This window comes from Gobio gobio (assembly GCF_949357685.1).
Source record: "Gobio gobio genome assembly, chromosome: 10".
Classification (NCBI taxonomy): domain Eukaryota; kingdom Metazoa; phylum Chordata; class Actinopteri; order Cypriniformes; family Gobionidae; genus Gobio; species Gobio gobio.
Window position 1 is genome coordinate 44,262,012 of NC_137116.1, and position 207,657 is coordinate 44,469,668.

At 39.4% G+C, this 207,657-nt stretch overlaps 7 protein-coding genes across 13 annotated transcripts; 4 read left to right on the forward strand and 3 right to left on the reverse strand.

The window, feature by feature from the left end:
* Positions 1 to 3,562: 3,562 nt before the first annotated feature.
* mob3a (MOB kinase activator 3A) lies at positions 3,563 to 9,459 on the reverse strand. Its single transcript, XM_079827458.1, has 4 exons — positions 9,238 to 9,459; positions 7,525 to 8,006; positions 4,627 to 4,829; positions 3,563 to 3,932 (listed from the first exon to the last, which is right to left on the reverse strand). Exons 2-4 carry the CDS (start codon positions 7,940 to 7,942, stop codon positions 3,903 to 3,905), a joined length of 651 nt encoding a protein of 216 aa, XP_079683584.1. The 5' UTR covers positions 7,943 to 8,006; positions 9,238 to 9,459; the 3' UTR covers positions 3,563 to 3,902.
* Positions 9,460 to 10,177: 718 nt separating this feature from the next.
* Positions 10,178 to 25,123, reverse strand: zap70 (zeta chain of T cell receptor associated protein kinase 70). Of its 2 annotated transcripts, none has more exons than XM_079827450.1 (13): positions 24,780 to 25,123; positions 19,447 to 19,891; positions 18,404 to 18,564; positions 17,462 to 17,600; positions 16,414 to 16,498; positions 16,228 to 16,244; positions 16,087 to 16,129; positions 15,276 to 15,474; positions 14,979 to 15,185; positions 13,346 to 13,538; positions 11,752 to 11,892; positions 11,553 to 11,665; positions 10,178 to 10,777 (listed from the first exon to the last, which is right to left on the reverse strand). In XM_079827450.1, the coding sequence occupies exons 2-13, from the start codon at positions 19,846 to 19,848 to the stop codon at positions 10,657 to 10,659; spliced, it is 1,821 nt and encodes a 606-aa protein (XP_079683576.1). In that variant the 5' UTR covers positions 19,849 to 19,891; positions 24,780 to 25,123; the 3' UTR covers positions 10,178 to 10,656. The 2 variants fall into 2 exon arrangements, with proteins under 2 accessions (XP_079683576.1, XP_079683577.1); XM_079827451.1 differs by having other exon boundaries at positions 16,087 to 16,126; positions 24,780 to 24,951.
* Positions 25,124 to 27,523: 2,400 nt separating this feature from the next.
* adamts10 (ADAM metallopeptidase with thrombospondin type 1 motif, 10) lies at positions 27,524 to 111,846 on the forward strand. Its single transcript, XM_079827434.1, has 25 exons — positions 27,524 to 27,744; positions 34,876 to 35,195; positions 43,279 to 43,637; positions 44,787 to 44,946; positions 47,033 to 47,235; positions 53,554 to 53,637; positions 62,000 to 62,145; positions 62,780 to 62,823; positions 63,521 to 63,626; positions 65,465 to 65,611; positions 69,030 to 69,171; positions 70,832 to 70,939; positions 76,613 to 76,758; positions 77,400 to 77,463; positions 77,944 to 78,046; positions 84,812 to 84,945; positions 90,842 to 90,965; positions 102,094 to 102,174; positions 103,560 to 103,723; positions 104,237 to 104,363; positions 105,678 to 105,807; positions 106,308 to 106,512; positions 106,614 to 106,790; positions 107,443 to 107,602; positions 108,328 to 111,846. Exons 2-25 carry the CDS (start codon positions 35,093 to 35,095, stop codon positions 108,435 to 108,437), a joined length of 3,327 nt encoding a protein of 1,108 aa, XP_079683560.1. The 5' UTR covers positions 27,524 to 27,744; positions 34,876 to 35,092; the 3' UTR covers positions 108,438 to 111,846.
* Positions 111,847 to 112,500: 654 nt separating this feature from the next.
* On the forward strand, positions 112,501 to 143,472 carry myo1f (myosin IF). Of its 2 annotated transcripts, XM_079827437.1 has the most exons (30): positions 112,501 to 112,595; positions 112,720 to 112,819; positions 117,341 to 117,460; positions 118,100 to 118,189; positions 118,310 to 118,404; positions 120,376 to 120,463; positions 120,555 to 120,644; positions 120,743 to 120,874; positions 121,551 to 121,685; positions 123,299 to 123,431; positions 125,548 to 125,744; positions 125,826 to 125,906; positions 127,298 to 127,384; positions 127,488 to 127,574; positions 127,672 to 127,839; positions 128,432 to 128,517; positions 128,765 to 128,846; positions 128,938 to 129,044; positions 129,140 to 129,238; positions 129,517 to 129,661; positions 129,791 to 129,905; positions 130,447 to 130,616; positions 131,031 to 131,176; positions 138,391 to 138,537; positions 138,615 to 138,763; positions 138,846 to 138,905; positions 141,126 to 141,345; positions 141,431 to 141,603; positions 141,681 to 141,775; positions 142,923 to 143,472. In XM_079827437.1, exons 2-29 carry the CDS (start codon positions 112,817 to 112,819, stop codon positions 141,755 to 141,757), a joined length of 3,282 nt encoding a protein of 1,093 aa, XP_079683563.1. In that variant the 5' UTR covers positions 112,501 to 112,595; positions 112,720 to 112,816; the 3' UTR covers positions 141,758 to 141,775; positions 142,923 to 143,472. The 2 variants fall into 2 exon arrangements, with proteins under 2 accessions (XP_079683563.1, XP_079683562.1); XM_079827436.1 differs by lacking the exons at positions 112,501 to 112,595; positions 142,923 to 143,472 and having other exon boundaries at positions 112,639 to 112,819; positions 141,681 to 142,315.
* Positions 143,473 to 144,619: 1,147 nt separating this feature from the next.
* On the forward strand, positions 144,620 to 152,709 carry acer1 (alkaline ceramidase 1). The gene is made up of 7 exons (XM_079827457.1): positions 144,620 to 145,066; positions 146,069 to 146,190; positions 146,529 to 146,643; positions 148,851 to 148,989; positions 149,458 to 149,595; positions 149,686 to 149,823; positions 151,758 to 152,709. The coding sequence occupies exons 2-7, from the start codon at positions 146,098 to 146,100 to the stop codon at positions 151,933 to 151,935; spliced, it is 801 nt and encodes a 266-aa protein (XP_079683583.1). The 5' UTR covers positions 144,620 to 145,066; positions 146,069 to 146,097; the 3' UTR covers positions 151,936 to 152,709.
* Positions 152,710 to 153,776: 1,067 nt separating this feature from the next.
* Positions 153,777 to 177,133, forward strand: mllt1a (MLLT1 super elongation complex subunit a). Of its 4 annotated transcripts, none has more exons than XM_079827446.1 (13): positions 153,777 to 153,889; positions 161,474 to 161,654; positions 163,137 to 163,219; positions 164,250 to 164,393; positions 164,540 to 164,665; positions 168,841 to 169,470; positions 169,846 to 169,936; positions 170,388 to 170,499; positions 171,122 to 171,221; positions 171,679 to 171,756; positions 172,160 to 172,231; positions 174,492 to 174,563; positions 174,638 to 177,133. In XM_079827446.1, the coding sequence occupies exons 1-13, from the start codon at positions 153,878 to 153,880 to the stop codon at positions 174,764 to 174,766; spliced, it is 1,830 nt and encodes a 609-aa protein (XP_079683572.1). In that variant the 5' UTR covers positions 153,777 to 153,877; the 3' UTR covers positions 174,767 to 177,133. The 4 variants fall into 4 exon arrangements, with proteins under 4 accessions (XP_079683572.1, XP_079683573.1, XP_079683574.1 ...); XM_079827447.1 differs by having other exon boundaries at positions 153,785 to 153,889; positions 171,679 to 171,747; XM_079827448.1 differs by lacking the exon at positions 172,160 to 172,231 and having other exon boundaries at positions 153,785 to 153,889.
* A 906-nt stretch (positions 177,134 to 178,039) lies between these two features.
* On the reverse strand, positions 178,040 to 205,922 carry acsbg2 (acyl-CoA synthetase bubblegum family member 2). Of its 2 annotated transcripts, none has more exons than XM_079827439.1 (15): positions 205,741 to 205,922; positions 196,927 to 197,062; positions 194,575 to 194,657; positions 189,615 to 189,883; positions 187,703 to 187,791; positions 187,193 to 187,313; positions 186,098 to 186,178; positions 185,842 to 185,991; positions 185,509 to 185,685; positions 184,485 to 184,666; positions 182,925 to 183,167; positions 182,608 to 182,825; positions 181,734 to 181,873; positions 180,126 to 180,372; positions 178,040 to 180,015 (listed from the first exon to the last, which is right to left on the reverse strand). In XM_079827439.1, the coding sequence occupies exons 2-15, from the start codon at positions 197,037 to 197,039 to the stop codon at positions 179,897 to 179,899; spliced, it is 2,232 nt and encodes a 743-aa protein (XP_079683565.1). In that variant the 5' UTR covers positions 197,040 to 197,062; positions 205,741 to 205,922; the 3' UTR covers positions 178,040 to 179,896. The 2 variants fall into 2 exon arrangements, with proteins under 2 accessions (XP_079683565.1, XP_079683564.1); XM_079827438.1 differs by lacking the exon at positions 205,741 to 205,922 and adding an exon at positions 201,595 to 201,798.
* Positions 205,923 to 207,657: the final 1,735 nt, after the last annotated feature.

A 207,657-nucleotide genomic window follows, 5' to 3' on the forward strand; every position in this document is an offset into this window, starting at 1 on the left:
TACACATGATGAAGATTTATTCACACTTCTGCTGTAGCACCAAAACAGTTCCTGGAATAAAAATCCTTGCAGCAGGAAAACATGAACAGATTACGCCCAGAGGTGAGTGTCATCAGACAGCATTGACAGCAGGATACACCTCAAACTGCAGAACCTGAGAGTGAATGACGGTGTGGATTACATGTTATGACTGTATGGGTGCACTGAACAAGGCATATGCCTGCATAATTACGTTTGGCTAATTAAAAATAATAATATCTGAAACTAAGAAAGTTTTTTTCTTAGACTTCCTCTTTCCTCCTAAATAAAGAATCTTGTCCATCCCAGAAAACATGTGTGTGAGAATTTGAGTTTACAAAAGAACTTACATGCATGGGTTAAACTAACCCTCAAAACTCAATTCCATTGAAATCCTATTTAAAGGGATCGTTCACCCAAAAATTTAAATTAGCCCATGATTTACTCACCCTCAAGTCATCCTAGGTGTATATGACATTCTTCTTTCAGACCAACACAATCAGAGTTATATTTAAAGATGTCCTGGCTCTTCCAAGCTTTATAATGGCAGTGAATGGCTGTTTCTGAAGTCCATAAAAGTGCATCTATCCATCATAAAAGTGCTCCACACGGCTCCGGGGGGTTAATCAAGGCCTTCTGAAGTGAAGGCGATGTGTTTGTGTAAGAAAAATATCCATATTTAAAACTTTACAAACGTTAATCTCTAACTGCTTACTGTCGTACGCATGTTCACGAGAGACTGGCGTTCCGGCATATGACGTAGGACACAGGTGTAGCCTAAGTTCCAGAGATAAACATGGAAGCGCAGAGAATAGAGCAAAACATGGTTCTCGCGAGAATTAGCACATTCTCACCGGAGCGTCCACATCATAAACTGGAACGCCAGTCTCTCGTGAATGCGCGTATGACAGTTAGCGGAAGATTACAGTTTGTAAAGTTTTAAATATGGATATTTTTCTTACACAAATGCATCGCATCACTTCAGCCTTTATTAACCCCCGGAGCCTTTTATAGACTTCAAAACAGAAAAAGCCATTCGCTGCCATTGGACTTGGAAGAGCCAGGACATTTTTTAATATAACTCCGATTGTATTCGTCCGAAAGAAGGTAATAAACACCTAGGATGACTTGAGGGTAAATTTCTATAAAGGAAATATCAAATTAATATCAAAGTAAATCATGGGCTAATTTTAATTTTTAGGTGAACTATCCCTTTAAGTTCTCAACATGATCATATCCCAATTCCTTAAAACAGATCTAGATATGTAGACATAAGGATATTTTCTCTGTGCATACCGATGTTTTGACCATACATTTCGATTTCCCCCAATATTATGCATTTATTTATTTATGTTATTGTATGAAGAGTCCCTGGGTTACAGGAGTCTAGTTAACAGTATAAAATACCATATATCAGCAGGATATACTGCAACCTTATGCAATATTTCCCTTCATTGAATCAGCTTGAAGGTAGCTTGAATGTTTTTTCTTCTCGTCCTGCACGTATCAGCACTCTAGGAGCATGAGGTCAAAGCTCCGCCCATTGACGTGTCATTTCCCTTGCTCTCTAGTTCTAGTACATTCCGAACTACACAGCAGTATCGCGGACACATCCAGATAATAATAACAAACACGTAACTCGCGGCCAGGCGTTTTGTGTTGTTGTTGAAAGCGAAAGAAAACGCCTGTCATTGTGCGGATATGTTTATCAGTGCAGCAGGAATGTAAAGGAGCAGCAGACATGTTAGCAGTCTGAAGCAATTAAACTAACCATGCCATTTTTTACTCTTTCCAACAAATACATTTAGGAATGAATAGTCTACATTTGTTGCATATGCATACAGCGTTTGTGCAGCAGATTCGCTAAAAGCACATTTTAACGTTTTTTTTTTTTTTTAGTAGCGAAATAGTTTTCTTGTATTTTACAGAACGATGCCCATATCGCCAATGAATGACTCTTTTGAACCACCCTAATAGTTTGGAATCATTAGGACAATCCACTCACGCAAAAAGCCTACCATACATTAAATAATGTTTGTTTTTTTATCGAATGAATCACTCTTTTGAACCACTAATGTAAATGCTTGGAATCATTAGATCAGTTCCCTCACGCATAAATATGTACCAAACATGAAATAATGTCCAAAAAAGAATCGATGCGTGAGTGAACTGTCCTAATGATTCCATTAGTGGTTCAAAAGAGTGATTCATTCCGTTCTCTTTTGAACATCATTTAACGTAGGCCCATATACATATTTAGTCATTGCCGCAGCCTATATAGAGATATATCAAAGTACCATGGTATTTCAATCTAATATCGCCGTGATACCACCACAGTTTGAAAAACCTAAAGTGCTGCTGCTGTGTCCTGGAAAAAAAAGCATAATTGCATAATTTAATTTTAACTTCTTTTGTTTTTCCCAGTAAACATGTATAATAAATGACATCGCTTACTTTTAATATTCATAGTAAAAAAAAAAAAAAAGAGAAAACCTATATTTTAGTGTATGCCTACAACAGTAGCTTTTAATATAATATTGGCAGAGTAGCAGTAGTAACAGTGTACATGAAAACGCTTATTTATTTATCTAAAAAAATAACCGTGGCAAAGTAAACCCTTTTTAGCTTTCTGAATTGGCTGGAATCTGTGGCCTATTTCTTTACTTGGCTTTGGAAATAGGCACAAAATAAACCAGCATGTCCTTGTTGTTACACCGTTCAACGTCAGTGTTGCATGACACTAAGACACGCCTACTCATTATAATGCAGACACTACTGGAAAAATCTGGAACATTCAAGATTGCGACAGAGAGCGAGGTCAAGGGTGGAGCTCGATTAACAGTTAACGATTTCATCATCCAAACAAACTGAGGCCGAATAATGATTTCCCCTAAACGTGCAACTCAGCACTTATTCAGTATGTAGGCTACTTCACAATAGAACAAAGATTTCTATAAACTCAATCAAATTAAAACCGATTCGTCAAAGTTAAAACGCCATAGAAAACACAATTACATTAGAGCGTTGTTTTAAAATGAAAACCCGTTGCATAACCAAATTGTGGACCTAGTTTTAAAATATCAGTAACATTAGTGATCAGAACTCGATGCAACATTTCATCATCTAGGTCTGTGTTGTGATGTGCCTTTATTGCCATCTAGTGGACAGAAGCAGATGTGTTTGCCCCGCACGTACAGACGTGAAGGGCACAATTATTTCTGTCAGCATTTAACGGCAATCTGATTTAATGGATTTAACTGTGAAGATGATTAGAAGTCTGAAAAAAATGAGACAAAACCATCAGAAAAGACAGTAAACTGGAGAAACAGGATTATCTTTCATTCAAGTCAGTCAGAGAAGTAAAAATCCACACATAACAGGTGGTGAAATAAAATGGCAGGGATGATGTACTAAAAATATATATATATTATTTTTTTTTAGCAGTAGGCAAACATTAAGTCATACCCTTACATCAAGTTTTTAGTCGGAATTAGTGATGAGAACATGACCAAAGACCAAGAACAGGACCAATGACATACACAGACAAGAGGAAGTGGGTTTAATATCTCAACCACATACATAAATAGTCAAATATAATCTGCATGTTAAAGATTATAACAGTTCAACAGAACAAAAGGAATGATTCAGAACAATTTGGAAAAACAAAAATATCTGATATAATACTGATTTCTAATAAAAAATACTCTCCGTATGCCTACAAATGAGAATACTGAGAGATGTACATGTCTCTCTCTAAATAGATTATTACAGTACTTTAAAAGTGTATAAAAAATAAAGTCTTTGAAAGTTTGTCTGCTTGATTGAAAATTTGCGTGGTCCTGATCTGTCTGGAATGTAAATGTCTGATCTGTCCGCTCTCTTTTTCAGTGGCACATCCGAGATGTCATTTCTTTCTGTTGGGAGAAATAACACTGCGTTAGCATGACATAAACCACCACAAAACAGGCAGCTGCCGCATATCTGATTTCAATAAGCCTCTGATACTCAATTATCTTGAAATTTACTTTCTTGTTTATTTACAGATATAAACGTTATGTTTTTATTGTGAAATACAGAAAGATCATCTTTCCTGTGTTTATATATACAGATGCAAAAACTTCGGAAATGCGTTATGCAAAGTGACCGAGCTCCTGATGTCAGTAATAGGACCTGCGGGTGACATCTGATCCCATGGCACCGATTCAGCTGTGACTACTGAGAGAATGAACTGACGCGTCTATAGAACGAAGGGTTTTTCTGCCTTGCGAGCTCAGACGCTCATTAACTGCCTGTGAGAAAATGATAGAGGCTGGAATATCAAACCCGCTGACTCATCCTGTCCAAGTGTGGCCCTACCAATTAGCAAAGCCATTATAAAATGGGCTTGGTAGCTACTAATCATGAGATGACGCATTAGTGTTTGTTTCTGTATCTGTCGCTCTTTGTTTCTCGCTTTCTGCTCTCAACAGGTTATGGAAACTCACTTTGACAGGTTTTTAAACCCATACATACACAGATATAATATGTTTTTCCAGTAGTATTTTACTGCAGATATTTTTTTTCCCAGTGCGATTTTTGACTGTAGTTCTCTTTAACACATATGCTTACCAGAGGTTCCAGCTCTTTGTGGTCTGTGAGGTTGAATTCAGTAACAAAGTAATAGAAATGTTTGTAACAGGTGTTCACGTGGGCCTCTGCTCCCATCTGGCTCACGCGGTCAAAGTGGTGGATGTAGACATGGACAAATACCCGGAACAAACGAGACAAGATCTTCTTTGCTACCTGCATGAAGGTCTTGGGGAATGGTGTACCTAAAAAAGAAACACCACATGAGAATGAAAACAAACCACAAAGAGAATGAATAGCCTGTGTGTTTCGATGAGAAAACAAGAGCGAGAATGTCAAAAACTAAACTTTGTTAACTGTTAATACTTTTCAAACAAGAGTGCGGTAGCATACACAATTACATACACGACAGACAAAAGTTTGGGGTCATGTTTTTCTTCTTTTTTTAATTAAAGAAATTAGTACTGGGTCATTGCTTATATTTGAAATTTGGGTCATAATTATTCACATAAATAGTGATGAAAGCCAAAATATTAAATGTCATAGATCCACAATTTTGATCATTTTCACCTGAGATTTGAAACCAGATTACAGGGGGTAAAATGACTTGGCAGCATCATTATTTTATTCTTACTCTTTATTCTGACTTTAGCAATCTTTGTTGTATTATTATGCCAATGGTGACAGTTACAAAAAATGAGAAAAAGCACTTCTTTAATACTTCTGCAGTTACAGTTTACATTCCTGTAACTCAAGAAGTGTTAAAGACATCTTAATATCCTTTTAGATCTAGGTTCTTAAACTTTTCTTTTGGCATCTAAAGGTCTTAAATGGTTCATTTCCAGAGATATAGGCTTTCTTCATTTATGTATGTCTTTCACCAGAAAATAAATAATAAAATATCATTTTTTAACCAGGGACCTCTGGTTGAGTTGACACCTACTTTTTTTAAGCAAGGACACAACAAATTAATAGAAAGTGATGCTACTGAAGATTATATTTAAAATAAATGCTGTTCTTTGAACTTTCTATTTATCAAGGAATCCTGGAGAAATCCATCACAGTTTCCACAAAATATTAAGCAGCACAACCGTTTTTAACTTATAATAATAATAATAATAATAAATGTATATTGAGCACCACATCAGCTTATCAGAATGATTTCTGAAGGATCATGTGACACTGAAGACTGGAGTAATGCTGAAAATTCAGCTTTGCCATTAAAGGAATAAACAACATTTTAAAATATTAAAATAGAAAACAGTTATTTTACTTTTTTAAAAATGTTTCACAATTATACAGTTTGTACTGTATTTTGATTAAATAAATACAGCCTTAGTGAGACTTCTTTCAACAACATAAAATCAATAAATAAATCATATAGTCCCCAAACTTTCGACCATTAGTGTAAGTTGAAATGCAGGTATTATGAGGGTTAGTGATTTATCATTGTATCTTCACATCCTTATCAGGTTCTAAAACAACATCACAGAAGTTATTTGTAGATTAAACACAGAACTGAAATGACATGGAGTCTGCTGATATCAACAGAGGAGACATACGTCATATCTCTGGATGAGAGAAAACTCATTTTCATTTTCACTTTAAACATTTATTTTCTCATCTGCACGTCCTCACATCATAAGTTTCTTATCTGGGACACGTGCTATGATGGATTTTAAATCGCAGAATCATATTTCCACAGCACCATTTATTAATAGAGTCCTGCGATCTGGGCTGAATGCAGACAACCATGTGCTTATGCATGCGGCTGTCTTGTTGCATTCTAAGAATCTGTTCCATATGCAGTCTTAGTCTATTTATATCCCACTGTAAATTGACCCAATTTGAAAGGCACCACAGATGTCAGACGGCAGGTTGGAGGTAATGAGACAAAGCCAGGGAGGTCAAACACTACACTTGACCATCCCAAAGGTTTCTGTGTATTTGTAGTTTATTAATGTCTTAACATTTTGACCATTTGAAGCAGCATTTATGTTTATATGATGACCTATTTGATGGCCATTTTGAGACACCCGTGCTATACTAGAAGTGTCTTCAAATGTCTTCTGCATAGCTCATTCTGATGTCCTACAAAGGTTTAGGTTTGGAGGACTAAAAAGAGCAACAAAAAAGTGTGTAAATAGGACCAAATATACAGAAGCCCCTAAATGTCCAGTATTTGGACATTTAAGCCACAATTTGAATGTCATTGTGTTGCAAAACAATCAAATCAAATGGTATTTATTTTAAAGAATAAGCAATGTTTCAAGCTAAATATTCACAAAATAAAGTTTGTTAAGTTTTAATAAAACAATTGACACTAACAAAAAGGCATCAAACTTCTAAACTGATCTCATACTGTATATTTACTAAAAATGTCAGTCTAAGAAAATGTCTTAAGTAATTTGTTACCATTTTGTTTCATCCTTTGCTATATGAGCAATGCATTTCATGTATTTTTTAAGTGTGACTTTGGTGTCAAAATACATTTTGGACTATTAATGAATTCATTCACTCCTTATTGGAAAAACTAACTCAAACCTTAATGTTAGTAATCTATCAATATTGCTATGAAATCTACAATGAAGTAAACTGTAAGTTACTAGTAAACAGGAAACTGTCAATAATCTTAAGTCATCTTTTAAACTAAAGTTGGCTATCTCAAAACCCGCTTGTCGATGCGGGTGTCTGTTGTTGTTGCAGTCTCTGGTATTTCAATTCAATGCGCATGTGCGACCTACGCATACAAAGTTACAAAAATCACGTGGTGGTTACAAAAACCGGGTTGCGGGCGTACTATTCTGGTCACGCGCACCCTTGCGTACACGTAAAACATGACGTATACTCCGGGCTTTAAACTTGATTAAGAACTAAACGCATCCAACAAATCAGGAAATGTTTGGTCAACGACAGTGTTTTGGATCATGTGGTCCTTACCAACATTAGTGGGGAAGATGTGTTCATTGTTGATCTGGACTTCAATCCAGTCCATTAGCAGGCTCATGTATTTGGGTGCTGGGAGAGCAGTGGGCTTCTTATACTTCTGTTCGTCCTGCCAGCGGTACTCGTACTTTGGCCCGCCGGACATAACGGGGCAGGTCTGGTCTGTGCAGGAGTCGTTGATGGTGCCGTAGATGAGGTTGATGCGGTTAAAGAAGTCCACCACGTGAACGGCCACCCAATCGTTGAGGTCTTCGCCGTGTGGCAGCTGGACCGCCTGCTTCAGGTCCAGACCAGCATTTAGAGACGCCTGTGCTTTCTTGTGCAGCTCAAAGCGCTGCGTTCCAGGCTCAAACTTGCGCTTGGGCCGGAATGTCCTGTCCTTGTTGAAGACTTGTTTTAGGGCCATGGACATGGTTGCCGGAGGACGGGATTGTTGTGTAATGTGATCAAAATGAGGCTTTTGATAGCAGGGGTGCCTGAAATGACAAATTAAAGGATGGATAAACAATGACAATATTGTGTGGATGCTTCTCGGGATCAGCGATTGCACTCTGAGGGAGGACGGACGGATGCTGAATGCGAAAAAAGGGAGAGAAAATAAAACTAGGTCAAACTTTGTCTCATCCCGGGTTCCCAGAACATTTGAGTAATTTTATGATGAGAACCTCATTTAATAACATTGCCCACATAAAGATCAGTTTCTAGTCAGAATTTTATGTTTATATTATTTAACGCTGAGCAAGATAAAAATATATAAATATATATTAATTAAGAAGATTTTCTTAATATTTCCAGATGGGAACAAAACGATAAGAGTGCTTGCGATTTTCTTTCGGCTGTGACACTGAAATAACTTTGAATCAACATTTTCATATCTGCATTCTTTCATGCATTTCTTACATGATTCTTTTCTCAAACTCAAGGATTAATTCCAATGTGCTGTGCTTCAATGTCAAGTGGTAAAATTTCTCAGATTTTCTCAGTTTAACCAGCTGAACAAACGATATATCGTATCTGTATGTTGGTCACTGAACAGGTTGTACACAGACATAGGCATTATATTTAGAATATTAGGGGAATAACAGTAATTTCCTGAAGGGCACCATGGGTGGCATTTATTGGCCAGGGCAGGGGGATTCCAACATCTTCTATTGGCTAATATCTACAGTATGTTAATTAATGACATATATCTATTTTTGAAATATATATATATATATATATATATATATATATATATATATATATATATATATATATATATATATATATATATATATATATACACACATACACACACACACACACACACAGACACACACACACACACACACACACACACACACACACACACACACACACACACACACACACACACACACACACACAACTTAAAAATTTTAAATACTATAAACATGTGAATGTGTACATGTTTCTTAATGAATGGATGCCAGTAGCACACACCAAAAGCGAAACAACATGTTGCGCGAGGAGCTCGTCTGTCTACACGGTAATTCCGTGTGACGATGTCGTTTTTAATGGCGTGACCAGGACTGATAATCACATGAATTAAACTTTCATGGAAACACATAGGCGCGATAACAAAATAACCTTAGGAAAAATCGCAAATTAAACACCAAAAAACGCTTTTAAAACGCTTTTGTTAAGGGAGTGTTTTCGTAGCGTGCAGCGAAGTTGAAGCAAACTTACCGAGCAAGCGCCTTTCTTGTTCCGCTTTGATGTGAACCGCTTTTTACGCCGCCCTCTTTTTTGTTCGTTATTCAAGAACGTTCTTCGTTATTGTAATCACATTGTATTTGCAATTGTTATAGAGTTAAAAGGAACGTGGCCTTCGCACTGTAACAATTATTAAGTCCACACTTTCTAAGGAAGCCACAAGCCCCTCCCTGCTGAGCAAAGTACACTTCCTCTATTGAAACATCAGTAGAGCCTCTTCAGTCTGCCGCTGAACATGAAGGAAGTGTATTGGATTCACTATGGTTACACACTAACATCAAAACATTTAATGCACTTGAGATATTTATAGCACAAAAAAAGTTAAAAAGCAGATCACATTAAACTAACTTATTTGTAAACAAAGGTGTCGGGGAGAAGGACTATGAGGTAGCTGGCAGACTTTTTACTCAAGTAAATATTTCCTAGGGTAGGTTTATTTTTTTAAGTCAGTTTATGTAGACAAATATCTTAACATCTGAAATGAAACTGCACAATAAAAAAATATATTTTTTTGGCCAGTAAATTACTAAATTGTATAAATTTGACATTTAAAACACAACTTGCCTAGCCTGGTTAAAACCAGACCATTCTCAGTAGTAACTGAGAATAGTAGTAGTAATAAAATGTAGTAATAAAATGAGTAGTAGCAGAGCAAATCTAAATTTGCCGGAAGTTGTCTGGGTTTTCCCAGGCTACAACTTGCCCCAAGCTGCCATAAAAAAAACAGTTTAATATTTCAGTTAAAATCTACCTTCTTACATAGTTACTTTAATATATACTCTAATATAAAGGTTGCCTTTTAAAGTGTTCATTATTAATTAAAATATAATTATATTTGTTCAAATGGATAGGTTATGCAGATGACAGTCAGCTCCAGTGCATTTGTTTATGAATTGATTGACATTAATTGTTTTGTGGCATGTGCAGTTTATTGCAAGTTTCACATTTTTTTACAAAATGAATCAAGATACAAAGGTTTAAGTACATATATTGCTAAACAAAATGAATAGCAGGAAACATACAATCACAGAATATTTAACAACGAGAACAAGACCATGAAGTTTGAGTGAATATGTACTTTTCATCTTGAAGTTAATGGATGGAGGAGAAAATACAACCATACATCATTAACTGAAGCACTTTTCCAGGAAAAAAAAATACTTTCTTTCGACCACCAACTATAATATAACATATTTAAATAGTAAATAGGCACTGGCCGCAAATAGTATTATGAGCACTGATAGTAGCAAGCCAATAATTAAAAAAAAGATTACTTGCATTGCTCAGTCGTACAGTTTGATAGACATAATATTAAAGTAACACATATTTAAAAAAAGTTTTCCCATGTTTTCATTCTGTCCTGGCTTGAAAGGTTTCCATTTGCCCCTCTGATCACTTACTAGGAGGCTTTCCATTCTCTGTTTTCATGTAATCCGGTAGCTTTTTGCAAATGGAGTAATAGAAAGTTCTCATCTTCTCCTCCACTTTGACAAAGCCTGGCCGTTCTTCATGCCTGGAGAAGACAAGAGTCAGATGTCATTCAGAAGTTATTCATATTTGCGTCCCAATCAAAGAGACAAGTATGACAAGTAGTTTATAAAGTCAATAGCTATGTTTCCATCCACCAATTTTTTTGCGCATTTTGGGATATTGAGGCAGATACATTCTTAACCGATAAGATGATGAAGCCAATCAGTATATATACATATGGACAGAGGCAAATGGGCAAATATGACCAGGATGCCAGTGTTAAACTCCTACTCTTTTTTTTAAAAGGACATACTGTTTTTCTTTTTTTCAAATAAATCCCTTGAAGTGCAAAAAACAAAATCACATGTGACTCAGTGGACGGTACTGGATAACTGGACTAACTAGTGAATCAATTTCATTGCACATCATCTCCAATGTTGGCTTGATCATTCTGAAACGTCTGAGCCAAAATCTGTCATCAGAATGATTTGGTACAATGACCTCCCAGAAGTGTCTCAAACGATTGCGCTCCCAAACACCAGTTTATTGCGTTTCGTCGGCGCACTCTGAGATGCAAGTCATTTATAATGTAGAAAAACAGAGCCACAGTGGCTTCCCCGATTGCAGCAACTTCCACTTTTATTACAGATATTTTGCGCAATTTTGCCAGGAAGTGACCATTTTGTTCTCTTGAACATGAGATGGAAATGCTCGTAAATGTTTAATGCGATATTCTAATTTTGTACATAAGTTTTGTCACAACTTTGGATGGAATCATAACTAATGTAAGAAACTTGATGGCATTAGATTATACTTACTTGTATGTCCAGCATTCTTTCATCAGTTCATACATAGTCTCGGGACATCCAACAGGGCAATCCATACGGCTACCACTTTCAAGAAAACTCATTACCTCTGGGCCTTTCATTTTCTGCATGGGGAAAATAAATGGATGAAAAGTCACATGAGCAACTCATTTAAGCTGGTTGTACGTAATGTGACGGTGTGAATGTTTACCTTATAAGGCTTCCCTCCAAAGGAGAAGGCCTCCCACATCGTAATGCCAAAGCTCCAAACATCACTTTTGCTGGAAAACTTGTGGAAATGAATGCACTCTGGCGCATACCACTTCAGAGGCCATTTTCCACCGGTACGGGCCTATACACATACAAAATCATACTCTGAATGACTATTCTCTTTTTTACTTTGTTCCTGCACCCCAAATAGGTAGTTAGACATTATCCCCTGGTTTCATGGACAAGGTTTAAAGGGATAGTTCACCTAAAAGTGAAAATTCTGTCATCATTTACTCACCCTCAAGTTGTTCCAAACCTGTATGAGTTTGTTCTGCTAAACACAAAAGAAGATATTTTGAAGAATGTTGGGAACCAAGCAGATAGAGCAACCATTGACTACCATAGTAGGGAAAAAATACTATGGTAGTCAATGGTTGCTCTATCTGCTTGGTTTCCAATATTCTTCTAAATATCTTCTTTTGTGTTCAGCAGAACAAAGAAACTCATACAGGTTTGGAACAACTTGAGGGTGAGTAAATGATGACAGTTTTTTTTTTTTGGGTGAACTATCCTTTTAATCTAAACCTTGTCTGTGGAATTCCAAAGCTGCTAATACTAAAAATAAATAAATACATAAATAAATAAATATACAAAGAAACAGACATAGCAATCGAGCTCAGAGTAGACAAGGTCGAAGGGTTGAGGCCACAGTGACACCTTGTGGTGTGGCCGAAATACAATAAGTATAGCCTAGCTATTGTTAGCCCAGGACATTTTACAAATCCAGACCAGATGATGTTCTACGGCCGTGTCCGGAATAAAGAGTAGCCTATCCATGTCACATAGTACAGTTAGGGTGATATGACTTAACCCGTGATATAAGATTTTGGCCATATACCTATCCAAGTCATTCTTCACAGATCATACACCAGTATCAACGTCAGTAGGCTATACTTATTGTATTTCAGCCACACCACAAGGTGTCACTCTGGCCTCAACGCTTCGCTCTCGCCTACTCTGAGCTTGATTGCTATGTCTGAGGTAAACCACACCCTCCTCATTACCCAGCGCACAAAGAAATGTAAAAATGCATAAATGTAAAAATAATGAAATGTAGAAATAAATGTAGAAATACATAAATGTAAAAATAAATAAATGTATAAATAAGGAAATAAATGTATAAATCATTATTTTTGTTTTTTTTTGTGCTTTTCTATGTATGTATATTTATTTATTTATTTTTGCTTTTTTACATTTCTGTGTATATTCATTTATGTATTTATTTATTTTTAATATTGGCAGCTTTGGAATTCCATAAAACCAGGCCTATATTGCTGTAATGGGCCACTGATCATGTCATGCAACAGGAACAAGGAACTGGTCTTATTGTTAGTATATTGACAATACAATATTGGCGATTTACAAATGTATAGAAAATATAAAATTTCTCCAAGACCACAAAAAGTACTTAAAACAGTGTTTACAAAGTTCTATAAAGAAACACAATGGACTGACATGAATTATAATTCAAATGTAATTGTGTTCTAAGTCAAAAGGCGACGTGTTTCTCTCACGTACACCTCAGAACAGCCCACCTTGTAATAGTTGTCATCTGCACCCAGTGCCTTTGAAAGGCCAAAGTCACTGATCTTGGCATATTGCTGGTTGACCAATAGTACATTACGTGCAGCCAGGTCTCTGTGCACAAAGTTCCTTCCTTCTAAATATTTCATCCCCATTGAGACCTGATGCATTAACATCACAATGTTTTCCGTAGTGATCTGGTCCCTTAATGGAACAAAAAGAGTATCAGTGTAAATTGATGTTATTGAGCACCTTGGGAAAGGTTTTAATTGATGACTTTCTGATTGGCTATTTGCTTCCAAAATTCAGATTAGAGCTTTCCCAATGACTTTAACACAAAGCGGAGAAGAAATCACTACTAAATCAGTTCTATCACAGATAAAGATTTTTTAAAAATGTAAATATTTAACACACACACACACACACACACACACACACACACACACACACACACACACACACACACACACACACACACACACACACACACACACACACACACACACACACACACACACACACACACACACACACACACACACACATATAGTGTGACATTTTTACACAACATTTATTAATATAATAGTAATAATAATCAGTGTTGGGGGAAAGTTACTTTGAAAAGTAATGCATTACAATATAGCGTTACTCCCTTAAAAAGTAACTAATTGAGTTACTTATAGTTACTTTTTAAGAAAAGTAATGCGTTACGTTACTTTTGCGTTACTTTTTCTCACCTGGGCTGGGCTTGTTTTTGTTTTTTTTTTATAACAAAAAAGTTATATTTTTGTGCAACGGTAAAGACCTCTTCATACCAAAATTGAAATAATAAGCCCCAGGCTGAGGTAAAAATGCAAATTCACACATGAACAGTAGAGGGCGCAGCTCTGCTGTGCTGCCATTCTAGATAATAGTAGAATAGGATTCAGGAGAAAAAAGTTTTACCAATAAAAACAAAAAATCTATTCATTTTCATCATCAAAGGTCAGCAGCAAGACATTGGTAAATTAAATATAAAGGTAGATTATGCATACAAATAGTTGTTTTATTTAACATTTAATTATTGGAGGTTTGCATAGTACTCTGATGTGACTGATTTTATTCATTTTGAGGATTACAGAATCTTTATTGTGCAAGTGAGATAAATAAATGCTCACATTTAGTCTAGAACTACAATAACCATCATGTTTACACACAACGCCTCTGCACTTATTTTTCTCAACATGGGGGCAGGAGAGCTGTCAGTCAAATGAATGTGAAAAAGTAACTCAGATATTTTGTTGTAAATTTGAAAAGTAATGCGTTACTTTACTAGTTACTTGGAAAAAGTCATATTATTACGTAACTCAAGTTACTTGTAATGCGTTACCCCAACACTGATAATAATAACATTACACATATTATAATATCAAACGATAAATAAAAATATAAAAATAAATTAACTTTTTATTATACTCTATATGGTCACTGTTTATAAAAATCTTCATACACTAAATTAAAGTTTATTCATACAGTATATACAGTATGTTCAATACATAACACACTCTATGTAGAAATCCATTTCTACATTCTTTGACTATACTGTATATTAATAAAACAAGTAAAAGAGTACAAGTTATAAATGTTGTATTCCGATTAACTCACTTCTTGCCAGAGAGAAACTTGTTGAGCGGGCCAGCTGGGGCCATCTCCATCACCAACATGAGCGCTTCAGCCTCACAGAGTCCAATCATGCGCACGATGAACGGATCACTCAGCTGATGCATAATCTGGGCCTCTCGCATCATTTCTTCCTTTACTGATTTTTCATTCTCATTCTTCAACACTTTAATTGCCACATCAATCTGTTTGCTACACAGGAGAAGGAAACATGAGATTATGAAGTAAACTTATTTAGGTAAAAAAAAACACATTTGTGTGCTTTTCACCCTTGGTCCTTACCTTTCCATTTTGAATACACCTTTCTTGACACAGCCGAAATTGCCCGAACCAAGCTCCACCTCGTCGATCATGAGCTTGTCTCTCTTGATGAAAAGGCTCTTTTTCTTGCATTCGTTTGGATCATCATAAGGACTGACAAATGCATCATGGTCCATAGGCAAAGATGGACGTGGAGACTCGGCTCCGAAAGGTCTGGGCACTGGGGAACATCACAGCAGATGTTACATTCATGAACTTATTAGTATGCTATCATAAATTTGGTACAGCAGCTCTTCTGGAACTTCTATTGAGTTTTTAGAAAAACATGAAAAAATGTACAAGGTGCATACATAGTACAACAGTTGTCAGTCACATAAAATTCCTTGTAGTTGTAGTTCTTATGTTAGCAAATAAAAAAATGTAAGCGCACAGCGGTTTAAAAATTCACATTTGAGGTATGATTGTGGGAAAGTCTATTCAAGTATTGTTACCACAGACCTTATTTTACTCCTAAATGGAAAACCAGCATTCTAAAGACCCATAGAAATTCCAGCGGAAATACATTGTTTATGCAAATTCTCTTTTTCAGCACTACAAACTGAACAGCTCTAAATATTTTAGGCTGTATTAAGCCATTTATCCTTGTTGTTCTTTGTGCAAAACTATGTGGTCCAATTCCAACGGGTTTTAGCAGTAATAGCCAAAGGTTTATGCATTTATCACTAAGACAGCTCTGAGACTCGGATTGGTTTTTCGACATAAATTTCAAGGCGTATTTGTTGCTGCTGCTGGATTGTTTTAACTTTCATATTTTGTACAAACATAAACATACCCATAGGGGGCGGTGTGTATCCATTACCGCCGGTCCTTCTCTGCTACACACAATCAGAAACCCAGAAGCAATTAACCACATGCACAATATTATTAGATGTGTTAAAAAAAAAAACAGATGTGTTCTGTCAGCTGTACTTACCCGAGCATTTTCCATAGCTAAAAGTGAAAGAAAAGAAAGAATCTTAGCAAATTTCACTCACATATATCTTTTAAGGAAACGGTACCTGTTCTTTCATATGTGTACGCAGTCAAACAGTATTTTGCAGTTTTGGGTAAAAGATATGTTTAACATAAATCACAATGCTGCGATGAATAAAGTTAATACCTGATGTTGCATTGCTTTGGTTGATACACTGTTCTCTCAGTACAGTCACAAGACCATCAGGCTTCATCTTTAAATATTCAACCAGCTGCCCTCCATAGGAATATGATTATTAAAAAAAAAAACATCACAACTTGACAACTACAATAATACAATCATACAAAACGGTTTATGTAGAAATCTTTGCATATCAAAATTTTAACATGGTCATAAATTACTATTGTACAGTCAAACCAAAATTTATTCAGACATCTTCAACATTTTCTCACATTATCACAGTTTATTCACTATAGTTTAGAAAATGGTAATAAATTATGACAAGAAGAGAACAAATTCATTATAATCAACCAATCAGCTGTTCAATTTAAGTACACAATTAGATAATACCAATTTAGGTCAACCAATTACCAAGCAATGCTTAATTTTGTTCAGTCTGTGGTGTAAAAGGTCATATTAGCAATTCAATAAAAAACACTTCAGCAAAACATGGTCAGGTCAAAGTGTCTGAATAAATTAGGTCCCATATTTTCTTTTCTTTCTTTTTTTGGGTATAATATGTCACAGAGTTAACTTTATTTTGTGATCCTCATAAATAAACTATAGAGTCCTGCACCCACTAGTAAAAAATTATATCTGGTGTCTGAATAATTTTTGGTCTTTAGTTAAATGGTTTTTAGTTAAATATTTAGAATTAATATATTTTTCAAATTAAAATATTTAAAATCAACTCCAAATGCATTTCAAATTTTTTGTGCAATATTTTATTAAATTAAATTCCTTTTTAAGTTATCTTTAAATTTACTTTCTCTTCATTTTGGCCAAACACCACAGTATGTACAAATACAAAACTTTTTAGATTTTGTACAAAAAATCTATGTCAAAGGGCATTTTTAAATGTTAAAATAATGCAACTAAATGAAATCAATTAGAAAAATGTTAAATGCAATTTTGTAAAAGCAGATTCGTTCTAGCGACATTGTGAGAAGAGTATTTTTTACTCTTTCATAAAATGTAACATGAGATATGAGACTCTTTGATGGGTAAAGCATACCTGCCACACAGTGTCAAATTTAGTTCCCTCTGGCATTGCGTATTTCCCTGATTTGTCGTGTAAGATCTGATAATGGTATACTGTTTTTCCGTATGTCACTGACAGCGCATAGGTGCCATATTCTTCTCTCTCTCGAACTCTAGAAAACAGATTTAGAAAATTAGAAATCACAGCCCAGCTAACAAAAAAATCTATTCAAATTATGATGCCATTAGGTTATGAACATGTTATTTCTGAATGTTCCCAGCACGTTCAAAACGTCCAGTGTTTTAAATGTTTAAAAATTGTTCTGGGCTAAATGAATGAAATGGGAACGTTCCTTTTCATAATTTTGCAAACATTATGGAAACAATCCTTTTGAATGTTCCCTGAACTAACATTTCAAAAACGTTGTCCAACTAAAACGTTTCAGAAAAACGTTCCATGAAGGATGCATAAATAATGTTTTTGTGCAAACGTTTTGAGAACATTATTAAAGACCAGAAAACTTTGAACGAACGTTCTATTAACGTCACTGGAAGTTTACATTTATTCATAACTTTGAGAGAACCTTGCAAGGACGTTAGTCAAAGTTCTGCGAACGTTCCCTGTTAGCTGGGAAGTCAGATATTTGCTTACCGATGTGCTTGCTGATTGGCCGCCTAACTTATGTTATAGGACTAAATATGTGATCTTGACCAATCCTACTGTCTATCTTTCTGAGTTTAGCCGCAATGTAGATCAGTGAATACAGCATCTACGCCAACATCATTTTTGTAATCATCCACAATTTACTCATAAAACCGCTCTATTCTGAAGACCCAACTCTATCTTTGCTACAGACAATATTGATAATCTGATTTGCCTCTAAAAGCAGCTTGTGTGTCATCATGACCTTTCCATTCGAATGTTGCATGGGAAACATTAGACTGTCAAGTCTGATGAATCATGTTCTTCACTCACAGGAACTTTCCATCCGGCTGAGATCCTGAGTACAGTCGTCTCTCACCCTCCTGCCGAGGTATCTTGCCGTGGAACCAGGGCATTTTCTCATGCGCTGTGGTGGCAATCAGTTTTTCTAGCTGTGGGGCCTGGCTAATGATGGCTTGCTCCATGGCCTCCCCCTAAAAAGAACATAAAATGCTTTTTTGTGATCTATCATGAAAAATCTGCTAGCATGGACATGGTTTCCGTCCTCAGTGTTGGAGGAACGTAATAATTTGGGTGCATAAAAATGCATATTTTTTTAAGAAACCATAAAATGTATAAAAAATGGTGCAAATTCAGAATTGGATATTGCCGCATCTAAAGTGTCATTTGCAGGAAAACGGCCCCCGAGACCTTTTTTCAATGCGCATGCAAGACAATTTTTGCGAGTGTCTCGCAACGACTCCATTATACGCTTACCTACAGAAAAATGAGAAGCATACTTATCTAAAGAATAATCCAAAATTTGCGCAAATGTATTTCGGACACAACGTGAAGCCGAATGGCTGTTAAGTGTCATTCAAGTTACAAGAATTTAAAGCTTTGGAGTCAATTATTCCACTTAATCTGTGATTAAAGATATAGTTCTGTCTAGTAAAATTCTGTCATCATTTATTCACCCTCATGCTGTTCAAAATGTATGACTTACTTTCTTCTCTGGAACATAAAAGAAGATATTTTGAGAAATGATTCAGTGTTTTTCTTCAAAATATCTTCTCTGTTCTGCAGATAAAAAGAAAGTCAAACAGGTTTGGAATGACATGATGGTAATTGATGATAACATTTTCATTTTTGGGTGAACTATCCATTAATTCATGTATAATTTGTGTGGATCAGAACATTTTTCAAGTTTACAATGTTTTTGTTCTGTGTTGAACTACTTCCATATGTCCCTTACAGAACTGAAGAAAAGTGGTAAAGTGATAATGTAGTCATTAAACCTATGCTATTTCATAGCCGCACAGTTACCAAATATTAATCAACACTTTGTGGGTCAACCAGTCTTTTGACACCCTTACCTCCAGGTTCCAAGTCACACGCACATATTCCCTGAGCATATTGTCCCTCAGGCTGTCAAAGACGCCCGTCTTGATTGCTGTGTCGGCTGTTCGCAGGCAGGGTTTCCTCAAGGTGCACACAAGCCCATCTGGGTCTTTGCTGTAGTACTCACAGAGCTCAGCAGGTCCGCAGTGAGGCTTCCCACCCGCGATGCAGTATGTGCCGTTCAACTGTTTCTCTATGGAGTAGTGGGAGAACTCAAGGTTCCAGACCAAGGACAGGACATAGCCACCCAGGCTGCGGAGGCACTGGCGCAGGAGGAAGAGGCCGTCTCCCATGCCAGCCAGCTTCAGGTGCTCCTCGGCCTCCGAACGACTGATGCTGCCATAGAAGAACGGGAGGTCCGCAGCAGGGTCGGTCATGATGGAGACGACGAGGGGTCGAAGAGTCTCACTAGATCAGAAGCTGTGGAAAATGAAGTTTTGAGAGAGAAAGACAGAGCGAGACAGATTGAAGTGGCTGATAAGTTCAACAAAATGGGGCAAGCTGTTGTGAGCATGTGTTTTTGCTGATGTGGGATGTGGGAGGATGCTTCCCGTCTGAAAGCATCTCTCCCTCTTTTCTCAATTTCCCTTTTTATAATTTAAACATGGACATTTTCATTTGACGGCCCTATGTGATCAAATAATTGGTGTGTAGAGGAACATATAGTTAATAATAAAACACGTAAAAGTTGGTGTGGTTGGTGCTTTAGTGTTGCTTTGCAACCGGCAAAGTCTCGCATTCGGATCGAATCACCACAACAGGAAACTCAGACATATCCTTCCCCGCCCCCGCCAGCTCTTATATGACAACCCTCCACCCTGTGCAGGTGCTGATGCTTCAAGAATGTTCCTAAGCATGTCAACAGACACATGCTATATTGAAACATCTCTGGAAGCGAAAGTAAATGAAGCAGCTGATTAAAAATGCTGTACTTGTAGATCCCAAAAAGGTGCAACTGTGGCACCCTGTACAAAAACAAGTGTCTATAATGACTAGTGATGAACATTTTCCAGTGACTAAATGCTAATGCTGTGTAGGAGGTCAATAAAGAAACATATAACATCATGTCTTCACCAGATAGTGAAAACTGCACAAAAAAATCCCAACTGCTAATCTCTGCACCTCACACTTTAGATTCCATCGTTTTATGCAAATGATCTGACAATGTCTACCAGACAGAGATGGCACATGCTCTGAGCTGGAATTACATGGAGTGACAACAAATGGAAGACCCTAGCTTTGATTTAAGCCACAGCTTCCTGGACACAGAGCTGCCCACACTTACAGGGATTACAACAGTTGAAGACAGAGAAAGACCCTGCCGCAGCCACACACACACACACACACACACACACACACACACACACACACACACACACACACACACACACACACACACACACAGACCTTTGTCTTAAACCACCACAGGCCACAGCAAAGACACTGGGGGACAGTGCACTGTCTCAAGGGAGACATGAGTCTCATGAGGCAATTTGATCCTTTTCCATTTTACATCTGGAACTTAATGTAGGTGTGATGTTGCAATTTTTGCTATTATTATTTATGTTACCCCTGAATGTAGCACACCATGAAGGATTTACACACACACACACACACACACACACACACACACACACACACACACACACACACACACACACACACACACACACACACACACACACACACACACACACACACACACACACACACACACACACGCTAATATATATGTGTATATGTTAGTAATAAAATATAAATTGTTTATATATGTACAGAGTACGTATTGAAAGATAGAGGAATCTACCGCCGCTTCAATATTATGTAAAATTATGTATATATATCCTACTTAAATTCATAACCAAAGCCTGAATCAATATTCATCCTCCTATATAATTATTATGATTTTACAGTTTTTTTCAATTGTTTACACGCAATTTTGAAAACAGAGTTCTTTTTGTCAAAATATAATCACAAATATCCAAACACCACACTCAATTAGCAAAATTCCTAGATTGTTTGCAAAATGACACACTTCAGTCAAAACATATACACATATTTGTGAAAATGCTATTTGTTTTCATTTAACCAACACAGTCATCAATGATCATACACTATTGCAGCCAGTTTCACACTGCTGTGATAAATAAAAAACACATTTGTAAAAAAAATAAAAATAGATTTTTAGCCAGACATTCTTACTGTATGTAAGAATGTAAGAGATAATTTAGGTGACAAAAAATAGTGAGAAACTCACAACATTATTCATGATTTGTTTTGAGATAGGAGAATGTAGACAAATACTGTAGGCCTACTATAACCTTACTGCACTGCACAACACTGATGCTGCAGACTGAATATGTCAAGTATTTATTTCAATACTTACTAAGAGTATTTCTTACCATAATCAGTTACAGTAATCAACCAACAATGAAATCAATGAAACAAATACAATCTGTAGACAAATAAAAATTACTGCATGATGTACATAAACTTTTACTCTGAAGAAAAACTACTGTAAAAGCCTGAGTACTACGTTTTCAACAAATGTGTGCTTCCACACATGGTGGATGTGATTATCCAATTCGTTCATTAGTGTGGTCATTGGCAATCCGGGGCTTTGTAATGACAAGGAAGTAACCTCACAATCCTTCTCTCTGTCTAAGGTGTGAAAATGTGTGTAGAGTTTTACAAATCACTGTGTGTAATGTTTTGCAAAAAGGGTGAAGCAGACCTTGTGTGTAATGTTGTGCAAATCTGTGGAGGTGTTTTGCTCATTGGAGTAGAATCCTGCAAATTGTGTGGAAATTTCTATTTTAGAGTGTAAACAATCGTAAAAAACTGTAATGATTCTTTCCAGTTATGAGTTTGCTTATATCAATAGGACCCATGATTGTTTCTTCCTTTATCATTTCTAAAGTTTGTATTTGGTCTCTGAGTGGTGACTGAGGGTCTGTCCTGGTGGTGTGTGATGTTTCGCAAAAACACTTGATTTCAACATGTCGTGTGTTTGGATTTTGGGGGCATCACACACCTCCAACTCGACAGGAATGCAGTAACAGAGATTGCTCATTTAGCCCAGCTTCCAGAGATTAAATAATGGATTTGTCTTTCATTTTTCACTACTGGTCCTGGGTCCTAAGCTGTTACCCCAACAGTATGTATGTATACAAATACATAAACAGTATGTATGTATATAAGTATGTATGTACACACACATACATATGTACTGTGACCCTACAGAGCAGATTGGAGATGGATGGATGGATGGAAATTACTTGAATATTATATTAACAAATATGAAAAATATTTATCAATTATATACATACATATTTCAAAATTATATTTAAATTAAATTATTTTTTAATTATGCACACACAATATATATATATATCATTTTGGGAATGTAGGCTCAGTACTTAGGGCTACTAAATAATTTGTATTTTCAGCAGCCAAAGATGTAACTTCAAGATAGATTTAGCAATATTCAGAGGAAAGTGTAATGGAACGTGATAAATTGTTTGTCTATACATTATTTTCCGGTGTGAAAAGTGGGTGACGATATTGCGGCCGAACCTCATCTTCTCTTCCGTAATGCGGGTAATTTTTTCATTGCGAACAAAATGTCTCACAGATGCATTTAGAAGCAGGCAAACATCTGAGATGGGTGTTCGCTGTCTATTTACTCTATAAAAGGAGCTTTGAAATTGAGCGTCTTTGAAAACTATTCAAGATCAAGGTGTTGAGGCATACGCTCATTTCCAAGGTTGTTTAGAAGTACATGACGAATTTGAAGATGCATCTAAAGCTAAGAAACCTGAGTTCACTAAAATGGCCCAATAATGGTTTCATCACTTTTATAGATTTTCCATGTTCTGAATGCAAGAATCTGAACTATTTTGCTTAATGATGCCTAAAATATTCACAAAAATATTTTTGTCCATAAACCCAAAATCAACTGCCTTGAATGGAAACCAACTTTGTTCAAAAAGGCCAAGTAGCCTACAATGGAAAAAAATTAAACGGTCTTTTTCCTATACGTAAAAGGCTATTTGACCTCTGCCCTTTTCAAGACTGCGCACTTAGTTTTTTTTTTTTATTACAATTTTTCTTGTCCAACATTGCATGATTTTGTGCCCATATTTAGATGGTCTCACAGGACCACTGAAATATCATGGGCATTTGGGCAGTGAAACAGTCTGGATTCTTGCCACTAAACTCACAGCAGTGAAACCTTTGTGATTCAGTGCTCCACATAGTGTGTATAATGTTTTATGATAAAAGAATGAAGTCTGGTATACATTAGTTTCAAACAAGCTGAATTAAAAGAAGTGTTGCCTGTTTTGTGCTATGACATAAGTTGAGCAAAATAATTCAAATAATGGTTATTTATGAGTCTCAATATGTTAGTAGAATATCTAATTGTCAAAACCACATATATACGATCTTTTAAAATCCTTTTACTGTTTAATGATAGTCTGGAAATTACAATAGCACTTTTGGTTCAAACCAATTAACAGCATCTGGGGTGAAACTTTGCAGATCTTCTGCACCTGTTCTGTTCAGCAGTTCAATAAATATTTTATCTTCGTCTCTGAAGCCACAGATGAATTCACTGCTACTCTGCAGTGCAAGTGATGCCATTTTATTTTTGCAGAAATACAACTAAACTTCTAACTAAACTTTATGTCATTTTTTTTTAAGAACTCACGTAATGAATTGAACTTATCAAGCATAAACTGACCAGATGCATATCATATTTCCAAATGGCTAAAACATTGCATCCATGCTGGCATTCAAAAACTCATAAAAATGGCATTAAACAAATTTTAACAATAATATCTACACAGGAGGGAATTATTATTTTTTAAATACAGATGTTAGCAGTGCTTTATTGTGAATGAATATATATATATATATATTTTTTTTTTATATAGCTGTAGACTGCACAACTGAAAGATAAGGTTTGAAAATTGCTCACTTGACTTTACACATGCTTTACAACAAGCCACATCTGCTTAGACAGCTCTCAAAAGTGTTGCTTAACATGCATGCGTATGTGCCAGCAAGATGTTACAAATTAAGATGATATCTACCATCTTAATTTAATGTAATGGCTATGTGTCTGCACGGTATTTGACCTCAGCCGAACATTCGTTTGCTAACATCTCTCCTCATTTGCACGTTACATGTCTGACATTTTGATCGACCTTGAAAGGTTGTGAATTTGCCTCGGAATGAGATAAGAACAGACGGTCCTTGGCAGACAGAGCCAAAAAAAGCCAGAATAATCTTAGTAAACACTCACCGTGGCCTGTAGCTGAAATCCAGGAAGAGAGGGATAGAAAGAATAAAAAGAGAAAGAGAGAGAGAGAGAGAAAAGAGAGAAGACAGCACGGATGAACTGGTGAAGGGGTAACAAATGTATTTAGTCTGCCGAAGTGATGAAGCTCTCTGATCTGGCTTGTACGCTAGGTGGCTTCTATGCTTGCCAAGTTTTAGTGTGTGTGTGTGTGTGTGTGTGTGTGTGTGTGTGTGTGTGTGTGTGTGTGTGTGTGTGTGTGTGTGTGTGTGTGTGTGTGTGTGTGTGCGAGCTTGAGAGAAAACGTGTGCGCTTATGTGTGCGTATGCGTCTGTGCACACAGGTGAACTGTGTGGGCTGCTTGAATCACTCAAATTTGCATTCCCTTCAGGCTTCTCAGAAACTACTTTCTCACCCAAGTCTTGGGATGCAACCGCTGAATGCTTTGAAAAACAGTTACAAGAAATTGGTTCATATATTTTGCATTCAACTGGTATAGGGACCCATTAAGGCATTTGATACATATATTTGAAGCAATGCACAGGGAAATCTCTCTTGAACAACTATCATTACATGATTTTAGTATTGCACACAGAAAAATAATATTATAAATCTTGAAACTGGACAGACAACATCAAAGCCAGAATCAGAAGATCATTTAATCCTCATGTTCTGTTGAGTCTGTTACTATATTCATGTTTGGGTTCTCAGAGACTCACAATGTTTAAAGTGTAGGCTATAATAATAGTCATCATTTCTCTCATGAAAATTATTTTAAATATGTTTTTCTGACCTAAATAAACATTCAACTAATTTGAATTATTGAGGTATTAATTATTTTCCAGAAATGTGATTGTTGTCCAATATAATAGCCCAATTCTGCTTGAGGTCAGTTGCACCACAGCAAAAACAGAAAATGACCTTGGGGGTAATAACCTTGGGGTCTCTTATTAGATACAAAACCGAACAGAACTATCTTTTATTTCACGCCTGTTCTTCATTTCTATGTTAATGTCAAGGAATCACGTTTTCCTCTGAGGGTAGATATAACTGTTGACGAAAGCGCATCTGGTATCCGGCTCTGTTTTGTGGGGTGTGGGGTGGGGGGTATCCGATATCCAACAGGTGATCGAGGCGGCCTCCTCTGAGCACGAGCTCATCAAAGCGAATATAACGGTGCGACTCACAGAGCGCGATTGTTCTTTTGCGATGGCTCCTCCCAGCGTTCAGCGTCTGTCTTTCTTCAAATGAGCGCAGTAAGCATGGGGAAGTCTGATTCAGTTTAAAGAATCGATTCGTTCGGACGGTTCTTTTGAAATGAAACGATTCAAAAAGATTCGAATTGTTCCCAGAAGTCCCCGCGCGGCGTTTTATGTTATGAAACGCTTCGGTTTATCAAGTTTTTAAATTAGCTAAAAGATGACCACATCCCACCTGAGTCCCTAGTAGGCATATCAATTATGTCTCTTTGTTATGATTATTAGATTTAGCGAGATTGTTAGAACAGAAAATGCTATTGAATATAAATAGAACTGATAATTTGAATCAGATTCTATTGCTTAATTGGATTTATAACAGCCACACAAGTTTGTTTAAAGAACCCCATGGACAAATTGACAATTCTTTATATATATATATATATATATATATATATATATATATATATATATATATATATATATATATATATATATATATATATATATATATATTATTGCAGTGTGTATTAAATGATTTCATGCCGACTTTAATGCTGCCTTCACGTGCTATCGGAAATTTGATGATTCCGACTTCTGCAGTCGTGATTACGAGCGCATTACATTCAAGTTTCAAAATGTGAGGGCGTTCATGTGCAATGTTTACCTAGGAAACTCGTATTTACGATAATTCCGAGAGCACGTGAAGGCAGCATAAAACACACTGAATTAGACACGCCCCTCTTTATACGACCTCCAGCTTTGGCGTAATCATGGTATTTTTTACCTGTCAAGCAGGAGCAAATCAAGATTCAAGCTCGACGTCATCTTTCAGGTGATGTTCAAATCACTCTCGTCGTTATTTCCCTCTGCCTTCGTATTCCTTTTAGAATGTTTAGTCCGTTATTGACAAATGAACAGTAATGAACATTTCAGTCGCACACTCCAAACTGAAAACGCTTCGAGTTCACCCTACTTCCCGCGCAAAATGATTTGACAGGCAGAGCGCGCCACAAAAGGCTCTTCTGATTGGCCAAATCAAGAATCTTACCGCGCGCGGCGACTTATTTTACCGTTTCACACGGAGAACCGACCTTCAAATGAGTATTTCTGCTTGCAGCTTAACATTACATACCATTACTTTACATTACTTATATAATTTGTATATAATGCATAATTGTTTTATTTCTTGTTTAGACAGATTTCCTGTTAAACGTTTATTGTTTTAATTAAATGTTCAGAATGAAATGGGTTTGGGGTAATGAATCGTTATGTGTAAGTAAATTTGGTTATTTCTGCATAAATTCCTTAAAAGTCTCTTGCAGCACTTTTAATGTAGGCCTATTTAAAATTGTTTTTCAATTGTGTTGTTTGTTTTTAGTTTAAGTCCTCACTAAGTTCGTCGTTTTTTTTTTTAAATGTTCAAAATGAAATAGTAGGATAATAATATGTTGAAGTTGGTTACTTCAGGAAGTTTTAGACAGCGGTCTCTCATACCGCGTGCGAATCGGCTCAATCGAGTCACTGAAATGAACCTGTTCAAAAGAACTATTCGTTCGCGAATCGGACATCACCAAAGCGCAGTCCGAACTCAGTTCCTCTCTTCAGCGTTACGACTGAAGGAAGCAGAGAAACCACGCAGCACCAGAGCACAGTCCACCGGCTCATCTCAGTATGTGGCAGAGAACTACCCTGTGTTGAAGGAGGACGACAGACCAGACGGAGGTCGGTAAATCTCAGGGTCACCAAATTGCCCGTTCCTGCACAATTAGACGGTAAGGTCGTTGTCAAATTTGTACTTTTATCATGTCAAAGCGTGCAAATGCATACATTGTATCAGTGCATGGTTATCATTCTTATTTGAACGCCAAACTTTCAGGGATACAAATGCGTGTCTTTTCTGCTGTCAGTTTGTAACAGTTACAGTGAAACTAAAATGATGGAGGCAGCAGCAGGGCTGTCAGACCTGCTGGTGATCACTCTAGCAGAAAGCAGAAATATCTCTCTTTGTCTGTGGGGTGCAGAGTCGAAGCGTTTGCCAAGAGCCTCTGAGGAAGGCGTCCAGTTCCCTAGGCGATTTAATAAGTTATCTGCTCTTGTAATATTTCCAGCAATGCCTGATTACAGCTGCTATCAAATGGAATGGCTGGTAGACAAAAAATGAAGAATTACAGAGCAACAGTCTCCCTCATGAAATATATAGTTATTATACAAGCATAATACTGCACCATTTGAAAGTTGGATAAATTATGTCGTTTGAATGCGTAAGTTGGCAACGAGGACGCCTAGGAGACCTGCTCCCTGTCAGGTAGAGCAGTGGTTCCCAACTCTGTTCCTGGAGGCCCCCCAACAATACACATTTTGGCCGGCTCCCTAATCAAACGCACCTGATTCAACTCATCAGTTTGTTAGTAGAGGCTCCAAGAGCTGAAAAGGGTGTGTCAGATGAGACATCCAAAATGTGTACTGTTGGGGGGGCTCCAGGAACAGGTTTGGGAACTGCTGAGGTAGAGCGAGCACTTCTCCTGGCACGACTCCACGCCTGTCTGTCCGCATCTACATTTGGCAGAGAGAGCTTGCGGTATAGCTGCTGAAGTCTAGACTTTGATATCAGACGTAGCCTTATGTTTGTCATTTAGGATTGTTACTAGCGGAGCGTCTTGATTTGCGGATAACTTTTTATCCATAAGAACTATCCAGAGGAACCGCTCCAGGTTTCCCACGCTCATGGAATATCAGTAAATATCAGATAATTAAAATAAAAAAAAAGTTTCCAGGACTTGAAAAGGCATTGAAAGGAATGTTTTAGTGAGTATAAATATTTCAGCTATAAATTTCTTTTTTAAGTGATGGTTTTTGAAAAGGCTTAATCATGAACAACGGGAAAAGTTATGGAAAATCGTGGAAATACATTGGTCTAAAGGTTAGAACCATGCTGTTCCTCCAAGAGCTGGAAAAAAATTAGGTTAAATCTTCAAACTGAAAAAAGGAAAATATATTAAATAGAAAAGGAAATAAAATGAATCTAATTAAAAAATGATGTAATAGAAATTAAATCTATTCTAAATAATATTTTACACATATTTACAATATCATTTTCAATTTCTCACAGTATAAGTTGTGTCTTTAAACAAGAAATTGTGTCTTTATACATGTATAAAGCTATATAGCTGCCTTTAAATTTTAAAATGAAGGTCCCTTGCATGAGGATGATCATATTTGCAGATCTTCTTAAAAACTGTAAACCCCTGCACTAGACTACCACCCTCTGCTGGTGAACATCATGAACATCATAAGAAAACCGAAAAGTCTTGTTGTTTTGGTGATATCTGACTTAAAATAAATAATCGATTTATTTATTTCAGGAAAAAAAAACTAAGTGTTTATAGGGTTCTTGTGGTAAAATCTGGCTAGTTCAGGAGTTTGTGGTTTTGCAAGCTGACTAAAATGTTCATGCTCCACAGCCGGTCATGAATAGCTCTCACATTATGGTCTCCGTTGATGGATTCAGAGTTCATTACCGGTTGTTACATAAGTCAGTTCTGCTGACAGTGCATCAGTGATCATGATCTTAATTCCCTTGTTTGTGCTTTGTTTATTTTAAAGAGCCAGCGGAAAATGAATTGAGAAGTGTGATACACCAAGGTTTTGTTTTTGGGGTCTTTCCCAGTTTGAATCCCCTGATTTGTGTAAATCAAGTCTTGTTGTTAGTGGGTAAGACAGTGTTTGTGGAGGCCAGTGGTCTGCCGCTCTTTCATATTGTTACAGCGCAGTGTCAAGCTTAAGTGAGGAGACTTTCTGCTTGCATCCAAATGGAGATGAAGAGAGACTGCCTAGTTTCCAGAGAGGATTGAGACCAAAGATTTCTCCATTGCAGAGAGCGCTTTACATTCAGTCTGTCATGTGGGTTTAATTATCAGAGTCTTACTCGTGCCTGATGGCTCCCCTTCTCCGCCGGTGTAGTCTGACAGCACACAATGCTTCTTGCCGTCTCAGATCACACACGTTCTCGTACCTCATGTCTGCACTAACAGATTACAAGGCCCTTACTGAAATTTCGTGTCACATTTAGTATATTTTGACATGCCATCTGTTGCTCGCAGATGCTTCTCGTTCTTGATTTGCCCCCAAGAGTAGCCAATTATGAAGTTCAACTCCTTCAAGGCCACAGCTGAATTTTTTGGAGGAGATATATCTTCTGGAGGGTCATATCTTCCTATAGCCTCTGTGGCTTGAGCTCCTTCTTCTGCTTGTGGGCTGTGGGTTTTTTTATTATCACAAAACAGATGGACAAGTGAATCATTCGCTGGAATAGTTTAATTATTTCTCTCTTTACACAATTTATGTTTTATTGTTTTTGGATGTGACTAAAGGATGGGACCTGAATGATTCATATTTTTCTGAATGTTTCTGGTTCCTTTTTATTTCCATTACAGACTCCATTAAGGATTCTTTTAATTGGATAAACAAATTTGTTTCATTTTGCTAAGAAGAACCAACTCATCAGAGTCATTCATTTGGGAATCGTATTACACTAGATGCAATGTAGGTTCTTGATTCACTTAAAGCTACACTGTGTGATATTTTCCCCCATCTAGTGGTGAAAAGGTATATGACCATCCAGTGAATTTTAGTTTCTGTTCCTCTCAATTCCGATTTCGTTTCAACTCCTACGGTGGCCGATTTAGTCCAAGATTAACATGGCTTCCAGTTCGACCTCGTCCACATTCGACACGGTGCCTGTGGGATATTCTGTGCGCAGTGGGATGGTTGGAACTCAACTGGCCTAATTATTCGGCTAGAAAGAACTGCAGCTAATCCAGAGTGAACTTTGATGATAGTAATATTTATTCAGTCATCCAATTGTAAGGCATAAACAGGTTTGCGTGGATATGTACATAAATATGGTTTCTGTGAGAGAACAAATAAGCATGGTAAATATACATACACAGTTAAGAACTGTATAACTATACTTATAAGTTACATTTGTATAATGTAACCGTAAACCAGAGCTTATTGTACCATATATAGGCGCTAAATGCAGCTGCATTAAAAGGAGCGGAGCTGCCGCTGCTGCTGCTAACAAGCGGTGTCGGATTACAAAAGTGTGTGCGCCGCTTTAACGTTAGCACTGCAGTGCGCTCTGTATAACAATTGTTAATATGCCGATCAGACCTGATACATATTTCCATCAACATACATTACAAGCAAATAGTTTCTATAAACGAATAAACATTGTTGATAACAAAATAACTGAATGATTATTCAAATAGGTGAGCATTACGCTATTGTATGTTGACACAAAAATACTTCTGAGGTGACATCAACTGAATTACGCGATGACACACTCTGAAACACATCTACAATGACAATAACTATTATTACTTACGGAGTTATTAACGCACAGAAATACCACACAAGGAAAAACAGACTTTTGAGGAATAAACAAGCCAGGAAAACTCCGTATAACTCTGTTACTGGACGCCGCTGAGATGAAAACTCTCTGCACATGCACCAGACAAGTCTGAACAAGTTGACGCGCACATGCGCGAGGCAGAAAATTTTGTACAGTGCCATCGAGTATTAAAACCGGTTAAAACGCGAAAGGCGAAGCTTGAATTTACGGGTTTGTCCCACTTTGGCTAATGTACTTTCAAGATGGAGGGGCAACATGGCGACCACCGTTAGATCCCATTACCTTATGTATTTTCAATGGTATATTATAAACTTACGGGAATACTTTATTACTTGAAAGAAGTAAATATACATTAATGAGCACATATATTTTTGAAAGAACTAAGTGTTTTTAGCTAAGAATAGACTAAAAAAGTTACACAGTGTAGCTTTAAACAAAGTCGTTTCCCTGCTATTGACAGAATTTTAGGCCAATCCATTTTTTTCACTGTTATGCGGTAGAGGGCGCTATTAGGCATCTTCTAAAAGTGTATACAGAGTCCCTTGATCAAAACATGGGCAAAGAAGAAGCAGAAAAAAGTGATAGAAGCATTGCTTATGCACATGTAAAAAAACGAGATCATCAAACATTAAACAGCATATAAATCATAAACCTGCATATTAATCATATCTTAATCAATCGTTACCTAATGAAATGTTCATCCAGGAAGAAGTATGACTGTGCAAGCTTTGGGGGTGTTGATAGACTCGATCTACTCCGATTCTGGGGAGTCGATCCAGACGATTTTCTCAGCTTTTTGTTCAAAATGTTGTTTTTTTATGAAACTTCTCTACATTCAAGTGTTTATAAAAAAAAAAATGCATAAAGCTAGATGTAACCAGGTTTGTTGAAAGGTTTGCCACTTCGTTCCCACAGCTCTCGGCCCCCCCTTGCTTGCCACATTCCCCCATGTGCACCCACTCTAAAAGGAGATGAGGTGGGAAGAGAGGGGAAAAAAAGTGTTCTGGTTCCCTGAACAGACTGACGCTTTGTCCTCAACCAGCTGAAAGGCCCTCACTCGTGGTGCCATGCAATGGTACTGGATGCCCCTCTGTGGACAGCCTCCAACCTGGCAGCTCCCTGCTTCATCCCTATCATGGCCCTCCGTCCCCTCACAGACGGCAGCCGTCCCTCCAGGACCCAAGCGGATGGCAGTGAGTTCTTTCGTCCCCCCAGCAAGTCATTCCGGCGTGCCCCTCCTTCCTCCAGGGTTTCAGCACCAATGTAACAAGGTTTTTTGATAAGGGAAGAAGGAGGTGGGAACCGAGAACATTAAACATAACTTTAATCAAAAAATAAACATAAACAACAAAACGAAACGAAAGAAAAGCTGTAGCTCCTCGCAGAAAAACTGCTGCATTCACTAAAACAAAACAACAACATAAAGTCCAGGGCTGGTCCTGTCTTGTCTTCCACCATTGACACTCCTCCTTTTATCCTTCCGGAGCTCCTCTGTGGGACTGGAGACTTGTGTGGCACACAGCTGACCCGCCTCGCTCTTTTCCCACGGCTCTCTGCCTCGCCCTGCTTGCCACACTAGATTAAAATGTTTTTGTTTGAAAGCATAGGATCTGTTATTTCTTTTGATATATTACATGTTCAGATATTCATGCAACTAAATATTTTTGGGGCCGTGAAAGGTTTGTGAAGATGATCAAAAATGGCTGGCTGGCAACACACAAATGAAGAACATGGAGGACCAAATCTTAGCCCTTCTTTGCCAAGATTAATATAAGACAATGTTTTAATGAAAACCACAATCTCCGTCTAGTAACTTCACAATAAAACAAGACTCTAACAAGAGTTAATGTAAGTAAAGAGGCTTTTGCCATGCAGGAAATAACAGTAAAAAGCCTGGAGGCTTGAAAGGGTGTGCAGAACAAAGGGGCATGTAGTCCATCACTATTTGTAGGGGACAAAGACCTCTTAGTGTTTTAAGATTACTTGCTGAACTTTAAGCTGTTTCAATGCAGTTCATAGGAAATGAGGGGAACTTAAAACCAGCATCAGCCTCTGAGGCCGCTTTTGGGTCCTGACCTATTTGTTGCCACTATTTTTTTCAATGAAGATAGACCGTGTTTGATTTTTAATGGAGGAGGTATGTAGAATATTATCGGGCAGTTTAACATGACTTATTTTGAGGCAACAGAAAACTTGGAAGATTCGCACAGTGGTTTCAAATAGCTTTCCAAAACAGTTTTTCCATAGAAATTAGACAAAGCTCCCTCACACACAGACTACTTTTACCATTGTCTTTTTTTGTACTGGTCAGGAATAGTTATCCTTGATGGATAAATGAGTGTGCAACTTCTATTTTCTTTATTTCACCCTTACCCAAATTGTCTCCCTTTCCTCCTCTTTTAACCCCTCTAAACTTTTTTTCCCTCTCTTTCTTGCGTTTGAGTTCATCCTTTTTTTCATCAGCAGGCAACTTGTATCCTTATGTTGCCAAATCATTTCCCATCTGTTCTTGATTACCTTTGTCTGCACTTGGTTTCTCTTCACCCATCAGGGCTTGTATGGCATTTCTTTCTCTACCACTTCCCAGAAAGCAAGGAGTGAGGGATGAATTGTGAAAAAAGGAAGTGGGGCAAAAAAGCTTTTGTTAATGTTGTTGATCACATTGCTGAATGTGTATTGCTGTGTTTGAAATAGCATTCTAATCATACTGTTTGAAGTATGCGTCATGTATGCAAATTTTCTATATGCTTGAAATATCCGTAAGTCCAGTACACAATCAAATACCGATGCAAGGAATATACTATTCCATAATGCAATGCATGTGACATTTTCTGAGATGATTTACTTGCTGAATTTCAGTTTATAAATTAATGTTTTGGATAAATAATTTGTAACTGTAACTAAAAATAACTAAATGTTTTACAGTGTTTAACATGTACAAAGTGACAACTATGTGTCCATTTAGTGTACGCTCGCACTTGCATAATACTATAAAAAAATAGTAGGCAGTATACACACACAGTATGTACTCCAGTATGCATTATGCCGTATGTTAATTCCAAACACAGCCTATGGCCTCTCTCAATGTATCCCATTAGGAATAGTGGTGCCACACAAGTCCCACTTGTGGCCTTTCTCAAACTGAGACTTTTTGTTTTATAGCCTGCCTCAGACGTCAGCTTGCCCTCCTGACCCCACAATGCTTTCCTTTCTTTTGCACTCTTCCGGTGAGGGACAGAGTGAAGAGAAACAGTGGCCCTCCAGGTTCAAATGCAGGTTTTTTTCCTTCCTCCTGGATGTAAAAGGAGGAATGATTGATTAGCTCCAGCGACATGGTGCAAACAGCAGTCTTCCAAGCCAACATGTTTAACTGGTCAGAGAGAAACCGTTTAGCTGAGGGACTCCCCCTTTCTTTCTTTCTTTCTTTCTTTCTTTCTTTCTTTCTTTCTTTCCTTTCGCATCTATCTAACATGTTTTTTTTTTTCAATAGGGATACTCTTATTGATGATCCCCGGTTGTACACATCTTAGAACTGCCCGTCCTCTACCTCCGACTCTGAGAGGCGAAGCATCAGGATCCACGTAGAAGTGAAGCCACCATGTCTCCGGAATTCTGTGCGTCACTTTGGTGAGCGTGGGGCCGTCAGAGGGCAGAAGACATGTTGGGACAGAGGGCTGGGCACTGCACTGAAGCTTGCTGTAGTAACCATGGAAACGGTGTGGAGGAGTTTGACCTGCGTTGGCATCATCGCCATGGTTGCCAGTGGAGTGGCAGAGAGTTGGAGTCCTGAGGATTTTGCTCAGTCTCAAGGTAAGATTCTTCATTGTTGTTCTGTTTATTGTGATGAATTTTAAATAAAGGTGTGAAAAGTAAGTATTCATTTTTAGTTATCGTTTGTTGCCATTAAAGTTAGAGATGATCGACTGGGCATAAATTGGAACTGGACGATTTTGCTCCAAACACAGAATTGTTTTTTCGTTTTATTTTGTCCAATCTCTATTCCGGACTGGAGCACAAACTGCAAATCATTTCCCAAAATGTAATTTGTTTTGAAATATTACGAAGTCTATAAACAGGACGTTAACACAGGCCAGACAGAGACGGGACACGCTAAAGATGGATGCAAAGATGAGATAGAGATGCGCCAGCAGAGAAAATACTGTACCAGACACAGCAACATCACTGTTTGCGATGCTCGAAATATTTGGAAGAAAAAATATTTTGAATAGGGGGTGGGGGTTTATATGAATGGATCTCTGAAGGGACTGACTGTCTTCAGAAAAGTTTCGATGGCATTTTCTTTTCCTCTTACCTACGTATAATGCCTGTCTTAATAATGCAGTGCTGCTTTGTGTACAGGGGTAACTGAGGGAACGTTATATTGCAGCTGTTTCATAAGCGCCACCTACTGTCAGAGAGTGAATTTGCATTTTCATTCAGCCTGCGTTTTTTGTTTAGTGCAGGTGTGTCTTATTAGCGTAATTTCACAAATCTAAAGTCAGAACTTTTCAGTTTTTGTTTTAAATCTTGAAATGATATTATGAAATTACATGTGTGTAGCATCTTTGTCTGGATTACTGGTTGCCTCTAATTTCAAATGGCTACATGTATTTTTTGTTTAAGGTCTGTTATAGAGCAAATAAACAACAGATAAATTTGCTTAAAGAAAAAAAATTGGAATCAGAATCGGCCATAAAAATGAATGATCGGTGCATACCTAATTAAAGTGTGTATCTTTGTATTATAGTGGCCACTTGCTTCTTGAAATCACTACTGTTGAAAATTTTGGGTCAGTATGATTTTTTGAAAGAAGTCCTTTATGCTCACCAAAGCTGCCTTTATTTGATCAAATAGAGTACAGTAAAAACAGTAATATTATGAAATGTTATTACAATTTATATATATATATATATATATATATATATATATTTAATTTAAAAAAAAGTAATTTATTCCTATGATATCAAAGCTCAATTTTCAGCCTTACTGAACATTTTGTCAGTATTACATTCAGTGTCACATGATCCTTCAGAAATCATTCTTAAGCCCTATTTGGACGTACATTTTTTCTCATGTGGACGTCTGAAAAAAAAAAAATTGCGTGGCACCTCAGTGATAAAAGTCATGTATTCAGATGGCTATTTATTCACGGTGGAGGAGATTGGATTTTGTGATCGAACCCGGGAATACGCTGCTCACGTGGTCAGTGGCATGATTTTCTGCTGTACATAAAATGTCATATGTGTTAAATTATTAGAATAAATTCATATTTAATTTAATAATAGGATAATAATAATAATAAATAATAATAACAGATAGTATCTGTTTTGGCCACTGAAAAACGCATATCAACCACTATTCAACATTATTAGCAATATCACATAATTAGCAATATCTTAATATATGATATCTGAAAAAGACAAATTATTACCTTACCTGAAATCAACTTTTGAAAGTGCATGTAAAAGCACTTGTGCTAGAATTTACCTGAGAAACTTTCCGTTTCACATTGTACAATGGAGGCAGCAATGGCATATCATCAAAGCTGTAAAACGGAATGGATTGCTAGCCTCGAGCCTTGAGCAGTAACAAACCATTTAGACAACCAGGAACAGATGCACTGCAACGTCAGTTAGCCATCACAAGAGCCAGCCAGACTCTATGACCCATCTTTCCATGAAACCGACCACTTTCTCTTTTCATACGATTAGTGACCCAGTTATCTCTCTGACAGGACTCACATGAGGCACCCTTTTAGACATCTGACATCAAAATGTACATTCTTGCTGCGCACTAATCCTGTTAAGGCATTTCAAATATATAAGATTTAGACCTCATTCATGTTACATAATAAGAAAATGTTCAAGCATGTGGGCTTGACTTCATTTTGTCGTCTGGTCCAGTTCTGGGCAAGTGCGTGAGCATATCTGGCTGAGTTTCTGTGTGTTTATTTAAAAGGCGTACGGGACAAATTTGCAGACCTTGTTGCTGTTAAACTTTAATTTTTTGGCTTTTGAATAGCTTAATATAACGCATTTTTCCCTCCCATAATTAGTGTTACATCAAGTAGCATACAGTTATTAAAGCAGAGCACTCGCCACATGCTGGGACCAGTCACCGCAAGGATGTATTTTAATCTTGCAGTCCAAATAGCAGCATGGCAGACGATACACAAACAGGATATGGATGGGTTTTGAGTCGCTGACAGGGCCCCCGTTCAAGAAAGACTGACTTCTCAGACTGGCATAACGAAGAGTTTTCTCTTCCACAAGTCTGGGTGCACTCGCTGACTTGATACAGCTGTTGCACATCTGGGAAAGGTGGAGAGACGCCTCTCTTTCTCCAGCCCGGTTTCCACAGAAAAACTATGGTTAAAAAAAAGGGGTTCACTTCAGTTTTCCCGCACGGTCCTAATTAAAGGTTGTTCTCCTTAACCTTCTAAAATAAACTTTCAAACCCTGGGCGGCTCCTGACGGTGGTTTATTTGAATCAAAAGTGAAGTCTTTATACTTTTAATGGGTCTCTGTCCATGGCGAGGGAGTTTATGGGGAAGTAACACAGGCATCCTCCTCCTCTCTGGTTCCTCGTTGAGATTAAAGACACATCAAAGGCTCTGGTGGATCAGTGCTCACTGTAGGTGTGAGAGCAGGGAATACCCTTCCATCAATTGTGGGCCTTGTGTGTATTTAAGATAGCGCCGGTTGATTGCGGTCAGAGGGCTGGGCGTGTTGTACAGTTTAAGCTCCACTTTCATGCTTTGACATAAGACCCAGCTGTGCCCCTGGCTCCTGTTACTGTGACTGTCTGGATTCATGTTATAGAGATAGGCTGGAATACCTAAGTGTATTTTTTACACTTGAAATAGTTAGCCCTGGGTCTTCTAAAACCAGGTAAACAGAATCCTGGATTATCTTGCTTCACTTTTTACACAGTTCAAAATTTACCCGGGGTTAACAATTAATCCTGGGTATTCACAAACTGACGTTTCACACTGTACATTCCTAAACCCTGGGTTAAGGTACTTATTTGCTTATTTGCAGTGTCAGTGTCAATGATTGGATGAATGCAGCACGCAACCTGTTCACATAAAGTCTGTAGCATTGCGTAGCCTCATATTATATAGCTATTTCTGACTGTGCAATTACATTTATACTGAATAGACTTTTCACACTATAAAATTAAGAATGAAACAATCTCTTCATTATTCCAATTTATGTTTTCTCTCGCTGTTTGACATGTTTCCCCTCAAACGCTGAAACAACTGTTTATATACAACTTACAGTGTTTCCAATTCCTCATTTGTCCAAAGCATAAGAACATGAGGCATGCTATTGGTTGTCATTTGCTAAGCATCTAGCCGTTTCACACTGTACAAGTTTGGCACCGCAATGCGGGTTTAACAGTGCAAAAGTGGAGCTATCCCTGCTTTTAAATTTACCTGCTGTTAAAAGCATGGTTTAGAACAACGATAACACAGTTGTTTAGGCCTAAATTGGCTAATTTGCAGACACTTGTCAAAGTGACTAAAAGTACATTTTTGTTACACGGATGATTCAACGACCCCTCTGGAGCAACTTAGGGCTAAATACATGCATGCATACATGTTACATCATTGTTATATGCCTAATAATAATACTATTATTTAAAATGTTTAACTTTAACGGCTGAATATACAACCCCAAATCAGAAAAAAATAAGTGATTTCTAAATTTACTCTGACTTGTATTTCATTGCAGACAATATGAACACAAAATATTTCATGTTTTGTCTGGTCAACTTCATGTCATCTGTAAATATGCATCCTTTCCTGTCATTCAGACCTGCAACACATTTCAAAAAAAGTTGGGACAGGAGCAATTTAGGGCTAGTAATGAGGTAATGTGATTTGAAACAGGTGATGTCAACAGGTGATTATAATTATGATTTGGTACAAAAGCAGCATCCAAGAAAGGTCTAATCCTTTAGGAGCAAAAATGGGTCGCCAGTTTGCCAACAAATACGTGAGAAAATTATTGAAATGTTTAAATACAATGTTCCTCAAAGAAAGATAGGAAGAGATTTGGATATTTCACATTCAACAGTGCATAACATAATTAAAATATTCAAGGAATCTGAAGGAATTTCAGTGCGTAAAGGACAAGGGCCCAAGCCTAAGCTGACCAACCGTGATCTCCGATCCCTCAGGCGGCACTGCATCAAGAATCGTCATTCATCTATAAGCGATATCACCACATGGGCTCAGGACTACTTTGGCAAACCTTTGTCAAGTACCACAATACGTAGTTACATCCAAAAATGCCAGTTAAAACTGTACTGTGCCAAAAGGAAGCCCTATGTTAACAGTGTCCAGAAGCGCCGTCGACTTCTCTGGGCTCGGAGGCATCTGGGATGGACCATCACACAGTGGAAACGTGTACTGTGGTCAGATGAATCAGTATTTGAGGTATTTTTTGGGAGGAATGGACGCCGTGTGCTCCGGACCAAAGAAGAAAAGGATCATCCAGACTGTTACCAGCAACAAGTCCAAAAGCCTGGGTCTGTCATGGTATGGGGTTGTGTCAGTGCCCTTGGCAAAGGTAACTTGCACTTCTGTGAAGGCACCATTAATGCTGAAAAGTACATAGAGATTTTGGAGCATAATATGCTGCCTTCAAGAAGACATCTTTTCCAGGGACGTCCATGCATATTTCAACAAGACAATGCAAAACCACATTCTGCACACGTTACAAAGTCCTGGCTGCGGAGGAAGAGGGTACGGGTACTTGACTGGCCTGCCTGCAGTCCCGACCTGTCTCCAATAGAGAATGTGTGGCGCATTTTGAAGCACAAAATGCGACAACGAAGACCCCGTACTGTTGCCCACCTTAAGACTTGTTTGCAGGAAGAATGGGACAAAATTACACCTGAAACACTTCATCACTTGGTGTCTTCAGTCCCTAAATGTCTTTTAAGTGTTGTGAAAAGGAATGGCAACATTACAAAGTGGTAAATGCTTTACTGTCCCAACTTTTTTTGAAATGTGTTGCAGGTCTGAATGACAGGAAAGGATGCATATTTACAAATGACATGAAGTTGACCAGGCAAAACATTAAATATTTTTTGTTCATATTGTCTGCAATGAAATACAAGTCAAAGTAAATTTAGAAATCACTTCTTTTTTCTTTTTTTTCGTTTTCCATACTGTCCCAACTTTTTCTGATTTGGGGTTGTATGTGTGCCATTTGCAGTTTAAACATCTTCACTGATAGACAGTCTAGTTTTGTAACGTCATTCCACTTGTTTGTAGACACATTGTCATACATACCACGTAGGCCTACTTGACTGTCCTCATTGAAAGAAATAAGTCATGTCTTATACTGTAAATTTAGAAAGTAGCATGTTATTTAGCATGTTTAAACATAACAGTAATCCTGAACCATTCAACTTTTCAGTTGTTTTACTACCAAACCACTCCACCAATGTAAACCCAGACAGCAACGCAGGGTGTAGAAGGCTAGCAGTGACCTTAAACATAATCAAAACGATGAACCTCATCTGTTGAGCTCTTCTGTTGGTCCCGTGATGATTTTGAGTCTGCACATGTTTTAAAAACCCAATGAAAACACATGTGGGTCTCAGAAGCAGCTGCACTTTCAGTAATTATACAGTCTTATTGAGCGGCCCAGTCTGAATAACTGCTGTTAGGAGGGAAATAGGCGATCTTTTATATTTTCAGCACTTGGTTTGAGCCCTTTTTCCTTCCTTATGACTTAATTAAATGGACCGTATATTATAAGGTTACTTGTCCTTCTCTTGCCATTGTACACAATGCCACATTTAAAATGAGTCACATGGTGCATTTGCTGATGTATTTTTAGAGCTTTGAGAGATTATGGAAAGTAGTAAGACAAGCTGAATCAAGGTCACGCACAAGTCTCATCTTCATGCCTCTGGACCCAGACAAAAGAGTCATTGCTGTCGCCCTGCTCACAGTGTTTGAACTGGCAGGATGGCGTAAACAAACTAATGGAACAAACCTTGTTTCACATTAAGGACACTGATCCTGGTGTACTTCTTCACACACAGAGTATCTGAATGTTTAAATGAGTTTGGTTTGGTTTCAGGATGTTTGTCTCTTTGGCAGTCTCCGCCCCTTGGGTGCAGTTTTTCAAATGCCAAATTTGGATAATTAATGTCCATGCTCGCTGTCGGGTACAGGAAGTATACAATTTCAGGATTTCCATAGCAACAGACAGCCCTTGGCCTTTGGGCTGCTAGCTTGTGTTTCTTCTCTGTGGTCTACTCAATAGTTTTACTGTGAACTCTTTTGTTCGCCAATTGACACGGTCAGAGTACATGACTGCAACTGAATAAAATCCAGAGGCCAGAGGCACTCTGAATGAGCCACAGTGTATAGTGATCTGCCACTATATCTGCCAAATTGATTGTTTTCATATGTATTGTTGATTTGAGTTAACAGTTCTCACTTATTTGTTTTTTAACTGTTTCCCTGCCATTGATGAGATTTTCCGTCATTTATGACACAATACTTCCCCGCCATTCTGGCAGTCCATGTTTTCACAGTTATACGGTAGGGGGCGTTATTACACATTTTCAGAAATAGTACAAAATTAAATTTAGGATCCAAAAACTAGTGAAGAAGATTGCTTACGCACATGTAAGCTAACGCGATCATAAAACATTCAACAGCATATAAATCAAAACAGGACAGTGCAAGCTTTAGGGGTGTCGATCTATGTTTTGATCATCTTTCTGAATCCAATCTGGACAAAGTCTTCGACAAAAACGAAAGAATGCATGAAGCTAGCAAAGGCTCTGTTCTTTCTTTTGATATATTGTATGTTCAGATATTCATACAACAAAATATTCTGGAGGCCATGAAAGTTTTATGAAAACTATTTAAAAAAATGCTGCCATTGGCTCCAGATTAACAAAAGATTGCCAGATCCTTTTGGGTAGGGGCATGTTTGTTTTAGTGACTTCAAATATTAATAGCGTTTACCGAAAATAGCTGCACTTTTAAATAAAAATAAAACAGATTTTGTAGGCTACCGATATGATTCATTGAGTCATTATCCATGTGAATGTACATTTATATTGAAATGTTTTAATTTATTATTATATAATAGATTTTAATAGAATATTATAAAATAATACTATGATAAAATGTTATAGTATATTATAATAATTTTTATAATACACTACCATTAAAAAGTTTGGGGTCAATTAGTTTGTTGGTTTGTTTTTAAATTAATACTTTTATTCAGCAAGGACACATTAAATTGATTATAATGTTACAAAAGGTATATTATTTTATATAAATGCTGTTCTTTCTATTCATTTTCCACAAAAATATTAAGCAGCATAACTTTTTTCAACATTTATAATAATAAAAAATGTTTCTTAAACACCACATTTAAACATCATGTGGCACTGAAGACTGAAATAAGGACTGCTAAAAATTGCCATCACAGGAATAAACTACATTTTAAAATAGAAAATTGTAGTAATATTTCTAAATATTACTTTTTTAACTATATTTGTAAACAAATAAATGCAGCCTTGGTGAGCATAAAAGACTGCTTTCAAAAACAATAACAAATCTTATACACCCCAAACCTTTGTACGGTAGTGTAATATACATGTTTGTGCTTGTACATTTGTGCATATCTTGAATTTTTTCTAAGATATGCACAAATAATAGTACTTAAATATTAAGTACTATTATTTTTTTCAAGATATGCACAAATAATAGTACTTAAATATTAAGTACTATTATTTGTGCATATCTTGAAAAAAGTCAGTGCACATTCAATTGCTTATTGTGGGAGCTGTATAAACTTAACTAATCTTCCATCCATCAATCTCATGGACATTTTTTGTGTTTCCACAGCTGAGTTTCTGTCCAGCTTAGGCCAGTATGAGATCGCCATCCCAGTGCGTGTGGGGCCGCATGGGGAAACACTATCGGAAGAGGAGACTTCTCACGGGAATGGCCGACACCGGCGTAGCGCGGAAACGCAGAGCGTTCCAGATCCGCAGCTGTACTATCAGCTCTCCACGTCGAGCGCTGACCTTCTGCTCAACCTCACGCTGCAGGGAGGACTGCTTTCGCGACAGTTCCGTGTGGAATACTGGAAGAGGGGACACTTGGCTTGGAGTCACCCATACTTGCCCAACTGCCACTACGTGGGTCACCTGCAGCACCAACCTCACTCTAGTTCTGTGGCTCTTAGCAACTGTAACGGCCTGGTGAGCTCCACTACTTTTGTAGGAAACAGTGCGATGGAAGTCCGCACAATATGCTGCAGCTATTGCCTTACAAGAATATTCTGGGTTCAATGCAAGCTTAATTAACAGGCATAATGTTGATTACCTCCAAATAGAATATGTTTTCTTAAAAAAAGTTCAGGGTCGGTAAGATTTTTGTAATGTTTTTGAAAGACGTCTCATTTTGTTAAACATTTACATCACATGAGGCTCAGATGTCCATAAGGATAATTCTGTGTTAAAGTAATGATGTATTATACAATGTAATCTCTTTCTTTCTACACTTGGGTGAGTTGTCGTGACACCCCTGTAGTTCTGAAATTAGCAGCTGTTGCTAAAGTCTGTCTCTCCCAGCTGGTGTAAAGCTCAGCTCCAAAAACAGGTGTTTCGGAGCCTAATGATGGATTTAGTTTCAAGCGGCATGCTGTGGCATGCTCATTACTTGCATGAGCTGGTAATACACCTGCGTAAACAGATTACAAAGTCAAGACCAGTGCTTGTTTATCCAGACCCTTTGAGTATAGGGTTAATTCTTTGATAAGTGCCATCAGACATAGTTCCTGTAGCATTGGGTTATTCAACTACCTGGCAGGTCCTAATAAATGACCAGCCTGGTCGATAATGTATCCATTTTGATTAAATTGTGTGTGCACCAACACAAGTAAATACAATGGAGGATTAAGCTTGCTCATGAAGGCGGGAAGAAACTTCCAGGTTAATTATTGGTGATCAGAGTAGCATGACACAATTCATCAGGGAACGCTCAGTGTGTCCACAAGAGCATCACTAAGCACATTATAGGATTATGTGGACTTGAAAAGTGTGACTGAGAGAGATGAAGAGAGGAAACAATGAAACATGCTAAGATCCTTTGGCCTTCCGCCATGAGTTCCCATTTCATTCAGGATTATTAGCCCAGCGCAAGCTCATTATTTTAGAGAGGAGACTAATGATGGGATGATTTGATGATCTTGTTGTGTATCTAGATTGTAAACTCAGATTGAGCAGTGAGGCCAACTAATTTGTTCTTTCATATCAAAGCAAAACCGCTTCATATCTGTAAATGTCAGACACTTTATGTTAATTCTGAGTTAAAGGAAGTGCTAATCTATGGTTTCTGGGCTTTTTCAGCAAGGGGTTATTGTAGCTGGAGGTGAGGAGTACCTCATCGAACCCCTGGTTTCTGCAAAAAACTTCACTAATGAGGATCGCAGAGAAGGGCGCCCACATGTGGTGTACAAACGGTCCTCTCTGAGATACCAGAACATGGACCAGTCCTGTGGAGTCATTGGTAAGAATGATAAAAACCATGAAGATGTATTTTATACTTCAACAACAACCCCTCGAAAGAAGTTTCACCAAACCATTTCATGGGGCCTTTCAGTATATGTACGGTATCCTGTTTTATCCCTGACATTAAAGTTGCATTGTAACGGAAGTAGCGACAGATCTTTTCATCTGTAGTGTGACGTACATCAGAATAAAACAAATAATCTAAAAATATTGAGCAGTTCTATCTATCAGTTGTTGATTAGATGAACACAGATCTTAATGTGAGCTTGCAGGCCATTGTAAGAAAGGGGTGTGGTTTAAAGGAATAGTTCACCCCAAAATTTTAATTTTCTGATTATTTACTCACCCCCAGGTCATCCAAGAAATATTTGTCTTTCTTTCTACAGCCGAAGAGAAATTAAGGTTTCTGTGGAAACTAGTCCTTTAAGCTAAATAAATGATTGGAAAAGTTCAACATGCGTCACCAGAGAGAAGATTAAATCATGCATTTAAACAATATATAGGGTGAATTTATATGTCATGCAACTTTAAAGAGCTAACTTATTTGGGACACTGGTTTATTGATAAACCAACCTAACTTCCCTTAAGAAAAAGACGTTTATTCAAGTGTTCTATTAGTATACTTCTTTTAAACTAAAAATAAGAAAGTATACTTTGTCTACTTTTTATATAATATTAATATTAAGTATACTTGACTTGTACTGACAGAAAAGTATATTTGGCCTATACTTGTACTCAATCTTTTGACCAAGATATACTATATTACAACTTAAATTAAACATATAATAAAGTATTCTAAGTATACTTGCCTTGTAGTTGTGTTTACTCTTTTGATTGAGTAGCTATTAAATATTGTTTTCACATAGTTTTACATACGGTCTTATAAACTTACATTGTTATAAATATTGGTTTATAATGAAAACGGATATGTTCCTAATTCTGCGTATCAGAATTTTTGTCTAGGCTAGTCCACTGGTAGTGTACATAGGAATTTACTCTTTCCCCACCATTGACTGATTTTTCCAGCTATCCATATTTTCACTGTTATATGGTAAGGGGCCCTATGACACATCTTCTAGTACAGAATCATTGGAAAAAACACTGGGGAAGAAGCAACAGAAACAAGCGATTGAATATTGCTCATTCAAATGGAAAATTAGTGATCATCAAAATGTTTCCCATGAAGAGGAAACTACTGTGAAGATTTGGGGGTGTTGATTGACTCAATCTACTCTATCTGCGTTTTGATCATCATTTTGAATCTGACCTGGATGAAGTCTTTGACTAAAATGCAATTTTCTCAGCCTTTTGTTTAAAATATTTTTATTTTTAATGAAATTTACCCACATTAGAGTGTTGATAAAAAAAAGGATTCACGAAGCTACAATAAAATGTTTTTAAAATGGAAAGAGTTAAAAAGGTCTTTCAGGTATAGGCCAAAAAAAAACCTAAATAGGAACATAGTAGTATACTTAAAGTGCAAAAAATAATACATACATAGTAAACTAAGTATGATGTTATGTTCAAGAAAACGTGTAAGTATACTTGCAGTATAAAACTACTAAACTAGTAAAATGTACTACAAGTATTAACATAAGTATACCAGTAGTTTACTAAGTTCACTTGTAGTACAAATGAGAAATGTAGTTGTGAACTAGTTAAAGTTCACTACTGTTACACTTATAGTACACTTAAATGTATACTTTTTATGTACTAAAAGTGGGCCAATTTAGTCCCAAGCAGTATTTAAATAGTACACTTACAAGTTTACTTCCAGTACATTGATATTAGTATACTTACAAGATAATGTATACTTAAAAATATACTTGAACATATACTTCAAGTTTATTTTATGAAGTATACTTAAGTAATGTCTTTTTCGTAAGGGTTAACTTAAGTACCTTTTTGAAAGTAATCAATCCATTACAAGCTCATTCACAGTTTGAAGTTACGCTAGAAGTACTTAAAAAAAAGTGCAATAACATGGTCTTTTATAAGGTTTTCAACATTTATTTGTTTTTACATCACAGGATTTTAACAAAATACTGTGTAGGTACAAAGTCTTGCTCATTGTTCCTCCTCAGACGAAAAGCCCGGTAAGAGCTATGGATGGTGGCAGAGAACAGTAAAGCCCTCACCCAACCAGATGGGACGGGGCCAGTTACCACTTAAGCGTTCTGTCAGCCGAGAGCGCTACGTCGAAACCCTGGTGGTTGCCGACAAGATGATGGTCAGCTATCACGGCCGTCGCGATATCGAGCAGTACATTCTGGCCGTCATGAATATTGTAAGCTTCAACTCTCCTTGTTCTTGTTTGCGTGCTTTAAGGATACAAAATTAAATTAAAGTCATTGTTTACTCACCCTTATGTTATGAAAACTGTATGTAAACCAAAAGGAGTTATTTATAGCAGAAGGTCCAAATTTCGATCTGTTCCCCATAAACCAAATCGCACGGATTCAGTGTACTAGAAATACAGCACACAAGTTGTATGAACTACTTTCAGGGTGTTTTTTTTGGTGCTTATTTGACTGTCCCTGGTTCTCTTTCATCATCTCGTGTTCGAGATCCACCTATGGGAAGGGCATCCGTACCTGACCTCTGCAGAAGCATCCAATTCCACCAAGTCTGGCAAGACAGACAGGAGCGCGCAGCCAATGCCCGGTAAGGCCCCGCCCCTTACCTGCGGGCATATATAGCCTGAACGCGCTACTGTACTCCAGTTGACATTCGCTTCTCGCGATCTCTGCGTGTACACAGTTCGGTTGAATTGACGCTGCTCACTAACTGTCTGCAGGAGGAAATATCCTTTCGATCAGCCTCCGCCAGGCGTGACCGTTTCTATTCCGCCAGATTTTCTGTGTCTGCTCTCGGAGCCGCCCACGCTCTCTCACGTTTTCCTGTCCCACGGCTGCCCGCCACGGATTTCTCTACGTTTTTCGCCGGTATGTCGCTCTCTATCCCTGCTTCCTCTGCCACCAGCTTGTCACGGGCCTGCCCGGCCGCGTGTGGTGCGCTTATCGCCGCTAAGGACCTTCACCCGTTCTGCGTGGTTTGCTTGGGCCTCAAGCACGCGGAAGAGGCCTTGGAGAATCCGGAGAACTGCAGCCACTGCCTCGTGCTGCATAGGAAACTCCTGCGACGCCGCCTTAAAGTTGCTGCTACCCAGTGCGGCGAGCTCGACTTTTCGGATTCGGACGTGGGACACGGTGACGACAGCGTGCCACCGGGGGCCTCCCGGGACGCGACTTCTCTTGTTTGGGCTGACCAGCCTAACTCTGAGTTCCCCGAAGAGGACATCTTCGTGGGCAACCTCCCGCTCGTCGACGAACCGGCCGGGTCCGGTGACGACAACGACGCAGGCCTTCTCGGGGTCTCCGAGGACGAGGATGCCATCCCGCCCTCGGGTATTCCCAAGGCCAGCGTCCCCGCGGCCTCCCAGTCTATTTTTACTGGATGTTTGTGAGCGAGCGGCCGCTCGTCTCAATATTGAGTGGCCGGCTCCACAGAGCGCCACCGACCAGGAGAGAGACATTTATGATGGGAAAGTGTTGGGAGCGCCTCCTGGCCCAAGGAAGCAACTCTTTCCCGCCGTTCCAGGATGTGCTAAGCACATGAAACATTACTGGAAGGATCCGTTCGACTTCAAACACGGTCTCGCGGGCCTGGAGGTTAAAGACATGGCGGCTCTTGGCATGGGTGAGCCGCCCGCTATAGAGCCCTCTATCGCCAGGCACCTCATTCCAGCCCAGGGAGGGCTGCTCGCCCCCCCTAAACCGGTTCTTCCTAGTAAGATGGACCGTTTTTCTGCCTCGGTGCACCAGGCCGCCTACAAATCATCGGCCTTGGCTGTTAGAGCCCTTAACGTCTCTTCGCTCCTTTCTGCCTACCAGGCGGAAATCCTAGAAGACCTGGGCCAACAGCTCGACAAGGGATCTCCCTCCCCTTCACTATGGAAGGAGATCATCACGGTGAACGATCTCGTCCTCCGCAACGCTCGTCAGGCCGTCCAAGCCTGCGGGCGCTCCATGTCGCTTTCTGTTGTAGGGGAGCGCGCGCTCTGGCTCAATCTGTCAGGCCTCCCGGACAGCGAGAAGAGGCGCATCGCAGGCACCCCGGTAGAGCCCGGCCGGGCTCTCTTTGGGCCCGCCGTCGCACTAATGCAACAGCGGTGCGACGACAAAAAGAAGGAGGACGAGGCTTTTAAGTTATGTCTTCCTAGGAAGGCGGCTCCACCCCAGGCGCCCCTGCGTGTTTGCGTTACCCCCCGGCCCCGGCGCGTCACTTTAATCAGGGCAAGGAAAGGCCCCGCAACAAGCCCGGCCCGCAACGGCAGAGCAACCCACCCTCAACCAAGCCCTGGGGGTAACCTACTGCTGCCGCCGCGGGAAAACCCCCAAGCTCTAACCCTAGCGACTCCAAACGCAAGCGGCCTGCCTGATGTTTGGCCGATGAGGGTTTGGGGTCCATGTTCTCGAGCGACAAGCTCTCTGGACTCGCTTCCTGCACTAGAGCCCCGGTCCAAAAGACGACGGGTCACTTCTGGAGGGTCCCCCCCTCCCATGGCTGCCCAGCCCATGTGTTCAGTGGACGTTGTGTGTTCTCCCCTGTTCAAGGGGTCTGTTGTGAGGATGTGTTCAAAAGCAGTGTCACCACACCGCACATGTTGTGTTCCCCTCACTCAGCTAATAAAGGCTTCGGCCCCATTGTTTCCCCGAAAACAAAACACACAAAAAAACACAAACAAATTAAATCAAACGAATCAAATGAATTCGTTACAGAGGGATGTCCTCCCTCTGCAGGGAAATCACTTTTCTCTGCAAAGGGCGGACAGCTCTCTGAACCCACGCATGCAGTTCCTAGTTTCCCCACTAGAGGGCTCCATTGCATCACAACTGGTCACACACGAAGCCGGCATCGCTCGGGTGGGTACGCTCGCGAGCCGTGCGTCAGTTTGGCGAGCTGCAGCGGCACCAGAATGGGTGATGCGCACAATAGTGCAGGGCTATCGTCTGCAGTTTGCTATGAAACCCCCGCGGTTCAGCAGTGTTCTCTTTTCACACACAGAAGTGAGCACTGCCCACGTTCTGAAGGAGGAAATCTCCTCCCTTCTGAGCAAAGGTGCGATTCAGGTGGTTCCCCCCAATCTGATAAACCAAGGTTTTTATTCTCGTTATTTCCTGGTCCCAAAGAAGGACGGTTCTCTCCGTCCCATTCTGGACCTCAGAGTGTTGAACAAACATTTAAGGAAATACAATTTCAGAATGTTAACTCATGGTTCGCTCGCCCGCGCCATAAAACAGAATGACTGGTTCACATCGGTCGACCTGAAAGATGCTTTTTTCCACATAAGCATTTATCCACCACACATGAAGTTTCTTCGTTTCGCCTATCAAGGCGTTTGTTACGAATTCACGGTCCTGCCATTTGGTTTGAGTCTAAGCCCATGGTCCTTCTGTCTGTGCGCGGAAGCGGGGTTGACTCCCCTGAGAATGTCTGGTCTACGGATTTTGACATACATAGACAATTGGCTCATCATAGCCGACTCGAAGGAAAAGGTGTTGCAGGACACCTGCCGTGTGCTCGCGCACATCACATCCCTGGGCTTCAGGGTGAATGTGAACAAAAGCAATTTTGTACCCAGCCAGAATGTGATCTTCTTGGGCCTGGAGCTGAACTCAGTCTCCATGCGAGCGCGTCTCTCTCAGGAGCGCGTTCTCTCTCTGATGAACTGTCTATCGCAGTTCAGGGAGGGGGCGAAGGTGCAATATTGCACATGCCTCAGACTACAGGGTCTTATGGCTTCATCTATACAGGTTTTGCCACTAGGACTCCTGAGGATGAGGGCGTTCATGAAATGGGTTTCGTCACTACATTTCAGCCCGTTACACAATCTCTGTCGCTCGGTAACAGTGACGTGCACCTGCGCCGCAGCTCTGCGCCACTGGAGGAGCACAGACTTTTACGCACAAGGCACTGTCCTGGGGACGGTAATGTTGCGGAAAGTTGTGACGACGGATGCGTCCTTAACAGGATGGGGTGCCACCCAAGAGGGCAGAACTGTGAACGGTTTGTGGCCGAACAAACTACGTTCACAGCACATCAATTATTTAGAGCTTCTGACCATTTGGAAGGCTCTGAATCATTTTCTGCCTCGTCTGCAGGGACATCATGTGCTCGGACGCTGCGACAATACCACGGCAGTGGCTTATATCAATCGTCAAGGCGGCGTGCGCTCGTCGAAACTTCATGCCCTAGCTTACAAGCTGCTGGTATGGAGCAGACGTTTTTTCCTGTCGTTACGTGCGACTCATGTTCCGGGAATCGTGAACAGAGGCGCGGATCTTCTATCGAGGGGGAACCCGCTCTTCGGAGATTGCCGCATTCACCCTCAGATAGTGAGCATGAAATGGATGAGATTCGGACAGGCGTCCGTAGATCTATTCGCCTTGCGCGAAAACAGCCATTGTCCTATGTTCTTCTCGCTAAAGGACTTGGACGCGCCCCTCGGGGTGGATGCACTGGCCCACCCGTGGCCCAAAGTGCTGCTGTATGCCTTTCCTCCCCTGTGCTTGATAATTCCTACACTGGCCAGGGTGAGAGAGGGGGGGCTGTCTCTCATCCTGATAGCTCCCAGGTGGCCCAAAGCGCCATGGCTGGCGGAGATAATTCCTCTGTTACATGCTCAGCCGTGGCGCCTCCCCCTCCGCACAGACCTATTGTCTCAAGCAAACGGGGAAATTTATCACCCACACCCGGACAGGGTAGCTCTCTGGGCCTGGCCCGTGAAAGGACGAACCTGAGTGCGTTAGGGCTTCCCCCGCGTGTGGTGGCTACTATACAGAATGCCAGGGCCGTTTCTACACGGTCCTTATATGGCTGTAAGTGGCAAGTGTTCGATGAGTGGTGTGATGGGCGGGGTCTCACGTCATATCAGTGCTCAGTCTCTGATCTTTTGTGTGTCCTCCAAGACCTTATGGATAAAGGCAGGTCCTTTTCCACTATTAAGGTCTATCTGGCAGCTATCTCTGCTTGTCATGTGGGCTTTGAGGGCTCAACGGTAGGGCAGCATCCTCTAATTCGCAGATTTATGAAGGGTGCCCGCCGCTTGTTGCCAGTCATTAAGGGAACGATCCCTGAATGGGACCTCTCCTTAGTGCTGGAAGCTCTGTCTCAATTCCCTTTTGAGCCACTAGGGGATATTTCCTTAAAGTTGCTGTCTTTTAAGACAGCTTTGCTCTTGGCCTTGGCGTCAGCCAAACGTGTCAGTGAGTTACATGTACTCTCGGTTCACCCCACGTGCATTAAATTCTCTCTGGGCGGAAATAAGGTTTTCCTTAAACCTAATCCAGCCTTCATGCCGAAATGTTTTCCTGCGTTCACATCGGGGGTATTGGAGCTATCCGCTTTTCACCCTCCGCCCTTTACCTCCGCGGAGGATCAAAGGTTAAATGCTCTGTGTCCGGTCCGTGCGTTACAGACGTATTTGGCTAGGACCAGTGCATTCCGGAAGAGTTATCAACTCTTTGTTTCATGGGCCCCTCCCCACAAAGGGGATCCCCTGTCTAAACAACGCCTTTCGCATTGGCTTGTGGACGCTATCATTTTGCCTTACGAATCAAAGGGAGTGCAACCTCCAGGGGACATCAGAGATCATTCCACGAGGGGCTTAGCCGCCTCTTGGGCTCTGTTCAGGGGAGTATCACTCCAGGATATCTGCTCTGCTGCCAGTTGGGCTTCTCCCCATACGTTTGTGCGTTACTATAGGCTGGATGTTACCAAAACTCCGGTAGCACATTCGGTTTTGGAGGTGGGGTCTTCCTAACCCTGCCTTCTCTTGTGTGTGCCACACACATTTCATGCCCTGCTATTACACCGCAGTTACGTGTGTGCGTTCTCTGAAACATCGAGTGGAGAGATCCACCAGCCTTGCCCCGCTTGCTGCACGAGAAGCGAATATTCTTACTGGAGTACAGTAGCGCGTGCAGGCTATATATGCCCGCAGGTAATGGGCGGGGCCTTACCGGGCATTGGCTGCGCGCTCCTGTCTGTCTTGCCAGACTTGGTGCAATTGGATGCTTCTGCAGAGGTCAAGTACGGATGCCCTTCCCATAGGTTGATCTCTCCACTCGATGTTTCAGAGAACCGGGGTTACGACAGTAACCTATTGTTTTCATGCGCTTTCATTGTAAGAAAGAAAGCAGCTTAGACATTCTGCTAAATTCACAAGTTACTTACTAAGATTGCAAAATGAGAAGTCTGTAATGATATACCACAGACTTAAGTGAATCTTGAGAGGATGTTTGACCTATCCAGGTCATTTGTATTGGCTCAGAGTAACTGTCTTCTGTCACCCTGCGAATCCATATTTCTCTCTCCAATTTATAATCCCCATGGCCAATTTGTGGCATTGTTACAAATAGTTTAACACCTGTGGAATGTGTTTAATGAAGGGATTACCTCACGGCCCCAGAGCAGCAGCACTGGCTTTAAAGTAGACTGTAAAATGTCCATCTTTACAGTAAACAGCAGGATTAGAAGGGTCTAAAAACAGACAATTGGCTCGTTTTTAAGACTGGTTTTTTCTTGTTTCCCTGGAGGTCAGGTTGCCAAACTGTTCCAGGATTCTAGCCTGGGGAATGCAGTGAACATCGTTGTGACAAGGCTTATTCTACTGATGGAAGACCAGGTACTCTTTTTAAAGCACATTTGCACACATGCCTACATAAGACTACATAAGTCACGATTGTTACATTTGCCAGATCACGATTATTTGTGCACTTTAATTCATCACATATTGCCATCCAAATAAGGAAAGTGAACACAGAAATGTCATATTGTACATTTAATGTTTCTCTTTCTGGTGCAGCAGTGCATTTTGTGAGTGCACTAAATTAATGTGTGAAATATAAACGCCTCTGGTGTGAATGCGGCATCTGTGAAAGTATAAGCAATTGCTTTAGATCAGTGGTTTTCAAACCGGTCCTGGAGCACCCCCAGCACTTCACATTTTGTGGGTCTCCCTCATCCTACACACCTGATTCAACTCATTAGTAGAGACAGCAAGACCTGAAATGGGTGTGTCAGATTAGAGTGCTGGGGGTGCTCCAGGACCGGTTTAAAAACCACTGCTTTGGATGATTTACAACGACCAGGCATAACATTATGACCGTGAAGTGAACAACACTGATTATCTCTTCATCACAGCACCTGTTAGTTTGTGGGACATATTAGGCAGCAAGTGAACATTGTCCTCAAAGTTGGTGTTAGAAGCAGGAAACATGGGCCAAATTGTGATGGCTGGACGACTGGGTCAGAGCATCTCCAAAACTGTTCCCGGTCTGCAGTGGTCATTATCTATCAAAAGTGGTCCAAGGAAGGAACAGTGGTGAACCACTGGCAGGGTCATGGGTGGCCAAGGCTCATTGATGCACGTGGGGAGCAAAGGCTGGCCCGTGTGGTCCAATCAAACAGACGAGCTACTGTTGCTCAAATTGCTCAAGAAGTTAATGCTGGTTCTGATAGAAAGGTGTCAGAATACACAGTGCATCACAGTTTGTTACGTATGGAGCTGGATAGCCGCAGACCAGTAAGGGTGCCCGTGCTGACCCCTGTCCACTGCCGAAAGTGCCAACAGTGGGCACATGAGCATCAGAACTGGACCATGGACCACATATTCATTTAGTGCACTTAGGTACCACCTACCTAAGCATTTTTGCAGACCATGTACACCTTTTCATGGGAACGGTATTCCCTGGTGGCTGTGGCCTCTTTCAGCAGGATAATGCGCCCTGCCACAAAGCAAAAACCGTTTAGGAATGGTTTGAGGAGCACAACAAGTTTGAGGTGTTGACTTGGCCGCCAAATCCCCCAGATCTCAATCCAGTCGAGCATCTGTGGGATGTGATGAACAAACAATTCCGATACATGGAGGCCCCACCTCACAACTCACAGGAATGTAAAGGATCTGCTGCTAACATCTTGGTGCCAGATACCACAACGCACCTTCAGGGGTCTAGTGGAATCCATGCCTTGACAGTTCAGGGCTGTTTTGGGAACAAGGCAAACATGAGGGCTTAAATGACAACATGACACAAGAGGCTAAGGAAGCACATGACATGATCACATGAGGGCACAATGGAATCACATGACAAACCAGGAAACATGACATTGAACATGACAAACCAGGAAACATGACATTGAACATAACAAAATAAGAACATGAACATGAAACAAAACCAGAATACACCGTAACAAATATTTTATTCATTCAATTCTAACCTGGTGCAATATTTAAAACAGTATTTTAAAAATCCTGAATGAAACCTCTGAAACCTATCCTGAATATTGTAAAATTCCAAGTAAATGTAAAGTAGATTACAAGCAAACCAAGCAACAGAAAAAAATGCCATTAATCATTTATTGCAATAATTTTTATGCAAATAAATAGATCAATTGTCATGATAATGACAGCACAGCACATACACTTATAAGCCTTAGTCTGGGTTATTTTTCACCTGTCAAAGAATTCCTTGTTTGTGTATTTACAGGCTGAAGCATCTTAGTCTGAGGCAGTCGAGACTGTCTGCACAAGTCTGGACTGTTTGCTACCCGGTCTGCTGGGTGTGTCCAGAGAGTCTGCCATGACTGCTCTTATTGTTGATTGTGAACGCTCATATTGCACACTCATGAATGTATAGGGCCCTTAAAAAAACGTGCAAAATATTGAGCGAAATCTAAGGGCAATCCAAACTGTGGCGCTACTGTTCTCGCCGCCTGCCTCTAAATGCAATCAATCTGCCTCTGTCATGCATTCAGGCTTCCACCTCTGTCCTGAGCAGGGCGTGACGACACTGCATGAGCGAGTTGGCTCACACGGCAAGATCTCTGGAACATGCTGACAGAGTCAGGACCTCAAACGGGCTCCTACAGACGACGCAGGGCAGGAAAAGGATAGGAGTGGGGTTTTGCGGTGTATTTAATGAAGCATTAATGATCCCAAATCGCAGACAGCTAAAAATAAATCCCCCTGTAATTTGTTCCGCATAATGTCATTTGACAAATGATGGGAGACTGGTCATTAGGAGCAGTATTAGCCGTGTTGAGATAACCACCGTGTGGAGTGCTGAGGTTTCGTGGAACCAAACATGGTTCACTTCCAGATGAGAACTCCCCACCACCCCCTGTGTTAGACGAAAGCTGGAAAGTTGTAACACTGGATTGTGGGATGATACAATTATAGGCTATGCCAGTTTGTGCATTCTTGGGTTACAAGTGTAATGGTGCTGTGGCCGGCTTAGTTGCTGGTTTCCAGGCAGAGTGGTAGGCAAACGCTGTGTCTTTCTGTACATGCAACTTGTAGTGTTATTAGTTTGTTGTGTCCATATTACCATAAAAGCCCTGATCCACTGTAAATTCAATAAAGCAGAGAAATGGGTCAGAGTTGTGCATATTTAAAGCACATATCTAAAGAAGCTGTAAGTTGTAGCTTGAAAAGATTTGTTGCAGGTAATTTGCAGCTATAAAATAATGCATTACAATGGACACCTTTATACAGAGTCTGAATATACGCAAGTCTAAAATATTACACTGTAATAATTTGCTGTTTTTTATTATATATCTATATTGACGATTTAATCGTTTAAAAGATTAAACAAAAATGTATTCAAATGTCTGAACTTTGTTCCAGAAAATAATGCAATAATAAGGCAATTCTGCCTTATTTTAGTCTGAAAACTTTTAAAATGTTATATATTTTCTGTTGTATAGTCACATTGTGCTTGTGTGAATGGCCCTTAAAGCTGAATTTTTTTATGTTAGAAATATTTGTTCCAATTGCATCTTAAAAGTGCACATTTATCTTTATACAACAGAAATTCCACTTGTGAAATGCAGTCTTCTCAATAGGAATCCTCACAATCTGGAATTTTGGTTAATTATATGATTTGCGTGAGGCAAAAAAATTTCCCCATCCCTCAGATTCACGTTTTGTAAACTTTTAAAACTCAAATTTGCTCTGTTTACATCTTTGAGTAAGCAGTGCTTCATGCATCGCCACAGTATTGACTATGACAATGGACCTACTTTCCAAAAACGTACTAATTTCTACTTTGCAAAAATTTCATTAATGTGACCGCGTCCTAAGGACATTATATGTAAGCCATATGCATACCATACCAATGGCAAATAGTGCTCTGGGAAACCTTGAAAAAAATCATTGTTTATGCATTTTCGCTTCGCACAGGAATTAAATACTTTGAAAGCACCAGCACATTTTCTACTATTATTCGAAAGAAGTCCAGTATTAGTATAGTTACTAAACAAACTTATTCACACGTTGTACAATTTACATGCAATGAATTTGAATGTACTGTCTGATTCAAGTTTCTCTGATCCATATCCTTGTCATGAGTCGGGTTTGAGCACTCTCTCTCACTCTCACTCTCTCTCGCTCTCTCTCCCACTACTGCTATCACTCAGCTGTTTGCCATCGCAACCAGTGATCTCGCTGATTGTTACTGCACCTGTTTTTTTCTCTACTCTGATTCTCTCTGCTACTTTACTCTGCAGTTCTCTTAGCTTCCTTGTCAGATTATTGTCATTATGTATGCCGTGTCTGTGGTCTTTGCTTTATCTGCTAGTGACTCTACATTGATCAAGTTTTGTAGTTGTTTCCTGTCGTGTCTTGTCTGGCTGTGTTCGTCACAGCGAAGGAGGCCACATAATTCCTCTGAACCCAGAATCAACAATCCTCCTTGTTACGCGGGTGAGCCCACTGAACGGCGAGCGTTCCTAACCCAATGCGAGGTTGTGTTTTCCCTCTAGGCCACCACATACGCTGAGGACCGTGCCACGGTTGCCTTTGGGGTTTCACTGCTGATTGGACTGTCACGCGACTAGGGAAGGGCCGCCTGGGATGCGGAGGCTGTGTGCTGCAAACAGTTTGCTCTGTTTAAAGAAGAGATGATCAAGGTCTTTGACTGCTCAGTTCACGGGCGAAGGCATTTCGTTTGCTTGCAGTGCTGCGCCAAGTAAGACAGAGTCCATAGAGTTCTGCACGTTGGCGACCACATGTGAGTGGAATAAACCTGCCCTAGTTGCACACTTCGTAGAGGTGCTGAATGTGGATCTCAAGGATGAGATTTACGCTCTCGTACCTCCTGCCCGACTGAATCAGTTAGTGAAACTAGCCATCCATTTTGATAAACGCTTTGAACTGCGTCGTTGTGCCCGGGGCATGGTTGCTGAGCAACGGGCAGACCAACCCACAGCTGTTGTTCCACCTGTGTCCGGTCTGGAGCCAGAACCCATGCAGCTGGGTGGTATTCATACAGTATATCCTCTGCTGAACGTCAGCGTCGTATCCAGAATCGGCTGTGCCTTTACTGTGGCGCCTCTGATCACTACGTTTCTGTGTGTCAGCTAAAAGCCAAGGCTCTTTCCCGAGTGCTCGAGCGCTTCTTTCCCCATTGTTCAAGACTCGTACTACTTTCGCGGCTGTTCTTCGCTGACCCGGCTCCACTATCCACTGAGGGTAATTTCATCGACGAGAGATGGGCGCGTGAACGGGGTATTCCCCTGAGGGATTTAAAGGTCCCCATCACAGTCTTTGCTCTGGATGGCCGGGTGCTTTCTAAGATACTTCAGACTACTATCCCGGTGAATCTCACCATCTTGGGCAATCATCAAGAGACTATTATCTTTTTTATTTTTCGTTCACCCATCACAACTGTTGTGCTGGGTCATCCTTGGTTAACGCAGCATAACCCTCAGATTAACTGGGTAGAGGGGACTATTTTGTCTAGGAATTTATCTTGTCATGTTGAGTGTTTAATATCTGCTGTCCCTGCTGTTTCTTCTGTTGCTGTGTTTCAGGAAGAGCCGGGTGATTTGTCTGGAGTGCCAGAGGAGTACCACGATCTGCGGGTGGTGTTTAGTCGTTCCCGGGCTATTTCTCTCCCTCCTCATCGACCTTACGTCTGCAGTATTGACCTTCTATTGACCGCCTCGCGGAAGACTATATTCCTTGTCTGTACCAGAGCGCGAAGCACTCGAGAAATATCTAGCCGACTCCCTCGCTGCAGGTACTATTGTCCCGTCCTCCTCTCCCGCTGGAGCAGGGTTCTTCTTTGTGAAAAAGAAAGACGGCTCTTTGCATCCCTGCATAGATTATCGAGGGCTGGACGACATGACTGTCGAGAACCGGTACCCTTTGCCACTTTTGTCGTCGGCATTCGAGATCTTGTAGGGAGCAAAGGTTTTCACGAAGTTAGATCTCCGCAATTCGTATCATCTTGTGCGCATAAAGGGGAGAGACAAGTGGAAGGCCACGTTTAACACACCCTTAGGGCACTTTAAATATTGGGTACTACCGTTCGGGCTCTTCAACGCTCCCGCTGTCTTTCTGGCTCTTGTGAATGATGTTTTGAGGGACATGCTCAATATTTTCTTTTTCGTATATTTAGACATACTCATTTTCTCTCCTTCTCTCCAGGTGCACGTTCAGCATGTTTGCAGTGTACTGCAGCGTCTTTTAGAGAATCGTCTCTTTGTTAAGGCTAAGAAATGCATGTTTCATGTGAAGTCTGTGACTTTTCTGGGTTTAGAAAGCACTCACCCACATCACAGTCCCTCGTTGCTGTCCCGAGGGAGTATTATTCGTTCTTGAGTTCGTTCGTCCGGCTGTTCTCCGCTGTGGTCACTCCTCCAAGCTGGCTGCTCATCCTGGGATTAGAGGGACTCTAGCTGCCATCAGTCAAAGAATCTGGTCGCCCACAAGAGTTTTGTTGCATCCTGTCCTATCTGCGCCTAGACCAAGACGGTTAATTCTCCTTCCTCTGGTCTGCTCAAGCACCTACCAATCCCATCTTGTCCGTGGTCTCATATTGCCTTAGATTTCGTAACGGTGCTTCCCCCGTCAGCAGGGAACACGGTTATACTGACGGTCGTTGATCGCTTTTCTAAAGCAGTCCACTTTATACCACTTCCTAAACTCCCCTCCACCAAAGAGACCGCGCAGGCAGTGTTCAATCATGTCTTCAAGCTACACGGTATTCCCTGTGATGTTATTTCTGACAGGGGACCTCAGTTTGCCTCTCCGTTTTGGAGGGAGTTTTGCCGGCAGATTGGAGCCTCCATCTGTCGTCGGGATTTCACCCACAAACTAATGGGCAGGCCGAACGTGCTAACCAAATTCTTGGTTGTTTACTTCGTAGTCTGGCGTTCCAGAATCGCGCTTGTTCACAACAGAGAATGCACGCAACGTGCTGCTAATCGTCGGCTCACTAAAGCTCTCAGATCCATCTATGGCCAGAAAGTGTGGCTTTCCACTCTTAACTTGCCTCTTCAATCCACCTTCCGCTAGGCTTGCTACGATAGTCGGTGTTGCCGGTGTTACCGGTGTCCAGACTCAACACCGGTTATATCACTTGCCCACCGTGGCACCGCCCACCATCTTTTTGATTTTTTTTATAGTAATAGAATAATTTAGTTCAGTTAGAGAACAGACAAGGGATCCGACCGTGAGTCTCGGCAGCGGCAGGAGTCATTCATCAGATTTAAGAGTGAGGAGCTGACTGAGATGATCGCGGAAGATTTGGTTTCAAAGCGAAACGTAAAAGCGCCTATTTAAGGGAGTTTGTCATTTGTTTTGTTGTTGTGCTTTTCATTAAAAATAATAGGCTAATGAACCCACAAATCAAGCAACCCGCAGCCGAATTGGCGCTAATTCAAAACCGAAAGTAAAATGTGCACGGCCACACAGAGCGCGCATTGTTTACTTTCGCCTGGCTCCGCAGTGCGAGCCTCCGCGATACGCTGACTGCGCGCATTTATTTTTGCCGCGCGCACCGAGTATAAACAAGGCTTTACAGACGAACTGTTATTCATTCATGGCGTGCATCTCAATCATAGACTGATCAATGCTTGATCAGTGCCCTGACTACTGAACTAGGGAACTGATTGAGACGCACCCCATGGCCTCACAGAGCGCGCATTTACAGACGAGCTGTCATTCACGGTGTGTGCGCACTGGCACGTTTTCAGTTCAGAGCGGTCGTGTGCATGTTACTTTCGGTTAGATAGAATTAGTGATTTAAAAGCCTCCGCCGGTGATAACGGTATTACTGGTGTTGTCACACATCAATTAACCGGTGGGGAAATTTCCTCACCGTCACATCCCTACCTTCCGCAAACTAGTGCCTCGTTTCTTTGGGCCTTTTCCCATTGTTAAGATTCTTAGTCCAGTGGCGGTTCGACTCAGCTTACCCCGTTATGTGCCCCCGTCCCGTCCCACCCCACCTCCGTTCCTGTTCTTGTAGACGGTTCTCCTGTTTATAGGGTTCTGAGGCTGCTGGATTTTTGTCCAGTTTTTAGTCGATTGGGAGGGTTATGGTCCTGAGGAGAGAAGTTGGATTCCGGCCCGGGACGTCCTGGACCGCTCGCTCATCGAGTATTTCTTTTGCACTCGCCAGGCCTCTACCTCGGGAGCGCCAGCTCTCTCTCACTCTCTCGCTCTCTCTCCCACTGCTACTATCACTCAGCTGTTTGCCATCGCAACCAGTGATCTCGCTGATTGTCACCGCACCTGTTTTTTTCTCTACCCTGATTCTCTCTGCTACTTTACTCTGCAGTTCTCTCAGCTTCCTTGTCAGATTATTGTCATTATGTATGCCCGTGTCTGTGGTCTTTGCTTTATCTGCTAGTGACTCTACATTGATCAAGTTTCGTAGTCGTGTCCTGTCCTGTCGTGTCTTGTCTGGCTGTGTTCGTCACGCCTGTTCTCTGCCCAGTCGCCCTGCTGCTTGTGGCCGACATCCTCGCTGCTGTCTGCGGTGCGGTGTCTGCCGACTGGGGACTGAGTGGCGCCTGATCTGCCTGTCCGCTATGGAGCCTGGTTCTTTCACCTACAAGTTATTGACTTTTACGTTTGGTCCAGATCAGCGTCCTCTGCACGGCTGACGGCCTTTGTTTCTGTCTACATTGAAGATTGTCATTGTACCTGCCTTCGCTCTTGGGTCCTCTGTTTCACCTGACAATTTTTCTCTTTTCAGCCCTCACTGGAGGTAAACCATCATGCAGGAAAGTCTTTAGACAGTTTCTGCAAGTGGCAAAAGTCCATCCTGCACCGGAACGGTCATGGGAATGCCATCCCTGACAATGGAATCGCACACCATGATACAGCAGTCCTCATCACCAGGTTAGCATGCAGATGATTCTAGCTCTGTTTGTGGGGTTGTGTTAGGCCTATTTAACTCTTTTGATAGCTCAGAGACCTAAATTTTGACTATGTCAGTATATGCTTTTGTTTAAATGTATACCTTTTTTTAAATGTGTACCTTTTTTTAAACGCATGCACACTAACACCTGTCTAAAATTTTGTAGCACTCCATTGGTTCTAAAGGCAACAGGTCATAATTTTAAAATGGCTTTAAAGTACTTGAAATGTGTGTTTGGACGAACTAGCGATTTATGGTAAATCTGCTATAGCTTTAATCTACACAATGAGGAGTTGGTCTGAATTCCTGCGCCAGAAAGCTGAGTGTGTGAGGTATGTGTGAAGTTTGAGAAAGAAATAGAGAGTGAGAGTGAAGGAGATAGACAGAGAGAAAGACAAGTGTTGAGTCTTTATATTGGAGGCTTGTATCAGAGGGTATGTCTGCTGGATGCATCAAGCGTTTCCTTTCATTGTCTTCACTCTCTTATCAGGAAAGTGTCCAGTCTGTGAACTGTCTCACAGCTCTGGTATCTGAGTTTGTGTTTATTCTGTGGAAACGCAAGAAGTTCATTCACCCCATCAAAACATCAGAAATATGTCTGTGGTGTGTTTTCAGGTATGACATCTGTATCTACAAGAACAAACCCTGTGGAACACTTGGTAAGCCATTCATCCATTCATCCATCCATTGACTTATCTGTCTGCATATATTAAATGTTTGTCAAATTCTCACTTCTTCTCTGTTCATAACATAGCTAATCGAAGGTTTATTGGTACTGTATAGTTTTTACATTTGCTTTAGATTAGTTTGTAGAGACTAATTCATGAATTAACTAATGAGTAGTACTGTAGTGGGGCTTGTATAATATTTGCATATATGTATTTGCATATCCACCTTATTTTTAAACGCAGAAGTAAGCTATTTCATGTGAATGTGTGAGACTTTAGATTAATTAGCCGCTATAGGTAAACAACTTGAAGAATGACAAATTGCTGTAAATTGTAAAACTATTGCACAACAAACAATTGTGTTTATGATTGTGATAATGCATTAAAATAATATATGATAACAAAAACAAGTTTACAATATCTGTCAGCACAACTGTTTTGTGGAGCTAAAAGTTAAAAATCAAATGAAAAATTACTGTTCCTGCTCTTATATAAAAAATAAGGTGGATAGTATTGTAGCATATATGTGTGTGTGTGTGTGTGTGTGTGTGTGTGTGTGTGTGTGTGTGTGTGTGTGTGTGTGTGTGTGTGTGTGTGTGTGTGTGTGTGTGTGTGTGTGTGTGTGTGTTGTGTGTGTGTGTGTGTGTCCATGTCACTGTGGCCATGTGCACACACGTGTCTGTGTCAGGTCTGGCACCTGTTGGCGGTATGTGTGAGCCAGAGAGAAGCTGCAGCATCAATGAAGACATTGGTCTGGCCACTGCTTTCACCATTGCACACGAGATTGGACACACGTGAGTCATTTCCAAAACCTCCAAATGCTCCTACAGTGTCTTTTGTTCTTCTGCTCCTTTCAGCCGGGAGCTTGATGATTGATGCTGTTTGCTTTGAGTCAAGGTTAGATTTCAGTAAGGTGAAATCACGCAAATGTCTTTGTTATTGTATCTTCATGTACACATTTATGCTACAAAAATTGCTACATTCTTTTCTACATTGTCTTAACGATAGGTAGGTGCAAGTGAGAAAGCCTGGGATAGGTGCAAGCTATATTAATAGCCTATATTAAATGGAAAATGGCCTTAAATTGTTCTTAACATTTTTATTTATGTTGCTCAGGGTTTCCTAAACTGGGAAACTGTGGGATCTTGAGGGAACGACAGTGTGTATGTGTGTGTGTGTGTGTGTGTGTGTGTGTGTGTGTGTGTTGATGACAAGTTAATAATTAATAAAATAATACAAATGTAAAATGAAAATAATGATTGATAATGAGCGCCATCTGCGCACCGCACCGGTCTCGTATCGCACGGAGTACCTCGGATGCATTAAAGGAGGAGCGACGACAGTGAAGTACGCCTCCTTTTTCCCGGGTTTCGGCACCAATGTAACACAGTCTTTTATTCAGGGAAGAAGGAGGTGGGAACCGGCGAACAGTCAAAGATTTTAATAAATAAATAAACACAAACTGAATGTAACGCAGGCAGCCCCTCACAGACGGCTGCCGCGCAAACACATAATAAAACATAAACAAAACACAACATAAAATCCAGGCCTGGTCCTCTCTCGTCCTTCATCCTCTTGTCGCTCCTCCTTTTATGCTTCCAAGCTCCTCCGTGAGATATACGAGACTGGTGCGGCATTTTCAATCACACCACCGGCCTCGTGCCATTCTCTCACGGTCCCTCTGCCTCGACTGCTTGCCACATGCCTGTTTTCAATAACTGTGACTATATTATGTAGGTATATATTCCAAAATCTTCACTGTTCCCTCTAGGATAGGTTAGCAATACATCAGCGCTCTGAAATTCCTACCTACTTATGTCATTAGGGCATACCCTTTCAACTCTAACCCTTGACATTTGACCTCTACTCTAAGTGGCCTACCAAAACAAACTTGGGTTAAATTAAAGGATATGCTATAAAGCCACTGGAGCTGTTTAAATATAAATAATTCTCATTAACAACAACTGCACTAATATTTTCTCTCAGTCTTGCAATATTTATATCTTGTTAGTGGAGCTAGTGACGGCAGACTCTGATGCTCCAGGCGACTTACATTGGGTTTTTCATTTGTGGTTTCTTGCACTCCAAGACGCTGAAGTATTGTTTTACTTGGTGGCCCAGCATTCCATTCGCTTTCTGCAGCTTAATCATGCATATGGATTTATGGGCACGCCTGGCTGATATCGCGCCACTTCCTGCACATATCATTCCTCAAACCTTCGGAATACTTCCATGAAAGGAAATTCTGTTGTCATTTCTGCTGTTTTGGTAGTTGAAAAGCGTTTTTTTTTTTTTGGGTCGCTATCATTGTTCGGATCTGAGCTGTTTGTGCTAGGTCACCCAGTATTCTGTTGCCTTGGCTACGCTCACAGGCCTCTGAGCTGTTTTCATAGGTGGTGAAGTCATTAGTGGTCTGGTCCTAATGGTTCGTCCAGGTACCTTTGAACTGACGGCCATATGACGCTGCGCACTGGGGCTGTCTAGACAAGGAGGCATATGTTTGACTGTGTGTAGGATTACATAAGTTGTGTGAGGTGCTGATGGGTTTGTGTGTGCGTTCACATTCTGTAACCTGGACCATGGGATTCCATTTTTTTATACTTCCATAAAATCATTCATCTCTCTCTTTCAGGTTTGGGATGAATCATGATGGTGTTGGCAATGCGTGTGGCGTGCGCAGTCAGGAGACTGCTAAACTCATGGCTGCCCACATCACCATGAAGACTAACCCCTTCGTCTGGTCTGCCTGCAGCCGTGATTACATCACCAACTTCCTTGAGTGCGTTTGCTGCCTGATACTGATCTGTATTTCATCTGAGGTTTACTTATTTAGTGTGAAATATTGACTGTATCAACATTGGATTACAGTATCATACATTTTTAAAAGTATTGTATTATGAATATAATTGATGTGAATATCTTTTTAAACTCAAACACAAACTCAGCCTATCATGTTGTATAAGAGCCATTTGTTACACAAGGTACTTATAATTAATGATAGGCCAATATACAGGCTGATTAATAATTGTTCATGTGCCTGTAATCTGCTGACAGCTAGTGCACATTTTCTGTTTTCATAGATTTTAGTGAATTTTTATTACATTTAATCAAATGTTATTTTATTTCATTTCAAATAGTTACATTACTGTTAAACAGTTCCTGCGAGTTACATTACCGTTAAACCATTTAATGCTTCATCAGAATGTTGACGCTATGGGAACGCTTCTATGTCTGAACCATGTGTGAAATCACTCCAATTTCATTCATCCAGGGCGAATGACGGCATTCCACGGAAGCAATAAAAGATACCCGGCCCAAACATCATCAGCTTCTGTGCCTTCAGAGCGCTGTGTGAATCCGTCTCTGTCTTTTGGTGTATTTTGTCCTGTAGGAAACTAGTATGGCTCCCTTCCCGTGTTATATTATGGGAGGGGACACGCACGATCTGTGTGTGGCCTGCTTGGGAGCTGAGCTGCCAATGTGTGCTAACCCTAACCCTGTCATCATTTACTCACCCTCAAGTTGTTCCAAACCCTGTACAGCTTTCTTTCTTCTTCTGAACACAAAAGAAGATATTTTGAAGAATGTTGGAGACCATTGACTTCCATAGTATTTTTTCGCATACTATGGAAGGCTCTTTGGTTAATCATCAACTGTTTTGTTAAGCAAATTCTTCAAAATATCTTCTTAAAATATGCTGTGAAAGTTGCGCCGGGCCACAGATTTGTCTCTCCTGGCCACCAAGGAAATGGTCTGTGTCATTAGCCGTTCCATGACACCTATGGCTAAACTTGTTTGGTATAAAGGAAAAGGACAAGACTTCTCTGTTGGAGACCTGGTTGATTCTAGCTCAATCTGAGGAAATGGCAGTTCATGATTGAGCTGTCGTCCTTGCCCACATGGGGTTAAGACTAAACTCTGAATAGAGTGTGCTTTCCCCACTACTGAGAACTACTTTTATAGGGGTGGTATGGACTCAACTACGGTGTAGGCACATCTGTCTACTGCTACTGAGTCGATTCACTCAGCTGTAGACAAGATCAGAGGCCAAGCCGTCACTATAAAATAGAATCAAAGATTGTTGGGACTGGCAGCTGCATCCAATATGATTCTTTTTGGTCTTCTGTACATTGCAGTGGTTGCTCAAGACCAAGGGTTTTTCCCTGAGGGCCAATCCATTTTTTGCATCATCAGGGTTACTCACAGATGCCTTCGTACCCTAGTGATGTGGCCCAGGGTCCCATGTTGGGGGCGTCTTGTCATTGCAAAATGCTTACAACAGACACTTCCTTCATGGGCCTGAGGGCGGTCCTCCTTGATTTGGAGGTGGTTCGGCTAGGCGGAAGTAAACATTTTCGTATCAGAGGAGGTGACGCACTGTCCGCTCTGGTTCTTCCTCATGCATCCAGCTCCATTGGGGTTGAATGACATGGTTCGGAAATGGCTGAGGCTACGTCTACATATTTCCCCTGATTTCCTTCAGAGTTCTAGAGAGGGTTCTTCTGCTACTAGGAGCCAGTTCTGGCTGGCCCAAGTATGGTTCTCGGACCTGATCTCTCTCCTAGATGGCTCTCTGTGGGAGATTCCCGTCAGGAGGGATCTTCTGTTCCAGGCAGCGTGCACGATCTATAACCTTCTCAACCTCTCAACTCTCTCAACTGAGGTTGTTGAGACCATTCTGAACTCTAGAGCTCCATCCACAAGGAGATTGTATGCCTTAAAGTGGAGACTCTTCACTTTATGTTTCAGAGAATGCCAGTTGGACCCAGTTAACTGCCCGGTAGGTTCAGAGCTGGAGTTCATTCAGGATAATGTTTCTGCTGGGTTAACCCCATCCATTCTAAAGATTTATGTGGCGGTCATTGCTGCTTCCTACTTCGTGCTGAGTCCTGCAAAAGTCAAGAGTTCCGACCATGGGATTTGGCCTTTGTTCTGGAGGGGTTATCTATGGCACCCTTTGAGCCTATTGAGTCGGTCTCAGAGAAATTCCTTACTCTCAAGACTGCTTTCTTGCTTGCTATTGCATCTCTGAAGAGGGTAGGAGATCCTTTGGGATCCATACAGGGTTCCTTAGCATCTAAGCAAAGCATAAGCAAGTGGATTATTGAGGCTATTTCTTTGACTTATGAGTTTGAGAGTATTTCTTTGGCTTATGAGGCTCTTTCGCCTAGAGGTGAAGGAAGGCCACGCAGCCTTCCTTCACCTCTAGGCGAAAGAGCCAATTCTACAAGAAGTATGGCTGCCTCTAAGGCTTTGTTGTCAGGGCTTTCCCTTCAAAATGTTTGTGATGCGGCAGGCTGGGCCTCTCCATACACATCTATCAGATTCTACAGCTAAGTTTGTGCTTGCCATAATTCACACTTGGGCAGGCATTTTGTTCAGTGTGGCATTGTGGGTATGAACGTTCCTATAGCATCAACATTCTGATGCAGCATTGAGTTCCCTCAAAAGGGAATGCCTTGGTTATGACTATATTCCTGGTTCCCTGAGAAGGCAACGAGACGCTGGGTCACTTTGCCATACTTCCTGCATGCCTGATGGTGAGTGACTTCAGCCAGTCAGAAGCTGACAATGTTTGGTCTGGGTATCCTTTATTGTTTCATTGTTTGATTTGTTGTACATTCCCATAGCATCAACATTCTGACGCAGTGTCATGTTCCCTTTTCAGGGAGGGTTAGGGAGAAAATGAGAAAGATGCATTGATTTAAAGTGACAGTAAAAACATTAGTAATAGTAATGTTAAAAAAGATTGATTTGTTTTGTTCTTTTGAACTTTCTTTTCATCAAAGAATCCTGAATAAAAATATTAAGCAGCAACTGTTTTCAAAATTGATAATAAGAAATCAAATCAGCATACTGAAGGATTGCTGAAGGATCATTTGACAGTGAAAGCTGGAGTAATGCTGATAAAAAAACTCAGCTACGCCATCACGTGAATAAATAAAGCTAAAATATATTAAAATTGAAAAGACTTAGTGTCACATTGGGTAAATGGCTTACAATAGGGATTAAAACAGGTTCCTTAACCCTTGAAGCTGATTCACTCTGCCACAATAAATGTAAACAGTTAACACACTAAATTCCTACAGTTGTGAGTTGTTTTAGATCCGTGTTTGTTGGCATCAGGGCAGTATGAACTAGCCTTTAGACTTCCATCACTTCTGACACACTCGTTCTATTTTCTTTCTGTTTCTTAGCTCTGGCATGGGTTCCTGCCTGAACAATATTCCCCCCAAACAGGAATTTGTTTATCCCACCACAGCCCCTGGCCAAGCCTATGATGCAGACGAGCAGTGCCGCTTCCAGTACGGAGTGAAGTCTCGTCAGTGTAAATACGGGGTACTTGCATCACTCAGTGTAATTGACAACAGCTCTTCACCCAAGAAAGAAAATTCCATCATCATCATCAACATCATCATCATCATCTATTAAAAATGCAGATCAGCATGATTTTTGACTATGGGACCATGGTAATACCATGTTTTTTCCTGATCTACACTATCATTCAATGGTTTGGGGTCAGTAAGATTGAACTTTCTATTCATGAAAGAATCCTGTAAAAGAAAATAAATAGTAAAACAGTTTATTTTAAATTGTAATAAATTTCAGATTTAGAGTTTTTAATGTATTTTTATCAAATGCAGCTTTCAAAAAAAAAATTAAAAATCAAACTGCCTCTAAACCTATTGAACAATAGTGTAGATCACCATACAAGAACAGCACTGTGCTATAATTATTAGAGACGTATATTGTGTCGGTAACAAAAACAAAAAAAATACCATGGTAATGCTATGTTTTTGGACATATACCATGAAAGCACCACCATGCTATTCTTTAAAGTACCTTGGAATGTACCTTGAAGTAACCATTAAAATGGTTGATATGACCCATGTGCAATATTTATTGTATTCTAAAGAGAGAGAAACAGACAAAAATTTTGGCCATTGTTTGCTAAAATATTTCTTTTCATTTTTGGGTGAACTTGTTCAAAAATTGTTTACGTTTAAAAAAAATGTTTTATGTCAATTATATTGTATAGTATAAATATATATATATATATTAGAAATATATAACCATCCTACAGTAAGACATCAATGCTGAAGTGTCGTCTTTGGACAGATGAATTGTGGGTTGTGGTCCTATCCAGGTTGCCTTTATATCCCCACAGTAAATCATTTAGCACACTCTCTCCATCCCTCCCTCTTTCTATCTTTTTCTCTTTCTCTCTGTAAATCTGCACCAGATGGTAGCTCTACCTTTCACTGCCTGTAACATTCCATTTTTTTGCCCCCCCCCGCTGGCAGTTTGCCACTTTAGTCCAAAACCACATGTTGGTCAAAAATTAGCAATTTTTGGGTTTTTGGCTTTATTCTCTGCCAGCCATGGTTGACCTTTACACCTCCACAGACACGCAGTGGAGTCTGTAAAGTGAGCAATATCTGCTTATGTTAAGTCGAGCTTTAGGTATTGACTGCTTTATGGGATGCCAGTGCAGGAAACTGAACATCTGGAGGAGGATTACACACACTAGTTCAGCTCTCACTGTAACTATGTAGTCTAATAAAGCAGGAAGTTATTGGGTAGATCTAAAGCACAGTGTGTGGCTTATCTACTGTAAAACTGATCTACATCATGAGATGTGGCAAAAAAAGTACCATGGTATAACCATTTTTTTTGGGGACATACCATGGAAGTACTATAATATTATTTAAAGTATCATGTAAATAGCATCATACATGAATATACAGTAACAAACATTCATTACCTTAGTATATAAGGGCAATTACCATAGCAATACTGCAGCAACCATCCACAGTATCATAGCAACTCTCAGAGCACCTTAGCAGTCACATGGCCACGTTGAAGGACGTTTTTTGGTGAAGGAATGTCCTACTTCTACTCTTTCCACTCAGTTCTTCAGCCTCTTGAGTGTTTCTTAATGTCTGTTTTTTCCACATTGTCTGGAGTTTTGTTTAGTGGCTTGTGTGTGTGTGTTCAGGAAGTGTGCAGTGAGCTTTGGTGCATGAGTAAAGGGAATCGCTGCATCACCAGTAGTATCCCAGCAGCTGAGGGCACCATCTGTCAGACCAGCACCATCGAAAAAGGGGTAAGCACAGCGAATTCTGGGAGGAATATCAGAACACAGATAAATCAAGGCTCAGGAAACAGAGCCTTATTTGGCTTGATGGGTAGATCATATTTGATAATTAAATGGTTCTCATTCAAACATTCGTTCGGTATCTCACTATATGGGAACGCCTCAGGGCGTGACCGATTGCGGAAGCAACAATAACACCACGTCTGCCAACCATGGCAGACCAATCGCTGCAGCGATCATGGAGTCCCATCTCCCTGTATATAAACTGCAGCAACCTGCCATTTCGTCATTCTCGCTCTCTTCCCCGTGACGATTTCCGAAGCTGTCCTCAGCAGACTTTGGGAATTATTGCTCAACGGTTTACTGACGGAGCCGCAAGGTAACGTCCCAAACGCAATAGATTCTTAACGTTTGTCGAGTGACTTGCAACTTAGAGCAAGATAACTAACGCGTCAAGTCGAGTTTTCAGCTTTAAGTTCTATTTATTTAATTTTCCACGTTTTTGGCACGCTCACCACGCACCAAAAAGAAGGAAAATAGCTATCTATCACAGCACAGCTCTGTACTAACATTAGTTTCACGTCGTGGTGGGCTTACCGTACGAAGAGAGTGCAGGCTTCATGGCCACTGCAAAAGAACCAGAGAGCCCCGGAGGAAAAGGCCGTCTTCCTCATCCGTGTGCTTGCGGAATTTGGATTTCTGCGAAGGATTCACACGGTCTCTGCATGTCCTGTTTGGGCGCTAAACACGCTCAGGTAGCGCTGTCCAACCCCGAGGGCTGTCCTCACTGCGCAACATTCTCGGTTAAGACCCGAGAGCAAAGGCTTCGTGTCGCAGTAGCTGGGAAATCGGACCCATGCCACTTTGTTCAACCCAGAGAGGAACCGATTGATTGTCCACCACAGGCCTCCAGCTCATGGAGTGAGATGATGGAGAAGGTGTCACCCGTCCTTCCCCCGCTGTTCGGAGATCCGTTAGCGAGAGAGGACGATGACGAAGTTCTGTCGACCATCCTCAAGGGCGAGGATGACGAGGATGAAGATGCTATTCTTACCCCGATGCAGTCGCGTCTGCTGCGCGCACAGGATGAGAGCTCACCCACCCCCGTGCAGATGGATGCAGACCTCCTAGAGGTCTGTCGCAGGGCCGCGGCCAGACTGGCGATCGACTGGCCATCCCAACTAGCAGATCAGGGAGCTGTGAGAGACTTGTATGATGGAAAGAGACTTCCATCACGTCTCCCTCCAGCGAAGGAGCTTATCTCAGCCGTTCCGGCTTGTGTGGCTGAATTGAAGAGGTTTTGGGATGAGCCCTTTTCCCACCGAGTACCTGTCAAGGGCTTCTCGAGGCTGGATGTTCAGGTAATGGAGGATTTGGGGATGGCGGATCCTCCCCCGGTAGAATCATTGCGAGTCATCTGCACCGGAATCGCAGGGCAGCGCTCTCTTCAGCCGGAGCCTCGCTGCCAGGGAAAACAGAGCGCTTCCCCACCTCTGTTTTTCAAAAGATTTATAAATCTTCTGCACTGGCTGTCCGTGCTTTGAACGCGACGTCCCTCCTTACAGCCTATCCAGCGGAGTTATTAGAGAAGATGGATCGTCAGCTGGACTCCGGTTCTCCCAACCCAGCGCTCTGGGAGGAGATATGCGTCATCGCAGATTTAAACCTGCGCACGTCCCGCGGAGCAGTTCAAAGTTGCGGTCGGAATATGGGCTTAGCGGTTGTGGGAGAGAGATCACTATGGCTGGGTTTGTCAGGCCTCTCTGACAAACAAAAAGTGGAGTTTTTAGATGCCCCTATCGATCCAAAGGCCATGTTCGGCGCGACGGCCTCAGCTATGCGCCAACAATGTGAGAAAAAAGAGGGAGAAGCATTCGAGGTCTGTCTCCCCAGAAAGCCGTCAGCTTGCCCTTATCACCCGAGCCGTCCGAATTTCAGGCCTTCAGGTAGAGGAGGGCACTCTGAATATCAACCTTCCCGTCCTGCTCCACCACAACAGCCAGGAAACGCGGGCCCCTCAGTCAAAGCCTGGTTTCGTGATACGGAAATTGCAGCTGCAACAGCGAAACATCGGTCGGCCACCCCTCAGGGAAACAAGAAGAGACGGTCGACCTGAGACATCAGTTTGGCAAGAAGAGGGGTTTGGAGACAGCACTCAGGGTTTCTCTGTCCCATCCCTGCAAAACGATTCCTTTCTCCCTCCCGCAGGGATACGGAGAAGGAATGTAAATGTGCAATGCGTTTGTGTGGACAGTTCAAAGTCCAGTGTTCAGGGGAAAAGGGCCCATGTTACTCGGGCACCCCCCAAAGAATGGTCTCTCCCTCCATCTACGAGGTTTGTTCTGAGGGAGGAAAGACAAAAGTGCACAAGCATCCCAGTACAAATAGTTTTCACTGTTGCATCCAGGCCAAGGGCTGAGGGCGCAGAGTGGGATGAAAAAACATTTCACAAAAAAATGAATATAACTCCTTCACTGGAGCGTTATTCCCCTCCTTCGCCACTAGAGGGTGCCACAGTACCGCTAGTGAGCGAAGCCGGGAAGGGCTCACTCGCTGCTCAGGTGGAGAACTGGCGCGCATGCGCAGTTCGTCCCTGGGTTTTAACCACGATAGACAGAGGATACAGACTTCAATTCGCTGTAAAACCTCCTGTGTTCAATGGAGTGGTAATTTCAGTGGTCAAAGGAGAAGCAGATCAGGTTTTAGAGGAAGAAATATCCTCTTTAATGAGAAAAGGAGTGATAAGAGTGATTCCAACGGAAGAAAGCCAGATGGGCTTCTACTCCCGTTATTCTGTGATTCCCAAACGAGGGGGAGGTCTCCATCCCATTTTAGATTTATGGATCCTCAACAAACACCGAAAGTACAAATTCAAAATGCTTTCGCTCAGAACTTTGTGTCAAAGTATTCGTCAAGGGGATTGGTTCACCTCAGTGGACCTCCAGGACGCATATGTTTTCACAAAGATGCTGCTCACTGGAAATATCTGAGGTTCGCTTATCAGGGCAGGGCATACAAGTATATGAAAATTCCCTTTGGCCTTGCTCTAGCGCCCAGGGTTTTTTACCAAGTGGAAGCGGCTCTGACGGCGTTAAGGAACGGAGGAGTCAGAGTTTCATCATACCTGGACGATTTGCTCAACTGCGCACCATCCCTGCGACAAGCAGAGAGCGATACATACACACTAGTGACGCATCTGGAGAGATTAGATTTCAAGATAAACCAGACGAAGAGTTGTCTAATTCCCTCACAGGAAATAGTCTACTTGGGCCTCAGGTTGAATTCAGTGAGGTTTCGAGCGGTCCTATCAGAGGAACGCATCAAGAAATTTCTCAGCTGCCTCTCCCTCTTTCAACGAGGGAGTTTAGTCTCTTTCGGAATGTGTCTTCGACTACTCTGGGTCTGATGGCCTCAACAGTGTCAGTGGTTCCCCTGGGACTGCTGTGAATGAGGGATTTCCAGAACTGGACTGCGTCACAGGGCATTCACCCCACGAGCCGTCTCAGCGGCCGAGTACGCATCTCACCAGAATGCATGAGCGCTCTCTGTCTTTGGAGAGCTCCGTCTTTTCGTCTTTTCTCAAGAATCATCATGTATTGGTCAGGACAGACAGTACAACGGTGATAGCCTACATAAATCGACAAGGAGGAGTACGTTCTCACAAGCTTCACTTGTTAGCGAAAGAACTGATTATGTGGAGCAGCAGGACCCTCCTGACGTTACGCGCGACACATGTGCCAGGAATAATGAACAGGGGAGCGGATTTACTGTCCAGAGGGAATTCTCTATACGGGGAGTGGAGACTCCACCCTCAAGTGGCAATGTCCCCGGTTCTTCTCTCCGGTCGGCAACGATGCACCATTGAGTGTGGATGCTCTAGCCCACGAGTGGCCAAACAAGTTGCTCCCTCCGTTGAGCCTGATCGAGCCGACACTACGAAGGGTAAACATGTAATGATTCTGATCTCCCCATACTGGCCGGGGAGGCTGTGGGTTGCAGAGATTGCGCAACTGCTCTACGACCAACCATGGCCGTTACCAGCGCGCAGGGATCTCCTCTCACAAGCACGGGGGGAAATACTTCACCCCTCCCCTCAGAAACTAGCTCTCTGGGTCTGGTCCGTGAGTGGCTAAATCTAAATGCAGCTGGGTTACCCCCGAAAATAATCGAGACCATTCAGAACGCAAGGGCTGCCTCAACGCGTTCTTTATATGATCTCAAATGGAGGGTGTTCTGATGCGCAGATAGGAACATCGTTCCTTTCTTTTGTTCAGTTTGGGAGGTGCTGGTTTTCTTACAGGACCTTCTAGATAAGGGCAGAGCCTTTTCCACAATTAAGGTTTATCATTCTGCTATCTCGGCATGTCATGCGGGTCTTAACTCAGGGACTATCGGCCAGCACCCTCTCGTCTGTTGATTTATGAGAGGGGCACGTCGGTTACATCCGGTATCGAAGCCGCTGGTCCCGCCCTGGGTCAGTGGTTTTGATCGCGCTCTCGAAAGCCCCTTTTCGAGCCCATTGATAAAATTGCCTTAAAGCTACTCTGTTACTTGCTCTCACTACAGCAAAGAGGGTAAGTGAACTACAGGCTTTATCAGTTCACTCTTCATGTATGATTTTCGCTATGAGTGGTCAAAAAGTCACTTTTAGAACTAACCCGGCATTTGTACCCAAGGTGTTTGATCACGCTGGTGCAGTCCAATCTGTGGACCTACTAGCTTTTCATCCACCACCTTTTCAATCCCCAGAGGAGGAGAGGTTACATAATTTATGTCCGGTTCGGACTCTGCATAGGTATGTTCAGAGAACCAGCTCACTTTGTAAGAGTAATCAGCTATTTGTCTCGTGGGCTGACTCTTACAGAGGTAGACCTATGTCCTGTCAATGCCTTTCTCACTGGGTGGTGGAGGCTATCGTATTATGCTACAATAATACAAATTTAGAGCCCCCAATAGGACTACGAGCACACTCCACTAGAGGCATGGCCACGTCCTTGGCTGTGTTTAGAGGCATCTCTATAAAAGAAATTTGTGCGGCAGCCAGCTGGTCTTCTCCGCACACTTTTGCTCGTTTCTATAAACTGAACCCTCTCTAGCCCACTCAGTCCTGGGAGTGAGTAGTTAGGGTATAATGCAGTTTATTAATGGGTGAATTCCTCTTATTATTCTGTTTTCACCTCCGTCGGGAGTTATGATTCAGAGAATTACACAGCTTTTCTTAGTCTGCTTCGTCAGCATATCGGCAATACGGGAGTTGTCTATATCCCATATAGTGAGATACCGAACGAATGTTTGAAAGAGAATGTTAGGTTACTGATGTAACCCCGGTTCTCTGATAACATGAAGTGAGGTATCTCACAACATTGCCCTCCTTGCCTGTCCTGCACGGAGAAGAGATATGCGGAGAATGACGAAATGCCAGGTTGCTGCGGTTTATATACATGGAGACGGGACTCCCTGATTGCTGCAGCGATTGGTCTGCCATGGTTGGCAGACGTGGTGTTATTGGTGCTTCCGCGATCGGTCACGCCACTGAGGCGTTCCCATATAGTGGAATACCTCACTTCATGTTATCAGAGAACCGGGGTTACGTCAGTAACCTAACGTTTTATACAATATAAATGTTCACCATATATTGGCATTTGACATATTTAATGTTGATTAATGATATTTTCTCATTAGTGGTGCTACAAAAGACTGTGTGTGCCATATGGAACACGTCCAGAGGGTGTAGATGGTGGGTGGGGCCACTGGTCGCCATGGGAGGAGTGTAGTCGCACCTGTGGGGGCGGAGTCTCATCCTCTATTCGCCATTGTGACAGCCCCAGGTGAGTTCTAAAAGCAAGGATGCAATAAATTGGCAAAAGATTTATATTTGAAATAAATGCTGTTTTATTAACTTTCTGTTTATCAAAGAATCCTGAAAAAATGGAAGCAAGAAATGTTTCTTGAGCACCAAATCAGAATATTAGGGATATTTAAATAATTTCTGAAGGATCATGTGAAACTGAAGACTGGAGTAATGATGCTTTGACATCACCAAAATAAATAACATTTTAAAACATACTAAAGCATTTATTTTGCATTATAATATTTCAAACTGTTATTTTCTATTGTAATAATATTTCATAATATTACTGTCTTTACCGTATATTTAATCAAATAAATGCAGCCTTGGTGACCATATGAGACTTCTTTCAAAAACATAAAAAAATCTTACCAACCCCAAACTTTGGAACGATAATGTATACGAGTGATTTGATGATTCATAATGTTCTTACTCTCAGCCCGTTGTACTCAATGAACCTAGTCTGACGACATGCCAGGAAAAATCGGAAAAACTAACAGATCGACAGAAAGACAGAAGATGTCTGGCTGAAATGAACTTGAGCAGAATATATTGTGTAATTGGGAGTTACATTGAAATTGTACTCAGATGTATCTGATTCTTGTCCTTGTGTGGATGCAGGCCAACGGTTGGAGGGAAATATTGTCTGGGAGAGAGGAAGCGCTTCAGATCTTGCAACATTGATGTGAGTTTGAAAGTCACTTACTGACTCCATTTTTGTGTGTCTGTTATCAAAAGAACATTTGTTCAAATTCTTACAAATGAACTCCTATCCCAGTTGTAAAGATATTTGGCTTGCTTGTGGATGGATTGTGCTTCTGTATTATCTAAATTAGTTGATAAGACTGAAGCTCTGACACATTTTGGGATGCATTGATCAACTAAATCATGGGTGTCCAAACCTGCTCCTGGAGGGCCACTGTCCTGCAGAGTTTAGCTTCAACGCTTATTAAACACACTTGAAACCAGCCAAACAAGGTCTTTAGACTTCCAGGCAAGTGTGTTGAAGCAGTTTGGGGCTAAAATCTGCTGGACGTTAGGCTTCCAGAAGCTGAATTGGACACCCCTGCTCTAAATGATGTAAACGTACTCCAATAGAAGAAAAGGGTTCACTGTTGCCATGCTCCATAAGATCCTCAGACTGACTGAGTTTTGTGTGGGTTAGGAATGCCCAGCCGGATCTCAGGATTTTCGGGAGATTCAGTGCTCAGACTTTGACAGCGTTCCCTTCCGGGGGAAATTCTACACCTGGAAGCCTTACAGGGGTGGTAAGTATACCCTTAAAGCACCTGTTCTGAGACATACTGGTCATTTCACTTTGATTTGTATCACTTTGATCAGCCTGTTTTTACTCTGAACTGCTACATTTCTACAAAGTTGGCCATAGACATGCATATATATTTTTTATTCCAATGGTAACTAAATGTTTTTTTTTATGATTGTGGGATAAGAAAGATTTTCTGCAGTTGTGTCTGTTTTAAAATTAAAAGCAGGTTTCTACTGTACAGGATTTTTGGTGTTATTTAAAGCACGTAGAGATCTGGACTATTAAGGGGTGATTTTTGTGATCAATCTCACAAAATGTAGATTCATATCTAATATTGGCATCAAAATAGTAATTGTATCCTATTGGTGCATCCCTTGAACTAATGCAAATGTTTGTTCTCAGAACTGAACAAAATCACGTGATCTCTTATGGCTTGTTTCCACCGAACGGTACGGTACAGTACAGTACGGTACACAATTATTTCTGAATTATTTTGATTGTCAGAAGTTGTGAATGGTACCAAAATACCGAACCGTACCACTTTTTTGGCACCCTTCTGTTGGGGGTACCTAGCACAGTAGTCTGGTACCTAAAGGGTGGAGCTAGACTCACTGCAGAATGTCCCGAATCGTACTGTGCTGTACTTTACCGCTCGGTGGAAATGAGCCATTAGTTCCCTACCTACATCTTTCATGATCATGGGAATGTTTAAGACTGTTGTTGTTGTTTAAGATTGTTTAGGGCTTTTGAAGGTGGTTTAGATATTAGGACTGGACCACCATGCTCCAAAGAGCCAATCTCTGCACTGGCTCAGGTCCAGGACAGATGTGTGAGAGAGATAATGAGTGAGAGAGAGGGTGCAGATAACAGTCTGGCATCCATATGCTGCGCTGCGGACTGCCAACTCTCAGAATCTCTATTTAAGTTCCTGCTTTTGATGAATGTGAAGCTGGCTGTCAAGGACATAACTGCCTTTAATCTGCCCCTCCAATAACATAATGGCTTACAGAGAGAAGCCCACTGCAGGCTACAAGCGCTGCTTTCATCAAGTCAGCTGATTTTACAATGGAAATCCCTTGCAGCTGTTAAAATAAGTGCCAGATTGCTGTTTTACCCTGCTTTAGGGTCAGGTGGCATATAGACCTTAGACCTGCGCTGTTTGAAGCTTTCTTTCTTTCTTTCTTTCTTTCTTTAATTATTGCATTACTTGGTTCGAAATTGACTTTATTTGTCATGAATAATTTCTTTCTTTTTGTTTGGTTATTCATTAAATTAGCTTCTTTTCTTTCTTTTACTATATAATAACTGCATGCAGTATGCAGTGCTAAAAGTTTCAAACAGTAGTGTGCTACTTTGTGGTCACGTGAATGTTAAATTCAGTGAGTGGCTTACAGTTGTCATCTCAGAAATAAATTTGGTTATTTAGCAATTTTAACCTAATTTTGTGTAAACATTTTTTAGCATTTTTTAGTTTGGGGTTGGTAAGATTTTGTAATGTTCTGGAAAGAAGTTTCTTATGTTCACCCCTTTATTTAATCCCTAAAAATACTGTAAAATCAGGAATATTGTGAAATAGTATTACAGTTTAAATATGCATTTTCTGTTATATAATTTAAAATAATATAATGTAACATATTATTAAGTGTAATTTATTCCTGTGACGGTAATGCTACATTTTCAGTCATTACTCTAGTCTTCAGTGTCACATGATCCTTCAGAAATCATTCTAATATGCTTATTTGGTGCTGACAATATTTCTTACTATTAACATAGTTGAAAACCATTTGTGAAAACCCAAACAAATTGTACTGACCCTTACATTTTAAGTAGTGTACACAGTAAGAATGAGAGTAAGACATTTTACTGTGATTTTTATAGTTACTCTAATTATAATCATAATCAAATTTTCCTAATCACAGCGTTCTTTTCGCATGAGCTCCAACTTCATTGCAGTTCCACTGCCTTAATCGGATTATACGGGTGCTTGTAAATGTAGCCAGTGTCTTAACTTTTGGCAGTCTGTTGAAGTAATGAGTCCAGAAAAAGATTAAAATCACGCTTTATCACTTTTGCAGAAGTTCAGGTCAAACGCATTGCATTATAAGATACACCATTCAACGCATTGTGCTCTGGCTGTATACACTTTCACCAGAACCTCCTGAAACCCAGACACTCCTGTGAAGCCCTCTTTTAGCCACCTCAAAAATACACCTATGGCCTGCCAGAGCAAAGCCTCATGGGATACACAGTTTCCATCGTAAGCCTGCTTCAGTATATGTTTTCACAGGCACCCAGGACCTTATCAAATTAGTCCAACACTAACAGAATATTGGCCAGGAGCTCTAAAACTGCCCTCTTTAGGTTTATAAAACAGAGGAAGAGTTATTATTTAACATAAAGACTGTGGTAGATGTGATTCAACTGATAAGGCAAGCGGCTCTTAGGCAGCCAAAGAAAGATTACAGAGTTTTAGCACCACCGCTGCCAGGTACAGGCAAGGGGAATGAGTTCAGACCCACCAGCCTTTCAAGAGTAATATAAAAGAGGCCCAGAGCAGGGACAAAATCACACACTGGTACCAGTATGAGTGAGATTATGAGTCAATTAACTTCTTTGTTACATGACCTATACAGTGTTTAGTATGCTTTGCACTTTTAAACAGTACATCAATGTACAGTATGTTCCTTCTCTCTCTTTAACACCTTCCATGTTTTTTCTTCCAAATGTATAGATATCTGTTAAGAGGTGAACAAAACTTCATACATTTTTCTTTTCAAATCAACTATTCCCTGGTTTACCTTAAAGACTAGTCAACTAATTGAATAATAAAATGACTGTATATTTAGGCTGATTCAGGACAGGTTCACCTTACCCCATTTCTTAGAGGGTGTTTATATAAGATGTGTCCTTGTCTAAAAATGCAGCTTTTTATAGTTTTTTTTACTGTGCAAATTATTAGCTACTAACATGCTCATCAAAGCATCGCCTCTCAAAATTAAAAAATATATGTCTGTAAGAAATATCTACAACCCCAAATCAGAAAAAGTTGGGACAGTATGGAAAACGCAAAAAAAAAAAAAAAAAAAAGTGATTTCTAAATTTACTTTGACTTGTATTTCATTGCAAACAATATGAACAAAAAATATTTCATGTTTTGTCTGGTCAACTTCATGTCATTTGTAAATATGCATCCTTTCCTGTCATTCAGACCTGCAACACATTTCAAAAAAAGTTGGGACAGTAAAGCATTTACCACTTTGTAATGTTGCCATTCCTTTTCACAACACTTAAAAGACGTTTAGGGACTGAAGACACCAAGTGATGAAGTGTTTCAGGTGTAATTTTGTCCCATTCTTCCTGCAAACAAGTCTTAAGGTGGGCAACAGTACGGGGTCTTCGTTGTCGCATTTCACATTCTCTATTGGAGACAGGTCAGGACTGCAGGCAGGCCAATCAAGTACCCGTACCCTCTTCCTCCGCAGCCAGGACTTTGTAATGTGTGCAGAATGTGGTTTTACATTGTCTTGTTGAAATATGCATGGACGTCCCTGGAAAAGATGTCTTCTTGAAGACAGCATATTATGCTCCAAAATCTCTATGTACTTTTCAGCATTAATGGTGCCTTCACAGAAGTGCAAGTTACCTTTGCCAAGGGCACTGACACAACCCCATACCATGACAGACCCTGGCTTTTGGACTTGTTGCTGGTAACAGTCTGGATGATCCTTTTCTTCTTTGGTCCGGAGCACACAGCGTCCATTCCTCCCAAAAAATACCTCAAATACTGATTCATCTGACCACAGTACACGTTTCCACTGTGTGATGGTCCATCCCAGATGACTCCGAGCCCAGAGAAGTCGACGGCGCTTCTGGACACTGTTAACATAGGCCTTCCTTTTGGCACAGGACAGTTTTAACTGGCATTTGTGGATGTAACTACGTATTGTGGTACTTGACAAAGGTTTGCCAAAGTAGTCCTGAGCCCATGTGGTGATATCGCTTATAGATGAATGACGATTCTTGATGCAGTGCCGCCTGAGGGATCAGAGATCACGGTTGTTCAGCTTAGGCTTGGGCCCTTGTCCTTTACGCACTGAAATTCCTCCAGATTCCTTGAATCTTTTAATTATGTTATGCACTTTTGAATGTGAAATATCCAAATCTCTTCCTATCTTTCTTTGAGGAACATTGTATTTAAACATTTCAATAATCTTCTCGCGTATTTGTTGGCAAACTGGGGATCCTCGGCTCATCTTTGCTCCTAAAGGATTAGACCTTTCTTGGATGCTGCTTTTGTACCAAATCATAATTACAATCACCTGTTGACATCACCTGTTTCAAATCACATCATTATTTAACCATTTTACCTCATTACTAGCCCTAAATTGCTCCTGTCCCAACTTTTTTTTAAATGTGTTGCAGGTCTGAATGACAGGAAAGGATGCATATTTACGAATGACATGAAGTTGACCAGACAAAACATGAAATATTTTGTGTTCATATTGTCTGCAATGAAATACAAGTCAAAGTAAATTTAGAAATCACTTTTTCTTTTCTTTTTTTTTTGCGTTTTCCATACTGTCCCAACTTTTTCTGATTTGGGGTTGTAATAGATAAAAGTTACAGTAAAGATATATATAATGTGACAAAATATTTCTGTTTCAAATAAAAGTTGTTCTTTTGAACTTTCTATTAATTAAATAATTGATTTACACAAAAATATTAAAGGGTTATTTTACCAAAAAAATAATTTTACTCAACCTCAATCCATTAGGTATATATGACTTTCTTCTTTCAGCCAAACACAATCGGAGTTATATTAAAAATATCCTGGCTCTTCCAAACTTTATAATTGGAGTGAGTGGTACCTTTTTTTGAAGTCCAAAAAACTGCATCCATCCATCATAAAAGTAATCCATATGGTAATCCATATGGCTTCGGGGGTTAATATCCATATTTATAACTTTATAAACTATATTGACTGGCTTCCGGTAATGGCTGTACGCGAGTCAAGTTCTGGCTGAAGAGTGAACTCTGACCCGACGCATGACGCATTGACAAATGTGGAAACGCAGAGGATAGAGCAAAACAAAACACCGGTCACGAATTAGAAGTCTAAAAAAAAATTTTTTTAAGAGAAATGTCATAGGAGCTTGAGTTTGTTGCCCAGCCCTATTTGTTTGACCGTGAGACTGCGTCTACTCTCACCTAAGCTTACGCTATGCCTACGTACATCATACGCCGGAACTCGACTCTCTTGTGAAAGTGCGGACAGACGTTATCAGACGCTAGTGATTACAGTTTATAAAGTTAGAATTATGGATTTTTTTCTTACAAAAACGATTTGCTCGCTTCAGAAGGGCTAAATTAACCCCCTGGAGCCGTATGGATTACTTTTATGATGGATGGATGGATGGATGTGCTTTTTCGGTTCACTCCCATCATAAAGTTTGAAAGAGCCAGGATATTTGTTTAATATAACTCCGATTGTGTTTGGCTGAAATAAGAAAGTCATATACACCTAGAATGGCTTGAGGGTAAATTATGGTATAATTTCCATTTTTGGGTGAACTAACCCTTTAAGCAGCATTATTTCTTGAGCATTAAATCAGCACATTGATTTGCATATAAGCATTATGATTTTTTGAAGGATCAAACTGAAAACTGGTGTAATGGCTGCTGAAAATTTTTCACCAATCAGTTTCACCATCACAGAAATAAATGACATTTTAAGTAATGTTAAAGTGGAGAACAATTATTTTAAATTGTCATAATATTTCACAATATTACTGTTTCTACTGAATTTTTTTTTTTATAAAATAAATGCAGCCTAGGAGAGCATAAAAGACCTTTAATGGAGAACTTTTGAATAATTATGTACCTCCCAAGGAAACAGGCTTCCACGGCCCCATAACATCAGCTTTAAGACAGCCTGCATCTCCTCTCTCTTTCTTCCTTGTCCGTCACATGAGTTGTGTGATTTCTTCTTTTTCTCTCAGGGAATGTGCTGAGAGAGGCCGTTTTCCCCTCCAACATGCCTTATTTACTGTTTCTCAAATTTGTAGGGCCATTAAAGAGGAGACTGGGAAGTAAAGCAAGTGTGTTGTATGTGCATTTCAGCTGCTTTATCATAAGCAAATCATCTAAAATGTGCCCTGGACCCCCTTTCTGCTACTCAAGGATGTGACAGCAGTGGAAGAATAAACTAACTTACATAAACCCCACAAGCTCATTAAAATACCACATGCAGCCATGGAACTCTTCAGAGTGCTGGCGGCCGTCCCGCAGAGTTAGTATAGTTATAAAGCTCCGTTTGGCTGCATGAAATACGCCGTTCATGTGTCCCCATTGTTAGAGGCGCATTAAACTGAGGAGAAAATTTGCCAACAGTTTGTTTTCAGGTTTGTTTTGCCGTTGTGTAATGTTGTAAAGTTAACAAAGCATAACACATGAGGAGTCAACGAGCATAATGGTGTTAGCATTAGTTTGTGTCACATTGATATTGTTTACCGCATGTTTTTAATGTCTTGCTTAAGAGCTTTGTAGATTTTTATGGTATCCTGTGATGCTCGTGAGGATACACCAGTCAGTTTAAGCTGATGTTTCTGCACCACTAGCATAGTTAGTCTCCTTTGTCTTTCTTATGTAGAAACAACTTGTATATCTGTATATCTCCAGCTTTTTTTGTAAGTATGTAACATGTTAAATGGCTGACCAAATGGCTCATGATCATTGAGGTGTGATGTTTTGCACGTTTTGGCTGCAGGTGGGGTGAAGTCATGCTCGCTGAACTGCCTGGCAGAGGGTTATAACTTCTACACTGAGCGCGCTCCAGCTGTGGTGGACGGCACACCCTGTAGGGACGACTCTCTGGACGTTTGTGTTAATGGCGAGTGCAAGGTGAGACAGTAACACACACTTTTCTTCAAGTATACATAACACATTACAATTCAAGTATACATAACACATTTCTTCAAGTATACAATAACACATTATTGTAGTGATATGGAGAATCCATAGAGCTCTGAACTGTTAGGACTCCATTGCTGCTTCGTCGCATTTTTTTAAGGATCTATTAAAGATGCTTTAACACTAAACATCAGAGTTCATTATCGTTTGGTAGACGTGAAAGTGAATTTACAGTATATAACTCCAGGGTCTACAATAAGCATAGCCTGGCCCTGCTGTCCTGAGAGAATTTTGGCCAGTTAAGCCGGGCTCAGACTACAGGAGTTTTAGGCTGATTTATACCCGATTTACCCCTCCCGACAATCTGAGAAAAAAATCTTGTCCATGATATTGGTCGGTTCCTATGTTCGTTGGAACTTATTGGGTAATGTTAGGCGTTTACAGATAAAAATCAGATCTTTAACCTCTGTATCTGCTCAACATGTTTTGATTATTTAAGATTTTAAATTGGGATGATTACGTCAGTTCTTTCACATTAACCAATGAGAGAAGTGAATAAGAGCACTTTTAAAATTGCGCCTGTGAAACAAGCTGCTGTGCGGGTCCGTTGAACAGCGGAGATGGCGGAACTGCGTGTGGAAGTGTTGCAACAACACGACTGCTTGTATAACGTGTCTTCAAAAACATGACAAAATCGTACGGACAAAGAGAAGAGCTGGGGAGAAATCACGTTGGTTTTGAACATACCGGGTGAGTGTAGAAAGTTGCTAGCAAATGTAAACATTACCTGTTGAGACCATAGGTTGAGACCATAGACCGTAAAAAAATATGGACGACGCGACTTCATTGACTTCCGCTGACCAAAGTTGAAGCTTTCATAGGCCCGCTCACGGCGCTGACATCTTGGGACCGAGTCTGCGCAGTAGCAATCTCGGGACCGGAGTTGCGCAGTAGAGAACAGGAAGTAGAGGCGCGATTATCAAAAGCCCGCCCACACTCTCGCAGATGCAGAACAATTCATTATGTTGGTGTGAAATAAACAGTTATGGAAGTGTAGAAATTAAAGCTAAAGCTCCAATCTCCTCCCAAAAATCCAGAAAAAAGTCCGTTAGTGCCTCAGTGACAACTTCACTCAGAGAAGCCGTCAATCTCAGCTGTCAATCATGACGTCACACCCCTCGTTTTTATAGCATCAAATAACTCACTAAAACTAAACTTATTTAAAAAACGAACTCTTGAAATGAAATTATTGTAATAAAAACTGCCTAAAATGACAGAAACCATCTTTAGGAAACAATTATTTGAAGTGTAATTAAATTGTTTAGTGTGTCTCGCGCCCATTCTAATACATGGAGAGGCGGGGTTTAGGAGCTATACTGGGACCGGCCACCGGGGGGCGATCGAGGCGCGAAAGCTTCAATTTCTGACTGAAGCACTACAGGCTTGGTTGAGACATCAATGATGATCTGCTACATACATGTTTACATCCACTTCCCCACCATGAGATCATGTGAGGTGCTCCTCCTGGCATCTTAATAGTGTGTGATGCACTACAATGTTCAAATCTTGTAGTGTGTGCATGTTTGAGATTTGAGAGAAAAAAACCTGTGAAGATTCTCTTTATGTGTGTGATGCAACCAGATTTCATAATCGGTTAGGATTTAAAAACTCCTGTAGTCTGAGCCTGGCTTTAGCTGACCAACATAGATAAGATTTTGTAAAATTTACAAAAGCAACTTACAAAAATGCATCTGTAAGAATGTGTTGAAAAAACAATTCGTAACCTACTGAAGAGGGAACAAGATGCTGATTCTTGAGCTAATCTGAAGGCCACACAGAGTTTGGAAGTCTATAGCTATTGACCCTGCAGAAAGCTGTGCACCTCAGCATGCGCTGACCCCCCTCTGTGATTTTACATGGCCTACTACTTTGTGGCTGAGTTGCTGTTGTTCCCAATTGCTTCCACTTTGTTATAATACCACTAACAGTTGACTGTGGAATATTTAGTAGTGAGTTTCACAAATTACTTATTGCACAGGTGGCAACCTATCACAGTACCACGCTTGAATTCACTGAGCTCCTGAGAGCGACCCATTCTTTCACAAATGTTTGTAGAAGCGTCTGCATGCCTAGGTGCTTGATTTTATACACCTGTGGCCATGGAAGTGATTGGAACACCTGAATTCAATGATTTGGTGGGGTGTCCCAATACTTTTGGTAATATTTGCTGCGTCCCAATTCGCATACTATCCGTACTAAATAGTATTCGAAAAAATAATTAGTATGTCCCAAATCTTAGTATGTTGAAAAAAGTATTCCAAAGATTCCCGGATGGTTTACTATTTCCGGTCAGAATCCGAAGTGCAGATCGATGCGCACTCTAACGGCTGATATTGCCCACAACCCATTGCGAGATGGACGAGGATTCGATTAGAACTACAAACGCGGATAAAAAGTGTTTAAAAAACTACAAACATGATGGTTACGCGAGTCTGACGGTTAAGTGGAGAGGATTAGATAAAGTGGTTTGAGTGAGCAATTATCAGTATTTAACCTGACGAAAAGATATTTATTCAATATTATCCACATTATATTTCTCCTTCAGCAGCATTGAGAACTTTGCAAACACATGAGAGGAGTCTCTGCATTAAAGACCCACGAAAGGCAGATCAACATGCGACTACATTTCTCTCTGATACGGTAGGAAATTAAATTGAAAGTGGGGGATTTGAACTGTGACGATGATTGACAGGGCAGTTTAAACGGTGACGGGACGCACGTAACAGAGTCCGTTAAAGATGACGAAGTAGTATGTCCCAAAGCTTGCATACTCTTCTGCTGCACACTCAAAAGTATGTACTTTTTCTTCACAAAAAGAGTACATACTTTTAGGACGTAGTATAAGTAGGCGAATTGGGACGCAGCCATAGTGTATGTCACAAAACCTGCTTTCTGGAATACACCCCCCCCCCCCCCCCCAGAGCTTGAAAATGGAAGTAACGTAGGTTGTCAATTGAGGTACAGAAAGCTCTCAGATTTCATTAAAAAGATCTGTGCTCCATCTGTGTAAACATTTGTGTTTCGAAGATGAACGAAAGTCTTACGGATTTGGAATGACACAAGGGTGAGTAATTAATGACAGAATTTTCACTTTTGGGGGAATTTTAAGTTTTCATAAATAAATAAATATATGAATATTTTTGTGCCAGAACCTTTCAAAGTCCCTGGCCCAATTGTCCAGAAAGGAAAAAAAATGCTATTTCTTGTGCCCTGAATTTGCATCTATGACCCCATTTACACTCTTAGTATAGTGCTCACATTGTAGTGTGATGCATTTGTATATCATAGCTTGGCAATACGCCTGTGTCAGCTAAATGCTAGTGTCTTTCCTTGTAATGTTTTTGGTAGAAAATGGAAAGCAACTAAAAACATAAATAAAACAATTGAAGTCGGCATATTCTCTTCCGAGTCATTAACTAGTTTCTGTGGTAAACATCTGCCGCTAGTACTCATGGTGGTACTCACTTTGATGATTAACCTTCGTAATGAAAAGCACAATGGGAAAATAGACCAGCAGGGTGAGAGAGGTGAAATTGAATTCTGGTGTGGACCAAACAATCAAACAAAGTGTGAAACGGCCTAAAATATTTTGTTTATTAGCATGTTTCATAATGTAAACTGTAGTGTATTTTATTTTGCTGTATTGCGCAGGACAGACTGAATGCACTCCTTTGGAGTGAGTTGGGCTGGTTTATCTTTGCGCTGTTGTCCAGACCAATGGTTGTTTTTATCAACAGTTCAGTTCAGTCCAGCCCTGTTCTGCTCTGCTCTGAATGCTGCAAGAACTCAGTGACCCCCCAGATCCATCTGTCCTCAGTGCACGCAGCTGAACATGATCACAGCGACTTCTCCCACCCTCCCAGTCCGTCAACTCTCACCCTTTCTCCATTTCTTTCCTTCCCTCCTTTCTTTCCTCTCTTCCTCCATCTCCTTTCCTCACTCGTTTTCTCTGCTTTCTTATTTATGGTGCATATAAAAACCGGAGAACAGCAGGGGGAGAAATCAAAGTAGTGTTTGCAGCCTCATGGTGGCTTAGCTTCCAAACAATAAGGGTTTGATTATGAAAGCAAGAGCTTTGAAGCACAAAACATTAAAAACAGCCCGTGGAACCACGTGTCCCGAAGCTCGGCTCTGTTCGGTCCAGCACAGGACATGCCCTGCCTTCTCCGAGTGGCCACTGACTTACCATTGTTGTTGTGAGAAAAATAGGTCACACATTTGCAGGTTATGGAATCTAGGCCAGGTCAACAAAAGTCTTTGGAGCTTTAGTGGGATTTTTGTGAAGTTGCACAGGCCTGGATTTGGAAAGTCTCAAGCAGTTTCAGGTCTGCTGGTTACTGAGTTCTTTTTGTGTTACCTTTTAGATCCTGACAGCAGAGACTCTTCAGTTTCTTCATTAATGGCCTGTTTTTGTGCAAATTTTGCCCATCTGGAGAAACCTGCTTTGCTTTGCACAATGTCAATTTAAATGGATTGTGATCTCTCAAGATCTGGGATTGCTCTCAAGATTGTACATTGAACCTTAATGTTTATATTATGGCTGTCAAAAGTAACGTGTTAACACATGCGATTAGTTAAATATGTTAACACCATCTGAGCTCATGACTGACTTTCTTCTGTGCAGTAGAAAAGAAGAAATATTAAAGAATGTACTGGTCTTTGTCTATGCAATTGCAGTGAATGGAAACTGAAGCTTTCAAGCTTCAAAAAGAATGCAAAAAACACAATAAAATCATAGATTTCAGGAAAAGACGAAAACATTTTTTGGTGAAAAGCTGAATATTTGCCCTTGTCCTTGGTGTGTTCATTGGGTCTGGAGTCAGTGCCGAATTGAATACTGTTGACTAAAATATGAGGCAAAACAATACAAAATACTTTTATTTAGAAATTTTAACTCTTGATCAGTTACACAGCTGTCTGGTTGTTCTGCCATTTTCAGTTCGAGCAGGACATATTTTTGCATTGTACATGGCTTCATCTATGCCATCCCTTTATTTTACACTTTTCCTGATACACTGTTTGTCTGTAAGTGATGTAAAGTTGTTCATTATCAAATTAAGCATACTTTATTAAATAGAGCATGGAAATTTGATTTAATTTTATAGAGATATGCCGAATTACTCTAATTACAAAAAATGTTTTATTCTTATTTGAATGTCTGGTAACACTTTAGTTTAGGGTCCAATTCTCACTATTAACTAGTTGCTTATTAGCATGCATGTACTAGGATATTGGCTGTTTATAAGTACTTATAAAGCACGTATAAATGCCTTTTCTGCATGACCATATTCTACATCCCTTAATCCTACTCAATACCTAAATTTAACAAATACCTTAGTAATTATTAATAAACAGTAATAAGGAGTTTATTGTGGCAAAAGTTGTAATTAATAGTCAGTTAATATTGATAATAGGACCCTAATCGTTTTGTTCTGTATTTGCAGTTTTGCAAATTAGATATAACTGAAATTTGACGTTGAGACAGGTTGCTATCAGTGCAAAGCAATGCATTGTGGAGATGGTAAAACCGAAAATATTAATGCACTGCGTTAAAAACAGTGTTTTAGAAGAATAAAAATGTGGAAAGAATCTATTAAATTAGTACAATAGCATATCAGAGTTGAAAATCAGCAAACTGAACTACTTTATATGGAATCAGCTTAATGCACTGCATACATTTTAACATTACTTGATTTAAATTTGCACAGACAATGACGCAAATGCAAAGGTGCATTATGTAGTGTAATATCAGCAAATTTCGCGTAATTTTTTCTTCATTTTTCACTTTTGCCTTGATCTCTAAATATGTGTGTGTATCTGTATGCAGCATGTGGGCTGTGACCGGATTCTGGGCTCGGATGTTCGTGAAGATCGCTGCCGTATTTGTGGAGGAGATGGGAGCAGCTGCCAGGTCATCGAGGGGGTCTTCAATGACTCCTTGTCTGAAGGAGGTACAGTGTGTGCACTTAATTTTGAACTGGAACAATTTGTAACAATATGTGCAAAAGAAGCATTGCTGAAATACCATTTTTCTTGCTGAGGTCCTGGTTGTTGAAAAGTTTCCACAGACAATTTTGTTTCAGACAAACAGTCTTGTGAAATAATGTTCTAGGTGTTAAAATATAAGCCCTTGGCGGGATAGATTCAGTAAAAACAGCTTTTCTATTGACAGAGATAGAGTATCTATTGCTGTGGATTTACAGTTGGTGTTAAAATATGATCATCTAATGTTAAACTAAAGCTAAATTCAGCAGAGTTGGGTGCTAAAATATTGTTTTTATCAATGATAGTTTAACATTAGGGAATCATATTTTAACACCAACTGTAAATCCACAGAAAAAAAACTGGCTTTACTCTGAAAGAACTTTGCTTTTCTGTTGATGTCACTTAAGATTTTATTTTACTTTTTATTAATTATTCTTTTTCAATTAGAAATATGTCACGTCATGGAAGTAAAATGGGTTGTGAACAGTAATTCGTATTGACTTCCAAGTATCACTATTACAGCCTATAGAAAGGGTTCTCTTTCATCATCTCGTGTTCGAGATCCACCTATGGGACGGGCATCCGTACCTGACCTCTGCAGAAGCATCCAATTGCACCAAGTCTGACAAGGCAGGCAGGAGCGCGCAGCCAATGCGTGGTAAGACCCCACCCCTTACCCGCGGGCATATATAGCCTGCATGCGCTACTCTACATCAGTTGACATTCGCTTCTTGCGATCTCTGCACTGACCTGCCTGCTTGGGCCTCAAGCATGCAGAAGAGGCCATAGAGAATCCGGAGAACTGCAGTCACTGCCTGGTGCTGCCTAACAAACTCCTGCGATGCCGCCTTAAAGTTTCTGCCACCCAGTGTGGCAAGCTCGACTTTTCGGACTCGGATGTGGGACACGGTGACGACAGCCCACCACCGGGGACCTCTCGGGGCGTGACTGCTCTTGTCTGGGCTGACCAGCCCAATCCAGAGTTCCATGAAGAGGACATCTTCGCGGGCAACCCCCCACTCGCCGACGATCCGGCTGGGTCCGGTGATGATGACGATGCGCAGGCCTTCTCTGGGTCTCAGAGGACAGGCTAGCGCCCCCCGCGGCTTTGCCTCAATCCATCCTCCTGGATGTATGTAAGCGAGCGGCCGCTCCTCTCAACATTAAGTGGCCGGCTCCACAGAGCGCCACCGACCAGGAGAGGGATATTTATGACGGGAAAGTGCTGGGAGCTCCCCCTGGCCCTAGGAAACAACTCTTCTTCATTCTCCCAGCGTGCGCTAAGCACATGAGGCACTACTGGAGTAGGGATGAAACGGTATGGAAATTTAACATCACGATTATAGTGACCCAACTATCACGGTTATCAATATTATCACGGTTTTGTTCAAACGAAATGAAAGTGTTCAAAAAGAACAGATGCACACACTTAAAACATTTCAACAAGTTTTATATTTGAAATTCAACAAACAACAAATAACTAAAGCAGCTCTAAGCACTTTTTTAAGCTAGATTCTGTGGGATTTCCTTCCTTAATGGCCGTCATCAATAGCAACGCATAACACATAAATAATAATAATTTGTCGTAAATATAATCTCTAATATTATCACTGTAAATATATTCCCAAGCAATATTCTCATCAGTGTTCTATCAGACACATTTAACTCTAGCATATTTTGTGTTAGAGCCCAAACAGTATCCTAGTGAAATAATGCATATCCATATTTCCATATGATTTGACAGTTTATTTTATTAAATATCAAAATGTGTGCATCATACCTGGCACCTAGATGAACACTTTACAGTCTTTTTATGACTGTCATTCTCTTCAAATGCTATTGAAGTTTGAAACGTGTATAACGTTACCAATGTTGTATGTAACTTTACAGACGGTCCCTAAATTCGCCTGCGTTATGCCAGTCAAATCAGATGCGCTGTGGTTCTGCTGTGTTTTTTTTAAACCATTTTCGCTGCTGAAATAGAACAAAAGCAGTCATCCACTGTATGATGAATGAATCTCCTGCGTACAGCACACGTTTATCTCTGCTTTGAGTGCAGATTTCAGCATGTGAGAGCGGCGCGCGCTCTGAACAAAACTCCGCTAATCTGAACGCCTCTGATTATGAGATATTGCATTCATAAACTCAATAGAAGCACGTGTAAGTGCTTATAATGCGCAACGCGATTATAACAGATGGCTTTTGAGAAGACTATTATAAGTTCAACAGCCAGAGTGGCTAGTGTGCAGCCGAAATAACGTTACACTCGCAAATGGCGGTTGTTAATGTCAAACCCTGATTATTATCCCTTAAATGTCACCCTAGTCTTGTCTGAATTTGTTCGTTCGTTTCACGTTATTATTTCCCAGACGTAGGTTTGGTATTGAGGTCAAAGTCCACTTGCCTTGCGTTCGTAGTTTTGAAGTGTTTTCCCTATTACAGCGACTTTCTTCTGGCATGTTTGCAGACAGGGTGACCATCTTAGATTAAGTTTCCCTCAGGACTTTTGTAAAAGCCAAAATATGACCACGCCTCAGATTTGGTCCTTTTAGAAGGCAGAACAATCCCCCGAGTGCTGTCACTGCTTTCTGCCATTTCTCCTCATTCAGAAAACAGCGGTGCGCCAGACTGACGCTGACTGGACAAGATTTACCGCGAGTTTTCACAACCGTGATAATCACACGCGGTTTTAATGATAATAACATTTTATACGATATTACTATCCGTCACTAAATTTTATCGTGGTTTATCGTGAAACCGGTAATCGTTTCATCTCTATACTGGAGTGACCCGCTCGACTTTAAACGCGGTCTCGCAGGTCTGGAGGTTAAGGATATGGCGGCTCATGGCATGGGTGAACTGCCTGCAATTGAGCCCTCGAACGCCAGGCACCTCAACCCAGTCCAGGGAGGGCTGCTCGCGCCCTCTAAGCCAGTCCTTCCTAACAAGATGGACCGTTTTTCTGCCTAGCTGCACAAGGCTGCTTCTAAATCTTCGGCCTTGGCTGTTAGGGCCCTTAATGTCTCCTCCCTCCTCTCCGCTTACCAAGTGGAAATTCTGGACGACCTGGGCCAACAGCTGGACAAGGGATCTCCCTCTCCTGCATTATGGAAGGAGATCATCACGGTTAACGACCTCGTTCTCCGTTACGCTCATAACGTAAGGCCGTCCAAACCTGCGGGCGCTCCATGGTAGGAGAGCGCGTGCTCTGGCTCAATCTGTCTGGCCTCCCGGATAGCGAGAAAAGACGCATCGCAGGCACCTCGGTGGAGGCCGACCGGGCTCTCTTCGGCCCCGCTGTCGCGCTGATGCAACAACGATGCAACGACAAGAAGAAGGAGGACGAGGCCTTCAAGTTGTGTCTTCCTAGGAAGGCGGCCCCACGCCAGGCTACGCGTTTGCCTAACCCCCCGGCCCCGAGACGTAACTTTCATCAAAGCAAGGAAAGCAAGGAAAGGCCCCGCAACAAGCCCCCGCCACGGCAGAGCAACCCACCCTCTGCTAAGCCCTGGGGGAAACCTACTCTTGCCCCTGCGGGAAAACCCCCGTACTCTACCCCCACCGACTCTAAATGCAAGCGGCCTGCCTGATGTTCGACCGATGGGGGCTGCGGGTCCACGTTCTCGAGCGAAAAGCTCTTTGGACTCTCTTACTACCCCAGAGCCCCTGTCCAAAAGGGTCTGGAGGGTCCCTCCCTCCCGTGGCTGCCTAGCCCTTGTGTTTAGTGGACGATGTGTGTTTCCCCCCGTTCAGGGGGACTGTTGTGAGGAAAAGTGCAAAAGCAGTGTAACCACACCGCACATACTGTGTTCCCCTCACTCACAAATAAGCCAGCTGGGCATGCACAAAGGTGCCCAGGGTGCCCTTCTTGGGACGGTTATGTTGCGTAAAGTTGTGATGACGAATGCGTCCTTAACAGGCTGGGGTGCCATCCAAGAGGACAGAACTGTAAACTGCAAACTACGTTCAGAGCACATAAATAATTTAGAGCTTCTGACCATTTGGAAAGCTCTGAATTATTTTCTGCCTCGTCTGAAGGAACATCATGTGTCGTCGAAACTTCATGCTCTAGCTTACAAGGAGGCGATTTTTCCTGTCGTTAGGCGCGACTCATGTTTCCGGGCATTCTGAACAGAGGCGCGGATCTTCTATCGAGGGGGAACTCACTCTTCGGAGATTGGCGCCTTCACCCTCAGATAGTGGGCATGATATGGATGAGATTTGGACAGGCGTCTGTAGATCTATTCGCCTCGTGTGAAAACAGCCATGTTTTGCACCCCTCGGGGCAGATGCACTGGCCCACCCGTGGCCCAGAGTGCTGCTCTATGCCTTTCCTCCCCTGTGCCTGATAATTCCCACTCTGGCCAGGGTGAGAGAGGGGAGCCTGTCTCTCATTCTTATAGCGCCCAGGTGGTCCAAAGCACCATGGCTGGCGGAGACTATGCCTCTGTTACATGCCCAGCCATGGCGCCTCCCCCTCCGCACAGACCTATTGTCTCAAGCGAACAGTGAGATTTATCACCCACACCCGAACAGGGTAGCTCACTGGGCTTGGCCCGTGAGAGGACAAACTTAGCGCATTAGGGCTTCCCCCGCGCATGGTGGCTACTATACAGATTGCCAGGGCCGTTTCTACACGGCCCTTATATGGCTGTAAGTGGCAAGTGTTTGATGAGTGGTGTGATGGGCGGGGTCTCACTTCAAATCAGTGCTCAGTTTCTGATATTTGGTTTCCTCCAATACCTTATGGATAAGGGCAGGTCCTTTTCAATTATTAAGGTCTATCTGGCAGCTATTTCTGCTTGTCATGTCGATTTATGAAGGATGCTCATCGCTCGTTGCCAGTCATTAGGAGAACGATCCCTGAATGGGACCTCTCCATGGTGCTGGAAGCTTGTCTCAATTCCCTTTTGAGCCTCTGGGGAATATTTCCCTTAAGTTGCTGTCCTTCAAGACAGCCTTGCACTTGGCCTTGGCGTCAACCAAACATGTCAGTGAGTTACATGCACTCTTGGTTCACCCCTCGTGCATTCAATTCTCTCTGGGTGGAGATGAGGTTTTCCTTAAGCCTAATCCAGCCTTCATGCCGAAATATTTCCCTGTATTCACATCGGAGGTGTTGAGGCTGTCCGCTTTTCACCCTCCACCCTTTTCCTCCGCGGCGGATCAAAGGTTAAATGTCATGTGTCCGGTCTGTGCTTTGCAGACGTATTTGGCTAGGACCAGTGCGTTCCGGAAGAGTGACCAATTCTTTGTTTCATGGGCTCCTCCCCACAAAGGGGATCCCCTGTCTAAGCAATTTAGCAACCTTTCACATTGGCTTGTGGACACTATAATTTTTGGCTTACGAACCAAAGGGAGTGCAACCCCCAGGGGACATCAGAGCTCATTCCACGAGGGGCTTAGCCACCTCTAGGGATCTGTTCAGGGGAGTATCGCTGCAGGCTATCTGCTCTGCTGCCAGTTGGGCTTCTCCCCATACATTTGTGCGTTACTACAGGTTGGATGTCACCAGAACCTCGGTAGCACATTCGGTTTTAGGGGTGGGGTCTTCCCCAACCCTGCCTTCTTTTGTGTGTGCCACACACGTTGTACTGCTTTCACACCACAGTTACGTGTGTGCGTCCGTGTGGCGGGTTCATGATTATGAGACCTGTCAAGCACCGCCCCTCGGGGTGACCATCTCACTGTGAGTGTATTGGGCAATCGGGGAGCTGTCCATGTCTCTCCCATTGGTGGATCTCGAACACGAGATGATGAAAGAGAAAAATAGGTTACTGTCGTAACCCCGGTTTTCTGAAACATAGAGTGGAGAGATCCACCAGCTTTGCCCCACTTGCCGCAATTATAGCGATTATACTTACTGATCTACATGTACAGTAGCGCATGCAGGTTATATATGCCCACGGGTAAGGGATGGGGCCTTACCAGGCATTGGCTGCGCACTCCTGCCTGTCTTGTCAGACTTGGTGCAATTGGATGCTTCTGCAGAGGTCAGGTACGGATGCCCTTCCCATAGGAGGATCTCTCCACTCGATGTTTCAGAGAACCAGGGTTACGACAGTAACCTATTGTTATTTATACATGATGGTAGTCACTTTGTATAGAAACACTACGAGCCAAAAATCCTAATTTTTGTAGTTTACACTGAAACAATAATGGTATAGTTTTCAAAAACGTTCACTTTGAAACGTGTTTTTTTAAAAGTTTGTGTTTTCAGGCCATTTCCATGTAAATAAACGTCCAAAACGCATAAAATTGTTCCGTTTTTAGTTGAAAATTGTGTCTTGTAAACGCCCCCTAAAAGAGATGTTTGTCTACATTTTCTAGTGATCATGGCAGCAGAAATGGTTTGAACTTATTGAATAGGAACATTTTATTGCCTGTAGTCTGGGTGTGTTTCCATGCATGAGGCCAATGCAAATTGTCATTAGCACTCGTTTTTGTAGTTGTGTTCGTGCCATTACTTGATTTTCAGGAGCTAAAAAAATTCAAACATCATGTGCAAATAAACAATGCGATAAAGAGGCACCAATTTATTCTCAGTTAATTTCCCCTTTAGTATCCTTCAGAAGATGGATAATATATATTTTTCTGTTAATGGATATGTGAAGCCTGCAAATCACATGTGACTGCTATTTCTCTTGTTAACTGAAGTAACACAAGCCTGGTGCCTGAACTGAGTAGCTCCCCCCCAAACCTCAGAAGTGTAAGTGTGTGTGTGTGTGTGTGTGTGTGTGTGTGTGTGTGTGTGTGTGTGTGTGTGTGTGTGTGTGTGTGTGTGTGTGTGTGTGTGTGTGTGTGTGTGTGTGTGTGTGTGTGGCTGTGTGGCTGTGTGGCTGTGTGTGACATGCTTGGAGGTACTGGGAGCAGCCTTGGCAAGTTCCTCTGGTGTCTGGGGGAATATTTTGAGGCCTGGATATAACTCAGAAGTCCAAGTGAACTGGATTGTCCAGGACATAAGGGAGACTGTTTCTCCTTCCTTCAGTGGCGCACACCAACCTCTTTAAAGCCCCTGATAATTCTTCTTTCCTGTTCTCCAGTTAGCACTTTCTTAGCCTGCGTCCAGAGAGATGTCAGTAAACGCGCTTCTCAATTAGCTATTGAAGTCATGAGCTGGAAAATGTTAAAATGAACTTGCGCTTTGAGATGGGATCATAGTAAATTGTGTGAGAAAGTGGTAACATTCTTCTAGTATAATTAATTCAATGTATTTCACGTATTGCAAGTTATTTTAATGTTTCAAACCCTCCACCCTCTCTATAAAAATAATCTGATCGCTTTGCGGTATGTTCTGACACTGAACAGACGCGAGAAGCTATTGAGCATGTTGTTAAGAATGAAATAAAAATCAGCTCACTATAAAAGAAAAGAAAGGATGGAGATGGAGGCCAAAAGCAGTTTAATGGTAGAGTGCAAATCCGAATGAGTTTACAGTAACACACAAGTAAAACTTTTTTTTTTATAGCACCTTTTAAAACAGTGTTTACAAAGTACAGTAGGCATAAGAGAAAATTCAATCTACAGACTAAGGATAAAATACTTAGAAACATTGAAGATAAGAGAATAGAAAAACAAAATGCAAGAATTAAGAGAATAGGAAAACAAAATGCAAGAAATAAGATAACTACTGTTAAAAACTGTTTTCTATTATAATATATTTTAAAATGTAATTTATTCCTGTGATGGCTATGCTGAATTTTCAGCATCATTTCTCCAGTCTTCAGTGTCACATGATCCTTCAGAAATTATTATTTCTTATTATTATCAATGTTGAAACACTCGTGCTGCTTAATATTTTTGTGGAAACTGTGATATATTTTATTCAGGATTCTTTGATGAGTATAAAGTTATAATATTTTTTTTTTGGTAACAATGTAAGTCTTTACTGGCACTTTACACATATCAACATAACACAAAACAACAGTGTACATTCTTTAACAGGCCATATTAATGTTTACATTTTATTATTAAAAAGGTAAGGAACACAGAGTTATATACAGTTAAGGGGCCCATTGATGGCCCTCTTCAGACTTTAGATGTGTTCAGAGAAGCTATATAATCATTTTATGGAAACTCAAACAATGTGTGTAAGTGTTTGTGCGGTGAACATCGTGCTTCAGGTCAGATATGTGTTGGACAGCTGCCTTACTGTTGAGGGGTGCACAGGGACTCCAGCCGTTGTGAAAAGGTGTTTCATAATTACCTGCTCACATGCAAGGCCCAAGTCATAAACGCTGGGATACAGGATCTGAGCCATGCAAAATTCCTTCCTATAGTTTGTTCTGAATAGGAATTTGGAGTGATCTGAAAAAACTGTATCTTGGTTAATCAGCATGTTAAAATTATTTCTGAAGACTGGAGTAAAAATTCAGCTTTGCCATCACAGGACTACATTTTAAAATATAATTGCAATAATATTTGACAATATTTCTGTTTCTGTATTTTTGGTCAATTAACTGCGGCCTTGGTGAGCATAAGAGACTTTTCAAAAACATAACATTTTCAAAAACATTAAAAAATCGTAACAAACCTTAGACTTTTGAACAGTAGTGTGTTAATTGCTTAAATAAAACCTTATTGTAGTTTGACCAATCTTTTTCCTAGCATGCTTACTAAAGAAGAGTAGCGGAGTTGATCTACTTCCTGTTTGAAATAATGTTGCATGTAAATATCTGCCGTTTGGTGCTAATGAGAGTCTAGTGTGTACTGTGGTAGAGACCTACTCTGCTGGTCTTGGCTCATGAATATTAATAGATGGTACAGTAGGTTATCTAGCCACATCAGCACAACCTAATTAATATTCATTACCAAAGCCTTTACCATATCATGATGTCACAACCAGCCATCAAAACGGATCTAATGAACAGGTAAATGACACTGAAGTATAGATTCTGTGGAAGGGTTGTGATGCTGCAGAGGTTTGAATGTGAGCCGGTTCGGTGTGGGTGGTGTTGTTGAATGGCAGGCTGCTGGCTCTGTGCTGGACTTAAGGTTATTTTCAGCTGCAGGAAGCTGTAGTGGGCCCCTCCCTGGGCGGGCAGCGGGAGAACATTGACCGCAGTGGCTAGCCGAGGCTGGGATGATGGGCTATTCTTGGCTCTGGCTGTATTTGTGAGTTCAGGGTTCTTGAGGGTACAATCACAATTTAAACACAAATAAACAGTTTATTTAAAATGTGGTCAATAAAAGAGAAGCTTCCAGTCATTGTGCTTCACAAAATGCCAACTGAGTGACCAAACCACTCATATGACCACTAATGGTTCATGTGTGCCTGCTTCTCTCTCTCTATCTCTCTCTCTCTCTCTCTCTCTCTCTCTCTCTCTCTCTCTCTCTCTATGTATGTGTGTGTATGTTGAGTACTCTAGTATATTTTTATTCACAACCGGTTCCATTTATTTAAAAATACTTCAACTAAATGGTTTTCATGACTTTCGATTCTGTAAAGCAGTTCTACCCGAAAGAATGAGGAGGCAAGAAAACATTTGAATAGATGAAATGATAAAGTTCTTTAGCCTCGTCCATAGTCCGAATCCGGACGGTAGCGGATGCTTGCAGTTCCTTCCTGAAGATGAAGGCAAGGGGGCAGCCTACCCCCTGATGTATGGACAGGGACTGACCTGGTGGTGGTGGGGAGGATGGGGGTGAATGCCGGCATCAGAATCTGCGAACATAGTAATGGGTGGGAACAGAACTTATATACTACAGATGACGTGATGATAATTGATGAATGACGTGACATTTGAGTCTTCCAGGTAGAACAAATTTCTTGAATATGCATACATACATATAAATGGTGTCCTGCACGACTAGTTCAATTCCCGAACAATTGATTATTGAACTGGTTGTATTTAATTAATCAAAAACACTTATGAGTCATTTGGAAAAGTAACAGAATGAATCTGAATTTCATCATGTCTGACGCAAAAGAGCATGATTAATGTGTTGTATTATAAACAGGAATGAACAAATAAATTTGCTTTTACTTTATTAGTATTTATAATGTACTTTTTATTTAATTTAGTTGAGACCAATTATTGGGACTCATTTATTTTAGCCGCCTCATTAATATAATAAAAATATACATTTTATATATTAATTAAAAAAATTATATACAGTATATGCGTCAGGAATCAATAGGGGAAAAAAAGAGAGCAAGGACTCAAATGCAAATTAAGATGGGATTTATAAGGTACAAAATAAAAATAATACAAAAAAAAAACACCCGCGAGGGGGAAAACCAAACTGAAATAAACTTGAATACCAGGGGATGAAAACAGGAAACACAACAGGGAGCAGACGACATCCAACATAAGACAACGATCAAGCACAGTACTGCAGACACGCGTTGATTATAAAGGGTGACAAATCAGCCAGGTAACGGGGAAGAACAGGTGGGGCAAATTAACCAATAATCAGATAACAAGATGGGTGGGGTCAAGACAGAAGACAGGAGCAGAGCCATAGAAAAAGAGAGTTGCGACACGCTTTATAGACGTGTGACAATATGAAACAATTCCACCTTTGTGCTGCATTTAAAACACCTTTTGCAGGAATGTGTTATATCTGGCATTTGGCAACTGAATATTGATAACAATAAATGCTATAAGAATTGATTTTCCTATTTATATATGCTCCTCAAAAGTAGTGTAAGTATCGCTAATTGATTTTTTTTAGGGAAACAAAATCATCAGAACCAGAATCAATACATTTATGATTCCCATCCTTAGTTGAGGGTTTATTGCTTTATGGCACAGTCTTCACCACATTGCCTCTTGACTGTTCACAGCAAAATCTCAGTCGGTGGCAGGACTGGATTGAAAAATTAGTTTAGCTCTTTTCTTTTTTTACTCCTTGGTCAGAGGCTGGAGTTGTTTGCAGGCCTGTGGTGGAATCTGGCCTTAAACACGTTGTGTGTTGGACAGCAGAACTGAGAGACGTTGCCCAGGAATTCATTCGGAATCTCAAACCTCTGCATATCCCATCACAGTCACTCTCAGTGAAGCACCACTAACTGCATTGTTCTCTTGCTATGAATAAATATGTGTGTGTGTGTGTGTGTGTGTGTGTGTGTGTGTGTTCACTCTTTCTTAGGTTATGAGGAGGTGGTCAGAATCCCCAAAGGATCTGTATTCATACACATCCAAGAGCTCAACGTCTCTCACAATTACTTGGGTGAGACAACATTTTTCATGGTTTTTCTCAAATATGAGCCTCTCAGAGGAACCAGAACTAATACACTGTTGGAGTAGATTCTGTAAAGAGCTTCCCTGTTGGATTTCAGGCTTAGATCTGAGAGGGCTTTATTATGCCTCAAGGCTCAGCTAAGGTGACTTGCGGCTTTTTTTACATTTTTAAATTAACCCATGGTAATTTAACCTGAGTTATCTTGTTCAATGATTTACACTGGTAAAACATTGATTAATGTTAAAACATTGATTAATGTAATAATTATACTTAAGTATACACCCTGGGCTATTAGACTTGAGTAGTCAGGTTTCAAGATTTTATAAATGTGTGTTTGTGAACCTTTTGTGTATTTTGTCTATTTATGAGATTATTCACTTAAGGCCTGTTCACACCAACAACGATAAATATAAAGATAACGATAACTATATTAGTGTCCACACCAGCGGACGATTCTGATTGGCTGTCAATGTTTGTATCATTCATCAGCAGTATAAAATCGATCTGAAAGTGATTCCAATGATATCGTTTCTCTGTGTCGCTATACCGATAGCTGTGTTGTGAACTCTGCTATTCTTTAATATTGTTATCTTTATAGTTATCGTCCTTGGTGTGAATGGGCCTTTATTCACAAGGAATACATACCTGTTTTAATAACTGCTCATCCACCTGTGGAAATATTTGCAGTTAATGTTTACAATCACTGTTCAGTGGTTTAACTCAAACTAAATGGTTTTGTGACTGTACGAAGTGCATATGATGATGGATAAAACGAGATGGGAGGGAAAAATATATTTTAATGTTTTTGCATTTGCTCACAAAGCATTTGTTTCCCCAAGAAACGTTTTGTTTGCATTCTCTATCAAAATGTTTGCGTTTCCCAAGACGCTTTGCATTTGCTTGCAGAAGCATAGAAATATAGTTTTTCCTGCCATCTCTTATTATTTCAATCACCAGTTAAATGGAAGGAAAAGCTATATTTCAATGCTGTTGTGAGCGAATGCAAAGTTTCTTGGGGGAAACGCAAAACTTTCCCTTCCATTTCATGTTTTTCCCATAGCCATAGCCCTTAGGGGCTCCATGAGTTTATGATTGGTTGCCTGTTGCTAAAACAACTCTGTATAGTATTTTACACTTTGGCACCACAATTCGGGGATTGCCACAAAGCTTCAATAACCTAAAAAGTTAAAAGTTTCAACTTCCTTCTAAGCGTAAAACCTTATTTAACCCATGTTTCAAAGTGTATCCACACCCTGGGGTTAGTCAGAGCATGAAAAAAGTCTGTAAATTAAGAAATGATGTGTCTTTGTTTTTTTTTTTTGTACTGTGTATTGAGGCCTGTTAATTATTAACTATTTCCATGATTACCGCAGTGTTGAAGAGCAAGGGGGATCAGTATTTCATCAACGGCAAGCTGACCATCGACACGCCACGACGCTTTGACATCGCAGGAACCACCTTCCACTATCGCCGACCTACCAATGAACCGGAGACCCTGGAAGCACTTGGACCCACCAACATGACCCTGATCGTCATGGTAATGCAGAGATGCTGGGTGGTCTGTTCAAGCAGGATATTTGTGCACTGCTTGTGTTGGTACAGATGCCTCAGAATTTAGACAGCTGCAATGTATTTGCTAAGTGTAATTTTCGCTATAAATGTTATTTCAAGCTGAAATGTGTAATTTTTTTCATAAATACTTACTCCTGTCCCGGTTTAACATGTTGAGAGAACAATGGGTAAGCAATTTGTAGATTTATTGCACTGAAAAGTGTAAATAATGTGTCTTCGCGCTATCAAAACATTCCTTGGCTTTTTTGAGAATTCAGATCAGCCTAGCACAGAAACCATAACGTGGGTTTGCGTCAGGAATATCTGTTTGTTCTAGAAATGGAAGATGGGGAGGGGTTTTTCGAAAACCTGTTCTAAAACAATTATTATTTATTTAATTTCATTACAAACTACCCAGCTTCATGAAAATGCTAAAAAGTTTGCAAAGCGTTTGATGGCCAGATCAAGCAGTTCACCACTGTTGTGTGGTGTGTTGCAGGTTTTGGTCCGTGAGGAAAATCCTGGGATCCATTACCGTTTTAACCCACCTGTCAACAGAGATCCACTGAGCGTTTATGCCTGGCATTATACATCCTGGTCCCGCTGCTCTGCATTGTGTGCAGGAGGTAAGAGTTTTCTGTCTGTTATGGTTTCACTGTCTCCTCACTGACACGCATAAGAAAAGTATTCACACGTGAAAGTGGCATTCCTCAAAGAAACTGAATTTAAATGGTGTACGCATTCAAGACAGTTCACATAAACAATGCAAATTTCCCATGTCAGCCTTTTAGGATGTGTGTGACCCTTTTGAAAGCCTGGGAAAAACACTTACATGGACTGTAAATAACCCCAGCTTTGATGTCACTTCCTATCCTCCCCTTTATTCTTGCATTCATGCTTTGTGAGTTAATGACCCGTATTTATCTTGCTGATAAGTAACTGTTAGCTGTGACTCAGAACTAATTTGCTGTCGAAAACATGGAATCTGTTCCAGAATCATTTAAAGGTTGTTAAAATGGAAAAGGCAATCCCAAAATGCATTAAAATCAATACAAAAATGGCGGGCAAAACAAAATAAATGTATATTATAAACTTGAGAAGTGTTGATTAAAAATAAGAATGCACAATATATTGTTACCATATCAGTTATCAGCCGATTAGAGATTGATTTGATATAATTAAAAAATATATCGATATTGCTCCATATAGAATATATATCTGCCAATATTGGATATTATGCATGCTCATTTCTCCTATTTTTACATTTATATTACCTTTGCCATCGAGTAACACTCAAAATTCATCTTTAACACTGTTAGTACTCTTTAGCATATTTCAAAATAAATATCTATTTTCCATACTGTTCATTATATTGTTGTGATATCTAAATTAACTTGTAAAATTAAAATGATTGATTTTATTTTTGTCAGGTTATATACACTATCATTCAAAAGTTTGGGGAGATTCTTTTCTTATGCTCAACTAAGACTGCATTTATTTGATCAAAATGCAGTAAAACAGTAATATTGTGAAATATTATTACAATAAAATAACTGTTTTCTATTTTAATATAGTTTGAAATGTAATTTATCCCTGTTATGGTAAAGCTGAATTTTACTTCAGTCTTAAAGGTATTAATAAAAGATTGACCCCAAACTTCTGAACGGTATATATTAAAAATAAAAATGAGCTTTTTGGTATCAGGCCAGATTTGTAATGTTTGTAACCAATTTAGACAGTAAGCAGCAAGGCAGCTCGCTAGGTTTTGGAACAGAGCCATAACCACAACGGATCACAACTGTAAGAACTTCACAGGGACTGTGTGTTTACACAAAGACAAGAATGAAACAGCACTGACATCAAAGCTTCATGTTTGTATGATTAGGGATTGTGATAATCTAGCATGATTTATATAGCAAAGACTGTTCTCTGTGTCACAGGGGTTCAAGTTCAGCAGGTAGTGTGCAAGAAACAAGCTGACCTCTCTGTGGTGTACAACCATTTCTGCGACAAGAAGAACAAGCCCAAAGACAAGAAAAGACCGTGCAACTCGGAGCCCTGCCCTCCAACGTGGGTGTTCTGTATGTGTTTGTGTGTGTGGCATTAACATCCATCCTGAGTGATCCAAACACATATGCACTGTGCTAAATACAGGTGTAAATGGCATGCATAAGGGAACACATGGTGATTTGATCACGCAAACCACATTCACACATGGTCAGGGATGCATATGGCCTCATCATATTTGTAGTAAATGCTAATGTGTCCTTATGCTTTCCAGATATTACCAAAAGACCACCAGTACCCAATTAGTGTACCACCCATTTGCTAATTAGTATAATTTTTTTTTAATAATTCATTTTACATGACATAATTATACATGACATAATTATACATGACAAATTACAACTTTATGATATATAAATATAAACACACACACACACACACACTATATAAAAAATTCTAAAGCCCACTGTACATGTACAAGACTTCACATAACATCTTCGGTATACCTGATCAGTGTGGTGCCATCAGTCCCTTATATTTGCTGGTATATGTGTTTCTGTCAGGTGGTGGACAGGAGACTGGTCAGATTGCAGTCGGAGCTGTAACAGAGGTGTGCGCACACGGGAAGTACTGTGTAAGAGGAAGATCTCGGTTACAGAGGAGAAAGTCCTGGATGACGTTGCGTGCACCACACCGCGTCCGTCCATCACAGAGCCCTGCAACAACCAAACCTGCCCACCAGAATGGCATGCCCTGGACTGGTCTGAGGTAGAAGAACATCTTTTTTTCAAAAGTGAAAGCCTACTTCTATAGTTTTTAGTGTTATTTAGTAAGGTCTCTCTTAATCTGTTGTGATTTTTATTTTGCAGTGTACTCCTAGCTGTGGTCCTGGTTATAGGTACAGGGTGATTTTATGTAGAAGTGGAGAGAATGGTGAAACTTTGCCAGAGTCAGAGTGCCCGAAACAAAACCGTCCGACCACCAGGGTGCGCTGCAACATACAACGTTGCCCACCACCGCAGTGGGTTACAGGACCCTGGGCAGAGGTGAGATCTAATTCAAAACAGTGAAATCATCACTTTGTGAATTTATCACAAACACTTAAAACATCTGACATAAGTGTTGCTTAAGCCACATTAGATAATGACTTGAATAGATGTGAATGGCAAAACTATTCTTGTGAGAAAAGAAAAAAAGCTCAATAAAATGTTTAGTGAACAAGGGAAAAAAATATATGTATATTATTCATTCATTCATTCATTCAAATAAAATGTTACAAAAAGAAAGCAAAGTCTTCCAACCTTAAGCATTATTCTTAATTGTGTTATATTAATGTGTGTTTTCAGGGCAACTTTTATTATGCACAAAATATTGACAAATATTTGTTGTGTCTGACCACCCGGTGAAAACCCGACCCTGCTTTGAAAAGTATTTATTCTCATGAGATGTTTATTTACATGACAAAAATAAAAATGAATATCAAATTAATACACCTAATGCTCTCACTCTTTTCATAACATAAAGTGTACTGAATCATGATGATGTCATACATTAAAAAAGGTTTAAAAAAAATGGAAACAAAATGTTGTCTATCTATCTACTGAAGACAAAACTAATTTGCTGGGTCCACATACGTGAAAACTTTCCAAGGTACTTTTCTTATTCATGTTCCCTGTCCTTTTTGACATGTGTGTCTAGTGCTCGGCTAGATGCGGTATGGGTCAGGAGATTCGTTTAGTGCAGTGTCTGACACACACTGGCCAGCCATCCAATGACTGCCCTGAGTCACATCGTCCCGCCGTCATGCAGCAGTGCAAGAGCAAGTGTGACCACAGTGGGCCTACAGATAACCCTGAAGGTTAGAGGTCTCTATTTTGCATACTATCTGGCCTATATGTAATGATAGCATGTTGCAAATCATAGTATGTTGAAATAGTATACACAATCCATTGCTCTTTCAGCTTTAACGTCTATACTGACGCAATTTTACGCCAGTAGTATGTCCCAATACTTACTGCATACAAAGTATAGAGTGCTGCAGTGATGACTTTTTTGTAGGCCAACCCAGAAGTTAGCATCACCCTGGTTCCCTTTATGGTGATTCTTACATGTTTTGTTCATCATGATAATCTTCACAAATTAACACAATGTGTATGGTTTTTGATGCCCAAATACAATTGCCAAAAGTAAAAAGCTAGACGTTGGCTATAAACGAATTACACCACGGTCCCATGACTTCAATGTCACTACCATTAACCATCAGGAGAGTCACTAGGTTGCCAACACTGGTATTACTGATGTATTTAATGTCAAAGACAAATGTGAAAATATCTTGAGCTTGTGTTAACCTCAAACCTCATTTGGAAATGGAAGTGATTAAATGCTAACTCAAGGTTTCCTGGTTTTGGTCTACAAAAATACATCATCCCTGCAGAACTCTACATACTTTTCCAGAGTCAAATGACATAAAACTGTACACCACAAAGTACTTGTTGTGGAAATGTGTTACATGCTTGAAGAAACTGGGATGCATATTGCCTTTCTCTTTAACGTGACTGATTGTACTTTTTCTGTGTCCTGCAGAGTGTAAAGATGTGAACACAGTGGCATACTGCCCCCTGGTGCTCAGGTTCAAGTTTTGCAGTCGTGCATACTTCAGACAGATGTGCTGCAAAACCTGCCAAGGACACTGACCTCCCTCTCTCTTTCTCTCTCGCCCTCATTTTCTCCTCCCTACCGTCTTCTTGCATGGCCAAAACCGCCCATGCTCAGCATTCCACTGGAGGAGTGCTGTTAACCACTGGCAAACTGACATCATTGTGGGAGAAAGCATGGAAGAAATGAGAGCGAGAGAGAGAGAGACGTGAAAAGAAAGAGAGAGAACGTCTGTGCTGCTCTCTTTCTCTCCCTCCGACCAGATGCTTTGGCACTGCTGCTGTGAATACCAGTCTGCCCAGAAGACATCTGTCAGTGTTTCTTTTACTCTTTCACGTGGTGCTTTCGGCCATTACTTATCATACAGAGAAGTGTTTGTGTGAACTGTCACACCTGTACTGCTAGTTCTCAGTGAATAATAGTCGTCTATTATTGTGATGTGATAAAATAAGCAATTATAGACCAGTCGTCTTTATTATAGTCTCAAAGGTGCACTCAGTATTTTATTTTTTGTGTAGTGCTGATCGTCTTATACTGACACCTAGTGTTGTGGATGAATCATCACAATAGTTATCAGTATTATTTTAGTGGTATTATTATTCCACAAGCAAATGTGTCCAAAAACAAGCAGGTTATAACCAGTAGTATTCAGCTGGTCATGTGATCTCAACATGGCTGAGAGACCCACTCCATGTAAAATAAAGCAGCTTTTATTAGGCTGGGATGTTAACATATTTTTTAAAATAACTTTTTTCTTTGCTTGTGTTAAATAAAAATAAGGGGAAAAAAAATATTGAGTGCATCTTTTAAAGGCATAATTCACCCAAGAAGGAATATTACGTCATTATTTACTCACCCTCATGTTGTTCCAAACCTATATGACTTTTTTATTCTTCACAAAAGAAGACATTTTCATCCATACAATGAAAGTCAGTTGGGTTTACAACGACATTAGACCCCACTGACTTTCAATAAATTGGTTAAAACAAAAAGACAGGATCTATTTTGTGTTCCACAGAAAAAAGAAAGTCATACTGGTTTGGAACAACATGAGAGTGGGTAAAGGATGTATTTTTGTTTTTAGGTGAAATATCCCTTTAAGGGCCTTCACACTTACAGCAATTTACTAATCAACCAATGCTCATGTTGATTTAAAGTGACATGAGTAAAGGTGTGGTCATATTTGCAGGCGGAATCCAGTCATTTTTTAATAGGAGTCCATGCGATCAGGAATTTTGCGTGAGGACGAAAGATTTCCCCATTCAGATTTCGCAACGGTTTCAAGTTGACTAACAGAAAGTTGCAAATTTGCGGCGTTGACCAACAGAAAGCTGCTTTACTTGAATGTGAGCTGTGGTTCATACATCACTTCACTATTGACAATACACAAGGATTTTTTGCCTGTGAAAATTCACTAATATGGCCAGCCACACCTTAACACCTCATGATACAGATGGATGCTGCAGGTAGAAACATTTACCTGCAGCGACTTGACATTCAACACTTAAATTGCTGTCCGTGTGAACAGCCCTTTAGAGACACTCCAGATCACTCAGATATCATAAGCTCACATTTGGTGTGGTTGGTGCTGTATACTGTATCTTTTAATCTGACGGCCTTGTGGCTATTTGCAGGTGCTGTGCCGTTGTTTTGCCATCCGGTCACATAAAGCTTATGCTAATTATTCATAAGATATCATGCGTCAGTCAAACCTGGATGAACAATAAACTGTTTAGCAAACAGAGGGAAACGAGAGGTCAGTTTACCTTCCGTGCACTAATTAATAGTAGTTGAAGAGGCCAATGGAAGCTCTTTTTGAACCATGTGGAGGTCATACCGTATAGTTATTCTCAGACACTTTACCCAAAATTAATACTGTACTCTTAATTCACCACGAGTCTCTCTGCATCTACTAGGATGACAGTGCAGAATTGTGAACCTTGTAACCTTTTAGTTCCTGGGGAGCTTCTGCTTCATTTTATCAGGTCAGGACCACTCCCAAACATTTATACTCTTACCTGTCGTAATCTACTTGCCGTTATGTTGTTCAAATCCTCTTTTTTTCTTCTGTGGAACACAAAGTTAGATATTTTGCAGAGTGACCAAGCTGCTTTATTCCATACAGTGAAAGTGGTGGGTAATTCACACGGTTAATGGGATAGTTCACCCAAAAATTCTGTCATCGTTTACTCACCCTCAAGTTGTTCCAAACTTGTATGAATTTCTTTGTTCTTCTGAACACAAAAGAAGATATTTTGAAGAATGTCGGTACGCAAACCGACAAACCAGTATTTTTTCTGTACTATGGAAGTCAATGGGGTCCATCAACTGTTTAGTTTCCCATGTTCTTCAAAATATATTATTTTGCGTTCAGCAGACGAAAAAAAATTAATAGAGATTTGGAACAATTTGAGGGTGAGTAAATGATCACAGAATTGTCATTTTTGGTGGAACTACGCCTTTAAGCTCCACAAAAAATGCTATAAAAGTACTAAAATCATACTCCAGTTCCTGTAGAGCAATACAATAGGTTTGTTTGAGTAAAATACCAAAATGTAAGTCATTGTTTGCAGTGACATTCCAGAATCAACGGCGCTTGAATATGAGAGTAAAGGGGAAGAATTAGGGTGGAAGTAATATTTTTGCAATTCCTATGTGGGTCTGTTCCTCACAAGAATAAAATGTATCTTTCATAAGTGTTTTCGGGAACAGCATAATGGTGATTAAATTAGAGAATTTGTTTTGTAGGTGAACTATTCCAACTTCTCATAATATATGTTGATTGATTGGATTCCCTTCCAAATATCAACATTTAGTTAATTGATTCAGCTTTGTCTAAACTTACTAGTATCAGTCGCCATTAGAGAGCCATAACAGACCTTCTCCCTGTCCTGGGTCCTGGCAGCGCATGTCGAATGTTTGATTTGAAGAGCAGATCTTGAGGAGATGGCCTCCATTCTAGGACTGGTGGCTAATCTGTGGTGCTACGGTATGGTGCTATGTCTTTATTTGTCATAATCTCAAGATTCATGTTATTTTTGTATTGTAGGAATTGTTTTGCTAAAGGTAATACATTTGCTATGGAAAAACTATATAAGCCAGATTCTATGACAACTAGAATTGTTGTTGACGTCTCTGCAGAGACACTAACTTTGTAATCATATATTTGGTACAGTTATTATGTGAAAGATGAAAATGCTGTTTTGCTTTTGATGGTAAGCTTTTTACTTTATTTTATTTTAACATTTTGCTGTGTTCCTACATTTGCAATAACTGTAGATTCACTTTGGAAATGCAGTCACACTTTTTTTTGGACTTTGTTTAATGTTGATTTTCACATGCTACTCGTCAGCGTCATGTGCCTGTGATGTAGTTTATGTCCTCTGAACTGTACGTAGACCAGTTGAAATCGATTCGAAATGCTGAATAAAAACATGCATTGTGTACAAATAATATCCAATGTTTCATTTTATCTGCATCATATACATTTCTTACATTTTTCTTCCTAAGACTTGGTGAGACTCGATTTTCACACACTTTCATATGTCTGTCACATACAAACCTCAGACTTGTAGCCTCATTTCTTCAACTCCATCTGCAAAAGTAGCGCTATTGTATGTGCACAATATTTTTTTGCATTCATTTATTTAGTTGACTTTTTTAACCAAGGTCATTTATAAATAACATTAATGTACAATATTTTCTGCAGGGCTGGATTATATTCCCATGGGATCCCTGGACAAACATCTTTAGAGGACGACGAAGGTGAAACAAATTAGAAACAGAAACGACGCGTATTGATAGGGTAACAAGAAACAAGTAAACATTTGTCGTCAGGGGCCCAATGTGTATATGTGCTGAGGGGCCCCAATGGGCTTTATTTGGCATTTTTAGGCCATGTGACTGGAGGCTGTGGAGGCCTCTGGAAATCTCAAACCAGATTTGTTTTGTATTTCGAACGGAATAAAGAAGATTAAACGTGAGTGAGGGTGTGTTCAGTTTTGGTTTTCGTTTCTGCATCTCATGCAGTTTGTCACACATTCAACAGGAGGGGCTGCATCCTGTGTCACACACTTCAGAGTAACGGCTGACCTGGAACCTGCCACATTATTGGTTTTGCATGATCATGAGGGACATGAGTTAGACCAATTACAGGTCCTCTGTTTGTAGGCGTACATGGCTGTGTACAGCCTGTGGTGAGAGAACATGCAACTTCTTCTTGTCTCACCTAAGGGTTGTGGGAGTTTGAGGAAGTGATCTGTGCTCAGTGCTCGTCACAGTCTGCTTCCCCTCTTTAAACTTTCTGCTCTTGTGCTGTAGAGTCTGCTGGTCATGGCAGGGTGCTGAGACACCTTTGGATTGTCACACTCATCTAAGGAAGAACCACAAAGGAGGAGAAACAAACAGCACTGGCATAATGGTAATGTATTCACTTGAGGTTTATCATTGCAATAGAATTACTTCATTGCTTATGGCTTGTTTGGACACCTGACTGTAAAATATAAACCTAGTTGTTGCTCCTAAAAAACAATTCTAAGAGTTCAGGAATATACTTCATTATACTCATTACGCAACTGTAGATGCTAGTTCTGGAAGTCTTTTGGAGAGTTTCCTGTAAAGTCAAAAAGCTTGAGACTACTCGTATAGGATGTGTGAAACTAACTGAAAAGGAAGTTCAAAGAACAGCATCACACAAAAGTGAACTCGAACAACTCCTTAAATGGAAACTGTTATCATTAGTCAAGGTTTAATATACCATGAGTATTTGTGACATTTATCCTGTATATTTATATCAGAGTGCATTTGTTGTTCAACAAAGCCTGATGCTTTCAAACTGGTGAGATGTTCACATGTTTCTTTTGGTAAGGTGATGCTGAGGGCTTTCATGATGTCACGATCAAAGCAGCTTGGTAGCTGAAAAGCAGTTTGGGGCATGGGTGGTGCTTCTGAAGGAAGTGAGCGTTTGGCTATGTGGCGAGAGGTTTACAGAGGATTTTTTTTGCAATAGCAGCCAGAGGTTGGTGGATGTGGGGAAGTATGTCAGAGGGGACTTGCGGTTCCTGTCTCGGTACTTCCTCACCACTTCTTCAGCTTTCTGAAGCTTGTGTCTTTCTCAGGGTGTACTTATAGATCCACCACAGGTCAGATGATGGATGCGAAGTTGATCCACATTGTAAAAATGAAAATCATGCCATTCACTTTCATGTTGTTCCTATCTAATAATTGCCTCACCGACACGGCATCCTCAATAAACCCGTCTCCGGCGTGATGACTCCGATCTTTCGAATATTCCTATCTAATAATTGCCTCACTGACACGCCATGATGGCCTGCGGAGAACTGGCACCCCGACTGAGCCTGGTTTCTCCCAAGGTTTATTTTTCTCCATTATGCCACCTGATGGACTTTTGGTTCCTTGCCACTGTCGCCTTTGGCTTGGCTTGCTCAGTTGGGGATACTAAATTTTCAACTAAATATTCAAAAAAAAATTCAACTAAATTACTTATCTGCCCGCATTGTCACAATATGATAATTGAAATGAGCTGGATAACATCACCGTTTTCTCCAATCAAATTCTGTTGCATTATTTTCCTGTTTAACACTGTGAAGCTGCTTTGAAACAATCGGCATTGTAAAAAGCGCTATATAAATAAAGGTGACTTGACTTGACTTGTTTCAAACCTGTATGACTGACTGACTTTCAGTCACAAAATAAGGTATTTTGGACCACTGAAACATTTCTCAAAAATCTTCTTTTGTGTTCCATAGAAAGTCGTACAGGTTTGTGAACTGTATATCAATTATGAATTGCATGTATCATTTCCTCTTCCCTTATTCCAATAGAGCATATTAGCTATTTCGACATCTTAGATTTCTGAATGACTCAAAATGCTTTTAATTAGCACATTTTGGAATATGAAGTTCAATAGATGAAAGCAGTCAAACATTTTCCGCTTTTTTTTTTTTGGCTATAACCATCTAGTTCTAGTAGAAAAGAGGAACATTAGGGATATAATTATAAAATAGGTATTATGAAGAATGTTTCAATAGTTTGAACATAAAATGAAATTCAATTGGATCCAATATTTGTTTTAAATATCTTCTTTTGTGTTCTATGTAATGTAATCAGAATGTACTACATTCGTCGTTGTCATTATCATGTGACCTACCAGCGTCAGTTGTGTTGCTTCACTGTCATTCACAAATCCTCTCCCCGTGCCCTCATGGGATGATAAAGTTTCCATTCCATACGTACTTCAAATCTCGCCGGAAGTAGTAGGTCATCTCGGTACTTTTCACTTGCTATTTTAGGAATACTGTGAATTCTGACGCACTGTTCATTTTTCACATACTTTAAATTAGGGAAGTAAGCATATTTGGATGCAGTTTCCATCTGCTCTATCATTATATTAGAACTTTAATGATGCCTGTGCTGAGGTAATCTCTGTCTTGCACATCAGGTGGTGAATTATCATTTCCTTTTCCCTTATTTCATAAGAGCATATCAGCTATTTCAGTATGTTTATTATCTGACTGACTCACAAAGCTCTACATTAGCTTATTCTGGAATATAAAGATCAATAGAGGAAGGTGTTTTCCACTGAGCATTTTCAACAAAACAAAATTCACTTTTACCATCTGGTTCTAGAGGAACATTAGTGATGTCATTCAGAAATAAGTGAACCTTTACATTGTAACCGCAGTACAATGAGTAATTGTAACCGCAGTACAATGAGTAAAAAAACATGGCTTTAAAGGAGTAGTTCACTTTAAGATGAAAATTACCCCATAGTTCAACTTACGAAAAGAAGCATACTGGCACGACGTATGACGTCGGACGTAGCGTAAGCATTTTGAACTGCTAGAGGCGTTACACTTTCTACGTTATTTGGATACGGAAGGCCGGTTATCTCTTCAATAAAAGAGACGTGTATTTTCAATTCCTGTGTCCATCAAACAACACTTAATTAGTATATAATATTATACCTCTGCTGTAGCTCAGAACATGAGCACGCTCCATGTGTGATGTTTGAGCTGTGGTTGAAACAAAGGCCAGGAATTCAGACCACAAACCTAGCGAATGTTTCACAGTTTCCTAATGGTGCAACACATCAAAAGCAAATAAGCCTTAAGGAGCTTGTATAGAGAAACGTCTGGTTTACCTCAAATTTAAATGCAAAAGTGAATATGATCATTGGCAGAGACTCTTGCTAGATTTAGCTTCAGCCTCTTCTACTCTAACTTTAGAGCGCTTTCTCTAGAAAAAGAGAAGTCTTCTTATAAAGCTGTTGAATTGTGCATCTCATGCCTGTTATATTATATGTAAATATAAGCAAGCAGTTGTATTATTTTTCAAATGATGCTGATGGCTTATGTTAGATCTTTATGCTTAGTAAGCCACAACCTTTGAATGCAATACATCCAAATGTGACAGAGACACAGCTGGTCCAAAGCTTCCTAACATCTGCTGCTTGTTGCTTGGTAACTGTCTGTGGTTTCCTGTCCTAAATAACCACAGGTAACCACCTAATTTCAATCACCTTTCATTAAGAGAATTAGGTGTTTATTTTAATTTTTTAGACTAGACCAATTCCAGTGTGCGCTAATGACAGAACCTACACTAATGCGAAAGGTCCCATGTTTGGGTCAAATATGGACAAACCTAACTGTTGAGTTTAAAATGTTAACCGTTGGGTTTGTTCATTATTTGACCCAAACATGGGTTTAAACAACCCAGCATTTTTATTGACTAATTTAGCTTACCCTTACCTGTAGTTTAGCGAAGTCTTATTATTATTATTATTTGTATTATTATGTATCTTATTATCTGTGTAAAAGCCAGTAGGGAGAATTTCATTTATTTTTATAATTCATGTTTCTTTAATCTAATTTAAAATCCAAAGTTTAAACCATTCTTATTTGCGTCTCTGTGCAAAGCAACATTTTAAGAAACAACATGATCTCGACTTTATATTTGTGAAGATCACAAATCTTCTCCCGTCTCCTGTCAAAACAAGTACATTCACGTGTACATAGATGCACATCTCGGTTCAACTTTTAGCTTCTCTCCTTCTCTATCTGTAATCACCCGTGGTTACATTTGGTGGTAAATACTTCAGCAACAGGGAAGATTGAAAGAGGAACTGGATGCTGTAAGTCGGCCATGTATGTCAATTTTCCCAAAGCAGCGTCTTTTCCTCGCTTCAATATCAGTGTAGTATGCTTGTTAGGAAACATATTCCTTTGTAAGCAGTGAAAGGGTGACCTAATGCCCTTGTTATCAGAAAATGTTAAACTTTTAAAATAAGCTGTTTGGTGTTTCCTGTTGGGTTTACACAGTAATTAGATGTCACTAATTCAAACAATTTTATGGCAATAAAAAACCCTGTGAATAATAACAACGGTGGATTTGAAAAAGAGGGGTTTCATTGGGATACATTGAAATGCTCTGGGCGAACTTGACCCTCAGCCTCCACAAATGTCAAAAAGCCTCCTCAAAATTCAGCTTCATTTGTGTGTCTTTTTGTCAATTAATGATGGATAAAATCAAGTTCAGCGACATGTAAGTAAAACAGGTTGTGGATATCATTTCATATTAGATTGACACTCTAACAAGTTGATCTCAACATAGGTACTATATAAGCCTTTCTGACTTTATAAACTCCTTCCTGTAGACCTGTTCAGTTTGTAGTCATAAAGGAGTCATGGATTCCCTCAATTTTATATGGGTATTTGGAAATAGTGGTTTAGGATTTATGAGTAAATTAAAGAGTCTGTAGTTAACAAGATTCTTGCTTTGAAAAAACATCAGTTGCTATATAAGGATTTCATTTCGACAAGGACGTAAACTAACATCTTTGTCCTAAATTTCTTTGGTTAAGTCATTAGCCATTCAAGTTTGCTGATAAATGGAAGTTGTGACTATTTTCTCTCTCTTTCAGGGCAGTAAGTATCAGTATGTCAAGCAGAGTGGTGTTGATGACATGGTGCTTCTCTCCAAGATCACCGAAGATGCCATCGTGGAAAATCTCAAAAAGAGATTCATGGACGACTACATCTTTGTATCCTTGATCGGTGGATTGTTACACTCCTCAGTTAGCACTACATGTGTTGTTAAGACTGTGTGGTCAAGTTTTGTCTTCCTCTTTTGTTTTATGTGTGTCTCAACAGTTAGCACACACTCACTTCCTGATTTTACGTGACACTTCGTAGCCAATCTTTGTTGTGTTAAATGAAAACGTTTTAAAGTCCAGATTACATTTGCAGAAAATGCTGACTGATTGTCTATGACATTTTCTAGCAGTGCAAATCATACTGAAATAACTGAATAAAACCAAATTATTACCCAATTTCAGATTTCATGATTGAATTTCAACTGCTGTTTTCAACTTCAAAAAATGATTTTGAGTACCAAATCAGCATATTAGAATGATTCCTAAAGGATCATGTGACACTGAAGACTGGAGTAATGATGCCGAAAATCCTGCTTTGCCACCACAGGAATAAATTGGATTTGAAATATATTAAAATAGAAAACAGTTGTTTAAATTGTTGGCCTTGGTGAGCAGAAGAGACTAATACTAAACCCAAATTTTATTTACAGTACATAATCTACAATGCATTCTGCTGAACTGAACTAAAACAAACTCATTTTGATTGAATTGAACTGGATTGTTCATGTCCTTAACTATGATTTGAAGACCTATATAGGTGCTGTCTTGATATCGGTGAATCCTTTCAAACAGATGCCATACTTCACTGACCGCGAGATTGAGCTCTACCAGGGAGCTGTAGGTCAAATACAATGAACACTAACTGTCTTTATATCAATAATTAGCACGTATATCATGCGTTTAACATGATTGTATGATGTCAGATTCACAGCCATCTCTCTCTCTCTTTCTCTTTAGGCTCAGTATGAGAACCCACCACACGTTTACGCTCTGACAGACAACATGTACAGGAACATGATGATAGACAGTGAAAATCAATGTGTCATTATCAGGTTTGTGGTTCTTGCATGATATGTGCTGTCTGTTTCTTCTCCGATTTGATGGTCTTCCTGTAACTTGCCAAATTCAAACCCAAGCCCACATTCAAATGCAAGCCCCCCTTAAAATAAAAACACTTGAGAGAATATCAAGGAAGTCACTTGAGTCCCTTCAGGCGTAAAATTCAAAGAAATCAGCCCCCCTTTTTTTTTTATTCCCTCAGACTGTGACCTTTCGCTGTCTAACAACTTTGATTATTGTGAAATCCACTGCACTTTCATAAAATCACAGACTTTCTGCAGAGATCCAAATTTCAGTGTCATTCGCTGATATCACTTTTTACTCTCTTCATCTTCGGTCCCATGGGCGTAAATGTCATCTAACAGTTGGGGGGGGACAGTGAATAAAAAATATCTCGAGCAATTTTTGACGGGGACACAAATAATACAGCCAAAATTGTACTTGTAAGGATATGTGTGGCATTGTTCTGAAAAATGATCTTATGTCCGTTTTTCTTTTCTCTGTCATGTTATCTGGCCAACAACACAAAGCAATAGTTGTTTAAATATGAGTAATCATAAGTTCACCACACAGTACTATAATTATTAAATGATCTTGCTTCTTCCGCATAGCACTGAGCAAAACCCAACACAGCGGTAGATCTACATTAGCCTAATGTCAGACATAGGCTTATCTAACAACAAGCTACCAAACAATAATCACTAAAATATTGGACTTATGGAAAAATACATCGATATCATAATTTTTTGTCATTGCTAATTTATTAATAACTCAGCATTATTAGCATCATCTGTATTACAGAGGGGAAAAAATCTCTTCATCCGATGGTTAAAGTGAATAAAATAGCCTTGACAGACTACTTACTGGAGTTTCACAACTGCTGAAAAACGTTGTACTCTTCCACCGGACTTGTGTGTGTGTGTGTGTGTGTGTGTGTGTGTGTGTGTAGGTGCGTGGTGGACCAAACCACAGTGAGGCAAGAGAGGGGGGACTCAAAATGTTTCTAAACTTAAAATGCATTTTTTGCCTGTTTGCGTTTTTATTGTTTTACTACTTACACAATTATTTTAAGTATATGTCATTATATATTATTTATAATACACAATGCGGTTTTTAATTATATGTTTAGGGGGGGAGGGGTCAACTGAGGGTTCTGAGGGATGAGGGGGTCAACCCTCAGATAGGGGGTCCTGACATATACCCCCCCCGCACCCCACCCCCCCCCGGTCACATATGTTCGGTCACATTCTCACTGTTGCCAGTTCCTTCCCTGTTTTTTCACACCCACAAAAGACATTGCAGCAGTGGTCACCATTCTTAGTATAGTTTCCTTCCTGATTTACTGCAGGCAGTAAAGAAGAGCTTGCAAATGTTGCATCTTAATGTCTTTCACTGCTGCCTTTCCAATGCACCAAACTATCACGTCTAATGAACTAGAACAAGTCAAAAGAGCTTTAGACATAACCAACCAAACAAATATTTCATAACTAAAATGATTATTTCTCAAATAATGACATTTATAAACTGAATTCCTTCAACTATGCCATTTTTATTACTTCAACCAACCACTGAACGGGATTATTGGATATTATAGGCATTTAAATATTTATTTGGTTGACCAAATAGGGCCATCTGGGGCATGTCGCAAGATGTGTCCTGATGTCTGCCTACTTCCATTTTTTTAAGTCTCGGCCAATGAGGATGAGGACAGCCATATGTAGACATGACATTTTATTCAGTTTACCAGGGCTGTCAATTCCGTGAAGGAGTATTTAACAAAGAAAGGGTTTAAAGGGCGCTAACCACAACTTCCTGTGACAGCGAGGCCATCTTTTAAAAAGCATGTTTGTGGGTGTGCGTAAGAATATAGTATGTGAGAATGTGAATTCAAATAGCACTGATGTAAAGGTATTGAATCATTGTCCCATGTGTTATGTTCACCTCCTCTGTATGTTTGTGCTCAGCGGAGAGAGCGGGGCAGGAAAAACAGTTGCTGCTAAGTACATTATGGGCTACATCTCAAAAGTATCAGGGGGAGGAGCTAAAGTACAGGTAACAAAATTGTTTAAAATACCTTTTTTAACCTTTTACGAAGCAGGTCTTATTTCTAAAACCTGCCCTGTGTCATTTTTTTGTTGTTCAGCATGTGAAGGATATTATCCTGCAGTCAAACCCTCTGCTGGAAGCTTTTGGCAATGCGAAGACAGTCCGCAACAACAATTCAAGCCGTTTTGTGCGTTTCACACTCATATATATCCAGCTCAGTCTTTTGAATTTACAACACGCAAACCTGTGTTCCATTACTGTCAGTAACACTAGCTCGATTGACAGGGCAAATACTTTGAGATCCAGTTTAGTCGAGGAGGAGAGCCAGACGGAGGGAAGATCTCCAACTTCCTGCTGGAAAAATCACGAGTCGTGAGCCAGAATGAAAATGAAAGGAGCTTTCACATCTTCTACCAGGTAGGAAAGAGAAAATGAGTTATCCTGTTCCCTTTTTCGAATTATAGGAACAGGAATCTTTGCTTTTTTTTTTGTCCTGTTTTGTTTTTAGTTATAAAACACTACAAAAATAACACAAAAAAACCCCACATCAGTCACATCAAAAATCAATTAAATATGTAATATTGAAATTATTATTTAATATATTTATTATTTAAATATATAAAATATCCATTTAAATTATTTAACATTGTCTCCCAGAATGGCATCTGGAAAATTAATAGAAATACATAGTGTCTTCATTGTGTTTTTTTTTAACTGTTACATTTTTTTTTTTTTTCAAAATTAGTTACCAAGGTCTCGACAAAAGCTTTTGTAAATTTATTTTTCCCCCTATTTTGCTGAATAGGGTTTAAAAACAACAGAAAATAAAAATTTTAAACACTACAGAACAACAAAGAAAGAAAATCCCACAACAGTCACCATCAAAAATAAATGAAATGTGTAATATTATTTAAACAATTATTTAATATATTTATTATTTAATACAATATTAAATATTAATATTATTTAATGTAATATTTTTTCCCAGAGCTGCAGCTGGAAAATTAGTAGAATTAAAAGACAACACATAATTTTCACATAATTCTAATGGGTCATTTGAATAGATATTGAATAAACCACTCTTTTTTTTTAGCTAATAGATGGATGCACGCCTCAGCAGAGGGAAGACTTGGGAATTATGACCCCAGATTACTTCTACTACCTGAACCAGTCTGGAACATACAAGGTGGATGGAACTAATGACAGCAAAGACTTCCAGGAAACCATGGTACATCATTTCATCAATATTGTCATACCAGATTGTGTTTGTCACCTCCCCGAACCAAATACATTGAGAGTGCAGTTGTGGTCAGAATTATTGGCACCCCTGGTAAATATGATCAAAGATGGCTATAAAAATATATCTGCATTGTTTATCCTTTTGATCTATCATTCAAAAAAAATTCAAAAATCTAACCTTTTATTGAAGTAAAAAAATGGAAAGTCGGGGGAAAATCACATTTTGAAATAAATGTTTTTCTCCAAAACACGTTGGCACCCCTAGAATTTTTTATGTGTAAAATATCTCTAGAGTATATTCCCATTAATATTTAAATTTTTTAGCACACCAGAGTGAACATGAAATTGTCTAGCTATGACGTCTTGTTTCACAGGAGTATGAGGAAACACAAAGGCCAAATTCCCTTAATCGTTCAACGCAATGAGTAAAACTAAAGATGTTACGAATCTGCCAGGAAGAGGACGTGTGTCTATATCGTTCCAAATGCACGGTGAGGAAGAGAGTTTGGGTGGCCAAAGACTCTCCAAGGATCACAGATGGAGAATTGCAGAGATTAGTTGTAGTCTTGGGATCAGAAAGCCTAAAAACCAAACAACCCCTACATCACCACATGTTGTTTGGGAGGGTTTCAAGAAAAATCCTCCTCGCTCATGCAAAAACAAACTCCAGCATATTCAGTTGTCAGACACGACTGCAGCTTCAGACGGTACCTGGTTCTGTGGTCAGATGAAACTAAAAAGAGCTTTTTGGCAGCAAACCCATATGGGTTTGGTGCAAACAGGGATTAAAAAATACCCCACACCAACAGTTAAAAATACAGCTGGATCTTGAATGTTGTTTGCATATTTTTTTGCTGGAGGTCCTGGACATCTTGTTCAGATACATGGTATCATGGATTCTAGCAAATGCCAACAGAAAAAAAAAAATCAAAACCTGACGGCCTCTGCTAGAAATCTTATAATAGGCTGTGGTTGGATCTTCCATCAGGACAATGATCCAAAGCAAACATCAGAATCATCACACAAATGTGTCACTGAGCACAAAATGAAGCTTCTGCCATGGCCGCCCCAGTCCCCTGACCTGAACCCCATAGAAAATGAGTGGGGGGAACTGAAGAGAAGAAACACCAACATGGAGTGTGGAATGTGAAGGATCTGGAGAGATTCTGTACGGAGGAATGGTCTCTGATCTCTTGTCAGGTGTTCTCCAAACTCATCAGGCATTATAGAACAACACTCAGAGCTGTTATCTTGGCAAAAAGAGGTTGCAAAAAGTATTTAACCCTCTGGGGTCGATGATCGCGCTGGTGCGACCACCTTGATTTTTAAAAGGGTGCCAATAATTATGGCCAACGTGTTTTGGAGAAAAGCATTTATTTCATAATGTGATTTACCCCCCATTTTCCATTCTTTTACTTCAATGAAAGGTTAGATTTTTGATTTTTTTTTTTTATTAAAGATCAAAAATATAAACAAAGCAGATTTATTTTTACAGCCATCTTTGGCTGTGCCAATAATTCTGACCACAACTGTAACTCAGTTTTTCAGTTTTCAGCCACCTAGACTTTTGTTGACCTTGGGTTTTGATGATTTGATCTACAGGAAGCCATGCAGGTGATCGGCATACCAGAGATGATTCAGAATCAGGTGCTGCAGATTGTAGCTGGCATCTTACATCTGGGCACCATTAGTTTCATTGAGGTGGGAAACTACGGGCAGGTGGAGAGCACGGACTGTGAGTGATATGCAGATGAAGTAAATGCTTGTAAATAGTAGGGAGGTTAAGCCCAAAAAATAGGCCTTTGACTTCAAGTCATGATGCAAAGGTCGCCTTTGGTATGGAAGTACCTTAGGGTCATACAAATAAATGTATCCTAAGACACAAGTGAGATCACACTTTGTATCAGAAATAAACAGGTTTTTACAAAAATGGCCGCCAATGCGCAGAAAATACTCTAGAGCCCATATATTTGCTTCTGTTATCGCTATAATGACAAATTTGGTGTCAAAGTGTACATTTTTGGGGTCAGGGAATCCATTAAAATTGGTTTCAAGTTTAAAAAAACAAACATTTTCCCCATACCATGACAATTGGGGGTAAATATGCACATTTCACATAAAAATTTTGTCATCAGAGTGACTTTACTTATATTTTCCTTCAAAAACGATGAATTTTGTATTTAAGCAGTGCAGCTACTTCTGTACATTAGATTTGTCCTAAGTAGCATGAGATTTCAACCAGTCAGGAGTAGCCTATAGCAAATCAGTTCCTGTAACAACACATCCCTTCTGCACCAGGAGCTGTGACAGCTTTTGAAGGTCAGAGGTGACAGGTTAACACTTTGAGGTTCATATGACTTTCTCATTAAATAGAAAGATGTTTTTAATGTTAGATAACTAATAACTAGCTAGCTAGTAACTAGTTAGCTTCATTATAACTAGGTTGCTGGTAACTTGTTAGCTTCATCATAACTGTATACATTTTTATTGAAGCAAGCACATAGCCTACTAGTCCAGGCGTTTTAGGAAAAAAGGGTAAACAAATTGCAACAGAATCAAACCCAACTGATTTTGTATCCTCAATGTGTCCTGAGTAAGGAAAAAAAAGGCCCGAAAAATCCCATTAGGGGAAAGTTCCGAAAAAGACCCAAATATATCCTATTAATTCGCCTATTCTTTATTTAAAAAAATGTAACCTTTAGATATCACTATGAAAATTACTGAATTGATTGCTTATATCATTATTATTTTTTTTCCAATTGTTTGTTAACATGGACAAACGGTGCATAATCTAATTACAGATGTGGTAATTTGCATAAATACCACAACAGATCCAGAGCCATATAGAGACAAAATAAAAGTTCTGTTTAACGTGAAGAAATTGACTACAGATTGTAGCCTACAGTAAATTTAGCTACGTCTCTATGTAATAATAATATATCTCTACTAATAATAATAATTATGAAATAAATAATTCTTATTATTAATGGTTGCTTATTTTTCACTTGATCTTTCATTTATAAACAATGTTTACTTTTAAACAGCATACAGCCTTTACATGTTTATGTATTATTTACTTATGATTATCATCATAAATAATAACCATTGATTTTTTAAAAAATAGTTAAATAAAATAATTTGCTGTGGTACCAAAATTGGTACAGAGTACAGTCAAATTTTTATGGTATTGGTACCGACTACTGGAACTACTACTACACTCTTTCAGGTGTAAAACAGTTTGGATAGTTGTTAATATGAGAATTATGATGCATTATTTAAGAGTTTTAAGTATTTTGGAGACCCTTGCTGTTATTTGTTTTATGGACTTAATGTTGAAAATGTAAAACATTTTACATTTAAATTTAAAACACTGTTGGCAGAAGTGAAAAATAAATATTTTTATGAAGTTACAATTTAGTTTGATTCCATGATGTATTTTACTGAACATGAGTATTTACAATGCAAATCCAAATTATTGTAATTTACTGACAGTTACTTATATCTTGTCTTTTCACTTTATTAAGATCAGATTCTGCAGGTAAAATTACAATAATAAGCTGACTTGACTTGGACTTGACTTGACCTACTACAGAACTTGACTTGACTTGACTTGACATAGCCTGTGACTTGACTTGACTTGACTTGCCCAAGAAAAAAATACTTGGGACTTACTTGAGACTTGCACATGTGTGACTTGGTCCCATCTCTGCCTTAAGGTACTTCCATACCAAAGGGGACCTTTGCATCATGACTTGAAGTCAAAAGTCACTTAACCTCCCTAGAACTAACATGTCTTCAAAGATATTTTGTCAGACCTTGCATTGACATCTTTTACCCTGCTTTCAACCCAGTATTGGCTTTCCCTGCCTACCTGCTGGGCATCGACCAGAGCCGTCTACAGGGGAAACTCACCAGCAGGAAAATGGACTCCAAATGGGGTGGTAAATCTGAATCCATTGACGTGACTCTGAACAGGGAACAGGCATGCCACACACGTGACGCTCTCTCCAAAGCTCTCTATGCTCGTCTGTTTGACTACCTAGTTGAGGTTAGTGAACGACATATAAACACACAGTAACAATTAGTTGGGAAAAAAGTGTAATTTTTTTGTCTTTCTCTGTCTGAGCAGGCAATAAATAAAGCCATACAGAAACCCATGGAAGAGCTCAGTGTTGGCGTTCTGGATATTTATGGATTTGAGATTTTCCAAGTAAATATTCTTCCCTTTCATTGATTGTCATTGCATATTTGTGAATTTTAGTGAATTTTAACCTTCAAATCATTAATCAGCCAGTAAGGCATATTTGTAATTTTAACTGACTGTAAATATACACTACCATTCAGAGGCTTGGGGACAGTAAGGGTTTATTTTTTGATCAAATACATTTCAAACATGGTAAGCATAAGATACTTCTTTCAAATTTAAAAAAAAAAAAGTCTTAAAGGAACACGCCGACTTTTTGGGGCTTATTCACCGTATCCCCCAGAGTTAGATAAGTCCATACATACCATTCTCATCTCCGTGCGTGCCATAACTCTGTCTGATGCACCCACCGCTAGCCTAGCTTAGCACAAAGACTGGAGGTAAACAGCTCCATCTAGCCCACTGCTCAATAAGTGACAAAATAACGCCAACATTTTCCTATTTACATGTTGTGATGTGTATAGTTACATTGTGTACTAAGAATGATGGTAAAATGAAAAGTTGTGATTTTCTAGACCGATATGGCTAGGAACTATACTCTCCTTCCTGCGTAGTAATCAAGGAACTTTGCTGCCGTACCATGGGTGCAGCGGCGCAATGATATTACGCAGCACCTGAAAATAGGCTAACTTCCGTCAACATAACCAACGTGACAACCTGCTTGCACAGAGAGCGCTGGGGACTATTTTCAGTGGGCTAGATGGAGCTGTTTACCTCCAGTCTTTGTGCTAAGCTAGGCTAGCGGTGGGTGCATCAGACAGAGTTATGGCACGCACGGAGATGAGTGGTATGTATGGACTTATCTAACTCTGGGGGATACAGTGAATAAGCTAAAGTCCCAAAAAGTCGGCGTGTTCCTTTAAAGCTGCACTGTGTAACTTTTTTAGTTTATTCTTAGCTAAAAACACTTAGTTCTTTCAAAAATATATGTGCTCATTAATGTATATTTACTTCTTTCAAGTAATAAAGTATTCTCATAAGTTTATAATATGCCATTGAAAATACATACGGGTGAGGGGTTTGAATGCCGGTCGCCATGTTGCCCCTCCATCTTGAAAGTACATTAGCCAAAGAGGGACATACCCGTAAATTCAAGCTTCGCCTTTCGCGTTTTAACACTCAATGGCACCGTGTCGGATGTGGACGAGGTCGAACTGGAAGCCATGTTAATCTTGGCTGATGAACGATAACAACATTAACAGCCAATCAGAATCCATCTCACTGTAACGAGCTTGAGAATTTAAAGTGACAAACATGAACAGGTGTCTTTTTGTGTTTTCCTTTTTTAATAAAAAAGGAACATTCTGTGAAAATGTAATTGAGTTTTTAATCAAATTACTACTATTAATTATATTCATTTAATATTATTATTAATAATAATTATCTATTTTTTCTAGAGGAATGGTTTTGAACAGTTCTGTATCAACTTTGTGAATGAAAAGTTGCAGCAGATCTTCATTGAGTTGACACTGAAAGCAGAACAGGTACACAAAAAACAACAACAACAAATCATTCATTACACTTTTCACTAGTATCATCCTGCTGTGTGTAAATTCTCAATTGACAGACTGTTTTTACCTCCCACAGGAAGAGTATGTACAGGAGGGCATCAAATGGTCACCCATAGAATACTTTAACAACAAAATTGTGTGTGACTTAATAGAAAATAAACTGGTAAGTCTGCAAAGGGGCTGTGCTATATTTAACATTAATAATAATTTATAATGATATTATTTTTTATTAGCTTTTTAATCTGTAACTCCATTCCCAGAATCCTCCCGGCATCATGAGCGTGCTGGATGACGTGTGTGCCACCATGCACGCCACCAAAGAGGGTGTTGATATGACTCTGCTTCAGAAGCTACAGGCTGCGGTGGGGACGCACGAACACTTCAACAACTGGAACTCTGGTTTTGTCATTCACCACTACGCTGGCAAGGTGTGTGTTAGGACTTTTGTGACTTTTAGTCCATGTGAGTTAGATTTTAAGGTCATCAAGAAATTAATAATTGTATTCAGCAATGATGCATTAAATGATCAAAAGTGACAGTAAAGACATTTATAATGTCACAAGATTTCTATTTCAAATAAATATTCATCAAAGAATCCTGAAAAAAAATATGGTAGAATGGTAGAATGGGTTCTACAAAAATATTAAGCAGCACAACTGTTTTCAACATTGATAATAATAATAAATGTTTCTTGAGCAGCATATTAAAATTATTTCTGAAGGGTCATGTGACTGAAAACTAATAATTAATAGCGTTAATTAACTAGAGTAATTAATGGCGGTTAAAAATTCAGCTTAGCTGAATATATACGATATATATATATATATATATATATATATATATATATATATATATATATATATATATATATATATATATATATATTGCTGAATATGAATATTTCACAATATTACTGATTTTATTGTATTTTCAATCAAATAAATGCAGCTTTTGTGAGCATGAGACTTTTACTATTAAACTATTACAGTGCTGTAGCATTAATACATTTCTTCAAATCAGGTGTCGTACGATATCAACGGTTTCTGCGAGAGAAACAGAGACGTGCTTTTCGCTGATCTCATAGAACTGATGCAAAGCAGCCAATAGTAAGTGCTGTTTCTCTCTCATTGGAAGCACTGTCCATGTTGATGGGCTGTATTTAAGTCTGGTAAAGGTTAGAGAATGTAATGTAATGGAAAGCCAAAGAAACAACAGAACAAAGAAAGATGAGCATAATCAATTTTCCCTGAAACAAGTTCAACTGTTTTTCTCCTCCTGGAAAACACCAGCAAATTGACACATCCCCTTTTCCCGTAACCTCATATAAAAATATTTATTTCTCTGGCATTGCAGCGACTTCATCCGAAGTCTCTTCTCAGAAAACCTCAACACGGAAAAGAAAGGTAGACCAACCACTGCTAGCTCGAAGATCAAAGTAAGACCAATGTCCTTAATAAAGTCTGAGGATCAGCATACCTGTCACATTTCCTTTATTTGGAGTCACTCACTGACTGTCTGGTTCACAGAGGCAAGCCAACGAGTTGGTTAGCACACTGATGAAGTGCACACCGCACTATATCCGCTGCATCAAACCCAACGAGACCAAGAGGCCCAAGGACTGGGAGGAGAGTAGGTGAGTCATTCAGTGTAACATCACGCTCAGAATCCAGATGTGGTGCAAACAAACTCAAAATGTACTATTCATAAATTTCACTTTTATGGTCCCAGAGCGAAACATCAGGTGGAATATCTTGGCTTAAGGGAAAATATTAGGGTACGACGTGCCGGCTTTGCCTATCGTAGAATCTTCCAGAAGTTTTTACAGAGGTAAGATTAAGCTTGAAAAACATTGATAAAACATCTTTGCGAATGTGTTTTATACGGACATTTTAGTAGCACTGCAGTCCAATACTTGACTTAGCTCTGGGGTTTTCCAGTTAAGTGAATTAACCTCAAGTGAGGGAGCTCAAATACCCAGGTGTTAATCTCAGCGGAAATATCTCTGATGTGTTAATCTTAGGGCGGATGCTAATGCTAATTTTAGGTGTGATTTTCCCAGGTGTGCTAGTATCCAAGGTAACTAAATCACACTTGTGGTTTGCTAGGTATGCCATCCTTACAGCAGAGACATGGCCACATTGGCGTGGTGCAGAACAGCAGGGCGTTTTGCACCTCTTGCGTTGCGTAAACATGGACGCGGATCAGTACCAAATGGGCCGCACCAAAGTCTTCATCAAGAATCCGGAGTCGGTGAGGCTCAGAAATCACCTAAAAATTCCCCTCCAATCATACAAAGGCCTAAGATAGAAATCATTTCACAAATCTTGATTTACCCTTAAACAACATTCTCATTTCAACTCCCATTTCTTCGAACTGTAGCTATTTTTGCTGGAGGAGATGCGAGAGAGGAAGTTTGACACGTTTGCCAGAACCATCCAGAAGGCATGGAGGAAATACATCGCCAGGAGGAAATATGAACAGATGCGGGAGGAAGGTGATTAGAAGTCTGTAAAACCTAGTGAGCTACCTACTGCCCACACAAGCAGCATCCTAAGAGGTCCTTACAAGGCCATAGAACCTTAAGTGATCGATTTGGAGCGCAACTCCATGTGCCCTATTTTAACGATCTAAGCGCGTGGTCTAAAGCGTATGGCACAAGTGCACTTAGGGCATGTCCGAATTCACTTTTTCTAGTTTAAAGACAGGAAAAATGGTCGGCATGCCCGGTGCATGGTCTAAAAGGGTTGTCCCTATTCTCTTAATGAGTAATGGCTGTTTTTTGGGGTCTCATCTCCCATTCCCTTTAAAAGTGACAACGCTTCTTCAGAGAGGAATCCTTTTATAGCAAAAAACACTTGCATCGCGCCTGGTAGTGCTCCACTATTTGAGACTCAATTCCCATTGATTTCAAAAGAGTTTGCTGTTAGCATATTGCTAAGCTAATGGTAAGATTGTTTAATACACATAAAAATACTCAGCACACTTATTTTGCGCTCACACGTATTTTTTTCTCTTTCTGTCTTTCTTATTTTCAGCCTCTGATATACTGTATAACTTTAAAGAACGACGTAGGAATAGTATAAACAGGAACTTTGTTGGCGATTACCTGGGCATGGAAGAGAAACCTGAACTCCGGCAGTTCATGGCCAAGAGGGAGCGTGTTGACTTTGCAGACTCAGTCACCAAGTTTGACCGGAGGTTCAAGGTGAGAAACTATTAGCAAATATTATTTTTATGGTTCAACAATTATTATTTATTTCATGTTTCTAAAAGAAGTCTCTTATGATCACCAAGGATGCATTTATTTGATCAAAAGTAATAAAAACTGTAATAATGTGAAATATTTTAAATAACTTTTTTCTATATTAAATATATTTTAAAATGTAATTTATTCACGTGATGGCAAAGCTGAATTTTCAGCATCATTACTCCAGTCTTCGGTGTCACATGATCCTTCAGAAATCATTCTAATATGCTGATTCAATGCTCAAGAAACATTTCAAATGATCTTAAATCTTAAAAACAGTTGTGCTGCTTAATATTTTTTTATGTATTATTTAAAATAGATTAAATAAGGGCAAAAATAAGTTGTAATTATTTCTTGCTGATTTCTTTTTAGACTATAAAGAGAGATCTAATACTGACACCGAAATCCATCTACCTAATCGGTCGGGAAAAGATAAAGAAAGGACCAGAGAAGGGCCAGATAAAGGAAGTTCTGAAAAGAAAGCTGGACATTGCCAGTGTCCGTTCAATCTCTTTGAGGTAAGTTGCGGCCTCCTACTGCCCGTTTTAAAGGTATAAACTGCTGGAACCACATGAATCCCATATATATATATATATATCTAAAGAAATCTCTTATGCTCATCCAACCTACATTTATTTGATCAAAAATACAGAAAAAAAAAACAGTAATGTGAAATATTATTACAATTTAAAATAATGGTTTTCTATTTTAATATAATTTAAAATATAATATATTTATGTGATGCAAAGCTGAATTTTCAGCATCATTACTCCAGTCTTCAGTGTCACATGATCCTTCAGAAATCATTTTCTAACAATATAAATCTTTATTGTCACTTTTGATCAACTTAACACATCCTTGCTGGATAAAAGTATTAATCTCTTTCAAAAAAATAAAGAAATGCTGACCCCCAAACTTTTGAACGGTAGTGTAAGTTGTTACAAAAGATTTTGATTTAATTAAATGCTGTTCTTTTTAAATTTGTATTCATCAAAGAATCCTGAAAAATATGTCACGGGTTATAAAAAATATTAAGCAGCACAACTGTTTCCAACTTTGATAATAAATCAGCATATTATAATGATTTCTGAAGGATCGTGTGACACTGAAGACTGGAGCAATGGCTGATAAAAATTAAGCTTTGCATGCTTTACACACACACAAATTTAAGAAACAAATGTATGGTTGTGGCCACAAGCAAAATGGTTGATTCTTAGGCAAAGTCGGAATATAGTGGCATTGCCATTTCAAGACTTTTTGTAGCAATTACAAATTGCTCATTTAACAGGGATCATCTGTGAAGGCGATTTGTAAATGTGGAAATATTCCACTTGTAAAAAAAAAAAGGTTTTCTGCATAGTAGTCTCAACTGCATATCCCAAAGGCATTGCACATTTGGCTACAATCAGCAAGATATGCAACCGAAAATCATTGTGTTATTTAATTCCTTTATTCTGCTGTCTGGGCTTGAGCAAATGCGATAAAGCTGCTCGTTTATACTGTGTACACTCATGCAGATTTATTACTGTGAGACAAACAAGCTGCCAGACCACCACTGTTGCTACAGCAGAAGAGCTTAGGCAAGGCAAGTTTATTTGTATAGCACATTTCATACACAGTGGCAATTCAAAGTGCTTTACACAGAAATTAAGTTAAAATAGTTATAAGTGAATAAAATAAAAATATATATAGGAATTAGTTATAATAGGAATTAAAAGGAAATTAAAAGGAAATAAAAATAAAGATGAAATCCCCTATCTGGGGTGGAAGAAAATGGAGAGTCAGGTTTACTTTAAAAATATTTGTCAGGTAACTGTGCGTTTAGACAGTACCCAAATGCCCCGTTCACACTGCAGGCAAAAGTGGCCCAAATCTGATTTTTTTGGGGTCAAGTGACCAGGTCAGACTTCTTCAGAGGTAGTGTGAACACTCAAATCTTGCCCAGATCTGATTTTTTCAAATCAGATTTAGACCACATACATATGTGGTCCTGAATCAGACCCAGATCTGATTTTTTTCAATGCGGCCGCAGTGTGAACAACCATGGCGGATTTGATGCGACTTTTAAGTCAATCTACGTCGACATTTGTCACAATTATGCGCCGGCGAGTTAGCCCTCGACACAACAGACACAGACAGTAACATTAAAAACTTGACTAGATATGGAGAACAGCGATGGAGCGAGTCAATGGAGGGAGAGTGAGGTGTTAGCCCTAATTAGTATATGGGGAGATACTTCAATTCAAGCTAAACTAGAAGGATCCTACCGTAATCGCTCCGTTTTTGAAAAAAATTGCACACGAAATGAAAGAACGGGACACAGAAGAACGTGGCTTCAGTGCCAAAGGAAGGTAAAGAGTCTTAAAGGTTAATTTAAAGAAGCAAATGATTCTAACAACCGAAGCGGTCGTGGTCGCATCACCTGCCCATTTTATAACGAGATTAGCCGTGTTATGGGCGATAAACCCAGCTGTCAGCCGTTAAACCTGCAAAAGGCCAAAATAACCAATTTTGCTCTCTTTCTCTTCGTTCTTGTCCTCTTCAGCACCTGCTCATTAATGTTACGGCTTCCATTACACAAACATTTTGAAATAAAAGCGAAAATGCTTGCTTCCTCCATAACCTCCCGAACTTTAGTGCAACAGCGTGCTGCGTCTGATGTCATTGTTATTGTTCTTTTGCGCATGCGGGTTAGTTTGAAACCTCAAACAGTTCACACTGGAATCAGATATAGGCCACATTTTAAAAGGTAATGTGAATAGTCAAACAAAAAAATCGGATCTGAGCAACAAATCAGAATTGAGCATAAAGACTTGCGGTGTGAACGGGGCCTTACAGACAAATCTTCTTGGCCTAACTTGAGGGTGTTCTCTATAGATGTTTTACCCGTCAGAGCAGATCTAAACGGGTCTTCCTCGCACCGGAGGGAGTACTCAAAAAATATTTGTCAGGTAACTGTGCATTTAAACATTACCCTTACAGACAAATCTTCCTGGACAGGAACACCAGGGCTATATCTACTTTGTTCGACCGTCAGAGCGGATCTACACGGTCCTTCCTCTTACCACCAAGGCTATACAGATCTATCCGTCAGAGCAGATCTAAACGGATCGTCCTCGCGCGAAGGGATTTCGATTTATCGCTCCCCCTTCTCTCAACCTCTTCCACCCAGACAGCCTTAACAAAATAAAAAATAATTAAAAATAAAAGTATAATTAAAAACTAAAAATAAAACAGGGTTAAAATGAAACATAATTAAAGTGCAAGCAGTTCGGACAAAGCACAGAGCTCATTGAGTAAATGCATAAGATATGGTGCAATCAGTCGGACGTACGGTGGCATAGCTCATTCAGTAAATGCACAGCTGAACAGATGTGTTTTGAGTCTGGATTTGAAAGTGGCTACTGTTGGAGCACATCTGATCTGTTCAGGAAGCTGGTTCCAGCTACGGCTGGCATAATAGCTAAACGTAGACTCTCCTTGCTTTGAGTGAACCCTTGGTATTTCTAATTGACTTGATCCTGATGATCTGAGTGATCTGTTGGGTTTGTATTTAATCAGCATATCTGCAATGTATTGAGGTCCTAGGTCATTTAGTGATTTATATACAAGTAATAGTACTTTAAAATCGATCCTAAATGTAACTGGAAGCCAGTGTAAAGACCTGAGGACTGGTGTGATATGGTCATATTTTCTGGTTCTGGTCAGGATCCTGGCAGCAGCGTTCTGTATGAGCTGTAGCTTTCTAATGGTCTTTTTGGGAAGGCCAGTGAGAAGACCATTACAATAATCCACCCTGCTGGTGATAAAAGCATGAACGAGTTTCTCTAAGTCTTGCCTGGAAATAAAGCTTCTAATTCTTGCAATATTTTTCAGATGATAGTAAGCTGATTTAGTTATTGCTTTGACATGACTACTGAAACGCAGGTCTGACTCCAAAATCACACCAAGATTCCTGACTTGATTTTTTGATTTTAGACCTTTAGCCTCAAGATATGCGTTCACCTTGAGAATTTCATCTTTTTTTCCTAATGTAGTGATTTCAGTTTTGTCTTTGTTTAACTGAAGAAAGTTTTGGCACATCCAACTGTTAACTTCATCAATGCATTTACATTGAGAGTCAATGGGGCTGTAGTCATTTGGTGATAGGGCTAAGTAGATCTGGGTGTCGTCAGCATAGCTGTGGTAAGCCATTTTGTTATTTTTCATTATTTGGCTGAGTGGCAGCATATACAGGTTGAATAGGAGTGGTGCAAGAATTGACCCGTGTGGGACTCCGCATGTCATGGATGTCCACTCAGACTTATGGTCACCTATACTCACATAATAACCTCTCCCTTCTAAGTATGACCTGAACCATTTGAGGACCATTCCAGAAAGCCCAACCCAATTTTCTAGCCTGTCAAGAAGTATGTTGTGGTCAACAGTGTCGAATGCAGCACTGAGGTCCAGTAGTACCAGAATCGATGTTTTGCCTGTATCTGTATTGAGGCGAATATCATTTATAATCTTTATGAGCGCTGTCTCTGTGCTGTGATGCGGTCGGAAACCAGATTGAAAATTGTCAAAGTATCCGTTTGAGTTCAAAAATTTGTTCAGCTGACTGAAAACAACTTTTTCAATGATCTTGCCTATGAAGGGGAGATTTGAGATTGGTCTGTAGTTGCTCAATATGGAGTTATCCAGATTTCTCTTTTTAAGGAGAGGCTTTACTACTGCAGTTTTAAGGGAGTTTGGAAAAGTCCCAGAAAGAAGTGAGGAGTTTACCACTTCTAGGAGATCTGCTTCTAAACAGTTAAACACACTTTTGAAAAAAGAAGTGGGGAGTGTGTCAAGGGAGCAGGTTGATGTTTTAAGGTGCTGTACCGTTTCTTCTAAAATTTTACCATCAATTGCTTCAAAATCAGTCATAATAATTTTCTGAGGTTGTGGTCTGATCTGACTCACCTCAGAGCAACTCAAGGATGTGCTGATCGCATTTCTGATATTAATGATTTTCTCGGAGAAGAAGGAAGCAAACTCACTGCATTTGCTGTCTGAGAGCATTTCACTGGGAATGTGACTCGGGGCGTTTGTTAGTCTCTCAACAGTAGCAAAAAGAGTGCGTGTGTTGTTTATGTTTCTATTTATAATATTTGAAATGAAGGTCTGTCTAGCTTTGCCTAGTTCCACATTGAAAGCATGAAGACTGTTTTTATAAATGTTGTAATGGACAACAAGTTTTGTCTTTCGCCACATGCGTTCAGATTTCCTGCATTGTCTTTTCATTAATTGCACTGCTGTTGAGTTTCTCCAAGGTGCTTTTTGTTTGCCACTCTTTTTTCTGACTTTCACAGGAGCAATATCATCAATTACACTCTTAACTTTTGAGTTAAAAGAGTCAAAGAGAAAATCAACAGAGTCTGCAGATATGCTTGGTGTAAGATATATAGCCTTCATAAACAGCACACTAGTGTTCTCATTTAAGCATCTCTTTTTGACAGAGACAGATCTAGTTTCAATGGCAGGAGAGATTGATATATCAAAGAAAATACAGAAATGATCAGACAGTGCCACATCCTTAATAACTATCGATGAAATGTTTAGCCCCTTACTGATAAGTAAATCTAGAGTGTGTCCACGATCATGTGTGGGTCCGTGTACATGTTGTGTCAAATCAAAAGTGTTAAGAACAGTCATGAGATCTTTTGTTGTACTGGATTCAGCATTGTCAATGTGAATGTTAAAATCCCCAGCAATAGCAAAACAGTCATACTCAGATGAGATTGCTGATAACAGCTCTGTAAAGTCATCAATAAAGGCCGGAGAATATTTTGGAGGCCTGTAAATAATGATAAGCAGGATGCGTGGTGCACCTTTTAGCACAATGCCCAGATGCCTTATACGGAAGTTATGCAGGGTCAAACTGTTTGCAAAGTGCACAAAAGAAATTAGCAAACAGGAAATGAGTTAATATTTCTGGCGGCTCAGTTCTTTTTTTTCTGCCATATATGTCAAGTCTGAGAGATAATGAAAGTCGGGGGTGGGGGGTGGATTTGAAGGATGTTGTTTGTCTATTCTTGATGATGATGATTAATGATGATATATCAAAGACGAACAAAGATAATGTGAAAATCAATTACAGAGTCAATAATAACATTTTGTGTGCTTTGTGATATCTCATTAGTCATGTCCTCTTTCATCTTCTGTCGTTAATTGTTCATAAGTCTTCTTCTTCGGCATATAAGTCGTCCAGCACCATTGGAGTTTTTGCTGGCTTATGATAAAATATAATTTCTTGGATTTCATATATATATATATATATATATACATTTGTTGTTAAAAAAAAAATGTTCCCGCAATCACACCCAAGAATGCTTTACATATTTTATACTTAAAACGATAATACGGAATTATATCTTTTATCCTCAAGTTAAAAGGAACACGTTTTGGTGTCGATGAAGGTTTACTGATAGCCCCAGGATAGGAAATCTTTTAAAGGAACACGCCACTATTTTTGAAAATAGGCTCATTTTCCAACTCCCCTAGAGTTAAACAGTTGTGTTTTACCGTTTTCGAATCCATTCAGCTGATCTCCTGGTCTGGCGGTAGCACTTTTAGCATATGTAACGGAGGCCAGCTAGTAGTTGCTGTGCGAGTAAAACCTCACTCCTCTGATCTCAATAGACACTCTAGCAACTGACGCTAGGGGTTGCAGTCTTTAGCCTCCTTGTTAGAGCGTCCAACTCTCATGCTGGCGGACCAGGGTTCGAGCCCCGCTTGGAGTGGGTGGTTCGAACTGGAGGGGTTACACATAGCTTAGCATAGATCATTGAATCTGATTAGACCGTTAGCATCTCGCTCAAAAAATGACCAAAGAGTTTAGATAATTCCTATTTAAAACTTGACTCTTCTGTAGTTACATCGTGTACTAAGATCGACAGATAGCAATATTGGCCTAGAAAATCGCAACTTTTAATTTTCTGTCGGTCTTAGTACAGAGTCAAGTTTTAAATAGGAAAAATATCGAAACTCTTTGGTCATTTTTTGAGTGAGATGCTAACGGTCTAATCAGATTCAATGATCTATGCTAAGCTATGCTAAAAGTGCTACCGCCAGACCCGGAGATCGGCTGAATGGATTCAAAAACGGTAAAACTCAACTGTTTAACTCTAGGGGAGTTGGAAAATGAGAAAATTTATTTTCAAAAATGGTGGAGTGTTTAAATGTTTTTATGTGTTTATGCTCACCAAGGCTGAATTTATTTGATTAAAAATTAAATTATATTATAATTTAAAATAACGGTTTTCTATTTTGATTTTAGGTTGAAATAACTTTCACAATTGTGATGCCAAACAGAATTTTCAGCAGCAATTTCTCCAGTCTTCAGTGTCACATGATCCTTCAGAAATCAGTCTAATATGCTGATTTTGTGCAAGAAACATTTCTTATTGTTTGAAATAAAATCGTGAAATGAACAGCTTTTATTTGAAACACAAATATTTGATCAATTTAATGCATCCTTGAATGAAAGCATTCATTTTACTGACCCCAAACTTTTGAACAGTAGTGTATTTAAGCCAAAAACAGTTGAGAAACACTGATCAAGACCACCCTAGAAATGCCCTAAAAAACAATCGGCAAATGCTTATTATTGGAATTATATTGGTTGGTTCCAATATGTTGTATTGAAACCTTCATATTCTAGTAGTTTTAGGAAATATAAAAATTGTCTTTCTTCATTTCCCTCCAGCACAAGGCAAGATGACTTCTTCATCCTTCATGATACTGAGTATGACAGTCTGCTGGAGTCCACGTTTAAAACGGAGTTCCTCAGTCTGCTGTGCAAGCGCTATGAGGAGCAAACCCGAAGCAAACTCTCATTGTCCTTCAGCGACAGGTGGCGATTACTCTATCTCGTTTCTCATTTATCTCATTCCAGTGCAGAGCATAAATGAATGGTAATGTTTTGTGCAGGCTGGAGTTCCATGTGAAAAAGGAGGGCTGGGGAGGAGGCGGCACCCGTGTGGTGGCATTCCAGAGGGGACCGACTGAGGCAGCTGTGATCAAACCTGCAGGAAAGACCCTTTCTGTCTCTATAACAGATGGACTACCAAAGACATCCAGTACGTAAGATGGTTGAATGGATGAAGTGTCAGCTGTTGCACAAAATCTCTTCAATGAGCTTCAATTTTTGTTTTTCTCCAGAGCCAACCAGGAAGGGAATACCACAGAGTTCTGGAGGAAGAAGCCAGCCACGGCAAAGAGGTATAAAAACTCCTAATTTATGTATCAAGTTGAATTTTTGCGTTGAACCATGTGGACAAATTTATATTCTCCAGTTGCTGTAGCTATAGTCTCTGCAAAGTTAATCAAAATGTTGAAACCTCAAAACCTTGAAGTTTTACCAATTTATGTTGTGATCTGTGCTTTACGGAGCATTACAGAGGCCAATATCTCTAATGAACAAAAGCAAGACAACCCTTGTGAAAAAACTACACTTACTTTTAAAAAGTACAGAAATAGTATAATTTAAAAGATGATTTGCATTGAATTGCATGGTAATTACAAATAAGTGAAAATGTAATATAGTTTCATATCTACTTAAATAATATAGTTTTACCTACATCAATGTGTAATTTCATAATTACTTCTATTGTCTTTGAAATATGGTTAAAGTGTACTGTTGAATGTACTGACAAGCATTTATGGTAAATTAAAATATATAGGTAATTTGAAGCGTGTATGTCATATATTTAAATATATTTATATTTTAGTACATGCAATTTAGGATATGTAAGGGATAATCCACGGCTAGCTGTGCATTAAATTTAAAGCTCTCTGTGTGTGCGCTTTAATGAAAATAGAGCATTAATATAGAATGGTGATTCAGCTGACTTGGAACTACCTGTTTATTAAACGGTTTTATCGCACACCTTACAACCAATCAGAATCGAGGATTCAGACAGACCATGGTATAATAAAAATATATTAACTTTACATGTGCGTTAGTATGTCAAAGCAAGTATACTTCTTTAAAACACAACAAAAAATTATTAAAACGGGATTTAAAATGTACTTTAAAGTAACTTTTAAGTTGACATTACTACAAAGTGCACTTTTTAAGTGTACTTAAGTGTGTTAAGAAAGTCATGAAAGTGTACTTTCTTGAAGTACACTTAAGTGGCTTTTATTTTATATTGTCCACCAGTTATAAAATATATTATGAAATATGAAATATATTTTAAGACTTAAAGTACAACAAGTGCGCATTCAATACAATTAGGCAAACTTCTTTTTTTACAAGAGAAAACGCCCTGAGAATAAATAAACCTTAGGAGGAACCAAAGCTCAAAACAGATTCTACTCTGGTTAGCCTTAAAGGTCCCATGGCATGGATTTTTTATTTTATTTTATAATGTATTCTGAGGTGTACTTATATTGTTAGTATGATTTTCACATCATAAAATGTCATAATTTAGAAATAAAATTAATTTTTTCTACACTGATGTTTGCCCTCTGGCTGTATGCCCTGTTTCAAGGGGCGTGTCTGCTGTGAGACTTCAGTAAAAACGCCCACTGTTGTGATTGGCTGACATCTTTGCATTTGAAATGAGCGGAGGGGGCGTGATTTAACGAGGATCAAGATCAGCTCGTCTTGGCTGTCATTTTCTCAAAGGCAGAGAAAGACAGCCAGAACTCTGTTTACACCGATCAAAATTTCTAGCCACTTGGGGACAATATTCAGGCTAGGGGAACTCATATTAATGTTGAAAAACCTCATAAAATGAAAATGTCATGCCATGGGACCTTTTAGGAGTAAGTCTTGGGCAATGGTGACTTAAGCCCAGTTTCCACCAAAATTACCCGGAACAATTTGTCCCAGGATTTTTTTCCCAGGAACTTCTTCTCCTCCAGTTCTGTCGCTGTCTGCGTTTGTGTGAAGATTAGTCCGGTGACGTAGGACTGCGCACAACTTTCCAGTTCCCACTGGATTTCGTCCTCTGCATATAAGCTTAATAAAGCCCTAACCTCGTCGGTCCATCTGTCGTATTTTTTAAACTTCATTGTTGATTCGAATAGCAAACAACTCTTACTGCACGCACCGCAACAGACTTTTAAAAATGGTGGTTGAAATAAAATGCTGCGTGGAGTCAACCAATCAAAATGCTGCATGAACTCAACCAATCAGCATGTTCAGTGCCCAAGTCCCACCCCGAAAGTACTACCTCACGAGCAGGGCCGTTTTAGGGGGGGTGGGGGGATATTTACATGGAACTTCATTTAGACCCTGGTCCCTGCGGTCGAAACACACAGAGTACCACCCCAAAGTCCCTAATTCCTGGGGAAAGTTCCTGCGGTGGAAACGCGGCTATTTTTAGTCTCTGGCTTAAATTTTATTAACAATATTATAAATCATACAAAAACCTAACCGGTATGATGCACACTTAGCCACCAGAACCCTTTTATAATGTGTATTTTTAACAGGGGGCCATCAGAACGGGGCTGCACAGTTTAACCGGGCTGGCACTCAGCAGAAGCAGCAGCAGAGAGACGTGACTTACTCCATGCCATTGAGACAGAACCCTCCACCAAGCAACGCTCTACCTAAACTGGGATCGCAGAAGAATCAAAGAGGCTCCAGGCCGGCCCAGAATCAGTCCACGAACCTCGACTTCCTCAATGTGCCTGATCAGGGCATGTCAGGGTAAGAGAACACAGACAGACTTGCACCTAAAAAAACATCTCAAATCCAATTTTTGTAAGTACTAAAGAGTCTAAAATCTCACCAGAATGCAGCGGAAAAGGAGCATCAGCCAACGGCCTCCCCCGGCGCCCTCTAGCCGTCCCAAAGCTCAGCCACGACCGCAGGGCCCTCGATGCAGAGCACTTTATCAGTATTTTGGCCAGGATGTGGATGAAATTAGCTTTGACGCCAGTGACATCATAGAGCTAATCAATGAAGGTGAGACCTGGAAATAAGACAGAATTTTGAGTTTTAGATTTAGAATTGTTTCTAATATTCCACTGGTTTTCCTGTAGATCCATCAGGGTGGTGGAGAGGGCGGATTAATGGGAAGGAGGGTCTTTTTCCTGGGAACTATGTGGAGAAGATCTGAAGTCTGCACACCAACGAGGTAGACAGCACTGATGAACCAGCACCTGACTTTTGACCTTTAACCTCCTAGTTCACGGAATCTCTTAGGCTCTGGGAATTTGCACTCAAGCCAGTGACGAGATGTTTTAGAGTTTGTTTTAACTTTTTTTTAATTTAACCATTTTTGTAATTATTTTTTTACTAAAAAGAAGAATTTGTTTTCAGGCTAAGATTGAGCATACACTGTTTACAAAGACTCTGCACTGCCCACAAATGACCACTTGACAGCGCTATTGTGCTGTTGTGCAGTTTGAAAGTTTTTCAAGAACTGTTTTTTAATGGAAGAACAGCAATCACAATCACAGTATTGTCCTTTATTTTTGTCAAATTTCCTGAAAAAACTGTATGTGTAAAAAAAAAAATTGATATATATTAAATACCTTGAATGATGTTTTATCTTTTTTTGTATCTATTGTCTCTTAAAATATTCAATCAAAAAATAAATTGATGTCTGTGGTACTAACAGTATTAAAGAGAGCTTTGTTTAAAAAGATTTCAATGCTGTTCTACATCAATATATAAAAGAAAAAAATATTTTACCAGTTAAGCCACAGAAAGTCATTACAGGCCTGGTTTCACAGACAGGGTTTAGGTTAAACCAGGGTTAGGCTTTAGTTCAATGAGGACATTTAAGTAGCTTATATAAACATGCCTTAGGTGTGCATCTTGAGACAAAACAATGGCACTGAATTATTTTAAGATATGTCAGTCCAAGTTGCTTTCAGATAAAACTGCACTTAAACCTTGTCTGTGAAACCTGGGGATATTCTCATAGATATGGAATATGTAAATTACAATGTGTCCAGTTCCCTCTTTTTTCGAACTGAGTTTCTGATCATGTTTTCATCAGGAAGTATGTAGTTATACAGTACCTCTCGAGGCAATGAAAACGATTTGCCCCTTGGACAGTAAACTGTGTTGTTCCTGAAAGTTGGGACCAAGCCTAAGCAACATCGCCACAGAAACATATTTTCTGTCTTTCTTTCCCCTTCACCTAATTTCTGTGTAAACATATTCCATATGATATTTGGATTGCATTTGTAGTAGAATAGAGGTTATTAGCCTGGCACAAAGAGGTGTCTTTGACAGACAAGTGAATGACAGAAAAACATATTCTTTCTATGCAGGTGGGTGGACTGGTTGAGCAGGTGAGTTCAGACTGAAAGTTCTCTCCCTAACAGGTGCATGGAGACACTACAACAAGAGGAAATGTCAGAATCATCCCTCATTTTCCATGCTAAACATTTATGCAAAATCTAGCATGTTGATGAGTGTGAAAACAAATACAGACTTAACCTTGGATATGTGCATGAGATCTGCATGTTTATGATGGCAGTTTCATCTTAGTATGTCTTCAAATATATGTATGTAACCAACCTCAATGTTCCCCTGGGTTAAAAGCTGGAGTTTCAGTTAATGGGTAATCAGAGATTTTATATAATCTAATTTACCATAGCACCCAAAATACCTGCAAGTTACTGTTTTAAAATGATTGAATCTTGAATCAGCTTGATAAGCAATTGTCTTTTGTTTTCCATGAGATGACAGTAGTGGAAATGATCTTTGTATGCTTGTTTTAATCACGTTAAGTGGTGTTCTTGGTGATTGTGTCTGTTCAATTTAATTACACTCAATGTATTTGTATAGCCCTTTGCACAATACATATTGTTCCAAAGCAGCTTGGAGAAAATAGAGCCTCACAAACCCCCAGTGAAACGAGCCAAAAGTGACAGTCGCATGGGAAAACGCCCTAAGATTGTTAGATAGGATGAGGTAGAAACCTTGGGGAAAACTAGGCCCATCAAAGAGAAGTACACCATCTCTGGCTGGCACATATTTAACCAATATTTACAAAAATATGATAATATTTAGTAACACAATTGTTCATATATATGTATATATATATATATATATATATATATATATATATATATATATATATATATATATATATATATATATATATATATATATATATACACACACCAATCAGGCATAATATTATGACAACACTGTTGGTGCTTTCGGCGTTGGATAGGGGTCAGCATGGGCAGCCTGACTGGTCTGCGACTATGCAACAAACTGCGATACACTGTGTATTCTGACACCTTTCTATCAGAATCAGCATTAACTTCTTGAGCAATTTGAGCTACAGTAGCTCGTCTGTTTGATCGGACCACACTGGCCAGCCTTTGCTCCCCACGTGCATCAATGAGCCTTGGCCGCGCCCATGACCCTGTCACCGGTTCACCACTGTTCCTTCCTTGGACCACTTTTGATAGATACTGACCACTGCAGACCGGGAACACCCCACAAGAGCTGCACTTTTGGACATGCTCTGACCCAGTCGTCTAGCCATCCCAATTTGGCCCTTGTCAAACTAGTTCAAATCCTTGCGCTTGCCCATTTTTCCTTCTAACACACCAACTTTGAGGACAAAATATTCACTTGTTGCTAATATATCCCACCCACTAATTCACTTCACCTGTCAGTGGTCATAATGTTATGCTTGATGTGTGTGTGTGTGTGTGTGTGTGTGTGTGTGTGTGTGTGTGTGTGTGTGTGTGTGTGTGTGTGTGTGTGTGTGTGTGTGTGTGTGTGTGTGTGTGTGTGTGGACACAAACGTATTATGTATAACCACTTTTTTATAAAATAAATAATACATTAAGGACAAACTACTACCTCTAAATAAGCTAAATAAATAAACTAATGTAGCCTACTTAAAATATGAGTTAAAATTAGTTAAAATATTCTACTATGAATTTGTAATAAATCATTGTCTCCTCAAAAAAAGTAACACGCGTAGTAACCTGAGAGCAACTATGGCTGAAACTGGTTTCCAAGGTAAACTTTTGTAAAGGAGGTTCTGTGTGAGGCGGCAACGGCATTCCTTTCAACGAATTTTAATGTCGGTGAAGGCATGAAATATGAATATTTTAAATTTTTAGTTTATGAGTTGAAGGTCGTCAAAGAGTCGACAGGTGAGGTGCAGGTAGATTGACCTCAGTTCTTGCCGGAGGCGGGAACGCGCGTGCCAGGCCAGCCGTTGTCATGTAAAACGGCGCGTTTCAGGTCTGTCTTCATAGCGCGCTGACAGGTTCACGATACAATGGCCCGATGAGGAGGAATGGCACTTCCACCGTTTGCTCGGTTTCACTTGAACCCTCCAGGTGATGTCACAGCGCGAGACCCGCGTAACAGGATCGGGGACATTTCTCCTCTACTTAAACCTGACACATAGAGCGCGCGGCTGTGGATGCGTTTTTCACAGGTAAGCCGTAGTTTGTTTCTTTTTATTTAAGCGTACGGTCGTTTGGTATTGATTCGAGATAGTTTATAGTGATGCATTTCCATCATCAGCCGTTTCGGTTATTGTAGCTAATAGTGTTTGTGTGCTTTCTCAAGTCTGTGCGCTCCCCGACCCCTACCAATTAATTCATTATCCAGAGGATTCACTTTTCCCGTGCTCTGCCGGGTAATGATAGGATGTAGTTGTATCAATATCACAAAACCAACAGGCTAAAATCATATTATAACCACTTTTACTGCTGGATCTGTAGGTACTTGTGCTCTAGGACCTATTTAAACAAGTTATTGATTTAAAGCGATGTTATCCGTTATGCATTAGGCTATGTCTGCAGTAAAATTCAAATCAACAAAGAGATAAACTCTATAGACACTCCATTGGCTGTCTGAAAACTTTGTCAGCTCAAAAAATGTCACCTTGGGGGTCTGATAGCCTAAACGTTGCGTACGCAATTTTCCACGCACATATTGGGATTTATTAAAATACTTACGCACTCTTACGTACGCACTCTCTTACTGGAGTGAGCGAAGTAATGAAGTAAACGGAATTAATTTAAACTTCATGTTGAGATACACATTTATATGAAACATCACACTTTTATTAGTGGAGTTTAGCAATTTTGCGCGTGTTCTGGCGTACGCGTGGTTTTATAATACATCTAAAAATAAAGTTTTTACATGAGCACGAGGGCCCACGTGTTTACATTGAATACAGTGGAAAAACATCCACTGTCTTGTGTGAACAGCCCGTCCTTTAATAAAATTTGTGTATCTACTAGAGACACCAAAAAGGCAGATATTTGCTTTTGTTCAGTATCTCCATTCTGTCACAGTAGAGTCTAGAACACTCCTCTGTGTAAAGACAACAATCACCATGGCAAGTGTTTTGTTCTTCAACACAGAGTAAGCCATAGAATTTTTGACGTATCATAACAGAGAATAATAAAACGGTCTCTCTTTCTCTCAGAGATCCCGTAATTCCCATCCCATGACAAAATGGCAGGTGTGTTTTCCTACGAGAGCTCTGAAGTGGACTGGTGTGAAGACAACTATAAACATTCAGAGAATGTCGTGGAATATTTCAACACGGTATGAGCATAACAGACGGGCTGCAAATCCTTTCACACATTAGTCACTGTGAATCATTCTCAATTCAGCCATTAACACTAGAGGAATCCTATTTGTGGCATTGTTAACTACTTTGATTACTACACCCACTATAATTACACATCTTCAGCCAGTGACTCAGGCACAATGTAAGTGATAGAATCAAGTGCTGTTAAGTTCAGCCCATCCAGGTATTATTTATGGTTCTGTATAATACAAAATGCATAAAAGTCAATGCGACTATGCTACAAAACCACATTTAGGGGCATCATAGGATTTGAGTTTGAGTATTTCTGATTCAGCATTTGTTCCTCCTTCAGATGAGCAGTTTGTTCTTCTTTGTGATCGCACCCATAATGCTCTACCTGCTGCACCCGTATGCCAAGGAAAGAAACCTGGCTGTGCATCTGGTCTGGATCATGATGGTCTTTGTAGGTTAGTGTGAAAGTTGAATCTAAAAGGGGTTGAACTCGTGACATTAACAATCCAGTAGGGGGCAGCATTGTTCAATAGCCAAATCAAATCTAAAGCCAGCTAAACTGAAATCCACTGATTCATTCAAATAAATGCATTTATGAAATGTCCCTTTGATTTTGTTTGTTTGTGGCAAAATAAGCCAACAAGTGTGATTTTATACGAACTAGAAAACGCAACAAAAAATTTGACATGCAAAATTTGCAAATGAATACACCAGAAATGCAAGAAAACCATGTTAAAATTATTATTATTTAAAATATTGGTTATAAAGTATAAAATTGCATTATAAAAAATAAGGGTAACACTTTACAATAAGGTTCTTTATTTAAGATTAGTTAACTACATTAGTTAACATGAACTAATAATGAACAGCACTTATAAAGCATTTATTCATCTTTGTTGAGCTCTGGGACCATTTTTGGGATTTCCGCCTGGATTTGGCCTACACAAATTGAAAAGCTTCCCATAGCCACATACAGTGGTCTAAATTCAAAATTTGGTGTCATTTTACAGGAAACCCTTTGAAGTTACATAAACCACTGCTAAAAGTGATAAACATGTAAGTATATGTTGTCTAAGCTGTTATACCCCCCCCCTCCCCCCAAAAAATAGACACTTTTTGATTATTATTATTTTTAAATATAAATTCAGTTTTGAAAGTGCGTAACTCAGGCCCTGTGTGCTCTAGCACCCTGCAGACATTTTGGGCTGTTTCCACTAAATTCCAGAAGATAGTGGAAAAAATATTTTTTACCAATACCACTATACAGTGGTATAATTGCAATATCCCAGTGTCATTTAATTATTTTCTCCAGTGTTTGCTGATATATGCTGGAAACAGCCAAAACTTTCTGCAGGGTGCAGAGCACACAGGGCCTGAGATATATGAATTTATAACCAAAAAATCAAAAAAGCCTATTTTGTTTGTCTGTTTTTTAAACATTTTTATATGTTTATTATATCAAACACAACATATACTATACTATTTATCACTTTCAGAAGTGTTTGTAATTTCAGGGTATTCTGTAAAAAAGACACAGGGATATTGCATTGATACCACTGTATATGGGGATGGGGGGGGGGGGGGGGGCAAACGGAAATGAAATAAAAAAGGTCATATTCCTCCATTCTGATTCATTTGAATAAATCTTGCATACACACAAAAATCTTTTTTTCAGCATTTTCTGGAATTTAGTGGAAACAGCCCAAACTGTCTGCAGGGTGCTAGAGCACACAGGGCCTGAGTTACACACTTTCAAAACTGAATTTACAACCAACAAATCAAAAGGCATCTCTTTTTTGGGAGAGATATTACACCTCAGACAACATATACTTTCATGTTTGTCACTTTTAGCAGTGGTTTATGTAACTTCAAAGGGTTTCCTGTAAAATGACACCAAAAGTTTGAATTTAGACCACTGCATGTGGGTATGGGAAGTTTTTCAATTTGGGTAGGCCAAATCCAGACGGAAATGGTACCATTACCAATGGTAATTTAGTGTAAATAAGTTACCTTTTGTAAAACAAATGCCAAAGTGATGCATGTCTCCAGAAATGGTACCACATATGAGGTCAGAGCTCCTCCACAGACATTTAAAATTAAAGGTATATACATGATGATGTCATTCCGGACCCTGTACCGGGTCCGCAGAGTTTAAGTGGTTAATGTTAATTTCAACATTTTACTAATGCATTATTAAAATCTTGTTAAAATTAGTTAATGCACTGTGAACTAACATGAACAAACCATGAACAGCTGTATTTTTATGAACTAACGTTAACAAAGATGAACTAATGCTGAGCAGAGGTGTTGTGAATGGTTAGTTCATGTTAACTAACACATTAACTAATGTTAACCAATACAACCTTATTGTAAATGTTACCAAATTAATAATTATATATCTTTTTTTTTAATTCTCCTGTATTTGTCAAAACTGCAATGACAAGCACATGTTGAATAAGCTAAGAATGCAGATGTTTTGCTCAACCTCAATAAAATACATTTTTATGGCATTTGCATGACCACCTTATACATGTCAACCTATTAAAGTCAACCTGTATTCACATCCCATTTTACTTCCATTTCCTAGAGAAAAGGGACATTTGACTAGAAAAATGTAGTGTTGCGTTTTTCTCCTTTTCATGATGTCTCTCTCTCTCTTCAGGTCTCTTCTCCATGTATTTTCACATGACTTTGAGTTTTATGGGCCAGATGCTGGACGAGCTGTCAATCCTGTGGGTTTTGGCTATTGGCTACTCCCTGTGGTTCCCACGCAGACACTTCCCATCTTTTGTTAAGGACAGGTAACAATCTCATCTTTTTTTCTGCTTCTGTACCATGGTCTGTACCATGCCATTACATAGAGAGGTCTGTTTCTATGGTTCATGGCATGAACTTGTCTTCCTCCTACAAAAAAAATCTGCATCTGCAGCTCTGTAAAAATAGGAGCAATTAAAGGATCCATTTACAGTCTTCCGTTTGTGTAACAGTAACCCTGTTTTAACCTGCAGCATCATATTCTGATCTCACTGTGGGAGAGATGGCTTCCACAGCTTTCTCAGTAAGGGTCCATCCAGCCTTATATTAATATTTAAATGCTTGAAAGCTAAATGAGATGATTTGCTGATGTTTTAAGCTTGCATCTTAAGAAAGTTACTGACCCCAATCTATAGATTCCCCTGATTTTCCATTATTATTTTGAACATTTTAGATGACTAGACTATCTGCAGTCTAAAGCGTGGTCTCTCTTTCTTTGTTTTGTCCTTTCTCAGGAGAACGTTCTCTCGTGTGGTCCTGATCATCACTGTCATAAGCACTCTGTCCTCTTTTGTCAAACCTACGGCCAATGCCTACGCTCTCAACTTCTTTGGCATCCATATCTTCTTCTCTCTGTTTATGGAGTTAAGGAGGTAAAGCATGTGCATTCATCTTTTTCAGGTGTTGTCCACTTGCATTTCTTGTTTTCACTCTCATTCAATACTGATCTATTTGTCAAACAGTTGCACAGATGAGCGAGTGCTGCGTCTGGCCTGGTCGTCCACTGGCCTGTGGGTCCTGGCCATCTTCTGTTGGGTTAGCGATCGCTTCGGCTGCAGCTTCTGGCAGAAACTGGGCTTCTGTTATCTGCACGGTATCTGGTGAGTGAGCCATGCTTTTCTGCTGTATGTTGAGCACAATTTAACCCTGTAAATAAATACCACTGAATCGTGATTAATATGCAAATCTCGAAGATTATAAACACGATCAAAGCTTTGCCGCTAAAACTGTTCTTTATGTTGTATATACTTTTTTAGCAAGTAAAAGGCTTTTTCTTACAATTGTAAAAATCGTCTTTTTGTTGTGAAATCTTTATTGGCGTAAGAATACGTTTTATATTGTTAGTAATATTTCAAGATGAACAATTACCCGCCGGAAGCAACTGATTATCCATACATCATGTTTTAGAAATATCATGTTAAAATGTATTTGGGTCAATGACAAATAAGAAAAATAATAATTTCTTTAAGATAAAAAAATAATAATTTTAAGCAAAAGAGCATTAAAATGCATTTTTATGTCCAAAAAATGTATGGTGTTGATTCATATTGGTTTTACAGCTTTTAAGACAGCATTAATTCATTATTAAACAAGATTTCTGATTTTACCACCCAGAAAATGTCAGGTGGTGCGACCATATAGTAATTTAAAATAATATACATATACAAAATACATATGAATCATTGTAAAATGCGTATCACATGGTAAATTCTCTTTCCCTTTTCTATGTATTGCCCTTTTAGTCCAATTCATATAAACTGACACTATTCCATGTGTTCAGAACACAATTTTTCATAAGGAGTTTTTATGTTTTTATTATTTGTATAAATTATATAATGGTTTACATTTTATATTTCTTACTTCATTTTGCAGTCGCAGTGGGAATGGATACTTTTAAATGTAAATTCGCTGGTCGCACCACCTGGCATTTTAGGTCTTTGAAACACCACAACTCAAAAAGTCAATTGAATTTTTTTTTTTTAATTAAAGAATATCTTATAATGGAAATATTGTAGATCAATTTGATATGTGACATTTTTTTTTTTTTTAGGAAAATTATGAATTCGGACACAAAAAATGCATGCATTTATTGTATATGTTTTGTCACCCACAATAAAAAGTACAGAGTATTAAAATATCATCTTACTATAACATTATTTGGAGATTTAGAGTTACTGATATTTATTTGAATTTTAAGTAAGTACAGTAGTGGCCTAGGGAAATTGACATCTTCACCCTTTACTCAAATATTATTCATTATTATCATTATTATTTGTGATAACGCAATGAAATATGCCAAATTATGCGGACATAACTTTTGGCCAAGTTGTCAAAAATAATTATGAGCACATGCAAAAACAAGAGAGAACCTACAAAATATTAATAATTGATTACGTTTAGTCAATGATTGCTTTTTTAATGCATTTTTCTTTGCATATTCAAATAAACCTTGTGGCTGTAGCTCATTTTTTGCTAAATAAGTTTTTTGGATAAATACCTTACATTATGTTTTGTGTTTTGTTCTACCCACGTATGAAAAATATTAAGACAATTAAATATATAAAATTCACTTTTGGCCACTGTTGTATTCTGTATGATAAAGATCTCAAGTCATTTACATTACAAGCTATCAGAATTTGGTCATTTAAATATCAGCAACTGCACCAAACTGCATATTTTTGCTCAAGTTTGTGCCTCTGAATAAAATTGAGGTGTTTTGAGTCTGAGTTCCATATTCTCCTATATAATACTATATGACCCATAAAAACCTGATGTATCAATATGATACACAACAAAAAGTATTTTAGATATTTAACATTTTGTCTAAAGTTTCAATTAAAAAAAATGAATAAACTGCCATTAAAAATTATGTCAGGCCTTACAGGGCTAAGCCACATTGTCCAGACTTCCAGACTGTCATACATATATATATATATTTATATATACACACACACACATTTTTTTTTTCTTAAATCGGATTGTCATGTAAATCTTTTTTTTTTTTTTTTTTTTAAATCTCCACCTCTCTGTTCAGGCACATTCTGATTGTGGTGGCCACAGCTTACGGTACCACTTTGGTCGCTTACATGGATGCGAGTCTGGAGATCCCTTATTCCCTCCCGGACCTGCAGTACTGGCCACGGAATAACTGGGCCATTGGACTGCCTTACATAATCCTCAAAGGAACCACAAAGACCCGGAAAAGATGCTAGCAGACACAACAAGATAAACAGATGCTATCTCATTTTTAAAGCTGCTTGGTGTAGCGCTGCTCTAGGACCAGCGTTTACCGTTCAAATCTTGGCGAATGCATTTTATATGGACTGGAAGGAGCTGATCCTAGATCAATACCCTCCCTGAGACTCCAAGTGTTATGTGAACACTGAAGAGAATCTTGTCATATGAAACACACGTTGCATGTTGGGGGGAAATGGTTGCAGTTTCAGGCACTTTCTCCTCATTTCTCACACAACCCGAAACTGAAGTATTTGTGTTTGAGTGTTTCCATGAAAGTAACTGTTTGTATTCTCATCTTTACCAACAACGTGCTGTTGTTATGTGAAAATGAATATTTGACAGGATGTATGTACAAAACATTCTGAAACAAATGATTCCACTTTTAAGACAATCAACTGAGATAAAAGGTCATAGCAACTACTTGGATGATTCATAGCGAGATTCATGGGTGAAACTGGAATGATGATTAAAGTGTAAATGTTATAGTATTAGTCTGATCAGATTCATGCCACCTGTACGATGTGAGATTTTCTCACAGCAATAACTGGGATTTATGTGCATTTTGGTGTGGGATTTTTAAATATAATTTTATTTTACTGTATTTTTTGTTAAAGAACTTTATGTATTAAATATCTTTATATTGTGTGCTAACTTCTAACCTCCACCTCAGAGTATAATATAGTGTATATTGATGATATACCTTTCAATGGCTTCACTGTGGAAAATAAATTATGAAAGATGGGACATGCATTTGAAGTGAGATCGTTTATTTAAGGGTTTATCATTTAAAAGTATTTCAAAGAAACGCCATGAGATACACTCAGAGAATAAAAGTCAAAAACTAGCCAGAGACAAAACGTACAATGATGCTGCTTGTTGCGTGCTTTATGTAGAAAACAAAGATAATGGGGTCAACTCCAGGTTATGGAGACTTCACCCAAATAGCACAACCTATGTTCTTCCTGACACAGCGCCATCAAGCGTGCATCATACGTGTAGTGCAGCTGAGCTGCTTCGTGAACTCTTCACTACCTTTTGCTGAAATAAAAATCTGTACTGTTAAGGTTTTATGTTTGACAAGTGGTTTAAAGCAATAATAACACTTTTTCGTGAATTCAGTCCTCTAAACTACAATTATAATAGGCCTATCATAACATTTTATGTTTGTTTGTTTGTTTACATGTAGCTGATTTACAGTCTATAATAGGCTATTTAAAGCCACATTTCATTGTGATAACGTACCATAGTGTGACAACATTAACGTGTGCTAAATGACCCCTTTTCATTGAACACTTTTCAAAGTGAGTTAAACGAATGGTCTGGCTTATTGTAGCCAATACCTTAATACACAGAAAGAAAACATCCCTGCAAAATATGTTCTATAGTAAAAAGTGTGACAACTAGCTTCCATATATTAAATTAGCCCCTTCAAATGGCAGTTGAAATCACTAAGCATTAAGTATTTATTGTAATCCCCTAATTAAACACAGAACAGAGGCATGCCCTCAACCAACCAATCACAACACAGTTGTGTGGAACATGCATTGTTTTCAAACACGGAATTGAAAATCATTCAGGAAAAAAATGACAGCACGTTTTGTGGCGCTACTAGACTGCAAAAACAAAACCATCCCATCGGTTCGACTAATCTCTAATTATTACCCACCAAGTACAGGCAGCCCGTGGGAAGTCCCGCCCACCGCGTTTCGCGATTGGTTGGGTGGCGTAAAGCTCATCTCGGACGGCATATGATTGGTCACAAACGCTTTCTGTTTTGGGTGCATGCCAGAGGTCCGGAGAGGGGAGGGGAACCGTCTAGTTTCCGGTTTTGGGCTGGAATTGACACAATGAAGAGTCGGGAGCAGCCGCTCAAAAGCCTTCTGTAAATAAACAGGACCTTCATCAGGCCGGTGAACTATGGAGAATCAGGTAGAGTATGAAACGCTTTTGCTGTTGCATGGAGCGAAGTCAACTTTTGTAAGCGCGCGCTTAGAGAAATCCACCATTGCAACTGAATGTGGACACTTGGGGCTCGTGAAAGCAGCGGATCGGACCCATATAACCCCCCTCCCTCCTCCCTCCTCCCTCCTCTCAGCTATCTGACTCGAGCTGGCCACGCATATTAAAGCTACATCGGTATTTGGGGACATCAGCTCAGCCTAAAGGGCTGGATGCGTGCGCCAGCTTTTGCTTTTGCAGCAGGCAAGTCGTGCATGTACCAGCAGAAACACAAAGGAGAGTGTTTTTGTCCTGTGCTTCTCTGGCCCGGGAGTCACTACAGTCTGCGGCTTTTATTAGAGGAAATGAGGAACATGCATTTTCATGTATTGGTGTTCCTGACAGAGCACGCTCACTGAAGGCTGAGGGCATTGCACAGGTCTGCTCTGAGGGTGGGGGTCCCTGATGGGCTCCTGAAGCGGGAATCTGTCTCCTTCCGAGGCTAATTAATTGCCCTTTTATGCAATATGATTTATGAGCAGCAGCAGTGATCATATGCTGTAGATGAATATCATTGCCTTAACATCCTGGCTATTTTTACACGTTCTGCCTTGTGTCTGCGGTCTGTAGTAGGTTAATTGCTTTTGCTGCTACTAAATAATTTATTTTAGAAATAAACTTTTTTTCTATTATTATTATTAATGTTGAGTGTCCCATTACAAAAACCAGGAATCTGCTTTCACTACAGTTACTACTGTAAAATGGTTACACAATATAATATGTGATTTCAAAATGACTATAGATGCTACAGTGTAAATCATTCTTTATGACAGCGATGTCCACCGATTTTTTTTAACGCAATAACAACAATTGTGGTATTTTGATTGGACAGTTTGACTACGTTTTATTACAAACACAATGTTAGTACTGTCATGTTGTAGAAAGAAAATCATATTACTTTTTTGCTTAAGCATTACTGCTTAATATTAATGAGCAGTTTTTAATGCAGTAGCAATTGTAGTGGCATTTTTTAAACAAACTAGCATAATGTTAGTACTGACACAAAAAAGGCTTTTTTTCTTCTTAAAAAAGCTGTTTATCCTATTACTTCTATTATCAGTCCGGTTGTATCCTCCTTTTACTTTCATAGTCCTGCTTTAGACTACTTTTTGCAGTTACATCAGCGAGATACTTGCGCATGAAAGCAAACCTCAAAACAAAAAGCCACATTTATTTTTATCCAGTGTTATTTTAGAAGGGCAAGTTGTAAACTTCTGTTTTGTCCCTCCACTTCTGAAGATTTTTGCGAAATCTAGTTCTTCTTGTATTTGTTTCATTCATGTTTCCAGCCTTTGACATCAGCCGTGCAGCAACTCTTCTGAGACTTGTTGTTTTGTTGTTCGCCTGTTGGCTTACACGTGACCTGCTTGTATTTTTACTGTGCTTGACTGATAATCTGTATCATAGCAGTGACCCGAGAGGAATCCAGTCCGCCACTTTTGTGTCTATTTCGCGTTTTATAACCAAAAAAATGTGGGTGTCTCTGCTGGGGATTTGTGAGACCTGCACCTTCAGGAGCCAGTAGTGTTTGCTTGTCCTCCTGTTTAATCTACTCCGTTTCAAAAAAGGCCATTGATCTTTTTACCCCTTTCACGGGATTAGCGTGGTCATGTTTTGAATCTCTTATTGTGTGTATGTCTCCTGTCTGTCCCATATCGTCTTCATATTTGGATGGTTCCGCTCAGGCGGGGTGGAACAGCTTTTATGTAGGTAGTGTTTGTAATCGTTACTTCAAGGCAAGTTGCTGTTGCTGTGATGAAATTACAAATGGCAAGTTCTGGAAAAAGAGCAGCGGTTCTTGCCGTTGAGGGTAGCCAGGCTTTTGTCTCACTGTCTGTCTATATACAGTATGTGACACGGCTGGGGCTTGTGGGTGAGTGAATGAGAGATGGACTCATAGGGGTTATTCTGATGCTTGGCAGCGTCGAGGACTGGCTGGCAGGTTTTGGCTCGGAGATGTGAGGGTGTCAGCCAACGTAGGGAGTTAAAGGGCTTTATGGTGAAAGGAAGAACAGGCCAGACGGCAGCCAATAAGATTTTCCTTCCACTCGTTCTTATGCTTACCATCTTTCAGAAAAGTAAAAAAAAAAAAAAAAAAAAAAAGACGCTTGTCTCAATCTTATTCTCTGTTCCGGTTCTTAAATCTCTGCGAGTTCATGGGCTTGAGTCAACAGCAGCTGCTGAGCATCTCTGGGCACCTGAACCCAGTCTGGCCCGTCTCCACCTTATGTGGGCAGTGTTCATTTTTCCTGGCTGCTTTTCAAGGAATTCCCTTGATGGCTTTTTTCTGGCCATTTGGCAGAACCAGTCGATGATACAGATGATTAGCTTGAGCATGTGTATGAAAGGTATTCTTACTCAGATTTTGGTGTCTAGAGGCCTTTTATTAGTAACTCTTCTCCGCTATATCAGCTTTATGAATTCATTAAATTAAAACCGTCTTCCACAAGGGGTGTGAATTGTCACTGGTCTCACGATTCAGTTTGATTACGATTATCATGTCTTCTATTCGATATCACGATGCGTTGCATCATCAATTTTCAATATTACTGTACCGTTTAAAACAAACAAACACTAGTAAATACTAAAAGCGCATGAAACTGTCAAGTAGTGTATTTAAGTTACAATAACGCTCACACACACTTGTAAACACATGCATGGAGCCTTGCACGCTCACACTCACATGCTGTAAATGTTAAAATATTGGGTGCATTTTTTGTTGTTGTCGCTCTTGTTTCACCTCCCTCCGCCATTTTCTGCGAACTCAAGAAGCACGTATGTGACGAATGAAACGTCAATAGGCTATAATCGATTATGGTCTATTACACTCTAAAAAAAAAGGTTCTATATGGCACCAAAAATGGTTCTTGGCTCGTAATCAAAAGGGAACCTTTTTAAGTGCTATATAGCACCAATTTTGGTGCTTCAGTGGTTCTTCAGCGGTTCTTCACCAGTTCTTTGACTAATACCCCTTTTCCACCAGAATGAACCGGGTGTTAGTTCAGAGCTAGTGCTAGTCCCAGTTCATAGTTGGTTCGACTGAGGAGCCTTCTAAGAACCGGTTGCTTTTCCACCTGCTGAGAGCCACAACAGAGCCAGGTCTTGCGTCACTGTATACGTCTCATCTTTCTCAGCAACGCTAGCGAGTCAGTGGGAAACACAAACACACCAGGCTTGTTTGAGATGCATCGGCGCTGCGCTGACCGATCCACGTATGTTATAAAAAAACCGCATGAGTGAATCAAAAGCATAAGGAGTCGTATGCTCTCGTTGTACTTGTTGTCATACGGCAATCGGTCTGCACAGCACAGCTGCGAACAAGCCTTCCATCATCAACAATGTAAATGTTGCGTTACTATTGATTCACATGGCTTTACGATCCTACAGCGGCATCAAAACACAACGAAACACAGCGAATTCAAAGCATTCATGCAGTTCGCCGTAATTTGAATAGACCATAGACCGTAAAAAAATATGGACGACGTGACTTCATTGACTTCCGCTGACCCGAGTTGAAGCTTTCATAGGCCCGCACACGGCGCTGACATCTTGGGACAGAGTCTGCGCAGTAGTGAGCAGAAAGTAGAGGCGCGATTATCAAAAGCCCGCCCACACTCTCACAGATGCAGAACAATTAATTATGTTGGTGTGAAATAAACAGTTATTGAAATGTAGAAATTAAAGCTAAAGCTCCAACCTGCTCCCGAAAATCCTGAAAAAAGTCTGTTAGTGCCTCAGTGACAACTTCACTCAGAGAAGCCGTCAATCTCAGCTGTCAATCATGATGTCACACCCCCCGTTTTTATAGCATCAAATAACTCACTAAAACTAAACTTATTTAAAAAACGAACACTTGAAATGAAATAATCGTAATAAAAACAGACTAAAATGACAGAAACCATCTTTAGGAAACAATTATTTGAAGTCTAATTGAATTGTTTAGTGTGTCTCACATCCATTCTAATACATGGAGGGGTGGGGTTTAGGAGGTATACTGGGACCAGCCACCGGGGGGCGATCGAGGCGCGGAAGCTTCAGTTTCTGACAGGAGCACTACAGGCTTGGTATAGACGGAGATTACAAACAAGCAGCAGCTGTTAGCTCCATTAGCTGCTATTTCAAAAATGGCGGATCTCAAGTTTGTGTTCGTCCTGTTGACCCCGCTCCCAGTGCCTGACGTAATCGGTTCTTACTTCTAGCCCAGCAATGTTTTGGTGCTACTTAAGAACCACTTTTCCTGGCTCGGAGCTGGTGCTTTGGGTGTGGAAACACAAAGAACCGATTTGAAACTAGGCTCTGGCTCCGAACTAGCACCAGCACTGCCTTTGTGGAAAAGGGGTATAAGGTGCTATATAGCACCGCTACCATATACAGAACATGTTAAAGAGTTAGTTCATCCAAAAATGAAAATTCTGTCATTAATTACTTACCCTCATGTCGTTGGACACCCGTAAGACCTCCATTGATCTTCAGAACACAAATTAAGATATTTTAGTTGAAATTCGATGGCTCAGAAAAGCCTCCATTGGCACAATGTACTTTACACTCTCAAGACCAATAAAAGGTACTAAAGACGTCGTTACAAAGCCACTACAGTGGTTCTACAACAATTTTATGAATCAACGAGAATAGTTTTTGTGCGCAAAAAATGCCTAAATAACGACTTATATAGTGATGACCGATTTCAAAACACTGCATCATGAAGCTTCGAAGCGTTATGAATCAGTGAGTCGAATCATGATTCGGATCACGTGTCAAACTGCTGAAATCACGTGACTTTGGCGATCCAAACCGCTGAATCGACTCACTGATTCATAACGCTTCGAAGCTTCATGATGACTTTTAGCATAGCTTAGCATAGATCATTGAATCTGATTAGACCGTTAGCATCTCGCTCAAAAAAATGACCAAAGAGTTTAGGTATTTTTCCTATTTAAAACTTGACTCTCCTGTAGTTACATCGTGAACTAAGACAGACGGAAAATGAAAAGTTGTGATTTTCTGGACCGATTATGGCTAGGAACTACACTCTCATTCCTGCGTAATTATCAAGGAACTTTGCTGCCGTACCATGGGTGCAGCGGCGCAATGATATTACACAGCGCCTGAAAACAGTCCCCAGCTCACTTGTCACGGTGCTGCGTAATATCATTGCGCCGCTGCACCCATGGTATGGCAGCAAAGTTCCTTGATTTGAAAACGGTTAACTGAACGGTTTAACTCTAGGGGAGTTGGAAAATGAGCCTATTTTCAAAAAAAGTGGAGTGTTCCTTTAATTTCTCTCAAAAGAAAGAATCTGCTCTAAATCGTCTAAGCGAGTTGTCAGTAAGTCGAATCCCACTTTGTTACAGCTACATATCACTGGGTAACATATTTTCATAATGCCCATCTATGGTCATGCCTACTTTGACCTGCTCTCAAACGCTGTAGCTTTGTTGTGTACATGTCGACAAGACGCTGTTTTCTGCTCTGCAAAAGCAAATTCTCTTTGTAAACCCTTCCAAACGATGAGGATGTTAAGAGTCAGTGGTTAAAATTCCCACAGCGATACCACATCTGTATAACCTTTTGATGATTGCTTCTCAAATCTCCGTGAGGTCTAAAGGGGATTTACAAAACGCTTCTCCATTAAAGATGCGACCGTACCCACTTTATTTGGACCAACTTGCTCCTCAGAATCACAACCCGCAAGTATGATTAAATGTTGATGTATAGCCTATATTTTGTACCGGGTGTTCAAAATACGTAGTTTGTGTTTTATATTGTGCAAGTTTCCGGCTAACTCATGTTATCTGTCTTACTGAAATACTTCTGCTAATCAGCTGTGGCCACTGTTACCTAAAACTGTGTCTATTAATCCAGATTGTCTGTCGTTCTTACTACTTTAAAAGTGCTCTAAGCGATGTCACACGTTTTTTAGGCCAACATTTTTTTTTCACATACAGCAGACATCTCCTCGCTATCCACTAGCTGCCTGTCCCCTGAACACACAGTAAAAAAAACGCGGTCTCGGGGAAAGAGAATAATTTCCACCCCCAAATCATTCTTGTCGGCTATTGGCTGGAGCACTGTTTGTTGTGCTTCGTGCTCCAGACTGCCGAGGTTTGTGTTTTTGTTGCAGTTTGTGGAGCTTAGGCGGTCTACAGAGGCCGTGTTTTTTTTAACAGTGTGTTCAGGGGACAGGTAGCTAGCGGATAGCGAGGAGATGTTTGCTGTATGTGACGACAAATTTTTTGGCCTAAAAAACGCGTGACATCGCTTAGAGCGCCTTTAAGGAAAGATATAGGATGGAGCAATATTTGTTTTACCAACTTTAATGTTACATCAGTCATTCACACATAGTGCTCGGCTAACGTATGCACCATAATTAATAGAGTTCCCGCATGTGCACTTCAATAAATTAGAAATAAACACATTGTTTTGTTGATGGACATACTCTTGTAAATGCTGATGGCGAGGAATTACAGTTGCGACATCTCATAATGTACCGGAAAATGAGTAGCGCAATACAGAGAAACGTCCTGCTCAAGTCATCCTTGCAATGGAGGTTCAGGTTGAATAGCTAGTTCTTCCAATGTTTCATCATCAGACTCGCACTCAGATTGAAATGGTAAATCAACGTTGTTTCGCTGTCTTTACAGTGTGTACAATCACTGAGCTTTAGGAAGCCTCGGAAGCTGAAATTCAGTCTTGGTAATGGGGCATTTAGTTTCCGACAAGCGGTAGACGAATCACAACAGACTGGGCCATCTGACCAATCAGAGCAGAGTAGGCTTGCGGAAAGGAAGGATTTAGAGAGACTGATTAATCCAATGAGTCGTTTGAGAATCATTGAAAATTTGAAAAATGTAGCGATGTGTGAAAGCGTTTTTTGACCTTTGATGCATGTAAACCTGTTGTAGGAAACATCCAAAACAAAATGAGGAACCTTTAAAATAGCATAATAGGCACTTTAATAATACAATGTAATACATAGGCTATTTTAATGTAAAAAAAAAACTAAAACAAAATACTAAACTGTATTTTTAATTAGCTTGTTTCCTCATGGGGACCTCAATTTAGGTCCCCACGGTGACACAAGTCCACATGAGTAAGTGTGCATTCAGGTTGAAGTCCCCACAGGGATAGAAAAACATGAACACACCACACACCGGTTTAAAAGTTCTGTAAGATTTTTACATTTATTCTTATGCTTACCAAAGCTGCATTGCTATTTGGTGCTCAAGAAACATTTCTTATTATTATCAATGTTGAAAACTGTTGTGCTGCTTAATATTTTTAGGATTTCAGGATTCTTTGATGAATACAAGTTCAAAAGAACAGGATTTTGCAATATTTTGTAACAATGACTTTACTGTATATACATACTAAATGGGATATTACGTCTTTCTCATCTTATTGATATTTTAAGTATCAATATGTGTGTGCGCATATGCCACTGGTGTCCTCTACTGAACTTCAACTGACCTCAGCCTTATTAAAGCATTTCATTAATCTGTGTTTCTGTGTTTGCAGTGCACGGTTCAGGTAAAGCTTGAGTTGGGTCACCGGGCCCAGCTGAGGAAGAAGGTGACATCAGAGGGCTTCACCCATGACTGGATGGTGTTCGTGCGAGGTCCCGAGAACAGCGACATACAGCACTTTGTGGATAAAGTCGTCTTCCGGTTGCACGAGAGCTTTCCTAAACCTAAGAGGGGTAAATTTCACGAATCGGATATTGCACCACCACTCATAGTTCAATCTTCAAAAACAGCATGTGAGAGCCACATGATGTGTTACACATCATGTTACACATCATACAGAGCAGCATGCTTCTTTGCAAATATTTGAGGTTATGGTTGGATCGATATCAAAACTTTGGCTTGCTACAACACCAGCGTCTACTATTTCGTTGTTGATGCTAAATCAATTCTTTAGGCAACAAATAGGTAGCCTTGGATGACTGGTGAAATGAAACTGTTGTCAGTAGATTAAACATCAACCCATTTCACTTCATGCATTCCAGGTGTCACGTGTCTTGGACTAACAGTGCTGGTCTAAGATAAAAGAGAGTCTTGTTTTATTCACATTACTTGATTATAATATGGATAGAGGGATATTTTGAATATGTACCATTTTTTGAAATTATTTGTTTGACAATATAAAATCAGTTATTTCTTTGCGAATTGGTTCAAAACACTGATTTAAATAAATTGTATAGTGTGTGAATATTAATTGGGTCATGCAGATGCTGCTTGGTAACCTTCCTGAAGTGTCAAGTCAGGTTATTTTAAAAAATATTCATGAACTGATCGGTTCACACGTAACAGTATGTTGCTTTCAGTCAGTCAGAGCAAACATGATGAAATATTTAATATTAATGAGCAAAGCCTTCCTTTTTGTATTTGTAAAATAAATGTTTTGGGCTAGTTCACCCAAAAATGAAAATTAGCCCATGATTTACTCACCCTCAAGCCATCCTAGGTGTATATGACATTCTTCTTTCAGACAAATACAATCGGGAGTTATATTAAAAAATGTCCTGGCTCTTCCAAGTTAATAAAGGCTCCAGGGAGTTAATAAAGGCTTTCTGAAGCGACGTGATGCATTTGTGTAAGAAAAATATCCATTTAAAACATTACAAACTGTAATCTCGAATTTAGCGGAAGTTAGAGATTACAGTTTGTAAATGTTTAAATATGGATATTTTTCTTACACAAATGAATCGCGTCGCTTCAGAAAGCCTTTATTAACTCCCTGGAGCCGTGTGGAGCACTTTTATGATGATAGATGCACTTTTATGGACTTTCACAGCCATTATAAAGCTTGGAAGAGCCAGGACATGTTTTAATATAACTCCGATTGTGTTCGTCTGAAAGAAGAATGTCATATACACCTAGGGTGACTTGAGGGTGAGTAAATCATGGGCTAATTTTCATTTGTGTGAACTAACCCTTTAAATAATACTTAAGACTTATTGAAGACTGGAGTAAAGATTTTAAAATGTTAACAATATTACTGTTTTTACTGTATTTTTGATTAAACAAAAATACAGATTTGGTGAGCATAAAATACTTTCAAAAACAAAATATGACATTGTTATACTTTTTTTTATGTTAATGTATAAATATACAGTATATGCTGCAATTTTCAATGTAATAATAATAATAATAATAATAATAGTATATTCATTTTACAGTGTGTAAGGAGCCCCCATACAAGGTTGAGGAGTCTGGTTATGCTGGATTTCTGATGCCCATAGAAGTCTATTTCAAAAACAAGGTGAGGTTTCTGAGTCTCATCCTGTAACTCTCCTTTCCTCTTTTGCTATTGAATCATTTTCTAAAAAAATGTTTTATTCCCACACATCCCTCTCTCACTCTGTGATTCATCAGAGCATCAGCTTCTCTTCCTCTGTCTTGTCATTTGTGAACTTCCCCTCACTGACATTATGCAGGCACCGTAAAAAGATTTGCCTCATGAGCTAACTGGCATCATGCAAAACAATTACACTCTCTTTTTCAAGCCCACCCACTGACTCGCAGGCTTGTGATATGCAACCGTATCTGTCATATCTTATCTGAAAAACATCCCCAGCCTTCAGAGAGTCATGTTTTCCTGAGTTGTTTTCAGCAAGTCACAGATTTCTGCATGCTGGGGGACAGAGATAAAAAGATTGAGGTGGAGAATGTTCATCTGGGTGTTTGATTTGTAACTCTTTTAAATCTTGAATGAAGCTCTGGCTGAGCCCCCATGAAAGAAGTGCTGGAAGTGCTGCTCTGTTGAATCACTTCAATGCTTGAGTTGCTCATTAAAGCAACTCATTAAACCGTGCACCACAACACAGTTGTAGCCAATCAGCAGTAGGGGGGGGCACGTATCCAATCATTATGGGGGAGGAGAGAGAGTAAGCAAGAGGGAGATTTGAAGAAAGACTGTAGAAAGAGAGATGGTTGAGAGACATATTACAAAAGAGAAAATGTCAGAGTACTATCACTGGAAAAGAAGGGTTATAATCAAGCAAGAGCTTAAGCTTTCCAGCGCTGGAGAGACCTTAGCGGGAAAGCATGAAACCGACACAGAGGTTGTGGTGTTTCTGCTTCTACTCATAAATTAGTATGCGAGTAACCCAAAACCAAGATATGCTGTTGTTGTAATATTAACTTTGATAACCGGACCAGTTTGAGTGTCATTGTTTGTCTGGAGCTGGTGTTCTGCTGGCGACTAACAACCAAGTGAAGGGAGCGGTTCTCAGAAATCTCTTTAATCTGAGATGATTTTATGGAATCACTGAATATTGCGTTTCACACAGGAGGAGCCAAAGAAGGTGTGCTTCAATTACGACCTCTTCCTCAACCTGGAGGGCAACCCGCCTGTCAATCACCTGCGCTGTGAGAAACTCACCTTCAATAACCCCACTCGTGACTTCCGTCGCAAGCTGGTCAAGGCTGGAGGGGTGAGTGGTGTATTATGGGATTTTTTTTTTCTGATTATATCTAGATGTAAACAACATGAAGTTTTTTTTTTTTTTTTTTTTTTTTTTTACAGTTTATTAAGGAAAACGTTACATTTTTGGTGTTTGTGCTGTAATCTCTCATTCAGATCATGGTAGTCCCAGAGGGAACAGAAGTGGTCCCGAGACCCAGCCCAGATTACCCCATGCTTCCAACTATCCCACTTTCTGCCTTTTCAGACCCTAAGAAGAGCAAGACCTCACAAGGATCAAAGGTCTGAAAAATTATTTTAAAAATATGCATGTGCTGTTTTCTCTTTTTTTATACATTGGGGTACAAAATTATGAGATTATTAAACCTGAAAATAAACGTTTTAAGATTTAGAATTTCTTTGAATGGAGAAAAGGCTGTGATGTATGTGTGTAAACACTATCCGGTTCCCTTGTCTCATATATTATAATAGATAGATAGATAGATAGATAGATAGATAGATAGATAGATAGATAGATAGATAGATAGATAGATAGATAGATAGATAGATAGATAGATAGATAGATAGATAGATAGATAGATAGATAGATAGATAGATAGATAGATAGATAGATAGATAGATAGATAGATAGATAGATAGATAGATAGATAGATAGATAGATAGATAGAATATTATATATATATATATCTCGGCATAACATTATGACCACTGAGGTGAAGTGAATAACACAGATTATTTCTTCATCACTGCACCTGTTAGTGGGTGGGATATATTAGGCAGCAAATGAACATTTTGTCCTCCAAGTTGATGTGTTAGAAGCAGGAAAAATGGGCAACGAAAGGATTTGAGTGAATTTGACATGGGCCAAATTGTGATGGTTAGACGACTGTGTCAGAGCATCTCCAAAACTGCAGCTCTTATGCAGCTCTTGTTCCCGGTCTTCAGTGGTCAGTATCTATCAAAAGTGGTTCAAGGAAGGAACAGTGGTGAACCGGCAACAAGCTCAAATTGCTCAAGAAGTTAATGCTGGTTTTGATAGAAAGGTGTCAGAATACACAGTGCATCACAGTTTGTTGCCTATGAGTCTGCCTAGCCGAAGATCAGTCAGGGTACCCATGCTGACCCCTGTTCACCGCTGAAAGCGCCAACAGTGAGCATCAGAGCTGGACCACGGAGCAATGGAAGAAGGAGTCCTGGGGTCCGTTCTCAGTTAGCTGGATTTGAATGTTGACGATTTGGCATGATCTTGGATTGTTTGGTTATTCGACGCTCATCCTGGACTTGCTGTCATAGCAACAGGTCCGTAAGCTTAAACCTGCTCGCGAGCAGGCTTATTTCATGTAAACAGGATTAGATTGCATCTTGAGGTGATGCTTAAAATCTGTCCCTGCCACTGCTACTTTATTACAAGAGTTCATTACTGAACCAGGGGCAATAATAATAATTAAAAAAAAATAGTAATATACAAATTTAAAATGTGTATATGTATATGAGAATGTATATAATATTATAATGTTGTGTATATATAATAGGCCTACTATAGACACAGCCACTTGATTGAGCGATTTATTTGTGATGGAATAATTACTTTATAATTTTATTGGAGGTTTACACACATGTTGTACAGTTAATCTGAGCCGTGCATTAATTTAAGTGATGACTGATATTATGGGAGTGGCTTGATGCAGCGCAGGAGATGCAGAGAATTTGATCTTGACCCTTAAAAAACTTTAATACTGTCACGTTACAAATCTGCTTCAAATTGAATTAAAAATTTAAATACAACATTGAAATAAAAATGTAAAGAGTGTACAAATACTGTATAAAATCGTGATTATAAATAATTGGTAAATTGGTAAAAAAAACCCAACACATTTATCATTGATCTATTATAACTTTTATGTTGGTTTGGTCGTTTCGCTGTTTCCTTATAAAGGTCCAGATATTCGTGGAGTTTTTTGTGTAATTTGTCAAGTTTTTTGCTAGGTGGCTTTTTTAATTATATGATGTCATTACGTTGCTGTCTTAACGCCAGCCAATCGCTGCATTGCTGATCATGGTTTCGAGTATCGATGCATCTGCTCTCTTCAGGGAAAACTAGAACGCGTAAGTGTTCTTGGATCATTTAATCCAGATATTTAAATCCAATCCACAAATTCGTTTGAAGAACCAAATTAGCCAGACATCAGTTATCACGATTAAAAGATCTGGGATCTGTCAAATCATCTCAGATGTATTAAGCGAGGTACGAAGAACGGACCCCAGGTCTGATGAATCATGTTTTCTTTCTTATCACGTGGATGGTCGGGTGTGTGTGTGACGCTTACCTGGGGAACACATGGCACCAGGATGCATTATGGGAAGAAGGCAGTGTGATGCTTTGGGCAATGTTCTGCTGGGAAACCTTGGGTTCTGCCATCCCTGTGGATGTTACTTTGACACGTACCACCTACCTAACCATTGTTGCAGACCATGTACACCCTTTCATGGAAACGCTATTCCCCGGTGGCCTCTTTCAGCAGGATAATGTGCCCTGCCACAAAGCAAAAATGGTTCAGGAATGGTTTGAGGAGCACAACAACGAGTTTGAGGTGTTGACTTGGGAGCGTCTGTGGGATGTGCTGAACAAACAAGTCCGATCCATGGAGGCCCCACCTCGCAACTTACAGGACTTAAAGGATCTGCTGTTAACATTTGGTGCCAGATACCACAGCACACCTTCAGGGGTCTAGTTGAGTCCATGCCTCGACGGGTCAGGACTGTTTTGGCTGCAAAAGGGGGGCTAACACAATATATTAGGTCATAATGTTATGCCTGATCGGTGTGTGTATATAAATAAATTACATTGCTGTTCAAAAGTTTGGGGTCAGTAAACAATTATTATTATTTTTTAATTACTACTTTTATTCAGCAATGATGTTTTAAATTGATCAAAGGTGACTGTAAAGACATTTACAATGTTACAAAAGATGCTGTTCTTTTGAGCTTTCTATTCATCAAAGAACCGTTTTCAACATTGATAATAATTAGAAATGTATCTTGGGCACCGAATCAACATATTAGAATGATTTCTGAAGGATCATGTGACACTGAAGAAGCTTTTCCATCACAGGAATACAATATAGAAATTATAGAATTATAGAAAAGTTATTTTAAATTGTAATAATGTTGCAGAATAATACTATTTTATTGTATTTTTGAGCATAAAAATCTTTGAATCTTTCGAACAGTAGTTTATTTTCATATAAATTGTTAAAATATGATCGGAAATAAACAGTTACATTCTGATTATAGACTTTTGGACCCCTCTGTATTACCTCTTAAGATATTAAGGGACCACAGCTTCCTCTATTCTTCCTTTTCTTTACTTCTAAGCAGCAGATTAGATCGTTTCAGTGGGAATTAAGAGTCCATTATGTAGGACATGTGTCATATCTCTATTAAATGACCTTCGCGCTATCATATCCAAGCACTGGAGCTTTGTCTGGGTCACTTTGCGGCATCTTTCATTAGCGCAGTAAAGAGGGTCAGTCGCTCGCTGTTGATTTACTGTCATCATCCAGTGTTGGACGTCTTCCAGTATCCCCATTAGCTTTAACAGTCCTAATCTCAGTACAGCCTCATTAATACAGCAGATGAACTTTTGTGTGAAGGTCACAGATGGGTTATAGTTTCACAGTTAAGACACGCTTTAATGGCCTTTTGTGATTATTTTATTATTAAAGGTGTCAAACTGTGCCTTATCCTAAAAGGGGTTCTGTTGTTTTGTTGTATTTGACAATTTATACCATGATACATGTGACTGATAGTAATAATGTATTACTGAATGATTACCTGGGTAAATGGAATCCTGTATTATTAAACTCGTTTCACATTGCTCATAATTTACCCGGGGTTAACAATTGATCCTGGGTATTCACAAGCTGACGTTTCACACTGTACATTCCTATACCCTGGGTTAACGTACTTATTTGCCGATTTGCAGTGTCAATGTCATTGATTGGACGAGCGCAGCACGCGACCTGTTTACATAAAGGCTCTAGCATTACGTGTCCTCATATTACACATTGCCGACTATAATATACTTTGATATTAGGCATGGTTTCCGTGACCCAAAGCACGTGAATATGAGGCACGCTATTGGTTGTCCGTTGCTTAGCACGTAGTAGTAACATTCTAACACCACATCGCCTCTCAATTTGCACGTTTTGCACTGCAATGTGGGGTTAACATCTCAAAAGCGGCCCTATCTCTGCTCCAGAGCAGGGTTTCATAACCCCGGGTCAAACGCAGTGCTAACTCCGCTTCTAAATTGCAAGTGCAAAATTAGTTAAAAGCGGAGTTTAGAATGACGATAACCTGGGGTTAAGCACTGTGTGAAAAGCCCTAATGATATTTAAATATTGATATAGAATTTGAGACTGTAAAAAACTAAAAACTAACACTGTTTCCTGTAGGAGCCCAGTAAAGAGGGAAGCAAAGTGTCCAAATCCCACAAAATGGCCAAGGAGCATCGAGAGCGGCCACGAAAAGACTCTGAGAGCAAGGCCACATCCAAAGGGGACGGTGACCGAGATGGCAGCAGCAAAAGTAGTCGTGACCCTTCCTCATCTTCATCATCCTCATCCAAAAAAAAAGAGATCAAAGTGAAAGACGAGAACAAAGTTGTGCCCAAAGCTGCTTTCAAGGAGCCCAAACTCACGTTGAAGGAGTCCAAAATGGAAGGCATGTCTCCTAAAGGAGGGGGGGCAGGGTCGGCGGGTGGTGGAGGGGGAGGTGGAGCGGCCGATGGAAAAGCCCCTAGCAAACGACCTTCCAATGCAGAGTCACCCAAACCTAGTGTCAAGAAGCCAAAGAAGGGGGGTTCAGAGGGGTCAAAAGACCCCAGCAGTGGGGGATTCACTGGCACCTCCCCCCGGACTGCGTCTTCCTCCACAGCCTCCTCGGGATACGTGGATAAGAAGGCCTCTAAAGAGAAGGGACGCTGGGCCAAGGGCAAGTCAGGGACCCAGGAGGTCAAGGAGTCCAAGAAGCCTCTGGAATCCGATGACTCCAACTCGGAAGATGAGGCCTCGTCTAAATCTGAGGTTAGACTTGTGTGATAACAGTTTATGAGATTTGTTTTGGATTTTAAATTACGATAACACCTTTTTAATTCATTAGTTTAATTTTCATTATAAAATTTGTTTAAAATAAGTCGGGTGATGCCAACCTTTTTTTACTGTTAAAATTAATTAGATATTTTTTCGCAATAAATATAATTTTTATATATATTTTATTTTATTATTTTTTAATTTTGAGGACATTTTTAACATGGTGTTAAATTGTATTTTTACACAATGTATTTATAAATAAATGTATTGTGAAAAAATACAACTGAAACGTAACGCTGTTCAAAAGGTCGCCAACCCCTGCGATAAACAAAATCTTTAATTTTGCATCCTGTCCACTCTTTCCCACAGCAGTCAGCACCTTCCAGCCCGTCTAATTCCAGCTCCAGCTCAGAGTCCAGCTCCGACTCAGACTTTGAGCCACAGCAGAAACAAGGCCAAGGTAGGATCTGCTCTTTTACTGCAGGGAGTGTCCTGATAAGGAGCAGTCAGATCCATAAATAGATTTCCCTACTATACTTTAACTCAAGGTTAACAGACTGCTCTTTTGATTGATTACCATGGAGAGGGTTAAGGATGTGTCGGAAACAGCCCCTCATCCCTTAATTTTTAAGGAAGTGCCTTTTTTAAAATGGTCATGTGGGTAATTTGTCATTGGCGTGGTCCCATTTTAATTTGCAACAGCCAGCCTGACACAGAACATTGACATAACAAATAGTGTGAGGTTTGGGGTGGGACGTTTTGATTATCTAACCAATGGGCTGATGGGAGGAGTTTTACAGAAATCTGTAAACCAAGTAGCACAGAAATGACACGCTTAAAAAAAAAAAATGTAAAAGTTGAACGTTAAACCAAACCACTTGCAAATGCTCATTGTGGACTTTGGTCTGTAGGCCCGCTGCGCTCGATGGTGGAGGACCTCCAGTCGGAGGAGTCTGATGATGACGACAGCAGCTCAGACGAAGAGACGCCAGTCAAGAACAACCTGCCCAGTCGAGACTCCAGGTCATTCTCCTTCTTTTCTCGTCAATGTTTGTTTAAGCAGGTCTTTCAGATGCTTTAAGTCCCTGTAATCAATGTTAGCAGAGGCGGAGAACGGATTTGTTTGCTCAGTGTAAACACTTCACTTCATACGCCTCTCTTTATTCTTCATCTCACTCAAGTGTTGCTTAGCTGCTTTGAAAGACTTACTTTTGTGAGGTTGGAAGTGTGAGATGACTGGTAGAATAGTGTTATTGTTAATTAGAATGTTTCTTTAAAATTAAATGTAGTTATTCGGATTGAATTGAATGCAGCAAATTTAAAGGAATAGCTTATCCAAAAAAGAAAAACAATTACCCATCCCCCGTTGATCAAACTGTGTAACACAAAAAAAGATATTTGAATAATGTTGCTGAGGAAAACCGTTTCAGTTCCCAGTGACTTCCATGGTATTTTTTTTTTGTTCATACTGTGGAAGTCAATGGGAACCAACATTTTTCAGAATATCTTCTTTTGTGTTCTGCAGAAGGAAGGAAGTCATACAGGTTTGGAACAACACAAGGGACGAATTTTTACTGAAATTTTTGTTTGGTTAATCCGTTAACTTCCCAACAGGGTTTAATTGTTTGCCGTTTGCTCCTCACAGACTGAGCTTAGACAGCGAGAGTGACTGCAGTGACGGGCCGCAGCGTCCCAGTCGAGACCCACCCCCCCAGCCACAGAAACACAGCTCCACCAACAACAAGGTGAACTGATATTCAAGACTTTGCGTCAGCTTCTTGTTAAGCCTTGACTGCCGTCCAATTGGTGTGTTTATTCATTCAGTCATGCCGATCGTTCAGTTTACAGCACACGGTATTGCTCCTTTTGTAACTTGATTGTCGACTGTCGGATGATGGACGATTGGCATTAGTTTTTGGATTACGCTGCGCCCAGTGTTGAAATGAGGCAGCTTTTGATCCATTGACTCTGGAATGCTGCTTAACTGGGTGCTGCCAGTCAGATCGCCGGGATTCGGAGCGCCGCTTGGATTCGGCAGCGCTCCAGGCACTGCTCCAGTATTGCTGGAAAAACACTGCCATAAATCATTGTCTTGATTAATCATTCTTTAAACCTCTTCTTTAGTCCATTTGTATGATTTTTCTTTCTTTTCTCCTTTTTGTTCCTTTCCTCTCGGTTTCCTTTTTTCTATCTATCCTACAGGTGTCAAGCAGAAAGAGCCCAGACCCTTGTTTGCGTCAAGAAAAGGTCCTGAAGAAGGGATACGACAAGGTAGGAAGGGTAAATCAACCTTTTAATTTTCCTCCTCTTATCTCCATAAGTTATTTCTATTTGATCAACTCGACACAACTAGACCTCTGTTCCAAAACCTTGTGAGCTGCCTTGCTGTCTACTGCCCACTTGGGTGCCCTTCTAAGGGATGCTTTTTTTTTGGGGGAAAATAAATTTGAATAGTGTGATGCAGGTATGACATCACTTTGTAGGCCAAACATGGACGTGAGTTAGCATTTTAGCACTTCCGGTTCCCTTGTCTCAAAGTCAATGTTTTTGTTTAAATGGCTGAAATAAGGTCTGTGGTGAACACGAGCTCAAGACACTTTCACGTTTTATTCTATGACATAAAATACATCAGTATTACCCCACTCGTGATATTTTTTTGAAGCTTTTATGTGTCTTGAAAAAGGCGGTTGCTAACAAGTGGCTAAATGGGACTACAGAGGCTGTCGGGGAGATTAAACGTCATCACACCGAACAGGTAAACTCAGTCCGCTTTTTCAGCCACATTATGTTTATAATTGTGCTCTTATAAACTATTCTAACTAAATGTTTTGAGATGATAACTGGAAGAGTTGTCGGAAGCTTAGTGATGGTGACTTTGAAATCGCAGGACCGTGGTGTAGTCCGTTCATAGCCTACCTTTAGCCTTTTACTTCTGGCTTACTTCTGGCTTCAAAATTCATAAAAGTTGTGTTCATCTGTGATTAATAATCTTGATGGAGAAAATGTGTAAGTATCATAAACTTTTGTTGATCACAGAGCTTTTTTTTTTTTTTTTTTTTTTGCGATAATCCAAAATCCTATGGGAAAATCCTATTGATTTTTTCTCGAGGGAACCAGTGTGATGATAACTGCCGGTTGGCCTACACAGTGACATCATACCTGCACCACTCTGTAGTTTTGCATTAGCATGTTGCTACGCTAATAGTGATACTCTGGAAAAAACCGCACACACAAATATTGGGGAAAATAACTGATTAATATTCGGTAGTAGAAGTAGTAGTAATAATGATAATGATTATATAATTAATTAAATAAATAAAAATAGCAATTATTTTAATTTATTATATCAATTATATTATTATTATTATTAATTAAAAATTATAAATGCATTACAATCAAATGTATTATATAAATAAAATATATAATGACAACCACTACTCTTATTATTATATAAAAACAATTGTTCTTATATAATTAAAAAATAATTCTGTTCAAAGTAAATAAATTAATAAATTATTATCAACACAACAAATAATTATAATTGTTATTATTATTAATTTTTAAATATAATTAATAACTGTCATCATCGTCATCATCATTATAAATTAAATTAATTATAATAATAACAATTATTATTATTAAAAATATAGGTATTACTTTACAATAAGGTCTTCATGACAGTTAATGCATTAACTAATGTCAACAAATAAACAATGGGAAATATATACCTTCTGTATTTATTAACCTTTGTTAATAGTAGTTAAAGGTGAACTATGTAGCATTTTTGCAGTAACATATCCAGAAACCACTGGGCCAGTGTTATATATTTTGTTCAGTTGAGTACTTGGAATATCCCAAAGGTTTCCAACTATTTGTAAATCGTGAGAAATTGCTATTTTAACCAAGGAACCGGGACGTGTGAGCTATGCGTGTGAGGGAGTCGCCTGTCGATTGCGTCATATCTGCGTCACCTTCGGTCTCCGGTTTTATTCAGTGAAACACTTTACTCTCACTGCAGTGTGAACAAGTGTCATAGCAGCCACCGAGCGAACGTCATAACTTCCTTTTCAACACACTCAGATATATCTAATACGATAAACAGAGTTGCGTTACCTCATACTCATGACTGGAAAAGAGGAAGTGGCGCCGGCAACCGTGTCATAATAAAAGTCCCGCCGGCGACTATGCCATAATAACAGTCCCGCTCTTCAATCGCTCCTGCAGCCTTGCTCAGCTCCACAACACTCGGTCCTGCTCTGCTTCAGACTACAGTAATGTTAATAATCGCATCCATGAACATGATTTCTGCCCGAGTCCTGTCCTGACTCTTTTCCACCGGCTGTGAGGTGAAGACCACATGTCCCACGATTCTGCGCTCAAACGTGGCGTCAACAAACTACGCCTTTGTTTTGAACAGGCGACCTCTAGTGGACGGAAAAGTTACATAGTGTAGCTTTAAGAAAAATGTTCATGTTAGTTGACTAATGTTAACAGATACAACTTTGGATCTTAAAAATGTATTAGTAAATGTTGAGATTAAAATTAATGTATTACTACTAATGTAGTTAATTAATGAAACCTTATTTTAAAGTGTTATCAAAATATTTAATGTAATTACGATAACAATATTATATAAATACATGTATGTATAAATTACAACAACGGCTCTTACTAATATATCATAACAACAATTTTTCTTCTTCAATTTACAATGAGTAGTAGTATAATAAGCCGTCTTTTGGAACTTTTGGAACATCTCAGGAGCCTGTCTATGAGACCTTGAAATGCCACCTAGGTAGGCAGCTCACTAGTTTTGATGCTAAGGTCCATTAAGTCAGTACACAAAGCATGACATCCTGCTACTAGTACTAGTTCGTAAAGCGGCACTTTACATCTAACGTCAGTGAATATGTTGCTTCTTATAGTTTTAATCCTAATACAAGCTCGTACATGCCGCAGTAGAAACTGATCTCCTGTTCTCTGGTTCCTGACATCTTCCTCTCCTCTTGTTTCAGGCGTACACTGAAGAGCTGGTAGACCTTCATCGCAAGCTAATGGCATTACGAGAGCGTAACGTTCTACAGCAGGTGGGTGTTTGCGTGTGAATTAAAATAGCTTGCGTTTGTGTAACAAACACCATTGACCCGTTTCCTGCCTCCAGATCGTGAACCTCATCGAGGAGACGGGCCACTTTAATGTCACCAACACAACTTTTGACTTTGACCTTTTCTCATTGGATGAGTCAACTGTCCGTAAACTACAGAGCTACCTGGAGGCCACCGCCACATGACAGGAAGTCCATCGAGGCTGGGGGGAGGGGGAGGCTGCCCTTTTTCGCTTCTTTTGTCCTGAGAGAGGGCAGCAAAAAGGTGAAAATCTGTTCACAGGAAATGAAAACAGTGGGGAAACAAATCACGAAAAGGAGTGAATCGGACAGTATTTTGAGGGGGAAGCGCAGCTATGTGGCGTCTCGACTGCAAACCAACACTACAACACTTCTTCTCTCCTCCTCAATATCCTGTTGGACAGGAAGATCTCTTCTTAACGGGGCCAGAACCGCTAGAGGGTCACATTCGAATCAGCTGGAAAGAAAAAAAAAAGTCTCTGTAGCCATACGCACTGATGCATCGAGGGTTGCAACCTTTTATATTTTATTTTTGTACCAATGTTTTTCAAGGTATTTTTGATCGATTGTGGTCGGAAAAAGGAAGCCCCCACATGCCATGAATGTATCGCTTTTTATCCTCTAGGGCTAGTCTTAGTGCCTTTTTCACACCATCTCATTTGTGCTCTTAGCAATTACAGCAGTGTTACCTTTCACTCCGACTTTAGTCAGTCCTTCTGTGTATGTGGGATACCTGGATATCGTCCCGGGGAGATTCCGACTCGTATGCCAATATGCATCAGTCCTCATTTAGGTGTTCGCCAAACGGGCCTTAGAACTTAAATGTTGTGCATTTGCTAGTGCAGCTTGTGAAAGTATTTGGAAGTCTGTGTTGATCTCTGTGTTTGCTGTCATCATATCTGGTTTATTCATTAGACTAAGCGGGAGAGACAAAAGAAAAGGACAAGACGAGCTGTTTTTCTCTCAGTGGCCCCAGTCGGAACAGCAATCTGTAGATTCACTGTGCTTCTGACTCCGACTCTCTCTCTCTCTCTCTCTCTCTGTCAGAGCGACTACATCTCGGCTTCACTCGACGTCGCCTCTGTGTGTCCATTCTTATGCTAATAGCTTTAAGAGGCTCCGTGGCCTGAGCTGCAGACCACATGCCCTTAACTTCACCCTGCTCAAGAGTCTGGGAGTGTCGTTTGCATGGGGTTTGAACCTTTAACTGATTTGTCTGAATCTTAGCGAACAAAAACATTTATAACTTTGAAACCATTAGGGATGTTTGTGCGTTTTTCAGCAAGAGAATGATTGAGTGTCATGTGTGTGAACTTTTAACTCCCAGCTCTTGGTTTGTGAACTTTAACCTTTGACCGGATACTGGTTCGGGTCAGCCTGTCATAAAGGGGTGGGGCAAGAGGCAAAGGGGTAGAGTTAGGTGAACTTGAGTGGCAGCTCTGGAAAAAAAAAAAAAACATCCCACTGAGCACACCCAGGTTTTTTAAAATATATTATTTGAGGGGGTTATTTTTTATTTATGTACCTCTGCACTTTTGGCTTTGTTGACTCAAGTACTTAATTGTCTAAATTGTATTTTTAAGAATTTTATACAATATTTACATGCAATATGATATTAATTTGTCAGTTGTTTTGTGTCAAGAATTGCCAGTTTTTTTATTTGTTTTTTTTTTTAAAGGAATTTTTAGTTGGGGTTTTTTCTTCTCTGTATCAGCACATTGTATCATGATAGACTGTAAACGTGACCATGAGAACTTGAAACTGTTACTTCAGGCCAATAGATGAGTTCATGGCAGGGTGTGTTTGCATATCAGCTGAATTTATGCTAGCATTTGTTTTGTTGCTTTACTAGCCTCGTTATTATCCACTACAAGGGGAGGACTGCATATTTGCGAAACGAACAAGTGTTTGTTAATGTATTTGATTTAAACCATGCTGAAAAAAGTCTTGGGCCAGTTTGCTGGTCTTTGGGCACTTGCTAGCCAATTGATCCATTTAAGACCACCGGCTAGTTTAAGCGCTTTTTTTCCAGAAGGAAAGTGAAGAACCTCTGTATTTTGTACATGGGATGCATTAAAGTAACACTAATGAAGGGGCATATATTTCAACCATATTACGTAGATACACGCATGTATAATAGACAGTCGGAATCTTATCTACAGGAGCTGGAGGAAACATCAATCGACGGTTAATACTGCCTCATTTTCACACACTTCGCTTGCAGGTGCAGAGAGCTGTCTTTTGTCAGTCAGTGGTGGTTTTATTTGTGTTTGTGAGCGCGAAAGGACTTACTGTATTTATCCGTGGGGTTTGGGGAGGTCTGGGTTTTTACATATGTTTTGATAACGTGGTAGAAAACCTTCCTTGAACCTTGATCTGAACAGAAGAGTAACCTTTAGTATGACGTGTTAAACTTGGCATACAATGCCACCATGTGGTCATATGATGCAAGTTGTACTAAGGGCAAAATATGTTACTTTTTATGTTTTTATTGCAAAATCATATTATGAATAAAGTCATTTGAGTACTGTTCACAGCTTCTTTTATTGTTAAGAGCCATCTTAACCATCTTTTTAACCCCAGTTAAGCTGTTTTACAGGTATATGTATTTGATCAAAATACAGTAAAACAGGCATGTATTGTAAAGTATTTCAATTTTTTTTTAAATCTATTTTTAATATATAATTACAATGTAATTTATACCTGTGATGGCATATCATATTCCTCAGTATTTCTATGAATTTCTTCAAAAATTAAAACCTTTATTTATATATATATAATTAAATTGATCAGGCATAACATTATGACCAGTGAAGTGAATAACACTTATCTCTTCATCACGGCACCTGTTAGTGGGTGAGATGTATTAGGCAGCAAGTGGGCATTTTGTCCTCAAAGTTGATGTGTAAGAAGCAGGAAAAATGGGCAAGAGTAAGGATTTGAGTGAGTTTGACAAGGGCCAAATTGTGATGACCAGACAACTGGGTCAGAGCATCTCCTAAACTGCAGCTCTTATGAGGTGTTCCCGGTCTGCAGTGGTCAGTATCTAACAAAAGTGGTCAAAGGAACAGTGGTGAGCTGGTGACAGGATCATGGGACCAAGGCTCATTGATGCACGTAGAGAGCGAAGGCTGGCCCGTGTGGTCCGATCAAACAGACAAGCTAGGCCTACTGTAGCTAAAATTCCTCAATTAGTTATGATTGTTTTTAACCCAGGTTCATGAAGCTCTGATCTGATCTATATTGTGGTTAACAGGATGAAATGGAAATTTCAACTACAAACCCATCAGTTGATCTAGTTTTTAAATTTATGATCTTGTCTTTTTAATGTGATGCTAAAAGAGTCATACATTATGCAAAGCAAAGCAAACACCCCAAATAGCATTTACTGTACTTCACTGAAATTGTACTAAACGTGAAACATTTCTGATCCTATAATGACATATGAAACCATTTATTCAAAGTTGAAGGATGATTTGAACACTTGATCATGGTTATAGTACATTTATTGTCCAGTAAAGGGATATTTCACACACATACAAGTAGAAACCTGGAGTTTCATCTCCCAAAATCAACAAATCCAGTTTCAACAGACATGCACGTTTCAGAAACCCTTAACTTCACACTACACACAACTAATTGTCACCCAGCTCAGAAGTTTTCAGAGTCAGGTAAAACCAGTCGAACCTTTCAGTATGAGACTTCATGTTACCGTATGTTCACATTTCCAAATGAGCTGCCCTTCAAGCTTGTCAGGCTAGATCAGACTTACAATAGCATTTTTGTCTAAAAATAAACGTGTTTTTTGGTTTATAAAAGGCAAGTGGATTGTGAAAAAGGATGAAGAGTAATTTAGTTTAAACCATAATAGAAATCCCAGATAGAAGAAAGGAAATCACTCACTAGCTCTACCTTCATTCTCACCTATTCTGACTGAGCAAACAACTGGTCTCATTTAACGCACGATTTACGTCCTATTTACAAAAAGGCCTCGCTGTGGTCATGCTGTGCAGTCAGAAAATACACACTTTAGAATAACAGGTCCAGTATTAGAGGAAAGCTCTCCAGTGTGATAAAACTATTTACAGAGGGAAAATCAAATCTTTGGATTTGCATGAAGTAATTTTCAGTTACTTTTATGTATATTCAAGCACTTGGCAGATTAAATAGCATTTCCTTCACTTTCACGGTTCAAAGTTAGTCCATTTAACCTCTTTGATCAATCCATATTGGCATGTTTGTATACAATATAAATAAAATCAATTACATATTTGGTTAAAACGTCCTTATTGCACATGCAAAGCACAGAATAATGCAATTCAGAGCGAATCAAATGATCACCTCTAAACAGATCTATTACTCAAACAAGATCCTTCATATCCCGTATTTCAGAAGTTAAATATTCACCGCTTCTCTCTGACCAGATTACAACGGCGTGAAAATGGTTTTGCTACTTCAAGGATTGTCAGAGTGACACAGCAAAGCATCAAGACCACAGAAGAGGAAATGTAGGCTATGCAATACGTATTTACACTATATAACAGGTTAATTTTTACAAAGAATTAAACAACAATATTAACCAATATTGCATAAACGAAACAAACATTCAAACAAATGTGATGCGTTTGGTTATGAAAAACAAGCAAACAAAAACATGTATGGCTTTGTATGGTGTGGGATTCCTGCAAAATGGTCTTCACAGAATGAAGTCTTGAGGATGTTCCTCTGCAAACATCTAGTTAAACAACCAGTGCTTTTGGTGGCAGTTGTTCACAGCAGTGCCGTTGACGAACAACCACTACCGCCGAACGCTACTCTCAAAGAATTCAGTCACGCCTGAGGCGCAAGTTTGCTCGTTAGCTATTAAGATTTATCAAACTTTGTTGATAAATTTAACCATAAATTAGTCGGTATCATCCCGTACTTGCATATAATATCAATAACATGGCTCAAAAGACTTCATTATTGTACTTACTTCACTTCACTTCACTTCATTATAATTAGGCAAGAAAATAAATAGTAAATCACCACAAAAAAAATATAAAAAAAGAATTTTTCACAAATGGCTTTGTTTCATAAACATGTTTTCCTTCTTTATACAGAAAAATGTAAACAGTATGACAAAAAAACAAAACGATACAAAACCCCTGAACAAATATTAACTCGAAACAATAAAGCAAAACACAAGGTTTGAGTGGTGTTCCTATGTAAGTGTGTGTGTGTGTGTGTGTTAGACCATGTCAGTCTCTGTGTCTCCGAGCTCTGAAGTGGATGACAAGGGCTTTTGTTGGACCCCTATTTAGGAGGCAGAGGGTTGTCTGGGGTGGTTGGGGTCACGACTTCTTTGTAAAAGCTCTCAATCTGGTCTTTGTACATCTTCATGACCACTGGCCTCTTGAGCTTCATCGTGGGCCCTGAGAGGGAGAGAGTTTAAATCAGCTAAACAAACAGCCTATATAGATCTTAAATCAACATAAATGACTAACAAAACCCTGAAATAACTGACAGAAAGTTATTTACTCACCCAGTTCTCCTCCAGGGATAGAGAAATCCTGATCCAACACGGTCCATTTCTGAATGCGCTGGGCGTTAGAGGTGGCTTTCTCATTGATGCGGGTGATGCCGTCTTGGATGGCCGCGTTTATGGAGCGGTCACGGCCACCAGCGATCTCGCTGACTCGAGTGGCGTTGCTGCCGAGTTTACGACACAACTCCACCGCCTCAGGGGTCAGTTCGTCTTCGGGAGAGCCTGTTTCGCCGCTTACCTGACACTGAGAGCAAGAGATTAGATATATTAGATTAGATTAAATACATCATCCAATCCTTTTCCCATTTATATTTAGATAAAGTGCTTTTCAAGTCTAAATTAGGTGTTCGCAAGTGAACACACTCCAGTGTGATGCGGAGGTGTTGTTTGTGGTTTTCAGGGGGATGCTATGTGGTTGCTAAGAGTGTTTTTAATTATGTTACCATGCGGTTACCAGGGTTTCTCTGATCTGGTCTCTAGGTAATAAGGTTCCCTAATTCAATACAAGTCTGTGGGATTTTTTTTTTTTTTCACCCTTATTTCCCACTGGAGAAAAGTAATATCACACCTTTAGTCAACAAACTACATGATTTGTGGCATCATGCTGCGGGACACTCTGAAGCTTATAACTGGTTTGTTGAAGTATGAGCAATAATAGTAATATAATACTGCATATATTATACAACTAATATGTAATACTAGTAATACTAGCTATAGCAAGCGCCCCAATTTAGTGACACTTTTCAATTTACAAACCAAAAAGTATTGCCACTAGGGGGCGTAGTGATTCCATGAAAAAGCGTGGAACTTGTAATTACGCACATGTCCACTGGTTGGCAGCAGCTTTTAAGTTTGTGGAAGCTGTTTGATAACATCTGAGCATTTATCACTTAAACATACGGATATGATCTGAAAGTAAAAATGTACGTCATCTCAGTAACTTTACACAACCCAACTTCTCGGGTGAGATGTTCAGATTAGATTTACAGCATTCAGTTTGTGAAGCTTATTACACAATGAAGGCTTAAAAAAAATAATCAATTATGTTAAATAACCAAAGTAATGAACCTTTTCTTTTGGTAAATAACTTCATAGAGACAGAGCACATTTAGGCCACGCCCACGCCAGGGGGGAAAACAATTGAATCCTCTCCATTGACTTTGTACTGCGTGAAGCGGCCTCCTTGTCATTTCTGACTTATAGTAGCTTTTAGACATTGTTCTGTTTTTTGTTTTGTGACAGGGTGTACAGCAAACAAGCTAAAAAAAACGGTGGACGTGGTTTTCAGATTATGAAGCGTGTCGCTCTGTCTCTATTTAACACTGTTTCCTAGACAATCACAGCCGATCTGAATATTTTGGTGAATGAGTTACACAGTACAAAGCCACAAAAATCTAAACTAAACATTTGATAAAATGTCACTCATCACAGTTGATTAAGACAAAAGCTCAGATTTATGGAAAAGATAGCTCTTATCGCTTTATCATTTCTGGTGAAAGAGTGCAAGGTGGATAACCTTGACACAGGTTTAATCTGGAATTATCTGCAGACACACATACACATATTATACATACACACACACACGTATACATATATGAATAATACCTTAATAGTGAGCAGCATGGAGAGGAACTTTCTCTTGTCTCCAATAAGCATGGCATTGCTGATGAGTGGAATGGCCTCTTTAACTGCGTCCTCAATGGGCACTGGAGGAATATTTTCTCCTCCAGCTGTGATGATCAGTTCTAGAATAAAAACAGAAACTTCATTACACGCACCACACTAAATTCCATTGAGATGTGTGGCCACTTTATATTTAAACATCTTAAGAAATGAAATTGCATAGCTGTTTTAGTTCCAGTGAGTAAGGGTGTGTTCACACTTGACAGGCTTGCTCTGGTAAGATTGCTCTGTTAGTGCGGTTCATTTGAATAAGTGTGAACGCTGGCATCCGAATCCTTTCAAACGAACTCTGGTGCGGTTCGGCTGAAATATGAACGCAACATGGACTAAAAACATCTAAACGAACCAAAAACAGGAAGTGATGTCACAAGACACAACCCTAAAAGAATGTTTTTTCTCATCATAGGAGTTATGTTGCCCATTACAGTTTGACACAGGTGTCGGAACCGTGTCTTGCAGCAGATCTTTGTTTGTGTGCTCAGCTGGTAAAAATACCATCTTATGTACGCACATACAAGCGCATTTAAAACAGAATTGTTTTGGACATGCTGTAAGTTCCATCAGAAAATGTCATAAAGGTGTTTTTTGTTTGGATCATTTTATTTGGGTCCAGAGCAAAAGAACCAAGAGATCTAAACTACAAGTGTGAACAACTCCAAGCTCAGATGCTGCCATCCGAATTCTGGTGCGCACCAAACAAGCGGATCCCACCATTAAAGGGAGTCTCAGTCCGCTTCCAAATGAGGTTTCAAGAGGAAGCACAGAATCTGTTTTAATCGACTGTCAAACTCATTACCTTTAATGCGGCCGGTAATGAACAGGAAGTCGTTCTGGTCGTGTTTGCCGAGGTCTCCCGAGTGCAGCCAGCCATCTGCATCCAGAGCCTCTTCGGTTTTATCAGGCATGTTCAGGTATCCCATGAACACATGACGACCCCAGAAACAAATCTCTCCATTCCCATCGGTATCAGGGCTGAAGATCTTTGTCTTACAGCCTGGAATCACCTTTCCACAGCTGAGAAAGAAATGCAAATTAGAAATATACTAAAAGTTCAAGCTGATGTGACTATAAAGTACTCACTTCAGCTGAAAAAAGAAATGAAGGTGTCAGTACCTGGTGAGTCTGAAGGCGTCAGGCAGTGAGATGGTATGCGGTCCAGAGCTCTCGCTCATGCCGTAGAGTTCAAAGAGAGGAATGTCCAGACTGAGGAAAAACTCCAGCGTGTCTTTGGTTATGGGAGCCGCTCCGGTGTAGCACCTCGTACAGCGATCCAGCCCCAGCGCCTTCCGAACCTTCCGGAACACCAGATGCTTTGCCAAACGATAGTTCAGTGGCTTTCTGGACATGTTGCCATTACTGAAGACACAAGACAATTCCGCTCTGTGAATACTGAGCCTATTAGTTTCACTGTTTAAAATGTCACCAACTGATGTGTCAATATTCATAACTAAACTGGTTCAAGAGGGCATTTTTAGTACCATTTTTTCTGCTTAAAGGATTAGTTCACTTTTAAATAAACTTTTGCTGATAATTTACTCACCCCCATGTCATCCAAGATGTCCATGTCTTTCTTTCTGCAGTCGAAAAGAAATTAAGGTTTTGGATGAAAACATTCCAGGGTTTTTCTCCATATAATGGACTTCAATGGGTCCCAAACAGTTCAAGGTCCAAATGACAATTTCAGTACAGCTTCAAAGGGCTTTAAACGATACCAAATGATGAATAAGGGTCTTATCCAACGAAACGATCAGTTTCTGCGAGAAACCGAGCTGTATTTATGCTATTATTTTACCTCTTAGCAGACGAACGTGATCGTCTCTGAGCTCAGCCATTACTTCCGCTAAGTGAGGTCAAAATACGAATGTGGTTATAGATATATTGATCGTAGATGCCTCATTCTACTGATCCGTGCAGGCGCTAATGAGGAATCTACGTATACATCTATGGCCATGCTTGTATTTTGACCTCACTTAGCGGAAGTAATGGCTGAGCTCAGAGATGATCACGTTCATCTGATAAGAGGTAAAATAATAGCATAAATACTGCTCGGTTTCGCTAGATAAGACCCTTATTCATCGTCTGGTATTGTTTGGTATCGTTTAAAGCCCTTTGAAGCTGTACTGAAACTGTCATTTGGACCTTGAACTGTTTGGGGCCCATTGAAGTCCATTATATGGAGAAAAACCCTGGAATGTTTTCATCCAAAACCTTCATTTCTTTTCGACTGCAGAAAGAAAGACATGGACATCTTGGATGACATGGGGGTGAGTAAATTATCAGCAAAAGTTTATGTAAAAGTGAACTAATCCTTTAAGTCGTCTTACTTGGGGTCCAAAAATATGAGACCACATCTTTTACTTTTTTTCTAATTCAATACAATTTGTTTCAAGTCCAATTATATTAGCAGAATAACAGTTTGAGTTTTTTTTATTAGTTTTTATTATCTATAAGGAAATCTGACATCATAACTGTTATTCTTATTTTAAATAAATATTTTATTTTAATATTTAATTACTATTATTAAGAAGCATTAACTGCTAAAACAAGGTTTAAAAAGATTTTGAATTTGGTCTCAGACCTCTGGATCTCACTGTAAATTACTGATATTTAAAAATGAGTGCCATGTATGGTTCTACTTTCTTTTTGTGTGTGTTTGGGTGTGCATGTACATACAGCTCCATTTTGTTGAGGTTTGTCTGCAGGCCCACATCTTTGGCCCAAGACGCCACCTTCCGGCGCACGGTGGACGATTTGGCTCCGATCGCCTTCATCTTTTCCTGCATCTTCTCCCACACTCGTGGGACACCCATGAACGCAGTAGGACGTATCTCACGTAGGGTGTTGGCCAGAGAACCCTAGGATATGCAGTGACATTTATTATTACACATGCAAGCATGGTTAAATCACCCCATTATAAAACTACCCTATTATAAAACTACCCTATTATAAAACAGTACTGCGGCGCTACATTGAGACCCATTGAGGCACTACAGATATCACATGCTCAGCTTCTAGAGATCACAGGGGAAACATATCATGCATCTGTTTTAATAAAATACAACCAGGGTTTGTTTTCTGGAAAGGGCTGAAAATGATACATTTCTGAACATCACAAATGACTTTCTGTGTGGGAGAGCTGCATGACTAAGACTTTATGAATTATGTTTCATCAAAAGGATCAGTGAAAAAGCTCTTTAAAAAGGATTATACAGTTGGTTTAAACTAACAAGACTGTCTTAGGATATTCTCTTACGTACACAAAACAGAGGGATTAGGGAAAGAAGACAGGAAGTGTTTATTACAATATTATTACAAACTGTTTTCTACTTTAATATATTTAAAAATGTAATTTATTTATGTGATGGCAAAGCTGAACTTTCAGCATCATGACTGCAGTCTTCAGTCACATGACCCTTCATAAATCATTCTAATTGCTGATTTGGTGCTTAAGAAACATTTCTTGTTATCATCAAAGTTGAAAACACTTATGCTGCTCAACATTTTTGTGGAAATCATGACATTCTTTCAGGATTCTTTGATGAACAGAAACAGCATTTATTTGAAATAAATAAAAATAATTTATCAAATGAATGAACCCTTGCTGAATAAAAGTATGAAAAGTATCAACAAACACAGGAAACTTTTTAGCACCAAGGTGTCAAATGAAGAGCAAAGGATGTGTAACGTGCACACTAACCTTTAGCGCATCAGGCTGTGCAAAGTACGTAACTCCTCCTGCTTTCATGGGAAGCCAGATGTCAATCATTTGTGCAGCAATATGGCTGAGTGGAAGGTAGCTCACGACCACTTCCTGTAACTTATCTGCATCTGTAAGACCCACATCTCGGCCTGTTGCAATTGCTGTCCATGTCAGCTACAGGAAGACAGAGAGAACATTTTAGTATTGAGAAAGACTGATGACTTGAAGTACTCCATATCCCAAGTAAACCCTCATTTTAAAGTTTGTTTTTGTTAGAATTTGCTCAAAAGTCTCGAATGTCATATTCTGGATGTTTTGGGCTTAACTCACGTTGTCGTGACTAAGCATGACTCCCTTCGGCTGGCCCGTGGTTCCGGATGTGTAGATCAGTGTGCAGCACTGATTTGGTTTCTGGGAGCTTATGATATCATTGAGCTGATCGTCAGGCTCGTCGCGGCCCAGCTCCATAAACTCTGCCCACTATGCGTATCAGATATTTACATAACAAATGTCAGATTTCAATTAGCAAAGGAGAAAGATTAGGTTCTGAGAACCGAAATGAAAATATTTGACTAATCAAATGTACCGTGTAGAGATTGGGCTTTTTCTCTTTGAGCTCATCTTTGTACTGGATAATGGCTTTTAGGTGCGGTAATTTGTCCTGGACCTGTGTAGCACACACACACAGACACACAGAGCATAAGAGATCATCAGGAAAAAGCCTACAGCAGATGGAGGCTTAATTTTTAATGTGTTTAAGCAGAACTCAGTCTCAGGATCTGAAAACTGGGACCAGAAATAACCAGGTAAATGAGAAGTATTTTTTTGCAAGCTTTATCGATATGCATTCAATACACACAATCATATAATCTTGAAGGCAGGACCATTAACATTTATGAAATCATTCTCATTACTGCAGTTGGAAAAAATTTAATACATTATATATATATTATATATATAATATATATATATATATATATATATATATACAAATTACTGATTTGGTAATTTGTAAAATTATTATTTTTAATTAATTTATTATATTATATTATATATATATTAAAAAAAAAATATATATATATATATATATATATATATATATATATATATATATATATATATATATATATATATATTTTTTTTTTTTTTTTGTAATTATGAACATTTTGAATATATTTAAAAGTTTTGGGGTCAGTACTTTAAAACAAAAAGAAAATAAATTAATACTTTTATTCAGGTATATGTATTAAATCAAAGTGACAGTAAAGGCTGTTCTATTGTTGCACAAAACGTAAAATGTCTTGTTCTTTTAATCATTCTATTCATCAAAGAATAATAAGAATTTTTTTTTAGCACTAAAATCAGCATTATAATGACTTCTGAAAGATAATGTGACTGCTGAATAAATAAATTACATTTTAAAATATATAATACAAAAAAAGATATTTTAAATAGCATTTAAATTGTAATAAAATGTATTTAATTACAATCTTAATAACTGTATATTTGCGGAAATAAATGGAGCCTTGGTAAGCATAAGATTATAATTAAAAATAATAATTTTACAAATCTGACCAACCCTAACCTTTCGAATAGTAGTGTAGGTAAAAGGTATGATCTGAGTTCATTTAGAAAAGGTTCTAGAGAGTTCATTTGTAAACTCCTCCTCTACTCTCATTACCTGTAAGATTTTCTGCAGCTGTTTGTGGTTTTCCACCACTAAGATGTTGGCCTGGCAATTCTCCGCCACATACTGGCACGCATCAGCGGAGTTGGTGGTGTAGATGCCCACAGCAAACCCCCTGCCAATGACATACAGAATCCCTCAATAAACATCCTGAACTCTTTTAACCAAAAAGCAAGCATGAAACGCCTAAACATTAACAACATTCCCAGCTACTTCTGCTTGACTCCACCTATATGGTCAAGTGATGCTGTTTAACAAGTGCAGGTTGTGCCTTTTCTCAGCTGCCTTTATGACTTTAGTGAAGACAGATAGTTAGTTTATGGCACAGCAGAGCCATTATTTGACTCTGATGAAATGATTAAAGCTTTGTTTGGGACAAACACTGGCTGTGCGCTGATGATGTGTTATCGACAATGACCTGTATGACCAGCAGCCTGCATATATGATTATGGTTGTTTTGAAGAATTGAAGAAAGTGTAAAACATCCTCACAATAAATACATACCCAGCTAAAATAGCCCCGATGTCAGCAATAAACCACTCGGTTGAGTTGAACCCGAGAATACCGACACCGTGGTACCGCTCCAGACCGAGCTGTGAACATATACACACAGTAAGCACATGTACATTAACACCTTTCAAAGTAAAAAAAAACAAAACAAAAAAAACACAGCTTAATGTATTGTTTGCATATAAAAGATGAAGAAGCCTGTCTTATGATTTGTTTGAGTCATCATCGCTCATAAGAATTCCCACAAGGCAATTTACATAACCTTTATTTAACTACAAAAAAGAACTAGTTAAATGCTGCCGTTCATCTCTGTTTAAGACCTTCACTAGTTCAGTAACTCCAAAATGTCATTCAACTCTTAAAAAAAGTTCTTGCAACAAGACATTAGAGATAAACTATTTGTAAAACCAGTTTAACAGAATCACTAAAAGATTCAGTTTTAAATTATTTTAGTCGCACCAGCCAAAATGTTGCATGCATGTCATGACATCTAACACGTCTTTGGTGAAGTCTTTCTTTCGTGTTTATGCTGACTAGAGTACACACAATTCAATCTGAATTGCTCCCACAGGGTTCGAGTTGGACAAATTACACCCGTTTTGAGTTTCACAATAAACAAAACCATGGAAATCTGCCCACATCGGCCACCAGGCATGACGTCCTGATCCCCACAGGGAGATCGTGACCAGTTAGGAAGTTGAGCCTCATCCCAAGAGAAGGCCATGGAAAAAACGAAGACGATAAACAAAAGCCTCCCGCTGCAGAGAGAAACTATTCTCAGGTATTGCGACCAATTGTCCTCAAGCTGCACAACAACAAAAATCTGGCTCTGACCGGCTTGTGCAGAATTCAAGAACGTCCAAAATGATATTTTGAATAAAATAAATAAAGCATTATTTCCATTTTAGAACACTCATCCTAATCCTTATTACTTTAAATGGGAAAATAAATAGAATTCTCATTACCGTAATAGAAAGAATATTTATATTATATAAATCATGATAGTATTTGTTGTACTGCCATCCATTTTTGCTGTATTGGATTTGCACTGTTGTATTATGTACAGTATATATATTACAGAAATGAGAATAAAAAGAATGAGACGCATTATGGTAATGAGAACAGAGCATGAAAATGTGCTTGATTCTCATTTAAAAAAAAAAAAAAAGGTAAAAATTGGCTTTATTTTCGTAATTTAAAATATTTCTAATTTCCATCTTAAAATTATAGTGCAATAGGACCAGGATTGTCATTTCCCAGATGCCTTATCATACAGCGCATTAATTGCAGGCCCTTTCTCCCTGAGATAACCTGAGGTCAAATGCTTTACTCAAGTAAAGCATTTGTCCAAAATGCTTTATGGACAAAACAATGATTGCCTGAGGACGGTCTGTGATCTGAATAACAGTTACACCAGTTTATAATCGTTTATACGTTTTTAAGTGTTTGTTATCAGGCATCTCTTACATAGAAATATTCCTCTTATCAGGAACATTACAATGTCAGTTCAGATAACAGTGTAATGCTGAATGGTCATGATCTCAACAGCAAAAGCAAGAAGATAATGAAAATGAGTTACTAGAGTCATGGGTTGAATCTGTTATGCTACCTAGGTGCTAGACTCAAACAATGGCAGCCCAAACTCAGGGCTGCGTCGCACCTTTGGTATCTTGGCCAAGTTTATTACAATTAGGGCTGAACAATGTGGCCCAATGTCCCGGGGTCAGTGTGAAAGAACTTCAGGCTAGCTGACAGTCTGTCACTTGGTTTTGTGTGATGTATTGTGATTTCTGCTGGTTTACATTCTGTCTGTCTGGCTGGCTATGAGATATTGTGAGAGTAAATCAAGATATTAACACTCTTAGAGCCTCAACAATGCAATTTTATCTGAGTTAATGGCCCTCACCTTGAGGAAGCTCTTGGCAGCAGTGCGGCAAGACTTGTAGTACTCGCTGTAGGTCATGGTTTTCCACTGCTCTCCCTCTTTCCAGCCCAGCGCGGAGTAGTTGCCGAAGCGCTTGACAGTAGAGGTGAACATCTGGTCCACAGTCATGGCGGGTTCAGCCTCAGGGCCGGACTCACCCATTCTGAGCTTCACCTCTCCATCCCTCCATGTAGTCCAGAACTCTGTTCCCTTAGCGGGCAAGGAGAGGGAGTCGGGACGAGGGGTGGCACCTACAAAGAGAACAGCTATTTATTGTCTCAGATCATTATTCCAAAATAGTTTTGCAACAGTAATATGGTAGCAGGTGGTACTTGGATACATAAAATGATAATACCACAGTGCTTTTTGGTATTTTTATGTTAGTAAATTCTGTTCTAGTCTCTGCTGTAAACACAAAAAAAAAACACCCAGAGATAATAATAATAATGGACCAAAAACCTCCACATGTAATAACCTAGAATACTAGAACACTTGATGGCTGCTCTGTCAAGTCTTCATCGTCAGTTAGGAACCTGGGTGTGCCCTTTCACGCCAATCTTTCATTTGAAAGCCACATCTCTAGCATCCATCTTAAAAATATATCTAAATGATGACATATGCTCTCAATAACAAATGCAGAAAAGTTAATGCATTCATGACCTAAAGGCTAGATTATTGTAATGCTCTACTGGGTGGATGCCCTGCACGCTTAATAAATAAACTCCAGCTGGTCCAAAATGCAGCAGCTTAAGCTCTTACTAGAAGCAGGAAGTATGACCTTATTAGCCCGGTTCTGTCAACACTGCAGTGGCTCCTTATAGACCCCTTCACGGTTCACGTCACAGGAAAATTTTTCAGTTTGCAGTGCGCATGTCGTGGTCAGAAAGTTTGTTCCATCCCATTGACTTGTGTGTTAACCAGAGAATTTCTCGTCAAGAAAAAAAATGCCTACTTGCGTCGTGAACTGCGAAAATTGCACCAGTTGTGGAGTCAAGTTTTTCAGGATCCTTGCAGGATCTCTATTTTTTTTTGACGACATCTGTTACTGCAGGCTACTAAACGGGCTGGGGTGTGTTGATGTCATGCAGGTGGTGGAGTAATAACTGCTTTTAATGAATGAGTTTGAGATCGAATTCATGCAATAAAAAATTGCTATAAATTATGTACATGGTATCTGAGGAGTAATTCTCTTTTTTCTCTGTTATTTAGCTTTATTTCCAGATTCAATCATAAGCTCGTTCTTACTTAGGCACGTACGTAGCCTACATGCGCACTGTTAAAAAAAAGGTGCTTTAAATCTCTTGACAAACTAAAAGACATAAATTACATTTGTATGTATTCAAAATAAAATATATGATCGTACTGAATGTCAGCTTGCTTATTTAGCTCAAGATAAGGATTTATTAAGTCCACAAGTCATGCAAACAAGAACCTATGCTTCTTCTAACCACAGGTCAAAGGCTTTCGTTCCAACCACAATTTTGCGATGCTCTTTGCGAATGTTTGTTCGAACTATGGTTTCGGGAAACACAGACTCTATTTAACTATGTTGATAACGACGGAACTTGCGACCATCGTTGGCTAACGATGCTTTTGCATATTCATTTAATCTTGCACAAACAATATAAATTGGTATGTTTCTAGTCATTGTCTTTGTTTTATGTGCCTTATAAATACTTGCCCTCTATAGCGAACCTAAGCTACTGGTCCATTACCCGGTGCTCTGAAATTCAGTGACTAAGCAAAGGTAAAAAGAGTAAAGTGTTACAAAAAGTGGTAGTAGTAGCCGCAGTCTAGCGCCAACATTGTGACAACAACGGTAGAGTTAAGCCATGGTAAGTAAACAAAATGTTTTCTGTGAACTGTAGACTGATTTAATAGTTAGGTGAAGTAAAGTTTGATATCTGGCAATAATTGTAAAAAATCTTTACATTAGCGTTTTCACTATGATAACAGTGGATCGCATTGCGCGCGCACCCAACCTAGGTTTTCGATGTTTACAAACGTTGAAGGGGTCTATTAAACATTGTACACATTTTAAAAATCTTGCTAATTACTTACAAAGCACTAAATGGTTTAGCTGCTCAGTACTTGAGTGAGCTCTAAAACGCATTATAGTCCTTCACATCTATTGCAAAATTCTGGGCAGTTGATAATACCTAGAATATCAAAATCAACTGCAGGCGGTGGATCCTTTTCCCATTTAGCATCCACACCTTGGAATAGTCTTCCTAGCCTTGTTCAGGAAGCAGATACACTGTCACTTTAAATCTAGGCTAAAAACACATCCCTTTGACAAGTCATACACATAACACATCATCAACTTCTGTTAAGCAGTTTAACGATTGTTAGGCTGCTTAAATTCAGTCAACCAGAACCGGGAACACTTCCTAACGGAACCGTAAGAAGAATGTCATCTACGGTAATATTAGTCTGTCTCTCTCATCCTTATCCCGAGGTTACCGTAGTCCGTAGATCCGGTCCATATCCAGATCAGATGGTGGACCTGCACCTAGACACGACCAAAACGCAGCAGAGACTGACAACCCCCTGTGAAGGCCTCGAAGACATGACAGCAATCGGCACAGATCCTCCGCACAGACCCTATGGCCAGCTTCAGCTCCATACTGGTGTGATGAATCTGATCTTCAATCAAAAGGAACTGGATGAATATTTAAATGCTACCGATCCCGATATGAATTCTGCCTTGTGATGCAGCCTGAATCTAGCCTAGAAATCTAGACGCACCCTAGCGGCAGCAAATCTAATCTGCCGCGAGTGTAGTCTAGCAACTCTCGGTAGACCTGCGAGCTGGAAAAACCAAACTCTGGTCAGGCCAATCACATCGTGTATAGAGTCGGTGGGCGGGCTTAACATAATGACGGCACGTCACGGCAGAGTTGCGGAGGTTCTACGTCCTACTTGTAAACAAAGAAGCTGGCGAAGAGCGGTCTTTCGAATCGGCTTTGGCTGCGACTCTGGAAGACTTGGAGTTAAGCTTTTCTTTAAGAGTTAAGCACGGAAGTCATTCTTAAGAAAAGAAGATGTGTTCAGAGTTTTGCAGACCGGATACTAAGTTTAATCTATCAACTAAAGTTAGCTCCGCTTCACCTTCTTCTTTGCTCTGGTTGGTTGTGGCGCTCATGGCGCTATCCAATTGTGTGCAGAGAGAATTTGAAAGACAACCGTTTATCCCGCCCCGCGGATTGAACCCTGCAAATGGGGAGTTTCCAAACCCAACATCTTGAAGTGGGTCTGGCTAGCCTGAATCATAATCACACTGTGTTCGTTCGTCCCCGACTGAGCCTGTTTTTTTTCTCCATTCTGTCACCTGATGGAGTTTGGGTTCCTTGCCACAGTCCTCTCTAGATTGCTTAGTTGGAGACACTTAATATTCAACAATATTATTGATCTGACTCTACTGACGCTATTGTATGAGAACTGAACTGAGCTGGACAATGACATTTCAGAACAGCTTTATAGATGAAATGAACTAATTTAATAATTGATTTGATGATCTTTACAACGAAACTGAATCAACACTAAAAACTGACTTCAGCCAAGATGCATAATTTTCCTGTTATCACTGTGAAGCTGCTTTGAAACATTCTCTACTGTATAAAGCACTAAATAAATAAAGGTGACTTGACTTGTGTTTCTGAAATCTAGAGTATCTGTGTGGTCTTTTTGTTTGCACAAACTGATGAAGAATTTCTGCTGCAGTGTCTGCTTTAAATCAAAGGGCTCAGCGACAACCTATCAGGACATTTACTCACACACTCTTTCGCCTCAGCATGAGAGACCCATCCATCACTAGTATCTCATACACACACCGGCACAGAGTTTCTGATGAGGTTTTAGCAGCAGAGCACACAGAATCATTTACAGCTTTGAACAAGAAAACAAACTGCTGGTGACATATCAGTATGCAGACTCTTCCAGGCAGTGAGTGACCAACTGTTTTGTGAACATCTCAAAACTGCAGTGTGTCGTTTTATCACTTTCAACCAATTGCAATCTATTCATTTCACCATTAGCAAGGGTTTGGGGCATTTTTGCCTGATCAATGACAGATGGGGAAGTGTTTGGGAAACCTGCTTGGAAACAATTCTCGCTTTTGCTGCTAATGGTGCAGAAATTTGACACTGCAAGAAATAATTAGCAAGATAGCTGAAAAGAATATCAACAGGAATTTATCTTGACTGATTTTGCAGCTGTGCATGAAAGGGGAAGAAAGCCACCCCACACATTTTACAACGTCCTGTGCAGTGTCAATCTGATAAAAACCCATAACACGCTCAACCATATGCTGACCTTACATTCTGCAAAACCGTTCGAAATGAAAAACAAAGCCATCACAGCAGCTTGATCTGTAAATCCAGGGTCATGTCACATGACCTCATTCAAAGCTCTATTATCTTATGTAAACAAGACAGACAACAGCAGAGCGATGGAACTTCTGGAAGTTCACACATGGGCCATTTTCAAACGGCTTTAGCAACTGTTTAACCTTTATAAACAAACTCATATGGGACTGTCATCCTCCTGCATGTCTAAAGGAAAGGGAAGTTAGTTTGTATATGGATAGCAGCTTCCTTTTCTAACACTTCCTCTCACTGAGCACTCAATGGTCATAGTTATCTCAAGTTCTTGAATGAAGTTGCGTAAGAGTTTTCATAATGAAAACGCTAAGGAACATTGAGGTGTGAGTTGTGTTTTAGTGCTCCGGCCAGCTTTCCCATCACTCTGTGCTTTAGCTGTGTAATGCAGAACTGAATGCACACGTTGCAGAAATGGGGCCTCAGAAAAATGTAAATGGCATCTGTTCAAAATGGCGGTTATGGTCACATATGCATGCATCAAGCAAGTATGTTTGTTTGTAAGACTTTTCACCCAAGTGATTTGCGAGTGTTATAAAAACTGCAAGAGTGTGTAATCTCACCTGATTCTGTGTGCACACTCTGTGCGGCTTTAGTGTTTGATTGCTCCTCTCTGGCACATGCCGATTCCTCCTCTGATGACTCACTGTGAGGAAATCAGGAAACCAAATCATGACTTTTCCAGACAAGCAGCATTCTTTAGCTGAAATGGCCTCATCTTTCTCTCAGACACCCATGAGTATCACTTTACATTACTTACATTTTTTGCATCAAATCTGCTTATTTAAATGATTTTTGAAGGATCGTGTGACACTGAAGACTGCAGTGACGACAGGAATAAATTACATTTTAAAATATATTAAAATAGAAAATAGTTATTTTTAATTGTAATAATAAAATAATGATAAACAATTCAAAATATTACTGTTTTTTTATTAGACCAAAATTAATGCAGCCCTGGGGAGTATAAAAAACAAACAAAAACAAAAAAATATCTTACTGACCCCAATCTTTTGAATGGCAGTGTAAAACACATTGATGCAGCAAAGTCTACTTTGACTTCTATGCAAAATCTCATTTGAATCCTACTCTACTGTATCTGAAAAGGAACAATAATAAAATATGTTTAGTCAACTTTATTTTAAGATGTAATCTTTATTTGATGTATTGATGCGATTCATTATGATGAATTGCATCTTTATTTTATGAACCTGGCTTAGCAGAAAGCCACTGGTAATACAACCAGTTTTCTATATATAAATGACACTCCCACATAACTTCATTCTCATGTTTACAAACTAACCAATCATGACTAATTTGTCAAAATTGTACGTATAAATAACCCATGGGAATTTAGTCGCAGACCTGACCTAGTATACATGCATGTTAAAGGGATAGTTCACCCAAAAACGAAAATGTCGTCAGGGCATCCAAGATGTAGGTGTCTTTGTTTCTTCAGTAGAACACAAATGAAGATTTTTAACTCCAACCGTTGCCGTCTGTCAGACGTATAATGCATGTGAATGGGGTCTAATTCTATTAGAGTAAAAAAAACATGCACAGACAACTTCAAATTAAACCCTGCGGCTCGTGACGACACATTGATATCTTAAGACACGAAACGATCGGTTTCTGCATAAAACCGAACGGTATTTATGCCATTATTTCACCTCATATCAGATGAATGTCATCAGCTCTCCAGACCGCCATAACTTCCTGTGTCAAAATACCTGCGCGGTCATAGATATATACATAGATTCCTCATTCGACCGATCCGTGCAGGCACTAATGAGGAATCTATGTATATATCTATGACCGCGCAGGTATTTTGACACAGGAAGTTATGGCGGTCTGGAGAGCTGATGACATTCGTCTGATATGAGGTGAAATAATAGCATAAATACCGTTCGGTTTCTCGCAGAAACCGATCGTTTCGTGTCTTAAGACATCAATGTGTCGTCACGAGCCGCAGGGTTTAATTTGAAGTTGTCTGTGCATGTTTTATTTACACTAATAGAATTAGACCCCATTCACATGCATTATACAACTGACAGACGGCAACGGTTGGATTTAAAAATCTTCATTTGTGTTCTACTGAAGAAACAAAGACACCTACATCTTGGATGCCCTGGGGGTATGCCGAAAAACATAATTTTCGTTTTTGGGTGAACTATCCCTTAAAGGGGCACTTCAGCTCTGGGAAGATGAATGTGTTTTTAAACGGTGTCATTTATGTAGTAGAAATGTGAAAATATTTTTGAATTTGGTGCCTTCTAGACGGAGAAAAGATAGAAAATTTATTTTTCTATCACCGCCCCCCCAACGTAGTTTTGATATTCATAGAAATAAAACAATTTAGTTCAGTTAGAGAACAGACACTACAATTAAAAACTGAACGTGTCTTTTCAATAAAGTGTGAGTGAGCCAAACGAAAGGCATGGCAGAAACGCAGCAGGAGTCAGATTTCATTAATCACGAGAGCGAAGAGCTGAGCAGAGCTGAGGTAGGCGCGGATGTCATTCCCGACGCGTTATCAGATCGCATATGGAAGCTAAACTTTCATAGGAATTCATTGAAAAGTTAAAACACTCAATTTGCTCTGTACCGTTCCGTTATAAATGCCCGAGATCCCTTCCCTGTGGGCGGGTTGAAAACATGCGGAACTAGCTCCTGTAGTCTCTAGCCTCTGGCCAAAAATCCTCAGATGACACAAAATGACGATATTTACGTCATCTGAGGATTTTTTCCCAGAAATAAACTGCATAATTCTCTCGTCTCAGGGGATATCAGGGGGAAAAGTACCATAATTCGAATATACTACCAGGTTTCTACTGATACAAAGCTTAATGCTAAATCACTGAAGTAACCCTTTAAGTTTATGTGAACAAACACAGAATAAATGAAAGGGCACTGACTTTGCTGTAGACTCTGCGATGGCATCTTCCAGGGAGGCGAGACTGTCTGCTGTTCCACAGGACTGGAGTCGGCTTGCGTCCCCTGGATGGTCCATCACTAAGGCTGTGGACATGGCCGTAGGTTCACACGCAGTCACTAAAGTGAATAGACACAGTGTTGTTAAAAGTAGCACACCGATTTTGTATTGCCTAATGTAAATATCTATGGAGAAGGATGGCCTATAGGAAATAATGACAATATGACATACAATGCTTTAAGATGGCCTCATTGGGGACATGCTAGAAAGAGTGTGTGGACATAATACAAGTGGGCACTACATATTATGGACTTTACTACTCAATGGTAACACACACACAACACACTATATTAAAGTGAAATGTAGACCTGCAACAAACTATGAATGCCTATCTAATACAAAGCATGCTGGGTCACCAGCAGTGGCACAAGACACTATCATACAGATTGGTGAATAGGATGAAAAGTTGAGTAAAAGCCTAAATTCAAAAGGAAAGCACCTGAAGTGAGCATGAGACAGTCACATGGCCAAACAAAAGTTATCTAAACTAAACAGACATGAGCAGGGTACTTTTCTTCAGTACACTTTCCCTTTTAGTTTCTCTACACTAAAATTCCTTTACTACTAAAAATGTCCTTTAATCAAAGATCATTCACTATTATATATACCTTGGGAACAAGTTGTCCATAGTTAGATTAGTCTCCCTTCGTCTTTTGAAAACCATTAAAATGTGAATTGCTCTGGCAGATGACCACATTTTCCACAGAATTTCCTAACATGGCTCCTGCAGACTGCACAGAAAGGGAGTGTATCATTTCCAAGAAAAGGAAACGCATCTACATTCAGAAAAAAATTGCTGCCCACCCTGATATTATCTTCTACCCTCTCCATTCCAAAGCCTGACCTCCGCACCTTTCGAGCGGCCTGTTTTTACACGCCGCTGCCATAAAAACACATGCCAGCGATGCTACCGCCTCTCTGTAATGATGAGGACAAATGGCCAGCGGATAGAAAAACAGGCTTTCAGATGAACCAAACAAGGTGAAAATAAACCAAGGGAGTGAAAAACAAACAGGGTGCTATTCAGCAGCCTCGTGCTTCGTGATCTTTTGCTCAGAGGTTTTGGTTTTTGCTTTCACGGATGAGATGATGAAAACATTAGGGTTATGAGCAACACTTCCACAAAAACTTCTGTGGTGGACGGCACTAAGGTACAGTATCAGAAATCAACACCATGCTACAATGAAATATACAAATTCATGAACCACAGGGTTTTATCATTAACTTAATCAACACAGTTTGTGTTCTATATGTGATGTGTAGGAAAAGGTCAATCTAAAAATCGGCAAGATAATTAATAAGAGAAAAACTAAATAAAGAATCAAAATAATAAAAATAAAAAAAACCCAAAGAACTAAATATTTATATTTTAATATTTATTTTTTTATTTATAAAGGGCACTATGTTTTTCCAAATAATACCACTGTATTTACATGTCCAAAAAAAGACACTGTTAGAGGACAAATTTGCTCATCTGTTTTTTCCCCAATTAGTAGAATGATATAGCTTCTTCCCTCCCCCCTTTTCCAATCCATTCACCTTGGTAACTTCCCTCCCAGCAGAGCCATCCTCATCTACCCTCAGCGGGTGCCATGTCATGAGCTCCTCACAGACACACACACGCCACAACTGAATCCCAGCATGCACTCAGTGATGCAGATGCAAATCCTCGTCTTGGCTGACGTCAGCTCGCCTGATAACATCCTCATAAACAGACTCCCTTGTCTGGAAACTGAAGGCATGCAAGTAAAATATGAATTTGGATGGGTTTGTTGGAGATTTATTGACCCATGCAAGTTTGCATCTCATTGCTGGTGTGACTGATGTTCCCTTGTGTGTCTTGTAGATGGTGGGTGAGAATGGAACCAATCAGCATCTCAGAACGTTCACAAGATTCCCAAACTGCATTATGAAGTCGTTTTGCCTTTCATCTGGCATTTTCAAACTCAAGCAACCTTTAAAAACCTGAATTTCAAATGCTTGAATACTGTCAGTCATTTCATAGAAATACACATCGTCATTCTGCACATTCTAGGGCTGGTCCGAATACCATGTTTTGAGCTTCGAAGCTTCTGTACACTGTAAAAAAAATATTTAAAAAGTAAGTTACCTGGTTGCCTTACATTTTTTATTTCAATGAACTCAAATTTTGAGTTAATACAATGAACATTTGAGAATCGACATCACACTGTATTCAAATATTATTAAAAGATTTTGTAAGCATATTGCGTAATTGTGCGTTTTATTTGTAATAATGCAGTGAAACATGGCAAATTGTGCTATTTTCATGATTTATCACAACATTTTTTTTTATTTATGTGGTTCAGATACAATAATATTTGAGTTTCTATTTATTAAACCAATTTCTTTCATTGTATTAACTCAAATTTGTAATTCTAATGAACTCAAAATTAAGGCAACGAAGTTACTTACTTGTTTAAGTTAAATCAAGAATATTTTTTTACAGTGTAGTAATCAACATCAAATATTCAAAGCTTCGGTGGGAAGGAGCTAAACATATTCAGGAATCTTGAGAAGCGGCGCGGCTCACGCGCAGGCAGGGCTTATATGCTCCGAGAACGGACACGGCACTAGTGACACAAAACACACAGGTCTGTAATGTCCCAGTTTTGATATATTAATGTAGTAAAAATAATGTTGTTCAGTTAGAGAACAGATTAACTTCAGTGAGTTCAGCACAAACTGCAGCAGGAATCAGATCTCATTCATCACGAGAGTGAGGAGCTGAATAACAAGATGATCGCGGAAGATGTGGTTTCAAAACTAAATATAAAAGCGCTTATTTAAAGCAAATATATTTATTAAGTATAACGAGGTTGGGTTCCTATTCAACGGTCCATCCTATTAAAAAACTGCTAGGCTATAAAATAATTGTGAAAAAAAAAGTATTGCATTTCGCCAGATTTTATAGTGTTAACGTATGTAAGCTTGAATGAGAACCGTTTTGAGGGGGATGCTAGGTGTGCTGAAAAAAAACAAAAAACTAATATTCGAATCCCAAATTTGAAAATCGAATACAAACCCATTGAACGAATATTCTGGTACAGCCCCAGCACATTCCAGTTTATTCTCGCTCTTCATCCCTTTATCTCATCTTAATCAGCCATCTGCTGTCATTTGATCAGTCCAAAGCTGTGAATTGATACCCATGGCCATTTTCACTCAGCAGCAATATACTGTATTCATAGCGCTACTGGCCTTTAAACGTGGCGAAAAACACCCAAGAGTCATGGAGGTGAAAGAAGAGTGATGTTTTCATCCTCATGACTAATATATCAGCTGATGTTCAGTTGGTTGAAATTCCATCCTCTGCTTAATGACTATAAATAAATAACTCTCGAAAAGACCTTCTTCTTATTTGGTCCCCAGGTGGTTTCCAGTAGTCCTATATTTTCCACTCTGGTACTGACCGAGGGACTTTCTGTCAACTGTCCTGGTAAATTTGCATCAGGATGGGATCTACACTAATGCGGCACAACCATTCATGTGCGACACTGAAGACTGGAGTAATATGGCTATTGGAAATTCAGCTTTGCCATCACAAGAATAAATTACACTTTAAAATATATTGAAATAGAAAAGAGTCATTTTAAATTGTAATAATATTTCACAATATTACTGATTTATTGTATTTTAATCAAACAAATGCAGCCTTGCTGAGCATAAGAGACTGACTGTCAGAAGCATTTAAAAGACCCCCAAACTTCTGAACTGTAGTGTATGTTCCACATCTTCCTTCCCTTAAATTAGCAATCACCCAGCCATGATTAATGACACACAAATAATAAGATTCACCATTAACTCAAAACATGGGTTTATGACAAGTTCTTGACTTACTATTAATAATAATATTTTGACTGTAATAAACCACATTTATTCTAAAATCAAACACCTTGCATATCTGCAAGCTCATTTTCAATTTTCCCCTCACTTTTTCAGACACAATCACAGCTATCACTATGAGGACCGGCGTCTGTCCTGCTGAATGATGGGAGAATATGAACGGAGCATAGATGCCCTAAGGGATGTGCAAATCCTGTCGGCCACACCTCGTACAACACAAACATCCTGTTAATTTACTGCCGACGCTTCTGCCGTGCCATCCGAGCCTGCGCTAACACAGGACTCAACAGGAGGACGGGAGAGGAGGGGTTTCCACACAGCTGATGCTGGCAGCAGTTGCCGGCACCGCTCAGCCCCCACCCGAAAATTACCATCTGTATGCCGGCACAGAGAGCTGGGATCATGCAGATGATACTTAAAGTTTCCAATGCCCATTTTCTCATTTAAATGAGAAGTTTGTGGTAAATACTGAAACAGAAACTGTATCTTTCATATGCAAACCCACCATGAACCGGGCCACGCCTCTAATGTCATATCCCAATCCACATCCATTAGGATCTAAACACATCAAACACCAATACACCACATATACATGATCACACACGAACAGATCTGTTGCTTTAGAAACCAACTCCCAGTGTTTAGGGGTGTGATTCATCTTCTTTACCAACCGTAAGTGCTATAAAACCATCATTTAACAAATTAAAAACATGAAATGGAAACTTACAGTGCATCTTTAAAGGCTGGAAAATGCTGCTCTGTCTTTGGCTTTTCTATATCAAAGATAAAATGCCTGTTTCTTCGGTTTCCTTATCGTCTCACTCCAAAATGATGGCTGCTTCCTTACGCCCTACAACTGTGCATGCAGCACATTCATTTTCAAACACAGAGCTTTCCACTCCTCTATAACCACACCCTCAACGGCACCATCACCCCCTACACAGTATCCTCAACCCCCTTCCTAAAAAACACTCCTCGTGCTCTGATTGGTGGAAATCTCTCACACCACAAGACTCATCCCCCATATATGGGCATACCAGCCCACTGAAGCCAGGAGGGGGAGGAGCTATAAAACACACACGCCACTCTCCCTCTCATACATACAAACCAATGCAGAAGCAATGAGGTTACTACAGTGCAACTTTGAGTATGATACATCAGCTTACAAAAGCCAGCACAGCTGCACTGACATCAGTCTATAGACACGTAGCCCACAAACGCACATCTGTCCCATTAACACTGCCATAATAATGCCAATATTGTGCTGCTGTGCATCTGCATACGTGGATCTGCAAGACTACTTGAGCTTTCTGCTCCAACCGCATTTGTCGCATGAGCGCACACAAGTGCAGCTGACCTGCTAAAGTTCATCTCATCTAACCAAAGAAACCAAAACCATATGTAAATATGGAACGAATTGCAAGCAAAAGTGCTAAAATGAGCTCTTCTTATACGTGACATAAAAAAAGCATTACACAAATGTGTACATGCTGTGGAAGTCAAAAAAGGAACAGAATTAGGTCAGAATAAACCCAAAGCTGCCTTTGACATGTTTAGTTGTCAATTACTGTACTATACAAAAATGACTTTGAAAACCTCAAAAAGTATGTGACTGACAGCTCGTCTCATTCCTGGATTTTCTGGTTTGTTTATTGAAAGCTAATGAGTAATACGTGAAGTACTGCAGATCTGCCATTGACATATAAACTGGGATCTTTTGTAGAGGGGAAATTTTTAGATTATTAATATAATTTATGTTAATCAACGATGCTTTAAACAGATCAAGTGCAGTTGTACATTGTTTTATTTTAAATAAATGCTGTTCATTTGAACTACAATCTATCAAATAATCCTGTGCTGCTTAATATTTTTGTGGAAACTGTGACACAGCGCTTTACAACATTGATAATAATGTTTGTTTGTTTGTTTTTTAGCACCAAATCAGCATATTAAAATGATTTCTGAAGGATCATGTGACTACCAGAGTAATGGCTTCTGAAAATTCAGCTTTTCCATCACAGGAATAAATTACATTTTATAATATTAAAATAGTTATTTTAATTAAAAATTATTATTATTATTTTTTTAAATCACAATATTACTGTTTAACTGTATTTTTTATCAAATAAATAAACCCTTGGTGAGCATAAGAGACTTCTTTCAAAAACTTTTGAATGATAGTCTACCTCACTGTAAAAAGTTAATAGATACATGTGAAGAGCAGCCTTCTGACCCCAAATTGTAGTTAAGTTTAGCACAGGCTTGCCGAAACTACACGCATATCATTAGCTCTACATCTTAACTTTAGAACTACTAACCGGGGAAGCAACATTTTTCATTAGAAAGGTCTCAGAGTTTTATGGTCATGATGAATGTAATTTGGCAGTAAAAACATGTTTTTTTTTTTTTTTTAAATGACAGAACGATATGCACAAAGCCAGAGGCGTGCTTGTTTTGTCCTCTTTACAAATAGCAATCTTTTGATAATGTCAAGGATAGTAGAGTCCTTTCAACAGTGTCTTAAAGGCTCAATATGCAAGATTTTTGGATTACAATATCCAAAAAACAGAACAATGTTATATGTTTTGTTGACTTGTTTACTTACATTATCCCAGATGTTTCCAAGAATGTTTAAATCTAGAGAAATAAGCAATTTTAACCTGGACACCGACTGGACCGTGTCCGTGCGTCGCTTATCAATGACATCATACCTGCGTTACCCTCGATTTCCGTGGGTAACCATGGAAACACCAAAGTCGTTTTAATATATTGTGTGTTTTATTAGACAGGTGAGCAACTGTTTGGATACATTCATCGACAGAAAAACGAATCATTGTTATAACAATTGTAAACTACGGTACAAAACTTCCAAAAAATCCAGTGGCACCTACAGTAACATATTGGCTTTAGGACAAATCTCGTCCAAACGTCTTGCTAAAACTCCCCTAGAGTTAAACAGTTGAGTTTTACCGTTTTTGAATCCATTCAGCCGATCTCCGGGTCTGGAGGTTGCACTTTTAGCATAGCTTAGCATAGATCATTGAATCTGATTAGACCGTTAGCATCTCGCTCAAAAAATGACCAAAGAGTTTCTATATTTTTCCTATTTAAAAACGTGACTCTTCTGTGCTACCGCCAAACCCGGAGATCGGCTGAATGGGTTTGAAAACGGTAAAACTCAACTGTTTAACTCTAGGGGAGCTGGAAAATTAAAAAAATATATATATTTTCAAAACAAGTGTTCCTTTAAATACACATTTAATGTGAAGTCATGTGACATATTGGCTATGCAACTTTTTCTTTAAGCATAAATTGTGTGCCAATATCCCATGGCACATTTCCCAGTTTCACTTAGAGGAACAGGACATTTCTCTTTCGGCAAACAGGAAAAGTGCAGTTTCCTTTGAAACAGGAAAGCACACATTGACATCACTGTTCCTCAATGCAAATCAATGCGCAAGACATTGTTAAATATGTATATTAAAATGGATATTTCTTTCACTAAGGTTACTAAGCAATCTGTTTAATAAAGATAATTTTGTCATTAAATCTGAACCAGCTGTCACTGTTTGAATGCGTTATTTACACATTTACAAAAGGAGTGCTTTCAGACGCTGTTAACACCACCGACCATATGGTTTATTATCCAGTATTTACCAATCTAGAACAGATGACAATATTTCTGTTGACTCGTAACAAAACCTCGATTTTTGAAATTCCGGATTCTTACAGAATATATGGGCATTCAAATTACAATGTCTTCCACGAAATATTGCAATTTCGGGATGCACGAGTTTCTGAACATGAATTATGGGATATGCTTAGCCTCAAATGTGGTATTAGAGAGAGTGTGGCTTTAGTGTGCATTAAAGGCACTGAGCTTTGGCAATGTTTTTCACCGGGGACAGTCTTAGCACACTTAGTTCCTGTCACATGCACATGCTCAAGTGGCCAAGACGCAAGTGTGGGTATTGGGACAGGCCCTTTGTCATTGGAAACAATCAAAATCCCCACCACTACTTTGCACTGAACCAAATGAGTCAGATCCTAAAACATCAAGGAAGTTCAATTGGTGAGTTCACATGGCCTGTCACTCTGAATGCCGTGGGTCATTTCACTCATAACACACAAATTCACAACCTTATCGTTTGACTTTAAAACCCTGTTAAGTGAGAATTTGCATTCCTTTGGAAGCTTTGCTTACGACACAAACATGTCTACCTGGTGTAAATCATTCAGAGATTATCTGAAATGACACACTGGGGTGATGATAATGATGATGTTGCTGCTCTCCACCATAGCCAGACCATCGACCAGCCAATGACGGCGTGGCTCTGGAATACCATGCGATCACGTGACCGTGAATTCCCGATTCTCGTCGCTGCTTCCGTGGCAGCAGAGAAGCATCTGGCATGAGGAAGGTCACTTGCGATCATTGACATTAATCATCATCAGTGAAGAGTGTGTACAAACCTCTCGAGGATGCTGCTGGTAGGGTTACCAGGCAATTAAAAAAAGCTGTAATTGGCTGTTTTTAAAGGGTGCTGAAGCTGCATGGTGCAAAATTGCTTGCTACGAAATAAACTTAACCAAGTGGATTTAAAAATATATATATTTTAAAATATCTTTAAGATTTAATTTTGACTAAACTATTATTTGACAGGTAAGTTATATGACAGACAGACAAACACGCGTTCGCAAGTTTCACACTTGGGTAAGTTACGTTACCTGAGCAACCGGAATGTCTTGTTTGGTAGCCAATTAGGCTATTGTAAACATAGATAACTCGATAGATCGCACAGATTTAGGTGCATCGCTAAAATATCACTCACAGATACAATCTTCTCATAGAGATATGTAATATTCTACTCACCGCTAGTTTATTCTATCAGTGTCGAAGTTGTCACTTGTACAAATCTCAGATTCAGAGATAGATTTGAAGTCGGTTGTAAATCGTGTTGAGAGACGGAGATAATGCACGGTGATGTGTCTGTTTCTGTTTTTCTGTCACAGAAGACCATGAAGCAGCTTACGCCTGCTCATAAACGCAAGAGTAGAGAGCGCCTACCTATAATCATACTTGCGCGCTCGCGCCCGTCACTTCCTTCAAAGCTCTCGCGCGCCACCTGGCGTTCACTTGTGCTGCACGACATATAACACTGTTGTCTCCCTGGTAACCAGGTACTAACTAAAACAACTTTATTAGTGGAAAAAAGGTGGTGGAAATTACGGAAAATCTATTAAACATACAATTTCATACAATACACATTAAAACGTTTGTTTCACTCTTTGTTTAAGTCATGTAAAATTGGGCTTTTTTAATTTAAGATTAAAAGTATGAAAAAGGCATCTGAATAGCGCCAATAAATAAATAAATAAATAAATAAATAAATAAATAAATAAATAAATAAATAAATAAATAAATAAATAAATAAATAAATAAATAAATAAATAAATAAATAAATAAATAAATAAATGTCATGTTGCAGCGTTTCCAAGACAATTTTAATGTGTCTTTTATATAACAAAACAGTTGAAATATGTTTTTTATTTTTTTTATTAAAAAAAAAACATCTCTGGGACATAAAGTGCTGAAAGTTTAATAAACAAGAACATTATAACAAAAATAAACAAAGATTCAACAAATTCAAGTTGCCTATTTTTGGAACGGCAAAAATGTGTAGTATGCGCCAAAAATATGCACACTGCCAACAGAGGGGTTATAAACAAAACTTGATTGTGCATTTTCTTATTTCCAAGATGATAACTTAACATTTACTAAATTAAACATGTAGTGAGGTGATAAAACAACAATGCAGCATAATACTGTTTAACATTATTTCAATGTTTATTGTTGAATGGTAAAACTAATTCACATATACAGTAAATGTCAAAAGTCTGGAAACATGTTTAATGTTTAAATGTAAAAAATAAAGTAAAAACAGTAATATTGTGAAATATTATTACAAGTTAAAATTAATAAATGTTTTCAATTTATATTTTAAAACGTAATTTAATCCTGTGACGCAAAGCTGAATTTTCAGTGTCACATGATCCTTCAGAAATCATTCTAATATGCTGATTGGGTGCTCAGGCAACATTTCTTTTTAATATTATCAATGTTGAAAACAGTTGCTGCTTAACATATTTGTGGAAATTGTATACTTTTTCAGGATTCTTTGATGAATAGAATGTTCAATGAACAACATTAATTTGCATTTATTAAATGTATTTATTAAAGCATTTATTAAATAGAAATCTTTTATAAATGTCTTCACTGTCACTTTTGATCATTTAATGCATCCTTACTAAATAAATGTATTAATTTCTCTCACTCTAAATCTTACCACAAAGAGACCTCAAGGACAGTCATGAACCCCATGAACTCTAATATGCACTGATCTACACACACACACAGAGAGAGAGAGAGAGAGAGAGAGAGAGAGAGAGAGAGAGAGAGAGAGAGAGAGAGAGAGAGAGAGAGAGATGTCTCTTCATTAGTGCAATATTTATAAACATTTGACTAGATAATTGTTTACTTTTTGTACCATATGTTTAACATGTCATATGTAATATTGTTTGTGTTTGTTATATGTTTCCGGCACCAAGGGAAACACTTCCTAATTTCGTTATATTTGAGTATAATGACAATAAAGGCTTTCTATTCTATTCTATTTCTATTCTAAATGTTTGAATGTAATAAATGCAGCCGTGGTAAGTATGAGACTTTCAAAAATGTTTTCAAACTCTTGACAGGTAGGCTACTGTGGATAAGTGTTTGTTTTACGGT

Bases quoted from the DNA above. Each gene is read 5' to 3' on its own strand.
- mob3a (XM_079827458.1), bottom strand. From the start codon at position 7,942: ATGTCCATGGCCCTAAAACAAGTCTTCAACAAGGACAGGACATTCCGG. The intron at 4,830-7,524 runs GTAAGGACCACA...TTTCTTTTTTAG, and splicing joins CATCTTCCCCACTAATGTTG to GTACACCATTCCCCAAGACC. The intron at 3,933-4,626 runs GTAAGCATATGT...TTCTCCCAACAG, and splicing joins ACAAAGAGCTGGAACCTCTG to AAAGAAATGACATCTCGGAT.
- zap70 (XM_079827450.1), bottom strand. From the start codon at position 19,848: ATGACCGACCCTGCTGCGGACCTCCCGTTCTTCTATGGCAGCATCAGT. The intron at 15,186-15,275 runs GTAAGGACCAAG...TCTCCTGTGTAG, and splicing joins GGTGTATTCAAAATGGAAAG to CAAACAGATTGATGTGGCAA. The intron at 10,778-11,552 runs GTAAGTATAATC...TGTCTTCTCCAG, and splicing joins AAAGAATGCTGGACATACAA to GCATGAAGAACGGCCAGGCT.
- adamts10 (XM_079827434.1), top strand. From the start codon at position 35,093: ATGGAAACGGTGTGGAGGAGTTTGACCTGCGTTGGCATCATCGCCATG. The intron at 76,759-77,399 runs GTGAGTTCTAAA...GTGTGGATGCAG, and splicing joins CGCCATTGTGACAGCCCCAG to GCCAACGGTTGGAGGGAAAT. The intron at 78,047-84,811 runs GTAAGTATACCC...TTTTGGCTGCAG, and splicing joins CTGGAAGCCTTACAGGGGTG to GTGGGGTGAAGTCATGCTCG.
- myo1f (XM_079827437.1), top strand. The intron at 120,464-120,554 runs GTAACAAAATTG...TTTGTTGTTCAG, and splicing joins GGGGAGGAGCTAAAGTACAG to CATGTGAAGGATATTATCCT. The intron at 129,239-129,516 runs GTAAGATTAAGC...GTGGTTTGCTAG, and splicing joins TTCCAGAAGTTTTTACAGAG to GTATGCCATCCTTACAGCAG.
- acer1 (XM_079827457.1), top strand. From the start codon at position 146,098: ATGGCAGGTGTGTTTTCCTACGAGAGCTCTGAAGTGGACTGGTGTGAA. The intron at 146,191-146,528 runs GTATGAGCATAA...TTCCTCCTTCAG, and splicing joins TCGTGGAATATTTCAACACG to ATGAGCAGTTTGTTCTTCTT. The intron at 149,596-149,685 runs GTAAAGCATGTG...TTTGTCAAACAG, and splicing joins CTGTTTATGGAGTTAAGGAG to TTGCACAGATGAGCGAGTGC.
- mllt1a (XM_079827446.1), top strand. The intron at 163,220-164,249 runs GTGAGGTTTCTG...CGTTTCACACAG, and splicing joins AAGTCTATTTCAAAAACAAG to GAGGAGCCAAAGAAGGTGTG. The intron at 169,471-169,845 runs GTTAGACTTGTG...TCTTTCCCACAG, and splicing joins AGGCCTCGTCTAAATCTGAG to CAGTCAGCACCTTCCAGCCC.
- acsbg2 (XM_079827438.1), bottom strand. The intron at 186,179-187,192 runs GTAATGAGAGTA...TGTGCTACACAG, and splicing joins AGCTGCAGAAAATCTTACAG to GTCCAGGACAAATTACCGCA. The intron at 181,874-182,607 runs GTAATGAGTTTG...TTTTTATTCTAG, and splicing joins CATTACCGGCCGCATTAAAG to AACTGATCATCACAGCTGGA.